Source organism: Giraffa tippelskirchi, chromosome 8 (assembly GCF_054371585.1).
Source record: "Giraffa tippelskirchi isolate mGirTip1 chromosome 8, T2T-mGirTip1v1.2.pri, whole genome shotgun sequence".
NCBI lineage: Eukaryota > Metazoa > Chordata > Mammalia > Artiodactyla > Giraffidae > Giraffa > Giraffa tippelskirchi.
The window spans coordinates 147,664,180-147,952,537 of NC_137282.1; the positions used below are offsets into that span (position 1 = coordinate 147,664,180).

At 38.1% G+C, this 288,358-nt stretch overlaps 2 long non-coding RNA genes, 1 other non-coding gene and 1 pseudogene across 4 annotated transcripts; 3 read left to right on the forward strand and 1 right to left on the reverse strand.

The window, feature by feature from the left end:
- Nucleotides 1-34,712: 34,712 nt before the first annotated feature.
- LOC145518248 (uncharacterized) lies at nucleotides 34,713-172,837 on the forward strand. Its single transcript, XR_014062778.1, has 5 exons — nucleotides 34,713-34,826; nucleotides 55,620-55,704; nucleotides 148,087-148,185; nucleotides 162,512-162,700; nucleotides 171,337-172,837. It is a non-coding gene; the product is annotated as an uncharacterized LOC145518248 (long non-coding RNA).
- LOC145519253 (U6 spliceosomal RNA) lies at nucleotides 73,200-73,306 on the forward strand. The gene has a single exon (XR_014063670.1). It is a non-coding gene; the product is annotated as a U6 spliceosomal RNA (small nuclear RNA).
- On the forward strand, nucleotides 90,605-109,705 carry LOC145518249 (uncharacterized). The gene is made up of 2 exons (XR_014062779.1): nucleotides 90,605-90,795; nucleotides 106,054-109,705. It is a non-coding gene; the product is annotated as an uncharacterized LOC145518249 (long non-coding RNA).
- Nucleotides 172,838-202,522: 29,685 nt separating the features above from the next.
- On the reverse strand, nucleotides 202,523-261,941 carry LOC145519045 (regulator of nonsense transcripts 3B-like; annotated as a pseudogene). The gene is made up of 6 exons (XR_014063493.1): nucleotides 261,891-261,941; nucleotides 261,633-261,775; nucleotides 247,652-247,666; nucleotides 246,463-246,574; nucleotides 203,956-204,215; nucleotides 202,523-203,418 (listed from the first exon to the last, which is right to left on the reverse strand). The product of XR_014063493.1 is annotated as a regulator of nonsense transcripts 3B-like (transcript).
- Between the last annotated feature and the right edge of the window lie 26,417 nt (nucleotides 261,942-288,358).

Sequence of the window (288,358 nt, forward strand, 5' to 3'; positions counted from 1 at the left end):
GGACTGAATTGTGTCCACTTGCGTGCTCCCCCACCCCATAATTCATATGTTGCAGTTTAATCTTCAATGTCACTGTATTTGGAGATAAGGCTTTTTTAGGAAGCAATCAAGGTTAAGTGAGGTCATAAGTGTAAGGTCCTATTCTGATAGTATTAGTGATCTTGTTAGAAGATGAGGAGGGAGAGTGCTCTTTGTTTCCACACACACACACACACACACACAATTAAAAGGTGAGATTTGCTGCTGTTTAGATGGTATCATGCAAATGAATCAACTAAATAGATTCATTTAAATTTATCTAGAAATAATTAAAGTAATCCTGAAAAAATAGAGTGGGCCATTTCTCCCAACAGAATAGACAACTGAAAAAGGTTGGATAAAATAATAACTAACATTTATGACATGATTTCTAATTCATCAAGAACTTGTCATCATTTTCCTTATTTAATCCTAACAAGAATCTGATGCTATAAGAGGCTAAGCCCAAAGACTGGTTTCAAATCCCAGCTTTTACTTATGGAGGGTAAGCAATCTTAGATGTTTACTTAATTTACTTAAGAAGTTTACTTATCTTTTCAGTGCCTTGATTATGTTTTCTATAAAATAGAATAATAATAATAACCATGACTTGTATAAAGGACTTACAGCACCCCCTGACTTACAGTAACCTTGTTAAGAATATTAACTCTTAATTTCTTATTTTATTAATGAGACTTTGAGACTTGAGGAGGTTTACAAAAAAGTTACCAAAGTTTGCAACTGGTGAATAATACACAGTGTAGTGACAATAAAACTTTATTGTAAACATTAAACTTGCCAAGACATTAAATCTTAACTGTGCCTACCAGTGAGAGGAAATAATAGTTATTGATGCAATAGAAGTGTTAGCTAATGTTACAGTAGCAATCATACTGCAATATAAAAATATTAAATCAATATGTTGTACACCTTAAACCAGTTTAATGTTACATGTCAATTATACCTCAATAAAAAAAAATAAACTCTTATGTGCTTGAATTGGAATTCAAATCCAAACAGTCCAATTTCACAATTCCTGTTTATAACCTCTATTCTAAAGAACCTTCCTCAGAAGTGAAACAGAAAGAGCGGGAAAGTTAGGAAAGTGCTCTTACTTAAGAAATCATCAGAAAGAGTTGAGAAATGAAACATTTTCTGCTGTATCAGTAAACAACGATGTCCCAGTCACCCTTGGAGGGAGCAGTTGCAGTCAGGAAAGAGAAGAATACCTGTGATCTAACAGGTATCAGGCTGCAGCCAATCCCTATGGTGAGCCCCGAGGGAGCTGAGGATGTGAAAAACACAGGATGTTGGACCCAGATAGCTGAGATGCATATGAAAGGAATAATTTCAGTGAGCCCATATTCTTGCATCTTCCCATATATAGAAAAGCACTAAATTTCTTAACTTGGAATATCTGATTTTTTTAATTAATAATAATCTTTTTTGATGTTCAGTCTACCTGCCCTCTGTTGCAAAATTTCTATATAACCTGGCTCCTCCCCTTGCCTCCTCAGAGCGGTTTTCTCAGAGTTACTTGAGATGCTGTCTCCCAGGCTTGAAGTCCTAAAAATTCCCACCGAATAAAACATAACTGTCAACCTTTATGTTGTGAATATTTTTTAAGTTGACAGAGTCTAAAACAAAATTGAGCCACAGACTTGTAACACCTTACTGTTTTTTAAGAATTCAGTGAGTCAAAGCAAGTATTATTCTTCTCATCTCACAGATTATGAAACTGAGATTCACACCTTGCTGATTAATGGGTAAATCTCACCTAAAATCTGACAGGAAATTCAGGAATATAAATACGTAGAGATCAAGACAGAGAACGGCTCTTGACCTGGCTCTGGAGGCCTGGCTTGGGGATGGGGACGGAGGGGTACGGGGGTCAAGGACTTGCAATCCTGAGCTCCATAGAACTCGAACCATCAGAGAGGAACCTGGGCGCCCCAGGTGGCACTAATGGCAATGAACCCACCTGCCAGTGCAGGAGATGTAAGAGACGTGGATTCGATCCCTGGGTGAGGAAGATCCCCTGGAAGAGGGCACAGTAACCCACTCCAGTTATTCTTGCCTGGGAAATCCCATGCACAGAGGAGACTGGTGGGCTACAGTCCATGGGGCTGCAGAGTTGCTGGAGAGAGAAGAGGAAGGCTAAGAAAAAATGCTTTCATGGAAAACGATGACAGAAGTGTGTCATAAAAAAACACATCAGCCTCTATGGCAAAGGCTGCTAAGAGTCTGTGCCCAACAAGCTTGTGTGTGGGTGCTCAGCTGCTCAGTTGTGTCCGACTTTGCAACCCCATGGACTGCAGTCCGCCAGGCTTCTCTGTCGGTGGAATTTTCCAGGCAAGAATACTGCAGTATGGGTTGCCATTTCCTACTCCATGGAATCTTCCCAACCCAGGGATTGAGCCTGTGTCACTTGTATCTCATGTATTGGCAGGCAGATTCTTTACCACTGAGCCACCTGGTAACATAATGAAATATAAACTTCAATGACTAACTTTAATGGTCTTTGATAACCTTGAGAAGAACATTGGTATAGTGGGCATTGGAAAGTATGGGAGAGAAAATAGAAGATAAGGAAGTGAACTCAGAAATTCTCTGTAAACAGGGAATTGGCATTTGAAAGGAGGATGCTGTGGTCAAGGTTGGTTTGGTTACTTTACAATGGGAAACAGAAGCATGTGCGTAGGATGATAAGAATGATCCAGTAGAGAAAAGAAAAATAAATGATGTCACTGAGTGAATTCCAAGGCAGAGACCATGTAGAAATAATGGTATGGCATAAATATAGAATAAGCTGCATTTAGAATACAGCATATATTTCTTTTTTTAAAAAGCTATTTTTGAAAAAAAATTAAAATATTAAAAAGTATTTTGAAGTTTATATTTCAAATTTTGGGATAAGTGAGAAAGAAGAATCAGAAGGAAAAAAAATGTTTGATCTACACAAAAAATTTAAATAAATACCATTAAGTTTCAAACCATGGGCTAATGGAGCACTAACCAAGAGAATAACAGCTGTGCAAGCTTGAATGAGAAAATAAAAATAATTTGTTATTAACATAACACATACTGCCACTTTATATTACCTGCCAAGTAATTCTTTAAAGTACTGTAAAATCAATTTGTTTTTCTAAGTAAGCTAGACATCATCTTCCTCTCCAAACACAAATTGTGTTTATGTGTTTGTTTATTTATTTTTTAGATCGAGGCATAGAGAAACACAGGTCACGTCTATATTTGAATTAGGATAAATTTGAGGAAAATATCTAGAGCTACTTAAATGCATTATAAGGAGGACATTATGCCAATATAAATTACAATTATGGTGATGATCAATATTTATGTTGCCTCTGCCAGTCACCTGAGCACATTCTGTGGCATTCGGAATGAGGGGGTTTATTTATAAGAATTGCTGTCTGCAGCAGGCTATTGAGTAAATCACAATCATAATATCGTGACATTAATGCAGGCTGAATGATGATCGGTTTCCACTTCAGTGATGATAGAGTTGTGGATGGCCCAGTTTCAACAAGCGGAGGAAACTCATTATCTTTATTTATCAGATATTGTGGGTTGTTGTCACCTTTCTATGCAAAAGCTCTACTTTCTAGATGAACTGCATAAGAAGACAATTGATAAATGACAGGTAATGGCTTTTTTTGTTGTTGCTACTGCTGTTGTTTCATTTCTAACTAACAAGATAAGATACTGTTTGAGTTTTTGTTATTTGCTTTTGGATCACTCAAAAATCTATTTCAACTTGTGTGGTATAAAATCAGGCCAGATATATTTTTAATATTGCTGACATTTGCCCTAAGAATTTAAAGGTGATAAAGATTCCAAACCCAAAATGGCACTACCTTGTAGCCCTGGAGATAAGACAGAAGTAGGGTCTAAAGAAGAAATCAAGTCGTTGCTGTTGTTCAGTCACTAAGTCGTGTACACCTCTTTGCAACCCTGTGAACTGTAGCATGCCAGGCTTCCCTGTCCTTCGCTGTCTCCTAATGTTTGCACAAACTCATGTCCATTGAGTCGATGATGCTATCCAACCATCTCATCCTCTGTCATCCCCTTCTCCTCTTGCCTTCAATCTTTCCCAGCATCAGGGTTTTTTCCAATGAGTCAGCTCTTTGCGTCAGGTGGCCAAGATATTGGAACTTCAGTTTCAGCCTTAGTCCTTCGAATGGATATTCAGGGTTGATTTCCTTTAGGATTGACTATTTTGATCTCCTTGCTTTCCAAGGGACTCTCAAGAGTCTTCTCCTTGCACTAAATCTAAAGGGGTAAGATCAGGCTTTCACAGCCTCAGGAGAAACCAATCATAAGCATATTTACTTGTTAAAGTTATGGAGTTAGGAAGGCTGGTAGGGAAATCACCAGGATCTTTGTTTCCCCCTAACTCTTCCCTTACATTTAGGCTGAAAAATCCATCTATTGTTGGTAACTGAAAGGACATTGTATCACATGCATATGGGCATAATGTAGTGGAAGAAAGCATGAAACTTAGCATCAGAACACGTAGTTTGGAAATCAGCTATTATATGTAGAATGTGGTTACTCAGTTTCTTCATGATTAAGAATTTTGATTTCTTCATAATTAAGATGGGCATCATCATAACACTAAAGCATAACACATCTAGGAGACAATAGGGTTCGGGTCCAGTCCACCACATAAAATGAAAATCGAAACAGTCATCCCCAATTTTTGGTTTCCCAGGCATATTAAAGTTATGCTTATAATATCTTGTTTAGCCGCTAAGCTGTGTCTGACTCTTCTGTGACTCCATGGACTGTAGCTTCCCAGGTTCCTCTGTCCGTGGATTTCTCCAGGCAGGAATACTGGAGTGGATTGCCATTTCCATCTCCAGATCTTCCCAGCCCAGGGATCGAACCCACATCGCCGGCATTGGCAGGTGTATGCTTTCCCACTGAGCCACCAGGGAAACCGTGCTTACACTATAGTCTATGCATGCAATTGGATTATGTCTAAAAAAACAATGTACACAACTTAATTAAAATGCTAACCATCATCTGGGCCTTCACCAAGTCATAATTTGTTTTTGCAAAAGTAATATCAAAGAACACTGATCACCAAGACAAATATGATAATAATGAAAAACTTGTACATATTATGAATATTAGCAAAATTAGACAGATGGCACAAAGTGAGCAAATGATACTAGGAAAATGGCGTTATTAGACTTGCTTGGCTCAGACTTGCCACAAACTTTCAATTTGCTAAAAAAAACAACAACAAAACCTGCATTATCTGTGAAGCCAAATAAAGTGAAGTGCAAGAAAATGAGATATGCCTGTACTTCATGTAACAGTTTAGGTTACAGATACATGCATTCTGCTTTCAACTTCCAGCCCTGTCACAGACACGCTGCCTCACCTTGGGAGTGTCTTGATATCTCTGAGTTTCAGGCTGTTCAGTGTAAAAAGAGCATCAATATCACCTTGCTCACAAGGCTGTTGTTACAAGGAAATAAAGAAAATAATAGATGTAAATTGCTGAGCTTTGTGTCTTCCAGATACTTAAATACTCAATAAATGTTCAACATTCATTTTCTCTCTAATTCTACATATTTGTACCACTCTAGAAGCTACCAATGTAGCCAAGATTTCCTCAGGCTTGTGAAGTGGACTCAATGAGATACTGTAAATTACTTTGATTGAAGAGAATATTGGGCTTCCCAGGTTGCTCAGTGGTAAAGGATCTGCCTGCCAATGCAGGAGACCCAGGAGACATCCAGTATTCTTGCCTGGAAAATCCCATGGACAGAGGAGCCTGATGGGCTGCAATCCAGGGGTCACAGAGTTGACATGACTGAGCATGTGTGTGCTGGCAGTAGTGGCCTTATGATTAGAACGTTAGGGAAGTGAGTATAGCTCCCACATATTCAGAATAATCTGATACAAATAGTATATATGTGTTTTAAAAATAACTAAAATTTCCATATCCATCAACAGATGAATCGGTAAAGATAAATTTGCTTTTTAGATAACTGCCGATATTTCCCCCTCCTAACCTCAAACTGTATATCTTTCAAGTTCAGACACAGACCTTCAGAGTCAACTATAGCCTGAAAGTCCAATTGAAGAGAAAAAGTGGCATAGATGTGGCATACCTTTCCCCTTACTATCACTTCAGGTTAATTTTAGCCATTTTCATATACACAGACATGACTTTTCTCCCGTGTAATCTTGTGCACTTAGGTTATGCTTTTCTGTGCAGGGATCATTGTTTCAGAAGAGCTGTTAGACGTGATGGTGAAAAGTCGCTTATCGTGTTCGACTCTTTGCAACCCCATGGACTGTAGCCTACCAGGCTCTTTTGTCCATGGAATTTCCAGGCAAGAATACTGGAGTGGGTTGCCATTTCTTTCTCCAGAAGATCTTCCCAACCCAGGGATTGAACCCGGGTCTCCCGCATTGTAAACTTTACCACTTTACCGTCTGAGCCACCAGGGAAGTCTCGAGATATGATGGTAAGGTAAGGGTTACGATTCATTTCCCTGCGCCAGCCATAACCACGCCTCCTTCAGGTCTTAACCAAGGGAGTTCTGGGAAACCTTCCCTAAAGAGTAGGCCCGTTGCCCTTCCTCAGTGCTCCCATGTCACCCTGGATTTTACCCTATCATTTATACTGTTTTACAATTGTTTTCAGGGTTGGATTTTCCTATCAGTAGAAGAGTTTTGAGAAGGCAGACGCTATGCGTTTCTTGTCCATCTTTTATCTCCGGGGTCTGTCGTGAACAGTCTCTAAAATGACTGTGGGATGAAGGACAGAATAAATGAATATCTAGATGAATGAACACTTATTCAGTTGCTCAGTCGTGTCCGACTCTTTGCAACCCCCTGGACTGCAGCACCCCAGACTTCCCTGTCCTGCGCCATTTCCCGGACCTTGCTCAAACTCATGTCCATTGAGTTGGTGATGCCATCCAACTATCTTGTCCTCTGTCGTCCCCTTCTCCTCCTGCCTTCAATCTTTCCCAGCATGAGAGTCTTTTCCAATGAGTCGGTTCTTTGCATCAAGTGGCCAAAGTTATCTGAGCTTCAGCTTCAGCATCAGTCCTTTGTATTTGGATATGTGGAATTGCAGATGTTAGTAACTTGAAAGTCATAGATAGTTCAGGGGTGATAGTCATCTGACAAGAGTCTATAATTACTTTTCATTGGCAAAATAAAATTATTTCATTTATACTATCAATTAAACTTGAAGAGGAAAAAGTCCCTTTCTGTGAAAAAACTTATTAAAATCTAGGTACACCTGATTCTATCTTCAGCTATCTATTTCATACTTCCTATAATCTTCTTGGAAAAATATTAAATACTTGAATGCTGTTAGCTTCAACTTAGATTCCTTAAAGAAATGTCAAAATTTATTTTTTAGATAAATTTTTACATCTATTTCTATTACTAATTATTATAGAAGAGCCTGACGTTTCTAAATGATTTTTATTTGTATATATCAACAATTTTATTTTTATTTATTTTGGTAATTTAAAAACAGGAAACAATGATATTCTTAGAAACTCAGAAATTGTTATTTTCTAAGCTCTCTATAATTACTTTATATATTTAGTGCTTACTTTCTTTTGAGAACGACTTAAAAAAATAAAACCAAGCTACAATCATCAAAGAAAGTCCAGATTCAATCTGCACCTTGATTCTTTAAAGGAACAAGAGGGAAAATTTTCTAAGCTCAGGGACTATGAATTTGTTACATTATTTTGTTGGTTGAGCAATTAAAGTAAATAAAATACTTTTTTTAAAAAGGTGTAAAACTGATAACTATTATTACAAAAAAGCTAATCAAAACAAACTTCTCTGCTTAGCAAAGCACTGAGTGGAACTGGCTTAGTGTTGTAGTTATTGTAGAAGATTGGACATTGATATTTCACAGCATGGAAGAACAATGAGACAATTACTGAACTCAGGTTTGATTTTCCCTTGTATTCTAATCTGAGAGTCTTTCTAGTGGTTGGACCAGATAATGCAGATAATTCTAAAAATTTTTGACTCAATACCTCTTATTAGAAATCCAAATATAATTGTGAAATAAATTTCTTTATTTTCAAGGCTGTTTGTTTGCCTATCTTCATCCTTCATGTAACAATAGTCAATAAGAAGTGTGAATAGTATTTAATGATTAAAACTGCCAAAAGTTTAGTGCTGAATTTATGACCTTTCTAAATTTATGATCTCTTCTTTGTAGATAATGAAGGATAGAAGGATAACATGGACAATTTAGTAAAAGTTGAAATATGAGTATTTAGAAAAAGAATATGATAAGTGAAAACCTTGTGTGATTATAATGGTGAATTTTAAAAGCCCACATTGCCTTTTTTTACTTTTGCATTTCAGCCATGATGGCAGTAGGGAAAACCAAGACCCAGGTAAACCTACACTGTTCCAGTCAAACATAAAATAGAGTAGGATCAAGAATGGAGACAGCCACAAAGGAAGAGAGATTCTGAAGACAGGAAAAAGTGTAGAAATGGAATTCAAGATTTAATCTACAGATGAACAGAGGCTTGATCTGTACTTTGTGCTGTGCTGTGCTCAGTCATGTCTGACTCTTCGAGATCCCATGGAGTGTAGCCTGCCGGGCTCCCCTGTCCATGGGATTTTCCAGGCAAGAGTATTGCAGTGGATTGCCATGTCCTTCTCCAGGGGATCTTCCTGACCACGGATCAAAACTGTGTCTCTTGTATCTCCTGCATTGGCAGGCAGATTCTTTACCACTGAGCCACCTGAGAAGCCGATCTGTACTTCTGAATCTCTAAAATACTGAAACAACTGCTTTAATGGGGGTGATGGTGGTACATTTGTCATTTAATTTTTAATTACACAAACAATCCATACTTACAAAAAACCCAGAAAGATCAAGTAAACATAAATCAGAAAATTGGTATTACCTGTTTCAGATTTTGTGGTATAGACTTCTTCTCTACAAAATGTATTTGAGTATTTTTGCACAAAAGAAAGATAATACTCTGGATATTGTGTTGTTTTTTTTTAATTTTCTTTTACTTGTAATTAAACTACTTCTTTCTCTATTTCTTTCTAAGTCAGTCCATGCACTTCTATAACAATATTCCTAATAGCTTTATAGAATTCAATTATGTTTTTATGCCATCATTTAAATTCAATTATCTACTGTTGCTTTCAATGTTTTGCTGCTACAAACAAAGCTGTGATGAACATTTGTGTACTTGAGGTTTGTACAATCCTATTTTAGGAAAAATTCTTCCAGTTAGAAGAATTTTGAATTTTTAAAAATATTTTTGATACTGTGTTCCAAATTATTTTTCAGAAGAGTGAAAGTAATCTACACTTCTCCAGAAACATGCATTAGCATCATATCTTCACTCTTATCTCCAAAACCTAAGCACACTGGGCATACAGCATTGTTTTTAAATTTCCAGTTTGATATGTAACATGTAGACTTTCAGGGATTTAACTTGCAATGTTTGACTTCTGGTGAATTTGAACATGTGAGTGCTTTCTAAATACACTTTCATAACACATATTCATTTGAATGCTACCTCTCCTAAGACCAGTAATGAACCCTGCCAGAGTGTTATAGTAATAACAGAGGTACAAAAGAGCAAGAAAAACACTCAAGGCTTCTGGAGTCCAGGCCGATCCTTAGCACACCACCGCCACTGTGTCATTTTATTTGGGAGGGAATGTCGCATGCCCAAATTCACAGTCTACTCACAGAGGGATGCCATCAAGACATTTCTTGGTAGAGGATATGATTACTGGGAAAGAAATAGAGCTAACAATCTCGTCTACCTCATTAATTATAGTGGTTTGGTATGATTCATGGAATTTTGGTGTACTTACCACTTTTGAACAGTTTCCACATCGACACAGGAAGTAGGAAATCCACATATCATCGGGGCCAGAAGTGACAGAAACAGACTTCCTTGGTGGCACTGTGGTTAAGAATCAATCCACCTGCCAATCAATGCAGGGGACAGGAGTTCAATCCCTGGTCCGGGAAGATCCCACATGCTGCAGAGCAGCTCAGCCTGTGTGCACCACAACTGCTGAATCCACACTCTAGAGCCCTTGAGCTGCATTTCCAGAAGGCTCCACAAGGAGAGAAACCACCGTAATGAGCCCACACACCACAGCTAGAGAGTTGCCCCAGCTTGCTGCAACTAGAGAAAGCTCATGAGCAGCAACAAAGACTCAGTGCAGCCAAAAATAAATTTGAAGAAAATTAAATTAAAAAAAAAAATAAAAAGAAGTGGCAGAAACTATAAAGCATTTTGGAAGCAATAGTGCCCACAGTCAACTGTCAATGTCAAGTCTGCCTGAGGACAAATCGACCTGAATTTTAATAAACTCAATGCTGCCCAAATTAAACATCTCTGTGGATGGATTTGATTTGGTTCCTAGTATGAGACCTTGATCAAGCTAAATACCTTATTTTCCTGTACCATTATTTGCCTACAGTGGTGTTTCTTGGCAGACATAATGGTAGAATTCACTTGTTTGTATCCAACACTCTGTGATTTTTCTTAAGTATTGATACTTTATTAAAATGTAGTGAAGTTTACTGTATGCCTTTCACAAGTATAGTGAAAATTGAGACATCCAAGACTCATCACCTCTTGGATTCCAAGATATTTTAACATCTTCTTAGATAAGAATCCAGCACTCAATGGAATTTTTTTAAAAATCACTGAAACTTGTAGTGTCTACTCTTAGTGACTTGGAAGCAAGTATAAGTAAAACTCCCCAGTCGGGATCAGATTAGATTCAAGGGACAAGTGGTGCTGACTCTCAAAGTCAAACACACCCATAAATGTTTCATTCTTTAATCAGTCTCCCTTGGGCTCTTGAGTGGAAAGTTTCCTTTTTTTCTTCTGTTTGCTGTCATTATTTTTTGGCTCACATTTGTGCATTTCCGGCTGACTCTCATCCCTAGGATGTATTATAGAACAGTTAGGTTTTTATTCATTCCAGCCAACCTGATGAAATCTCAGTTTTCATCTACTTAATTCTCTCCTAGGACCTTTCCAAAACAGGAGGGGATCTAAAGCTTATTTTGAAGACTTGCTTCTTCATTAAACACCAGGAAAAGAAAAAGTCAAGATAAAACCCATCGTCAGTGGATTTAAAACCAAGAATTTTCCCTCAAAATTAACTGCCGATATAATCAGTACATAAAGTGGCAGTATTAAGTATCAGGTGAAGGTTTAGTCTCCTGAATCTAAATAATGGGTTTGCAATCACACCATCCACCCACTGTGCAGCTTTGGAGGAGTTAATGTTTCTATGCCTCAACTTACTTACCTGTAGAAATGGGAGAACACTAGTGTATATTTCGTATGAGTATTCTGAGAATTCAGTGATATGGTAAATTAGCTACTTTTTATCCATCAATAAGCTGAGTATTGGTAGCTTTGTGGCTCCTGGAAGAACAGAAGCAGACTTGTGTCATGAGAAAAATGGATTCTGTTCTTTAAGGTTTTATTATTATTGGAGTATAATTGCTGTACAATACTACTAGTTTCTGCCGTACAACAAAATGAATAAGCTGTATGTATACATCCATCTCCTCCCTCTTGAGCCTTCCTCTCATTCCCCCTCCATCCCACGTCTCTAGGTCATCACAGGGCACTGAGCGGAGCTCCCTGTGCTATATGGCAGCTTCCTACTAGCTATCTGTTTTACACATGGTAGTGTGTATATAGGTCAATGCTACTCTCTCAATTTGTTCCACCCTCTCCTTCCCCTTGCATGGAAAATTCCATGGTCAGAGGAGCCTGGTAGGCTATAGTCTGTGGGGTCACAGCATCAGACACGACTGAGCAACTTCACTTTCACTTTCTCCTTCCCCTGCTGTGTCCACAAGTCTGTTCTCTATTCCCGTGTCTATTCCTGCCTTGCATTAGGTCCCTCAGTACCATTTTTCTAGATTTCATTTATATTTAATAATATATAATATTTTGATATTTGTTTTTCTCTTTCTGACTTACTTCAGTCTGTATGACAGACCCTAGGTTAACCACATAACTGCAAATGACCCCATTTCATTTCTGTTTATGGTTGAGCAATACTCCATTGTGTACGTTCTTGACCCACCAAAAGTTACTGGGCTTTGCTATCTCTCACTCATTTGCATCACTCCTCTGGAGTTAATTTTCCATCTTGAAGAGTGAAGAGTTTAAACTACATGATTTCTAAAATCCCTTCCAGTCTTATACTTTTTATTATGAGAGGTAAGATGATAGGTGCCATTTATTCATGCCAGGGAAAGAGCAAAATAAACTAATCATTTGACTCAAAGTTTTGTTGGTTTGGTTTGACTGGATTTTTGGACTTGGAAAGGAGAGTTTAAAAATTCTTATGACTATAAATCTATCATGAAATTTTTTACTTTCATTTATCAATAGTAAACCTGATAGTAAAAAAAAAAGTATTCTATGAAAAATATCAATTGATTTTGAACTCAGAAAGAAACCACGCTGGCCATTCTTAGCACATACTTGCTTCTATTATTTGGAACTGATTATTCATTTCAGTCTCAAAGTAATTCATAAGTGTTTTTTGATGAACTACCAGAGTTTTAGTGCATATAAGGAAAATAAAATATATGAAACTATGTGTAAGATGAGGAACTATCTCAAGGTTTTAGAGTTAAGAATATAATTACGGCAGACTTTCCTTTCCAAGAGATACACTGCTTATATCGTGTGGCTGGTTAATTCTCTTAAATAAGATCATAAAATATAAATATTATAACAGAAATTCAGGATAGATGTCAGTAGCTATACATACCTATTAGGCTGTCAAACTACTAATTTTATTTTAAAACTAAGAACTGACCTCTAGAACTACCTCCCTGTATTATGAAACATTTATTCTGTGGCAATGGAATAATTTTGGGAAATCCATTGATATTCAAAATGCACACAAGCTTAATACAGTAAAGTTATAAGCAGCTAGTAGAGAAGACAGTAAAAACAAAATCCCACAGCTATTTCACTAATGAGTAATGGACTAGTGATTTTAATAGTGACTTTATGTTGACAAACAAATGTTTTCTGTATTATCTTTTACAAGAGAGCAAAATAAAGACATTTTAAGATTAAACCAAAACTGACGGGTTACCACTGAAATGCCTTTACAAAAGCAGTTTTTAAGAAATTATTTTAACAGGAATTTAAAAAATGAATTAAGGCAGAAATAATAAAATACAAGAAGAATGATGAGATTAGTAGAAATTAGTAGAAATGCATGTTAAACTGCTTGCATAAGAGTGTTCAATGAATTCCACCCAAATGAGAAAATTAAATAGATGAAAATGATATATATATTGATAAGTGATAATCATGTGTTGAAGAGTCCTTTTTTTTTTTTTTGTCTTTCATGGTGAAAATAGTGGGGTGGGACATTTTAAGACTGGATAATTATAGGCTCTGATAAGTATGTATAGCTAACTAATTATAGAAATTTTCAGGCATAAATCATAAATGACTAGAAATAGATTGTTTATCTGATTTATTAGTGTGTAGAGGATGAAAAGGAATCAAACTAGGCAAGAGATAAACTTTTAAGAATCTAAACAAAAGGAGAGACTACAAAAGAAGAGATAGGGAAAAAAGCCACAACAGAAGAAAAACACAAATAAAACTGGTTAAAATAAGTTTACTTTTTGAATTATCACATGGTTATATATGTGATATTTTAAAAATGTATCTCGTTTTAGCCAACTTAGTGTTTTCCTGCTGTTTATATGACTATGCCAAAGACTTTGACTGTGTGGATCACAACAAACTGTGGAAAATTCTAAAAGAGATGGGGATACCAGACCACCTGACCTGCTTCCTGAGAAACCTGTACGCAGGTCAGGAAGCAACAGTTAGAACTGGACATGGAACAACAGACTGGTTCCAGATAGGAAAAGGAGTACGTCAAGGCTGTATATTGTCATCCTGCTTATTTAACTTATATGCAGAGTACATCATGAGAAATGCTGGGCTGGAGGAAGCACAAGCTGGAATCAAGATTGCTGGGAGAAATATCAATAACCTCAGATATGCAGATGTTTATGGCAGAAAGTGAAGAAGAACTAAAGAGCCTCTTGATGAAAGTGAAAGATGAGAGTGAAAAAGTTGGCTTAAAGCTCAACATTCAGAAAACTAAGATCATGGCATCCGGTCCCATCACTTCATGGCAAATAGATGGGGAAACAGTGGAAACAGTGTCAGACTTTATTTTTGGGGGCTCCAAAATCACTGCAGATGGTGATTGCAGCCATGAAATTAAAAGATGCTTACTCCTTGGAAGGAAAGTTATGACCAACCTAGAGAGCATATTGAAAAGCAGAGACATTACTTTGTCAACAAAGGTCCGTCTAGTCAAGGCTATGGTTTTTCCAGTGGTCATGTATGGACGTGAGAGTTGGACTCTAAAGAAGGCTGAGCGCAGAAGAATTGATGCTTTTGAACTGTGGTGTTGGAGAAGACTCTTGAGAGTCCCTTGAACTGCAAAGAGATCCAACCAGTCCATCCTAAAGGGAATCAGTCCTGAATATTCATTGGAAGGACTGAGGCTGAAGCTGAAACTCCAATACTTTGGCCACCTGATGCAAAGAGCTGACTCATTGGAAAAGACACTGATGCTGGGAAAGATTGAGGGCAGGAGGAGGAGGGGACGACAGAGGATGAGATGGTTGGATGGCATCACCGACACAATGGACATGGGTTTGGGTGGACTCCGGGGGAGTTGGTGATGGACAGGGAGGCCTGGCGTGCTGCGGTTCATGGGGTCACAAAGAGTCGGACACGATGGAGCAACTGAACTGAACTGATATGATATGTATAAATATTTTAACATTTAAATGTTAATATTTAAAATATAAGACCATAGTCTGATTAAAAATGTGGAAAAGATATGATAAACACTAGTCAAAAGAAAACAAGAAAAGATTTTTAATAGAAAAGATAGACTTTAAAACAAAACTATTTTCAGGGTAGAGAAAATCACCAAATGACAAAATGTTCCACACATCAGGATAGTATATACACATAAAAATAGCTTTGAAAATATAAAATATAATGTACAGATTTATAGAGATTAGTTAAAAAATAAACTGTCTGTTATTCATAGGTCTAGCATTTCAAAGCTTGATAAAGATATGGAAAAATATTGCAACACTATTAACAATCTTAATTTAACTTCTTTTGTTTGTTTATTGTCTTCTTTCTTATCTTATTAAGATACAATACTATAAAATACAACTATTCTGTCAAAGAAGAAATTATACAAAAATTTAAATACTTGGACATTGCCATACAATTTGAAATGGCAAAGGTTGAAAATTACCTACCTATCTGTCAATAGAGGTCTAGTGGCATAACTATGGAATATAAAACAAAATGTAATATCAGAAACAGTTCTCTATATAAGTAATGTTCTAATTATAAATCTAGTGGCAGGTTTTTAGGTAAATTTAAAGGTATTAACTTAATTCCTTGAAAAAAAAATGGAATCCATAACTATTACTTCATCTGCATGACCATGTCTTATAGCTAAAATGACTTTTATCTTGCTGAAGAGAGATTACACTTCACAGATTTTTCTGGCAAATTTTATACAGAGATTGCCAAAGTAAGACATAGAAATAATTTTGACAACTGATTTATTTAATATGGAATTATAATTACAACATTTTTTTTGATTATTCAAAGATGAGAGCTAAATGATATCTCTATGGAGAACTGCATAACTAACCAGAATACTTATCCTACTGTATTAGCCATCAAGGTAACGATTATATAAAAGACCTTTTGTGCTTATTGAATAAATCATAAGAACTCATTAGAATTGTGTTATTAGAACACTGAAATCCTGACAGCATGATCCACAGATACAAAAGCACTTCAAGTCAGTTGTTTTCTTAGGAGAGGATTTACATTTTATAACAGCCAAGAGCTTCCTGTGCTTACATGTGGAGATTTTCTTGGCATGTATAAGCAATCCCAGTACCCCTGTCTTAAAACGGGATTTGCATGCACAGAGACCTTGTGTCCCATATCTCCCAGACTCACTTTGGGATCATGGTATGAATTCACAGTAATTATAAAAAAATGAGCATAAATATTGAATGCTGCATTCTGCCTGGGTATTATCTCAAAGAGGGTAGAAATTGCTAAAGCATATTCTTATATTTAACTGACTTCTAAATTAGTTTGTGTTCCATACTCTTTTGGATTGCAAGTTAAGCCTACTGAACCAGAAACTATTAGGAAAAGTGTCCCGTTATCATTATGAAGATGAAATAATATGCTCAGAATGTATCTAACTTGTCAGTGGCTGCTTATCTTTTCTATTCATCAATGTTTCAAACATCACTTACTTATCACTTTTGCCCCTTTAAGAGCAAATTGTGATATTTAGCAAAATTTAATGTATTCAATTCAGTAAACCGTTTATGGAACTGTAGAACATCTGTGTGAGGATCAGCATTGTTTAAGGTTATTAAAAAGAGTAAGACACAGAATAGACTTCTAATGCAGTAGCAGAAAGAGAGCCTACATCACCATATAATAAAATCTTGATGATGCTGTATTCAAGCACAGCAGACTTTCTTAATCAACTGGCATTTCAAGGAACTCAGAAGGAACAGGGTAGCTTTTGAAAGCAGACAAAGCCAAGCGATCTGAAGACTGGACACTATTTGACTGGTCTGTTTTCATCAAATAATGATGTATTGATGAAGTTTATAGATGATAACTACATAAAAGAGTGCTGCGGTTTGAAACCATTTATTTGAAAAGATTGAAACACCACAATATATATCATTAGGAGATTTACAACCATTGAACTTCAAGGAAATAATCTATAAATGGAAAATTGTGGCTTACGATGAATACATTAATGCAAAAAGAATGATAGCACATAAAACCAGAAGCAAGAGAGTCAACACTGTAGCCTGGAAATAGTGACTAAGAATTTATCCAAATTTGCCCATGTGGCATAGAGTTGAATATTACCGCTCGGTATTAATCAGACGTTTTCTATGGTGGAATATGGCCATTTCTAGTATTTCATGTATTCCAGCTGGCTATATATAATGCATTTACTCAGATATGTATTTTTTTTTCTGTCCTTTCCTTCCTTTCTTCTTTCTTTGATTTTTTCTTTTTATTTTAGCAGGTAAATTGATTGATTTCTTAGATACCACTTTCCCCTTCCCCAAATTTACACATACAATGAAAAAGAGAGACCTTCTTAGCTAGAAGGTGACTATCTATGTAAAAGATGGCTATCTGTCATAAAGTCCTATGTGTATTATCCATGCTGTGCTAAAATTTTGCATGTTTTAAAAAATGTAAGAATTGACTCTTCTATAGGAATATACCAGATACCTACCCCTTCAACACTGTCTAGCCTAAGAATCCATTCAGAAGTCAAATAAGGATTTTTTTTAAAGAATAATATATGCAGTGCCTGATTATATTCTTCAGTATAGATGAATGAAAGAATAAATATGCTATTTTATAAGCCCCTTGAGAAACAATACTGTGTCTAATATCCTTTTAAGAGCATATTGTGATATTTAGAAAGTTTAAGGTTATCAGTTCAATTAAGCGGATCATCTATGTAACTGGGGAACATTTGTGTAAGTATTAGACTGTTTAAAGGTCATAAAACAAGAGTTAAAAAACATTCTAGTTCACAGTTGTAATTTACTTACCCAGTATAGCGTCAGACACTAAGCAGGCTCAAAATAAATATTCATAAATTTATTAATCATTTATTTGTTTCTGACAACAGAAAATGACACTGGTGAAGAAAATACTATTGAAAAAATGTAGAAAGCACATCTGTGTAGTGTGTATAAATGTTTATCTCTTTTACATGGTTTACAAACATAAAACTTGCTCTTTCTGTAATAACTTATATAGAATTATTAAATTACAAAGGTCTAACCAATCATCTAAGGATAAGCATTCAGTCAGATAGTACGTATACCTCCATTTATACCTTAATATCTTTACTTTGCAATAACTTGGAATTTACTACTTCACAAGAAAGCCTGCTTGGCTTTTGGTTACCTGTATTTCCTAAACAGCACATTTTAAAATTGACCCAAAATCTGCCTTTCTATAACTTCATTCCTTGCTTCTATTTCTGCTGTTCTCTAGTGCAAAGTAGAATAAATTTGCCTGCTTTCCTATCCATATTTATTCAGCAAACATTTATCGAGTGCCTATTTTATAACACTGCATATTAGGTGCTGGAGGTTGCTAAAAGACTTATATTTTTTATTGGTGCTTCTGGTTCAGATGCTGCCACCTCAAAAGGTCATTGTTCTCATCTTTAAAATTAAAACAAGCCAGATAGGTTACATATGTGTAGCTTTAAAACACATCAGAAAAAAGTAAGAACAACACAAGCATAAAACCACTGTCATAACTCTGCTTCTGTGAGTTTGTCTCTTTAAAATTTCACATATATAGGCTATCATGTACTATTTCACTTTTTCTGTCTGACTTTCAGTTAGTGTAGTGACCTTATACATAGAAAATCCTAAAGACTCAATCAACAAAAATTTTTTTAAAAAAACTGTTGAAACTAATAAACTAATTGAGGAAAATTACAGGATATAAAAATCAACATACAGAGATCAGTTGTGTTTCTCTATATAAATAACAAAGTCTCTTAAAAGGGAATAAAGAAAACATATCCTTCACATCAGTATCAAAAAAATTAAAATGCTCAAGGATACATTAAACCAAGTACATCAAGGATCTGTTCACTGAAAAATACAAGATTCTAAGGAAAGAAAGACACAGGCTGCTCGCTGAAAATTCAGTGAGTCTTAAACCCTAGGCCAAGGCTACTCTTAAAACATTACTGTTGAACTAAAACTGGCATTTTAATAAATCCCAGACCTCAACAACCAAATATATTGACTCAGATCCTACTCTAGCAAACTGACAGAGAAAGGGTGTGTTCTTTCTGGAGATAGATATTATTTACCAGATCTTTATAAAAACACATTCAGCAAACAACTAAAAATCAAAATATTCACAAGAGAGAAAGAAAAAATAATCAAGATACACAAGAAAAGAAATGGTCAATTGGAAGAGCATAAGAAAAGGCATAGATCTTAGAGCTATCAGAGTTTTAAATTGACTATTAAGGTAGAAAATGAAAATAGCATAAAAGGATGATAATATTAGGAAAGACATGGAAACTATGAATCCAAAGAAATGAAAAAGTATGAGAAATAAAAAATTTAGTTTACGAGTTTAAGAGCCGACTGCACATAGCAAAGGATCGGGAAACAAGGAAAGCTCTAAAGAAAATATCCAATGTGAAGCAAAAAGAGAAAAAGATTCAAGAAGAAGGAGGGGGAGGAGGAGGAAGGGAACAGAACATCCAATTTCTGGAAAAATTTCAGTGCGTCATATGTATAATTGGCATCAAAGAAGGAGACCACGAGAGAAGAATGGGATGGAAATAGTTAAAGAGACTATGACTGAGAACATTCCAAATATTAAGCCATATATCAAGAAGTTCAATAAACACAACAGGAGATAGAAGTATCAGGTCAAATTGTTGAAAATCAAATATAAAAACAGCTAAAATAGTAAAAGCAGCCGAAGTAAGAGATTAAAGACAGAGAAGCAACAATGTGGATGTTTGTTGATGACTCCAGGGGGAAAATGGAGGTTAGAAAGACAACTGATTTACATTTTTAAAGTACTAAAAGTAAAAAAAAAAATCAGCGTTGATATTTATATTGATCAAAGATATTCTTCTTAAATGACAGTGAAATGAATGCTTTCTTTGGCAGTCAAAGCTAAGAAAATGGTGTCCAATAGACTCAAATGACAATTTATTACAAAAGCAGTTCTTTGGACTGGAGGAAAATAAATACAGGTGGGGCCCTAGCCCTTTAGGAATAAATGGTGGATACCAGAAGGATAAATATCTAATAAAATAGCATTGATATGTTTTTACTACACATGTTAAACAGCAGTGTGTATGTGTGAGTAAAAATATAATTTCTTTAAAAGACTTCAAAATATAGTTTCTTTGAAAGATGATTTTAAGGCAAAAATCATCATAACGTACTGTTTGTGGTTCACAGCATATCTGCATATACTCCTTTACATGTGTGTGATGTTTCCAAATGATTTAAGACCTCACGTGTATAACCATGTAGCAAATTTTCACATTCTTACAATAAATTTGTATGTTTCTTTCATTTGGGTGATGAGCAATATGCAACTTCTAGAAATAGTAATATATCAGCAATAATACAAATATTCCCCTATATGACGCCATTGTCCTTTAACAAAGTGACCCTCCACCAGAAAACACCAAAAATAATTCCCTGTGTTAAATTAGGTGTTTCCCAATAAAAATGGATATGGCTTCTCTCTGTTCTAGCTTCTTACCCTTGCTTAAAATTTCATCTATTTGACATATTCTAGAGTTTTTAATAGATGCAGGGGCAAATGAAAACTCTTTCAATAACTCCACCTGTTAATTTTGCAGATTGTGACATTAATTTACCTGCACAAAGGCTGAATGCCATACATCTACCTTTATTATGTGCTCCATAGATCTACTCTTTGGTTTTGACTTTGAAATCATCTTTGTGAAATCCTGTATTAATTAAATCCAAGTATTTAATGTCTAGAAGAGAAAGTAACCACTAAGTTCCCCCTACATTTCTTAGTTTAATAAAAATAATATTTATTTCTGATGAATGCTAGCAAAGGTATATTGCTCAAATAAAATATAATTCCTCTAACAAGGAAAAGAACAGAAAAATTACTCTAAAACAAAGTCAGTTCTTAAAACAATCATACAAAATTAGATTAACTATTGATTGTAAATGCTATCAAAACAAAAATTAGGTAATAGATGTTCTGAAAATATGTTGCAGATAAGACTAAAATGCTTCCTAAATCATGGGACTGGCCAAGGATGCCTCCTTAAATGGATCATGTCAACATAAAATGAAGATAATAAAAAAAATATAAAGGGAACTGTACATGATGAGGACATTTTTACAATAGAGGATAATGGTGTCTGTTAAAGAGAATAGAAAAAGAGGATTGTGTACACAGAATTTTTCAGGATCCCTTCAAAACTGTCCCAAGATGTTATTCAGAGATTTTAGCCCAATGATGTGTACTGCCTATTTAGATTGAAATACAGTTGAATACACTAACTTGTCAAATAATGTTAGCTTCATTCAGATAGCCTCTTAAAAATATTCAAATTTTATGCCCACTATATAGCACATTTGGGGCTCTTCAAATAACCATAATTGGTTATTCTGTTCCATTCAGCTTCAAGGCCAAAATTTTAAAATTTTGGTTTACATGATCCAGTCTGGAATTAAATATGATTCGTTCACATGAATTTCTTTCCAAAATCCTTATGATTCATTGGTAAATGTTTATAAATCTATAAAATTAAGACTAACTCCTACATTTGCACTGAACCTGCCAAAGAGCCTGTAAAGTGATCTTGAAACCAACTCTTATTAATGGGTGTGTATCTGCCTCGGGGCCTCTGTCTCTCCTTCTCTCATGCTCTCAACCTGTCAAATACCCTACTTGGTAACTGCAGTGGTGATTATGAAGTTATAATGAATCATAACTGACCATATAACTTTGAATAGACAGAGTGTCTCATTTTGTGTAGCAGCAGTCTCTGCTTTTAGAAGAATGTACTTAAAGGGGCATAGTAAACCTTAAGTCTTGTTTTAGATGTAATCATCTTATCGATGAGAGAGCCAGTCAAATGTTACAACCAGTTTGAAAGAGAATTGGATGGATCACACTTACAGAGATCTAGCAGGAATGCTGAAATGAACTTACAAAGAGATACAAAGGTTTTCCCATAAGCAGGGAAATAAATTATTCTTGCTATGGACAGCATTCATTTGCAAATGGAAAATAATGATTTGCATTGCTAAGAGTTATCTGCAACTTAGAGAGTTGGAAAACAGTTCAACCTCAGCACATAGTTCTCTGTTGAAGATATCAGTAATTATTTTCATCCATTTCAGAGTTCTTCCTTTTTTTTTCTGATACTCTCAAAGACCATGCATAACTCAAAGACCATGCATAACCTCCTTAACTTCTTCATATTGGTTATATAAGAGGATAATGGACATCAGCGGAGACAGAAACAGGGAAGACATGCAAAGAAGAAAGATGAAGCCTGATGAGACCATCAGTGCTGGTGGAATGAGTGAAGGGGGTGGGGCAAAAGAAGCCTTCTTAAGTTCCAATCAGTGTATCCCTCTTTCCCAGTCCATGCTTCCATCTTTCTCTCTCCATACCAGAAGCTCAGCGTAGCTCTCACAAAACAAAGATCAGTGAACAGGGAAAATTCGTTGAGACTTGAAAAGGCTACAATTCTGCTTTTCCAAAATGACAGCAGTTCATGAAATGGTATTGAGAAAGGAAAGGAAAAAGACCAACTAGGTAATTAAACAACATGGCAAATAATTTTGAAGCATGAAAAACAGTAGGATATCTCACCAATCACAGAATGCCAACACATAACTAATGCAGTTTTCCAGACTGACAATGAAACAGAGATTCTTTTTGGCACATAATTCTTCATATCGAGACAGCACAATGACACCAGAGGAAAAAGAACCTTGATATATTTCTCAGGCTCCTTTCTTCCTTCAGTACATTCCTAGACTAAGCTATTCCTAGGTATTTTTCTTTCTTTCTTTTTTTTGTAGCCTGCTTAATCAGATTAAGGGAAGAGGAGGGATATAATATGAGTATTATAATATAATTTGAACGTGTGAATTATTCCTACATAGGTACCATACTCAGCAGTCAAAAACAATAAGTATTTATTAACAAAATATATCTTCTCATAATCTGTGCCACTCTATTATATGAATAGAAGTGCTAGATTATATAAGGGGCTTTAATATTGACTCTCAATGCAAAAACTTCCCAAAGGTCTTTTTAACGACAAAATGAACATTTTAAATTAAAAAGATAGACATATTTTCTGATATCCTCATCTATGAATAAATTGTTTTACCCTCCTTTTTAAAAGTTTTTATTTTGAAATATTTAGAGACTCATGTGCGTGCATACAGTTATGTCCAACTCTTTGTGACCCAATGGACTATAGCCCACCAGGCTCCTGTCCATGGGATTTTCCAGCCAAGAATAGTGGAGTGGGTTGCCCTGCCCTCCTCCAGGGAATCTTCCTGATTCATGGATCAAACCTGAATCCCTTAACATCTCTTGTATTGGCAAATGAGAAGCAATGACTAATACTTAGCTTATCGAAGGAGATTCCTAAGATATTATAACTATCTGTGCTATATCTGGTGAGGGACTCAAGCATTAAATTAAATCCCATTTCACATTAGAGACCATTAAGATATCCATTGACTTAGGAGATGTTTGTTGAACGGCTTATTTTGAGAAAACACCACACTAGACAATATAAGGTATAAAATATGCATAAAAGTGTTTCCCTATCCATCGAGAAACTTGAATTATATGGCAGGGAAATATGATTGTGGGTTGGGAGAGGGGAGTGGACAGCAGATACTGAGAAATAGTCCAGATGAGGGACGGGTATGAAGAAGTGGCCTTATGTCTGTGGAGAGTTTGACAATTTTCCTCAGCCAAGACCAAGAGATTTGGAATTATAAATCCAATTTAACATCTCAAACCAAGTACTCTCTGGTACAATCTTGACTTGCAATTCCATCTACATTAATTTTATTATAGTGATTTAAAAACCTACTCCCATGTTTATTTTTAGTGGTTACTATTTGCTTCAAGAATACTAAAGTTCAGAACAAGGATAAATGCTGCACTGAAAAATGTTTCTTGTTTTTTCTTTTGTTGGTTGGTTCATTTCTCACAAAATGCACACAGCCTTTCAGTGACAGAATTGACGCTTCTTGGGGAACACTAATTTTGTATCTACCTATCTTTATCCCAAGATCCAACCTTTAGCTGGTAAGACTGAATATGCTCCCAAACTTAAAACTAGTAGCAACAATAAGCACAAGACTCTACAGAAATAAAGGAAAACAAAGGAAAATTCACATCTTTTTAAAATTCTTAGCAGTGATTACTTTGCCCTATATAATTATTCACTTAGTTTTAACCAGCAGTATAACTAATGTCACATCTAAGAAGAAAGAAATGAGTTAAATTCCAGCTTAGCATTGTAGATAAATGTTTGGGCTCTGGAATCAGATCTGGGTGAAAATCTTGGTTCCTTAAAAGGTCGTAGGTAAGCGACTTAAACTCTCTGAGCCAAGGTGTCTCAGCTGTAAAATGGGAGAAATAGTAGTGTATATTTTTTGGTAGACTTGGTGCCCTAATGAGTGAATCTTAAATGTTAGTGCTCTAACCAATTAAAACCATGTCTCTTGCTCCCAGTACAGTCTAATGTATATCCCTGGTTGGATGGCTCTTCTGCAAATGGGCTTCTTTATTTTGTGGTGTTATATTCTTTAGTATGTAGATCGCAAAGACATCACTTTGTGTATTTGCGTGTATGCACGTGCACATGTGTGTGTGTTGGGTAGAGAGGAGGGAGCATCACCTTTTCATCCAGCTGGAAATAGAAAAGAGCATGGAGGACTGTTCGTGGAAGATGTGTACATGGTCCTGGACCAGAAGCAGGGAGTTTCACAGCTGTTCACATTATATTGGTTGAAAGTCATCACAAAGCATAGGTAACTACAAGATAGACAACAAAATGTAGTCAGAAAAGAAGAAACCAGGCTTGGGTGCATGTCTAGCAGCATTTCCAGGATTCTGTACTTCGAGGGTTTTTTGAAAGTTAAATAGTTTAAAAACATGTGAAATCTTTGGAATTATGCCTTGAAACACAAATATGAATCATTTTTTGCACTGTTTAGTACTACTTTTTCATAATCTCTGGCGTTAACTTTCATAATCAATTCTAAAACTTGAGAATTCTACAAACAAGATGGCCAGTGAGTTACAACTCAGGAGATCAAGAAGCTTGCATCATTGGAAACTCAATTAGCAAGGTATTCATTCAGCAACTTAGCTTTTAGTGTTTTAGAGAGACCTATACACCCAGATCAATTCAAAGAAGATACCACATATTTAAATATTTATATGAAAAAATAGCCAGAGTAATGTGAGCCTTTCAACCCAACAGAATGGAGTCTGTTACCTCTGCTCTTAGATCCTAAATTATTTCCCTTAATTGATAGCACTTGAATTAGATATGTCTCTCTTCAGTGTTTCTTCAGAACTGGGGGATATTTTTATTATGTTATTTGGGGGCTTCCCAGCTGGCATAGTGGTAAGCACTCTGCCTGCCAATGCAGGAGATGCAAGAAGCGCAGATTCAATCCCTAGACCAGGAAGATCCCCTGGAGAAGGAAATGGCAACCCACTCCAGTATTCTTGCCTGGAAAACTCCATGTTATGGTAGCCTGTGGGACCCTGGGCAAGTTACATTTTCTAAACCTCAATCTCTCCCCCTGTGAGTGGAGGAAATAGTGGTACCTACCTGTGAATTTGGGGGTAAGCATATAGTGAGATTAAAACTGAGCAGGTAATAACTATCATAATATTTATCCTTCTCCTTCTTCTTCTCCTTCTCTCCATCCTTCTCTCTCATCTTCTTCTCCTCCTGCTCCTCCTCCTTCTTTTTACTACTACAACAACTACTACTAAATGGCTGAGGATTCTTGAAATAAGTAGGGCAAAGATCAAATTGCCAACATCCACTGGATCATCGAAAAAACAAGAGAGTTCCAGAAAAACATCTACTTCTGCTTTATTGACTATGCCAAAGCCTTTGACTGTGTGGATCACAATAAACCGTGGAAAATTCTGAAAGAGATGGGAATACCAGACCACCTGACCTGTCTCTTGAGAAACCTGTATGCAGGTCAGGAAGCGACAATTAGAACTGGACATGGAACAACAGACTGGTTCCAAATAGGAAAAGGAGTACGTCAAGGCTGTATTTGTCACCCTGCTTATTTAACTTATATGCAGAGTACATCATGAGAAACACTGGGCTGGAAGAAGCACAAGCTAGAATCAAGATTGCTGGGAGAAATATCAATAACCTCAGATATGCAGATGACACCACCCTTAAGGCAGAAAGTGAAGAGGAACTAAGAAGCCTCTTGATGAAGGTGAAAGAGGAGAGTGAAAAAGTTGGCTTAAAGCTCAACATTCAGAAAACTAATATCATGGCATCTGGTCCCATCCCTTCATGGGAAATGGATGGGGAAACAGTGGAAACAGTGTCAGACTTTATTTTGGGGGGCTCCAAAATCATTGCTGATGGTGATTGCAGCCATGAAATTAAAATATGCTTACTCCTTGGAAGGAAAGTTATGACCGACCTAGACAGCATATTAAAAAGCAGAGACATTACTTTGTCAACAAAGGTCCGTCTAGTCAAGGCTATGGTTTTTCCAGTAGTCATGTATGGATGTGAGAGCTGGACTCTAAAGCAAGCTGAGCGCAGAAGAATTGATGCTTTTGAACTGTGGTGTTGGAGAAGACTCTTGAGAGTCCCTTGGACTGCAAGGAGACCCAACCAGTCCATCCTAAGGGAGATCAGTCCTGGGTGTAAATTGGAAGGACTGATGGTGAAGCTGAAACTCCAATACTTTGGCCACCTCATGTGAAGAGTTGACTCATTGGAAACGACCCTGATACTCGGAAGGATTGGGGGCAGAAGGAGAAGGGGACCACAGAGCATTAGATGGCTGGATGGCATCACCGACTTGATGGACATGAGTTTGGGTAAACTCCGGGAGTTGGTGATGGACAGGGAGGCCTGGCGTGCTGCGATTCATGGGGTGGAAAAGAGTCAGACACGACTGAGTGACTGAACTGAACTGAACTGAACTGAAAGAATATAAATGTGCTGTGCTGCGCTGACAGTCATGTCCAACTCTTTGCCACCCCAAGGACTGTAGCCCACCAGGCTCTTCTGTTCGTGGGGATTCCCCAGGCAAGAATACTGGAGTGAGTTGCCATGCTCTCCTCCAGGGGATCTTCCCAATCCAGGGATTGAACCCAGGTCTCCCACATTGTAGGCGGATTCTTTACCATCTGAGCCACCAGGGAAGTCCCCCAAAATACAAGTAGACAGGGGGAAAAAATTGTCACTGGAATTAAATAACTCAAAATAACTCAAGAATGCCCAAGTCTCCAGGCTTGATAGAGTAAATCCAGCAGTGGATTAAGCAGTGGATTTTATTGCCCCAGAGTCCTTTTACTTCCAAGATGCTAGATCACTGTTAAAGAACTTTGGAAAACTGCTAGTGGGTGGGATGACAACTCAGAGATTTTAGAAGCGCTACGATGATGTATTTCCCTTCCTCTAGAGAGAGATACAGAGCACAGAGAGAAGAAGCACTTCTTTCCTTAACCTGGTTTTAAATAGTCTCATGGGCAAGGGGGCGGGGGGAACAGGCAACAGGCAACGTCTCTATTTGTGGTATTTTTTGAGGGGGAGAGGCAATCATTATTCATCAGTATTATCTCAGGATGTGAAATAGGTCTTATGTAAGTAACCTGACTGAACCACACAGTCCTCTGACATCCTGACCTGTTCTTGTTGACAACCTGCAGCATGAGTGGCCATTAGGAGCCTGAGCATTATTGAATTGGTAAAAAGCATTAAAACCAGCATAAGAGTCCTTAGCTCACTAGGGAGAGCTGAGAAGATGAGTGAAGTTTTCACTCTCAGCTTCGAGACTTCTTAAACTTCAACATTAAAAGCAACCCTGAAAGGAATAATGCTATCCTCAAAGGAAGCCACTCTTTGAATAAAACATGATTTACTCCTCCTGTTTCCCTCAAGCTGTTGTCCCTCATCATCTAATTTTTGACCTTGTAAAATTTGGCAAAAGCTTTGTGAGCAAGGCTATTGCTTATTATGGAGTAGAAATAGAGAGAGATGTGAAAGCTAGTTCTAAGTCACGGTCTGTTTGACAGGGCAGCTCTAGGATGGGGGGCTCTTTCTTTCCATAACTTGTTTCTTAGGCATCTTCTGAGGCTCAAAAGTCACACTGACTTGAAAGCCCACAAAGAGGTCTTTTATGGCTAACTTATGTAAGAAAATAAATAAGACACATCTATGTTGAAAAAAAGTAAATTAAGAAGAAAAAATGAGAATAGTGTTGTTTCTTTATATATTTGGACCTTCTTGAATGTCAGGGGCTTCTCGGGTGGCACTAGTGGTAAAGAACCTGACTGCCAATGCAGGAGATGTAAAGAGACACAGGTTGATCCCTGGGTGGGGAAGATCCCCTGGAGGAGGGCATGGCAACCCACTCCAGTATTCTTGCCTGGAGAATCCCATGGACAGAGGAGCCTGGTGGGCTACAGCCCATGGGGTCGCAGAGTCGAACACAACTGAAGTGACCTAGCATGTACATACGAATGTCATGGTTCTCTCGAAATACTCAAAGCCTCATTTCTACCTCGGTCTCACCACCCAGGTATAGGAGACACGGGTTCTATATAAGCTTACCTTAGGATCCAGAACCATACTTTTGTGTTAAAATCGCATACAGATCATGAGAGGAAGATGAACAGTATTTGCCTCTGTTGGCCTCATGAACAGAGATGGGGAGCCGGCTCCCACTGAGCCTAATCACTCAGGTTTAAAGGGTTTGGCTCAAAACGATGCCAAGGTGAGGGAGGGAGAGGCTAGTTAAGTGCTGGTCATTTTCCATTCTCTTCAGGGGGATTCTCCCTGTGCCAATCTCTGCTAAGGCTGGAAGACCCTGAGACAGATCTGCCGAGGAATCCAGCCAAAATGGAAAGGAAGATATGGGATTTATCCCATCCTGAATGTTTTTTACATCTGTGTCTCAGCCATCCAGGCACAGGCAGTATATGTCTGACTGATAAAGCCTTATTATTACCTGTACCCAGCTCCTATCCAAGTTACAGGAGGGCATTATGAAAGCACCAGGTCCTGTTAAGATGGAAATAATTAATATCTCTTCACAGATTTCTATTGTAATCAATGTTCTTTACTGAATGAGTGCCCAACTGGTGGTAAACAAAATGGAGACAGGGAAAGGACAACACAGGGCTTCCCTAGTGACTCAGCGGCAAAGAATCCACCTGCCGAAGCAGGAGATGCAGAGTCGATCCCTGGGTCTGGAAGAGTCCTTGGAGAAGGAAACGGCAACCCACTCCAGTATTCTTGCCTGGAAAATTTCATGGACAAAGGAGCCTGGCGGGCTACAGTCCATGGGGTTGCAAAGACATGACTTAGCGACTAAACAACAACAATAAAAGACATCGCGTGGGATTTTTCTGGGGACATAGTTGAACCAAGGACCCTTCCCAATAATACCAATACTTCTTTATCATTCCAGCAAGCAAATAATGAAATTCAAATACTCATTAAAAAAAAAAAAGATAAAAAGTTCTTTTCTCTTCCTAAAGTGACATTTTCCCTACCAGAAATGTCCAATCTCATGGATGACATTTAAATAGGTGACACTTTGAGAATCCAAGGACCACAATTATAATCAATTCCAAACCCTGCAAATTACAGAGAAGAAAACTCAGACCCTAGGAGGCAAGACCTTAAGTCAAGGGCAGTGACAGTACTATAAATAAGCCCCAGATCACCAGACACACAGATGAGCGTTCTTCGCATTGCACGACGCTTCCACAAATGCTGGAATTCATTGTGCAGGACGCAGAGGATCACAGGGCTCAGGAACTCAGGTTCTTCAGTTGGAAAAACCAAGGTGTGAAATCTAGGTCAGCCATTGTATGGCTTCATCCTGAAGCCTTGCTTCCTCCAAAAAAGTAGAGAGACCAGCAGTACTACACGCATCACGTAAGGGCTTATTAGAGCTCTAGAATTTCAGGCTTCACCAGAAAACAACCTCCTGGGAAACTTCATTTTAGCCAGACCGCCAGGAGATTGGCGCGCACATCAAAGTGAAAAATATAACTTAAAATTAGTGATTCTCATTTCTGGATTCTCATTAGAATCACCTGGAACTATTTTTTTGTTTTTGTTTTTAATATTGATTTTGGGGCTGCACCCCCAGAGACTCTCAGTGATGACATTTGGGCATGGCATCAGCTATAACTCATTTTACAGAGTAATCAGGTGATTTCAATTATACAACTAATATGGAGGCACCTGTGTGCATAAGCTCTCAGCTCCTCCCATCTGCAGGTTCTGTTAAAAGATTACAAGGGATAATGTTTATCAAGTACTTGGTATATACCCAACATAGACTATGTGCTCAAAATATGTTGTTGTTTTTTCCCTCCTCTTCCTCTTCTTTTCTTCCTCCTTCTTTATAACATAATGTATAAGTTAAAGCAAGCATTCCACCTTGGACATGTCGAAAATTTTGCTACTTGTCTACTCAATAATTTGGGGGATTTTTTGAGTAAATAAAATTTAGTGAGTTCATGGGATGTGCCTGGCACTGTTCTTTTCACTAGCCAAACAATCAAAAACCCTCCTACACCATAAGGTCTCTGAAAACAGAAACTGGATTACTTTATTTCTGTTTCCACTACACACCCAGCCATGTGTTCCTGAATCCAATGTCTGTTTTATAACAGGAAGTAAAACAAATACATGTTGAAATACATAGCCCCCCAAAAGAGTAAGGACTTTAGTCAACCCTTTGGGGAGGGGGACAAAAATCTTTTAATTTGAATATCTACAATAAGGGGATGGTTAAACTATTTCTTCTTAGTTACATTTCTGAAATTTTGAAAATCTATTATGTTCCTCTTGAAATCAATGATAGATAGTGACATTGTCAAATGACCATCATCCCCCACCCAAAATAAAAATAGTATTCAGAGTATTTAACTAAGAAATCATGACTGGAGACCAAGCAGTCTCTGGTCAGAGACACTATCGATTGAACTGCCCCCATCTCTACGGTGTGGATGAGAAGAACAGAAGAGCAAAGACACAGGCAGGACTGCTTCAGGGAAATTATGATCAAGGATTCACATTTTAACATCTCCACACTTTTGTCTGAAGATTATTATTCACTGTTTCTAATTGTTCCATCTCTGGATCTGCTCGTAAATACACATCATAGGAACAGTTTCAAAAGCTCTGTCACAGGATTGTCTAGTTTTTGTGCTTTTACATGTAAAAGCCCCCCAAAGAATTCTCAGCAACTCAAAATAATGATTATGTAAATGAAAAAAAAAATCTTGCTTTTAAACCAAAGAAAGGCAAAGCTATTTAGATCAAGAACCCTCCTCTCTCCACCAGGCAGGCAGAGCAGCCCTCCTCCCTCCTCTAGCTTCTCTCTGCTGAAATCCGGGGACCTTCTCTCTGGAGCACACCCACGGCACCCTGCAGTGGACCAAGGACCACTTGCCAATCTGTCCATTCACTCTTTATTGTAAAACTCAACCTCTTCTCGATTCTCTGGTGCTTGTGTCAGGCCATCGAGCGTTTGTTTCATCTTTTGTGGCTGAATATAAATTTTGGTTGGAAGAGAAAAAAAAAGCCCTCCAGATATTACAATAAACACACATACACACAGGCAGAAAAAATTTTTTTTCTATCTCCATTGAGCTTAACAATCAGCAGGCCCAAATTACCTCTTATTAACATTTATTTTACAAAAGAGGCAGGGTATAATTTGGTGATAGATTCAGATTTGGAGAGGAGCTATAATCAGCCTCCTGAAGGGCTCTGCCTGAAGTACATGGCTGCTATTTTTTGTAATTATATTTCTCGGCCCCCTTCTCCCCACCCCCCCGCCCATCCCCAGTCTGGAGAGTCTTTCACTCTCATCTCTGGTGTTTGGATGTCTCCCTCCCCTTTTCATCCCCTTCTTTCTCTCCCCACCAGCAACCCCCCCTCTCCCCCCACCCCCGCCCTCACCCCACCCCGCCCTTCTCTCTCCCTTTCTCTCTTTAGGCCCCTTTGAATAATGCAGGCTTTTTCAATAGCTCGGGCAGGCTTGAAGATTAGGAAGCCTGTTTGTGGAGATGGCGGCTGGCTGAATGGAAGCAGGAGGCCCCACTCCCCTGGCAAACAAGGCCCTGGGAACCCATCCAACTGTGGAGAGCATGTGCCGATGGGGGGACGGTGGGGGTGGTGAATAGGCAAGCAGCAGGCTGGCCCATATGTCAGCCTGTGCCACAAAGACGCCTCTGCGTATCTAGCATGACAAACAGGATTACCGAAGACAATTAATCTGGCACGCTTTATCAAAATCAAGCACTGACCCCCGACCTCTCCCCTCGGTGTGCAGCAGATGCCACGCTCCAATTCAATGGACCCTGAGGCTTCCCTTTTCCACTTCTGAAGAGAAGCCGGGCCTGAAGAAGCCTGGCATGCACTAATTGCAACCGCTGTGTGATGGTGACCGTCCTAATCAAATAGGACGAATCTACCTTTTCTCCCACTTTTAATGGAAAGCCTAGCCTAGCTCCCAGTCTGTGGCAGAAAGAAAAAAACCAAACGCATCCATTTTACTTCTCTTCTTCTCCTCCGCTGCCAGCAGTTCGCGGTGGGTGGAGAAAGGGACAGAGAAGCAGGTAGCTGCTCTTCTGTTGCTGATTGCAGAGGTTTGGCTGTTCCTTCTAGTGGGAGAAGGCTGGGCAGGGACTGAAGATCATAATGGTCTTTGTGAATTTGTTCATCCTCCCCTGGTACTTGATGAGCGAGATACTAAGGCAGCAGGAAAGTCACAGGGCCTCCAGAATCACAAAATCTCAAATCTTGATTCCATCTGGGAGTAGTTCTACTGTTACTTGCTCAGTCGTGTTTGACTGTTTGCGACCCCCTGGACCGTCAGTCTCCTCTCTCCATGGGATTCTCCAGGCAAGAATACTGGAGTGGGTTGCCATTCCCTTCTCCAGGGGATCTTCCTGACCCAGGGATTGAACCTGGGTCTCCTGCATTGCAGGCAGATTCTTTACCATCTGAGCCTCCACTAGTCCATTCCTATAATTTAATCCAATTTATCTAAATTTCCACATCTGCATTATTTTTTGACCCTGATGAGAGAAACCTCCAATTTGTCTCTGTTAAGGATATTCACAAAGCTGCCTAGATCAGTTTAGAAATGAAAGCCTTCTGTAAAAAGGAAATGTTTGTCATTCTTCTAGAAGCCTGTAAGGTTTGTGAGACCAGTGAAAGAAAGGAAGCCTTTGGCCATATCTTTTCCCTTTGGAAAGGGCTGTGGGAGAACATGGAGCTCAGAATTGAGCATAGTTGACATTTAAATGGGGCTTCTCCAGTGGCTCAGTGGGTAAAGAATCCAACTGCACTGCAGAAGGCACAGGAGTCACGGGTTCGATCCCTGGGTTGGGAAGATCCCCTGGAGGAGGGCATGGCAAACTATTCCAGTATTCTTGCCTGGAGAATGCCTTGGACAGAGGAGCCCGGTGGACTACAGTTCACAGGGTCACAAAGAATCAGACAGGACTGAAGCGACTAAGCACGTCTGCAGGACATTCAAACATATCTGTGTTCCTCACAGTTCTTTACCCAGAAACCAGCCCAAATACTGCAGAAGCAGGGAGCAGGATAATTCGTATCAGTTGGTTTGACCTTGGTGACCTGTTAGACACCTGGACACTTTCTCAGTTTTGATATCACAAGTTTTTCTCTAACAGTTAGTGAGGAACTACTGTATGATGTAATACAGCTTTTCTTAAAACAGCATACTCAGACTATTTGTGTCATGAAAATCCATCAGAAATACAGATTGTTTGTCTTCATGGTGAGACAGGAGGGGAGAGCGCAAGCATAACCTTTAAAAGAATGACAAAACCACTAAGGATACCACAAAAACTGGTTAGAGCCAACTCGGCCAAGAAAAAGACACAGCCACCAGCGCCTTGAAAGTTCTGAGGGTGACTGCAAAAGGCCAGAAAATGGGCTAACGATCCAATTCCTAGAAATTCTTCCCCCGAATAGTTCTTCTCACTCAGCGTGTGTGTGTGTGTGTGTGTGTGTGTGTGTGTGTGTGTGTGTGTGTGTGTGGGTTGCTCGGTCAGTCATGTCCGACTTTTGCAACTCCATGGACTGTCCCAGCCGGCCAGGCTCCTCTGTCCATGTGATTCTACAGGCAAGAATACTGGGGCGTTGCCATTTCCTTCTCCAGGGGATCTTCCCAACCCAGGGATCAAATCCACTTCTGCATTGGCAGTTAGATTCTTTACCATTGAGCTACCAAGGAAGCTCCTAAGGAGTGTGTATTTCTCTCAATAAACTTGCTTTCTCTTTACTTAGGCTGCTCTTGAATTGTTTCCTGAAAAAAGTCACGGATTTCCACTTGTCAACCTGTCCTAGACACTCCCTCAAGATCTAGGATGTGACCTTTCTAGAGCTCCCCCTTTTCCTGAAACAGTGGGATCTACGACCTCCAATGTTTTTAGTGTGAGCCTGTCTATTTCATCACCACATTCCCTAGCTGATTTTCATGGACACAATGTGAAGTAAAAATAGAATACCTGCTGGGATCCACATCTGCCTCTAAGGAAATAGCCCACACGCAGCTCATAAAACTGGGTAAGGACCAGTTCCCCCAGGCACCCACTTAAACAGCAGGAGCTCCAGTTTTATTTCCTTCTCTGGTGACTCAGCACATTGTAACCAATCAGCACAGGCCTAAGTAATGTGCTGACCCTAACCAATGAGAATTAAGCTCTTTGAACGTCCCCTTTTAAGATTGGAAACTTTACTGTTTTATTTCTGAGATGAACTGCTTACCACTCTCAGTGTGAAGTCCTCTGTTGGTGAGTCTCTATAAAATATTCATATCAGATAAGATCTCTGCATTTTCTATTGACACTAATATCTGAGAAGTGATGTCACGGTGAAAAAGATAAGATTCAGCTAGTAGCTTGGTTCTAGGTATATTTGTAACTAAACTAGTTCTGTCATCGGAGAAGGCAATGGCACCCCACTCAAGTACTCTTGCCTGGAAAATCCCAAGGACAGAGGAGCCTGGTAGGCTACAGTCCATGGGGTCGCTAGAAGTCGGACACGACTGAGCAACTTCACTTTCACTTTTCCCTTTCACGCACTGGAGAAGGAAATGGCAACCCACTCCAGTGTTCTTGCCTGGAGAATCCCCGGGACGACGGAGCCTGGTGGGCTGCCGTCTATGGGGTCGCACAGAGTCGGACACGACTGAAGCGACTTAGCAGCAGCAGCAGCAGTTCTGTCATCATGGCTGAGTTATTCTTCTTCATCCATAATGAGGACACTGGATTAAGAGCTCCCCTGCCCAATCTAGCTTTGAAACATGTTGTTTCTCTTGATCTGATTTTCTAGGAGTTCCTTTCTGCCTTGGGATCTGCATGTCTTCCTAGCTCCCTTTAAGTCCTATGATTTAGATGCTGTGCAGGATGGCTAAAAAGGATCTAGAGTTGCACGCTGTATGGTTCTGGGCACAGTTGCTGTGTGATCTTCTTTCTGGACAAGTCAGTAAAATTGGAAATGATCAAAGCTGAATTATTGAGAGAAGACAGATTGTTGTTAAACAATATTTGAATAAACTCGAGGGCACCAGGAAGTAGTGCTTTTATTCACTCGACTTGAAGAAATTGAAGATGAAAAACATTTTACTAAAAGGCATGAGAGTCGAGATGTACAAGTGGGTGGGAAAATTGCATTTGCCTGAGTTGTTGTCACTCATGTCCATCTGAGATTTTCTAAGTCCTTGCCCAGTATAGGTGCTTGACTCCAAGGGCATTAACCCTTGAAAAGTACAGGGATTCTACCCTCAAGGAATTGCTCTGCTGATATAATTTCAGCCAAGGCTAGAGGGAGATTATCTGTATGTATACTATCTGTATGTGTGTTCACTGTAGGATTATGTAGCATCCTTGCACTGAGATTCATTTTTCTTGGACACAGAATTCTCCCCTAAAAATATAAAAATCTTGTTTTACTGCATTACATTAGAAAATATTTGCAATTAAGTTATTATTAGTTTAGAAATTTGCAAGATCCAAGATCAGTAAGTTTGTTTCCAACTAAGGTTAAGCATTTAGTATTAAACATTAGACCCCTGACATAGAAAATTATGTCAAGAAAAATGATGCATAAGTGAGGTTTAAAAAAAGTAAGGACATAAAAATATTATTTACTTTAGAAGGAAAAATTGGGAGGGGATGTGAATTTTTTTTCTTATAAGGCTTTTATATATACATATATGTATGTGTATGTGTATATATATATATATATATATATATATATATCAGCAGAGCCTATATATATATATAGGCTTCCCAGGTGGTGCTAGTGGTAAAGAACATGCCTGCCAATGCGAGAGATGTAAAGAGACAAAGGTTTGATCCCTGGATGGAGAAGATCCCCTGGAGGAGGGCATGGCAACCCACTCCAGTATTCTTGCCTGGAGAATCCCATGGACAGAGGAGCCTGGCCAGCTATAGCCCATAGGGTCGCAGAGTCAGACACAGCTGAAGCAACTTAGCATGCATGCACATGTATGCATACATGCTTGTTTTGTATGTCCTGTAACAAGAGACATAAGACTAGAAAGATAGATGGTAGATAGATAGATAGATAATTTCAGATTGAAGAGAAGATTTGAGTGACCATAGATGTATTAAGCACAGGGTTCCAAGTGAATACAAAGTTGGTCAGTAAGCACTTAACTAGACAGTTCTGGCCTCTAGAGCTATTTTCCATTCCTGATTTTCCAGCTTTACTAAACAATTCTGGTATTTTAATGATATAAAGAGACCTAACTCACCCAGATCTAAGTGTATACACATGGATGGAGGTGGTCATGTGCTAGTTATTAAAACAATCCTGGGCAAAGCTAATTTTGCTGGGCTGTGTGACTGAGATAAAACCAAGCCCTGCCCTCACTTTGCAGGGAGAAGTTAGGGATGCAATTTCAGGCTGGCAGAGCTCCATCTAGATTGAAGGAATCACTATAGAGTGTCCTGTGATTGCTTCAGGGTTCTTGTCCTGGAGTAAATAATAGCTTAATGCCGATAAAGCAAGAGGTGATTGTCCTTGATAAGCCAGCTGCTGCAGGCTTAGCTTAAGGGGATCATGCACAAGCTATCTCTTTCATACAACCTCTCAGTTGGAGAAGAGTTCAGATGCTGGTGCTGTTCCCTCGTTTATAAATCTAGGCTCCTGTCCACGCTGTGGTTCATTTTTTTGTGAGTGTCTCAGCAGAAAATGCACCGGAGTATAAACCTAGAGCCCTTGCAACAGCTGGCAAACCTTGGAGTAACCCACTACCACTTGAGGGATGGAAAATATCCCTACCCCCATCCTCTTTATCTTCCCTCTTTTGAATCTTTAAAGGGCACCCCCCACCCCCACCCCATGAATGCTGAGATAAACTGCAGCTTAGATAATTCACTGTCAAAAATATTGAGCACACTTTAGCGGGATGGCAGTTGTAATGGTCTTTTCAAGTGCTGCTGCACGAAAGCTGAGACTATCAAGATTTTTTGGCAGGCTTTGCGTTTAACTTGTCATGTTATATATTGCAGAAGTGCAATTCGGGATCAGTATAAATCAGCTTAGAGGACTCCGGGAAGCTGTGGGAAAGAATTGTGTCAGCAACACTTGGGCTAAACAGGAGGTGGCAGCATTTTAACATCATCAGGCCCATGCCCAGCACACACACATGCCATTGCCATGGTCCTTGGGCTCGACACTCCTGATAGGTGGTTTTCAGCTTCGCACTTATTGAAACAAGGAAGCAGAACAAAGTGAGGTTTGTTTGGAGTGATAGCACTGGACACTTAGAGGCTCAACTGGCAAAATATACAGCAAATAGGAAACCATAGCATTGGGCTGAAAATGTCTATAGTAAGTAGCGTCAGAAAGTTGCCTGTTTTTCATTCTTAGTGAAAACCCCAGTGTTAAAGGTAAATACTGCATCAAATTAAGCCTAAAAAGGGATGGGCAGTTTCCATTTTCTCTGCTTCCAAGAGAACTTTATGGAACTAACTTAGAACAATGAGAAAAACCCTGACAATAAGAAAATTGTGGTCCAATATGGATTCCAATGTGAATTCGTAGGTTTATAAGGAACCCAAAGAGCTTATATTTAATATTTCACTCTCAAGGTTAACTCCTAGCTTCACTACTAGCTAGCTTATGAAAAAGTGAAAGTGAAAGTAGCTCAGTTGTGTCCAACTCTTTGCAACCCCATGGACTGTGTAGTCCATGGAATTCGCCAGGCTAGAATATTGGAGTAGGTAACCTTTCCCTTCTCCAGGGGATCTTCCCAACCCAGGAATCGAACCCAGGTCTCCCACATTGCAGGCAGATTCTTTACCAGCTGAGTCACATGGGAAGCCCAAGAATACTGGAGTGGGTAGCCTATCCCTTCTCCAGGGGATCTTCCTGACCCAGGAATCAAACTGGGGTCTCCTGCATTGCAGGTGGATTCAGCTAGCTTATTGCAGCTAGCTTATGACCTAGGGCATATATCCAAGCCTTAGTTTATTCATTTTTATTTATTATTTATTTATTTTTTAAAATTTTATGAGAGTATAGTTACTTTACAATGTGTTAATTCCTACAGCAAAGTGAATCAGCTATATGTATACATACATCCCATCTTTTTTTTTGGATATCCTTCCCAATTAGGTCAGCACAGAACACTGATTAGAGTTCCTTGTGCTATAGAGTAGGTTCTCATTGGTTATCTATTTTATACATAGTAGTATATATATGTCAGTCCCAGTTTCCCAATTCATCCCACCCCTGCTTTCCCCACTGTCTCCAATTCTGCTTTGCAAATAGGTTAATCTATACCATTTTTCAGATTCCACACACTTGTGTTAATACACAATATTTGTTTTTCTCTTTCTGACTTACTTCACTGTGTATGACAGACTCTAGGTCCATCCACATCTCTGCAAATGGTACACTTAAATTCCTTTTTATGGCTGTGTAATATTCTATTGTATATATGTGCCACATTTTAAACTGGGATAATAAATAAATGTACCTCTGCAATAGGGCTGTGATGATTTGCAAGACCATTTAGGTAATCTCAGTGCATGGTTCAGAACAGGTGTTCAATAAATGTTATCTTTATGGTCATTACTATTATTATTTTTATGACTATCCTCAAAAATGTCACATGCATCATCTAATTTCATTCTAACAGTGATTCTGAAAAGTAGGTGGGAAAGCAATTCTAATCTCCACTTTACAGTTAGGATTGGGAAGGGTAGCCTAAGTGACATGCCCCATTGTAAGTCCTCTCCTTCCCCCAGGACTTAGTTTTCTCACAGTTTAAATGAAGAAACTGATCTAAAAAAGGAGAATTTTACATTCATTCTAGCTTTAACATTTGTAACTCGTTTGTTTAGGGAACTTTATAGCTCAGTAAGGAGAGAGCTGGATAGGAAATTAATTGCATTTGAATCTCAATGATAATTTGTTATGAATTAAGAAAATGCCTGTTTTTTATGGGAACATAGAGTTCTTCTGCTTTAGGGGTAGTAAAAGAAACTTTGGAACACAGGGGTCCTGTGAAACCCAAACAATGACAAAAGTCAGCGTAAAGGGTGAGCCCTTCAGAAAAGAAACCCTCCTTAATTTTATAGACAGACGGGCAGTTGACTATTTTGTAGTCAATCATAGCTCCCATCCATTAGATTCTTATTTGAAAGAGTGTTTCTGCTAAAATTAATCTGACCTAAATTTTTCATACATGTTCTCTAGTGAATGTTAAGTATCAGTACACTACTGAAAAGAATGATCTTTCAGGTACAACAAGCAAATATTAGCAAAAAAAGACTCAACTGACCCTGCCTGCTAAGAAGTGAGGTGTTTTGTTTTGGTAAAATGTCTGGAGTCTCATAACTGTCTTATATTGACAACTGCCACATTTAGGATTTTTTTTTTCATTTCGTTTTGCATGGTACTTTTGTAAGATTACACCACACATGAGAAATCAAGCTTCATGCATGACCTCAGCTATCGTGAAGATCACTGTGTATATTTCATTCCCTCACCCAGATGTCTTTTAATTGCCACATCTAAAGCAAGGCTGTAGTTGTATTTTACAGATTTAAATTAAACCTTGTGTTCTAATAGCAATATCTGCCTGAGTTCCAATAATTTAGATGTGGGGAAAAAAATCTCTCATTCTAAGATTGTTGAAATAAAACATAGCAAAATGGGTTTGTGAGAAAAACTTTCTCAATAACAAATTTATTCATAAACATCTCAGCTGCCTTTCTTTCTCATTTTGTGGTAGACCCTTGGCATTTAAGAGATGCATGCCCCAAGATTTTTACAAATCCAAAAATTTAGAAGTTTGGGGTTGGTCAGAAAGTTTCCTAACAGTCATATGGAAAAATCTGAACAAACATTTTGGCCAACTCAATATATTAATGGCAGAATCCTGCAAGTATTACCATGAATCAATGATACTTATGTGTCAGAGACACTTCCTGGTTATCGAATATCTATATGCTTCCTTCATATTTTTTAACCACCTTAAAGTTAAGATGATGTGAATATTGTATCTGGCCAATGGGCCATAATTGGAACTGATATGTTTCTCTACTGGGCAGGACAATTTAAGATCTACATTGAAATTCTACTTTCTCTCACTATCTGAGAGAAAAAGATCACAGAACTGGCAGGAGGAAAATTGCCTAGATCCCCTAAGTCACTGAAAATAGCTTCCCTGTGGAGCTACTAACTAATCTCACAATAAACATTGTATGTATGATTAATAAGCTTTTGTGTTTGTTACTAGGTTCAAAGCTAGCCTATCCTGACCAAAAAACAGACTACAAATCCTATCCTCAACAGCATTTCATGGTAAACAGCACAACTTCATAAGCTTCTTTCTGAGATCACACCTCTATATCTAATGATGTCATTTCAGTGAAACAGTAACTCTTGGGCTAACCAGGCCTCTTATCAGATGATTCATGCATGCAGAAAACCTGGACAGTAAATCTCAACTCTATGCACATTTTTCAAACTATGTAATCTAAACCAACGTTCTATTTTACTTCTCTCAACTTCATTGAGAATCACTGATAATCAGTTAACTGGAAGAATATTACTTTAAAATGAGAATAAAGAGTTAACCCTGAGAAGTGGGTCATTGGTGGTCAACAAAGTTTACTTACTCACTACTGAGTGGACTTTTTCCATCAGCCTTGTAATGCACACACATTCAAAAGACACAGTCTGAATATTTGTGAATATGACTATTCCTTAGATTCTACCTAATACTTGCTTTTGCTTGACTTGAGAATATCTCAACTTGCTTATAATTCTAACTCAGATATAATCTGATGTTAGGTATCAGATATGTGGGATTATCTGTTGTCTAATATCTTCCATCCTATCCATCAGGGTCCAATCAAGAAATAGAAACCAGGCTTGCTGTCAGTATAAGAATTGTTAACTGAGTGTAATGTGGTTTAATAGATAATTCAAAAGGTAAGAAAAGAATACTGGGTATAACAGAAATACTATTTCAGGTAGTAGCCTCCATCTCTTGGGCTAGTAAACAGGAGGAAGAGGCTGAAACTATTGCAACATAAAAGCTTTGAGAGCACCAGTGGAGTGGAAACACAGACTTCCTCAGAGGAGGAGGTCTTCAGTTATAACTCAGCCTTCAGCAACTCGTTAAAATCACCATGTAAGTGTTCCTACCAGTTTATGGTTTCAGCTGCATCTGCTCCAGGTAAACGCTCAGCTTTACCTCTGGATGCACTTCTCTCTCTTTCTAGATATTAAAATAGTGGTTCTCTAACAGGTTTAAGAAAAATCATTGATGTGCACTTTGCACTATGTTTAGCTTTTTCTTGTTGTGAGGATGAGAGTGATGCTTTCTAGGATCTTAACATTCTGGAGTTGAAACCAAAAGTCATAGCCAACATCTCTGATTTCAAAAATCAACAAATATGGATTCAGTTGCTACAAAAAAAAGTTACCCTAAGGGATAGAGTAATGAACTAAGGATCCTATTCTCTGCTGTCAACGTCTCACAAATATGAGACACCCAGCACCCTCAAAATAGCTATGACTATCCTATATCTTCAGGTCTAAATTATCCTTTCCTCCCCAATGCTCTGGTCTCAAAACCTTGAAATATATAATATCCCAACTCACGTTAAGGAAAATCTATGAGGGTAAGAGATCTACTTAGTTTGAAACTCTAGAAAACGTTCAAGTCTGGGCTCCTTTTTTATCTGAAGTGTAGCTCCTTATAAGAGTTTTTCTAGCACTCTGAGTTAATCCTTACTGTAGCATTTATTACATATACGTTTCTGTCTTCCTACTAATCAGCACTAATCAGTAAGTGTCTTAAGGAGAGGAATTCATTTTACTTAGATTTGTATCTCCTGAATATGGAAAATTCTATCAAATAGAGGAAGATCGGTAAGTATTTAATAAATAAATAAATCCAAGTTACTGTTATCCGGAAGTTTCTGTTGGTAAATTACTAAATATGATTTGACCACATCTCCTTGCCAGAGAGCCATTTTATTTTTATTTTTTAAATTTTTATATATTTATTTTGGATGCTCTGTGCAGCTTGAGGAATCTTAGTTCTCTGACCGGGGAATGACCCGGGGTGCTAGCAGTGAAAGTGTTGAGTCCTAACCACTGGACTGTCAGGGAATTCCCAACATAGAGCCTTTTTTTAATGAATATATGGGAATAAGGTAACTGTAGGCAAGAAGCCTTCATAATTTTAAACTTTGATATTAATTTAAAATTTGTGGGATATGAGAAAATGGTATTCAGCACCTACCAGCATGCTAACCAGGCATTTCCATATAAGCTAGGGAATCTCCTTACCATCTTCTTCAAGATCTTGCTTGTCAGCATTCTTTCATTGTCTTACTTTTCTTCATACTCATATTTTGATTGTGCAAATCTCATGTATTTTTCATTTAATTATTGTCTGTCATTGGTAATTGATTAAGCATAGATGAATAACAATTCTCTTTTAGTGCTGGTGATAAAGCGATAAAAAATATATGGTCTTGTGCTTTTAACTAACCTTAATATTTGTAGTACAGGATGGCTGGAAAAAAAGAGAACCACCTAAGATGGAAAAGGTATTGCAGGAAAAGTTTCATAGATGAGGCGATGTGAGTTGATATTTTGAAGAATGCGATAGAAATAAAACATATGTACAGAAAAGTGCACAAGTACTATTTGCACAACTCAGTGAATATGCATCAGGAAATGGAAAATATCATAACAAATGTATACACATACAGAGCAAAAAAGCAAAATATAACTATAACTCTCCCCATATCTGTCCTTTTCAGTCACTATCATCCTAAAATTTACCATTATCCTGATTTCTATTACCATAGGTTTGTCTTTTCTATTTTGAAATTTATATAAAAGAAATCATAGAGTTTTTTTTTTTTTTTTAAGGTGGGACTTCCCGGGTGGCTCAAGCAGTAAAGAATCCACCTGCCATGCAGGAAACACAGGGAAGAGACTCAGGCTCAGTCCCTGAGTAGGGAGGATACCCTAGAGAAGGAAATGGCAACCCACTCCAGTGTTCTTGCCTGGAAATTCCATGGACAGAGAAGCCTGATGGGCTACAGTCCGTAGCGTCGCAGAGTCAAACACGACTGAAATGACTTAGCAACAGGCACTAGGCAGGTATAAGAAAAAGAGAAAAGAGTAGGGAATTCCAAGCATAGCTATTAGCCTGAAAACAGGTATGAGAGTCAGAAGCCTGATTCACCCAATGGCTGCATCCCAGTTCTGTGTCTGCTCTGGGTCTCTCCTCATATTTGGAGGGTTGAGGTACTTATTCTTAGTTAGTGCTCTGCTTCGTCCACTCTTTTCTTCTTTGGGGACTTCTCTCTTGAAATGGAATTGAAGTAATAAGTTTCTCTCCCTAGCCTCTGTTTGTTTTCTATATATGTTGTATATATTTTATAATGTCAGCATTTCTCATCTTGGATTGTAAAGTCTCATAGGTCAGGGCTGCAGTTGTTTAAATTGACTTTGTTTTTGGTTGCTCTGTGCGACTTGTGGAATCTTAGTTCCACCAAGGATTGAACGTGGGCCCTCAGCAGTGAAAGCACTGAGTCCTAACCGCTAGACCACCAAGGAATTCCCCTGGTAGTTTTTGAATTTAAACTGATTTTTAAAGAATTAAATAAACTGCAGGCCCAAGAGAGTGCTTTAATATTAATATTTTCAATTATGTGATAGCTTCATATAGAAAAGTATAAATGATCAACTAAGGTTATAGCAAAAATCTCAGTGTGACGTGTGTGTCCACGCATGTATCTGTTGAAAGTCATAGTTACAGAACATATAAAAGTTATTTTCATAAAACTGAACTACTATCTTTCTGTATACACAAAAATTAACTCAAAATGAATGCTGAATGTAAGACTAAAACCTTCTAGAAGAAAACATAGGCAATAAGCTCCTTCACATAGGTCTTGGCAATGATTTTTCAGTGATACCAAAATCAAAGACAACAGAAGCAAACCCAAACAGGTGAAACCAGATCAAACTAAAAAGCTCCTACAAAGCAGAAACAAAACAAAACAAGAAGCACTTTGATTAAAAAATGAGCAGAAGTTCTGAATACACAATTTTCCAAAGAAAATATACAGATGGCCAACAGGTACATGAAAAGATGCTCAACATCACTACTTATCAGGGAAATGCAGATCAAAACCACAGTGAATATCACCTCACATCTCTTAGAATGATTATTATCAAAAAGACAAGAAATGAAAATTGTTGGTGACGATGTGGAGAAAAGGGAACCCATGTGCGCTATTGATGGGACTGTAAATTGGTAAAGCCATTATGCAAAACAGTATGAGGTTTCCTCAAAAAAAATATAAATAGAACATGTATCAGTTCAGTTCTGTTCAGTCGCTCACTTGTGTTCCACTCTTTGCAACCCCATGGACTGCAGCACGCCAGGCCTCCCTGTCCATCACCAACTCTCGAAGTTTACTCAAACTCTTGTCCATTGAGTCAGTGATGCCATCCAACCATCTCATCCTCTGTCATCCCCTTCTCCTCCCACTTTCACTCTTTCCCAGCATCAGGGTCTTTTCCAATGAGTCAGTTCTTTGCATCAGGTGGCCAAATATTGGAGTTTCAGCTTCAGCATCAGTCCTTCCAATGAATATTCAGGACTGATTTCCTTTATGATGGACAGGTTGGATCTCCTTGCAGTCCAAGGGACTCTCAATAGTCTTCTCCAACATCACAGTTCAAAAGCATCAATTCTTCAGCACTCAGCTTGCCTTAGAGTCCAACTCTCACATCCATACATGACTACTGGAAAAACCATAGCTTTGACTACACAGACCTTTGTTGGCAAAGTAATGTCTCTGCTTTTTAATATGCTGTCTAGGTTGGTCATAACTTTTCTTCCAAAGAGCAAGTGTCTTTTAATTTCATGGCTGCAGTCACCATCTGGAGTGATTTTGGAGCCCAAGAAAATAAACTTTCTCACTGTTTCCATTGCTTCCCCATCGATTGGCCATGAAGTGATGGGACTGGATGCCATGATCTTAGTTTTCTGAATGTTGAGCTTTAAGCCAACTTTTTCACTCTCCTCTTTTACTTTCATCAAGAGTCTCTTTAGTTCTTTGCTTTCTGCAGGGTGGTGTCATCTGCATATCTGAGGTTAGTGATATTTCTCCATGCAAACTTTGATTCCAGCTTGTGCTTCATCCAGCCCAGCATTTCACATGATGTACTCTGCATATAAGTTAAATAAACAGGGTTACAATACACAGACTTGATATACTCCTTTCCCTATTTGGAAACAGCCTGTTGTTCCATGTCTGGTTCTAACTGTTGCTTCTTGACCTGCATACAAATTTCTCAGGAGGCAGGTCAGGTAGTCTGGTATTCCCATTTCTTTCAGAATTTTCCACAGTTTGTTGTGTTCCACACAGTCAAAGGCTTTGGCGTAGTCAATAAAAGAGAAGTAGATGTTTTTCTGGAACTTTCTTGCTCTTTCAATGATCCAACGAATGTTGGCAATTTGATCTCTGGTTCCTCTGCCTTTTCTAAATCCAGCTTGAACATCTGTAAGTTCATAGTTCATGTACTGTTGAAGCCTGACTTGGAGAATTTTGAGCATAACTTTGCTAGCATGTGAGATGAGTGCAATTGTGCAGTAGTTTGAACATTCCCTGGCTTGCCTTTCTTTGAGATTGGAATGAAAACTGACCTTTCCAGTCCCGTGGCCACTGCTAAGTTTTCCAAATTTGCTGGCATATTGAGTACAGCACTTTAACAGTATCATCTTTTAGGATCTGAAATAGCTTGACTGGAATTCCAGACATCCTGGAATGCTAAGTCAAAAGGGCCTTAGGAAGCATCACTACAAACAAAGCTAGTGGAAGTGATGGAATTCCGGAACATGTATATGATGTAGCAATTCCACTTCTGGGTATGTATCCAATGAAAAGGGAGTCACTAGTTTGAAAATATATCTGCACCCTTATGTTAATTCCATGTACAATAGCCAAGATATGGAAATAAGGAAGCAACCTAAGACTCCATCAGTTGGTGGAAGAATTGATAAAGAGAGCATTATTCATATATAATATTGCAAAATAGAATATTGTTCAGTTATTAAACAAGAATAAAATGTTGCCATTTGTGACAACATAGATGGAGCTTAGCATTCAGCTCAGTGAAATGTCAGTCAGAGAAAGGCAAACATAGTATGATTTCATTTATAGATTGAATCTAAACAGTAAAAACAAAGAAATAGGTTAAAAAAGCCAAGCTCATTGATACAGAGAAGAGATTGGTGGTTGCCAGAGGCTGGGGGGGTGCTGAGGGCTGGGAGAAATGGGTTAAAGGGTTGAAAGGTATCAATTTCCAATTATAAGATGAATAAGTCATGGGGATATAATCTACAAATAGTGACCATAGTTAATAACGCTGTACTTCATATTTGAAAGTTGATAGGAGGGCACATCTTAAAAGTTCTCAACATTAAAGGAAAAAAAACATTTAGCAACCATGTAAAAAATTACTAGAAGGTAAAATTCAGTCAACTGAGAAGTCAGCCAAAATAAATTACTTTGAAAAGGAAAAGACTTCCTAGAAATGTATAATAAGCCTTTATTTTTCTAAGACATAATATTAATCCTATTTTCCTTGTTTCATTTATATTTGTGATGCTTACATTTTACTCAGGGCTTCAGTTTTCCTTTTCTATCATACACTTTCCCATAATATTTACTAGTGTTAGTGAATACTAGAAGCAATAGACCATCATATACTTCAGACTTTGCAAGCCCCTTGCAATCCTTTCTCTTTCTTCCTTAAACAACTGAGTGGTTTCTATGTGTATTCTGATCTTGGCTATGGAAAAATGCATATTAAAAGGTCCATATTGCTTTATGGGCTTTCCAGGTGGCTCAGTGGTAAAGAATCTGCCTGCCAGTGAAGAAGCCTCAGGAGATGTGGGTTTGATCCCTGGGTCAGGAAGATCCCATGGAAGAAGAAATGGCAACCCACTCTAGTATTCTTGCAAGGATAATCCCATGGACAGAGTAGCCTGACAGGCTATAGTCAAACAGGTTGCAAAGAATCAGACATGACAGCATCTGAGCACCTTGCTTTATAATATATTGTATTTAGCCAAGGAAATGGAGATCATGTTTATCCCATTTAAAAATGCTTAGCTCAATGAAAAGATTTGGTTCATATTTATCATTACTTCCTACATCAGTTTATAATTCAGAATCCTGCACTCTGATGTGCTATTGTTGTGGTAGTTTCATTATCTGCATGCTAAAGAGCAATTTGAGGGTGACAGTAAATGTTTTCATGAATAGTGATCATAACAATAATTAATACTTATTAGGTATATACAACATGGTCCTGACTCTAACTGCCTTATGAATTCATTTAACATTCACAGCAAGTCTATGGAGTGGATATTACTATCATCCTCATTTTTTACATACAGAACCTGAAATACAACAATGTTGACATGTCAGGTTTGAAGTGGTAGAATTGGAACTCAAACCCAGGCAGTCTGACTGTCAAGCCTGTGTCCTCCACATCGAGGTAATGATTAATGTGTAGGATTGGAGACTTTCAGCAAGAAACCATATTCAGTTTTTTAAAAAATCAAATTTATCTCGAAGCAAACACTACCTGAATTAAGTTCTTCTTGAGCTGCTATCATGTACTCCTACTGTGCCAACAGAAGAGAAGCTCCCTGGAATTTGAGAACAAAGCTACAAGGCCAATGCCCTCGTGCTCAACTTTGATGCAAAAAAAAAAAAAAAAACGCTGTTGCTGTGATCATACAGATAAGCAGAGAATGCCATAGAAGTACAAATCAATAAAGGATAGCTGAATAGAAGAGGAGCTGTTTGGTCAGGCTTTGAAATATTAGACGGATTGAAATAGGCAAAGGAGAAAGGGAGAGAACATTTCAAAAAGATAAACAGCAACGGACAACAGTGTTGTGAGCATATTACCCCTGGGTTGCAAGGATTCCCACAGCTCTGGCTCTGGGCAGGAGGTAGAAATAAAGATGAATATGTACAAGACAACCAGAAAAGATGCAAGATGAAACCTCAAAGTGGCAATCCTTTGTTGTAAAAATGCAGAGTTTTCTTTTGTATAGATAGGCAATTGTAACAAATGTAGAACTTGAGAAGTATGTGCTAGCTAGACACATAGTTCATAGTCCTTCAAAAGTCAGGGGGCACAGCTAGGAACACTAGAAGGTGTTCTCAAGACAAGACTGTATATCCCTTTCTAAGGGGATTTTTTTCCTAAATTTTGTGCCCCCCTTGACTTTTCTATGTTGCCTATTAAACTTCATAAATCTATTTAGAATTCATGTATAATGAAGGTATCCTAAAGCCCTAAGTTATAAGGCTTGCAGATTGTGGAATAACTAGGCTTTTTTTTTTTTTTCTTCTTTCATGCTTTCCCCTCTACCCCCTCATTGGTTGACACTAGTGATGACAGATTTTATTCAATGGGAATTTTTTTTATATTCGGTGGAATTGAAGTAGGGAGATAGGGACTAGAGAGATGATGAAATGTGCAAAGCCTTCAAATGGATGAATACATCACTTCTTGTAGGGCCTCCTTTAATGAAAGCACACTGCCTTCATTAGCTATTCCAGTTTCACAACACTGGCAGCTGTGGGAAGCCAAATTGCCTATGGAGGAGTACTGATGACCTGCTCAGCCCAGCAGACAGAAGGAGGGATGCCTGTGGGGTAGTTACACCTGCAACTTGGAGATAAAGCTAGACCTAGGACAGGTTTCAGACAGCGATCTAATTGGAAAAGACTAAACATGGCTGTTTATCTGTTATTTAAATCCTCACTCTGCCTAGGAAAAAAATAAATTCTCAGAAAAACAGTCTGTAATATACTGTTTATAGTAATATTATTCATATATGCTTACTGAACCTATAGCTTCATGATATAACAAAAAGAAGCTCCAATATGAAATTCAAATCTCCCTTCTTCATAAAGAAAAAAAAATTAGACATTGTTCAATTTGGATGAAGAGCTCCCTCCTCTTTTCCTCCTTTGTTTTCATCTAAAATTAATACTGTTTCAACCCAATGCCCCAAGACCTCCTTATCATGGTCATTTAGTTCGAAAGATGAAATGTATGCAGTTGAGACTGTTAAGGCCGTCATTTGTCATCCTTGGAATTAAACTAGCCTCAACAAAGGGCATCTGGTAGACTGCTCAAAGATTGCTTTAGAAGTGAGAGGTACGCATTTCTACCCTGGTCCCTTGGACCAGTGCTTTAGGCCATGGGTTCACCACAGTGGTCTAGTGAGCAGCAGCATCAATACCACCTGAGAACTTGTGAGATGCTCTCGAAGCCATCTAGACCTGCTAAACTAAACACTGTTGGGGTTCTGGCCTTCAGGTGATTCTGAAGCATACTAAAGTTTGAGAACTTTTCCTGAAATCTCTTTGAATTTTCTTTTCTTCTTCTTTTTTTTTTAACTTTTGTAAATATTGAGATATAGTTGATGAACAAAATTGTATAAATTATAGGTATACAACCTAGTGATTCATAATTTTTAAAGGCTATACTCCATGTATGTGCTAAGTTGCTTTAGTCATGTTCTACTCTTTGTGACCCTGTGGGCTGTAGCCTGCCAGCTCTGTCTGTCCTTGGGATTCTTCAGACAAGAATACTGGAATGGGTTGGCATGCCCTCCTCCAGGGGATCTTTTGGACCCAGGGATTGAACCTGCGTCTCTCATATCTCCTGCATTGGCATATGGGTTCTTTACCACTAGTACCATCTGGGAAGCCCATACTCCCATGTATAGTTATTATAAAATATTAGCTATATTTCCTGTGTTGTCCAATATATCCTTGTCAAATACATTATCAATATTTATGTAGGTGTTAAGCAAAATAAGGAGGATGCAATCTGATTACTCTCTAGGTCTACCTAGCTGTCATCCACCTATGATTTTAAACTTTTCTAAAATTCTCTCTACTACTGACCAAAATAGATTTGGCAGATGTAGCTGTACTTCATGGTGAGACAAGCAGAGGTCTTGAAAGATCTGACCACTGAGTTGATAGACAGCACTCAGTAAACTTCATGTTAAATATTCAGTTCAATTCAGTTGCTCAGTCATGTCCGACTCTTTGCGACCCCATGAATCGCAGCACTCCAGGCCTCCCTGTCCATCACCAACTCCCAGAGTTTACCCAAACTCATGTCCATCGAGTGGATGATGCCATCCAGCCATCTCATCCTCTGTCGTCCCCTTCTCCTTCTGCCCGCAATGCTTCCCAGCATCAGGGTCTTTTCAGATGGGTCAGCTCTTCACAGGATGTGGCCAAAGTATTGGAGTTTCAGCTTCACCATCAGTCCTTCCAATGAACACCCAGGACTGATCTCCTTTAGGATGGACTGGTTGGATCACCTTGCAGCCCAAGGACTCTCAAGAGTCTTCTCCAACACCACAGTTCAAAACCATCAATTCTTTGGTACTCAGCTTTCCTTAGAGTCCAGCTCTCACATCCATACATGACTACTGGAAAAAACATAGCCTTGACTAGATGGACCTTTGTTGGCAAAATAATGTCTCTGCTTTTTAATATGCTATCTAGGTTGGTCATAACTTTCCTTCCAAGGAGTAAGCGTCTTTTAATTTCATGGCTGCAATCACCATCTGCAGTGATTTTGGAGCCCCCTAAAATAAAGTCTGACACTGTTTCCACTGTTTCCCCATCTATTTCCCATGAAGTAATGGGACCAGATGCCATGATCTTAGTTTTCTGAATGTTGAGCTTTAAGCCAACTTTTTCACTCTCCTCTTTCACCTTCATCAAGAGGCTCTTTAGTTCCTCTTCACTTTCTGCCATAAGGGTGATGTCATCTGCATATCTGAGGTTATTGATCTTTCTCCCGGCAATCTTGATTCCAGCTTGTGCTTCTTCCAGCCCAGCGTTTCTCATGATGTACTCTGCATATAAGTTAAATAAGCAGGGTGACAAATACAGCCTTGACGTACTCCTTTTCCTATCTGGAACCAGTCTGTTGTTCCATGTCCAGTTGTAACTGTTGCTTCCTGACCTGCATACAGGTTTCTCAAGAGACAGGTCAGGTGGTCTGATATTCCCATCTCTTTCAGAATTTTGCACAGTTTATAGTGATCCACACAGTCAAAGGCTTTGGCATAGTCAATAAAGCAGAAATAGATGTTTTTCTGGAACTCTCTTGCTTTTTTGATGATCCAGCGGATGTTGGCAATTTGACGTCTGGTTCCTCTGACTTTTCTAAAACCAGCTTGAACACCTGGAAGTTCATGGTTCACGTATTGCTAAAGTCTGGCTTGGAAAATTTTGAGCATTACTTTACTAGCATGTGAGATGAGTGCAATTCTGTGGTAGTTTGAGCATTCTTTGGCATTGCCTTTCTTTGGGATTAGAATTAAAACTGACCTTTTCCAGTCTTGTGGCCACTGCTGAGTTTTCCATATTTGCTGGCATATTGAGTGTAGCACTTTCACAGCAGCATCTTTCAGGATTTGAAATAGCTTAACTGGAATTCCATCACCTCCACTAGCTTTATTCATAGTGATGCTTTCTAAGGCCCACTTGACTTCACATTCCAGGATGTCTGGCTGTAAGTGAGTGATCACACCATCATGATTATCTGGGTCATGAAGGTCTTTTTTGTACAGTTCTTCTGTGTATTCTTGCCACCTCTCCTTAATATCTTCTGCTTCTGTTAGGTCCATACCATTTTTGTCCTTTATTGAGCCCATCTTTGCATGAAATATTCCCTTGGTATCTGTAATTTTCTTGAAGAGATCTCTAGTCTTTCCCATTCTGTTGTTTTCCTCTATTTCTTTGCACTGATCACTGAGGAAGGCTTTCTTATCTCTCCTTGCTATTCTTCAGAACTCTGCATTCAAATGGGAATATCTTTCCTTTTCTCCTTTGCTTTTCACTTCTCTTCTTTTTGTTACTCATAATTTCTTTATTCACATTTTAATAAAGAAACTCAGCACTCTAAAAAAATTACTCCCTCAAAAGTACTCAGGATTATGTATACTGTTTGTAATAACTCTTTTTGTTGTTGTTTTGTTAGAAAAAAACCAAGCTATTGAACTGCTAGTTTTTAATGGTGTGGAGACACACAGAGTTCAGGACTGTGTTTGGTAACTCCTAGATGAGAATCATTAAATATTTAACAAACACTTACGATATACCAAAAAGTAGAATTAAACGAGTCTGACTATAACCATCTGAAGACCACAAAAAATAGGAACAGAGAAATGACTGAAGAAATACATAACCTCTGCTCTGGTTGGAAACCACCATGTGATTTGAAAGTGGGCATAGGAGCCATAAACACTTTTTCTGTAAAGACAAAAGGCAGCTGCAAAAATAATCACCCTCTTTATAAGCCAGAATTTGGAGGAGATGTCAGTTTCTGTTGTCTTGCCAGGCAAGAGCACATCCACCCTCTCATTAGGCCTTCCAGTCCACTTCTCAGAGTGGCTGGATGGAAGGGGGCATCAGTCAGCTGGTGAATAGATGGAAGAAAACACACAGCATGTCAGACCACCTCATTCAGAAGTATAATCCACTTTGTACTGAAAAAGCTTCCTGTAGTCATTTCTCGTCTATATTCCTGTAAAACTGCAGACTTAACTCTTCAAGCTGCTCTTTAAATTATTACTTGTGGAAGTCAAAATTTATTTTAGGTCCTCTTGGCATTATGTTTGGGTAGCTGTGAGGTTTCCCTTGGGTTTTTATTTTTCCATGAACTGTTAATAAGTAGGGCTTCCCAGGTGACACTAGTGGTAAAGAACCCACCTGCCAATGCAGGAGTCATAAGAGACACTAGTTCGATTGCTGGGTTGGGAAGATCCCCTGGAGAAGGGCATGGCAACCCACTCCAGTATTCTTGCCTGGAGAATCTCATAGTCAGGGGAGCCTGGTGGGCTAGAGTCCATAGGGTCACAAAGAGTCTAACACAACTGAAGCAACTGAGCGTGCACGCGTGCACACACACACACAAACACATTAATAAGTAGAAGTAAACTCGGTTTCTTTATGTTGAAAGTGAAAGTAAAAGTCGCTCAGTCGTGTCCGACTCTTTGCGACCCAGTGGACTGTAGCATCCCAGGCTCCTCTGTCCATGGAATTCTCCAGGCCAGAACACTGGAGTGGGTAACCTTTCCCTTCTCCAGGGGATCTTCCCAAGCCATGGATGGAACCCAGGTCTCCCGCATTGCAGGTGGATTCTTTACCGTCTGAGCGAGGAGGGAAACCCAAGAATACTGGAGTAGGTAACCAATCCCTTCTCCAGGGGATCTGGCTGATAGAGGAATCAAACCGGAGTCTCCTGCATTGCAGACAGCTTCTTTACCAGCTGAGCTACCAGAGAAGCCTTGGAAAGCAACAGGCTTATCTGGCTGACAGGAAGCCATAGCTGGAGATTCTAAAAGTTTTAAGAGTTTAAGGAAAGAGATCAGAAATGATATAAAGAAGGAATCATCACACAGATACAGAGAAAATACAGTAGAGAGAAAATGTTCCTAAAATTTTGAGTCCACTTACTCCTGACCTACATGGAGTAGAAGAAAGAGAGAAAAAGGGAGAATGGTGGGTCTGAAGAAATGCCTTTTAAAATGGATAAACTAGCTCATCAAGAACAGTGGCCTAATCAATTGCCCTGTTTCCTGACTGATGAATCTGGCAGCTTCTTCCTTAAGCAAGATCTAGCAAGTAGTAGTGTGAAAAGCCTAGAATTATTTTTCTCCTTTCATTCCTTTGTTTTCGGTCCCCACTTTTTGAATGTTTTTAAAGGATAAGTTTATCTGCCATGATTGTGGTTGGTTGTTCAGGTGTGCAGCTGCCTTGCACAGATTTAAGTGCCTTTGCATCTTCATATAACTCTCACCTACTCTTGTTTTTGTTGTTGTTCAGCCACTAAGTCGTGTCCAACTCTTTGCAACCCTATGAACTGTAGTCTGCTAGGTTCTTCTGTCCATGGGATGTCCTGGGCAAGAATACTTGAGTGGGTTGTCATTTCCTTCTCCAGGGGATCTTCCTGACCCAGGGATCAAACCTGCGTCTCCTGCATTGGCAGGTGGATTCTTCACCACAGAGGCACCAGGCAAGCCCCTGACGTACTTTAGGTCCAGAAAACAATTTCTCATTTTGATAATGTCCATAAGTTTTGTATGACTACCCATGTTACACACTAGCTTAAGTTGAATGTATATTTGCTGACAGGAACTTGAGTGACTCTGGAACCATACAGCAAGATTGTGAACTTCAACTCCACAGTTCACTAGCTGTGCCATATCGGACAAATCCTCTGTGCCTCAATCTTCCTTGCAGTAAAACAGGAATACTGATGGCAATGATCACATATAGTTATAGTGGTGATTAAATAAATTGATAAATGTAAAGTTCTTGAATGGCCTCTGGCACATGGTAAGATATCAATAAACATTAGCTTTCATGTTAGCCCATATCTTTTATAAAAAAACAGTAAAATATTACATGCAATAAAAAGTTCTTATTTCTCACGTGTCTGTGGGTTATTGGAAGGAGCTCTGTTAGTCTCAGCTGGGTTCACTAAGTTGTCTGTGCAGTAGCCAATACCTGCCTGGTCTGGGTTGGTGTGTCTGCGCAACTCTGCTTCAAACTGCAGGTCTCTAAATTGGCAAGGTCCTGATGTCCGTTTGTTATTCCTCTTCCTTGGTCAAGTGGGCTACCTAGAGTATGTTCCTCAGATAGTGATTTAAAGAGGTACAAGAGGGCAAGTACAACCAAACAATAAATATCTGAACTCCCTACTTGTATTATGACTGCTTCAAGGAACAGAGAAATATACTTCTTCATGCAGGTGAAGGGGAGGAAGGGTATGAGTAATTGTGAACAATAATTTAACCTGTGTGTGTTGTGTGTTCAGCCTTTCAGTCGTGTCCAACTCTTTGTGACCCCATGGACTGCAGCCCTCCAGGCTTCTCTGTCCATGGAATTTTCCAGGCAAGAATACTGAAACGGGTTGCTATTTTCCTCCTCCAGGAGATCTTCCCAATGCAGGGATTGAACATGCATCCCTGGTGTCTCTTGCTTTAGCTGGCAGATTCTTTACCACTAGCGCCACCTGGTAAGTCCACACAGCTTTAATGATCATATACACCTTTAAACTAAATTCTTGTTGTTGTTGTTGTTGTTGTTTTCTCTCTCTCTTTTTTTCCTTGTTGTGCTTTACAAAAAGAACTTTGAAACCATAGAGCACCTACTGTTAACTATTACCCATAGTCTCATAAGATTTGGGATTTTGAAGCTAGAAGAGATAAATACAGTTTTATTAATCACATATATTTGTTGTAGTTTGATTGAGCTGTTTGTCGCAGAAGAAAGAATATTCTTTGGCATTATCACTAGACCAGCAGTCATGATTCATTCACTATCATTGTTAGTTGCTACCTAATATTAAGCTAATATGCATTTTGGGGTGAGAAGGAGAGATTTGTAAGAAATGCCAGTAATATTTTTTCCCTTAGATAAATCTGACATGCATTTCAGTTCTTTTTGAAATAAAAATACTTTTCACATATTGCGATGTGTTACCTTCTATGTCATAAAAGAAACTTGAGATGGTATTAGAGTTGCAAGAATCAGTCTTGAACTTTAAACTCCATTTTGCATACTTTAAGAATAATTAGAGCACAACAGGAGAAGGGAATTAAGCAGCCTTTAAAAGAGGTATGAGATAAAACAAATGATCAGAACACCTATGAAAGAAAAGGGAATATTTTCCTTAATTAAGCCAAATTCTGGCTTCCAGAGAATTGAGGCTATCTGCACTCAGAATAGCTGATTCTATAACTATGTTTATGCCAAAAGAATTAGTTCATCTCCGATTTTCGACAGACTTTTCACAGTTGCGGTCATTATAATGAATTTAACAATGTGTCATGATATACTATTTTAGACAACCTACTAATAAGGAAATATTTGGCCAGTTTCAAACAACATATAACTAAAATCCTTTCAGCAATCCACCAGACAGGATTTTATGGAGTAATCTCATTCGAGCTTGTATCAATACATATTCATAAGATGCATATGAAATGTCAAAGGATAAAGCCAGATAAGAGTTATTTAAATAAAGATGATAATATTCCTAAAGGAATTTTCTAGCCCATCATACCTCCGTTTTTTTGTACAATGGATCCAAACTGTAGTTTCTAACATCTGTGATAATATAATTCAGTTTTCCAAGTAAGTCATCATTTAACATTATATGTAATTGACTTTATATAGTTTTATTTATATTAAATTTATAAATAGTCAATTTCAAAAAAATATACTAATATATAACAAGTTTTCGGTTTGCTTTGGTCTTTTGCTTTAGAAACTTTGGGAAAAGAATGATTATGTTTTCAACAATTAGATATCAAAACATACATCGAGACATCACCCTGAAACAATGGCAGCTTTCTAAAGGTTATAAACATAAGTATTTTTATAAGACCTATTGGATTTTAATGATACCTGTGTAGATTCAAACCACAGAAACAGCCACTATACATAGAGATGAGAGGTTATAATTCATAAAATTAGAGTGATTCCCTAGTTGACTTTTTCTACTGTCTGTTCCCTTTAATTTTATAAAACATTTTTTTTTTTTCAAATCATCCCTGACTTCTTTTTGTTTCCTACACCTCTATCATGTGATTACTGTTGAATCCAGTAGGGTTACAAAGATGAAATGTGTATACATAGTGTAACTCCTTTCTGCCATTTAACTTATGTACATTTTGGGGCTCTTTTCTAATTAAAAGTATTCCATTGATTTTTTTTAAAGGATCTTCCTGAATTATACCAATATGAATAGTTTTTGTGTTGAAAACTGGTAATTACAGGGCAGTTTTTCTGTATACATACAACTTTAAAGTTTATTGCTCTTGAGGTGGGTCAAGTCCCTGGGAATCTGAAGACTTCAATCCCTAAGCTCCTGGAGCTCAACTGCATGATTTACCTGAAGAAGAAAACCCCAAACAGATTCCTGTTCAGTGTGCTTTGTACATGTGGTAAAAGAACAGTACAAAGTAACTTTTAGGGGGTATGCTGGTGAGTCAAGCAAGAAGGCAGCTGACAAAGGGGAAGAAAGAAACGAAGTAGAGACACTAAAATAATTATATATCTGTCAGTTCCTTTTTTTTTCCCTCCTGTTAAACATACACCTATTTTTTTCCCCGTGAAAAGTTCATTTAAAGCTGTCTCCCTCCAGCTATATGAAAAAACTCACAATGCATTCAATAGTATAATACAAATCCAGAATGTTTTCAAATTTCCCTCTTTCGTGGCTTTTGAGATTGACAGCTCTATAATTATGGATAACAAAGAAGAAGGGAATTAATAAGATTCAAATACAGGGCCCCAGTCAGAAATCTGGAGTAGAGAATAAGGGGAGAAAGGAAATCAAGGGGTGTAAATCATATAATCTTATTGTAGGCTGGAAAGCTAGACCTTCAGATTTTATACAACTACTTATTTGTTTAGATTTTATACAACTAGTTAGATGTTCTGATTTTATATAAAAACTAATAGGTCATAGGAACACTGAAATTGATCCTCAGACTCCAATGTATATGTATGGACCTGAAATAAAATTTTGAAAAAATGCTCCACCAAATACTTGGTATGTTAAAATGTCTCCTGGACCCCAGCTAAATTAAAATAAACCTCTTATCAGAACAAAAGCCTTGGGGACTGTAACACAAGCATCCTGCTATATTTTGGGAGGGAAGTGTTTACAATATTTTTAAGCAAAAATTACTGGCTTTCATCTGGGAAGCCCTTCTTGTTCTTCAGGACATGCTCTTCATTTTTTGCTTGTTGTTTGTTTTATTTAATTAACCCATTTGATGTTCTACAGGATATAAAAAGTCATGTGGAATATGTTTATGTGTTTTAAAGTTTTACCATATGTACCATAATTGTACTGTATTTTACTGTGTTGTATAGCATTATATTTACTTCTACTTGTTTTATTTACTTATTTTCACCTTCTTCTCTTAGATGTCTCTGATTTAAAATAATAGATTTCCACGTCTGATCTTCTATTCAGCAAGTAAACAGGCGGTGATAATAGCACTAAGAATTATTTAGATGTTTATTTAGTCATTCATTCCATGTTAATGCAAATCACTTGTCAAAATGTAAATTGTATGGGGCATCTCTTTAGCAAATAACTTTGGGGAAGCATATGCAAAATTAAAATGAGTAGTTATCAGGAAACTTGGATTTTAGTTATCAACTTTGACAGTTTTTACACATTCTTAGCAATTCATTTCAAATATTTCTTGACAATTAAAATCTCAATTATTAAGATACTAAAGATTTAGTGGAGAAAATTAGCAACCAAGAACTTAGTAATATAAGTTCCAAGAAATCTAAGAGACTATGCACAAAGATAATGAGCCACAGAGAGGCAGATAAGAAAACAATCACTAACTCTTGAGAATGATGAGAAAAAGTTTAAGAGAGAGAAGATCTTTAGTTCAGAATTCTGCAACCCAGAAATTCCTTAGCTTATTAAAAGTAAAAGGGTTACTGTCTTTATGCAGAGGAATCAGTCTGGTCAAGGGTAAAATAGACATGCCAGTACAAGGTAAGAGGCCAGGGGGCTTATACCTGTGATCTAGATATAGATGTGGTTACAGAAGAAAGTGAAAGTGAAAGTCACTCAGTCGTGTCTGACTCTTTGATACCCCATGGACTGTATAGTCCATGGAATTCTCCAGGCCAGAATACTGGAGTGGGTAGACTTTCCCTTCTCCAGGGGATCTTCCCAACCCAGGGATCGAACCCAGGTCTTCCGCATTGCGGGCGGATTCTTTACCAGCTGAGCCACAAGGGAAGCCCATTCCAAAAGATACAGTGCTATCAATGAAGATGCTACTGGGAAAGCTTGCCTAATGGGGAAGTCTTCAGCATGGATGCCAGTGGGTTTTCAAACATTAGTGTTATAAATTCACAGAGATAAATTTTGCGCTTAAAGCTATAGATAGCTTCAGGATTTAGGAAACCTATTTATCTTTACTGTGTTTTATCATTTTTTTTAAAACCGTGTTTGTTTGTTCTGTATTTATAGCTTTGATGATAAACTATCCCCTCAAATTCTGAGTAAGAAGTAAACACTAAAAATATTAATGCATCATCAATGCACAGTTTCCTTCAAAGAAGCTTCAGTAGCACTTTTGCCATTTTCTCTGGCCTTACAAAATTATAAGAGAAAAGTATTTACATGTTTCCTTGCTGATAGCTATACAGGAACTCTAGCTAATGAGTAAATCAATTAAGTTGCATTGACAATGGCTAAATTAAAATAAGAGTTAGGATCGGGTTATTGACTTGTTATGGATCTGTGACCTAGTCTTCATTAAAGAATAATAAATTAAGCATCTAAGTGTTCACTTCACATAGATCATTCAAATGAAACAACTATGTAAAACCAACTCGGTATGTAAAACCGTAAGAGGTAAAAATTTCACCACTAGTCTCATAGTTACTGTAAGTCAAGTTACATGTGTTTGTTACTAATAGCCTGTCTTTTTAAAGCAGAATTTTTTTTCCTGCCTCAATTACCTCTATTTTTTTTATTGAATTCCTTTCTTTGTATCAGTTTCTCATTTTCAGGCTGCACCATTCTAAACCTTATCTTATTTAATTCACTTTTCAAACTACCTCTTATATTTTTTTCTCTTTTCATTTTAACTCCAGATATTTCTTTCTGTTGCACTTTTCTTCTTTTTGTGTGGATTTTTGTTTTGTTTTGTTTTGATATGTGGTCTGCTGAGAGTTTTTAACTTTTATTTTCAGTTTATGATTGAATAACTCTATTCATTGTAGCACATTGAAAAGTACCTCTTTTTTTTCTTGATGCTTTATATCATCTAAAACATTCAAACCGGCCTTTATCTTCATTCAAGGGTTTTAAAATATTTTTGTATGCATTGCTTATCATTCTTTAATCCCTCATTTTCTCTGTAATTTAACAACGCATTGATTTAAATGATTTATTTTATGATCTTGACTCTATCTATGAATATTTAGAAACTGTATGGGCTGTTTTACAGGTAGCTCTGTTACCATACCTTCAGGTCAAGGACTTCTAAGAATTAGCTCTGTGATCATTGCTTTTCTCCCTCAAAGAAAGGTCATGAGTTTATATAAAAGCTACTTTGAGGAGACAGAATCAATACTAATCCCAATAAATGTGAAATACCAGAATTTAATAGAAACCAATTGTGATTTTGAATGTCTCAGGGATATTTGTTTGGTACTTGATAAGGTTAAATAATGCAAAATAATGTAGCTAAGACATTTTATTAATTCCTTGAGCTGAGTACACAAAGTTACCTTGAATCTGTCCATCTCAGAAATTAATTTTCCATAAATATAGATGGAAGACCAACACTGTGTATGAACTATAAATTTGTACACAGAAATGAAGATCTTCTAAAGTTCTATCATCAATCAATTAAATTGAAGGTGAATGCTCTAGAAATTTTTTAAGCTAAAGAGAATTCATTAAAAAAGAGAGTGTTTGACACATGGTTAAAATCTTTGTCAAGGGGCCTAAAAGTTGAAGTCTATAAGCAGATTATTGCTACCTATGGTAATAAAGTAACTTATAGAATAAAATCCTACTGCATCCCAGTGAATAATATATTTTTACCTAAAATATTGTACATATTTCTGATATTCCAAGTCTTAAAGTCATTAATATTTTTATTTAAAAGATTGAATTAATCTTTACCATGTCCTAAGAAGTGGGTACAGAGAGTATCATCATTCCCATTTTAAAGTTTGAGAAAAGTACAGCTAATGATTATTCAAATTATTTTGAGAGTATATAGATTTTCCTTACATTAAATCAACAGTGTCAGCAAGCCCATTTTCATTATTGGATTTCAGAAATTTCATTTTCTTATAGATATAAAGCTGCTTGAGCAAAATACTTTGCAAATCATAAAACTCTACTTGATTTCTCTCTTTGCAGAGCTCTTAAAAATAATAATCTATTTCAATAAATTTAAAAGATAAGACCAGGAAATACAACTAAATAAAAATACACTTGTAAAAGTGATATACCTGGTAATCACAAGAGTAATTCCCATGTTGCTGAAATACCATTTCTAGCTCTTAATTCAGTTATATTTATTACTATGAGATTCATAAAACTCACTCAAATTTTTTTAGATCTTTTAACACACCAATCCTTTGAATAGTAATAGGAGTGGTTAATTTTTTTTATGGCGTATTTGCTTGTTTGTTTGTTTTTTGAGATCAGATTTCATAATATACTATAATGCACCAAATTTAGGTTCTAACATCAGACATGTAATATTTATCATTGTCTTCCATTTGCTTAATGATCTCTCTCCCTTGGGATGTTTCGCTTACCAATATAGAAGCAAGATTTTCACACAAATCACGAAGTGCTTGTTCAATTCTTTCTATTACTTTTCCCTTGCTTCTTAAGTTGTTGCTGCTATATAATCAGTGTTCATTCTTGGTATGATATAATGTTTAAATATCTTAAGTTTTCCAAAGAGCTGAAAAACTTTGAAATTAGAACACTACTAAAAAACAAGCTAACAACAACAACAAATTAGAAAAAAAAAACCTCAAAACAAACAAAAAAATCCACGAAAAATCCCCCAAAACCAAAAAACAAGCTACTTATTTGCTGTTTCATCAAAAGTTGTCTGTGTTCTAGTCAAGTACAAAATGTAAGTCAATACTTTCCTAGTAAACATATAGAGACCTAACAACAAAATTAGTTAAGTGAAACAAACAACAAAAAAAGTAATACAGTCAAGCTAACAATAAAAGCTTTTCATTATTGAGGAACCCATTTCATCATTTTAAGACAAGCTAAATATTGACATGACTGTACTTTTCTCAGCTTCTGTTGTATCGACTGCTCATTCATGTAAGTGATTCTAAAAACATAAGTTCAGGTACACACATCCACAAAACAGCTCCAGTAGTTACACGGACTCAAATTACTCCCACATATGCTGGGAAAGATTGAGGGCAAAAGAAGAAGGGGGCGGCAAAGGATGAAATGGATAGGTAGCAGCACTGACTCAAAGGACATGAATTTGAGCAAACTCCAGGAGATAGTAGAGGACAGGGAAGCCTGCTGGGCTGCCGTTGGTGGGGTCGCAGAGAGTCAGACACGACTTAGCAACTGAACAATAACAACAACAAAATACCTGTTTCAGTTTCCTGTTTCTCAAAAGAAATTGCACTCTTCTGATTTTGTAGCCCATTCCTGCCTGTGCTTACAATCTCTACATCAGGATTTTTCATTACTTTCTTCCCTTTCCTTCTGAATGAATGATTCACTATGAAAGCAAAATCAGACTACTAAAATATAGATTGAAAGTGAAAGTGTTAGTCGCTCAGTCATGTCTGACTCTTTGCGACCCCATGGACTGTAGCCCACCAGGCTCCTCTGTCCATGGAATTCTCTAGGCAAGAATACTGGAGTGGGTTGCCATTTCCTTTTCCAGGGGATCTTTCTGACCCAGGGATCAAAGCTGGGTCTTTGACATTGTAGGCAGATTCTTTACCAGTTAAGTAATTTAATACATCTTTTACAACTTACCTATAAATACAGCCTTCACATCTCCTACTGATATTCAAGTTTATCCACAAGTTGATAAACTGTGAAGTTTTCATTGTGTGCTGTGTGAAGGGTGGAAGAATGTACCACCCCCAAATATGCCATTTTGACATAAGGATTATTTTGAGCCAAAGGCCCTTGAAAAAAAGCAAAAGCAAGAAGAGTGTTCTGACCCCTTCTTTTTCTCCCTGAAAGCAGAAGATAAAACTCACATGGGAAAGATACCCTCTCCGTATCAAGAGGAAAGACACGTTCTTAGTAATGGAGATGGAAGTTGAAGTGGAGAGAAATCTGTACAAACAGATCTTATCAAAATAACTTTTATCTTCCATTGGTTTTTCCATATTTTTACTTTTCTACAATATTTTTTTCTTGTTCATCCTAGTTTCAAAGCATATAGATCTGGCATTTCTCAGCTCTGTGATTTCTGTCTGGTACTTTAAAATTTTTCTATCTCTTTGTTGAAATGTTCGGTTTATTCTCCTGACCTTTTGCTGTTATTCAGTCGCTAAGTCATGTCCGACTCTTTGTGACCCCATGGACTGCAGCACACCAGGCTTCTCTGTCCTCCACTATCTCCCAGAGTATGCTCAAGTTCATGTCCACTGAGCCAGTGATGCCATACAACCATCTCATCCTCTGTTGCCTCCTTCTCCTCCTGCCCTCAATCTTTCCCAGCATCAAGGTCTATTCCGATGACTTGGCTCTAGCATCAGGTTGCAAAGGATTGGAGCTTCAGCTTTAGCACCAGTCCTTCCAATGAACATTCAGGGTTGATTTCCTTTAAGATTGACTGTTTTGATCTCCTTGCTGTCTAAGAGACTCTCAAGAATTTTCTCCAGCACCATACTTCAAAAGCATCAGTTCTTTGGTGCTCAGCCTTCTTGGTGGTCCAACTCTCACATCTGTACACGACTACTGGAAAAACCATAGCTTTGACCATATGGACCTTTGTTGGCAAAGTGATGTCTCTGCTTTTTAATATGCTGTCTATGTTTGTCATAGCTTATCTTCCAAGGAAAATACATCTTTTTGATTTTTAATTATAATTTTTAAAGAAATTCTAAAATTTTAATTTTGTGGTTGCAGGCACCATCCACATTGATTTTGGAGCCCAAGAAAATGAAATGTACCACTGTTTCTCCACATTTATCTCAGTTTTCTCCCTAGATAACTAAGGTTAATGGTAAAATCTAACCTTGTCCCTTTCAGTGTTGTGTGATCAAGTAAGGTAATTCATAAAGATTATGTAACTCTGTACGACTATGTTCTTGCTGTTGTTAATATCACCACCATCATCCAAGTATGAAGTTAAGTACTAATTATTCCTAGTATCTGGAAAGGAAATATATTCACTTTTTGAATAGATATCAAGATACAAATGGCAATAATCAATCCTGCTCACCACATTGGGCAGTTCTTAAAGTGAAATTGTTCCAGAGACAATGCAGAATTTAAAATATCGGTGCTCAGCAGTAAACTTTTGATTTAAGATGCTTAACTGTTTTATGATATTAAACCTTTATACTCTTCTTTATTTCTCTCTTTACCATCTGGCTCCTAAGCTCATGTATTATTATTTTGTTGTTGTTGTCATTGTTGACAACTCTAGATGAGGGTCAAGTATGAAGGGCATAATTCTTATTTCAACTCTCACCTTTGCATGTGACACTTTCAACATTTCCAAATTTCCAGAGGTGAACTAGAGATTCTTCAGGTAGAACAGATCTGTCAACTTCTTAAAAGTGTCACCTAAAAATTGGCACTTGCCATGGATGCTTGCCATCTACCTCTACAAGGATTAAATCATGTGCTGCTGCAGCTGCTGACCTTCAACATTCCTTGAAGGAGTTCAGGGTGAAGAGCAGAAATGAGGCACTCTGTGCTCAGGAAAAACTGCCAGGACAGGTCTTCAGATAGTTAGATATTCTCAGGAGCTGATTTATGAGTCCAATTCTTACATCGTCTCATATCTAGAAAAGCACTAAAATCCTTCATGGTGACGATTGTTTCTCCTGACTAGCCAAAGCTTCATGATTCCAGCAAAAACCTTCTACAAAAAATCTGTGCTTGATGCATGTACTCCTCCATTCACCAAAATCACATGTATGCTGACCATCCCCCTACCTCTTTGGAGCAGTTTCTCAGAGCTACCTAACATGCTGTCTCCTTGGTTCCAGTCCCCATTCTGCCCCAAATAAAACTTAACTTGCAATTCTCACATTGTGCATGTTTTTAGTTGACAAAAGTAGGTGCAGTAACTCAAACACCATTTAGATGAAGTTATGGGCAATCTTGGCAATTTTAAGCTATTTGGTAATAGATTTGAATTAAACCAATCTATGATTCACAGTGTACCTTTCTAAAGGGAGTGAATTTCAGAAATACCATATTTATTCTTTTCAGGAAAATTCTAAATTAACCATCTAGGAAAAGGAGACCTTATTAAACAAAGTAGTGGAAGTGAAAATGTTAGTCACTCAGTTGTGTCCAACTCTTTGCAACCCCATGGACTGTAGCCTGCCAGGTTCCTCTGTCCAGGGAATTCTCCAGGCAAGAATACTGGAGTGGGTAGCCATTCCCTTTTCCAGGAGATCTTTCTGACCCAGGGGTTGAACCCAGGTTTCCTGAATCCAAGGCAGATTCTTTACTATCTGAGCCACCCAGGAAGCCCTGTTAATCCATAGTTATAGATTACTATTACCTTAGTTGCTATGGTGGTTCAATCTTCAAAATGAAATAATACATGACTACATTTAATGTTAACCTTGGCACTTGATAAAAATGTGACTCAAAGCTTCTGGATAAATTTTGCTTCTTAACAGACAGGCATAATTAAAAAAAAAAAAAAAGCTTCATTAACCTGATGAAGGGATTGATTCCCCCAAACAACTTCCAAACTGAATACCTAGCTTGGATTTAATATCCTCTTTTTCCCTAAAATAATGTATTCAGTTACAGTTTTCCTCCACAATGAAAATTTTTATGAATAGTTGAGCATTGATCTTTATGATCTAAGACCTAACAGATCAATCTTGCCCAATGTTTGTGAACATATGCAAGACTGTTTTTGTTTCATAAATAATTATACCACTATATACTTTCAGTTGTATTTTGTTTCATTTGTGGCATATAGATTTTATAATCATGTTAGTCATTCAGTTGTGTCTGACTCTTTGCAACCCCATGGACTGTATCCTGCCAGACTTCCCTGTCCGAAGAATTCTTCAGGCAAAAATACTGGAATGAGTAGCTATTCCCTTCTCCAGAGGACCTTCCTGAGCCAAGGATTGAACCCAGGTGTCCTGAATTGCGGGCAAATTCTTTACCATCTGAGCCACTGGGGAAACTCAATTGTCAACTCCTTCTTCGAGCCTTAATGGAACCAATGACCTAAGGATCACTTAATCATGAGAGATTCTTAATCATGAGTGATATAAAATCATATTCCTGGATGAGAAAATTTCCTGCCTCTTGCTAATGCCTTGACAGATTCCCACATTTCCCCAAATGCTATATTACCTACCTGATACTGGTTTTGAGTGATATGATAGTAATAGAGTATTATTCCTGACTGTAATTCATTTTGCTCGCATGTCAATCTTGCTGTATTTGAATGCATACAAGGAATACTAATCACTGTACTGTATGTCTTTAATCTGTTATAAAGAAGTAATGTTATTTGCATATGTAAGATTTTCAGTAATATTTGCATAAAGGGAAAGTCAGACACTTTGATTCCTAGTAAACATTTTATAGTTTATAAGGTTTTATACTTAAGTTTCCCTCTTTAATTACTTTTTTTTTTTGCCAAGTTGAGTTTTTCTGTTATTTTTATGCCTCCCATTCTGGAGGGTATACTAGTAATAGCTACTGTTCGAGAAGGCAAAATGGTGAGAGAACCTCAATCAAAATTTGACAATCAATGGATTAACAAACTTTTAATTTAGGAATATATTCCAAAAATTCTCAATCCATACAGGTAAAAACTGAGTTATTTACCTCCTTAACTCTAGTATTTTTCTCCTTAGATGATAAATAGTAAATGATCAAAGATCTACTGTTTATCATAAACTATACAAAATTTTTCAAATCTTGTTTAATGAAGAGCTGAAGCAAAGTTTTAAAAAAGAAGCTACAAAACAAGTTACATCTTTAGAAAAATTATGGGTGAGCAATGCTTCTTTGTGTTCTGTCCCTGCTTTCTTCAATTCTCCCACAATTAATCTGAAAAATGTGAAAATCTGCTATCACTGCCTGTCTATGAAAAATGTCATGAAACTTCTGTCTTCTAAGGCATGAAACAGGCTAAACCAGATAAATGTGGCTGAGTTTTATTACGGTTTCAACTATAGTTCTCAATCTCTCCCACAGTGACATTTTTTTGAATATCATACTGCTGGCAATCCACCTGCTACTTTATTTTTCTCCTGATCACACTAAATCTCTGCAGATCAATATCCTGTCTTTTCATCTATCAATCTGGCCAATAAAGTTCTATAATCATTAACATTCTCCTTTCTGCATTTTGGTGACATTTTTATCAGCTTTTCTTCATAGTTAACAATTTTGTTTAAATGTTACAGACTAATTTTCAGTTTAATAGGCTGTAAGCTACAATAGGGCTTCCTTGGTGGCTCAGACGGTAAAGAATCTGCCAGGATACCTGGATTTGATCCCTGGGTCCGGAAGATCCCCTGGAAAAGGAATTGTCTACCCATTCCAGTATTCTAGCCTGGAGAATCCCATGGACAGGGAAGCCTGGTGGGCTACAGTCCATGAGGTGGCAATCAATCCGGCATGACAGAAGCAACTTAGCACGCCCACAGGCTACAATAAGATGTAGAAGAATTGAGGGAACTAAATGGGTCACCCAGCCTGCAAATATATTTAACCTATGGAATTTGCTACTTTTTATTTTCCAAAATAATTTGGATTCACCTCCCTCCACCATTTGTCATCCTCTGTATATGTGTAGACGCATTTCAGACTTGTGCAAGTTTTGGGGATTCTACCATGCTATTTTATGTCACAGGAAACAATCATCACCGCAGCGCTGTTCTGAAGTACCAAAATTACTGTTTATTTGTGAAATGTTTTGAGTTCTCTTATAAGCCTGAGAACCAGGATGTGATTATCCCCATTTTGCACGTGAACGAACTAAGAATTAAGGTTAAATAGCTTCCCAAGGTAAGATACTTGCTAAGCTAGAACCTGTAGCAAACCAACCATATACCAAATTTCATGCCCTGTACAGTTTTTCTTTTCTCAGTTAAGGTGCCTTTCAGGCCTGCCTTAAATGGAATAGGATGATAATAATAACATGTACATATTTTCTTATTTAACCCTGTTAATTTAGTCTCTTTTTACATCTCATAGTATTTGTGTTTGGAAAGTTGAAATGAATGGACCAAGACCACAAAGTTGGTTTATGGTATAGACGAGAATTCAGGTTCTCTGAGCAGAAATCCAGCGTGTGTTCCATAGTTATTGTGTGACTTATCACTGTTTCGATGTCCTATATTTGACTTGGCACACATTTTCAAAGCATAATTTTACAAAGAGTTTATCATAGTCAGATATGAGGGGAAAGAATTGAGTTTGCTATTCTGAATTTCATGACAATTATTCTTCCAAAATATATTTGAAAGAGGAAAAAAATCAATGCTGGGGAATATATGTTACCATTCAGTTAGATACATTTCAAAATTCTTAGTTTTCCAAGCTTTAGTTCTCCAAAATCACAAACAGAAGATGCGCATGGGACTTCCCTGGTGGCCTAGCGGTTAAGACTTTGCCTTCTAATGCAGAAAGTGTGGGTTTGATCTTTGGTTGGGAAGCTAAGATCCCACATGCCTTGTGACCAAAAATCCAAAACATAAAACAGAAGCAATATTGTAACCAACTCAAGAAAAACTTTAAAAATGATCCCCATCAAAAAAGAAGTCTTATAAAAATTTTTAAATGCTCATATAATTTATTGTCCAAACCAGAACATTTTTGAAAATAATGAGGCATTATTAATAATGCTACCAGAACAAACTGGGATACATTCACCTCAACTGTAAGGGGCATTGACAACATTCTTCTTTGTTTGTATGTTTCCTAGAAATAATTATCTACCTTTAGGTCCTTATGCGCCTATCTATCTGTAAAGACTCATCATGTTATTTGGGATTGGTTCTGTTATATTTTCTGCTTTTCTTTTTTTTTTTTCCTCTGAGATGAAATTATGTAAATCCAACTTTCCTGAATAGAATAGGGTGGGATAATTTGGGAGGAATGAGAAGCAACTTGTCCTGAATTTTGAACAAGTATATTTAAAAATATTTTATATTTACATCAGCGAGTTTGGCTTGAAATGAATGTTGTAGTTTAAAGGAATGAAAAATATCTGATTTTCTTACACAGTGATTCCTTGAAAGATCATATTGCAATAGCCTGTGATTACTCATGCGTCCTGTTTTCATTTAGTGTAGGAAAACACATAGGAAATAAAACACACTCCTTGGAAGATCAAGTCCGTTGGTTTCTGTCTCTCTCATAAACACTGGAAAGTGTTAAAAATCTGATTTAAAAACAAATTAATTTTACTGAACATGGCATAGCACATATGCTGAAGTATGACATAATGTCAGATGTTCTTAATGGGAAGGATTAATATAATTTCTTGTATTCTATTACTAAGGAAGAAAAATATACAGCTAAGCAAAAATGCATACCACTCTGTTCACCCATGCCCTAGGCATCTGTCATGATTGCCTATCAATGCAGTGAATTCAGGCTTTCAACAAATATATGTTGAGCACCTGCTGTGTGCCAGTAGTACAAGCTTATGTTGCAAAGCTGACACTACAGACTTTATGTGAGAATCAACCAAAAAGTAAGCATCAAATTGCAAAACCTGCTATCTCAGGGAAATAATGGAGAATAAACAGGTGGCATTGGCTTAAACCATGTGATTGGGAAAAGGGGACAGAATATAAAAATTCAGAGGGAAAAATCAGATATCAGTATGGATAGAGATCTTAATCCAGACTGAGCTTAGAGACCACTAAGACAATCACTTTTTGCACCACAAGTGTAATGTCTCAATATAAATACGTCAAAACTTTTGTTTTCATCTATAATAATTTTTTTTTTTTTTACAATATCCTAGGCAAGTGACAGTTATGCAACATGAACATATTCTAGGAACCTTCTGGGTAACAAAGTGCCTATAGTTAACAATTCACTGTACACGTAAAAATTTGTTAAAGTGGTAAAAATCATTTTAAGTATTCTTAACACATGCATACACACACACACACACACATACACAAAGGATCTGAGGAAAACTTTTACAGGTAATAGGCACATTTATCACCTTGGTTGTTGGGATAGCTTCACAGATGAATGCATATCTCCAAATTTATTAAATGGTATGCATTAAATATGTCCAGATTTTTTTGTGTATCGATTATACCTAAATAAAGCTGTTAAAAAATCCCAGGCCATCGGAAAAGAGATCCGAAATGTATAATGTCCAAAAATACTTATAGCACTCTGCCAACTCTTGCTCCTAAACAGGTGTAATATCTCTCTACTCTTTTTGTGCATGTGATGTTGCACTGCACCTGTAAAGATTCATCACCGGGCAGAGGATTTTAACTGTAATTCTCAGGAAAGGAAAAGGCCTGGGGAGGGGTATAACATGTTAGTAACAGGGTATCCCTCTTTTTTATTTTGACTGTCTATATGGGTTTGAAGAATATTTTTTGTAGAGATTTTACGTGTTTCTATGGAATGCAAAGTACTTTTAGAATTCACAGTCTTCCCTACTTATCCCCTTAGGAAATTCACTGTGTAGAGTTCATAAAAGAAAACATCAAATTGGTGGTGGGGTATATATATGCATGTGTCTGTGCTAAGTTGCTTCAGTCGTGTCAGACTCTTTGCAACACTATGGACTGTAGCCGGCCAGCCTCCTCTGTCCATGGGATTTCTCAACAAGAATACTGGAGTAGGTTGTCATTTAATCCTCCACCTTTCTGACTCAGGGATCTAACCCACATCTCTTAGGTATTCTGCATTGGCAGGCAGATTTTTTGCCACTAGGGCCCCAGGGAAGCCTGGGGTGTATATATAAAATATATAATATATAAAAATATATATATGTTATATATAGTCATTCATTAATGCCATCTGATAGTTACTTTTACTCTAAGCTAAATGATTTGAGACTCTAATTTTATTTGTTCATTAGTCATTATTTTATTAAAAAATGTATCTGCAGTCTCTGGGAGCAGGTTTAAGGTGCCTGCAGATTTTAATTCTGTTGTTTCGAGTACCAGGGGTGGGTTCCCCAGGTTCAGTGATAATGAGGGTAAATGGGACAAAGGGTGAGTCTGCTCAAGATGCCTCAATGGGCTGAATTATGTCCCCCTAAATTCATATACTGAACTCCTAAGGCCCAAGGTGATGGATTTTGGAGTCAGGGCCTCTGGGAGGTAATTAGGATAAGAAGAGGTTATGGAGGTAGAGTCCTGGTCCAGTGGGATTAGTGCTTCTATGAGAAGAGAAGCCAGAGAGTTTGCTTGTTCTTCTTGTATTATTTGAACCCAGGGCAAGTCACGAGTCCATAGTGAAGAGGTATTCCTCTGCCACCTAGGAAAAGAACTCTCACCCAAAACAGACCATACCGACTCATTGATCTTGAACTTCTAGTCTCCAGAACTGTGGGAAATACATTCCTATTGTTTAAGCAAACCGTCTATGGTATTTTGTCAGGCAACCCTAGCGGATACCGTGCCTCTCAAGGTTCATAGCCCAAAGCTGCCTGAGCAGGTGGCAGAATGCGCAACTTCAGGCAAAGCCTTTAGAAAACTTACTTAAAAATCACCTGGGAAACTTGCGAAAATGCAGATACCTGGGCCTGACAAGCTTTATTCAACCAGAATCCCTGGAGATGGGGGTTTCAGAACTTACCGCTGTATCATCCACTGCTGCTCATGAGAAGCTTGATTATAAGAATAGGAGGGCAGGGACAGACTCTGGTTTGTTCAGTGCTGTGCACCCAGTGCCTAGCAAGAGACGGGTTATGTGGAAGGTGCTTATGAAATATTTGTTAAATCTGGACCACATGTAAATTCTGTGACAAGAAGGTGAAATGAGATTATGATGATGAAAGACTCCAGGGACCCATTCTAACCACCAAAGAGCATTTGGAGTGGGATGATAAGCCAGTCCATTATCAAAGGCTTTCTAATATGTATCATTAAAGCTTTAAGTACATTATGTCTAACTTTCACAAAAACCCTCCTAACAATCAGTATTAAGGCCTAAGAAATATCTAATCACCTGCCCATTGTTACCTAGTTAAAGACTAAAGGCAAAAATGTTTAATTAGAGATATTTTTACTGTCCCATTTTGCCTCAAAAATCCTTCTGGACTACCATAAGCATTGAGTAGACATGCAGGAAAAATCTTAAAGACTAAACTCCATGCAGAATGCCTCCCCCAAATTTATTATGAATTGTATTATAATGACTACATTAATAAAAAATAAAAGATCCTCCTAACGCTGATTATTTAGCCTGGAAACTTTCAGAAGATTTCAAATGTCACTCAGAGTTAAAACAGATCAAGAACCTCCCACCTGCCATGTAGGGCTTTCTAGGTTTTTGAAGACAAATATTTATATTAATTATGTTTAGATCACAATACATTTTAAAAAATTTGTTTGCTTTTTCTTTCATTTTATATATATATAATGTGGCTACATAAGTGGCAGAAGAAGGCAATAGCTACCTGGAGATAATTAGGTAAATACTCTGTCTCACTAATATAAATTCCAACATGCCTGCATGCTAAGTTGCTTCAGTCATGTCTGACTCTTTGCAGCCTCATGAACTGCAGCCCATAAGGCTCCTCTGTCCATGGGATTCTCCAGGCAAGAATGCCGGAGTGGGTGCTTGCTTCATCAGCACATATACTAAACTTGAAATGATGCAGAGATTACTAGCATGGCCCCTGAACAAGGATGACCCACACATCTGTGAAGTGTCCCATATTTTTATGGAATCTAGCAGGATGGTACCAATGATCCTATGTGCAGGGCAACAAAGGAGACACAGACGTAAAGAACAGACTTTTGGACTCCTTTGGGAGAAGGAGAGTGTGGGATGATTTGCGAGAACAGCATTGAAACACATACATTACTGTATGTAAAACGGATGACCAGTGCGAGTTCCATGCATGAAGCAGGGTAACCGCAGCCAGTGCTCTGTGACAACCTAGAGAGATAGGATGTGGAGGGAGGTGGGAGGGGCTTCAGGATGGGGAGTCATGTATACCTATGACTGATTCATGTTGATGTATGGCAAGAACCATTGCAATATTGTAAAGTAGTTATCCTTCAATTAAAAAAAAAAAAGAATACTGGATGGGTAGCTATTCCCTTCTCCAGGGGATCTTCCCAACCCAGGGATCGAGCTTGGGTCTCCTGCATTGCAGGCAGATTCTTTACCATCTGAGCCACCAGGAGAGCCAAATTCTACCATGTCCCACTATAATTCTCTCTGGTACAATTAACTATATTCACCAGTATATGAAATATATTGACTCAAACATGGAAAGAAATATATTTTATTCATTTTATGAGGAAAGGATATTTTTATTTTTATTTGTTTAATTTTTGTGGTGGAAGAAAATAGATGTTGATGGAATACACCATCTCGTCTGGAGACACTGGGACATGTTTGTAGGACACAGAAATTATCTTGTTAATTTTATACATAGCAGTTTGTACTTAAACCATTCTACCACTTGTCTCTGGGAAAACCAATAAATATTCCCTAAACCAGCTCTATTATTTCACCGTCATGCCTTTTCCTTTTCTATTTATCCTCTGAGTCCAGAGTTTTGAACTAAAATAATGTAAAATCATTCCAGAGAGCCAAGAAGAGATATACTGAGTCACAGAACAGGCATGGGCTGCTGCTGTAAGGTGAAGTGTGGCGACCAGGGCTTTTTCATGCAACTGTCTCTTCTATGAATATTTTTCTATGAAGAGGCAAGAAAGAGAGAAAATACAGGGACCACTGGTGTTCTCAGAGTGCCTCCAAGCAGACTGGGGGAAAATGTCATTTCCAGACAATGTGCAGCAAGAAGCAGTAGTAAGATTAATCCTGTTTGGAGAAAATTGAATGGAATAAAAACTTATTTGTTTACTTTAGAGATAGGTTGCCATTTGATTATATTTAGTGCAAACATGGACTATTAGCCATTTATAGAATTGATCTATTACTACAGCTGTTGGAGAGCTTTAAATGAGCCTACTGAAATCCATTACTAAATGAAATACTTTGCATATTAGCAGGAAAACTGGAGCCCCTCTATTCCTAAGGAAAGGTGCTTACACACAGACTACATTACACGTGGTGATGGATTATCATATGGAAACAAGGAGCGCTTGTAAGCAAAGGGCTTTCAAAGCCAGGCTGGCCAGCATCTCCAGTAGCCTACCTGGCCAGCCCCTTGGCACTGCCCCTTTTTAGGGCAAGAGTCCAGTTCACCCTTTCTCCATTGGCTCCCTTGATATCTCAGTTTTTCCATCCCCAGTCCTTTAGCCTACAATCATGCACACAGTCACACACACACACACACACACACACACACACACAACTTACCTGAATTTCAAATAGAAATCTCCCAATAAAATGCATGCACCTTTCTTGCTAATATTTATTTTATTTATTTGTTTAGCTGCTCTGGGTATTAGTTGTGGTGCATGGAATCTTTGGTTGTGGCATGCAATTTTAGCTGTGGCATGTGAGATCTAGTTCCCTGACCAGGGGATGGACTCAGGACCCCTGCTTTGGGAGTACTGACTCTTAGCCACTGAAACACCAGAAGAGTCCCTAAAATTCATGGATCTTTAGATTGGGGAGTTCTGGGAGCTTCCCTGGTGGTTCAGTGGTAGAGTCCGCCTGCCAATGCAAGAGACACAGGCCCCATCTCTGGTCTGAGAGGAGCCCACATGTCATGGAACAACTGAGCCGGTGTGCACATCTATTGAGCTTGTGCTCTAGAGCCCAGGAGTCACAACTACTGAAACCAATGGCCCTAGAGCCGGTGTTCCACAGCAAGAGAAGCCACCACAGTGAGACATCTGTGCATCACAACTAGAGAGTAGTCCCTGATGGCCGCAACTGGAGAAAAGTCCACACAAGAGACTCAGCACAGCCGAAAATAAATAAATTAATTAAATAATTAATAGTTTTAAGAAAATGGGGAGTGCTTGAGGCCATTCTAAGTCACTGATCTCTGGAGAGATTGTTCAAGTTTTGCATCTGCTGTAGAGAAATTGTCTTTTCTTTGCATTATTGTGCTGCCAATTAAGACCTTAAAATGTTTCTTCTACAGTTTTGGAGCTGTATTATTTTGAATCATTATTGAGCTATGATTCATATATAACAAAATGTACCTATTTTAAGAGTATAATAAAATGTTTGGACAAATGCATATAACCATCAGAATAATGAATGATATGGAAGGTATCCTGTGCCTCTTTGGAGTCAACCTGCTACTCCCATCCTCAGCCCCTTGCAAATATATATACTTTCTGCCACTGTAGTTTTACATTTTCCAGAAATTCATTCAATAGAGTTGTTAACTGTGTAATTGCTTATGTCTGGCTTATTTCTCTTAGCATAATGGCCTTCAACATGCATCCTCTTGGTTGCATAACCTCAGTGGCTTGTGTCTCTCTATACTATTCAGTGGTTGAGTATCTCATTATTTGTACATGGTGGGCTCAGTCACTTCAGCCATCTCTGACTGTTTGTGACCCCATGGACTGCAGCCCATCAGGTTCCTCTGCCCATGGGATTTCCCAGGCAAGAATACTGGAGTGGGTTGCCGTGCCCTCCTCCAGGGGATCTTCCCAACCCAGGGATCAAACCCGCGTCTCTTATGTCTCCTGCATTGGCAGGTTCTTTACCACTGGCACCACCTGGGAAGCTCTGTTTGTACATACCATAGTTTATTTGTCCATTCACCATTTGAAGCCTAGGTTGTTTCCACTTTTTGGCTATTATGAATAAGGCTACTATGGGAATTAGATTGCAAATCTTTATGTAAGTAGATATTTCATTTCTCTTGGGTAAATATCTAACAGTAGGATTGTTGGGCCCTATGGTAAGTGTGTAGGACCCAACAATTCCACTCTAAGATGTTTACCCAAGAGAAATGAAATATATGTTTACTTGGGTCCTCTGGTAAGTGGTGGCTCAGTGTTAAAGAACCCACCTGTCAACATAGGAGACACAGGAGATGCAGGTTCAAGGCCTGGTTTTGGAATGATCCCCTGGAAAAGGAAATGGCAGCTCACTCCAGTATTCTTACCTGGAAAATCCCACAGACAGAGAAGCTTGGTGGATTACAGTCCATGGGGTTGCAAAGAATCAGACATGACTGAGCAACTGAACATTCGTGCACAGTAAGAGTGTATGTTACTTTATAAGAAACCCCTGAAGTGTCTTCCAAAGTAATTTGTAAATTTTGTATTTCTACCAGCAATATGCTATTCTAATTGCTCTATATAATTCTTGATGTGTGTAAAAATGTTAGTCGCTCAGTCGTGTCTGACTCTTTGTGACCCCATGGACTGGAGCCCATCAGTCTCCTCCATCCATGGGATTCTCCAGGCAAGAATACTGGAGTGGGTTGCCACTTTTTTCCCAGGGGATCTTCCTGACCCAGGGGTCAAACCCATATTTCCTTCATTGCAGGCAGACTCTTTACCATATGAAGCATTCTGAGAGGTTTGTATTGGTATCTCATTGTGGTTTTAATTTGCATTTTCCTAATGCCTAAGGATGCTACATATCTTTTCATGTGCTCATTGCCCATGCTGTATCTTTTGGGGGGAAATACCTCTTCAAATCTTTGTCCCATTTTATAAACTGTGTGTTTTTTCTTTTCTTTTTATTGATTTCTAAGTGTTCTTTCTGTATTTTGGAAATAAGTCCTTGATCAGATATATGTTTTGACAATACTTCCTTCCAGTCTGTGGCTTGTCTTTTTATATTAACAGTTTTAAGATGAAGCTTGCAGGCTAAGTCTCAGCATCTCCAATTGCTGCATGGACCATTTATGGGCACAGGGCTACATGCAGAGCTCAGCATTTTGGGTCTCTCACTCCACAGAGAGTGAGAATTACATAAGTATTCAGGTGTTTTATGCACCAGGGGTTTTATATGTACAACAGAGGAAGATTATTTTTGCAAGATAGCAGCCTATATTAAGGCACACATGGGTTTATATTGTTTTTGGCATCCCAGGGCCCTTTTTACTAGATTTTGTCAACCATGTTTCCTTTCTGAACAGAGGCCGCATACAACAATTGGATGAACAATTTTGCGAAATCTCTCTAGGGGCCTCTCTTGAGGCTGAGCCCATATGAGATCACGATATGAGAGAGTGGCTTGGCTGGACTTTTATTTCAGTAAGTGATCTCATTCACTTAAAGCACTAATCATTTTAACAGGAGAAAAGTTCAACCTTCCAAAATCACAGCAGGAAAAAAATAAGAGAAAAAGCATGTCAGAGCAATCTTATGGAGTTTCCCATGTGATTTTGTGCTGAAAATTTTCCATGTATACATCATCAGAATGGATATACAGTCTGATATTACTGGTGAAAGATATATGAGACAAGTCAACTTAATGCAAACAAATAGGATTCCAGGCTGCAAAGCCGACTTACCTGGTTTGGGTTTATTACATTTGACATGAAGAAAACCACTTTTCCCTTTTGGAAGTCTTTCCATCATAAGACACGTAACATCTGCATGAATAAAATTTGCAGATGAGAGAGACTGTAATATGCTTTTAGCATGCTGGATACTAGTCACTAGGTCTACTTGAAGTACAATATCTGGATTAAAACTGGAAATTCTAACATGGCTATTCCTACCTTGCATCCTGGTTTTGTGTGATTTCTATATTCACATTAGCTAAGTAGAGCTCTTTCATTTATATTCTCCATTTTGCCAACTTTATATCTGTCCCTTTGTTTATTTCTGATTGTTGTTGTTCAGTCACCCAGTCGTGTTCAACTCTTTGTCACCCCATAGACTGCAAAGCACCAGGCCTCCCTGTCCCTCACCATCTCCCAAAGTTTACCCAAGTTCATGACCATTGCATTAGTGATGCCATCCAGCCATCTCATCTTCTGACGCCATCTTCTCCTTCCGATTAGCCATGGTGGACAATTTTATTCTGTAGGTGCAGAAAAGCACTTTAAGACATCTCACACTATAAGGAGTGGGGTTACTTTCAGCTAAACTTAACAGGTCTGGAAAGCACATCAAACCCAGAAAAAAAGTTGGCCCAATTCTGCTTTCCATCAGTAAATGCATGAGGAACAGATTCAAGTAACTTTTGGAATGGTTGTATTTTAAACAAAAATATGTATCCACTGGGGGGGGGGGGGATAATGATCAGGATTTCTGTAATTGCATATGAAGCAATCACATCTCTTGAATTTCTGCATAGAACGCTGGGTGATGCAGCTCAACGTGTGACATGTCAAGTAACACAAAATTGGGGACCATTACTGGAGATGCTGATGGTCAGTGGCTCCTGTGGTTTTACACAGCTTGGACTAATGATGAGCTTCTCACAGTTTCTATGACTACACCTCTGACCATTAGATCTCCCTACTTACTCCTTAGCACACATACTGCCACAGAGGGAGTTTCTGTGTAGGAACCTCACACCCAGAGCCTGTCATCAGAGTCAGTGCAATCAACTCAAGTCAGAATTTCCTCATCAAGTATCCTTTCCTTTAGAATTGTATTTACCCAAGCCATCCTGATCTCTCCCAAATGAATAAAAAACTGTTATGGCAAATCTTTTGAGTTCTTGACTAGTTTATTCTACTTCTACTCAAAATTTTTATCCTTGCTCATTGCCCAAGATCTGAGCCTTTCTACTCATCTGTAATCTAGTCTTAAACATATTACTGCTCCAGGCTCCTTTTTCCTTGATTTCACATCATTGCTGAGCATTTACCCACCATATGTTTTTGGGAGACCCTGATTCACAGTTACAAATTTCTCCTTCATTTGTGAGTTCTTCACTGAAATTCCACACTCTTCATGACTCTGCCAAGAAAGCCATTTTCCCCTGCAGCTCTTTCATTAGGATTCTGCTCTTTCACAAACATCTCATGGACCTCACCTCTGGGAATTGAAGTTGGCATCCTTCTGACTTCCATTCTGGAGTTTACACTATTTCTCCTTCTCCATGGAGTAAAAATCCTGCTCTTTGGAGAATTATGCAAAACTTTATTCATTCACTACATAAATTATCCACAGACTTTCTGATCAACCTTACTCACTTACTAAGAAATATTAGATACAATTAGTGCCCGGTCATAGTCCTTTTTTCTCGGCTAAGTTACGTCTTTATTACAGGTGACTTTAAACTTCACTTTAACAACCCATCTAACATAATAGCCTTTCAGTTTCTTTGCTTTTCTTTCCTATTCTTGTCACCTCTACTGTACATTTCTATACCCATGGTCACATTCCAGAACTCAGCATCTCCTGAAACTGTTCTACCACTGGGTTAATTTTTCAGAAGACTAGTTGAGATGGACATACGAAGAGAAAGTGTAAAACAATGTTTAGGAATTGTTTTATTTCTTATTTTACAAAGAATATATTTAAATACAGTTCAAAAAGGGTTTATTGAAGGATGTTGTTATTGTTCAGTCACTAAGTCGTGTCCTCCTCTTTGCAACCCCATGGACTGCATCATGCCAGGCTTCCCTATCCTTCATTATCTCTTGGAGTTTTCTCAAGAGTTTGTCCATTGAGTCGGTGATGCCATCCAACCATCTCATGCTCTGTCACCCCCTTATCCTCCTGCCCTCAATCTTTCTCAGCATCAGGGTCTTTTCCAATGAGTCAGCTCTTCACACCAGGTGGTCAAAGTATTGGAGCTTCAGTTTCAGCATCAGTCCTTCCAATGAATATTCAGGGTTGATTTCCTTTAGGATTGACTGGTTTGATCTCTTTGCTGTCCAAGGGACTCTCAAGAGTCTTCTCTAGCACCACAAATTGAAAGCATCAATTCTTTGGCATCTCACATCTGTACTGGAAAAATCAAGGTGCATAAAAGTTATAAGTTTCATCCATTGGCGATGGAGAAAATATTTAAGAAGGATGAAGGAAAAAACATAAAAGAATAGATAGAAAGTTTAAACTTGGTTAGAGGAAACACAACTTGTCCTTTAAAAGAGATAAAATAAGATAAGATGAAATAAGGTAATATAAACTAATGTTTATATTAGTGGCAAGTTTAGGGAATGCATACATAGTGGTTTCTAATTTCTCTGTAAGGAACATGTAGAAATTTCCTGCTGAGAGTAAAAGAATGGGAGTGAGAATAAGGCAAAAGAGCTAAAGAAAATTGTGAAAATTTAGAAGAGGATTACCAAATGTTGCATTATCGAGATGAAAATACAGGCCATAAATATGTCAGAACAGATAATATAGGAATAGTGACTTGATAGACATTCATAGCGGAAGGCAAAGAAGCTGAAATTGTCAGTGAGTAATTGTTGGGAAGTAGGTCAACCTTGGTTGGGAAGGCAGTGAAACCACTCAAGACAGCTGAGATTAAGAGTAAATTGGAGGAGTCAAAAGACAAAAAGTCTCAGAAAGGTCAAAAAGAAAGCATAAGGAAAATGGAAAAGAAAAAAACTGAAATAATAAGAGATATGAAAGCAAAAACTCTGCAATATTTGCCTGTATACATTTCTCACATAAAAAAAGTCACAGAAACGGCATTCATTAGCTAGTGTAGGAATATCATTTCTATGTAAAAATTTATTAGAGTCACAGAACCGTTTTAACAACACAATCCATATGCGTTTTGAAGTCTGATTGCTTGTTCAGCCTTGTCACAACCTAAGTGAAGTGGGATCTCTAATTCAATAGTTTATTTAAAAGGGAAAAAAAGAGTTATGAAAGACTCCTTCAGTGGAAACAATAAAGAAAGCAATTCCATACCTAATTTATTTAACCACAAATTGCTTTAATCCTTTACCCTCACAGCAGACAAACAGATGGCACTCATTCCTTTTAAGCAATACATAAAGGTTGCAGACTGAATTATCATTCTTTTAAAAAAATAACAGAATGCATCACAAAACCCCCACAAGTTTCTACTTCCTGCAAAATCTACTTAAAAATCAAAAAGATCCTTTGACACAGACAAAACAAAGCCAACTCCAGGACAGGGTAAGAATCAAGGCAAAAATAAAGACACTCGCAAGAATAAATTGAACAAAACTATTATGGATTATTTTGTTCTTTTAAGAAGAATGAGAAGGCAGGTCATAATAGCATTTTCAAACATTAAGTAAAGATGTATTTGTTTTGTGGCATTTAGGCACTCAGGGTAAATACAATGGGTATTCTAAGAAGGGTTTCTTTGATCAAGCCTGGAAGTTCAGCATTTGAAAATATTATCTACCTGATGAAGGAATTTTTGCAATCATATTTTATCCCAGAAAATCCCCATGGAAAAGAAATGCAAAAAAGCAAAATGGCTGTCTGAGGAGGCCTTACAGATAGCTGGGAAGAGAAGAGAAGCAAAAAGCAAAGGAGAAAAGGAAAGATATTCCCATCTGAATGCAGAGTTCCAAAGAATAGCAAGGAGAGATAAGAAAGCCTTCCTTGGCGATCAGTGCAAAGAAATAGAGGAAAACAACAGATTGGGAAAGACTAGAGATCTCTTAAAGAAAATTAGAGATACCAAGGGAATATTTCATGCAAAGATGGGCTTGATAAAGGATAGAAATGGTATGGACCTAACAGAAGCAGAAGATATTAAGAAGAGGTGGCAAGAATACACAGAAGAACTGTACAAAAAAGATCTTCACGACCCACATAATCACGATGGTGTGATCACTCACCTAGAGCCAGACATCCTGGAATGTGAAGTCAAGTGGGCCTTAGAAAGCATCACTACGAACAAAGCTAGTGGAGGTGATGGAATTCCAGTTGAGCTATTTCAAATCCTCAAAGGTGATGCTGTGAAAGTGCTGCACTCGATATGCCAGCAAATTTGGAAAACTCAGCAGTGGCCACAGGACTGGAAAAGATCAGTTTTCATTCCAATCCCAAAGAAAGGCAATGCCAAAGAATGCTCAAACTACCGCACAATTGCACTCATCTCACATGCTAGTAAAGTAATGCTCAAAATTCTCCAAGCCAGGCTTCAGCAATACATGAACCGTGAACTTCCAGATGTTCAAGCTGGTTTTAGAAAAGGCAGAGAAACGAGAGATCAAATTGCCAATATCCGCTGGATCATCGAAAAAGCAAGAGAGTTCCAGAAAAACATCTATTTCTGCTTTATTGACTATGCCAAAGCCTTTGACTGTGTGGATCACAATAAACTGTGGAAAATTCTTCAAGAGATGGGAATACCAGACCATCCGACCTGTCTCTTGAGAAACCCGTATGCAGGTCAGGAAGCAACAGTTAGAACTGGACATGGAACAACAGACTGGTTCCAAATAGGAAAAGGAGTACGTCAAGGCAGTATATTGTCACCCTGCTTATTTAACTTATATGCAGAGTACATCATGAGAAACGCTGGGCTGGAAGAAACACAAGCTGGAATCAAGATTGCCGGGAGAAATATCAATAACCTCAGATATGCGGATGACACCACCCTTATGACAGAAAGTGAAGAAGAACTAAAGAGCCTCTTGATGAAGGTGAAAGAGGAGAGTGAAAAAGTTGGCTTAAAGCTCAACGTTCAGAAAACTAAGATCATGGCATCTGGTCCCATCACTTCATGGGAAATAGATGGGGAAACAGTGGAAACAGTGTCAGACTTTATTTTTTTGGGCTCCAAAATCAGTGCTGATGGTGATTGCAGCCATGAAATTAAAAGATGCTTTCTCCTTGGAAGGAAGGTTATGGCCAACCTAGATAGCATATTTAAAAGCAGAGACATTACTTTGCCAACAAAGGTCCATCTAGTCAAAGCTATGGTTTTTCCAGTGGTCATGTATGGATGTGAGGGTTGTACGGTGAAGAAAGCTGAGTGCCGAAGAATTGGTGCTTTTGAACTGTGATGTTGGAGAAGACTCTTGAGAGTCCCTTGGACTGCAAGGAGATCCAATCAATCCATCCTAAAAGAGATCAATCCTGGGTGTTCATTGGAAGGTCAGATGTTGAAGCTGAAACTTCAATACTTTGGCCACCTCATGTGAAGGGTTGACTCATTGGAAAAGACCCTAATTCTGGGTAGGATTGGGGGCAGGAGGAGAAGGGGACGACAGAGGATGAGATGGTTGGATGGCATCACCGACTCGATGGACATGGGTTTGGGTAGACTCCGGGAGTTGGTGATGGACAGAGAGGCCTGGTGTGCTGCAATTCATGGGGTCGCAAAGAGTCGGACACCACTGAGCTACTGAACTGAACTGATTCTATCCCAGGAAATTGGTAAATAGCAGGTGTTTGCATTGCATTTTCCAGTAGGTTGTGAATTCCAGGCAAACAATTTTTACCCAAAGGGATAGTCAATTATATTACTGCTCTACACTCGAATATTCTTGTTCACTGGGGACTGTAACTCAAGATCGACTTGTGTTCCAAGCAGAAATATACTTGCTGGTGTCAATGAAGTCCCTAGTAGACTATTATCGGCACAAAATTCAGTTGCAGTGACAAAAAACATTGTCCGAAGCTATCAAAGGAAATGAAATACAGCAGAAGTCAGTCCCTTTGGGTCAACCTGCTGGCCAGTTGTTTCGGGAGTGGATTTAATGACAGAGATTGAGTGCAGCTGTGGTATGTGTTTTGTCCAGATTTACTGAAAGATAATCAGAGGTTAGGGAGTCAGCAAATGTATTCTCTGACCTTGAACTAGTTAGGTAGAAGACGGAGTGATGAGGAAAGCTTTCTCATACTGGATGCCAAGCATGCAACCTTAGCCCTATCTTACAAAGTCACAGCTCTGATGTAAACAAACAAATTATGTCATCTTCCTAATCTCTTCTGCAGTAGCAGCTATTTTGAAAGTGAAAGTCACTCAGTTGTGTCCAACTCTTTGTGACCCCATGGACTATACAGACTGTGGAATTCTCCAGGCCAGAATACTAGAGTGGGTTGCCTTTCCCTTCTCCAGGAGATCTTCCCAACTCAGGGATCAAACCCAGGTCTCCCGCATTGCAGGTGGATTCTTTACCAGCTGAGCCACAAGGGAAACCCAGCAGTTATTGTGATCAGTCTTAATTAGATATGAGTTAAGTAACCCCTTCCTCTGGGAGGATAGGGAAGAAAGCAAACAGCCAAAAGTCTTGTGCATATTTGCTTATTCATCCAATAAATAATTACTGATACCTACCATGGTGGAGACCCGGTTTCAATCCTGGGTCAGTTCTCTTGGGAAGATCCCCTGGAGAAGGGAACAGCTACCCACACCAGTATTCTTGCCTGCAGAATCTCACGGACAGAGGAGCCTTGCAGGCTACAGTCCATGGGGTCACAATTGGTCAGACATGACTGAGCAACTAGTACTTTCACTTCACTTTTACCATGAGCCAGGTACCATTTTAGGTGCTTGGGACACATGAGTGTACAAAATAGAGCTCTTAGTGGAGCTTACATTGAACTTGAGGGAGATAAGCAATAAAAATAAACTTTACAAATAAAAGAGAGAGTATGTTAGAAAGCAGTTGTTTTAAGAAGAATCCTGAGGACTAAGTCAGCAGAGGAAGAAGATGTTTTTAATTAAATAAGATGGTTGGAAATGAAAAAAAAAAAGACATGTAAGTCAAGTCTTGAAGGAAGTGAAAGAGTCTGGTGGATAACCTGGGTGGACTGACATAAATACATGAATGAGGATGAGTGTTGAAACGGAGGGACTTCAGCCTTCTATTTTCTCTGGAAAGTAGGAAACAAGCTCATTCACTGAAAATCAAGCAGTAAGAAACTAATGAGAATAATTAGAGTTTGGAAGAAACACCGTGAAACATGTGGGAGGAAGGTAACTAGGGAGAATACAAAAAAATTCTCAGCAATGTTGGAGGCTGAGTTTGGTTGGTGGAGACTAAACTTTTGTAATGGATACAACTGAAATGGTTTTCTGAACACAGTGGTTGACAGAGCAAGACATGATTAAATTGGGTCCAAATTGGGAATATTGAATTGGTGAAACAGAGGGACAGAGAGATGAGGGAGAAAAGTTTGTAGTGAAAAAGCACTACAGAGATGGGTGAGTGGATTCAAGTTCAGTAGAAAGGAAAGTGAAGACATACATGCACATAGATGGAAAGGAAATAAGGGATTTCAAGGGACTGGGAGATCATAAAAGTGCGTAATAAGATGAGGAAGACATGAGAAGTAAATAAATAAAATGCTGTAGTTCTGGTGGAACCTTAGATTAAAACGTTGAAGATTAAATGATTTCAGGCAATGAAAGTGAATAATCTTGGTTGTGAATTACTTAGAAGCCATTGGAGAAGATGGTTGGAAGACAGTTGAATTAGGAAGTCATCTAAACTCCTGTCCCATCCGTGCTCCTGAGGTTGGTAAGTAGAATGTTTCACCTACCACAGCTCCAGGAGAGAAAACGTGAACTTGGTGTTGAGTTTCAAAAACACAAGACTTTCACTCACTCGCTCAGGAATCTTGAGCAAGTTTATTATGTACAAGACACTCCATTTTCTCTTTTGCAAAACTGATAACACTGAATGCAACACAGGACTATCGAGAAGAATAGATGAGTCAATGCATGTAATATGTGTGACTAGTACAGTGCTTGACCTGGTAAAATATAATAATTTACAGACATTACATTGTGTCTATTCAAAGATTTTTTTTTTCACACTTAAAATATTTGTGTTGGGGAATTCTCTGTTGGTCCAGTGGTTAAGACTCTGCCCCTCCACTGCAGAGGGCATGGGTTCGATCCCTGGTCTAAGAACTAAGATCCGTCATGCTGTGTGGAGTGGCCAAAGTATCTGTGTTAAATAATGTGCCTGATAAAGTAACCCCTGTCCCCAAACTAATATTAAATCAATAATGCTCTTTATTGTCTACAGTTGATCATGTTTTAGAACTGAAGCATATAGCCATGCCCTTCTCTTTGCTCCACCATTGATTTCACAGTGAATGTGCAAAACTAATTTTAAACTAGGAAAATGATAGTTGTAAAAGCAAGCAGAGGCTGAAAAACTGAGGAGTGGAAATTGGAACAGAAACAATGGCTTTTCTGGAAGGTATGAAATTGAATGATCCAAAAAGTTATGCTCATGCTATTGACACTACCACTTGGTCTGAGATATGACTTGGTTTCCCCACATTTAAATTTTACCTCTCACCTCAGATTCTCAGGAAGGTGTTTTTAAAAGTTTCAAGGATATAAAGTTAAGGAAGGGATCCAAAAATGATAGATAATCATTACAAGAAAAGGTTGAAAAGTAGTAAAAGAACAACACCCTTTCCCACAATCTAGAAAGAAACCGACAACAGAAACATTCTTATTTATCTGCTAAATATCTTTCCCGTCCAGTTAAGACAGGGAAGAGAATGTTAGGTTATAGCTTGAATGCATGCAGGCTCAGTCACGGCCCACGCCTTGTGACCCCATGGACTATAGCCCGCCAGGCTCCTCTGCCTATGGGATTTTCCAGGCAAGAATACTGGAGTGGGATGCCACTTCCTCCTCCAGGGGATTTTGCCGACCCAGGGATCAGACCCACATCTCCTGCATTGACAGGCAGATTCTTTACCAATGAACCACTGGGAAACCCTGCATAAAGGCAGCAAACTGACTGTGAATTATGCATTAACTTGAAGAGTTAAAGAGGCTTTGGATCATTTTGTGAGAGCAGAAAGTGGGGCTTTTACCAAAAAGATAAAGTAAGAATATTAAAAAGAGTTTTCACCATATCATTATTCCTCTACTAAATGTAGAGCTCAGGTTTGAATTTAGAAGTTCTCCCCAGAAATTGGCTCTGATTTGAGGGTTCTCTCATGACCTGGCTCCTCTGAAAATGTCCTGCACACCTGTCTTCAAGGATATACGGTGACGTATAAGGTCTCAAATCCTGGCTGGATCTTCCAGGTTATTTCCCGAGTAACTCATAGCAGCTGAGGCAAGGAAGAAATCCACCTCATGGTAAGGTACAAACAAAAGAAGAGCATGGGCAGTGATGCCGAGATAAAATCCAGGGAAAAAATGAAACAATAATTGGAAAAGGAGTCATAAGATCAGAACTTGGAAACAACAGGAATAGTACAGAAAGTTGGAGAGTTGGGTCAGTGTAAGGACTCAAGGTGGAACTAAGAACAAAGGGAATGAATGGCCTTTTTTATATGATGTTGGCATGGAGGTCAGTCTGCTGATTGAGACAAGACTAAGCAATTATGACATTTCTACAGGACCTGGAAGTGGTGGATATAACATATGATACTCTCAACCTTATTTTAATCTGATCATATTAGCCCTATTCATATTTGTGTAGGTTGCTTAGCTACCATTTTATACTATTTTCAGTGGTTGTTCATAGAAATCCCTTTTAATCCTCTGTGTCTGGTTTCTGATCAGCAATTCTGATGTTCTCATTTCCTGGTTTTCCTAGCTGATTTGCCCCTGGTCAGTTAATATTCTTCATTTTGATATCCTCTGTAACCGTTCTATTCCAGTCCTGATAAGATTATCCTACTTTCAGATCTCCAAACAATTTACTTATCTCATTATCCCTGTCATTCTCTTAGTGCACATTTCTGGGACTTTGCTTAGTAGACACAAACCAGTCAGTCCCTTAGATCACCTGGCAGTCCATCCTTGTTTGTTACAGGCATTAGTAACAATAAACCCGGCACAGACTCATAGTGACACCTCCCTTTAGCATATAATACTCATATTTAAATGTACATCTGTTTTGAAAATGGATTTTCTTTACAGAGATTATTTTCCCTCAATTGTGTCCTATGACATTTATAAGCAATAACTTCTTTTTTTTCAATAAGAATATCTATGGAGGTATTATTTCAGTTTTAACTTTCCCCATTTGTCACTTGTAAATGAAAACATTTTAGGTCAAAGCAAACAGACAAACAATAATATTCCTGGGACAATAACTTTTGGAAACCTTCTTCCTGATATTCAGGATTCAGTGACTCACCTTACAGTATATTCTTAGTGACTATGAGGTCAAATTTATAAGCTAAAGAAATGGATATTGTCTCTAAGTGTCATTGAAATGGTGAATGTCTTATACTGTCCCTAGTTATTATTCAAATTTTGAAGAGTTAGTGGAGAGTAGAGGGGAATATCGGATTCTATTTCAAGATTTTAAAGCTATTTAATATCAACAGGCCCAGAAGCAATTAAGATATTTGGAAATAGAGTTGCTGACCTCATTAATTTTGCAAAACATCACTACAAACTTGATGGCTTAAGACAGTAGATCTTTATTCGCACACAGCTCTGAGGTTAGATTCCTGAAATCAATATGTCAGAAGGGCCATGCTCACTCTGAAGATATTAGAGAAAGCTCCTTCTTGCCTCTACCCAGGTTTCTGGTGTCTCCCAGCAATGCTTGGTGTTCCTTGGCTTGTGGCTGCATCCTTCTAAGCCGTGCCTCCATCAACACGTGGCCTTTCTTCCCTGATGTCTCTGTTTGCTCTCTCTTCTCCTTAAAAGGATATCATCATTAGATTTAGGGCTCACCCTAATCCAGCATGACCTCATTTTAACTTGATTGTATCTGAAACAACCATATTTCCAAAAAAAGGTCTCATTCTTTGATTCTGGGTGGTTCTCTTGGGCCATGAATTGGGAAGGGGTGGAACTATCCAATCCACTACAAGCTGGGCTATTCAGGCCCAAATGTTTCTTTTAATCCTCCACTCCTACAATATGGGCTTCCCTTCTGGCTCAGCTGGTAAAGAATTCACCCACCATGTGGGAGACCTGGGTTCGATCCCTGGGTTGGGAAGATCCCCTGGAGAAGGGAAAGACTGCCTACTCCAGTATTCTGGCCTGGAGAATCCCATGGACTGTATCCCATGGGGTCGCAGAGAGTAAGACACTAATGAGGGACTTTCGCTTTCACTTTCCCCTACAATATGCAATTTATTTCTCTTATAAAGGAGAATGAGAAGAGGTGGAGAGATAGAGCAGGTGTGTTACTGTAGAGGAAGCTCTCCCATATTGAAAAAGTAGATCAGAAAACTAAAAATTCTCCCAATTGCATTACAATTGTTTCCTTAACTGATCATACATAACTCTTTGGTCTGTATCCCACTGACTGTGGACAGTCCTCCCAGAAGAGGAAAACAACCCTCCAAGAAGACCATTTCGTTGATCGTTTCTAAGTCCATGCCTCAAATACCCATTGTTGTTATTTGAGTTTCCTTCTGCTTCCAGGAGAAGTTTAGCTTTTATCCCCACAGGAGTCTAAAACTGTTCAGTATTAAGATCCCCTGGAGAAGGAAATGGCAATCCACTCCAGTATTCTTGCTGGAAAATCCCATGGACAGAGGAACCTGGTGGGCTACAGTCCATGGGGTCACAAGAGCTGGACAAGACTTCGCGACTAAACCATCAGCATCATATGTTAAATGCACACACTGCTGTTCCCTAGAGCAGAAAAGTAATCTTTATTCTCATTTTTACCTATTCTCAAAGTATGCCCAACCACATTGTATGATGACTTCACCGTAAGTCACTCTGTTAAATCAAATGACACCATTAAAATATTCTAATACCAAGATGTCAGCAATACAGAGATATCCCAAATTTAAATATAAACACTCCTCATTATCATATGCATGGGAGAAACTAAAATGCAAAGAATAAGATCCTACCAGTCTAAGTCCATAGAAATCAAAGATCAAAATCCTCAGGTTAATATGTAAATAAAACCAATTCCAAAATAAAATGATCTTGTCTTTAAATATTAAGTTCAAAGAAAGTCCAAAATCTTCATTTTAGTCCAGAAATCATCGTTGCCTTTTTTTTTTTTTAATCCTGCTAATTCTCAGCCAGAGAGCAGAATTCTAAATCAGACGCCAGAGTGAAGTTGAAGAATTTCAACAGCTTCAACCTGTCTGTCTCTCCCTGGAAAGGATGTAGCTGTGCAGTGCCTCTGAGATTGAATTACTCCTGCCAAGTCTCTTATGTGTCCCCATTTGTAAAAAGTCTGAAGCATACTTTGGGAACAAAGGAATGTCTTAGCATGAAGCCACACACACAAAATGAAGACAATAAGCTAATCCCCAGGTCTGATAGCAGTTACCCCAAGCAAAAGGAAGCTTCTGAAAACACGGTTAACCTAGACCCATGTTACTCTTGCCTAAGACTTAATATCTGAGCAACGGAGAAGAGATAAAATCAAGACAATTCTTTATTTCAGGTTCACCACTTTGCCAATTATTCTATCCCAGGGGTCCAGCCTTCAAGACTTGTGGATTAAAATTCAATGAGAAGAAATATCTCACCATGGAATTAATTATGGTACTATTTATATTCTCCCGCTTGAAGAAAAATTCTCTTCAGTGTGTAGCATTAGAATAATTCTGCTATCTCAGGGAGTTTAACACTTACAGGGGCAGTGGGGCCATTCTTCAGGGTTTATTTTCATCTTGCACATTCAAAATATCTTAATTTGTAGTTTTCCTTTGAGCATGGATTAGCCAGTGACCTGGTGCTGTACTGGGTATGGAATCTATGTGGTGACAACCTCCCCACCACCTCCCCCAACACTTCCTTGATTAGAATGAATTTTTACTCCAGTTTCATCATAATTTTGCAACCACTGACTCTTGCAACATAATTGCTTTGAGCCTCCAAGGCAGAGTTTCTCCAGTCCCACAGCCAGAGCTGCATCCTCAGCAAATCACTTATAGGAAGCTTTTGTTGATGGTTATGAAACCGATGCCCCCAGAGCCCTGTTAACTACCCATAACTCAGCTATCTGCTCTTCAAGGCACTATCTTTGCTTAATTTTCTTTCATGTCTTGACTTTTGAGAAGGGTTTCTTTTTGGGTACATATTTTTATGCAATAATGAATGATGTCTCCAATGGTCTAATTCCTCCATAACATCCTTATTCCTATGAGCAAAACTCAGCTGGATTTTAGACATATAAACTGACTTTTTGACCTCAGGTAGGACTGGCATTATCATTATTATTATTTTTTTTTACTACATCTCCTTCTTATTTTCTTTCTCCTTGTCTTCTGGATCTGAAATTCTTTTGCTAACACACTCTTATGACTGTTTTGTGTGATCATTCATAGTGAGAGATTTAGAATGAATGAGTCCTAATTTTGCTAACCTCAGTCTTTGTTCACACAATTTTTACTATAACATAAATTATGGGCTTACCTGGTAGCTCAGCAGGAAAGAATCCACCTGCAATGCAGGAGACACAAGAGACTCTCAGGTCCGATCCCTGGGTCGGGAAGATCCCCTGGAGAAGAGAAGGGCATGGCAACCCACTCCAGTATTTTTGCCTGGGAAATCCCATGGACAGAGGAGCCTTACAAGCTACAGTCCTTAGGGTTGCAGAGTCGGACATTCTTGAAGCGACTGAGCACAGAAATATTCCTTATTCCCATGATATGTATTAAATAGAACCTCAATTTTGCTAAACTACTTACTTCTCAGATACTTTCATACAAGACTGACCATAAGATCCAGTTCTGGCTAAAAAGATGTATGTGGATATTATAAGGTAATGGATTCAAAGAGGTCTTAAAAGAAAACCATCATGACAAGCCTCTATTTTTACTTTTCCCACCACTCTTTCACCATTTGTATTCCTGAAACGTAGACTCAGTTCTACATATGCAGCGTTAATCTTGTTCAACCTTTTATATCTACCACCACACAGGGACCAACATGTAGAATCAACATTCTGTAAGTCCAGTAGCCATTAGCATGCTTGTTAAGTTTCTTCAGTCATGTCTGACTCTTTGCAACCCCATGGACTGTAGCCCACCAGACTCCTCTGACCGTGGGATTCTCCAGGTAAGAATACTGGAATGGATTGCCATGCCATCCTCCAGAGGATCTTCCCAACCTAGGGACTGAACCTGCGTCTCCTGCGTCTCCTGCGACTCCTGCATTGCAGGTAGATTCTTTACCACTGAGCCACCCCAGAAGCCTAGCCATTAGACTAACATCCAAAGAGAGTTAGGCTCAATCTAGCATTGACCATACTCATCAGCTTAAAAAAATACGTCTAATCTTCTCTATGCCTTTGTAACCCTGATTCCATATATTTCTACAGCGTATTCATCAAGGGCAATAGCTACTTCCCCATATTCAATATCTGAAGCTTGCACATTAATGCTTTAATAATCCCAGGCTGGTTTTGTCTTTACCTCTGAAACCATCGCAGATATTATGTAACCCCTTGGAGTAGATCCCATCTTAAAGGGGTGGTTTCCTTCCTGAGAGCTCTTATTTTGCATTGCTTTGAGAGAATGGCTCTCAGTTGTTTCCTGTATTTGAGGAGTAATTCCAGGTCATTAACGGAGATTTCTTGTTTTTCTCTTGATCAATTTCCTGATTTAGTATCCATTAAATCAGCTTACCCTTTTCTGATACCCTTTTCAAGGGGAATTAGACCTGCTTGCATGCATCTCTGCTCTGCTTTTATTTCTGCCCAGTTTTGTATTCGAGGTCTCTTTTTTTCTCTACATATCTGTTTTGCAAATCTTCCCAAATCTCAAACTTTTTTCTATAGACATAACTCTTCCTCTGCCTTTATCAATCTGTCTAGCTTTCATTTCCCTGCTCCTGATGGTAAGACAATTAGGTGCAGAATGTTTGATTCCACTTTGTATAATGAGGTACCTAGAATAGTCAAATTCATAGTCAGAAAGTACATTGGTAGATGCCAGGGGCCAGGGGGTAGGAGTGGGGAGGGAGGATAGGGAGTTAGAGTTTAATAGGAACACAGTTTCAGTTTAGGAAGGTGAAAAATTTAGGAGATGAATGATGGTAAGTGTTGTACAACCATGTGGATGTACTTGGTGCCACTGAAATGTACAGTTAAATATGGTTAAAATAGTATGTTTTATATTATGTGACTTCTACCACAATAAAAATATTTTTCAAGTAAAAATATCATACCTTAAAAAATGGCATAATTTTCAAATGTCACCAATTTCTCCTTGATTTCCTGATTCTTAGAGGTAGGGATTTCCAAAGCTAGGCATTTTTAAATTGCTTTCTTAGCCCCTGGATTTCCAATGATTTCTATGAATCATTCAAATATTCAGAGAGGGCATTGCTTGGCCTTCTATTTCGTTAAATTTTATCTATATCTTCAGTCTCTGGTCTACTCATAAATTGGCCACTCTTAGAGCTGATGGCCTCCCTTAACTTAATCAGATGTGAAAAGGAAGTACAGGGATTTTAAATAAAGTTGCTGCTTTACTGTAAAAAGAAAAAAAAGTAGGAATCACAATTTTCTAAGCAGAGTTTGGGAGCTGGAAGACACTAACAGGTGTTCTAGTTTAAAGAAGTGAAAATCTAAATGGGGTTTTGGTCCAGGTGTACACTGAACCAACCTCTGTAACCAGGTGTTTATGGGTGTATAGAAAGCTTCCCTGGTGGCTCAGACAGTAAAGAATCTGCCTGCAATGCGGGAGACCCGGGTTCAATCCCTGGGTGGGGAAGATCCCCTGGAGAAGGGAATGGCTACCCACTCCAATATTCTTGCCTAGAGAATTCCATGGACAGAGGAGTCTGGCAGGCTACAGTTCACGGGGTCACAAAAAGTCGGACACGACTGAGCAACTTTCACTTTCACTTCAGAAAGCAAGTACCTCTGCTTAGGAGAGAAATTGCTTTCTACCATGATGTGTCAATTAAAGCTAGGAGACACGACATACATATTTTGAATAGATTAATAATGCAGTGGTACTCATTTATGAGGAAATAGGAGTTCTAGCTAGCGGAAAGTCATTAAGGATAAAGGATGAGATGAAAAGTAAAGTCAAGGGAGACTTGGCTTAGGTCACCATGGTAATAAGAGAAGGGAACATGGGTGACCTAATACTGAGCTTACCTTTTAGATGGTGATCAAGAGTGTCAGGGGTGTGAGGCTCATGAAACACATCTGGGACCCAGATCATAGATAACTTCATAGGTATTATTAATAAGTTCAATTTCTAGAACATATGATAAATCCTTGAAATAATATGGGAACTTGAGTACCTTTTAAAACAAATTTTGTTGCCAGAAACTGCACCAGAGTTACTAGATAGATACTGACCAGCATATATATAGAAGCAAAAGTGATTTTAGATGAAAGGAGACTATAGTCCTATTGTCAAATTCTTTATAATAATGTTGACACTTGAGAATAAACACCAGGGAGTAAATAACCCAAAGCAACAAAATATTTATAATCTACACCCAATGGCACCCCACTCCAGTACTCTTGCCTGGAAAATCCCATTGACGGAGGAGCCTAGTGGGCTGCAGTCCATGGGGTCGCTCCGAGTCAGACACGACTGAGTGACTTCACTTTCACTTTTCACTTTCATGCATTGGAGAAGAAAATTGCCACCCACTCCAGTGTTCTTGCCTGGAGAATCTCAGGGATGGGGGAGCCTGGTGGGTTGCTGTCTATGGGGTCGCACAGAGTCGGACACGACTGAAGCGACTTAGCTGCTGCAGCAGCAGCAGATTATGTTGGGCTTCTCAAGTGGCACTAATGGTAAAGAAGCTGCCTGCCAAGGCAGGAGACACAAGAGATGCAGGTTTGATCCCTCAGTTGGAAAGATCCCCTGGAGGAGGGCATGGCAACCCACTCCGGTATTCTTGCCTGGAGCATCCCAAGTATAGGGAAGCTTGGCAGGCTACAGTCCATGGGGCTGCAGAGTTGGACACAGCTGAAGAGACTTGGCATGCACACACACACAAGATAATGTTGGCAAATGACCCAGAATAGACAAGCTACATACAAGGGAATTCCCTGGCAGTTCAGCGGTTAGGACTCCACATTTCCACTGCAGCGGCAAGGGTTAGATTCCTGGTCAGGGAACTAAGATCCTGAGTGCCATGGTGTGGCCAAAAAACAAGCTAGACACAACTAGCACTTTGAATCAGCTGTAGAGAGACTGTCTTCTGGTTACACAACATTTATAAAAGTGTATTTTCAGTGTTAGTAATATGAAATGTGAAAGCGTCCCAAGTGGCTCAGTGGTAAAGAATCTGCCCGCTAATGCAGAAGACACAAGTTCCATCTCTGGGTCAGGAAGATCCCTTGAGAAGGAAATGGCAACACAGTCCAGTATTCTTGCCAGAATAATCCCATAGAGAGAGGAGCCTGGCAGGGTCACATAGAGTTGGGCATGACTGAGTGACTGAGCGTGATGAGCACAAATGTGAAAGCATGAAAACCAGCATCCTAGTTCCATTTCTTCACAGCTCAAGAAGTCCTCTTGCCAGGATATATCTCTTAATAGATAAAATATTTGTATCTGGAAGATACTAGAAGACCAATGGACTTACAAAGCAAATACGACTGGAAAGCCATATTCCCTGCTGTAGTCATTTCTTTCATTTAAACCATTCTGCTTAATAATGGAGCATACTGGGAACATAATGGGGCAAAAAGCTATCAAAGTGATGGTTGCTGTGAGCACTGAGATTGAATAATTGTTCACTTTTCAACAACATATTGCCATAACCATAGGCAAAGGCTGAGTCGGGACCAACATTTACATTTGAAACAGCCTGCTAGGAAGCAACAGCCAAACCTGCCTACAATTATCTTAGCCCAGAATGGAGACTTTTAGATCACACATGCCGTGAAAAGTCAGGGGGCAGTCCCTGTGTTTGTTTTTTTGAATAAAGTCTTAAAAAAAAATTGATATGTGATAGAAATAAAAGGAGATATTTCATGGCTGGTGTCAGGTAAAATAAGAAACGTGGGTTCAATCCCTGGGTTGGGATGATCCCCTGGGGGAGGGCACGGCAACCCACTCCAGTATTGTGGATGCTGATCTGACATTCCCAGCTAGAACTTACTGGTCTACAGTTGAACATACACAACTTCACAAAACATCAGTATCAGACAAGGCTACTCTCGGACTCAAGGATCAACACAAAATCAAGACCACTTGACAATCTTGTCTCAACATAGAAAAATATTAACATCGCCCAAACCACAAAAAATGATCAAGCAGTCCATATACTGGCTAATATGTGTGACTATTGCGTCTTTGTCTATTATGGCTTTATTTTTGCTCTAGTTTCTTCTCCCTCTGGATTAGATTTGTAAAGATACCCAATCTTACCCCCATTTCCTGATAGCATTTAGTCCAGAGAAAAGCCCAACTTCTGCCTTCAAATTACCTAACCCAAACTCGAATCCTCCAAGTTCAAACATTCTGGTACTGAAACACATCGTAGTCACTTCCTACAAAGAACAATAAACAAAAGCTACATTCCTGGTGGTATATGGCTGAGATCAAGGTCACATTCTCATCTTATAAACTTTCACCACATCACCACCACCCATGGTATAATATCCTGTCTGGAGATTTATCATGATTTTGAAGTCCTGTCCCAGTTTCATTCCAAACTTTACATCAAACCACATTGACATAACTAATTCTCAAGTAGGATTTATGAAGACTTGCTCAGTGCTAAATTATATGTACATATAAATGATTTAATTTAGTCCTACCAACATCTTGAAAGATAGTGCAAAAATAGTTTTTATTTTTTACTTAGGAAACCAGGGAGCAGAGAGGTTAATTCTCTCTTGTAGGTTCCTGCAGAGAATATATGAAAGAAGCAAGACTTCTACCAAAGTCTGTTTACAAGTCCTGTGACCTTATGCAATGGCAGACTACTTTTTATTTCTACATGGAACAACAGACTGGTTCCAAATAGGAAAAGGAGTACGTCAAGGCTGTATATTGTCACCCTGCTTATTTAACGTATATGCAGAGTACATTGTGAGAAATGCTGGGCTGGAGGAAGCACAAATTGGAATCAAAATTGCCAGGAGAAATATCAAGATGATACCACCCTTACGGCAGAAAGCGAAGAACTAAAGAGGCTCTTGATGAATCGAGTGAAAGAGGAATGTGAAAAAGTTGGCTTAAAGCTTAACATTCAGAAAACTAAGATCATGGCATCCAGTCCCATCACTTCATGGCAAATAGATGGGGAAACAGTGGAAATAGTGACAGACTTTATTTCTTTGGGCTCCAGAATCACTGCAGATGGTGACTGCAGCCATGAAATTAAAAGATGCTTGTTCCTTGGAAGAAAAGTTATGACCAACCTAGATAGCATATTAAAAAGCAGAGACATTACTTTGCCAACAAAGGTCCGTCTAGTCAAAGCTATGGTTTTTCCAGTAACCATGTATGGATATGAGAGTTGGACAATAAAGAAAGTTGAGCACCGAAGAATCGATGCTTTTGAACTGTGGTGTTGGAAAAGACTACTGAGAGTCCTTGGACTGCAAGGAGATCCAACCAGTCTATCCTAAAGGAAATCAGTCCTGACTATTCATTGGAAGGACTGATGCTGAAGCTGAAACTCCAAAACTTTGGCCACCTGACATGAAGAACTGACTCATTGGAAAAGACCCTGATGCTGGGAAAGATTGAAGGCAGGAGGAGAAGGGGATGACAGAGGATGAGATGGTTGGATGGCATCACCGACTCAATGGACATGAGTTTGAGTAAACTCCAGGAGTTGGTGATGGATAGGGAGGCCTGGCGTGCTGCAGTCCATGGGGTTGCAAAGAGTCAGACAAGACTGAATGACTGAACTGAATTGAGCTGAACTGTCCCATACTTTCTGGTTCCATTGATCCTGCTGCTGCTGTGGCCACATTTCATTCATTGCTATTTGTTATCCTTCAGAGTCTATCTCAACGTACTGACTTTTCCATTATATCTTCTTTGAAACATTTATTCACTTGTTCATTTATCTAATCAAATTTTGCTGAACTAGACCTATATTTTGTACTTACCAGGTGGCCCAGTGGTAAAGAATCTGCCTGCCAATGCAGGAGATACAGGTTTGATCCCTGGTCTAGAGAGATTCGCTGGAGAAGGAAATGGCAACCCACTCCAATATTCTTCCCTGGAGAATCTCATAGAGAGCCTGGTGGGCTACAGTCCACCAGGTGAATGTTGGCATTTGCAGCTGAAGGTTTGAGAAGGCTACTCTCTCCCCATGCTTGGCCAGTTACTAACAGTGCTCCTGGCTGAGTCAGCCTTGCTTGGCTCCTGCTGGCTGTACCACAGACCCTCTGCTTCATCCCTCATTGAGCCCTTTGGCCCGTGCTCAACAGCCTCAACTACAGAATCACTTTCCACTGCCACACTCTCCTGGGGTTGACCCAGTTGTTCCCAAATAGGTGTCATCCCAAGAGGAACCCTGCAGTGGCTCAGGATGACCAATTAAACCTCCAGACGTCCCTCTGCTTCCTGCTACTTTGTGTCCTTGCTCAATGTGATGGTTAGATAACATCACTGACTCAATGGACATGAATTTGAGCAACTCGGGGAGATAGTGAAGGACAGAGAAGCCAGGAGTGCTGCAGTCCATGGGGTCGAAAAGAATTGGACACAAGTGAGCAACTGAACAACAACAAAACCAGGCAGATGTGGAACAACTTGGGACATGGCTACTATCCAGGGTTCTAAATGGGAAATGAGGAGAAAGAGCACCCCTTACCCCCAGGGTGACACCCAATTCCATAATGCAGGTTAAGTGCAGACTGCCCTCCCAGGATCCTTACCTCCATACATATATTGGGCAAGGCTATCATTACCTTCAGGTAATGTGACAACTGAGGAGACGAGGGACTGGAAAGAGATGAGAACTCAGCTGAAGAGCACACGTTTTCTCTATTGCCCTGAGTTTAAATAATACACCTCATACACCAGGCCATTTTAGGGGAAAAGGCAGGAAGAATATCATGTGAGAGGCACTTTATCCCATGAAACCTTCCCCATCTAAAGGGATTGCCAACTATCTGAAAGGGACAGACCATTTTAACTGAACAAAAATAAAAGCTGTTCTTGTTTCTTGCTTTAAGGAGCGTGAGCTCTGGCAAAAGTCCACAGCAAATGTTACAAAAATAAAGATCACAAAATTCTCAGCACACTTTGTGTATTCTGTGTCTGAACATGGCCATAGGCAGGCAAACCTTGCTGGCCGGTTGACTTTTAAATTCATCCGTCTCAGGTGGACCTTGTTGGTCCAGGTGAGCATTCTGTATTTCACCGTTCTGTTTACTCTTGGACTATTCTAAATGATCATTTTACACTTTCTCCTCTTTGCTTGAAACCTCCTCCATCATCCTCATTCTCAGCTGATGATCTTGCCTCTTGTTTTGTTGTTAAACTAAAGCAGTCAGAAGAGGAAGTCCAGGCTTTTGTTGTTGTCGTCGTTCAAATATAATTGCTTTACAATGTTTTGTTAGTTTCCTCTGTACAATGAAGTGAATCAGTCATATGCATACTTATCCCCTCCCTCTTGTACCTTTCCATTCCCACCCTCATCCCACCTACCTAGGTTGCCACAGAGCACCGAGCTGAGCTACCTGTGTTATATAGCAACTTCCCACTAGTTATCTATTTTACACATGGTGGTATATATATATATGTCAATCCTAATCTCCCAATTCATCCTACCCTTCCTGTCCCTGTCTGTGACCACATCCGTTTACTACATCTGTGTCTCTATGCCTATCTTAGAAATAGGTTCATCTGTACTATTTTTCTAGATTCCACATATATGCATTAATATGTAACTCTTAGAGGAAGGCACAGGAAAAACACTCTTTGATATAAACCATGGCAACATCTTTTTTGACCTACCTCCTAGAGTAATAAAAATAAAACCAAAAATAAACAAATGGAATCTAATTAAATTTAAAAGCTTTTGCACAGACTTGCAAAACAACATCCACCCCACCCACCAGTGTCTTCACACAGATCAGGTGTGTTCTCTTCAGGTAACATAGATGAACTCTTTGGGATTCTCTCCTTCCTACCTTGTCATTTTTGGCTTGTGTATTAGATTATTCTCATTGGCATATGAAACATTGTTATTTCTCCTATACTTAAAAAATTAAAATCCTCCCTTTGACTCTATTTACTGCCCCCCCCCCCCGCAACATGTAGCCTCCATTTTGAACTATCTCATAAAAATTCTCTTCCAAATGGTTGTCATTATTTCCTATCACCAATTTTCTCTTCCCATTTTTTTCTTAAGCCTTCACCAGTCAAAGATTCTCCCTCCTCTCCTCTAAAATTTATTTTGTAAAGGTCACTGGTGTTCTCTACTACACTTACACCCAATGTTCACATCTCAGTTCTAATCTTATTAAACTATCAGCACCATTTCATAGAGTTCATCACATTATTCTCCTTGAAATACTTATCTTGGTGTTATGGGCATGGTGTTCTGTTGCATTTCCTCTTATCTTCCTAGCAGTTTATTTTTAGTCTCCTTCTGAATCCTCCTCTTCTCCTCTGTCTCTTATCTTCAGAGTGACTCAAGGCTTAATCCATGGCTTTCTCCTCCTTTAGAGCTGTCCTCCCTTCTGGCTCTCTCACCTAGGTTCATGGTACCATTTTATTTCATTTATTTTTGTATTTATAAGTTTAGCCCTGTTCTCACTCCTGCATTCTAGGCTCATATATCCAACAAGTTGCTAGACAGCTCCAACAGAATGTTTACTAAGTATCTCAAATATAATGCACTCAAAAAATAAGTGCTCGGTTTTTGTCACATTTGTTCCTGTAGCTTAGTAAATAGTGAAAAAGGAAAAGTTAATCCCTCCAATCCCTCCAGTTTCTTGGGACAAAACCTTTAGTCGTTCTCGATAGCTCCATTTAACGCCCATTCACCACTCACATTTGACCAGGAAATCCTGCTGTCTCTCTCTTTCTGCAAAACAGAACCAGAATTCAATCGCTTCATACCATTTCCACCATTAATATCCTGGTTGAAATCAAGATAACCTCTCATCTCAATATGTTTTCCAAAGCTTCAGAATAATGCTGCTGTTTCTATCCCTCCCTCTTTCCATCCTCTGCTTCACAGAGTAGCCTTGGAAACAGGCCAAATCACATGACTCCTCTACTGAAAACCTGCTAATAGTTTTTTTCATTTTCTTCAGAATAAACACCAGCATTCCTACCGTGGTCTACAGAATCTCATGTGACATGGACCCTATTTCATTCCAGTCCCTTTCCCTAACCCCTACCCTCAATCAATCCATCCGCCTCTCCCTGCAGTATCTCAACATTCCCAGGCACAGTCTCTCCTAAGAACTTTCGCACTCCACTACCTCTGGAATATTCTTCCCTTTATCAGCCATATGGAGAGTCCATCATCTCCTTCATGCCTTTGCTCAAATACTGCCTTCTTTTTTATTTTTCATGGAAGTATCGTTGGTGTACAATGTTATATGAGTTACAGGTGTGTAAATAGAGTGATTCACAATTTTTAAAGGGTATACTGCGTTCATAGTTATTATAAAGCATTGGCAATAGTCCCCATGTTGTCCGATATATCCTTGCATTTGCTTTCTTTTTTATTTACTGTTTATTGGAGTATAGTTGCTGATGCTGCTGTGTCAGTTACTGCCTTCTTGAGGCTGCCTGCCCTGATACTCTATTTCAAACTGCGATTTCTCTTCCTTGATTCCCTTTAGGTTATTTTAATTTTTGTTTCTTTTCCTATGCTTCTAGCATACTATTTAGATTAATTATTTATTATATTTATTGCTTTGGCTATGTTTTCTTCACAAGACATAAACCCCATTAGGATCAGAATTTTCTTTTTCCCCCTTTGGATGGTTTATCTCACAAGCACTTAGAATAGAGTCTGAGATTGGAATGGATGATTAAATTAAAATCTGAGCTAGGTATTTCACATATAAAATGTCTTGAATGCTGCAAGTTCTTAATAAATATTCATTTTCCTCTCACTCCTACTTGCCTATTTCCTTCCAGCCAGCATTTTATATTGTCTACGTTATTGATGAGTTACTTTATACATATATAGTATCATTTGGCTACAAGGTCCGCAATTTCATCCTCATCTCATGTAGACCACATTTAGGACAAACAGAACTATCTATGCACAATCCTAGCTTGAAGAATTAGGAGGAATTATCCCAGCTTTGAAAGATCAGCATTCTGTTTCTTATTTCAAAGTGGGATTGATTGCAGGGAACAGAGTGTCTGCTCAAGGAGTCAGTCTTTTGATTAATTCAAAATTGTTTATCAAACTCTGCCATGGAAACATTGCAGTTTTTAACTACCCTGAGCATATTTTCAGCTACAGATAGTGTTTTAGGGATGACTAATAGTTTCATCTTAATTTGAACTTCACTCCCACTCCCTGACACCCATCTTCCCATTCCAACCTTAATAAGTAGCTTTCCAATGAAATGTCTTAGGCCAATGAATGACTAAAATAACAGATAAATAGCTGTGTATAGCCTGTGGCTGGTTCTGAGGTCCAGGCATGAAACTACTCTAGGATGTTGAATTGAATTAGTAGCATTAATATATTTGAATTTCATTGTACTTGCTTTCTTAACAGCATCAAGAACTGCTTCCACCAGAGTTATTGGTGGGCTGCCAGTCCCCTGATAACAAATTTTCTTTAGTTCTTGGCTCTGATGTTCTGTTATACAGTAGTATGGGCAACATGGTATAACCAAGTTGTCCAAAAAAATCACAGAAAATTTGGATAGATAGTGGAACAAAAGAAAAAAAAAAAATGTTTGCTGAATTAACTAGACAGCATCAGCCAAAGTGTAGATTACAGAACATGCTTCATCACCTCCGTTGTAATTATAACCTTGATTATCTGAGAGATGTTTCCTGGAGACAGCCTGATATTTCCATCGGAAATTTTCATAGTTTGGAAATTTGCAGTTCAAAGGGAATGTTTGACAAATTGGCCCCCAAATTAACTTGGCATCTGTTTTAGGTCATTGGCAACTATCTGCCTGGCATGGTTTTTCTCTTGCCTTGGATTTTACCCTAATCCCTCACACAACCCCTTCTTGTGTGTTTTTAAGCAAATAAGCCATGTGACATTTTTGTGGCAGAAAGAGGGGTTTTATTCATAGCTTCCTGTAATCTGTTCCTTTCTCTGAAAACGTTATAATTTGCAGACTGCCAGATTTTAGGTATTTTCTTCTTAAATTTACAGAGGCTAGGGAAATGATTTTTCAAGAAGATCCCAGATATGATGTGTTTAATAAAAGACTAGCCTACTGCCCCACTTCTCTGCCTATTCCAAAGACCCACTGAATAATCTTCTTTGTTGAAAGCACTAATTCATTATCTCTTCTTACCTCCTATAGAGTGAGGATTGAACCTAAATCTGCAGCTTGCTGAGAATTATGCAGAGGAAAAAAACTAACTACACTCACATACACATAAACACGCACAGAAGATCTTTATTAAGGGACTGCTGCAGAGGCATAATTAACGTGAGGTGAAATTAGGAGTGCAAAGCAAACAAGAGGACTGTTTTCCTCTGTAAATTGAAAAGATAGCAGCCTACTGCTTGGGTCATTCCAGAAATTTCTGTCCCTCCCCAAATATCCCAAAGCATTCTTACATCATCAATTGATATCCAATGTCCATGAAAAATAGACATTTATTTTACTTAGATATTAGAATTAAAATAAAAAATAGCCCTAGAATATACTATCCCTGATTTACATAGATTTGCTTTATTTGTTCAACTGAGCTGTTTCTGGATTAAGGCAGAGAATATATCCATAGATAATAGATAGATGTTAGTATTAATAATATCTGATCTTTTCAGAGTTCAATTTTATGGGAGGAATATGGAAGTAATAATAAGTAACAATTGCCTAAGGGAGCAGAAGAAAAGGATTTTTTTTTTCTTTTCTAAATTTTTATTGGAGTATAGTTGCTTTACAGTGTTGTGTTAGTTTCTTACTGTACAGCAAAGCAAATGAGCTATATGTATACATATATCCCCTGTATTTTTGGATTTCCTTCCCAGTTAGGTCACCACAGAGTATTGAGTAGTGTTTCCTGTGCTCTACAGTAGGTTCTCATTAGTTATTATATATTTTGTACATAGTACCAATAGTGTATATATAAAATTGTTATAGACAATCCTATTTACAAATCAGAAATAAAGACAGACATAGAGAAGGACTTCTGCACAAAAGAAAGCAGTGCAATGGAAAGTATAGGCAGAACAGATAAACTTTAGTCTATCACTCTGTCTTTTAAAGGTCAAGCCTTAATTATTTCAATATTTATGGACACCAGAAATACTTTAACATTTGAACTGAGTTCAGATTTGGAAATCAGAAACCTTTACCATAATAACAGCAAAATTGGTGAAAGGGAAAGAGAATATTGGTTAGAAAAAATGATAGAATTTTAGAGATAAAAGTAACAACTGTAGAAACAATTCTTTACAGATAAGGAAACAAGACCCAGAGTGATTATGCTGGATAGTTCTTAGGTTATAGAAACATTTTAAAGTAATACATAGGTTTTATGGGGGCTTCCCTAGTGGCTTCGATGGTAAAGAATCTGCCTGCATTGCAGGAGACCTGGGTCCAATCCCTGGGCCAGGAAAATCCCCTGGAGAAGGGAATGGCTACCCACTGCAATATTTTTGCCTGGAGAATTCTGTGGCTAGAGGAGACTGGCAGGCTACAGTCCATAGGGTCGCAAAGAGTTGGACACAACTGAGCGACTAACATTTTCACTAGGTTTTTGGAATCCCAAACCTCCCAATTCACGTAGAACAAAAATATGCTCATTAGTTAATATATCATATCAATTTTAAAATTTTGTTTGACCTAAAATTTAACTGACTAAAGGACTAAAGAAGGGCCAATGTTGAAATTCAAAGGCCTCTAGGACCCTGTCTTTCTGTCTGTATTTTAGTTCCTGAAAGATCTTTGAAATCTATTGTTTATTTTGATAAAATTCTGTTTTCAACTAAAATGTAATCACCCTGACATTTATTCCAGGACCCTTCCTTCTCTTTATGTCTATAGAATTAAAGACAGGTAACAATACAATATAAAAATATACGTATGTTTGCCTCTGGTTACCTAAAATTCAGGAAATGTCAGAGTTTTCTGAAAATTAAATATATATGTAGTGATTATACTGTAGATATTCTATAGAACTTTTAAATGACCAACTGTATATCTCAATATGATAATTATACATTACATTGCATATTACTTAGAACAGATTTATTTCTACCACTACTTTGATGCAATGAAATTCGTGACTCCTTTTGTCCTTACACCAACTAGGAGAAAATTTATACAGGCAGTTCCCATGCTCATGGGACTAAATCAAATGGAAATTCCAAAGAAATCCCTGTCCAGATCAGAGAGTTAGAAAGACTTTCTTTATAATAACTTCGAAAACATCACCATTGGAATATATGTAAACACTAATGAGACTAAGAAAAGTGAAGGCCACTCAGTGGTGCCAGACTCTTTGCGATGCTATGGACTATACAATCCCTGGAATTCTCCAGGCCAAGATACTGGAATGGGTAGTTCTCTTCTCCAGGGGATCCTCCCAACCCAGGGATTGAGCCCAGGTCTCCCCCATGGTAGACAGATGCTTCACCAGCTGAGTCACCAGAAGAAGCTGAAGTTGAATGGTTCTCTGATGACCTACAAGAACTTCTAGAACTAATACCAAAAAAAAGATGTTCTTTTCATCATAGGGGACTGGAATGCAAAAGTAGGAAGTCAAGAAGATACCTGGAGTAACAAGCAAGTTTGGCCTTGAAGTACAAAATGAAGCAGGGTAAAGGCTAACAGAGTTTTGCCAAGTGAACAGACTGGTCATAGCAAACATCCTTTCTTACAGTCCATGGAATTCCTTACAGTCCATTGGATTCTTCAGGCCAGAATACTGGAGTGTGTAGCTGTTCTCTTCTCCAGGGAATCCTCCCAACCCAGGGCTTGAACACAGGCCTCCCACATTGCAGGCAGATTCTTTACCAGCTGAGCCACCAGGGAAGACCAAGAATACTGGAGTGGGAAGCCTAATCCTTCTCCAGTGGATCTTCCCGACCCAGGAATTGAACCAGGGTCTCCTGCATTGCAGGCAGATTCTTTACCAACTGAACTATCAGGGAAGCCAGAGCAAAGGGAAGTGAAAGGCAAAGAAGAAAAGGAAAGATATACTTATGTGTGTGCAGAGTTCCAAAGAATAGCAAGGAGAGATAAGAAAGCTTTCTTAAGTGATCAATGCAAAGAAATAGAGGAAAACAATAGAATGAGAAAGATTAAGATCTCTTCAAGAAAATTAGGGATACCAAGAGAACATTTCATGCAAAGATGGACACAATCTTTGTGTTCACAATGGACCTAACAGAAGCAGATGATATTAAAAAGAGGTGGCAAGAATACACAGAAGAACTATACAAAAAAGATCTTCACAATCCAGATAGACATGATGGTGTGATCGCTCACCTAGAACCAGATATCCTGGAATGCTAAATCAAGTGGGCCTTAGGAAGCATCACTGTGAACAAAGCTAGTGGAAGTGATGGAATTCCAGCTGAGCTATTTCAAATCCTAAAAGATGATGCTATTAAGGTGCTACACTCAATATGCCAGCAAATTTGGAAAACTCAGCAGTGGCCACAGGACTGGAAAAGGTCAGTTTTCTTTCCAACCCAAAGAAAGGCAATGCCAAAGAATGTTCAAACTACTGCACAATTGCACTCATCTCACACACGAGCAAAGTGATGCTCAAAATTCTCCAAGTGAGGCTTCAACAGTATGTGAACCAAGAACTTCCAGATGTTCAAGCTGGTTTTAGAAAAGGCAGAGGAACCAGAAATCAAATTGTCAACATCCGTTGGATAATAGAAAAAGTAAGAGAGTTCCAGAAAAACATCTACTTCTGTTTTATTGACTACGCCAAAGCCTTTGTGTGGATCACAACAAACTGTGGAAAATTCTTTAAGAGATGGGAGTACCAGACCACCTGGCCTGCCTCCTGAGAAATCTGTATGCAGGTCAAGAAGCAACAATTAGAACTGGACATGAAACAACAGACTGGTTCCAAATTGGGAAAGCAGTATGTCAAGACTGCATATTGTCACCCTGATTATTTAACTTACATGCAGAGTACATCATGCAAAATGTCAGACTGGATGAAACACAAGTTGGAATCAAGATTGCCGGGAGAAATATCAATAACCTCAGATATGCAGATGGCACCACACTTTTGGCAGAAAATGAAGAGGAACTAAAGAGCTTATTGATGAAAGTGAAAGAAGACAGTGGAAAAAGCTGGCTTAAAACTCAACATACAAAAAACTAAGATCATGGCATCTGGTCCCATCACTTCATGGCAAATAGATGGGGAAACAATGTAAACAGTGACAGACTTTATTTTCTTGAGCCCCCAAATCACTGCAGATGGTGACTTCAGCCATGAAATTAAAAGACGTTTGCTTCTTGGAAGAAAAGCCATGACCAACCTAGACAGCATATTAAAAAGCAGAGGTGTTCCTTTGCTGACAAAGATCTATCTAGTCAAAGCTATGGTTTTTCCAGTAGTCATGTATGGATATGAGAGTTGGACTATAAAGAAAGCTGAGCATCAAAGAACTGTTGCTTTGGAACTGTGGTGTTGGAAAAGACTCTTAAGCATTCCTTGGACTGCAAGGAGATCCAACCAGTCTATCCTAAAGAAAATTAGTCATGAATATACATTGGAAGGACTGATGATGAAGCTGAAATTCAAATACTTTGGCCACCTGATACGAAGAACTGACTCATTGGAAAAGACCCTGATGCTGGGAAAGATTGAAGGCAGAAGGAGAAGGGGACAACAGAGTATGAAATGGTTGGATTGCATCACTGACTTGGTGGGCATGAGTTTTGAGCAAGCTCTGAGAGTTGGTGATGGACAGGGAAGCCTGGCCTGCTGTAGTACATGGGATTGCAAAGAGTCAGACACGGCTGAGTGACTGAACTGACTAATGAGACTAAATGTGCCAGGATTTTTCTTTCCTTTTCCCTGTTTAACCCATCAATGAGAATTTTTCTACGTGAGGTAATGTTCTTCACTCACACTTTATTGGTTGAGTGAGAACCGTCCTGCATCCAGCTGCAGAGGCTCTACATGGTTCTCCAGCTGCCTCTAGACCTTTCTCCATGTAGCCAGGGTGGTCAATTACATCGCACTATATTTTATGAAGTCAATTATTTTCTCTTCCTTGCCTCTTGACTCTTATATAATTCGATGCCAAAGACAAATGCCTGTTCTTGTTTAGCAGGAGTATTGCAAAATGGAATTTTTACTGACATTTCAATATCTCTTTGTCTTTTGTGCTACAGCTTAGAGCACTTAGATCGCTGGGTTGTCAGCTCAGATAGTTTAATGTTTCTTAATTTAATGTAAAGTGGAATAAATGAAGCCATTTTGTTTATAGCTTGGATTCATTTTGGTTAAGTTTTGTTGTTCTTGTTTCAAGTGATTTGTAGATTTGCATGTCGTTATTTTTTCTTAATGTGAATTTTATTTCAAAGAGATCAACTTCTCATAGGCTTCTTAACAGAAGTCACAGAAAATGGACAAATCCTGCTCCTTTAAACATTGTATTTTTCATAAAAATGAATAATATATGTAGAAAAATTTTCACAATTATGTACTTATTCAACTTATGAACCAGAGATAAAAACTGACTTTGAGGTCCTGGACATATTACTTGTCCTAGTTACATTCCCCTCAAAAGCATTGATCTGGTTATCAACAGTGTCTGGAAACACAAACAAAGTTGCATATTTTGCATCCTGTTATGAGCCATTTTTAAAAATTGAAGCCTATATTGAGATAATTTTTTAAATATGCTATTTTAGGAGACTTTTAAATACTCCCTTCCTTAAATAAAAATAAATAAATGGGAAATTACACAATAAGTAAATAGATTTTCTTATAAATTGTGGAGACAAGAATGGATTATGAAAACAAGAATATAAGAATTAAGAAAAATGTGGAAGTTAAAAGAATTATTCATCTTTCCCAAGTATTATATCATAAGCAGATAGAAATGATCATTTAATTTCAGGTCTATTTTTCCTACATTCCAGTGGCTCAGAGTCTAAAAGATTAGATGAACTCTATATTTAAGAAATATGCATTTTGAGTAGCACATTAAAGCATTTCAGTACATATATGATTGTATATGACATTTCAGAACTAGAAAATATCGCATCACCTTCCAGTATGGGTTGCACAAACTAGCAATAAAGTTTTGTTTTTTTTTAATGTTCTGTTTTTTGTGTTCTGTTTAATCTTGAGGGCATTACATAGGATTCTTACAAAGCAAACTATAAATAAAATGAATAATAAGCTAATACTGCTGAGTATATTTTTTACTGGACTTTGGGATTAAAAATCCTCAAATTTTGCTAATATAAATTATGCAAAGTTCTTTTATTTTACATCAAATTCTAAGGTCAATTTTCCATTGAGAAGAAAACTAAGATTAAGTCCCAAATTTAAACAGATGTTGTTCTTCTATCCAAATGAAACATGCTGTCTATCTTGATTCTTAATCTAAAGATTATCTTTGTTATTTCCAGTTTTCTTGAATAAACGATTTCAGTTACGTCAATAGTATTTTTACGATATTTAGTCTTTCATATCCTTGAAACATAATCATTAATATGCAAGATGATTCAGGACATCTGATCATCTAGAAAGGAAAAGACAGGCTAGCCTTTGTGAATTGAAAATTTGACTAGAAAAGGATTCCATATGAGATGGCTTTACCCAGGCAAAATTGCTATGAGAGGTGAGTATTTTACATATGCTTTTTAAAATGTATAAATTCTGGATGAAAGAGCAAAGATTCATTGCATTTTAAACACTTTTCAGAAGTTTAACTTTTCCATTTGTGCTGAGGTTAAAGCTAGTTAACTTGGTACATTCAAAGGAAGAAGCATCTTAGCATAGCTATTGGGCCAATGTATTGAACATTGACATGTCTCCATCTATTGAATGCTCTCACACAAAATGAATCTATTTCATAGTTTAGTTGGTGTAGGTACCAACATTAATGCTCTGCACAGGGACCACTGCCCTGCATAAAATCAAAAACATCAATTTAACTCTAATCTTCAGGCCACTATTAACATATTTTTTAGTGCAAATCTTCATTTGCCATTCTTATGCTTAGGATTTATTTTCCTGGGGCTAAATATAAGATGGAAGCTCAACCCAGTGTGATCAAAGATTTTCACTGATTCGCTTAGCAGTAGCAAGTCTTTAAATTTTGGGGTAGACAGAATTAATATTTCTTCTGCAGAAGCTGTTCTAATGAACTCATTTCTCATCATCCTTAAAAATAATTTAGAAAAGCAAATAAAATATATTCATGCTGGATTAATTTTAGCTTTTTCTTAGGTGTTTACTTTGAAAGGGGTCATGGTGTGCATGTTTAGGAAATTGTCTAGAATCAACAAATAGATTAGATCATTCTTTCTAGGTAGGAATAATACATTTCCTTTCCTTAGCTGGACTTATGATGGCAGTCTGCATTGGAAGATGCTAGGTAATTATAAGACATTCAAAGTGAGGTGGCCAGAGCTCTCAAGTTAGAAATTATTCAGGTTTGCAAATCAGAGCCAGGGGACAGTTACCCTCTGGTGAAGTGGTGTACAGGTGCTGAAACTGTGGAGATTTAAGGAATGCTTAACCAGTTCAGAGCTTCCCTGATGGCTCAGATGGTAGAGAATCCGCTGCAAATAGCCCTTAAGAGTCATGAAGCTCTGGAGAGGGTGTGGAGAAAAGGGAGCCCTTCTACATTGTTGGTGGGGATACAAATTGGTACAGCCATTATGGAGAATAGTATGGAAGTTCCTTTAAAAATTAAAAATAGAGCTACCATATGACCCTGCAATCCCACTCCTGGGCAAATATCCAGAGAAAAACATGATTCAAATGATACATGCCCCTCAGTGTTCATTGTAGCACTGTTTACAATAGCCAAGACATGGAAGCAGCCTAAATGTCCATCGACAGATGAATGGATAAAGGAGATGTGGTAAATATATACCATAGACTATTACTCAGCCATTAAAAAGAATGAAATGATGTCATTTGCAGCAACAAGGATGGACCTAAAGATTGTCATCCTGAGTGAAGTAAATCAGACAGAAAAGGAGAAATATCGTATGACATCTCTTATATGTGAACTCTAAAAAGAAATGATAAAAATGAACTTACTTGCAAAGTAGAAAGAAACTTAGAGAGTGAATTTATGGTTGCTGGGGGAAAGATACTGGGAAGGGATATTTAGGGAGTTTAGGGTGGACATGTACACACTACTATATTTAAAATGAATAACCCACAAGAACCTACTGTATAGCACATGGAACTCTGCTCAATGTTATATGGTAGCCTGGATGGGAGGGGAATTTGGGGGAGAATGGATACATGTATATGTATGGCTGAGTCCCTTTGCTGTTCACTTGAAACTGTCACAACATTGTTAATCAGCTATACCCCAATATAAAATAAAAAGTTTAAAATAGAGTCGTGAAGCTAACTTTAGAGTTAAAAAATGGTAATCTATGATCAAGTGGACCAAATAAGACCTTATAATTCAACATGAGAGAGATTAGACAGAGTATATTACAGAAGCCAGGGAAGGAAAAGTATTGAACTAAAGTATTTTTAAAATCTATTACTTTCTGTTTTTTTCTCACTGAATAATTCTATCATTATGTAGAAGAGACTTGTAGCTTAGAATCAACTGGAGAGATTACTGTTCAGGGACTATATGATCTAAGTGGATGAAATCTCCCTTCCAGCTATGATTTTATGAAAGATAAAAACAAACAAGCAAACAAAAACATAGAAAAATTACACATATAGTAAAATTTCCCCCAACGATCCAGCTTGACTGTTGAATGATTGAATTCATTAGGTAATTGCCAAGAGCACCCACTTTTATATGTTTTGCTTTAACAGAAAGCCTAGGCTGTTGAACAGACATAGGTTAGGGTTATTATTCTGAGGTAAACTAAAAACTGCATTTCAGGTTCCATTTCAGTGTGCCCTTGTTCTGACTTTGTCCTTAGATTCTGTGAACGGGAGCCTGAGTGTGATAAAAGATAATTATTCCAATAAGACTAATTTATTCAATAACCTATTTATAAAGATCCTTGAAAAGATCATTTACTGGGGTAGTGCTCAACATGTAAATTTATAACCTATTTATAAAGATCCTTTAGAAAATAACTGACTGGGCTGGGACTCAATATGAAAATAGGTCTAGATCTGTTTCAGTTGGAATTCATACTTAAATGCAATATTAACTTTTTAAAACCCTGAAGGAACAAATTTTGCAGAGGGAGAACTCATTCAGAAACAGGGGGAAAGGAAAAAGAAGCCCAGTTTTTGTTGAGTTCTTGTTATGTTTGAAATTCTTTGCACAGCTTTAGCTGTACTTCCAACACCTTACTTTTGAGTAACTGTGTCCGTATATGAGAGAAAAATGAGGAGACAGTTGGAAACCCAATTGAAGCCTTAAAAGTGTGTTTTTGTTCCCCTCAAACCTTTAATTAAGCTTATGCAGGATTCGAGATGTCAAGCCCAGGGAAAGTTTCTTTTCGTTTGTTTGCCTAAAAGCTTTAGCCCCAATTTTTGTAATAACATACATCACACGGGCTAATTGGTTGCAGCGTGTTGTCGTTTATAAATAGCTTGTGCTATCTGGGCTGAAAATCTGTAAGCTGAGCAGTAGCACAAATTTATCAGTGTGAAGGCATTGGGATATTAAATTTTTAAATTAAAAAATAGAACATTTCTCGGTAACTAAACTAAAAACTGCTATCTTTGGATAACAATAAACTAGGATAGTTTCTGAGCCAGTGAATATATCATGAGTTACTGAAGAAAGAACCCAAAATGCATCAGCACGAGAAAGCATTTCAAGATTACAAAATCCAATTAGTTCATTCCATTGTGGGGGAAACTCGTATGAATTAAATACAGAAAAAAAGTATTAAAAATCAATTAGAAAATAAAATGAAGAAATATCTCCATGTGTATTATCACCAAAAAATATAAAACATCAGGGAATTAACCAAAACTCTGTAGAATATGTATGAAAAAAACTATAGAATTTATTGATATATTAAAAATCTCAATTTAAGAAAGAGCTATATCATGATTTTAGATGAATGTTAAAATACTTTAATAGTGACAGTTCATTCTCACCTTTTAAATAATTTTAAATAAAATTCTAAAAAATTTTTTTTAGGAAACTGAGAAGTGTTTTCAAAGTTTAATGAAAATTATAAATGGACAAGGTTAGTCAAGATAATTTTTTAAGGAGGAGTAAAGAAATATGACCAGATATTAAAATATATAATACTAGTGGGCAATTAAATAAGTAGGAAATGAGTGAAAAATATACAAACTAACACACATAGAAGGGTATCCCCAATATAGACACATGTTTTGTAATGTAGTATATGATAAAATAGTCATTTTAAATCAATAGGGGAAGGGAAGATTATTCAATTAAAAGAAAATAACAATTAGCTTAGTATTAGAAGAGATAAAAATGTTAGAAATAATTTTATAATGTATATCAATATGTTTCTTGTGAAATTGACTTTTAAACATCTATTAAAAAACATAAATGAATCATAAGATAAATATATGTGGGAACTATCTTTCTAAGCATCACTCATTAATTCAGAAACCATCCTGGGAAAGATGATTGGGTCAAAAAGTACATATATTTAACAAAGGTAAAAAATAAATTAAATGGCACATATACACTTGTAATATATTAATAATCAATGTACTAGTAGAAAATTATGAGATAACTTTTGTTTTTGGCCAAGCAGCATGTAGGATCTTAGTTTCCCAAGCATGGATAGAATCCATGCCCCATGCTTTGGAAGCATGGAGTCTTAACCACTGGGCCACCAAGGATGTCCCTAGAAAAACATCAGATAATTTGATTAAATACTTGTTGAAATTAAGTTTCATGAAGGCAAATATGTTTTATTCATTGCAGCAGATGCTCAATAAATATTATTTAAATTCACCGATGAAGAAATATGATGTCCAACAGACACAAGAAAAAGAAAAGCCTAGAAAACGCTTAACTAGTGAATAAAGAAAGGAAAGAAATGAAATCCCAAGTTTAGGTCATTAAAGCAACAAATATTCAAAAGTAAAATGAGAGTTATTTAATAATTGCAAGAATGTAATGACCATACAGACATACAGAGTCCTCAAAATGTGCATATCAAGTGATAAATGATTCTCCAAACAGAAATTTATGCAGATAAAAGTTTTCCCAAAATGAACTTCTTGGCCCAACTGGTTTGGTAGTTTTAACTAATTGCCCTTTAAGTGACACCTCATCCTGCTTAACAATTATCTTCTGTCTGTAATTGTGTTTATTTAAATTATTCTAGAAACCTACAATTTTTCATTTGCACATTGATGAGAGTTCATTTCTTAAATTATTTTATTTTTATTGTACTTATTAAAAATTATTTTAAAAATTTAGATTTTCATGTGCAGTAGGAAATGGTTTAATGTAATGAAGAAAGATGCCAAAGGTACTGTTAAATGAGAAAAAGAACTTAGGTGACATAAACTATTAATGATACCAAGTGACCTTGTAATGCCCTATACAAATGGTGATTTGTACTACTACTGAAGAGACAAGCTTTGGGAGAAAACTGAGTTGTCAGAGACAAAATATAGGCAAGAAAATACATCATTTACTAGCAGGTAGTAATATAGTTGGGCTTCCCTGATGGGTCAGATGGTAAAGAATCTGCCTCAGTGCAGGAGATCCTGGGTTGGGAAGATCCCTGGGTTGGGAAGATCCCCTGGAGAAGGGAAATGGCAACCCACTCCAGTATTCTTGCCTGGAGAATTCCATGGGCAGAGGAGTCTGGCAGGCTATAGTGGGCTATAGTCCATGGGATCGCAAATGGTCATAATATAGATAGATGCTTTGCTTGAGTTCTGTATCCATGTATATGAGAATGAAGACCCTGTTAATATAAATATAACTCTTGTTCTAAAGTCGCATATAAGGATTATTTTTCAATAAAATTCTAAGATCTGAAATATGAGGAAAAGAGGCAAAAGACTAAATTTACAAGCTTCAGTTCAGTTCAGTTGCTCAGTCGTGTCCAACTCTTTGGACCCCATGGATTGCAGCACGCCAGGCTTCCCTGTTCATCACCAACTCCAGGAGCTTACTCAAATTCATGTCCATAAAGCTGGTGATGCCATCCAACTATCTCATCCTCTGTCATCCCCTTCTCCTCCTGCCTTCAATCTTTCCCATCATCAGGGTCTTTTCCAATGAGTCAGTTCTTCACATCAGATGGCCAAAATTTTGGAGTTTCAGCTTTAGCATCAGTCCTTCCAATGAAAAGTCAGGACTGATTTCCTTTAGGATGGACTGGTTGGATCTCCTCGCAGTCCAAGGACTCTCAAGAGTCTTCTCCAACACCACAGTTCAAAAGCAGCAATTCTTCGATGCTCAGCTTTCTTTAGAGTCCAACTCTCACATCCATACATGACTACTAGAAAATCCATAGCTTTGACTAGATGGACCTTTGTTGGCAAAGTAATAATGTCTCTGCTTTTTAATATGCTGTCTAGGTTGGTCATAACTTTTCTTCCAAGGAGCAAACGTCTTTTTATTTCATGGCTTTTGGAAACAAAAGTCCTATACTTGAAAACATATGGTACACAATCTACAGAGTTACATTTGGGAAACCACAATGCCAGATGAAAGATAAATAATTAGGCATTGAACTTTAGTCAGCATTTTATCCAAGGGCTTCAAAGAATTTTACCAATAGAAATAGTAATCTTTACAAAATACAAGATAGAGGTACCAATGCATTATAAACATCATCGACATGTTAGAACTAAGTCACATGGATTCTTTTGAAGCAACCTATTCAAATTTTTCTCCTAGCAGAATTAGATTTCTCTGAAGTAAGATAGGCCTTCCAGTTATTTGTTGTTTGTTTTTTTTTTTGCTTATTTGACTTCTGAACAGAAGGGAAACACATCATGAGTTCCACATCAAGATGATCTCTTAAACTTAAAAGAGATATGTGCTGTAATGCTGGTTCCTCTTCACTGAGATGATGTATCTATGGTTCAGTGACTTGAAGCAGACTAGGAACTTCTGTAGGTGTCTGTTTTGCATTTCCGTTTATTGTAGTTACCGGAAGACATTAGTCTGTAAATTGACTGTAAATTGACTGCCTCCTCCATTTGCATGAACTATCCTATGAGTTCTTGCATTAAACAATTTCCATTTAGGTTCATCAGATGATAAAATGAAATCTAACTGTAAACATATATGCCCCGAACTCAAGTTTAGCTCTTATTTGAAAATGACTGGATATGGGGAATTTTTTTTATTGTAATAGCTCACTTATTTTCTGTCTGTTGTCATGCCCTTTGGATCTCCAACAAGTAAATTGCTATGTAAAGATTGATTGAAATATCTAACCTATGGATCTTAGTTTTATCTGACTCTGTCACAGATCCTTTTGTAACTCTCAGAGATTTCTAACAAATGGTGGGAAATGGCCAGCAAAACCATGTCCTTTATGGCATGTTCTAATATGACAACTGTTCCCTACTGCCAAATCTTTCCTATAGTCACTAAAGAAAGTATAAAGACACCATTGAACATTCAGATGTCTGGTAGAGAGATTCAGCAAACAGAATTCAGGATTTACTTTTACACTAGACAGATGGATGTAAGTATATGGTAGAGATACAAAATACGTTTTCTCTAACCTTCCGATAGGTATCTTTCACTTAGCTGTTACTCATCTTTTATTATTCCCTGAGTATTTACCTATTTATCTACTATCAATCAGTATCAGGCAAGATATTTCAAGGAAGGTAAATCTTGAAGGTGTATGGTAAATACAAGCCTACTTCTTTTAATCTACCTAAATATTCAATATTCTTAATAAAAATAAACTTTTAATCCCTATTGTTGCTATTATCATTACCCTTAATATTATTAGTAGTGTTTATTCTTATTTTTTTAAATTGCCTCTGAGAGCCAATTTCACTTTTTATTGTAGCTTGGAGAACTGGAAATTATTAATTTGACAGTAATGGGAAGAGTAAAAATATCCAGGAAACACCTGCAAATTGTAAAGCAATGCTGAATATTTTCTTCCTCACAAAATTTATTTTTATTAACTTATCTTTCTTCTCTATAAAATTTTAGTAAAAATATATGTAACATGTTGTGGTTTCTTGGAACACATATATTAGGGTGTCTAATTCTATAGCTCTTATTTCTATTATCTTCATTTTGGCAACATCAACCTGTCAGTTCTGTAGGACTCTTTTGTGCATATATACATCCAAAGTTTTCATGATTACATACAAATGTTTTGACTCATCCCTAAATATAATACTTTTATTTTTCTTATTCTCTTCATTTTTTTCTGATTAGGTAATTAATGGTATTATCTAATGCAGTGCATATTTTATATAAATTTCCTTGCAATTTTAGTGCATAAGTGATCTAAATGAGAGCTCTCTATAATGATTTTATCCACTCATTTAAAGAATCTGCTATAAGTTTAACTGGGGTATGCTGTGTTGGGAGACTGAAAGCGGTCATGGAAATTGGTAAAGCTAATTTGTTTTCTGCTTCACCACTTTGACCAGAAATGCTATCTGTAACGTCACCAATGATCTTGATGTAAACGATTCAAGTGCACGTTTTCAGGCGAGACTTCCCTGGTGGTCCAGTGGCTAAGACTCTCACTCCAATTCAAGGGACCTGGGCTCGAGCCCCAGACACCAGGTTTCAACCCCTGGTCAGGAAACTAGATCCCACATGCCACACCTAAAGAGTTCATATGCTTGAAGATCCCATGTGCCTCAACTAAGACCCAGCACAAGCAAATAAGTAAATAAATAAAAATAAATATTCAAAAAAAGTACATGCTTTCAGTCTTTATATTGCCTACCATCTGCTCTTCTTTGAGACTCTCAGTCTGTGGCTTTCCTGATGCTTTGCTGGGGTCTTCTCTCTGCCAGATCCTTTATTGTTCACATTTCTTTGTCTCTGCACTTTGGCTTTCTTCCCTTATCCCGTATTATCTCAGCCAATTGCTATCTCTATGTCAGTCTATCTCAGATCTGTCCCTTTGAATGTCCCTTTACTCCTAAGCTCCATATTGACAGATAAATACAGAGCATTCTTAGAGGTTAAGGAGAAACATGCTAGAGTTAACTGTCTAGCTGATTATTTTAAGTAGCCATTTATAAGTTGAGGGAAAATGGTGATTGGGACTAAGCAGTGAGCCTAATGATTAATAGATTAAGTTGAAACAAAAGAGACAAGTTCAAGTCCTGATTTTACTGCTTTAGAATTTTGTTATCTAAGAGTCTATCTAACTTTCCCAAGTCCTGGTTTCCTCATTTTAAAATGGTATTAATGAACGTCAGTATTTGTTCAAAACAGCAAAACAGAAATAGAGACACAGATGTAGAGAACAAACTTATGGACACCAAGGGGGAAAGTGGAGGTGGGATGAATTGGGAGATTGGGATTGATGTATATACACTATTGATATTATGGATAAAATAGATATCTATAAAATAGATAACCATACTCTTTTCAATAGTGGCTGTACCAGTTTATATTCCTACCAACAGTACACAAGGATTTCCTTTTCCTGTTTAGATAAAATAAATTTGTTTCTGTTTAGATGAAATGAACTTAATATTTTTATTCCCTGCTTAGTTGTAATGAATTTATTCTAATGGTACTTGATCTGAATATTTTTTATGTACTTAGATTACCTTTTTAATATAAGCTTTGGTTGTTTGGTTTTATTTTGTATTTAATGTTAGGCATTTTGCAGTTTTCAGCAGTGTAAAAAACAAATTATGTATTTTAATTATTCAAATTTCAAAACTCTAGAAAGTTCCTAACATCAAAGTCTTGCTTCTATTCCTGAATCTTTCCCACATAGCTCTTATCCATCCAAACATAACTCCTTGTGAGAGTGAGAAGCTACACTTTTATCTCACTCCCAACATATACATTCGCTGTATATAATTACTTTCATTAGTTTTTTTTTCTCTTTAATTTCTTTTTGCAAATCTACCAAATCCACTCTTCCCTCTTCTTCCACAAAAGGTCAAAATATATATTGCATAATGTAGATACTGTGCTCTTTGTTTTTATCCCTTAAGAATACAGTTGACTCTTAAACAATGTGGGGGAGGGAGGTAGAAGCAGTTAGGGGCACTGAATCTCTACCCAGTTGAAAACATTCATGGTTCTGCTTCCAGGGGTTCAACCAAACACAGATCTTATAGTACTGTAGTAAATATTGAAAAAAAAAGTCAGTGTATAAGGCACCTGCCTAGTTCAAATCTCTGTGTTTCAAGGGCCAACTGTATATCCTGGAAGCCTATCCACATCATTCCATGGACCCCACCTTCATCGCCTAACAAACTTAACAGGATGCATATGCATGATGCTAAGCAGCTTGCAGCCTCAGCTCAGTGAACTCTCACAAGAGCCCTGCAAAGAGGTTGCACTGCGCTGGATCGCGCAGATTCCCCACATCGTAGTTCAAGGACTCATTCGCTCAGCTGCTGGTAGCATTGGCAGCCTACATTTCTTAGTGAAGTCCATCTTTAGGACTTGCCTTTGGCAGAAGGGCCTCAGCCCGTGTCACAACCCTTCCCAATGCCTGGTTGGTGCACAAGTTCACCTGCAAACCCTGCCACCCCAACTTGAAAGGATTCCAGTGGGAGGGGAATATGCTCCTCCAGCACTCTCGTTAGAATTGGCCAAGACCTTTGCTGTGACTTGATTACACTTAAACCTGCCCCCCTGCTCAATTCTGCTTTTTTTTTTCACATCCGCCTCCCCCCATACAACACTCTGTAAGAAACTCCCTACACACAGTTCTGTTGGAGCTTCTGTTTTCCAAGGAGCCTAAACCTGTGATGTATTACGGAGGATGTCCCATTATGATCTTAATTTTACAGATGAAAAAACGAATACAAATAATACATGAGAAAATGAATACTATACAGTCCATGGAATTCTCCAGGCCAGAATACTCGAGTGGGTAGCCATTCCCTTCTCCAGGGGGTCTTCTCAAACGGGGATCTCCAGCATTGCAGGCAGATTCTTTACCAGCTGAGCTACTAGGAAAGCCCAATACATACCTTAGGCAATAATTGCCCCAAAGCATCATATAGGAAGTGTAGAGCCTGGATTCATACCCATGATTTTCTTCATTGTTTGCAGCCACTCCACAACACAAAATGCTCCATCGAATCTAAGCAACCGTTCCGTCCTTCTGCCCTGAAACACTTCAATTTCTTCTGATAGAACTTTGTCTTGCCCCTTCACCCAATCCAGTCTGCAAACAGAGTGGTCTTTCAAAACTTCAAGAGATCACTGCCGCACAGAAAAGCCTTAAGCACATTCTTAAGATGGAGTAAAAAAAAAAAAACTGTGTTGTGGCACACAGAGCTCTCCACTTTCTAGGGACTAAATTGCCTGCCCCGGAAATCACATTTGGAAGTCCTAACCCCTAATGTATGTGGAGATAGGGTTTTGAGGAGGATATTAAAGTTAGCAGAGCTGTAGAGTGGCTCATAATTTGATAGGCACAAAGCCAAGTCCACATGAGCACAAAGTGAGCAGGGGCCACTGGCAAGCCACGAGGAGGACTCTCATCAGACCCTGACCATGCAAGCATCCTGATGTTGGACTTCAAGTTTTGAGAATGATGAGAAAATGCACTTCTGCTGGTTAAACACTCAGCCGTGGTATTCTGTGCAGCAGCCTGAGCAGACTCAGACACCATTATTTGGTCTCTGCATCTTCTTCAAGCCTCATTTCTCCCACTCCTTCCACTGTCCTCCACTCACCTGGGCTTGTAATCACTGTCACTCTTCATCTCGTAACTCCGCCAGCTTCATCCAAATAACTGAATCTTAAGCTTCACTCTCACCTTAAAAATGAACCATATGACGTAGACTTTCCTGAGCTCTGTTTATTGATTCAGTTCAGTCGCTCAATCATGTCTGACTCTGTGACCCCATGGACTGCAGCACGCCAAGCTTCCCTATTTATTGATTAGTCCTCATAGTATCTTCCTAACTCATGCATAATGTTCACCATGGTTGTGATTACTGGGATTTTCGTATTGTCTTTGATTTACTTTTTGTCAAAATATAACCTACACAGAGAAGAGGCATAAATCATAAGGGCATTCCTCCAAGAATGTTCACAAAATGAACACACCAGTGTAACCAGCATCCCGATTATTTTTAAAACGGGACATGATCACATCCAAGAAGCCTCCTTGGGTCCTCTCTCATTTACCATCTTCTCTTTCCTTGCCTATCCCCATGGACAGAGGAGCCTGGTGGGCTACAATCCATGGGGTTGCAAAGAGTCAGACACAACTGAGCGTCTAAGTACACTTGCTTGCCAGGACTAGAACTCTGCTTTCTAACATCATTATATGACTTTGTAAAGTGTTTTTAATTTACTTCTGCTAACCTTTGTATCCCAGGATTCGTTTTCCTATAAGTTTGCAATTAGGGTGAGGAACAGGAAAGGTTCTCCTGGGAGATGGGGAGCGCAGAAGTGCAGGGGCAGCTATGTTGCTGCTCACAGGCATTGTCGCTAACTGCTGGCTCACTTCCTGTCTGCGAGGCCACATCTTGTTCTGTACCCGACCCACCTCCCCCTACACCCTCCTTCAGCTTCTCCAGCTTCTGGGTCAAGTGTATGTACTTAGTTTTGGAATGAGGAGCCCTGGATTCTGCAGCACTCCTGTACTACTGACGTCAGTTCAGTTCAGTCACTCAGTCGTGTCCGACTCTTTGCGACCCCATGAACCGCAGCACACCAGGCCTCCCTGTCTATCACCAGCTCCCAGAGTCCACCCAAACCCATGTCCATTGAATCGGTGATGCCATCCAACCATCTCATCCTCTGTTGTCCCCTTTTCCTTCTGCCCTCATTTTTCCCAGCATCAGGGTCTTTTCAAATGAGTCAGGTCTTCGCATCAGGTGGCCAAAGTATTGGAGTTTCAGCTTCAACATCAGTCCTTCCAATGAACACCCAGGACTGATCTCCTTTAGGATGGACTGGTTGGATCTTCTTGCAGTCCAAGGGACTCTCAAGAGTCTTCTCCAACACCACAGTTCAAAAGCATCAATTCTTCGGCACTCAGCTTTCTTCACCGTCCAACTCTCACATCCATACATGACCACTGGAAAAACCATAGCCTTGACTAGACAGACCTTTGTTGGCAAAGTAATGTCTCTGCTTTTTAATATGCTGTCTAGGTTGGTCATAGCTTTTCTTCCAAGGAGCAAGTGTCTTTTAATTTCATGGCTGCAGTCACCATCTGCAGTGATTTTGGAGCCCAGAAAAATAAACTCAGCCATTGTTTCCACTGTTTCCCCATCTATTTGCCATGAAGGGATGGGACCGGATGCCATGATCTTAGTTTTCTGAATGACGTCAAAGGCAACCAAAAACCTGGCACGGGTTTCTGTTCACGCTCTGGGGCTCTGGATCATACTTCCAGCTGGTTCTTTCTTCCTCCTACTTAAATCCATTTTCCCATCCGCCTGCCCTCAGACCCCAAGCTCCAGCACCAGCCTGCTGAAGTCTGCTTTCATAATGAGGTAAATTCACATCTCTATAAGAAATCATATGTATTTATCTATACATACATACATATACATCCTAATTCATATGCATACATACATGACTGGGGCTTCCCTGGTAACACAGCACTAAAGAATCTGCCTGTAATGCAGGAGACTCAGGTTTGACCCCTGGGTGAAGATCCCCTGGAGAAGGGAATGGGAACCCATTCCAGTTCCCATTGGCTTCTGGAATGGGTTTCTGGAATGGGACCCATTCCAGAAACCCATTCCAGTTTCCCAGGTAAGTTCCTCTTGCCTGGGAAATCTCACCAACAGAGGAGCCTGCCAGGCTACAATCCATGGGGTCACAAAGAGTCAGACATGACTTAGCGACTAAGCAACAACAACACATACATACAAGTATATATACATTTGTATGTATGTAAAGGTTCTGCTTTCTGATTGAAATTTGTAATTATTCATTTAGCTGTTATAGTCCATCCCAGTCCGTAAGCTCCATGATGTTGGATTATTCTTCATTCTCTCATATCGAAAAATAGCCCAGATGTGTGGCAGAGACACTGTCGTGAAGTATGAATGGTGCCCTTCATGATGTGGCAACATTACATAAGCTTCATTCTCCTCTGTCATATCAGCATTAGTTCTCTCTCCCAGACACACATGCTCTAATATAGAGAATGGACAATCTTGCAATGAGATTATCACTAGAAATCAGCTAGTGACTAGGAATTCTCTCTGTGGAAAACAGAATTAATCTTCAGAGATTTGTGGTTATCTATCCTTTAACCCTTATAATAAAATATTGTGGAAAATAAAATCATAGTTTCAAAAATCCTCAATTATATCCTTACAACATAATTACTTGGATTGGCCCTGTAAAAATAAGACAGAGTTATTTTGCTTATAAATCTCTTTCAGGGCCTCCTTTCCCAATTCTACTTTCATCTCCTCTGAATAATTCAAAATTTTCTTATTTTCATCAGTCTAAATCTTACCTACACTTCCGAGAATCTCTTTTCACGTCTCTCTCTAAACTACAATCAATGGTTAATTATACTAAATTACCATATGCCCAAAGAACTCCTATCATGTTACTCAGTATACCATATAGCTATAGCTAGGACTTGCCTGGTAGCTCAGACAGTAAAGCATGTACCTACAATGTGGGAGACCCAGGTTCAATCCCAGAGTTGGGAAGATCTCCTGGAGAAGGAAATAGCAACCCACTCCAGTACTCTTGCCTGGAAAATCCCATGGATGGAGAAGCCTGGTAGGTTACAATCCGTGGGGTCACAAGAGTCGGACACGACTGAGCGACGTCACTTCCAGTTTCATGGCTTGTTTAGTTGTCTGATTTCTCACTTGTCCTTGAAGATGAACAAATTCCTTATTTTTTTAGTATTCTCAAGTCATATTTCTTGAGAAATATACATTTGTTTTCTAAATAACCGAAAAGTAAATGGACTCTACTCCAGATAAATATCCTTAGACTCAAGTGAAATATCAAGAATTCCTTATTCATATCACCTGGAAGAATATCCCAGAACAAGATAAAGTAAATTCATTTCCTAGAATTTATCCTTAAAACAGTGATATCTCAATATTTTCATGTGCTTCTTCCTTTACGGTCCCATTGGAGTCCGATCACTTATATTTAATTTTTCCTTTTTTCCTGGAACCTACAAATACTGCAAGCATGTATGTCATAGGAGCCATATGTTGATGATACTACTTGTTGACATCACCTGTCCATGTAGAAAATGTCATTCATTACCAGTGACATAATTTTTCCATTACATGAGGTCTTTCTGAAGCCAAGCCTTTATGGTTTCTGGGACATTCAGATTATTAATAGCCACAAGAATTGAGTTGGCCCTGGTAATCTCATAGACCACTTCTAATGGTCTTCCAAACCACTCTCTGTCTCCTTACTTTCAATGGTGGAAACTCTTGTAGAGAATACAGTTGTCCACAGTGAGGCTCTAGCCATGCTGCCCCCCATTCCTCTGATTCAAGATTTCTCAAGGCCTGTATCTGATTACCCTCACTACAGTTATCGTTGTTCAGTCCCTAAGTAGTGTCTGACTCTTTGCAACCCCGTGGACTGTAGCTTGTCAAGCTTGTCTGTCCATGGGATTTCCCAGGCAAGAATACTGGAGTGGGTTGCCATTTTCTTTGCCAGGGTATCTTCCCAACCCAGGGATCGAACCCATGTCTCCTTTGTCTTCTGTACTGGCAGGTGGATTCTTTACCATGGAGCCACCAGGGGAGCCCTTCCCCTTATTACAGACAATCTCCTCTTCCCAAATCCAAGTTGCAGATTATTGTGCTTCTTGTTGATATGATCATGAAGGTTATTTTCAGAATTTTGGCAAAGCTGACTTTACTTTCACATGGAGGTTGTGTGTGGTGTAAAGACTCGTTATTAGGGTCAGGTTGAGAGACAATATAATCATGACTAAATTTCAGGGTAATATTTGCAGATAGAGAGAAACAATACCTAAACATGCCACTCTAGAATAAAAGAACTCAGAGAAAAAGATCAGTTGAGAAAATGTACACTTCAAGAGAAGAGAATTAGTAGCGCCTCATAACTTAGTCATTAGCACATAGGTTGTCTTTGTAGGGCTGAGCATCCCCTTGGTCCAGCCATGAGGATCATTTGTCCTTTTTGCTTCTTGTGTAACTCATCCTTATAATGCACGTGGAGAAGAAACTAATATTTTAAAGTATTTTTGTTGTAGAGCTAAACTCTAGAGGTTTCAGAAGAAAAATCAAGGTTAGATGAAAGAAGATTAAACAAAGAGTTTAAAATCATTACTATACAGGATCCTAACTTTCTATAGGAAAAATGCAGACATGTCTGCTTTTAATTATAGCAGAAGAGGTAAGAGAATGATTAAGCCTCCTTGGGTTAGAATACTTTGTGTCCCACTTTCAGATAAATTGTGGATTTTATGTCCAAGTGACTCAACAGACTAACAAAACCACCTTACCATAAAATCTCGAATGCAGTAAAATGTTTTCCAATAGATACATCTACCCAAATATACTATTGTTTTATTTTGTGTTCATATTAATGTCCTTATAATGTAGGATTTGCCATATTCACCATTTTTTAACCAATTAACACCAATTCAGTGGTGTCAATTATGTTCATAGTGTTGTACAACCATCACCACTTTCTATTTACTACGCTTTGATCACCCGAAAGAGAAATTTTTTGCTCATTATGCAATAACTCCCCTACCCCTCTGTCCCTCATAACCTCTACTTTCTGTTACTATCAATTTGCCTTTTTTAGGTATTTTGTATAAGTGGAACCATACAAGCAAAATTAACTATTTGCTCTTTTGTGTCTAGTTTATTTTCAGTTTAGTTCAGTCACTCAGTCGTGTCCCACTCTTTGCGACCCCATAAATTGCAGCACGCCGGGCTTCCCTGTCCATCACCAACTCCTGGAGTCCATCCAAACCCATGTCCATTGAGTTGGTGATGCCATCCAGCCATCTCATCCTCTGTGGTCCCCTTCTCCTCCTGCCCCCAATCCTTCCCAGCATCAGGGTCTTTTCCAATGAGTCAACTCTTGGCATGAGGTGGCCAAAGTATTGGAGTTTCAGCTTCAACATCAGTCCTTCCAATGAACATCCAGGACTGATTTCCTTTAGGATAGACTGGTTGGATCTCCTTGCAGTCCAAGAGACTCTCAAGAGTCTTCTCCAACACCACAGTTCAAAAGCACCAATTCTTTGGCACTCAGCTTTCTTTATAGTCCAACTCACATCCATGCATGACCACTGGAAAAACCATAGCCTTGACTAGACGGACCTTTGTTGGCAAAGTAACGTCTCTGCTTTTTAATATGCTAACTAGGTTGGTCATAACTTTCCTTCCAAGGAGTAAGCATTTTTTAATTTCATGGCTGCAATCACCATCTGCAGTGATTTTGGAGCCCCCAGAAATAAAGTCACCCACTGTTTCCACTGTTTCCCCATCTATTTGCCATGAGGTGGTGGGACCAGATGCCATGATCTTAGTTTTCTGAATGTTGAGCTTTAAGCCAACTTTTTCACTCTCCTCTTTCACTTTCATCAAGAGGCTTTTTAGTTATTCTTCACTTTCTGCCGTAAGGGTGGTGTCATCTGCATATCTGAGGTTAGTGATATTTCTCCCGGCATTCTTGATTCCAGCTTGTGCTTCTTCCAGCCCATTGTTTCTCATGATGTACTCTGCATATAAGTTAAATAAGCAGGGTGACAATATACAGCCTTGACGTACTCCTTTTCCTATTTGGAACCAGTCTGTTGTTCCATGTCCAGTTCTGACTGTTTCCTGACCTGCATACAGGTTTCTCAAGAGGCAGGTCAGGTGGTCTGGTGTTCCCATTTCTTTAAGAATTTTCCACAGTTTATTGTGATCCACACAGTCAAAGGCTTTGGCATTTTACTTGCATAATATTTTCCAGTTTCATCCAGAGCATGATTCAAAACATTCCTCTTGTGGATGAATATATTCTATTGTATCTTTAGACAACATTTTGTTTATCCATCTGTCTGTTGATTGATGCTTGGGTTGTTTCCACATCTTGTCTACTGTGGATAACCCTGTTATGAACATTGGCATACAAGTATCAGAGTCCCTATTTTCATTTCTTTCGGATATCTAGGAGTGGATTGAATGTATGATTTTATATTGCATGACGTTAAAGACAACTTAAAATATTTAACATCTTGCTAGATATATTTGTGTGTGTGTGTGTGCTTAGCCATGTCCGACTCTTTGTGACCCATCAGGCTCCTCTGTCCATAGGATTTTTCTGTCAAGAATATTGGAGTGGGCTGTCATTTCCTCTTCCAAAGGATCCTCCCAACCCAGGGATCGAACTCATGTCTCCTTTGTCTCCTGAATTGAAGGTGGATTCTTTACTGCTGAGCCATTGGGTAAGCCCTGAGAAATATTTCAAAATTCTTATTTTTATATATATATTGATTTACCATAGAAGACTATAAGACATATTTATTAAATAAAATATGACATTCAAAATCTTGTCTTTTTCTATTAAAACTTAATACCTTTAGTCATGAATGCCTTATTACTATATAAGGACTTCTCAATAGCTAAATTTAGTTATTAATAGTTAAAATTAGTAGCTAAAAAATTGACAATGACCCTCACACATGCATCTCCTTGAACTCTCACAATAAACTAGCAGACTTTTTAATAATCTTTATTATGATCAACCCCATTATTGAGGATGTCACTGCTAAGAAGAAAGAATAGATTTAAAAGATAAATAGTAGGAATAATTTTATTAGCAAAGGAGACTGTGTTTAAATAAGTCACTGAGACAGAGTAAGACCCTTTGAGAGTTAAAGAGACAAACCTGAAACAGGAAGAAAAGATAAAACTGGAATTTATTGCATTATTTTAGCCACATAATAAGGAAAAACAAAAACACAGAAGGGACTTGAACAAGCAAACTGCATATCTTTCTACTCTTAGTTGTCCTGGTTATAACATCCTGTTTTATTTATTTTTTACTAATGATCGTGAAATAATAGTAGTTAAAAGAAATGTGGATTCCCTAAAGTCTAGCTCTCTCCAACTTATGAGACAATCTGAGGAGTATTTGAGAGGAGATTTGCTGTAGATAACTGATGACGTTATTGAATGAGATGTGACTGGCTTGCTTGAGAAAAAATGAACAGAAAAGCAGAAAAAGTCCTGATTGGTTTACAATTGGTTCTCCATCACCTGTGTGTATGGCTCCAGCACAAAAATGGGGAAAAAACCCTTATGTACAAAATGTTTAACTTGAACCTATATGTTTAAAAGACACTTTAGATATTATTGAGCTTTCCTTCTCCCACCTAGTGCTAGTCACTCTTGAAAAGTGAATCATTTAATTATGCATTCACCTGGTATCAACTGTTCAGCATAACTACTTGGAAGAGAACCCAGAAATCAGGGATCTTAGGCAAGACGAGTTCTCTCTTTCGCAGAGAAGTACATTAGAGCTCAGAGCGTTCCAGGCTGCCTGCTTCTTTTATTGTTCTGCATGCTCTTCTTATTACCCTTGAGGACTATAGAACTGAAAGCAGACTCTGACTGACTCATTGACTGAGTGAACAAGTGAATGGAGTTAAGTCACTGACTCAGGTCTCCAACTGAGATAATTATAATCAGAATCCAAACTCAGGTCCTTGGCTTCTAATTTTTTTTATAATCACTGAATTATTGTATTATTAATGTGTCAGATTGTGCCACAGAGTTTTATTATAATGAGAAAAACAATAAAGTGCAAATAATCTACAAATCACAGGCAACGGAAAACCCACCAACATGAGTTCTTATAACAAGAACTGCAGAGGTAGAGTAATTTCAGGATGGATTATTTCAACTGCTCAGTCACATCTATGAGACTCAAGTTCTTTCCACATTTCTGCTCCGCTAGTTGAGCATGCCGACTCATCCTGTGACCACATCTCAGCTGCAGCAGCTCCAGCCATCACGCAATTGCAAAAGGCAGAACAAAAAGGAGGAGAAATTGTCCATGGCTTGAGCACCTTTTTCAGAGCAAGAGTAGTTTTCCTAGAAGCCCCTAGTCAATGGGGCTTTAGATCACTGACCAGAATTGCATCACATTCTTCTCTCTAAATAAATCAGTGACAATCAGGGAAACAAACTGGAATTTGCTTAGGTTGATCAAGATTCAGTCCTGTGGTAAGGAGATAGCAGTTCCTCTGGAAATTTGTACCTCCCGATACCAGAACAAATCTGGCAATCTATAGTTTTTGTCACTTCAACCTTCCAGCATTTGCACCCTGCTGGACCGGAAAAGAGGTAGGCACTAGGGCAATTTGAATTGATCAGTCTAATTTCTTCAACACTCCCTACCAGAAGAGTGAAAGAAAATGAATTCAAGAAGCAAGATAACTCATTTGCTTGACAGACTATATCCAGGGCATTTGAGCTTAACCTGTAATATTTGGTTTATCAGTTTGTGATAGAGACATCAAATTTTCCCTAGGTACAAAACATAAAATTAGTTTCAAAAGAAAAGCTTCCTGTATGATTTAGTTTATGATACTTGACATCCATTAAAGAAGAATTCACAAGAAAATGAAAATAGTGCTGGGGGTCTGGTGTTCTATATGTATAAATGGAGCTATATTACATTGTAATTAAATAATAACAGTATCCTATCATTGATTCAAAAATATGTTTCCCTTCTCATTTGTGGCCCTTTCAATTCTTCAAGTGTAGCACCATTTCCTTCCAATGTTTTCCCCATCTCAAAGGATTCTGTAATTTAGACAGTAGCCAGCAGAGCACATGAGTAATGACGCTGTGAATTAAAGATGGAACAGCTGCTGGATCACACAAAGAGATGCTTTGTGGGCACATTACTACACGTACAAGGAACTCTACAAATCTGTGATTTGTTAAACTAATTGAATCTTTCTGTGAGTGTAACTGTAATTCATGGTTAGGCTAAGACATAACCAAGTGTTGATACCAATCTAGGGGAGTTGAAGGCAAAGTTACCATGTGCTATTGATAGGATCAGCATTTGTAGCATTCAGCAAGGCTGAACCTTAGCAAAATAATCGGGCTGGTGGACGTGTCCTAGCATCCTCCATGCCCTCCTTGTTTTCCTCTATTTAGTGCCCTGTTCACTTGCTCACGCTGCCCTCTTCATACAATTCCAATCTAGCCGGCCTTATACCACTGATCCATGTTTGTTTCTTTGTTCCCAAGTTTCTATTCATTGAAATTGTATCTATTCAATTATATTCTTTGCTAATTTTAAGAATTGAGATAAATACACTAACTTGTGCAAAAATAGCTAGTGGGAAGCTTCTGTATAGCACAGGGAACTCAGCCTGGTGCTCTGTGATGACCTAGATGGGTGGGATAGGGGGGTGAGATCCAAGAGGGAGGGTATATATGTATACGTATAGCTAATTCACTTCATTGTACAGCAGAAACTAATACAACATCATAAAACAATTATACTGCAATTTAAAAACAAAAATAAATTAAATTAAAAATTGGGCTTCTCTGGTGGCTCAATGGTAAGGAATCCACCTGCTAACGCAGGAGATGTGGGTTAGATCTCTGATCTAAGAAGACCCCCTGGAGAAGGAAATGGCAACCCACTCCAGTATTCTTGCCTGGGAAATCCCATGGAAAGAAGGCCCTGGCAGGCTACAGTCCATGGGGTTGCTGAGAGTCATACTCAACTTAGCGACTGAACAACAACAAAATTAAAAATTTGGATGTTTGTCGTTTTATTATTGAGCTCAAAGAATTCTTTATATATTTTAGAATATAGAATGTATTTTATATATGGAATGTATAAGCAAGAACAAGGGTTTCCCAGATGGCGCTAGTGATAAACAATCCGTCTTCAAGCCCCTTAGTATAGCAGGATGACAATTAAGAGGCTACTGCAACAATCTGTGAAAGAAAAAATGGTGGCTGGAACTAAGGTAGAGTCAGTGCAGATGATGAGAAGTCATAGGATTTTGGATCTATCTAAAGTGAGAACCAGCATAGTGCCCTAATGGAACTGAAATGTTACAGAAGAAAGAAGAGAAACATGATTGATTCAAGATTTTTACCCTCAACAACCAATTTCCCATCAACTGAGACTGAGAAGTACAGTTCTAGAAAATTTGGGGAGCATATCAGGAAATATGTTTTAGACATGAGATGAGTTTCAGAACGAAATCCAAGTGGGTATATTGAGTAGACACTACATTCATGAATCTGAAGCTCAGAGGTGAGGTTTCAGCCAGAAGGATCATTGATATATAGACTATAAACACTGCTTTAAAACTATAAAACTGTATTAATACTTTATTCTACGCTCAGACTAAGTTTAGGGTATTTTTTTTCTTTCTATGTTACATTTTGGAACTTCTCCAGTTTTCCCACCTCTTCATGGAAATATACATACTGTTTAGTAATTTATCAGCAATTACATCTGTTGACATTCCAGCTGTTACTTATAGTATCTTCCTCTCTCTCAAAATCAGAAAATGAGAATAAAATGACACCTGACCACCTTGCCAACTCAGCACCCCTGGGGACACCAAGTGTCTGACTTAGGGAATGTTCATCCAGCAGGTGGGATAAGTACTGAGACATCAAATAATTATAATTAAGATTTTTTAAATTAGTTAATCTCTTAATTTTATTTATTTTTTGGCTGGACTGAGTCTTCGTTCCTGTGTAAGGACTCTCCCTAGTTGCAGCGAGCAGGGGTTACTCCCTAGTTGCGGTGCATTGTGGTGGCTTCTCTTGTTGCAGAGCACGGGCTCTAGTGCTCATGGGCTTTAGTACTTGTGGTGCAGGGGCTCAGTAGTTGCAGCTCATGGCCTCTAGAGTGCAGGCTCAGTAGTTATGGCTTAGTTGCCTCACTGCACATGGAATCTTCCAAGACCAGGGATGGAACCCATGTCCCCTGCATTGGCAGGCAGACTCTTAACCACTGGACCACCAGGGAAGTCCAAATAATTATAATTTTTAATTGTAAAAGACTTTTGAATAATGAGAAAAATATATTTAAAAGAATGTAAAAGAATTATATTTTTAAATGATTGAATATTCCTTTCATCCAGACTCTTTGAGACAATTTTAGACACCACTTCGTGCTTTGGAGAAGACTTTAGCACTTCGAAAACATCACATAGTCTGAAATGTGTCTAAGATATAGACACAGAACAGTGTTTGTATCAGTTTGGGTCTGGAGCAGTAATTATAATGAAAGCTGAATTTGGTTAACCACCCAACATAAACAACAGAAACCTTTTCTATCATACTCTAGGAGATTTGAATTTTAAAAGAGTCACACATACGTTTCTCATTAGTGTATTATTCTGGGCTTCTATAGAAGAATTGTGTAGAATTGATGATACAAAGATGAAATCTTGGTGACATTACCCTCTCAGCTTTCTTAACTTTATTTCTTCAGGTATGGAGGGGACCAACTGTGGCAAGACGACTTGAGACTTCTTTGTTTGGTTATATTATTTTGGACCTTTCTCATGTTGGAAAACATAAATTGTAGTTAGTGATCGATAGTTGTTCCTGGTATTCAGGCAACAATTTATATGTTCTTCTGTACTTTGTGTACTGAAATAACATTCTCAACTCCCTTTTAATCAATTAAAAGTGGCTTCAGGCCCTTGTTCTATGATTTGTGATGAATAAAGCAGACCTTTTTAAGTAAAAGTGGGGTAATGTACTTCCTTCTGGAACAACTGTAGGTGGCTGTCGGCAAAAAGCCTGGTACCATGTTTTTAACATGGAACTTAGAGTTTTCATTTTCAATAACGTTGACGTATTTGTTTTTAAAAAGTTGACAGAAAGCTTGGAAACAGATGTCATTTACAGTTTTAGTTCACGGCTTCCTGTTCTCTTGCACAAAACACCAAAAAATATGACCAGCTCTGTGACGAGGAGGGAGTTTCTATATTGTTTTGATTTTACTTTTTATTTTTATAATAATTATGGATTCAAAAGAAGTTGCAAAGGTAGCATGTGTACCTCTTAGTTTCACCCAATGGTTTACATCTGACAGAAGTATGGTACAATAACTAAACTAGGAATTTGATATTGTTGGTGCAATGTGTATGATCATTTTATTGTTCTATGCTATTTCATTACATAGGTTCGGTTCAGTTCAGTTCAGTTCAGTCATTCAGTCATGTCCAACTCTTTGCGACTCCATGGACTGCAGCATACCAGGCCTCCCTGTCCATCACCAACTCCCGGAGTTTACTCAGACTCATGTCCATTGAGTCAGTGATGCCATCCAACCATCTCATCTTATGTCATCCCCTCTCCTCCAGCCTTCAATCTTTCCCAGCATCAGGGTCTTTTCAAATGAGTCAGCTCTTTGCATCAGGTGGCCAAAATATTGGAGTTTCAATTTCAACATCAGTCCTTCCGATGAACACCCAGGACTGATCTCCTTTAGGAAGGACTGGTTGGATCTCCTTGCAGTCCAAGGGACTCTCAAGAGTCTTCTCCAACACCACAGTTCAAAAGCATCAATTCTTCGGCACTCAGCTTTCTTTATAGTCCAACTCTCACATCCATGCATGACCACTGGAAAAACCATAGCCTTGACTAGACAGACCTTTGTTGGCAAAGTAATGTCTCTGCTTTTTAATATGCTATCTAGGTTGGTCATAACTTTACTTCCAGGGAGGAAGTGTCTTTTAATTTTGTGGCTGCAATCACCATCTGCAGTGATTTTGGAGCCCAGAAAAAATAAAGTCAGCCACTGTTTCCCCATCTATCTGCCATGAAGTGATGGAACCAGATGCCATGATCTTAGTTTTCTGAATGTTGAGCTTTAAGCCAACTTTTTCACTCTCCTCTTTCACTTTCATCAAGAGGCTTTTTAGTTCTTCTTCAATTTTTGCCATAAGGGTGGTGTCATCTGGATATCTGAGGTTATTGATATTTCTCCCGGAAATCTTGATTCCAGCTTGTGCTTCCTCCACCCAGAGTTTCTCATGATGTACTCTGCATATAAGTTAAGTAAGCAGGTTGATAATACACAGCCTTGATGTGCTCCTTTCCCTTTTTGGAACCAGTCTGTTGTTCCATGTCCAGTTCTACCTGTTGCTTCCTGACCTGCATACAGGTTTCTCAAGAGGCAGGTCAGGTGGTCTTGTATTCCCAATTCTTTCAGAATTTTCCACAGTTTGTTGTGATATACAATAAACTTTGGCATAGTCATGTAGTCATGTTCACTGTCTCCTATTACCTTTGTAAGTGACAGAGAGGTAACATGAGAGGTTTTCCTGCTGGAGAAAGTCCCTCATGCTTTCTCCGCCCAGGCAAGGTTCATTGCCTCTGCAAACTGTCCCATTTCACCCATGCCCAACTGAAACACAAGGCATCTTGTTGTTGGCTGACCAAAAAGTACTTCCTCCACTTGAAGTTAAAAGATATAACTTTCTTCATTGTAAAAACGGATATATATCAATGTGGAAGTTCAAATGAGATGTAGCATAAGGGCCTATTTTCACTAGTTTCATGGCTTGTAGCTCTGGCCATGTGTGTCTTGGCACATGACATGCTGGCTTTAGAGGTGGAAGGCACAAACCACATTCTTCTGGGGGGGGTGACACAAGCTTAATCAAGAAAAAAATTGCCCTGAGTCTCCCCTATTCAAATCACTTGGGTGGAACATTTGCCTATAATACAATATAACAGCAAAAGTGTTCAATGCATAGTTTATGCCTAGCAATATACCTTGAAAAGCTTCTGAGCTAGAATGTAGAAAATCCAGTTAGCTTTATTAATATCCGAACATATATATTTCCCTGTGAAATATATACTTGCAGCGTAAACAGATTTTAAGCCATATTTGAATATGCTTCACTTTGCACTTTGAATATTTCCATTGTGTCATGAATATGGCATATTTCACTATTTTGAATAACAGAAGACAGGAAACAGAATATTTGATTTGCATGAGCCTGCTATGTGTGTATATTGCTTTCTCAGATGAAGTACGCCTATTCTGGTGACCCAATTAGAAATATGCTGAAATAATCAACAGTAATTTGGAGAGTCAGTGAACCAAGGGATCTGTAAGTAATAGCAAAGCTGATTCAATACTAGTGTTTGCCTCTAGATTGCTCCATGTCCTAATCAAGTGCTGTTCAAAATTTTAAACTACCTCGGGCTAAAACCTGTTAAATCCATTGTCAGTTCATTTGCAAATTCTTCTCTCTCCCTAACCTGAAAATGTTTGAGTTTGTTAATCCATTTAGTCAGCAGTTGACTGTGGAATTTTTGCTTACCTTAGGCAAACTGGAAATTGCCTACTCTTTCCAAATCCCATTCGTTGACTCACACACCGGTCATTTTGCATTTTGTTCCCAGCAATGTTTTGTGTAGGGAGGGGAGGAGTGGCCACCTGCTCTGTCTCTCTGGTAAAGTCAGACTTGCACTTAGAACATGCCCTGATTTAATAACAATAACCATTCTATCCAAATCTGCTGTGAGACTCTGATGAAATTCTGGTTCGAATTAGTCACTGAACCAACTATTCAGAAGTTGTCAGAGTGCTGAGGCTGTGACTAAAGTCATTTCTTCTTCAAGCTCCTTGGAAGCATCATAATGAAGTCTCCTGGTTGGAGGAAGGTAGAAAATCTATTTTGAGGTGTTTAGAAAAGATAATGTTGCAGGTGCCAGCATGCACAAATAGAATTCCAATCATATTGTGTCTGAATAGGCAAAAAAAAAAAAAAAAATGAAAAAGTAGATTGTATTAAAACAATTCCCTTGCTTACAATCATCTATTGCACCTGCCGAGTTAATGTGATCTATTAGCATCCCCAAATCATTAGTATTTTAATAAAGGCCTGATCCCTGGTACAGTTAACACTAACTTAATTGGTAAATGCTGTTTATTTTTTACTCCACCCATCACCACCCTCTACAAAACTGTTAATCTATGTTGCCTATGGCATTACTGTTCTCCTGAATGTCGTGAATTAATCTAAGAATTCAGAAAAATGGTCCTTGTCTTGGATATTCATAATAATGTTTTTATGAAGAGGGGATTTTAAATGTATACTAAGTTGAGCAGTAGGGAACACATACTCCATTAATACTTACTTTTAAAAGTGGGATTGCCTTACCGTAATCGAAATATATATCAGTACACACTATAAGAAAGCCCTTGGATAATAAAGTACAAATGTCTTCTAAGTTGGCTCTCTGCTTTGACTATTGCTTCCTTCCACTGTCATCTCAGCAGATCAGTGAACACAAGTCTTTTAACATATAAATCAAATCACCTTACTCTGTGCTCAACAGTGATTCTCTTATTTCACTCAGAAGTAAAACTAAAGTCTTCAAATGCCCTACAAAGACTTTCTGATCCTACTATTTTGCTGACCTTGGCACTCTAACCCTCACCCACCTACTCCTTACTGACTGCTACTCTGACCTTAGAGTACTTACACTGACATCGTGTATGTGCACGCGTGTGTACAGTTTGGTATATTCTCCTGCTCTGCATTTTCAAAGCAACTCCTTCAAGTCCTCGCTCACCTCTTAACAAGAGATACTTTGCCATGCTCTTTATCTTCAATCCCACCTCAGGACATCTGTTCCCCCTTATATGTTTGCTTTCTTCTTTTCTTAGATAGCCCTTATCTTCTTTTGGCATGCTGTATGAGTAGTTAGAGTACCATATAATTCTCAAGAATTTTTAAGCTTTTATGTTACTTGCAAGCTCACAAGTCAGCCTACCGCCATTGCATGGTTTCTGGCAAAACACTTCAAACTGGGTCAGAGAGAAAGGGTTTTATTACTTATAGGACATGAGCCACATGAACAACAGTATATTTGCATCATTTCTCTTTGCCCTAAGTCCCATGGGGGTGACACGGATAAGACCAGATGGATGCCTGCACACTCACTGGATAGTTTATAAAAGATGAACTGTGAGCTTAGAGAACCGTGTGCAGTAAATATGCCTACTCTTTGTTGCAGAGGGAGATACTATCTCTGTCTTCCAAGGTAGTTCATGGTATCAACATTCTTATTAATGACAACCAGAAAAAAGACAGTCAAAGCCTTATTAGCAAGATGTGCAGTAACAAAAGAGATCCATGAAGAAGGACTTCCCAACTATAAAATTTACAGTTTGTTATATGTTTCCCCCAATGTAAATTCCCTGAGGGATTTTATTTCTTCACGGATGTACTCAATAGGCATGAAAAAATAATTTAGATCTTGTTTTTTCAATCTGAAATCCCCAAATCTCTGGCTTATTCTGACTTCAGTCAGTTATCTCCACATTCATTTTCTCAGCCATAAAATGAGAGTAGTAAGTAATGCCTCTCTAATGCCATGTGGTAAGAACTTCCCTGGTAGCCCAGTGGATAAGACTCCAAGCTCCCAATGCAGGGGTCCTGGTTCAATCCCTGGTCAGGGAACATGCCACAACTAAAAGATTCTGCATGTTGGAATAAGACTCGGTGCAATCAAATAAATAAAATTTTTAAAAATAATTTAATGCTAAACATTTGGCCATCTAACGTGAAGAGCCAACTCATTGGAAAAGACCCTGATGCTGGGAAAGATTGAAGACAAAAGGAGAAGAGGGCAGCAGAGGACAAGTTAGATAACATCACTGACTCAAAGGGCCTGAATTTGAGGAAACTCCAGGAGATAGTGAAGGACATAGGAGCCTGGCATGATGCAGTCCATGGGGTCTCAAAGAGTTAGACATGACTTAGCAACTGAACAACAGCAACAACAACAAATCTATATCTGTTGGAATTCTCCATGGACAGGTGATGGAGTCTCGTCTCAGGTCTCACTTTGACCATATGTGACTCACAAATTTATTTTGCTAGCCCTGATAAAAGGTGTGGGTACTTAGTCTCTACTATTCTTTCTGACCTCATAGGCATGAGCACCAAAACTGAATTTTTGTTGATCTTCTTAAACTGGGCCATCTTTCAGTTTCCCTTAACACAGTAAATGACACTTCCATTCATTTATTTGTGAAAGTCATAATTCATGACTCATCTTTGAGACTTCCTTCTCTCTCAACCCATCCCACCCTCATATTCCATCATTTATCACTTCTTGCTGATTTCACCTCCCAAATATCTTCAGATTCTATTCACTTTTTCCATCTCTGCTGATAAGAACATGAATCAAAGGCCAGTGATTCCCAACTGTTTCAGATCAATGTATCCTATAAAATATCTTATAATACTTCCTTTAGTATAAAGAACAAATTCACATATAATATAACCAAACTTACACACAAAATTTCAAAATAAAATAAAAATATTTTAACTGCAATATGAAGTTGAAATAGAGGAAATTATATAATAACAATATGTCTTTCAACATGTAAAAATCAGGCATGGCTAGGTTCCAAATAGGAAAAGGAGTATGTCAAGGCTGTATATTGTCACCCTGCCTATTTAACTTATATGCAGAGTACATCATGAGAAATGCTGGGCTGGAGGAAGCACAAGCTGGAATCCAGATTACTGGGAGAAATATCAATAACCTCAGATATGCAGATGACACCACCCTTATGGCAGAAAATGAAGAACTAAAGAGCCTCTTGATGGAGGTGAAAGAGGAGGGTGAAAAAGTTGGCTTAAAGCTCAACAGTCAGAAAACTAAGATCATGGCATCCGGTCCCATCACTTCATGGCAAGTAGATCGGGAAACAGTGTCAGACTTTATTTTTGGGGGCTCCAAAATCACTGCAGATGGTGACTGCAGCCATGAAATTAAAAGACACTTCCTCCTTGGAAGGAAAGTTATGACAAACCTACACAGCATGTTAAAAAGCAGAGACATTATTTTGCCAACAAAGGTCCATCTAGTCAAGGCTATGGTTTTTCCAGTAGTCATGTATGGATGTGAGAGTTGGACTATAAAGAAAGCTGAGTGCCGAAGAATTGATGCTTTTGACCTGTGGTGTTGGAGAAGACTCTTGCGAGTCCCTTGTACTGCAAGGAGATCCAACCAGTCCATCCTAAAGGAAATTAGTCCTGGTTGTTCATTGGAAGGACTAATGTTGAAGCTGAAACTCCAATATTTTGGCTACCTCATGCGAAGAGTTGACTCATTTGAAAAGACCCTGATATTGGGAAAGATTGAAGGCGGGAGGAGAAGGGGACGACACAGGATGAGATGATTGGATGGCATCACCGACTTAATGTACATGAGTTTGGGTGGACTCTGGGAGTTGGTGATGGACAGGGAGGCCTGGCGTCCTGCGGTTCATGGGGTTGCAAAGAGTCAGACACGACTGAGTGACTGAACTGAACTGAGACCAAAAAAGCCTCACAATGTTGTCAGACATTTGCACCTACATAAAGAATCATTCCAGATTTGAAAGCTAAAAAGTCAGGCAGATAAAGGTCCTTGCATTGGACTCTAAAACCAGGAACAGAATTTACTTCAGCCAGATGATTTTACAAATTGGCCAAAATGTAGCAACTTCTGAAACAAACTAAAATACAATTACGTTTCCATTTACATAGTGGATTCATTCCTGAAAATTTAGTGTATACTTAAATCATGCAAAAATACTGTGTGTTTATATCTAAAACTGAATTAGATTCTAGAGAGCTTTTTCATTTGTACAAAAGTATATGTTTTTTACAGGGCCATTCTCAAATTTTGTGAGACACAGACAATTGTCCCTTTAAATATTATGCACATTGCAAAATACACCTAGTAAACCTGGACCCCACTTACCAATCAGTGCCAGTAGCCAATAGCTGCCACTCTGAAGAAAATAAAACAGAATATGAGCACTGTCATTAATTTTCAATTTGTCTGGGAAAGTGCATAACACTTCCATTAAGAACTGACACTATAGACTAAGTTACCTTTGTTCTTCATTCATTATCCCCCTAATAGTCTTTTCAGCTTCATTCCTACTCATCTAGCTTAGTTATGGCAGCTTCCCAGGTGGCGCTAGTGGTAAAGAACCCACCTGCCAATGCAAGAGACATAAGAGATGAGGGTTCAATCCCTGGGTTGGAAAGATCCCCTGGAGGAGGACATGGCCACTCACTGCAGTATTCTTACCTGGAGAATCCCCCATGGACAGAGGAGCCTGGCAGGCTATAGTCCGTAGGGTCACAAAGAGTTGAACACAACTGAAGTGATTTAGCATGTATGCATGCATTAGCTTAGAGTTGATTCGCAAAGCCAAATTTGATTATTTTACCTGTATTTGTTTTTTTTGTTTGTCTGTTTTTCTCTCAGATAAACAGACCAATAGGGTATGGAGATACATAAAAATTTATTAAAAGAATTGGATCATGCAGTTATGGAAACTAAGTCCCAAGATGTACAATCAGAAAGCTAAAGACCTAGAAGAGCTGCTAGTATAAGTTCCAGTCTGTGTCCACAGGCCTGAGAACCAGGAGAGCTGATGATGTAAGTCCAAGTCCAGAAGCAGGCAGTCACAAGGAAAGTCAGCTTTTTTGTCCTATTCAGGCCTCCAACAGATAGGATGAGGCTGACCCAGTATTGAGGAGGGCAATTTGCTTTACTCAGTCGATAGATTCAAATGTTAATTCCATCCAAAATACACTCAGAAATATGTTTGACCAGTTATATGAGCACCTCATTATCCATTCCAGTTGATGCATAAAATTTTCCATTGCACTGTCCATTACATAAGGTCCTTATGGCCATTTCCTCCTCTTAAGGTACAAAAGTTTGATATTACTTCTAAAGCCTCATGTTTTCTAACTCTTGTCTGCTTTCAAGCAATATTTCACCATTTTGCATATTCTGTGTGCTTGAGACATGCCGGCTTTTCTATTCAACGTAAAAGCAATGATCCTTCATACCACAGCGTCTGTGCATATCTATTCTATGTACTCTTTTTACCATACAATTTTCCGAGTTACCTTCTAATTATAGTTTTTCAGCTTAGAAGCTGTAGCTAAGCTGTAGATTTTTGTTTAGAATCTATAATGATCTTTCAGAGAAATGTATAAATTTTCAATATGGCTGGGTTAACATTAAAAATATTTAATTAGTAAGACTTGGGAATTAATCACTCAAACTACAGGCCAGCTACTGGATAAGCATCCTAGGGACCCTAGTCTATAAAGTGTCAACTCATTAGTTTTTGAATTGTGTTGTGGTCTCGGTTTGGATTATCCAGGATATTCCTTGGGAGATAATATAGTAGTCAGAGAAGGTAGGCACTAAGAGACTTGGAAAATCAACTGTTTGTCAACTCTAAGTATTTTAATATTTTAAAACCACTATGGCTGCTGAAAGTAACCCAAATCATTGTCCTATGATTATTATTACTTACCATTGGTTGCATGATGGTATTTAGACTTACATGGAACTTACCTGTAGATTTCAGCAGCATTTTCAATCAGTTCCAGTCCTGGAATATCTTGTTACAGAATAAATAGCTCTGAGTCTGCTCCTATATTACATTTTACACAATTATTATTTTACTTTAATTTGTAAAATGATTTAATTGAACATTGTACCACTAGATTGTAAGTTCAGTGAAGACAGGCATTATATCTACTTTTGCACATCAAATTATACCAGACACTCTCAAAAGTATGTGGTGCATATTGAAGTCAATAAATATTTCCTGAAAGGATGAATGTGAATGTCTTTGTATAGTTAGCACTCAGTACATCTTAATTGCCTTTTCCCCCTCTTCCTTACCCCCATGCATGACATAGCACATGTATTTATTTTAATCAATGCATATCAGCAAAATTCCAGATATTCAGCTATCCAACGTCGAAGGAGCAAAAATTGAAATTACATAGTAAGTCTTGGAATTTCCCTCTCCAATTTAAATGTGCCAAAAATAGAACGTGGAATGGGAAGCTTATTTTCTTGATATAATTGCTTCTATTTCTGACCCTCTGAGCTTTGGGGAAACTCAGTCCCAGATCTCAACTTTAGTTTTCCCTCTCACATGAAGCCTTATGTCTTCTGTGACATTGAACATATTGCCAACCTGTGCACTCACCCCAAGAGCTTCATCATGGAGGAGATGAAACTCTAGGCTTCCAAGACCTCGGGGACTTAGATTTAAATAAAGCCAGTGTAAAAGGCAATTAATGACCCTAATTATCAGTGCAAAAAAAGAAGGTGTAAAAAGAGGAAAATGTTTCTAAAGAAAATGAAAAGAAATTGTTATGCCTGTGACCAAAATGAATGAGGACACCACAAATTAAGACAAAGGTTCACGATTAATAAGAGTCGTGGCTGGTCTTCAAGTGTCATTTATATACTTTCAAACCTTGAAATTTCCAAAACAAAAGAGACCTGCACTTTTTCTTGTACTTCTTATCTAGTCTGCTCAGTGTTCCACGGAGTTTATGCCTCTGTGAAATTAAATATAATTGGCTTATGGAAACTAAACAAAAGCCTAAATTCAAAGCACATTTTAAAAATCAAATTCATTAATTTGGTTCACACACATTCATTGACCCTATCCTGTCAACTCTGCTATCCTTTGTACTCTTGTGTGGTTAAATCTAAAGATATGTTTAGATGAGGTCACAAATAAATATGGTGAGCAAATTAGCCCATATGATTTTCCCACTATTTCTATACTTCTATTCTTACCCCATCCTCAGCCCTACTCTAGCCCTAGCCAAAGTAGAACAAGACATTCTGCCAGAATTGCCTGCTGAAGATTGCAATGAACAGAGTAAAAATCTTGGCTTTTGACATAGACCAAGGAACAACTAAATTTGGAAGAATAGAAGAATACAAAACCAGAACAGTGTTTTTAATCCCTAAGGTCTAGATAAAATTTGCCACATACAAGAAAATGAGAAAAACTGGTAGGAAAAAAAGAAATAAACAAAAATTTGTGAGAAGGTCCTTGCACCGTACTTCTTTCCTCCAATTCATTTGGGGGTAGGAAGAATATTAGAATCCTTGAATTTCATTTAGAAATCTAAGAGCACAGAAGTATGCCCTCCAACCACAGAGTCACATACTAGGAAACTGGCCAGTTCTTTATCTTATGGAAAGAAACATTCTGTGCACCTGAGAGGAACAAAGAAGTGTTAAAGAGTCTTTCATTGCCCCCCAAAAGCTCACAGAGATCCCATGTCCCAGTCCAGTAATGAAAGTATCTTGATAGATTCTTCTAGGGCCTGATAGATGGATGGTGGCAGGTGGTGGAGAGCTGGACCTGAAGGGTTGTTGTAGTCAGAAGCATGGGACATCCCCACAGCTCTGCATGAGTTGGAGTCTACGGAGTAGGTGAGATAAAATATGGCTCAAGAGATGTCAGCCTGCAGTGATAATAAGTAAGAATCAGATGTTCCCCATCCCCAAGCAAGACACCATGAAATCTCTGGAATTTAGATGCCATGGAGAGAAAATAGGTATAGGGAAAATTTCCCATCCCTAATCCAACCACTTCACTTTTTCCACCAACAAGGAAGCAGGCATAAAGTGAGAATTAAGGTAATATAAGAAGAAATTAAAATGTATTATTTGTTAAGACTCAGAGCTTTGGGAATATTGAATGAAAGGCTTTAGAGAATGACATCAAGTAATTCTTGCCTCAGTTACAAACTCTGGTCTTGTCTCAGTCGGTTTGGGCTGCTATAACAAAGCACTGTAGATTAGGTGGCTTACAAACATCAACAAAAAATTTATTTCTCAGAATGTGGAGCCTGGAAATGGGACACCAGGGTGCCAGCAGGACTTGGGTGTGGCAAGAGCCCTCTTCCAGTCTGTGGATTACTGATTTCTCCTAGTGTCCTCACATGGTGGAAAGAGAGCTAGGAAACTCTCTGGTCTCTTCTTAAAAGGGCATTTATCTCATTTTTGAAGTTCTACTCTCAAGATAAAATCATCTCCTCAAAGCCCCACTTCCAAATAACATCACGTTGAGATTAAGGTTTCAACATATGAATTTTGGGGGGGTGGACACAAACATTATATCCATTGTAGATCTAGACAAACATCAAGATTTAATGACATTTAGATTTTCCTAAGATGTGCTATGATAACTGTTTATAGAACGTTTCCAGAAAAAAAACAAAAAGGCTAAGCCAAAGAAAATTAAAAGGTATGCATCATGATGCTATGTAATTATTGCAACCAGCTTCTTTACTGTATGAGCTACAAGGAAGTTCCTAAGACTTTAAAGATGGTCCACATCAAAAAAAAAAAAGAAGAAGAAGAAAGGGAAAAAAAGAAAGAAATCTAGGGGAGAAAAGAAATTGGTCATTGAAAATCCCTTTCATGCCTAGTTTTTTTTTTTTTCTTTTCTTTTAATGGATATAGTGGTTTGCAATACATTGCTGAGGGTGTTCCAATCTCAATGATCTCAGTGGTTAGTTACAGCCTATCACACTTCTCCAGCACTACGTTTTGAATTGTGGTGCTGGAAAAGACTCTTGAGAGTCCCTTGGACTGCATGGAGATCAAACCAGTCAATCCTAAAGGATATCAACCCTGAATATTCATTGGAAGGACTGATGCTGAGGCTCCAATATTTTGGCCACCTGGTGAGAAGAGCTGACTCATTGGAAAAAACCCTGATGCTCTCTCTGATGCTGAGAAAGATTGGGGCAGGAGGAAAAGGAGATGACAGAGGATGAGATGGTTGGATGGCATCACTGGCTCAATGGACATGAATTTGAGCAAACTCCGGGAGCTGGTAAAGGACAGGGAAGCCTGGCGTGCTGCAGTCCATGAGGTCTCAGAGTCTGACACAACTTAGTGACTGAACAACAACAACCACACCCCTATTATATTTCTCTAGAATGAGGAGGGCAGTTTCCTTCCTAAATAAAGCTGAAAGAGTGACTCTTAGAAATATCTCTCATGCTCACGTATGCATATACCTAACCATATATCTATTTTAGCATTTTCACTGAGTGTATTTCCTGGAGCTGTTATTTCAGACCTACCTTTTACCTTGTTAAAAGCTGAGTGTGAAGCCCTTATCAATTAAACTCCAGTTTAAAGAAAAAAAATTCTAGAATCAGTAGAGGTGGGCTGAGTTTGATAACTGGAGGGGGGCCCTAGGAATCTTTGCTTTTTTTTTAAACAACCTGCTTCTTCCCACTAAAAGTTAAGAGCTTTCCTAGCTCTTCAGAAACAAGGCTGCCTTAAACAAGGTTTTCCAGTGCAAGCATGAGCCAAGTCAAAATGAACTCTAGTTTCTCTGGTGTGAAATGCCTCTGAGTTTCATTCGGGTGAATTGGTCCACTGGGATTCTGTCCTGATGGGTGAGCTGAGATTACACAGTTGATCAGCAGCCAAGAGAACAGACTGTAGCCCCCGGATACTGCTGAATAAGCCACAGTTGTGTGTGCAACATTGAGTGTATGGTCCCATCAAATTTATGGACAACTCTGTTTATAATCTCGTGGCATATGCCTCTGTAGTATTTGTTTATAAAGGGCCAGGGCTGGGTGTATTATGCATCACAAATGATATACTGCAAAGTTTCCCAGGATAAATGAAATATGTCCATTTTGTCCCATCTGGATCTTGTTATTTTTTTTTTTTTCCATGATTAGCATTTTGGCAGCTTTCACTCTTCTATTCTGCTGTTCTGTGTGCCCAGGGGAGACAAAACGTTGAGTTCTTTCCAAACTCAGGGTAGTGCTGTGTGGAGAAAAACTACAGCTGAAAGGGCACTTTCTTTATGTAGATGCTCCACACTCTAGTGGAGGAAGCAGAGGTTGGGAATATGATTAGTGGGGAGTGAAAGCGCCGTGAGCTCAAGGCTCACGTGAGTCATTACCAGATGATAGGCAGGATACAGGAGATGTTCTGTCCCCCAGAACCAGCTGAGCTTATGAAATGCTCCACAATCCGATTTCGCTGAGCTGCAGATGGAGGCCCTGTACTCCGTTATGAATTTAGTCTGCTTGAGATAAAAATGGGGTCACGATGATCATCTGACACCTTGTTAACTTCTACTGCAACCAAACCAAACCAAACCAAATTCACTTGTATGCAGTAATATGACTTATTCTTTTAAAAGAATGCTATAACAGAACCAAAGTCTGCTTTTCATTTTGGGCGAGTTCCTGGAGTAGAATTTAGAAACGAAACAGCCCACAAGGGGGAAGGTCTCTTTGTCACTTGTGAAATAGACATAAGCAACTCAGAAGTCAGTCTTCCTGGCCTGAAGGCTTTCTGCTTTCAAGAGAATCATCTATGGTTTGTTTCAATTTTCCATTTAAACAGTAACTTGCTGTTTTATTCTGCAAAACCTACTTCTATTCCTATTTTTATTCACACTTGCAGACTAAATTTTCACTTGCATTGTATTCATTTTAAATGTGCTAAATCAAGGAATTAGAAACCAACTTGAGATAAATAAGCATTGTACAATACCTAAAACAAGAGAGAAAAATCAAGAAGTAATCCTTAGGAGTTTCGATAAATAATTAATGCAGATGCCCATCTATAATCAAATGACTTCCCAGATTTCAGCTACTTAAATGCCTTTATTTTCATGTTACTGAAATCAAATATTATATACAAGTGAAATGCCTAATATATTTTTGATATGTCATTAGAGGTGATTGCTGCCACTACAAATGATGAAATAAAGTGTTTTATTCAAAACAAAACCCCAAATTTTTCACTTAAAATATTGTTCTGATTATTTTATTTATATAATTTCCATATTAACTGAAGCATATTGGTACAAATTACTTTGCCTGAATTATCCATCTATCCATCTGCCTATTTATTGATCTGTTTATATTACATATTATGTAGCATATCACCAATTGATATATTCGTTCTCCCTTTCAATTTTCTGCCTCTGCAAAAATAATGCTGAATTTTTCTGCTTCTAGAATCAGACATATCTCCAGCTTCTCAAACCATTCATTCAAAAGTAGGAATTGTAGAGAAAGTACAGCTGCCTCTCCTCATATCTCCCCTCCATCCCAGTCCTTTGGTGTTTGATATCTGTTTTCCAGAGTTTTTAAGCAATCTCCTGGAAAGCTTATAAAAAGTCCAGAGCCTTATTGGCCATCCTCCAAATACTTCTAATTTTGACAAGCCTGAGCTGGGGCCCGGGAACCTTCGTATGAAATGACCTCACAGGTGGCTCTGATGCAGATGGTTCTTTGCAAAGCAGTTCTGTAAGACCCATGATCTTATATAAAGAAGGAAATCACAGGCTTTCCTATTGCATCTTAACTCTCCTGGAATTAAACTTCCCAAGAACAGAGAGTCAGGAACATGTGATTCTTGATCTTCTCTCTCATAAATGAATGTTGTCATGTTATGAATGAAATAATCATCATGTCAGCTGGATTTTTGACACCAAGGTGCAGAGTTTCAGAGTAATGACATCTCAACTCTATTGATCCTCAAAACACTCACCCCCTTTCCAGTCACCTGTCCTCTGACCCCTTATTGCTGACAATTATCTGGATTGCAAATGAGCTTGCTCTGTTTTTCTGAACCCTGTGTCTGTATGTCTGTTTACTCCTAGGCAGTCAGACTTTGTGAGCTGGTCAGTTCCACCGCATTCTCTCTTCATCTAAGAGGTGACAAGGGCCAGACTCCAGAGCTTGCCTCTTCCATGCCTGCTGTGCGTACACGATCACCATGCCTTACAAACTCACCTTAAACCATCAAATATTAACGTTTCTTAGCTCTTTGAAATCTTGGGTTAAGCAAAGCTTTAAAATCTCTTAGGAGATAAAACACATGAATTATAAAAGAAAGATTTGTTAAATATGACATTATAAAAATTAAAAACTTTTGCTCTTCAAAATATACTGTAAAAAATGAACAAAAAATCACACACTGGCAGAAAATATTTACAAAAAAAAATGATGATAGCTAGCTGGTTTCCAGATGGGTAAAGAAACCATTATAATTAATTAATTAATATTTTATAAATAAGAAAGTGAACCACGAGATATTTTAAAACAGGGAAAAGACTTGAATAAATGCTTCATCAAATAAGCTCTATGGATGGCAAATAAATAAGTCAAAAGATGCTCAGCATAATTAGTCATTAGAAAAATTCAGTTAGACCTTCAGTGAGATATCACTTTGCCTCTAAGAATGTAAAAAAAAAGCAAGTAGTAATATCAGGTATTGCTAAAATGTGGAGCAACAGAAACTTAGTAAATCTTTGGTGGCAAAGAAAAATAGCACAACCACTTTGGAAAACAGTGGACAGTTTCTTACCAACTTAAACATACACTTACCATGCATCCTAGCAATTCCACTTATCCAGAAAAAATGAAAATATACATACATACAAAAACCTGTATTCATATTTTTAAGACAACTTTATCAATAATCATCAAGAGCTGAAAATAACTCAAATGTTCATCAACTATAGAACAGATCAGCAAATATAGTTACAGTCAAATAATGAAATATCATTCAGCAATAAATTAAACTTCTTATGTATGCAAAGAAATGGATGAATTTAAGATGCACTGACTTTTGTGAAAGAAACCAGACACCAAATCAAAATACTATATAAATCCATTTGTATAATATTAATAGCAAAATAATAGGGACAGAATGTAGACTACTGGTTGCCAGGGTCTGGAAGTAAGAAGAGAAAATTGATGCATAAGAAAAAGGTGCATATGGGAGCATTTACTTTTTTAAAAAATTATTTATTTTTATTACTTGTTTTGGCTGTTCTGGATCTTCATTGTGACATGTGGGCTCTTGGTTGACACATGTGGGCTTAGTTGCAGTATGTGGGATCTTGGTTCTGCAGCCAGGAATGGAACCTGGGCCCCTGTATTGGAGCAAGAAGTCTTATCCACTGGACTACTAGGGAAGACCCAGGAACATTTCAATGTGATGGAAATAATCTATGTTTTTATTATGATGGTAATGATATGACTCTATGGATTTGCAAATTTCATAGAAATGTGCACCGAAAAGGGTGAATTTTATTGCGTGTAATATAGACCTCAAAAAAACCTAACTTCCAAAAAGTTAAATTTTGTCAACTACGGCAAAAGTGAGATCTTTTTATAGAACATTTCCTGTGACTTTGCAGCACCATATCGAGCATTTTTTCCCTTCTGTACTCTTTGAAGATAGAGGCCTATTTTTGCAATTAAGTTTCTTACAGCTGAAATCCCATAATCTTTGCAATTAAACTTCTCCTGACCTCATAGTAACAGACCATGAATGAGTTGAAAATATCTTTTTCTTAATAGTCTTTAAGGATCTGAAATGGAGAATGGGAATAAAGGTTGTGATAATCATATGATTCAAAATGTTTAATTCTGTGCAATCTAACAATGTCTAGAATTGCCAGTTTCCACCAGAGTCACTTGTATTTGCCTGGCAGTACAATGACAGACATGCACATGAAACAGAGGAAATGGATTGTGACCTCCCCTCCAACCCCCCTCAAAAAAAAAAAAAATCACAACAGCAACAATAAACATATCAGCTTGGGTTGTTTTAATGTTTAAGTCATAGTTAATATTCAACCTGTTAAAATCCTGTCAGAATCAACCCATTGCTTCCTGATTATGCTGCAGCCACCTGTGGGGTCACTAGAAGATGACTTCTAATACAAGTAATCCAGCCTGCGCCGTCTAGGATGATATGGAGATTTAGTTGGAGAGACCAGCAACTGAGAACGAAACACCACACAGATGGGCTCTTTGAAAATCCACCATATCCTGCCTTTTTCAATCTTCAAAATAGGTGAAGTGCCTTGGTTGTAGTAACTATGCTGCAGTCATAATGGAGCCTGGCTGCATGGACACGGTTTTTCACGACTTTCTGTGTGACCCACAGCATCTCATGAGAAGAACAACTGGTGAGAATAAATCACCACGAATTCTATAGCTGATGCTCTTCCATGCTGTGCCATGGAATGATTGTTTATTTAAATAACACCGCTAATCAATGCACTAATTTCCAACTAAATGGATACGGCAGTCTTACCACCATTTGAGTTTCTCAATAATAAGAAGGGGTGCTTTGAGCATTGCCAAGGCTTTGCTGAAAATTAAATATTCACAATTGTTAATTAAAAATGGATTTAAAGAGTGAATAGATTATGGATTTATCTGCATGAGTACAACCATCTGGGTGAGCAGAGTTGCATGTTTAAACAGAGAATAAACACACCATTTCTGGTGATCTGATGGGAGACAGGATGACAACCAAAGGATAGGAAAGGTTTGATATTCTTAATGACTATGATCATGACTCACTAATCCAACAATCATTTATAGGGTGTGCAAGGCATTGACTTAACTCCTTAGGAAGTAATAAGAGTAATCCGTGCTTTCTAATATCTCCGTAAAAACACAAGTGACCTCACTGAAGATTAAGTGCTAGAACTTAAATTCTGAAAATGCCCTGTCAGCCTCATCCAAATAATAATTCTAGCTCAACAAAGGAACATTTTCACTTTAATCTTCAGTAGTTAAAGTATCACTGAACTGGAGAGGGAAAGGGAGTAATTTCCTTTTAATTAAATGAAAAATAATGTGGAAAACATATCCCAAAACCAAACTTCTGAAATTTATGCCACAGACATTTTTAAAGCATGCTATAACCCATTAATAATGACTTTTAACTAGAAAAAACATAAACATGTCAGTAGCATTTGTTTAACAAGGAAACTTTGAAGACAATTATTAGAACGTGCCTAGTATATTTACAATATGATGGAGGGCATTTTTACTGTGCACCTTTTAAACTGTAAGAAATAAAACAATTGAAAATAAAGCTCACAGTGAGAGTAGATATGTGTGTTCATGTCATTCAATGGAAAACAAATACCACGTTTGCACATGTTTTCCTATATTAGATGTTATTAATTCATAATTATCACCAGAAAATGATCAGTTTTTAGCTCTCATGAGCAATAAGGAAAAAGATCTAGAAATCATTTAATTTATTTTTTCCCCCAAAACAAATATATGCCAAAAAATTATGATAGTAAGTGGGAAAGATTTCATTTGTTCATGATTAAAACAAAACATCAGTTCAGTTCAGTCTCTCAGTCACGTCCAACTCTTTGCTACCCCGTGAACCGCAGCACGCCAGGCCTCCCTGTTCATCACCAACTCCCGGAGTCCACCCAAACCCATGTCCATTGAGTCAGTGATGCCACCCAACCATCTCATCCTCTGTCGTCCCCTTCTCCGCCTGCCTCCAATCTTTCCCAGCATCGGGATCTTTTCCAATGAGTCAGTTCTTCATATCAGGTGGCTCAAGTATTGGAGTTTCAGCTTCAGCATCAGTCCTTCCAATGAATATTCAGGACTGATTTCCTTTAGGAGGGACTGGTTGGATCTTCTTGCAGTCCAAGGGACTCTCAAGAGTCTTCTCCAACACCACAGTTCAAAAGCATCAATTCTGCACTCAACTTTCTTTATAGTCCAACTCTCACATCCATACATGACTACTGGAAAAACCATAGCCTTGACTAGACGGACTTTTGTTGGCAAAGTAATGTCTCTGCTTTTTAATATGCTATCTAGGTTGGTCATAACTTTCCTTCCAAGGAGTAAGTGTCTTTTAATTTCACGGCTGCAATCACCATCTGCAGTGATTTTGGAGCCCAGAAAAATAAAGTCTGACACTGTTTCCACTGTTTCCCCATCTATTTGCCATGAAGTGATGGGACCAGATGCCATGATCTTAGTTTTCTGAATGTTGAGCTTTAAGCCAACTTTTGCACTCTCCTCTGTCTCTTTCATCAAGAGGTTCTTTAGTTCTTCTTCACTTTCTGCCATAAGGGTGATGTCATCTGCATATCTGAGGTTATTGATATTTCTCCTGGCAATCTTGATTCCAGCTTGTGCTTCCTACAGCCCAGGCTTTCTCATGATGTACTCTGCATATGAGTTAAATAAGCAGGGTGACAATATACAGCCTTGACATACTCCTTGTCCTATTTGGAACCAGTCTGTTGTTTCATGTCCTGTTTTAACTGTTGCTTCCTGACCCACATACAGATTTCTCAAGGGGCAGTGTATCAGAGGTATATATTCATGCAGAGTCAGAGGTATATATTGCTTTGTTAACTGCAGGAGAAGTAGAATAGAGATGCAACTTAGAATAGGGATAAAGTTAAGTTTGCCTTGGTATCAGTTAGGTGCTGCTATTTATTTATTTATTTATTTTTTTCGGCTGCACTGGGTCTTCATTTTTTTGCACGGATTTTCTCTAGTTGCCATAAGCTGGGGCTACTCTCTAGTTGCATCGCACAAACTTCTCATCGCAGTGACTTCTCTTGTTGCAGAGCAAAGACTCAATTGTTGTGGTGGCTTAGTTGCTCCGTATCATGTGGGATCTTCCTAGATCAGGGATCAAACTCATGTCCCCTGCATTGGCAGGTGGACTCTTAATCACTGTGCCACTATGGAAGTCCGGAAACTCTTTGTTTTTTATTATTGTGTTTCCTTGTTATGGAATGTGATAAGGAAGAGTTTTGGGAACAATAACCTGGCACACATTTGCTGATTTGTTTAGTCACTAAGTCGTGTCCTACGCTTTGCAACCTCATGGATTGCAGCACACCAGGCTTCCCCGTCCTTCACTATCTCCCAGAGTTTGCTCAAACTCATGTCCATTGAGTTGGTGATGCCATCCAACCATCTCATCCTCTGTCACCCCATTCTCCTCCTCAATTTTTCCCAGCATCAGGGTCTTTTCCAATGAGTTGATTCTTCTCATCAGGTGGCCAAAGTATTGGAGCTGCAACTTCAGCATCAGTCCTTCCAATGAATATTCAGGGTTGATTTCCTTTAAGACTGACTGGTTTGATCTCCTCCCTGTCCAAGGGACTCTCACAAGTCTTATCTAGCACCACAGTTCGAAAGCATCAATTCTTCGGCACTCAGCCTTCTTTACGGTCCAACTCTCACATCCATACATTACTACTGTGGAAACCACAGCTTCTTCTAGACCGACTTTTGTCAACAAAGTGATATCTCTGCTTTTTAGTATGCTCTCTAGGTTTATCATAGCTTTCCTTCCAAGGAGCAAGCTTCATTTAGTTTCATGGCTGCAGTCACCATCTGCAGTGATTTTGGAGCCCAAGAAAATTAAGTCTGTTCCTGTTTCTGTTTTTCCCCCATCTATTTACCATGAAATGATGAGACTGGATGCCTTGATCTTAGTTTTTTGAATGTTGAGTTTTAAGCCAGTTTTTTCACTCTACTCATTCACTCTCATCAAGAGGCTCTTCAGTTCCACTTCTCTTCTGCCATTAGAGTGGTATCAGCTAATTATCTGAGGTTGTTGATATTTTTCCTGGCAATCTTGATTCGAGCTTGTGATTCATCCAGCCCAGCATTTTTCATAATATACTCTGCATATAAGTGAAATAAACAGGGTGACAATATACAGCCTTGTCTTACACCTTTCACAATTTGGAACTAGGCCATTGTTCCATGTCCAGTTCTAACTGTTGCTTCTTGTCCTGCATACAGATTTCTCAGGAGGCAGGTAAGGTGGTCTAGTATCTCCATCTCTTTCAGATTCTCCACAGTATTTTTTGATCCACACAGTCAAAAGCTTTTGTGTGGTCAATCAGCAGAAGTAGATGTTTTTCTGGAATTCTTTTGCTTTCTCCATGATCCAGCCGATGCTGGCAATTTGATCTCTGGTTCCTCTGCCATTTCTAAACCCATCTTGTACATCTGTAAGTTCTCGGTTCAGGTACTGCTGAAGCCTACCTTGATGGATTTTCAGCCGAACCTTACTAGCATGTGAAAAGAGCACAATTGTTTTACAGTTTGAATATTCTTTGGCATTGCCCTTCTTTGGGATTGGAATGAAAATTGGCTTTTTCTAGTCCTGTGACCACTGCTGAGTTTTCCAAATTTGCTGATATGTTGAGGGAAGCACTTTAACAATATCATCTTTTAGGATTTGAAATAACTCAGCTGGAATTCTATCACCTCCACTAGCTTTGTTCATAGTAATGCTTCCTAAGGCCCGTTGACTTCACTCCAGGATGTCTAGCTCTATGTGAGTGACCACACCATCAAGGTTATCTGGGTCATTAAGAAATCTTTTGAATAGCTCTTCTGTATATTCTTGCCACCTCTTCTTATTCTCTTCTGCTTCTGTTAGGTCTTTACGATTTCTGTCGTTTATCGTGCCCATCCTTGAAGAAAGTGTCCCCTTGATACCTCCAATTTTCTTGAAGAGATTTCTAGTCTTTCCCATTTTATTGTTTCCCTCAACTTCTTTGCATTGTTTATTTAAAAAGGCCTTCTTATCTCTCTTTGTTATTCTCTGGAACTCTGCCTTCAGTTGTATATATCTTTCCCTTTCTCCATTGCTTTTCACTTCTCTTCTTTCCTCAGCTATTTTCAAATCCTCCTCAGATAACCACATTACCTTACTGCATTTCTTTTCTTTAGGATGGTTTTGGTCACTGCCTCCTGTATAGTGCTATGAACTTCTGTCCATAGTTCTTCAGGCACTCTGTGTGGCCTAAGTCTAACCCCTTGTCACTGTATAATCATAAAGGATTTGATTTAGGTCATACCTGGATGGCCTATTGGTTTTCTCTACTTTCTTTAATTTAGGCCTGAATTTTGCAATAAGAAGTTCATGGTCTGAGCCACAGTCAGCTCCAGGTCTTGTTTCTGCTGAATGTAAGAAGCTTCTCCACTTTAAGCTGCCAAGAATATAATCAATCTGATTTCGATATTGACCATTTGGTGTTATCTATGTGTAGAGTTGTCTCGTGTTATTGGAAAAGGATGTTTGTGATGACTGGTGTGTTCTCTTGACAAAATTCTGTTAGCCTTTGCCCTGCTTCATTTTGTACTCCAAGGCCAAACTTGCCTGTTACTCCAGGCATCTCTTGATTTCCTATTTTTGCATTCGAATACCCTATGATGAAGAGGACATCTTTTTTTGGTGTTAGTTCTAGAAAGTCTTGGAGGTCTTCACAGAACTGTTCAAGTTCAGCTTCTTCAGGCTCAGTGTTTGGAAATAGACTTGCATTACTGTGATGCTGAATTATTTGCTTGGAAACGAATTGAGATCATTCTATCAGTTTTAAGAGTGCACCCAAGTACTGCATTTAGGATTCTTTTGTTGACCAAGAGGCCTACTCCATTTCTTCTAAGGGATTCTTTCCCACAGTAGTAGATACAATGGTCATCTGAATTAAATTCATTCATTCCTGCCCATTTTAGTTCACTGATTTCTATGATGTCAGTGTTCACTCTTGCCATCTCCTGTTTGACCACTTCCAATTTTCCTTGATTCAAGGACCTTGCATTCCAGGTCCCTATGCAATATTGTTATTTACAGCATCGGACTTTACTTTTATTACCAGATACATCCGCAGGTGGGAGTCATTTCTGCTTTGACCTAATCGCTTCATTCTTTCTGGAGCTATTAGTAAATGCCCTCCACATTTCCCCCATAGCATATTGAACACCTTCCAACCAGGGGGGCTAATATTTCAATGTCATAACTTTTTACCTTTTCATGCTTTTCATAGGATTATCATGGCAAGAATACTGGAGTGGTTTATCATTCCCTCCTATAGTGGGCTATGTTTTGTCAGAACTCTCCACTATGACCCGTCCATCTTGGTTGGCCATGAACGGCATGGCTCATAGCTTCTTCAAGTTTGACAATTTCCTTCACCAGGACAAGGTTGTGATCCATGAAAGGGTTTATGATCATAATCTTTATGAATTATGCTTTTCAAGATCTGAAACATGTAAAATAAACACAAATTTCCTAGAAGTAATTGATATTTTATTCTAGGCACATATATCTTAGTTTATTTTTTTTTTTTAATTATAGTTGCTAATTTTGGGTGAATTATATAGCCAACTAGGATACACTTGTAGTCCTGAAGGTAGTTTGCCCACTTGGGAAAGTGTGATGTCTATCAGGTTCCTTTCAGATACAAACGTGACAAATTTGACCCAGGTCAAATACTCTGGTTGCACCCAATTGATTTGCTTTTTGAAAGTGTCTGATACTAAAATTTTCCAAATAATTATTCCAAGTATTAGCAAAGACTTACTGACCATCTTAGTCAGAAATCTTGTAGTATAGAAAAAAAAATGCTTTTTTCCCATGTTAAGCCCCCATGAATGTGTATACATTTATGAATTCAGTATCTATCTGAAATTTCCCATATTTGTTTTGTCCTTGATGTAAGGAAGAATATTATTGCTATCTCCAAAAACACAGATGTAGTCTGAGGTTAGACTTTCTTTTGAACAAATGCAAGCAAATTAAAAGCATTGTCCCCCCTGATTTAAAGAAGAAACAAAACCAAATCTTTTTTATGTAAACTAGTGATAATTAACAGTGATAATATATCTGAGTTCATATACATGATGCTTAAAAGCAATGTTTACAATTTTCTGTTTGATGCAATAGTAAAACATTTCATTCTCCTTATCTTTCAAAATAAAACTACAAGCAAAGTTATTTGATCAATTTTGTTTACTGCCACTGCTTATTTTAAATAACTCACTCACTTTTGAGGAATTAAGAAAATCAACTCTTTTTAAAATGTGAATTTACTTGTTTTAGTTCTTAGAAACCACAGAGGTTTAGAACATTTTTATAGCCTATCTCAAAATAAAGCAGGAATTTTGACATTATCTTTTATTTTTTCATATTATTTTATTGATTGCCAACAATGAACTAGGTAACATATTAAAGAAAGCTTAATTTTAGATCGCTAGATTTTTTTCCAAAATGATGAAGTTGCAAATACTCTTTTTCAGGCAGATAACATGAATCATGTTGAGTATAAGTGGGCCATAATTTGATATTTTAGTCATGGGTCTTCACTGAGTCCAAAGGCAGCCTTATTCTTTGAAAAGTAACGGGTTGTCAGTTAAGATTTGTTAATAATCATTTTAACAATGGGCTATAAACTGACCCATTACCTATTGTTGCATAGATTCTTTTCAGTGGTTTAATAATAAAGTTATTAGACCATGTATTAGATTCCTATTGCCACTGTACCAAATCACCACCGATTGCGTGGATTAAAACTAGGAAAATGTATTAATTTACAGTTTTGGAAGTCAGAAGTCCATGTGGGTCTCATTGGTCTACAGTCAAGGTGTTGACAGGGCTGCATTCATTCTGGAGGTTGTAGGGGAGAATTCCTTGCCTTTTTTCAGCTTCTAGAAGCTCCTCTCCTTCCTTGGCTCCATCTTAAAAGCCAGTATTCGCAGGACTCCCAACTTTTCTTCTCTTGTCACACCTCCTCCCCTGCCTTTGACTCCTGTGCCACTCTTTTCATTTATAAGGCCTGAGTTTGTGATTATATTGGTGCCATGCAGTAAATCTGGGTTAATTTCTGAAGAACTTTAATTTAGTCACAATTTGCAAGGTCCCTTTTGCCATAGAAGATAATGTAGTCACAGATTCTAGGAATTTGATTGTGGACATTTTTGGGGAGCCATGTTTCTCCTATATCAAATGCTTTTCTCATTATGAACAAACAACATACATCTACTGGGTTTCTGTCAAACTGGGATTTTTCTTTATCCCAAATATTTTGAACATTTTATGACATTGCCATTGTCAGCCAACTTGAAGAAATAAAAGGAAACATTAGAGATACAATTAAACATAAATGAGTCATTTGAACATGAAGTTGTCCAAATGAGAATATGGGTAAAAATATATTATTGATAATAAATTTAAAAAGTGTAACATTCCAATAACCTTTGATCTGTCACTTTGTTCTGTAAATTTTGACCTTTGATGGTGTCCCTTTCTGATTCCAGGAAAGTGAAAGAAAGGAATGTTTGCACATTTGCCATTGCCTGTTGGAGTCAAAATTGTCTTTGGAACAATAGCCAGTTAAGAGAGCTGAGGGTAGTCATGGCCTCTCCTGTTGGCCTTGAATGATCACAATAGGGTGTTTTTCTCTAAATGCCCAAAAGGGCAAATCAGAGTTTATCAGTCTCATTAATCCTGGCTTCCACGGGAGCTTGGGTGAAAAGGTGTAGAATGTGATCACTATGCAGCTTTCATGACCTTTCTATTGAGAGAGGATCTTAGCAAGGGACAGACCTCTTGTAAGTCTCAGGCTCCATGGGAGGTGGTTTGTTCATTCCTACATGAAGATGAAAGGAACCATATCGAAGTCAGTTCAGCAGAGATAGTGAAAAGGTCATTGAGACTGTATTCTCATGTCATGTATTCTCAATACAGACCAAGTGGGTGTAGCTTTATTTTTCTTCTCAATCTATTTCATGTCAGTGAATTTTTATTACCAAGAATAATGGATGTCTTGGTCATTTTCCTATAAAATAGCCTTGATCAGTAGTCAAAGAGGAAGTATTGGCATTGGATGACTACTTCATGTTTTTAATGCACTAGAGGTGTCTTTGTTTTTATCCTTGGCATCTTTTTTGAGATATATAGTAAAAAAAAAAAAAAAAATGAGTGGGGATAATCCAGGTCTTCTTTGGGTTTTTGAGCATGAGATGTATCGACTATAATCAAGGGTTTTTTTGTATCTTTGCTTCAATCTGTCCCTGACAGTATCATAGCTTAAAAGAATAAATTCTTAATTCTGTTAAATGAGAGTCCAAAGATACAAGATGCAGTAAGAATATCTTCTTGTGAGTATAAGGAGGGCAGTAAGCCAACTGTTTTCTGTCTGCACGTTCAATGCTTCATGAAACCATAAGTTAAGTGAAATCAAATAGTTGCATCACATGTGAACCCTTGGAACCTTTGTGAATCTTAGCAACATTTAGCATCAGATAGGGCAAAGGAAATGTGCCAAGTTGCTGCTACCTTTGCATGTAGGTTTTACTCCTTAGGAAATTAGTAGGGATGGTATCTATGGTCAAGTTGACCTTCTAATAATTGCATTAGTATCTACAGGAGACCTATAAGCAGTACTGTTCATTCTTCTGTACTACTCTGACTAGAAGTGTGGTTATCTGACATTACGTCATTTGGGGTAAACCAACAGGCCTTACCATGGGGACATGAATAAGCCATTGAATGTTATTGTGTTTCTCTTTGAATGAACACACACAAACACACACACACACACAGCCTAATTTTGGAACATTTAGAGAAGTGTCTAAGTGATTATAAAATTGAGTGATCTATTCTATTTACCATTAACACCTGAATTATACTAAATTATGATCATACAATATAGAGGGTGTCATTCTTATTTACTCAGTCCATTAATGTCTTACCATCTAAAAAGAAATGACCTTATAGTGCCAACCTTGGAAATCACACATTTCAAAGTTAATGAACTATCCTAGAAAAAGAAATATTTTTTCAGGACCAGAACAAATGACTGGTACATGGTTCCAGGTCCTGAGAAGTAAAGGTTTCTTTTCATTTTTCTCATTTATAACAGCCAACTGTTAAAATATTTCAAGGAGTCTACTGTTCTATTATAGTTGTGTTTTAGTGATGTTTAAGTGTACAAAGAAAAGCTATGACCAAACTAGACAGCATATTAAGAAGCAGAGACATTACTTTGCCAACAAAGGTCTGTCTAGTCAAAGCTATGGTTTTTCCAGTAGTCATGTATGGATGTGAGAGTTGGACTCTAAAGAAAGCTGAGCCCCGAAGAATTGCTGCTTTTGAACTGTGGTGTTGGAGAAGACTCTTGAGAGTCCCTTTGACTGCAAGGAGATCCAGCCAGTCAATCCTAAAGGAAATTAGTCCTGAGTATTCATTGGAAGGACTGATGCTGTAGCTGAAATTCAAATACTTTGTCCACCTGATGCGAAGAACTGACTCATTGGAAAAGACCCTGATGCTGGGAAAGATTGAAGGCAGAAGGAGAATGGGACAACAGAGGATGAGATGGTTGGATGGCATCACCAACTCATTGGACATGAGTTTGAGTAAGCTCCAGGAGTTGGTGATGGACAGGGAAAACTGGCGTGCTGCAGCCCGTGGCGTGGCAAGGAGTCAGACAAGACTAAGTGACTAAACTGAAGTGTACAATTCACAGATGTAGAGAGGAGATAAAAACTGAATGTATTTCAATAACACCCTTTAAAAAATAGCAAACATTCCATGTTTCAAGTGCTCTTCTGTTGATTTGCTTAACCTCCCCCAAAGTCTCACAGTGTAGGTGAGAATCATATTCATTTTGTAGACTAGGAGATCAAGAAATAAAGAAAACTCAGTTGCCTAGATATTAAATATCACAGCTGGATTTCATAGTCTAGCTGCAGATCAATGGCCTTGACCATTACACAGTACACTCCAACTCATTGAGTCATTTTTGAAAGAACCTTTTGACAACATCTCCAGAGGCAGGAGATGGAATTGATGCAAGATGAACAGCATTCGATTTGCATGATATGGATGTATATACAATACATGTGATAGATGGAATGTGTTAGATAAGGGCAACTTTGCAATTATGTTGTGGAGGATGTAGGCAGTTTGCTTTACTGGTTAGCAAGAGCTAAACTGTCTAAGTATCTTGTTCTCCATGGCTTCATGGAGAACTTATCCTGGTAAGCTTATCCCCTTACCAGGATAAGCTGTCTCATAAAAAATCTTACTGCACAGTTTGCCACCTTCTTAGTCATCCCCAACTGGACTCAAGGGCAGTCAATTCAAAGGCTTATGAGGAAGCTGTGATGTGGTCTGACTCACAAAATATGAACTCAGTTAGTAAGATTCTCTTGAACTAGAAAATTCTAGGAGAATGAGTCATTTAGCAGCAGGAACCAAACTTGAATGTGATAGAAATCAGCTGGAAAGATATGATGAACTTCACCAAAGTTATGAGGTAATAGAAACTATGAGTAAGCAGAGCAGTTTGGGAGAGAAAAATACAAAGTAAAGGATAAGAAAACTATTTTTTTCATAGGATATTAAAAGTAAGTTTTTGGGGTGTATTTGTGTCATATTGTTGGAGCAGCAGGGTGTAGAATAAAGATTCCCCCCTTACTGCTATTGAGATTTTTACACAGACTGTGCATCCAGTAATACCTTTCTTTTTGAGTCTCCTTTACAAGGTGGCCTTGTCGATAGCTCCGCTTCTCTTTCAATAGAAGCTGCTTATTTTTTTCCCTTATAAATGGAAACTGCTTTATACAATAAAGATGAGCTCAGAATTCTGTTTTATTGTGCTAGACAGTAGTTTCTGGTAGTTATTATTTCATAGCTTTTCCAGGTAAAGAGTTAGCTGTTTACTTGGGATTCAATTGGTGACATCTTGGGCATTTCTTTGAATACTACTGGCATGCGACAGTATTTAAAGAAGCATTCTCTGCTGTTCACTACGATGAATGTGTCTGAACTTCAAAGAATGGAAGTCTAGCCAAATTAGAATAATTTTTAGTGGCAGAAATAAAAAAGAAATATGTCTCTTGCCTGAACTCGATTTTAGATGTGGAATTGAAAGAGAAACAATTCTTATAAGAATCTATTTTTGAAGAAACTAGAAAATATACTTGGACTGATATTAATCTTTTCCTCAACTCTAATTTCTCCATAGTAAATTAAATAATTAGGCAAGAGTATCCATCTCTGCAAATGCAACTGATATCTTATTTTTCTTGCTATTTCAGACAAATTTTATAGATGACATAATACTGTATTATACAGTAAATTCACCCTAACTTTTCTCTTTTTGGAAACTATGCTCATCCCATTATTTCCAGATTTTTTTTTTTTTTTTTTTACATCTGGCAGTTAGTTGGTTGTCTGTAGCGTTTCTTCAGAGTTACCATACTAATCATATCTAACTATATAACTGGGAAGTTTTTATTTTGTTTCAGAGTTTATAATTAACAGGAATCAAGTTTCAGCCCACTTAAGTTAGGAGTTGCAACATAAATACGTTATGATTTTTAATTTATGAAAAAAATTTACATTAAATATTATTTTTTTTTCTACTGATAACTTTTGAAATGACATGCCATTTATTATGCTTGCCATTTCAGGTACATGACCAAGAATAGTTTCTATTGCAATTGACAGAAACCCAAACACAAGTGGAAAAGCATAAGGCATTTATTAGATGACTGAAAACATCCAATGGCAGCTCTGGCTTTAGATAGTTCAAATGGGGTTCTGCATCCTTTACTCTGGAATTTCTGGATCTGTCCAACAAATGTTGCCTTTTTATGAAGGTAAGATCGCCACGTGGCAGCAATAAAAAGCTCCAACACTAAAAGAATTCACACCTTCTCACCTGACCATCTGCTGGACCAGGGTATTAGAAAATTTTTCAGTTTCAAGCATCTTTCAAAATGAATATTATCTTAGAAGTGAACATTTTAAAATTATTTATTTGATTAATTGTTAGCTGACCATCTGCTGAGAGTAAGACAAACGAGGGACAACGGTAAACAAGAGAGGATTATAGCAAAAGAATTGAGAAACACTTGGAGGAAGTGGACATATGTTTAAGGAGAGCATTACTTCTGCTTTGTTTAGGTTTTGGAACAGGCTGGATCTGTAAAGGAATGGGTTGTTTTCATTTTATTTGCATCCATCCTCTATGCTTTACAATGTATGTCTTACGTAAGTGTTGAAAGTGACTAGTGACTTACTGCTTGTTATCACTGCAAGTGATGTTTGGTTCTGGTATTTCATAGAATCTAGCTGAGGCTCTTGAGTATAGTTATTTCTGTGATTTGCTGTAGTAACTTAACATTTTTTGATGACTTCTGCTTCTAAGTCAGTACCATTGATGAAATACAGGAAAATAATGTTCAGATGTTTTTGGACAAAAGCTCAATTTATCTCCTCCCTTCTCTCTGACTTTTCAGTCATTTATTTACTCATCTAGTCTCATGTTCTTGGATGCCTTTTTGACTCTTATGTTTGCCTCATTCCCTCTGTGTGGTCAAGGCCCAATTCTTTTCCTGCATCTCTCACATCCTTTGCTTGTTTTCCCTTCGCAGAGCCCTCTTTGATTTTCCTTTAGTGTCATAATATTCCCAGCTGTTTCTGGGATGCTTCTTTTTCTCTACTAGCCCCAATACTCACAACCCCTCAATTCAGGTTAAGATTTCTCTTATTTAATTCTGGACATATTGCTCTCTTGCACTAAAATTTCCTGGTTTCCTGTTACCTTTAGAATAAATACAAATTCTCCAAATTGGCATAAATGATCCTCCCTAATGCATAAATAATTCATACAAGATTTTCTCCAATGTAACTCTGCAGTAATGTATATAGCATATCATGGGAGTATAATCATGAGAGATATTATATGTTTATTAGAAAAATGAATATTTCTTGTGTTTTGGTCAGACTTGAATATTCACTGACACCTTTAATGCTATATGTTTTAATATCTCAGTTCCCTAGGTCCTGGAAGTAGTAGATACTTACATCATAAGATGATCCTAAATGAATTGACAGATATGCTGTCCTCCTATTTTTGCATATCAATATCCAATAAGCCTTTCAAAACTCCATCATAAAGCTATCACAGTTGTGTCACTCCATAAACTCCTTGTTCTCACATCCAGATGGCTCCTAGCTATATTTCAGTCCACTGTAGCACCTTATTTGGTTTCACTTCTTATCCTTACTTTGCTGTACCATATAATATAGTGATTTGCATGTTTATGTCACCCTCTCTCTCCAAAACATGAGAGCAAACATCTGGAAAATAGAGATATATTTAAACCTCAATTTTAGTCCTTGTTGTTTCCAAGACACATGATTTACTAATCTATGTGGTCAGTGAAATTCAAGGGTTCTTCGTTTGTTTGTTTCCATTCAGTAACTTCTGCTACTATTCTTACTATAGCAGGGCTATTTTTTCAAATGTAATCTTACGTGGAAATCCGTAAAAGAAGGGGAAAAAAAAGCACTCTAGATAGCAGGGGAGTGACTATTAAATCTTGGCCAAATATCGTCTTTTCAGCTACTTCTCGCTGTCTCTACAGAACACCTATGGCTCTGCTCAATACTGTCTGAAATCTACAGTGTTCAGTTTGTATGTCATGGTCAAGCTCGGAGAGGTCTTTCAAAATCACCACCTCTGTTATTGATTCAAAGTCTTATTTTTACACTTTGAATAAACTTTGTAAGAGACGAATACATGAAGATGTTTGTCGGTAAGTTGTGAGTGTATGTTTCCTACAGTTTCATTGTCCCCCTTATTGCAAATTTCTCTTCTAATAAATATCCTCCTCTCTTCTGGAAATACATGGACATTGAAGGAAAGAAACTTAAGTGGATAACACAATAAAATTAAATGTTTTCAGCAATAGATGATTTGGAAAGAAAGTGCATATGGATTTTACCTGTAATCTTTTGCCTTTCATTGTCGGCAGACGCTTTACCCTCTGAGCCAGCAGGGAAGCCCAATCTTTTGCCTTTCAAAGAAGAAAGCCCAAATACTAGAAAGCATGCACGCAAGAGTCAAAAAGAGATGGGTAGATTGATTTGGAGTAGAGTATTCTGTCACATTCTGAAAGGTTTGGGTCATCACAGCTAGAGGCAGGAGAGGACTCAGGTAAAAATATCCCTGGCTATGAGGGAAGAGGGCTTCTCTGGTAGCTCAGTTGGTAAAGAATCCACTTGCAATGCAGGAGATCCCGGTTCAATTTCTGGGTCGGGAAGTTCCCCTGGGGAAGGGATAGGCTATCCACTCTAGTGTTCATGGACTTCTCTGGTGGCTCAGATGGTAAAGAATCCACCCGCAATGTGGGAGACATGGGTTCAATCTCTGGGTTGGGCAGATCCCATGGAGGAGGGCTGGCAACCCACTCCAGTATTCTTGCCTGGAGAATCCTCATGGACAGAGGAACCTTGTGAGCTACAGTCCATAGGGTCACAAAGAGTCATACACAACTGAGCAACTAAGCACCCATGAGAGAAGAGGTTGGTTTTGCTGGACAGTGTTCCTGAGTGAGTATGAAAGCTTCCTTTGCATGACAGAAGAAAATTGCCTTGAATTCTTAGCTGAAGAGGTTATCAAGTTTTGTTCATCTCTAGAATTATGGCAACTCAATTAATAGCAACAAAAGAATACCTATAAACAAAGGGCAATCTCAGAAAAAGAGAAGAGGAAATGAAAGTAAAAGGAGAAAAAATGTTTGGTGGTTTAGTCGCTAAATTGTGTCCAACTCTTGCTATCCCATGGACTGTAGGCAGCCAGACTCCTCTGTCCATGGGATTTCCCAGACAAGATTACTGGAGTGGGTTGCCATTTCCTTCTCCGAGGGATGTTTCTGATCCAGATATCGAACCCAAGTCTCCGGCATTGCAGGCAGATTCTTTATCAACTGAGCTACCAGGGAAACAGTGATGATAATTGATCTCAGAGTATAAAAGTTAAAACACATGTATTTGGATCTTCACCAATTATAGTGTTCTAATAGCATTTCATTCTTCATAATCCAAGTCTTTTACTCACTTTCCCTCTTCTGGTTTTCTTTCCTTATATTGTCTTCTTATTTTACTCTTTGTCCCCCTTCCCTTTGCCTTTTTATTTTGTCACTATCAGGATGTTGGATGAAATATTTCCCATTGTATATTGTCTAGGAATTCCTGCTAATGCCCTAAGGATGCTGCAAAACCAATGCAGCAACACCACTGCTTTCTCAGGAGAGCTGATCAAGAGTTTGGCCTTCATCAAAGGTTGTTGGAGGCAGTTGAACAAGCTGAGCAACCCTAATCCGGTCACATCACTCCAGTCTCAATAGAGACTAAGTCTATGAAGAGGGTTTTGCAATTCAGGGACCTAGCCAGGGATGTTTGTAAGGCCAAATCACTATTGACAAGGATAGTTACATATGGTTCTAAAAGGAGGAGATAATGGTGTCTCAGCTCCTCAGACAAATGTATCTTTATGTATCCAACTTTCTGATCTACTTTGCCTCTATGTGACCTGATGGAGAATTGTCCATAGACTCCAGAGGGTGTCAGATGCACACCAGCATTTACGCCATTCAATTGTTTGGAGTATTTATGATGCATGGCTTTCCTGTGGATCAGCTAGTCAGTAGCTGACCTTAAGATAAAAAATTTTCTTCTGTAGGATGCTTGCAGAGTGAGGGAAACAGAGAGGCTGTGAAGAATACTTGCAGGTGGTGAGCTGTGTGAATGGAAACATTTTCCCTGATTAAAAATACCCCCAAAACTATGCAGTAGGGTGGAAAAGGTCAGTTTTCATTCTAATCTTAAGGAAAGGCAATGTCAAAGAAGGTTTAAACTACCACACAATTGTACTCATTTCACACGACAGCAAAGTAATGCTCAAAATTCTCCAAGTTAAGTTTTAATAGTATGTGAACCTAGAACTTCCAGATGTTCAAGCTGGATTTAGAAAAGGCAGAGGAACCAGAGATCAAATTGCCAACATCCATTGAATCATAGAAGAACCAAGAAAATTCCAGAAAAATATCTACTTCCGTTTCATTGACTACACTAAAACCTTTGTGTGGGTCACAACAAATCGCGGAGAATTCTGAAAGAGATGGGAATACCAGACCACCTTATTTGCCTCCTGAGAAAACTGTATGCACATCAAGAAACAGCAATTAGAATTGGACATGGAACAACAGGCTGGTTCCAAATTGGGAAAGGAGTACATCAAGGCTGTATATTGTCACCCTGCTTATTTGACTTATATGCAGAGTACATCATGCAAAATGCCAGACTGGATGAAGCACAAGCTGGAATCAAAGATTGCAGGGAGAAATATCAATAACCTCAGATACACAGATGGCACCACCCTTATGGCCAAAAGTGAAGAGGAACTAAAGAGCCTCTTGATGAAAGTGAAGAGGAGAGTGAAAAAACTGGCTTAAAACTTAACATTCAAAAAACCAAGATCATGGCATCTGTTTCCATCACTTCATGGCAAATATATGGGGACACAATGGAGACAGTGAGAGGCTTTATTTTTGGGGGCTCCAAAATCACTGCAGATGGTGACTGCCGCCATGAATTTAAAAGGCCCTTGCTCCTTGGAAGAAAAACTATGACCAACATAGACAGCATATTAAAAAGCAGAGACAGTACTTTGCCAGCAAAGTTCTATATAGTCAAAGCTATGGTTTGTCCAGTAGTCAAGTATGGATGTGAGAGTTGGACCATAAAGAAGGCTTAGCACTGAAGAATTGATGCTTTTGAACTGTGGTGTTGGAGAAGACTCTTGAGAGTCCCTTGGACTTTCGTATATATAAGAGACACAAAGAGCTCCGTAGCTGTATCCCGACCTGAGGCTACAGTAAGAAGTATGTGACTGGAAGAGGGCCCTGCCTGATGCCATTGTGGAAATCCATTTCCATTGTTAATAAGTCTGTGATATTTTATTTTAGCACCCCAGAAGGACTAAGACAGGAGTTTAATGATCTCTAGACAGTTCAGTAAACCTCATGCTATTTGGGTACAAAGGTGCACAGCACTTATATTTTCTGGTGTAACACCATGAAAGTTGACTGACATTACATGGCTGGCTTTCATAAAGAATGAGAATTCAGTCTTCTTGTTAGCATAACCAGCGCAATGAATAATTATCCAATTCATTGATTCTAATAACTTGACCCAGAATAATTTGCTATAATTCTAAAGTAAGCTTTTAATGGTCTTCTGTGTAATGATAGCTTCTGCTATTTTTGACAAATTTTAATTGGAACTTATTTCTCTCAAGCATAGGGATGGATTTTCTTTTGCTTTTCTAATAAATGAAAACAAAAAACTTTGACAAATTGCCTTCTTAGATGTGGTCTTTTTTATTTTTTAAGACAAGACCCTTTACACTCAAGCATGCATTAAAAAGCTGTAAAACTCAAGGAGCTTTCTATAGGATGCATCACTAAAAATCATCTCAGAAATGAATGGGATGGATGTGGACTAGCAGTTAGTTGTTTTTGTAGATGATTTGGGCAATTCAGGTGATTGAGGTAAGTGCTAATCTTACATAAATCACTGTGCAGGCACTGGAGCAGGTTATAAAAAGCAGTTTGGCATGCATCTTCATCATTTGTCTGCAGGAATGGGAGTCCTGACCACAAGGGATAAGTCACATTCTCCTTGACTCCAAGATGAATCTAAGTACCCAAAAGATAATGAGTTTTTATGAGTTTTATTAGTATTTTCTCTTCTTCCATCTAACTATCAAATTAAGATTGGGGAAAGAGACTTGAAACTCTCTAGATAGGTGTTTTGGAGACAGCATATCAGAAATCTGTTAGTAATCTAAAAACTAGAAGCAGAAATCAAGTATGAATTCAATTTTAGCTTTCTCTCTTCTTCCTTCCCACTCTCATCCTTTGGTTTGAAGAGAAAAAAGATAATATATGAGCAAACTTTCACTAGCAAGTGTACCGGGATATACTTTGAAGAAAACATTTATCTTGAAAATTCTGTTCTCTGATTCTCTTACCCTTTAAAATATCTCAATCTCCTGTGCCCAGAAAGTTTTTGGTGGAATTGTGTGCATTGCAGGGAAGGCTGCACATGTCAAAAACTGCAGTGGAATTCTGATTCACTTATACTAGAATCTATCGCTATGAATGACTATGCTCTTGCTTTATGTATTATAAATCTAGAATATAGAAGGCCTGAATCTTGTTCCTGTAAAGTGAGAAATTTCAAAACTCATTCCTCATTACAGAGGTCACCTCTTTCATTCATGACAAAAGCAAAAAAGGCTTTAGGAATCTGTTCACCTGGCCAGTTATAGTTTCCACGCCTTTCTGAAATACTTTGTGTACATTCTCAATTCTTCTGGCCCTCTGTAGGAGAGCATCTGTGGCTCCTTTTGTACCTCTCGGCTCTGTGACTAGGTGATGCAGAGGGCCATTCTGGGAGCACAGCAAAATGAGCACCTACCTCAGAAGGATTTTATCCTAAGCAACCATAGGAAACAATCTCATTAAAATAAGCAAAATTCAGTGGCTTTCACAACATGTGATCTTTCATCAGAGCAACTGAACTAAAAAACTCTTTCTTATTCATCTGTGTACGCAAACGTTTCTGAAGGTGATAAAAGCTGTAACATTATAAAATGAAAACTATTAGTTTCTACCCTGCTGACATATTTTTAAAAATCTGGCTTATTTTGGTACCTAATCCTTCTGATAAGTTCTAATCTATAACATGAAGAATTTCCTTTTTCCTTCTGAAATTCTACCATCCACTAAGTTAGTTCTTTTATGTTTGAAAGCTATACTTGTCCAGGGAGAGAAATCTAAGTATTTTGTTGAAACTCAGTTTGTGCCTGGAGTACCTGACCCAGAAAACACAGATTCTACCTCTGCCCACATCATTCTCACCCAAGGATTCATTTGTATTAATGAATCAAATCATTCACTAATGTATTCATTATCTAATTGGTAGTTTGTTTTATGATATTACAAACAGAGATAATGAAGAAGACATGACATTCCTAAACATGCTTTCCTCAAGCGATCCCAACAGCAGCCCCCATGCTGATATCAGAGCAGTCTGTTTTGTTTATATGTGTAGGGGCAGAAAATGGCACAGTGTTGTCTTTAGTAAAAGTGGCATTCACAATGCAGGGTTTTCTCCTCTAATTCACTACTACCAGGATTGAGCATGAAACTCCCAGGGGCCGAGTATCTCTAATTAAAAGACTTGATTTCTTGATGGCTATGAAATACTTTAGTGGTACAATAAATGAAGAGCAGAGAAGAATCAGATAGACATTGCAATGGAAACATGATGGGATGTAAGAGTAAGGAGCTGAAATGAAATTCAGACTCTAGGGTGAGTGGCAGCATAGTTTTTCTGGGGGCGTTGTAGCTTAAAGATGAAGAGTGAGAGCTCTGAGTTGGATGAAACCCAGACTCACTACCTCACTACCTGTGTGACTGGCAGAACTTCCGTAACTTTTCTGAGCCTTGGTTTCCATATCTCAGAAAGTATGATAACAGTCAGTGTTACAGGATTTTTTGTGAGGATTAAACATAGTAATAAACACAGTAATAAACACAAAGCACTTTGTAAACTGTATGGCAATCTAATAGCTCTCAAAAAATTTTAAATTTATTTTAAAAAGCCCTCCTCCTCCTTCTCCTCCTCTTCCATCATTTTATCATCCTCGTTATGAAGGAGCTTAGCAGATGGAAAGAATGCTAGTATCATTACAATGTTGTAGAGAGAGAACAGATTGTATTTAAGTGCGGATGCATGTGAAAATATTTTAAATAATGTCAGGACTGAGATTAGCGCAAGGAATCAAAAAGGAGAGATTATAATGATAAAAAGTTGGGATAAATGTTTGAAGCTTGATATAGAAATTGTGTTGTCATCAGAACAGAAGCAATTGTTGCAGCCACGAGAAGCAAGACAAAATTTTATAGGCCATTGGTGGGGAGACTTTTGATTAAGAATAAAAGATGATAGAAGAGCATTGAGAATGAAGAACAAAGGAGGTGTCAGAGAGGCAGAAGCAGAATCAGGAGAGCCTAGAAAGTCAGAAGTGATGCCTCGAGTGGTACGGTATAAGAGTGACTCCCATGTAGGAGTCACTAGTAACAGGGAATACTCAAAACTGGCGTTGTGTTTCTTATATATCAACGGATTCTGCAAATCTTATATTTTATACATGGAAGTTCCAGTCAGTTCATGTTTTCATACAGTAATAGCTGCAATCCTGGGCCTAATGCATTGGTTGAAATAAAGTTGTCTGCATGGAAAATTTATAGATCTGTTATTTATTTTGCTGCTGCAGATCTTTAGTCATCACTTGATTTTACTCAAACTTTATCAACTGCATAATGTAATTTCTCTTTGATTGCTTATTCTTCTTCCGCCTTTCTCTGCTGCACAGCGCAGGAGCAGCGAACGGCGGAGAGAAGATATCCCACGTCCAAGGTCAGGAGCTGTGACTGTGAGGAGATACCCCTTGTCCAAGGTAAGGAGTAGGGGCTTTGCTTTCCCGGAGCAGCTGTGAAGAGATACCCCACGTCCAAGGTAAGAGAAACCCAAATAAGACTGTAGACACTGAGAGAGGGCATCAGAGGGCAGACACACTGAAAGATCAATCACAGAAAACTAGCCAATCTGATCACATGGACCACAGCCTTGTCTAACTCAATGAAACTAGGCCATGCTGTGTGGGGCCACCCAAGACGGACGGGTCATGGTGGAGAGGTCTGATGGAATATGGTCCACTGGAGAAGGAAATGGCAAACCACTTCAGTATTCTTGCCTTGAGAACCCCATAAACAGTATGAAAAGGCATGTGCGGTTACCATTACTCTAACAATCTGAAGCCTGGTAACATGAGTGTACTGTCTCTGTTGCTTGGGTGAAAGCCTGGATAAAAGACTCAACCCTGTGCAGCCTCTTGTTTGCTTTGAGGGGTAGGGAGGGAGGAGGTGTGGCAGCTATTGAAGAGATTGAAGTCTTTGCCCTGTATCCTAGAAATGATCGAACAAATTCAAAGAGTTACTGTTATATGGGGCTTCCCTGGTGGCTCAGAAGGTAAAGCATCTGTCTACAATGCTGGACACCCCGGTCTGATCCCTGGGTCGGGAAGATCCCCTGTAGAAGGAAATGGCAACGCACTCCAGTATTCTTGCCTGGAGAATCCTGTGGACAGAGGAGCCTAGTGGGCTACAGTCCATGGGGTCGCAAAGAGTCAGACATGACTGAGAGACTTTACTTTCACTTTTCACTGTTATATGGGCATTCAATAGAAAAACCCATAACCAGAATACTAACACATTTGATAGATGTATAGTTTTTTTAATGAGGGTCACATAAAAATTGAAAGTCTTTCTTTTTCCTACTTTTTCTTTCCATTATCTCTATAAACAGTTTTTCATCTAACTCTCTAAATTCCAACCCCTTCCCTTCTTTACTTTTCTTGTTTAATTTTATCCTTCCCACAGTTAATATCTGGATAGCAAACACTAAAAATACCACAGATATGAAATAGTAAATGTTTTGTTAAGTACCATTTTTTTTAGTATTTGAACCAAATATAGTACCTATATACCTATATGTTGCCGTTCAGTCTCATTTACTGCTGATTGGAACCAATATACTTTAAAAGGAGTTATAAAATTATAATTTTTCTTTGACTAATCTCTGAATCCATACACCTATAGCTTAGTGTTCATTATAGATGCAGAATACAATGTTGATGGTGACAGAATGATAGAAAAACATGAATTCTCAAAGTTCCCAGAAATACTAAGCAATGGACTGAGGATAAGAATACAAAACTAGCTTAACATGCTGATAGAGAAAAAAAAACTAAACAAATTTCTGAATGTTTAAAGAGATTACTTGGAAGATTTAGAGAAAAAGTTGACAGTCAAAAATGGAAGATGAAAGAAAAGCTAGTGAATAAAAAGAACTACATAAATTTGACAGAAACATTGATCACTTTTTTTTTTTAAACAGTTGTCTGCTCTACTGCAGGCTCCTTGATTAATCTAAGAGTTTACGTACTACTTCAAGGTAACTTCATCAGAAAGAGAATAATTATTTCCAATTCTAAACCCACCTATTTATTTTAGTTCTAAACCTATTCACTGCAAATCTTACAACAATATACTGTAGCATTTAAAAAATGGTTCTTATTTGTTTTCATGACAAGAATTCAGCTTTGTCTAAATGTTCCATCCACCCAGTTCACTGCCATGTAGTTCTCATTGATTGGCTATTTACTGTGTGATGGGTGAAGAAAGCCCAGAGAGACACTGAAGGACCAAAAAATTAACATGCTTCCTTTACCCAGCACCACCTAAGAGTGCTTAATGTCAGCTACTGTATGTGTCTCCCCCAAATTCATATGATAAAGCCCCGAATCCTAATGTAATGTGTCGTAAAGGGCCTTTTTGAAGATTAATTAAGGTTAAATGAGCTTATTGGGTGGAACACTGATCTAGCAGGACTAGTGTCTTTGTGAAGAGAGACACAAGAGAGTTTTCTCTTTCATCTTTGTGTCTCTGTCTTTGCCTCTGTCTCTCTTCCCCAGCCCCTCACCCTGTGAGGATACAGGCAGAAGCCAAACTGGGAAGAGAGCTCTTACCAGAGCCTGACCTTGTTGGCGCCCTGATCAGGGACCTTCAGCCGCCAGAACTGTGAGAAAATTAATTTCTGTTGTTTAATCCACTGAGTCTATGGTATTTTGTTACAGCAGTCCAAGCTGATAAATACAGGTGCTTTAAATTTATTTTGGAACTTTAAAAATTAAAATGAATGAAAGGAAATTGAAACAACCATTTCACTCTTTGAGAGTCTTTGAGATTTCACAAAACTGATCCCTTCTTCGATTGCCCTGTCTTAGGAACTGACACCTTCTCTGACCTAGAAATTGTATTATGTGAAATTTGGCTGATGCAGCCTTCTTGTTTAAAGGATAGTATAGCCCAGTCACTTACATAAAGGTTCCTTCTTTAAGCAAGCAAGAAGTACAGCACTTACAAATTCGTGGAATATTTCCCTGGAGAGGTAATGGATATAGTTAGACACTGCGACTGCAAGGTAGATAGTTTTGGAAGGGGGAATCTCACAGTTGTCAAAGTTGGAACTGATGAGCATGGAGACCACACTCTGGCACAAGAGCAGTTTTGACATCACCAGGAGCAAGAGCAGGAGCAGGTGCGGCCCTGCTTAAATAAAATCCTGAGCCACTCTGAGATGATCTATTCACCCTTGGTTAGCAAAAGCCATCCTGTCCAGGGACTACTTCTCTCTCCCTGTTGATCTGAGCAGGGTTTGGTGCTGGAGTAGCTGGAGTGGGGAAGAGGCAGAACCTTACACTGTGTAAATTTAGATGGATGATGATATTTGCACAGATATATAGTTGGAGAAGTCGGTTACTCCCAGTATTGCTCCCAGAAGTGCTCTTGTGCTCTGCAAACATTTGGAGCTTAAATTAATCCTGAGCCAGAGTGTTTAGGTCATTTTTGTAAAAGAGTTTAATGTCTTGTGACTTTCTGCAGACTCTCAGCAGTGAAGCTCTCTAGAAGTTCGTAATTTTTTCACTCTACTTTGACTACTGGTTGCATTTTAGACACTGAAATGGCAAGAATAGCGCAGTTGATCTGTGTGGTTTTACCATCACGCTGGGTAAGAATGAACACATGACTGATATTGCTACTATAATGTACAAAGAGATCTCTAAGAATAAAAGGATATTGTAGCTTGAATCCACATTCATTTCCTGATACTTTGCCAAAAGCTTTAAAAATTTTGTAAAATTTGTGTTTCCCTTTCAAATAGCCTTGACCTTCATTGTGCTGTTGTTGCTGAACATAGCTAAGTCCTGTCTGACTGTCACCCCATAGACTGCAGCATGCCAGACTCCCCTGTCATTTACTCTGAAGTTTCCTCAAATTCACGCCCACCTAGTCAATGATGTTATCTAACCATCTCATCCTCTGCTGCCCCCTTCTCCTGTTGCCTTCAATCTTTCCCAGCACCAGGGTCCTTTTCAATGACCTTCATTATTATCATGAAACTGTATTAATGAAATAACAAGACTTAGATAGTGTAAGTGATTTTCCCAAGTCCCATTATTAGCAGATGAAAGTGACGGGGCACCAATACTGTCCTTTTTCCACTTCCTCATGTCACATCACACATACATGGGGGCTCTTGGTCTGCATGTGTGGGACAGGGGCCACATCAATAGCTGTGATGCCCCCATACTTGCAGAGGTCATTGCCATTTACTAGCAGAGAAAAATATTTTGTTTTTGCATGACAGCAGTGACCCTAGAAAGTTGACATTATCTACTTGTTCTGTTCTATCTATAAAACACTCACTTTTAAAGTCTTTGGCAGTTATCAGAGATGATTTAGTCACCAATTTACTATCTCAGCAGACAGACAGTCATCTCAAGGTTGAACTCTGCTAACTGTCTTTTGAAAAGATAATCAATGACATTTTCCTGTTTCCTCATATGTCAAGTAATTCCGTAATGACAATTTCCACTCATCATTGTAAATGTCATATTGTGTTTAGATTTTGTTATCATCTATTGCAAAGAATTGCTTTTTGCTTATTTTTTTTTAGCTAGTGAGTAATTTAACAAGACTCACACTTTAAACTCCAATTCTTAGATGGCAATTCAAGCCTTGGATCCGTTATTTAATCCTTAGATGTGCTCTGTGGAGTCTGCCACACACACTGAGGTCAGCCAGAAATTTATACGGAATTTGGGATTCCTCTTCTCTGTGTTTTTCCTTTCTGAGAGTCTCCTCTCCCTTTAAAGTGTCTATAATTGCCTAGAATAACTGTGGGGTTCCTAACGGAGTTTTATCCACCCAACAGAATATTATTATACTCTTCTCTTAGACTAAGAGCCATACAATACAGAACTATCATTCTTATCATTTTCTTCTTGATATTACTTGTCCTCTAGAGTTAATGTCATTTATTGTTACTCTTTAGTTATGTTCGAGTATGGATTTGCTTGTTTGTCTTTCTTTCCTTTGTCCTCTTTTCCTTTCTGCTCTCCTTCTTCTCCTCTGTCCTCCCTCCCTGCCTCTCTTTTTACTCCCATCTCTCCCTCTTTCCTTCCTGCATTCTTACCTTCCTTCCTCTCATCCTACCTTCCTTTCTCTCTCTCTCTCACACACACACACTTTCTACCTTCCTTAGTGATCATAATTATTACCAGAAGAAGGAAATAACATAGTAGAAGTGTCTAGTATATGTAAATTGAGGATGATAATTCTCCTTTGAAATTCAACAAAACTCAAATCTTCTGATACCCTGCACTAAAAATATAAACACTCCATGGTTGTTAGATGAACCATGGTCTATTTTATATAGTGTTATTTCAGTTGCATAAAAATAATTCTCAGTAGCATTTTCAAAAGTGATTATGCATTTGCCTTAGTATAAGAAGAATATCAGAGGACAAGCAAATATCCTTTTCATCTAAATATGCTAATATTCTTGCTTTTTTAATAATTGTTTTGAATATCTCATAAAAATGTTTCTGAGAAGGGAATTTTAAAAATATCTCTATAAAATCAACCATAGTCAGATCTGCTGTAACTTTCATACTGCCATCAAGTTTTACTAAAATGATAATGTTTTTGCCTACGAAACTGAAAATGTAATTATATTGAAAACCTGACTTTAAAAGAATAATATGGCTGTTGACCTTTGTAATTAATCAGGATTTAAGGCTGAAGTGAGCAAACTTTAGTTTGGACAAGGACTGACAAATGAGAGATTTTATCATTTTGAATGAGCTCTGAACATGATATTGTTTTTCCAATTTATCAGAAGAGGGGTAATTTAATTAAGGATAAGGTATCAGCATTTCCTGGGTTTTCTCTGCTCTTAGTTGGCTATAAAAGGGCATGGTATGTAAGAATAAAATGGTTATTTAAAATTAGGTGATGAAAATGAAAGAAGGCTCTCAAAGAGAAGAAATATGTTGGAGAGATTTGAGGCTATTTCTCTCAACATTTCAGAGCTTATTGCAACATACAAGGAGAAGAATAGCTCGTATAACATAGACATATTGGTGTACATATATTTCTGTGTATGTATACATGTGTTATGCATAAATATAAATGTATACTTAATTCCTACATGCAACTTTGGGCCTTATCAAAATTAGATTTTATAGGAGGCAATAAGTATAGCAGAATATCCTAAGTCCTAATGTAATTAATCATTTATTGGTAGATGGCTGACTATATGTTTTTTTTTTTCTGTTAAATCATAATTTGGTGATCATATATCCAAATATTCAATATGTGACCAAAAGGGTCTTAGTGAGCATTCACACTGTAAGCTGATGGCATCAATTATCCCTGGATAATTATCCACTAACTTTATAGTTTAATGAGCAAAGTAAACTAGTAAACACTATTTTCTTTGACTCAGTGTCATAGCAAGCTATAAAACCTGCCTATGTTAACTTTAAGGTTCTGTAGTGCTCAAGCATTGAAGTTGAGGTTGTTTCCAAAACTCATAGACAGGGGCCCTGCTCCAGAGTTTTTGTTCTTGATGCTGGGGTCTCTCGTTCCCTGGTCCACAGGGAACAAAGTTCCAAGCTTTGTTTCTTGAGCTTGCTCTGGTTCTACCATTTGCACAAGTGTTTCTACTTTGGTTTTCAAATTTTAATCTCTTGTTCTTTTGATCAGACTACCAAGTCTCTTGATGATTTATTTTTCAGACCTTTTTGTCGTTTGTTTTTCCTGAGGTTCATTAGTGTATTTGCTTTCATATTTACCTCTAATCCTGAATTTCTGTATCTACATCTAACCTACCCTACCCTATTCTCTTGCTGTCAAAATTTTGACTTTTAGCATCATCATATTTCTATGAACTTAATTTTCTTTCTGATGTAGTTTCTTTTATACACCTTAAGCTGCTTCCTCACATCTGGCTTGTTCTTGGTCCCTCAAGCAACTTTGAGAACTTTGCTTTCTCTCTAGGCAATACAGTTCTTTATTTTAATACCATTGCTGACTTTTTGTAATTTCACTTCCTGCTTCATATTTTGTCTTTGACTTTCTCTAGCCACTATAACTTCATTACTATGTGTCTCTATGTGTTGGTATTAATATTTATAATAAAATATTAACCTGATGTACCAGAGAATTAAAAGGAATAAAATTACAACAGTAAAAATAAACACATTCCAGGATGTCTGGCTCTAGGTGAGTGATCACACCATCATGATTATCTGGGTCATGAAGATCTTTTTTGTACAGTTCTTCTGTGTATTCTTGCCACCTCTTCTTAATATCTTCTGCTTCTGTTAGGTCCATACCATTTCTGTCCTTTATCGAGCCCATCTTTGCATGAAATATTCCCTTGATATCTCTAATTTTCTTGAAGAGATCTCTAGTCATTCCCATTCTGTTGTTTTCCTCTATTTCTTTGCACTGATCGCTGAGGAAGGTTTTCTTATCTCTCCTTGCTATTCTTTGGAACTCTGCATTCAGATGGGAATATCTTTCCTTTTCTCCTTTGCTTTTCGCTTCTCTTCTTTTCCCAGCTATTTGTAAGGCCTCCTCAGACAGCCATTTTGGTTTTTTGCATTTCTTTTCCATGGGGATGGTCTTGATCCCTGTCTCCTGTACATTGTCATGAACCTCTGTCCATAGTTCATCGGATTAGCTTCTATTTTCTGACAGCTGGTCCTCAAAGTGCCTCCCTGCTTGTTCCTTTGCTATTGCTCACCATATCGGGCATTAAAAGGAACACTCTCACTGAGGTCTTTATTGGTCAGCTGATGGCACCTGCATGAGGAAAGAAAGAAGCTACGGTGATAACTCCATACCTGAGAGTGACTCAGCAATAGCACCCTGCTTCCACAGCCACCCAGCTTTCCTCCAAATGCATTCCCTGTAACGGATTTCCACCCTCCCATTCCCTTGGATCATCTTGCCACAGTCAACAGCAGTCTTTACCCTGAGATAGCTCTTCAGTCCCCATGGCTCTAGCTCTCAGCTGCTACGCACACCAGTGGACTCCCAACCCTCTCTGAGATAGATTTGGCCAAGGCTCGGATTCTCCGTGTGGTTCTCACTCTATTCAGACTGTCACAGATTACCTGCTTCACTTTCCAACAACCTCAAATGCTCCTTTCTCACCTAACCATACCCCTAAGGCATGGATCTCTCCCTGGTTTCAGTTCCCCTCCACCGGGTGTAACTCCTTTCCAGCTAGCTCTCCTCCTCCTTCTTCCTTCTTTCTTTCATCCTACTGAGCTGTGCATGAATCCATATATTCCTTTCCATTGGTCAGGGACTGCTGCCAGTATTCCGCTGGTGTTCTGTGATAATTGCTGCATCTGTAGATGTATTCTTGAAGAACTCCATGTCCAGCTCCCCCTCCACCATCTTGCTGGTCCCCATTTATGTATATATTATAAAATATTCTGTTGACTTCAGTAACACAGTCATCATCTCACATGTTTACCTTTACTTTTTTGAAGAGAACATAGGTAAGTTCCACTTTCTTCGACAGTTTCAATTACACAGCACAGTTATATCAGTTACAGTAACCTTGCTTTATAATAGATCCTTAATTTTGTATGTGAAAATGTGTAACCTTTAACAAACCTCTCCCTATTTCCCCCATCCCCCAGGCCTTGGCAATCACTTTCCTACTCTGTTTCTGAGTTCCATTTTTTTTTTTTTAGATCCCAGATAATTGAGATCATGTGTTGTTTCTCTTGGTCTGACTTATTTCACTTAGCATAATACCCTCCATATTCATCCATGTTGCTACAAATGGCAGTATATCTTTCTGTTTTCAATGGCTAAATAGCATTCACATATATATGTCATGTCACATTGCTTTAATATGTTCTCCTGTTGACAGATACTTAGGTTGTTCCTATACCTAGGCTACTGTGAATAATGCTACAATGAACACAGGAGTACAGATCTCACTTTGAGATAATGATTTCATTTCCTTTGAATATATACCCAGAAGTGGGATTAATGGTCACATAACAGTTCTCTTGTAAACTTCTTGAGAAGCTTCCAGAATGGTTTTCCATTGGAGTTGGACCTATATACATTTCCACCAACAGTGCACAAGTGTTTGTTTTTCTCCATATCCTCACTAACACTTATTATTTCTTGGCTTTTTGGTGATAGCCATTGTAACAGGTATGGGGTGATATCTCTTGTGCTTTTGATTTGCATTTCCCTGATAATTACTGATGCTGAGCATCTTGTCATATACCTCTTGACCATCTTGAGAAGGAAGAACAAAGCTCAAACTATCACAGTTGCTAATTTCAAATTATATTACAAAGTTATAGTAATCAAACAGAAAGGTATTGACATAAAAACAGACACATAGATCAATATACCAGAAAAGAGAAATCAGAGATAAACACACAACCATGTATTATCTGTTAGATTATGACAAAAGAAGCCCAAAATATCCAGTTGGGAAAGGACAGTCTCTTCAATAAGTGGTACTGGGAAAACTAGATAGTCCTATGCAAAAAATTGAATTTGTATCCACTTTTATATCATATGTGAAAATCAACTAAAAATGGATTAAAAAGCTGAACACAAGACCTTAAACCATAAAACTCCTAGAAGAAAACATTGAGGATGATATCCTTGGCACTGATCTTTGCAATGAGTTCTTAGGTTTGATATCAAAAGCAAAGGCAGTATCTGTAAAAATAAACAAGTGGTATAATATCAAACTCAAAAGCTTCTAAACAGCAAAGGAACCCATCAACAAAAGCAAATGGCAACCTATGGAATGAGAGAAAATATTTGCAAATCACATATTTGGCATCCTACTCTGTTTCTGAGTTCCAATTTTTTTTAGATTCCAAATAATTGAGACATTACAGTATTTATCTTTCTCTGATTTATTTCACTCAATAACCAAAAATGTGTGAGACTTATGCAACTAAACAGCAAAAAAGCAAAATAACCCAAATTTTTGAATGGGTATAGAAAGGTTGCTCTTTCTTTTCATAAATCTGAAATTAGACTGTAGATGAGAGACACAGAAAGCTTTTCCTTCCAAAACAACTAAAGTCAGCACCAATTAATATGCCAGCCTCCAGACAATGTTGTAACTGTGTGCTTGGTCCCCAGAGGTGACAAAGTCCCTTATCACTTGAAACAGCTTGTGGGGAATAAAAGCCTCCCCAATCTCTTGGAGGAGGACATGGCAACCCACTCCAGTGTTCTTGTCTGGATAATCCTATGGACAGAGGAGCCTGGTGGGCTATTGTCCATAGTGTTGCAAAGAGTTGAACACAACTGAAGTGACTTAGCATGCACACACCTGTATCACTCGTGTTTTTGAGGAGATCCAAAAGGCTGCAGTGGCGCTGAGGGGATGGTTTTGTTTTCCAAGCTGGACTCCTCCTGTCAGGACTAGAGTGGGGGTACCTGAAATTTTTTAGGCTGCTTGAGCAGCAGTGGCAGTGTTATGCGTGCATACATTTGCTTCTCACACACACACATACATACACACACCCCACATAATAAATCTATGTGCATGCAAAGAAAAGTCAGGATACCAATTTCCAGTGAGCAGAGAACAAATTTTAGACTTCTTGTCTGGTTACCTTAATCCTTTTCTTTTCAGAGTAAAATCTGAATGAAGGAAGTGAAAATACCACACCACAAAACCTTGAAATCAGAAGAGATTCTCAACTTTCCTCCTTCATTTTCTTAAAATAAGAATAGTAGAAAATATAAAATTAATAAATAAAATGCACATACATTCCATCAACATATTCATACAGATGTACATAAAGAGTAGCTAAAGGATCATCTAACAAAGATGTCATTAACTTGTGTGTGGAATGTCTCTGACAGTGTTTATGATGACCACTCAATGAAAAGTTGGACGTTTTTGATATGGCTGAATTTTTTTTTTCCTGGACACTTCAGATCATAAAGACTTTGTGGGAATACAAACGAAAACAGAGAAACTTGCTCTTGCATTGCTACTACCACCTCTGTGATTTTTGAACCTCTTGGGGGGTCTTATAAACAGAAGTCTCATCTGAAATGGCCACTGTGAAAAATTCCATGTATTGTGTAGTGCATGTTTTATTTGAAAAATATTTCTATTATTTGTTAGCATAATAGTTGGGATTTTAAACTGATTTTCCAATCTGTAGGAGATTTTGCTTTTTAAAATGTGGATGTTTATATTAAAGTTACAGGGACTTTGCATAAGAGCTTTTAAAAATTAATATTTTGACCAAATTTTGGAGCTGGAAATCAAGATTGGGGTGACCAAATTTTTCTCATTCCTTTTGCTTGGTTACAAATGTGTGAACCACGTCTGAGGGTGACCATTCTGCTCCTTATACAATTCCTAGGAAGTCAGTCCACAGTCTCCTTTAATGATTCATCCATCTCAGGACTCAACAACCTGGACTATTGAAATTTCTCATTATATATACCTTAAAAATTGAAGTCATTCCAATTTTTTTTTCCTGTTTTCCATTTAATTGGAAGCTTCCTTAGTCTTATAATTCTTAATATACTTTAATGTGATTATTAAATGATCTTGATGATGATTGCAGCCATGAAATTAAAAGACACTTACTCTTTGGAAAGAAAGTCATGACCAACCTAGACAGCATGTTAAAAAGCAGAGACATTACTTTGTCAACAAAGGTCTGTCTAGTCAAGGCTATGGTTTTTCCAGTAGTCATGTATGGATGTGAGAGTTGGATGATAAAGAAACCTGAGTGCTGAAGAATTGATGTTTTTGAACTGTGGTATTGGAGAAGACTCTTGAGAGTCCCTTGGCCTGTAGGGAGATCCAACCAGTCCATCCCAAAGGAGATCAGTCCTGGGTGTTCATTGGAAGGACTGATGGTGAAGCTGAAGCTCAAATACTTTGGCTCTCCTACCTGATGCAAAGAGCTGACTCATCCCACCCTGATGCTGGGAAAGGTTGAGGGCAGGAGGAGAAGGGGACGACAGAGGATGAGATGGTTGGACGGCATCACCGACTCAGTGGATATGGGTTGGGTAGACTCCGTGAGTTGGTGATGGACAGGGAGGCCTGGCATGCTGCAGTTCATGGGGTCGCAAAGAGACATGACTGAGTGACTGAACTGAACTGAAATGAAATGATCTGGAACATAATTTTTAAAAGTAAGCATTCTTAAGCATTTGCCATTTCTCATGTCTTCCTTTCCACACTATCTTTTGTATATTTCAGCATATGAATAAATAATCATAGTTGAAATTATTACAAAGCTTCATAGTTTACGAAGCACCTTTTTAGTTATGCTGTCTTTTTCTTGGTTCTCCCAAGAATGTTGTGATACACAAAGAGACAAGGGTTTAATACACAAGATAGGGAAGGAAGAAATCTGAGGGAGGAAGTTATGTTAACATGCAATGAAGGGTCAGATAGGACAGGAGATGGATGTAAGAACTTGAATTAACAGGATGCTTACATAGTTCAGTGACCAAGCTATGTAAGATTGATGGGTCTGCTGATAACACTTTCCCTTTTCTGATTCACTACTTTTCATAGCAAAATCAAAGCCTCTTATTTTTTGCAGACTCTTGTCTGAATCCATCCCATCCTGACCACATTGGCACACAGATGCTCAACATACAGGTGTGCACACAGACCTTAACAAATGAAATGAACCAGTTATTTGGATTGTGGCTACCAATCACTTTTTGGTCTTCCCCTCTTTCCCTCCAACTTTCTGTACTCTTCTTGCGTGTTCTACGGGGTAGGATGTGGAAAATGAGGACTCATACATTAAAAGCTTAGGGATAACATTGGCTCCATTAAAAGTTAAAGTCACACTGGTGGTTCAGCAGTAAAGAAACTGCCTACGAAAGCAGGAGACACGGGTTCCATCCCTGGGTTGGGAAGATCCCCTGGAGAAGGAAATGACAACCACTCCAGTATCCTTGCCTGGAAATACCATGGACAGAGGAGCAGGGTGTGCTGCAGTCCATGCGGTCATAAAGAGTCAGACAAGATTAGCAACCAAACAACAACAACATCAGAGAAGTCTTTCCCCCATCATTGCCTCTTTTTTCTGGTCACTGCTGAATAGGATTTAAAAGCTGGATATTTGGGGTCTAATTGAAAATCAGAATTATTTATAAAGTTTATGACTGAAAGAGGAGTCCATAAACTCAGTCCCTAAATGTTTAAAATCTTAGAAAGCTGTGGTCACTACAGTGAGACAGTCAGGGTTGAGAAAGAGAACCTCAACCTTCTCTTCCCAGCGAGGCAGCTACCAGATGACTCTGTGCTCTGAGCTTGCCTCTGTTCTGCTTGTCTCCTGCACGTAGAGCAAGAAAGCTGAAAAGGTTGTTAGGGTTTCGTGGGTCAGATACCCAATGGCAAAATTTCCCCCACTCCCTAGTCTTAAAAAGAAAGCAACCTTTTTTGTTTTTTGAAATTGGAAACTTTAAGAGAAGATTTAGGAACCTTCCGGTTTATGAAACCATCCGGTGCTTTGGAGTTTGCAGGCTGGTTGCTCTGACAGTTCAAAATTTGGATTGAGTTTGCCACCACCACCACTCCTCCTTATTGAATAGTTCGATTTAGTTTCTCCACTGATACCTAAGAAGCTAGTCTTTTAAACTTATTGGACAACTTGTAAAAATCAGTAGGATTTAGAAGAATATTCTTGTTTCTTTTTAAGGGCATTTTTTACTGTTTGCTCCACGCTCCATTAAGGAGTCCAGCTGGTGAGCTCTGGTTTCCACTCAGCTTGGTTTCCTTGCAGGAGCACTGTGTAATTTGGATTTTGTTTTGGCTGTTGGTGACCTTTGACCCCCTTCAGTAAAATGTTTAGACTGAGGAGGACTGAAAAGAGCTTTCAGATGGGATATTTCCTACCTCTTCCAAGCTAGATCAGTTTTCTCCTCAGTCGCTTCAACCGTGTCCAACATTTTGTGACCCTATGGACTGCAGCCCCCCAGATCTTCCCAACCCAAGGATCAAACCCTTGTCTCTTAAGTCTCCTGCCTTGGCAGAAGGGTTCCTTACCATAGCGCCACCTGGGAATCCCCCCTTCTCAGTAGCAAACTCTTATATAGAAATGGTTTTCAGCCTCTGTAGAGTGTTCTGGTAGAGCAAATCAGATCAAAGGCTTGCTTAATATGTTTGAAAAATGCACATATGCATTGCAGAGCAAAAAACATGTTATGGAAGTCAATAATATCATATTCAAGCGGCCCTAACTTCAAAGTGACTCCTATGTGTGTTTTCAGTTTCAAAAGAAAATGGAGAAAATGAAAACAGGGTGCATAATTTTTCTCTGCTTAATTCTATTTGTAACTGAGCTGAGATCTCAATGATATTTTTATTGCTATTTGATGGGTCTCCAGGGATTCTGGGCAAAGGGCAATCTGCCTATTAATTGCCTGCACCTGTGATAATCTTGTACACTTAAGTTACAAGGGTGACAAACTTTCATCCACCTCACACTTTTGGATTTCAAATTATTTTCACTTTATTGGAGGGATAGTGTTTCAGGGAAGAATAGAAAATGAGAAACAGAGATACTGTGGATTAGCCCTTTAGATTTTTTATTTACAGAAAATTGTTGTTTTGATAAGATTTTTTTCTGTTGTTGTTACAGTATTTGTTGAGTACTCATGGTATGGCTGTCTGTCATTCTCCTAGGTACAATATAATTGTATCTTTAGGTTATAAAATATTTTAGGGATGAGACTGTAATTTTTTGCCTGTTGAATAATCTTTATGATAACATTAGAACAATTAGTCTTACGTGTGCATCTATGCATGAGAATGATTTAGTGCATTATATCAATACTTACTTGACATGTGCATCATCATACATTACCTGATTTGCTAGAAACTAAATATTAATCATATTGTGATACAAGGATTGTATAAAATCAACTATCCTGACAACTCTTTTTTTTTTTTACTTTTACCTTGTTTGTTTCACTTTATTTTTCTTTTCATTTTAATTAATTTATTTTAATTGGAGGATTATTACTTTACAATAGTGTGGTGGTTTTTGCCATACGTCGACATGAACCACCCATAGGTACACATGTGTCCCCCTATCCTGAATTCCCCTCCCACCTCCCTCTCCACCCCATCCCTCTGGGTTGTCCCAGAGCAATGGCTCTGAGTGCCCTGCCTCATGCATCAAACTTGCGCTGGTCATCTATTTTACATATGATAATATACATGTTTCAAAGCTATTCTCTCAAATCATCCCACCCTCACTTTCTCCCACATAGTCCAAAATTCTGTTCTTTACATCTGTGTCTCTTTTGCTGCCTTGCATATAGGATTGTCATTACCATCTTTCTAAATTCCATATGTATGTGTTAATATACTGGATTGGTGTTTCTCTTTCTGACTTACTTCACTCTGTATAATAGGCTCAGTTTCATCCACCTCATTAGAACTGACTCAAGTGCATTCTTTTTTTATAGCTGAGTAATATTCCATCGTGTATATGTACAGCAACTTCCTTATCTATTCATCTGCTGATGGACATCTAGGTTGCTTACAAGTCCTAGGTATTGTAAACAGTGCTGGGATGAACACTAGGGTACACGTGTCTCTTTCAATTCTGATTTCCTCAGTGTGTATGCCCAGCAGTGGGATTACTGGGTCATATGGCGGTTCTATTTCCAGTTTTTTAAGGAAGCTCCACACTGTTCTCCATAGTGGCTGTACTAGTTTGCATTCCCACCAACTGTGTAAGAGGGTTCCCTTTTCTCCACACCCTCTCCAGAGTAATGGAAATAAAAACAAAAATAAACAAATGGAACCTAATTCAACTCGAAAGCTTTTGCACAATGAAGGAAAGTATAAGAAAGGTGAAAAGGAAGCCTTCAGAATGGGAGAAAATAATAGCAAGTGAAACAACTGACAAAGAATTAATCTCCAAAATACACAAGCAGCTCAATAATAGAAAAACTGACAACTCTTTTTTTCCTTGTGTTCTTTCCTGAAATGATGGTGGTAAGCTATAATATTATGGAAGTTATATTCGGGATGTACAGCTCAAAACAAAAGACCCAGACGTTGAATCATGAGGTATGATCTGTACCTTCACTTTGCCTTAACCTGTTGGAAATTATGTTAGCGGTTAGGCAAGGCAATATTCTTCCTTCTGCAATAGTAGCTCTTATTTTGCCACTCACCCTCTGATAAATCTACTTGTTTGGATCCTTTTTCCAACACAGTGTTAGCATGTCAAAGTTCATATGACAGACTGAGATAAAAACTGAATCGTGGATCTTAAATAATACCATACAGTTATTTGTTTGGAAAATGGGGATACTCTAGATTGAGCAGATATGATACACTGGTCTTTGTCTAAACTGGTTCTGGATCTGACTCATCTGTGACTAAATCTTGGTTACTAGACCTGAATTTCATTTCTACTTAAACTCCAAAAGTGCTTCAGAGATTTTGATCAAGTTCTTTTAAATTTACTTTTAGTTACTACCTTTAGACACAGTATGGACTATGGGGAAACTGCCAACTCTTTGCAAAATGAAATTGCATCCCCTAAAATGATTCCTTTTTGAACTGCTCAGTGACTGATTGGCATAAGAAAGCAAGCTGACTCGGGCTGTTTTCTTTCCTACTCTTTTGTAGCAGTAGAAAAGAATAGGGGTCTGTAAGCATAGTTGAGTAAATACACAGCTAAAGTCTCAAGATTTTAGAGTCACCTTTCACTCACTCACTTCTTTCCTGTCCTCGGATCCATCTGTCACCAGTATTCTCAGATAGTTCCTTCAGAGTGTGGGCATTTCCACCTGACTCTGATGTAAAATGCACTCAAAATAGCTTTGAGCTTTGACAAACATATCAACTTCAGTTTTTCTAACTAGAAGCACCAAATAAACTCTGACCTGCGGTTTACTGACTTTGTGTCTGCCAACTGGAGTTGATCCATGGTTGACATCACTTTTTAGGAAAGTACATTTGAAAACATCACATAATGTGAGTCTCAATTGCAAAGTTTTGGAAATCCTCAGAATCCATCTGTTGCCACAAGTGAGAAATTAAGAAAATCTCTGAAAGTCTATATATGCACTTTTGTATACTATTTTATATATAAATATAATTTATATAAATAAACATATATGTGTGTGTATATATAAACTGCAAAGGTTATTTGTGTTAAATGTTTTTTATCTTTATCAAGAAAGGGCAGAACAAATTCTGTTCAATCTTTTACATTAATATGTTTGGTCATTTTGCTTAACCTTCTGAATCAAATTCTAGTTTTCACTCTAAATTGAGTGGAATCCAGACCAAGTTTGTTATTCTCCCCAAGCTTATTAAATACTTCATCATGGGGTCATCTTCATGTGTTTTCTGACCTCTAAATTTGACCAGAGCAAAGTCACAGTTTTTCTTAAAACCATCACTAGAGTCTGCCAGCCTTGGCCTCTTGATCATTTCTTTGAGATTTTTATACTAACTTTGCATTTCTGGGTAAGTGAGCACACATATCCATGTTCTTCTGCAATATTATGGTAGAAGCCTCAGTCAGTGGTTTTCACAGGGGTGAGGAAACTGTACTTTTAGTACTAGTACTTGTACTAGTACTAGGTCACTAGAGTGACCTCTGGGGCCTGGGTAAAATGTAGACTGCAGAAAAGAAGACATGAACAATCCAGAAACTTTGGTCTTTGGCCCAGAAATATATATTGATGGGTCTCTGGCTGAATCTCCACAGCAATTCTTAGTACAATAAAACTGACTACTGTGAGTTTTTCTCAAATGTTTACACTGTAGTTTCTTAACCACATGTGAACACAATTGAAGCACTTAGAAATAATCTTTGGATTATTTGTTGTCCCATTTCAATAAGGTGAGCCAAGGTGTAAGTGACACAGTGCCTTGAAATGCACCAGCTATGCTACACTTCTGTTTTCCAAATCTCACAGCAATATGTCTCTTGCCTTGTGGCCCACACTCATCTGGAACTATTCCAGGAAGGGATTTCTGGAAACACAGTTTCAGCTCAGCTTAAAGCAGACAAAAAGAAAACGGACAATTAATATTTGATGAATGAGTGAACAAATGAAAAATCAAATTAATCACCTTTAAGAATTAACTGCAGTGAATTTCAGATATCTGAATTGTCAGGGCTCTTCTTTTCCCTAGGGAATTTAATACCTCTTTTGCTGGAAAATATACTTATTACCATTTTTTTAATTTGCTAGCATCAAGTCTCTCACCTTCTATCTTCCATTAAACATCATCTCAGCCCATTCACTAGAACTTATGTTTCCAACAGCCTCAACTCATTTATCTATGTCCTGGAAGCAGCACTGCCCTAGATTAACCAGGCATTACTTTCCTGATGTTTTGATTATTCTAAATGTCTATCTCAACATGCAAGAGTAATCAAGTAGCATTTATAGAAAGGGTTCAAGAAGAGATAAAAGATAATAAAGGCTGCATCTTGTGTAATGGAGCATGTGATGTTAACTTCTTCGGATAATGAAAACGAGGAGGCAAGGAGAGATAAAGAAAATAAAGATTAGCTGCTTTCCCTCACCCTGAGCCTCAATTCTAATACATTTATAATAAGCCATCATCTATCAGGGTAAAGATAAATATTCAAAATTAAGAGATAAGTGATCATTTTTCATTAATATTAAATGATTTCCCAGCATTTGCCAATTTGGATATAGAAGGTTAATTCATTAAGAATAATTATAAAAGTGACTCACGATGAATTGTTTGGTGCAAAAACATAGCAGGAATGTGTCTCAGGCATTCTCTTATAACCAGTAATTCTCAGACTAGCAAGAGAAGAATCACCAGAGGGACTTTTTAAAGCATAGATTGCCCGACCCCATCCCTAGAGTTTCTGATTCACTGGGTCTGTGCTGGGGCCAAGAATTTGCATTTGAACATATTCCCAAATGATACTGATTTTCTCCTCATCTGAGGACTGAGCTTTGAGAAACACTGTTAGAAAAAAGCTATGTAAAGAGGGCGGAGAGTCTGTATCTTATTTGTCAGGATCACTTAAAGGTATGTCTTGCAGGTACCTACAATTAACTCCACAATTAACGTGCTTATTATCACAAATGGCTAAACACTAAGCTATGTGTCAAATCATTGCTTCACACAACCTTAAGTTAAAGCATCTACTGTATGTCTTGTTATCCAGCCAATACAGGAAGTCGAGCCAAGCATTTAAAACCCTGTTTAAATAGACACAGTTGCTATATCTAATCAACACAGCAGTGGGGCTTGCCAAAAACCTATAAAACTAATGGGTTTGCAAGAAAATTACATCACCTTCAAATCAATGCTGGTAACACAGGTGGCATTTATAAAAAGTAAAGAAATTGACATTAACACAGCCCATCTTTGCTGCCTGCCAATGAGTACATCAGCTTCGTTGAGGAAAGATTGACTTTCTTCCAAGAATTATGTGTAAATACACTAACTTAAATCATTCCAAAATAGTGTAGTAGAAAGAAGCAGAGACTGTTCTGAAATGTGTCAATAGATAAGTTAATGATATTTGGGTCTCAGTTTTATAGTGCTGTCCTTATCCAGCAATGGGCAAGTGGTCTTCAAAATCAAGGATTCTTTTCCTATTGAAAAAATAAATAAAAGGATTAACCATCTAACTATCATTTGCCTTGCTTCATTACCAAAGAGGCCCACAGAAATTACAGTGCACTATGTAATGGAAAAGCAGCTGAGGATTCAAACCTGTGGCTACAGGCATAACCTCTGCTCTGGGGACCTGCATTTATTTAGCAAATGGAATTAAAATTCTGATCAGTGATATAAAAGGTTTATAAGGGAGGAAATTGTTGTGTGGTCACATTGGCTGCCTTAATCCCTTTAAATTTGTGCTGCCCACCTTGTTTTAAAACCAATCCACAAGGAATCATTTTCACCTTGAAAACTCCAGATTCATGTGAAGTTAGAAATAAAGCTCTCTGGGAAATGCTTTCTTGGATAATCCCAGAGAAATAGGAGGCATGTGTTGAAAGTGTGAGCACACAGACACACACATACACACAAACACACATACACACAAATACGCACTTGTGCATGCTTACACACCATCATCATAAAATACCTATATGAAGTCAGCATTTGCCAGAAAGAGATACTGCCTAGTGTAAATGTAATTGACTATACATCTACTGAAGCATAGAAATGGCTTATATGCCACTGATTGAGCTACACAAATATTCCATCTAAATGACTGGATAGTGACACAAAATATTTAGATCATTTGGGTTTAGAAGTATCTGTGTTGTCTACTAAAAATGCTTTGTTATCTCCTTTGAAAAAAAGTAACAATTAGGGAGAGAAACTCAAAAGCCTGAGTTATACAGTGGAAGGACAAAATAGATAATGGTCCATTTGATTATAAGTTTTGGTATCTTATATAGTTCATTTTTTACATGGAGACTACAGACATCAAGGGAACATGTGAGCAATAATCACGATAAAGACACTTACGTATATGAGAGTTGTTTTAGAAAGGCAGGTTTTAAGAAAGGATATCATAAATATAATTAGCTACAAGTATTTTTTTGAAGCACGGTAGGAGGTCAGTCAAGGTAGAGTAAGAAGACATGGAATTCACCTCCTCCCATGAACAACTTTAAAAATACATCTACATGTGGAACAGTTCTCACTGAAAACTAACTAGAAACTGGCAGAAAGACTCTTGTATACCCAAGGCTGCGAGAAAGATTCACACATAGTCAGGTAAGAAGAGAAAAAAAGCGATATAGTCAGGACCTGTGCCCCTGGGAGGAAATCTAAAGAAAAGAGAGAGTATGTGGGTGGAGAGCCCCCCAGCCCATCCACCCTACCCTTGCCTCCCTGTAGAAGTGAACGTTGAGAGCCACAGAGTGGGTGCTTCCATCCTGGGTTCCTAGACTTGGGAGAGGAGTCACCTTGTTTGGCTGGAGGACTAACAGGAGGGCTGTGGGAAGCTGGAGGAGTGTGTGGGGGCTGATTTGCCCCCGAGGCAGAACAGAGAGGGTGGAGAGAGGACAGCTCTCGAGACTCCCTGGTTTCCGCCTACCACCTCAACAGAAGCCCCATCCAAAGCCAAGTAAATGCTCCAGCCCTGTTCATTCTGCATCCTAGCACAGCACTGGATCTAGGGTGGCCAGACTGGGGAGAAAGCCAGGCCATGGGCTTTCTCAGAGGCAACCTGATCTCTTGGGGGCTGAGCCCAGGTAGAGCAGCTATGGCCATTTGTTGGTGCTTATTCAAAAAGTCATCCGAAGCAGCCCAGAACTCTACCATGACTGATGCCCCAATGTATGCCAAGAGTTGACGGGAGCCCCACCTGCCTTACAGTGTGGCTCCACAACAGGGCAAGGGTGGTAGAGGCTGGGCTCAAAGATTGGCTGCAAGGAACAAAGGGAACTTGCACCCAAGACTCTGTCTGAGCAAAGGCAGAGAAACAACCGGAGGAACCTGCACAGGCAGTTGCCATCAGAAAGTGCTCAGACCTCTGTGGCTGATACGAGCAGATAACCTGCATGGGCTTCTTTGCTGAGGCTCTCCCCATTCTGGGGCAAGGGTCCCAGTGCTGGGAAAGGGGAAGGCATATACTTAAAGGGAACAGAGCCACTGTGGGTGGGCTCCACCCTCAGGGCTTCTTCTCCAGCAGCTTGGGATCAGACCACACCCCAAAAGGGTTGTGAGGACCACTGAGGAGCGGGGATGTCCCGCCTTACACCTGGCTCTGCTCTAGCCCCTCCATCTCCAGCCCCACCACCTGCCAAGGTGATACCTGCCAGCACACCCTGCAAAATGATGTGACTTGCATCCATGTCAGTGCAGCTCTCCCACCAAAGGCATGGGCACACAGTCTGTGTCAGGACACTCCTGCATAAGAACACCCCTTCAGAAACACGTTAGGGAACTGCTTCACCTAAATTCATAGAGGCAGAGAAAGCTAAACAAAACAAAAAGGCAGAACCGTTCTCAGTTGAAAGAACAAGAGAAAACCCCTGGAAAAAAAAAAAAAAATGAAACAAACAATTTATCAGATAAAGAAGTCAAAGCACTGGTAATCAAAATGTGAACTGTATTAGGGAAAAGAATAAATGAACCCACTGAGAATATTAACAATGAACTCGAAAAGATAAAAGAAGTCTCACTCAAAAATGAAGAATATAATAACTGAATATATAATTATGTGAATGGTCCCCTCTAGAGCAGTCCTTGGTCATCACGGTATCCTTGTGAGAAGAACGTTTTAACACATGAGAGAGAAGACTGAGTAAAATACTTAATTGAAAGAATAAAAGATAAAGAACCAGCATTTGCTAAATTAATACGTTCAATTGTTTTTATTTATTAACACACTAGAGTCTTTACATTTAGTATGATTCTGAATATGTAAAAAAACCCAACACAATTACCAATAACTGTCTATGGATAATATTTCTGCGTGTGCATTTGAACATGGGACATAAAGCATATAAAACACGTAAGTGTGTGGCTTAGCTAATGTTTTTCAGGTTGTTAGTATGTCGCCACAAAGCAACTTGAAGACTAAAAGACAGAGTGATAATAGTTTTCATCAACGATGTTCACACAGTTCAAGTAAAGACACAGATGGAAAGTATTCCAATTGCAAAATGTTAGCAGGCCATATTGAGAGGAGAAAGAACAATTAAGTTGAGCAATGAGCTATTTATAATTTTGGTTGCCTTGAATCCTGAATTTTCTTTACTACCATGAGGCTGTGGTTACTTCTTGAATGAGTTTTGGCCTGAAGTATCCTAAAAGTAGGTTTTCAATTTGAAGAAAAAAGTTTGTTTTTGTAAAAAAAAAATAATAATAATAAGGTGCCATCATTGGTATAAATGATACAAGGTCTTTGTTATCCTTCCATTCTTCCTGATGTTCTTTTTATACACTTTTTTGCACAATAGCCGCAAGTCCATCATCTTAGTCAAATGTGATAGTCAGTGGGCCAGAGTGATGTGACAAAACAAAATTCCACTTTTAATATACTAGATTATAAGCTTCTTGAGGGCAGGGACTGGTCAATTTTATTTGTACCTCCAGTATCCAATATACTGTCTCTCAAATAGTAAAAGAGGATTACTTTTTTGAATGAATGCGTAATATTTGTATGACTGACTAATATTCATGCATATGCAGAACACTGTCAAATATATGTACAAATAAAATTATTCTAAGTTTAATTTTTTATTCTGTGATTCTGGAAGTGTTAGGATGTTATTTCTAGTCCTACCTCGACAGTATGAACAATAGTAATTACAATGCCAGATTTGGATTATTTTGGCTTTTGGTTATTTGGATTCTTGATAGGTATTTGTAAATTTTAAGTTATCTTGTGATAGTTTTTTAAAAGCCTTAGAAGCTTTTTGAATTTCCTCCTTTCCTGTAAAATGTCTTAAAATGCCTTTTTTTCTTTTTTTAAACATGGTCTGGGCTTTGAGAAACATCTCTATCAGTAATTAATAAAGACAGAGACACATGAAGCAACTTTTTCCACAAGAGTTATTATAGATACATCACTCATGACAGCTCTTTGGGTCCCCTATAAATTCCTGTCTCACCAAAAGTGTTATCAATCTCACATGCGTCATGAGAATCTACCAAACTCAGATTGCTATGTTTTTTGTCAGTTTAAGCTTATTTATAGAACAGCAAGCACTGTAGGTTAAAAAGGAAGCTATCCCACAGGGAGGATCTCTTCAACTGAAGAACCCCTGTTTCAGCATGACTTTCCATGGTCCATCGAACTGAAATAACTTAGCAGTAGCTATACAAGTTTGGTGTATCCTTTTCCTTCTAAGACTTATATTTAAGGAGAGCAGAAGAGCTTCTTTGAACATGAACTTTATCATAACCAATAAAGGATTAATATGGGGGAAACAAAGCCATTTTGTGGAATGAATAATTAACAGTGTAGCCATTTGTTCTATAAATATTTATGGACAGCCACCCACATGCCAAGAGATGTGCAACTAAACAATACAACATTCACCTTGGGCCACACATCACATGAAAAGTAAGTAATGTGCAGGTATATTTGCAACCTACTAAATGAGATTGCTTCTTCACCATTGTATTTTTAACCTCATCTAGAAGCAATGGGATGAAGGGGTCTTCATTCTGATCTTTCTTCATCATTATAACTCTATGACTTTGACTTGTCTTGTTGTCTATGAAACACTGGCTATATTAGGGTGTGAAATCCTCCACAATAATAGTGGAAAACTCTTAATCTCTGCAATTGGAGTTTTTCAACTTTCATTCCTATGCCCTTTATATCTCTATTAATCACAATTCCTCACTTGTATCATTGTGGTAAATCTTTTGATTCCTAATTGATACCGCCTAAATCTAAAGAATGTCTGTAACCACTGAGAGGTACAAAATCATTTCTGGTTAACTTGGATTGGTCTGTATTTTGAAATGTCTGCATATGCATCCCAACTTCAAGTCAGTGATGGGTAGAGATTTATAAATCTCCTAAAATTAAGATGAAAAATAAATAACTTCTGAGATGAAAGCTCAAGGTCATTTATCCCATGTTTTTCCTTTGATCCAGTAGAAAGGTCACCTCCTTCTTCACTCCTTCCCAATTCCATAGTCATCCTCCACTGAAGCTGCAGAAGTTAAAAGACAGACCAGAACATCTTGAAACAATGCTTTTGTACTCATATATAGGGCAAGCCCCCTTCTCAGGTCAGTTTCTATTCACTAATTAAGGCAAAAGATTTCTCTCTATAAGGCTATCAGCTAAACCCCAAAATGTGTAAGTTTTTAAAATGTGTTTTCCATAGCATTTATTAGAGAAGGAAATGGCAACCCACTCCAGTATTCTTGTGTGGAGAATTCCATGGACAGAGAAGCCTGGCAAGCTACAAACCATAGAGTCCATGAGGTCGCAAAGAGTCAGACACAACTGAGCAACTAACACTTTCACTTTCATAGTATTTATTCATATTACCACTAAAGTACTTACCATATTACACTGTAACCTAATTCTCTGTGTATTCTCCAAGAAATTATACCTTCTTGAATCTTGGTGGCTCAGATGGTAAAGAATCTGCCTGCAATGCAGGAGACCCAAGTTTGATCCCTGAGTCAGTCGGGAAGATCCCTGGAGAAGGGCATGGCAACCCACTCCAATATTCTTGCCTGGAGAATGCCAAGGACAGAGGAGGCTAGCAAGCTACAGTCCATGGAGTTGCAATGAATCAGCTACAACTGAGCAACTAACATTTCACTTTTCTTTTGTCCAAGAATTTATAACCTTCTTGAAAGCAGAGGGGATATCTCTGTATTTGCATTCCTTTTGCCCAGTTCTGTGACAGATACATTGTAGGTATCAGTAATGGGACTTATAAGAGAAATAAATGAGTTAATTTAAAACATTGCTTTCTGAAAAAAAAAAAAAGTCTGTATTACTGGGTTTTGCAGCTTAACTTTTCATCCTTTTTACCTAAGGGGTAAGTAGCAACTAAAAGGGAAAGGGCAAATGCTTATTTTTTAATTTAAAAATCATGCTGTGATGAAAGTTAAGAGAAAGCAATTTGACTTTGAATATCACTGTAGGGCTCAGGACACAGTCACAGTTCAGACAATAAAATGTCTTCATATTTTCTACCTGGTGTTCAAGCAAATGTGAAGACAAGATGACTGAATGCCCCACTTCTCTCAGCTCCTGACAAAATTGTCCAGATCACACTCTCATGGATCCACATAGACCAATCCAAGTTAACCAATGACAAAATGACCATCTGCTTGGTCAAAAGTTGGTAAGTGCAGGCTATGCTGCTGTTCCACTGATAGCCTTTACAAATTGATTAGATCAGTGCACTTTTAAAGAATGTATAATCTTTTCCACCACTTTCCTCATTCTTACAATGTGTTGAAAGACACCTGACTTGGCATTTAAACCTATCTAAATATGGTGATAAATAGTTTGAAACAAAGAGTCAATGTAATATTTCTTGCAGCTTGGGATAAATATTGTCTGCAAATATGAAATCCTACTTCACGTGGGAGGAGGATATTTTAGAATAATGTCAGCTGAATTATGTTGGCTAATACTCACTTTGTTTCCAAATGTGGACATAAATGAGCAGATTTATTCCTTCTGTCACCAGTACCCTGACACAAGACATAATACTCTATGAAGAACTTAGCACTTGGAAGCATGTATTTTAGAATAATAATATCACTAGGGGCTGGTGCACCGGAATGACCGGGAGGGATGGGATGGGGAGGGACGTGGGAGGGGGGTTCTGGAAGGGGAAAACATGTACACCCATGGTGGATTCATGTCAATGTATGGCAAAACAAATACAATATTGTAAAGTTAAAAAATAGATAAATAAACTAATTTAAAAAATAAACCTTATTTTTAAGGATTTTATAATAGCTGGAGGTTTGTGGAACATGTGACTCTGGAGGTATTTGAACATATTGAGAGCTCTTCACACCATGGACCCTGACCAGCTTATGTCTCACTCACATTTCAGTTCACAAATACCAAAAAAAAAAAAGCAAAAGGAATCTCCAGCACCATTAGATACCTTTTAAGGCAGTCTTTGGACAGATGCTCTAAATATATTTTAAATATATTTACTGCCTTTGGCTTCTGAAGGGAATGTTTAAGCATTTTTAGATTTGAATAGTTTTTGTGGTTCATACATGGCTGTTTTTTAAATCCTCTCTTTGCACTTTGTATAGAAATAGTTCTACCTATGTACATATTATAGATTGCTAGAAATAAGAATAGGCTCGTGTTGGGAACAAGCATAATCTTCAAGTTGGGAAGTGTATTATTATTGATGCTTGAATCTGTGAAAATTAAGTTCTAAAGAGTGTACTAAAAATGTATAAGGGGAAAGTATCTGAAGGGCTTTCCAGCTGGCTCAGTGGTAAAGAATCGGCCTGCCAATGCAGGAGCCACAGGAGTTGCGGGTTCTATCTCTGGGTCTCCCGTGAAGAGAGGAGCCTGGCAGGCTACAGTTCATGAGTCCACAAAAGAATCGGACACAACTTAGCGAGTAAACAACAATGTGGAATGTAGGATCTTATTTCACTGACCAGAGATTGAACCCACACCCCCTGCACTGAGAGTGCAGAGTTTTAAGCACTGGACCACCAGGGAAGTCCCCGATTTGAGGTATTCTTGGCTTTGTTTATGAACATGGAAAAGGATGTGTATCTATAAAGAATGACAATGAAGGAATCAAGTAGAAGATTTGACAAGAGGGTTGACTAGTTGACGGAAAGAAGAGGAAAAGGAGCTGATGAGGAGAGGACTGCTCATTGACACCCAAGTCCAGATGGGATGCCTTAGAATGGTGGCACAAATCCTTAGGCTAGGCTAGAACTCAGATTTTACATTTAGGTTTGGGGAGGGGTCTAATGAAGACGTAATAAAGCAACACTATTTGCCAACTTATGTGAATGGCAAGATGCTTGATGAAGGTTGTGTACATGGAACTGTTCTGAGGGGCAGAATCCATACCATGTAGCAAAGGAAACACCCTGGGATAAGTGGTTAAGAATTTGAACATTGCTCCTGTGGAGGAAACCATGTGTCTTCCACAGTACAGACACTCAAATGATCTCAGAAGAGTTATAGCTGAGTATATCCTGGCTATGCCTTCCTAAGCCACATGGCACCCAAGCCTTTCTTAGGAAACATCCGTTGTTTCTACAGGCAGGTAAGGACCATTTGGTCTTAACCTCAGCTAGTTGTTTATCAGCATCATATTAACTCCTGACATCTAGTCTAGTAATATTTTTAACTTTGAGGATGAAGCTTTGTAAAAAATCATGTATATATTTTTCATTGTATATCAGTCTGCTAGTCAGAGATGTCTGAATACTCGTATATATGGGGTTGTACACTTCGTTTTCTGTTATGAAGTTATACTTCAAATTTGTACTTTTGTCTGCTTTTCTTAAGCACATTTATAAAATGTATTACACTCACCTTTTTCTTTTTCAGCAAAAGGCAGTATCCTCGAAAGAGACAGGAACAGAGAACTTAAGGAACAGAGGAGTCTAGTTTAACATCCCAGTTCTCCCACTTATAGTGGATATTATCTCATCAGACATGTAACTTCTCAAGCATCAGATTTCTTTCTTATATAGAAAAGAAGGCTTGGCTAGATATTATATTTTCCAGTTCTAAGATTCTTTATAAGATAGAAATCTTACTTCCTCGTGGTCAATTTGAACTGTAGCATTAAAAGTCAAACAGCCAAGAACATCTGCAATCAGGGTAGGTAGCAGGCTGTGCCCATGTGTTCTAGAAGCCTAATACCAATGCTGGAGTTTTACACTGCAGGGGCATAATCATTCCTACCAGCATGTTCCATTAAAGCTTGACTTACTGCCAGGGAATTCACCTGCTGACACAGTAAAACTCCTAACTGGAAGCATTAACATTGTGATGTCAGATGGGGGAAAAAAAAATTGTTCATAAATTCCACAAACATGCACTGCTTTATTTGGGGTCCTGGTTGCAAACTCATTATTTATGCTGTGTACAGTAGGCCATCAACATATCCCACTGGGAAATTAGTTTGCAATTTAGAATCGTTTCAAATACAAGTGATTCTCAAGTCATTTTTGGAGGTTAAATGAGAACTCTTATTGCTTTCCGTGGGCTCTGAGGGAATTTTTACTCCATGTGTTCCCTCCTCCCCCAGCTTCAGCTATACTGTCTTGATTTTACTTTCTTAAATGCACTTTGGTGCTAAATCTCTTCCCCTGCCCACCCCCACCCTCCCAAGTTTTGAAAGCCAGGAAATGGAATGGTATTTGTTGCATTTTCTTGCTTGCTGGGACAGTTTAAGTACCTCACTTTTGATTACTGCTTTTATTCTTCAAAGACCCCTCCTGAGAGATTTCCAAGTTCTCCTCGAACGGCATTGCATAGCTAACATAGCAGTCATGGGGGAAGACTGGATGGCATCCACTTTAGGGTACATTGAGTCAGAGTCATGATGCCACTCCCATTTCAGCTCCTCACTCTGGGGGCCATGCCATGGGACAGGCCTGAATCCAGGCAGATGGGCTGAGAGCAGAAAACTTTAGTCTCAGAATTCCAGGTAATGTATACTGGAGGTTCAACCTTGCTTATGGGTTTAGGAGCCCATATGAGTGGAACAAATTATTAACGTAAAAAGCATTCATTCCACTGACCCTTTTTATGTTAACACACCCCTTTATTTGATTCTTTCCTTTAGAACCTCCTTAAGCATTTTTAAACTTTATTTCACTGCTAACTGTGGGCACATCCTCTGTCTTATCCCCAACCTAGGACACTTGATCTCAGACCATCTGGTAAATTATTTGTAACCCAATCTTATCCTTGGGGAAATACATAGCATTACTTTAACTGTCCATTTTAGCCTTGATCATTCCCAGAAAGTAGCAAATAATACATAGTGTGAAGATCTTGTCAAAAAATTGTTCTCTCCTTTCTGAAATACCAATATTACTAGCTATTAGGCTGATATTATTAGCTATAATGAACGAAAATCAAAATAGAAAATAAAGCAGAGTTGCTAAGCCACATCAAAGGGCTCCTCTCCTTCAACAAGGAGCGCTAGAGTTTATCTGAAGCCAAAATTTCAACATCTCTCTAATGCATTGGCAGAGTCTTTCCATAGGCCCAGACCAGAAAGTATACAAACCAAAGAGGTTGAGTGTTTAGTTTCAAAATACATGAAATCACCAGTTTAAAAATAGACACTACACACAAGGAGTGCAAAGAAACAATGAAAGCCAGAGATCAACAGAATAAATATCACCTAGAAATACTAACAGTCTTAAAGGTCAGAAATCCTTAGTTAAACAAAAAGACCCATCCATTAAAAACAATCAATTACAAGATAACCTGAGAATAGCACACTATGAATTCTCTTTAAAAGCAGATGTTATTCAGTGAAAAGCTATTAACTGTGTTTTAGAAGTAAATAAATAGAGCAGGTAACAAATAGAGAGTGGAACTTGAAGAAAAAGAAACCAAAAATTAAGTGCATTTGGAACTGCTTGATATTGAATGTCTAAGGCATTGGAGAAAGTCTTTGTTCCATGGGTATAAATCCATAAAAAAAAAAGCTCAAGCTTTGCTATTGCATGGAAAAAAACAAAAATGATTCACTAGTTACAATATTTTGAGTTAGCCTTCCTGGCTGAAATTGGTTTAAAAGGTCTTCCTTGATTATGGATAATTCAAGTCTTTCTCTACTGCTATTAGAATATGAACATGCATCCAAAATAATACCCTTTTCCTTCAGGCTTTGAAGGAAGCCTGTGTTGGTTGGTTTTCTAGTGTTTTTGGTGTGTTTTTTTTCTTTAAATGTTATATAGACTTTATAATTTGTTAGCACCTATATTCAACTCAGGGGTTTCCCAGGTGGCGCTAGTACAGGAGTGCCCAATGCAGGAGACATAAGAGATGTGGGTTCAATTCCTGGGTTAGGAAAATCCCCTGGAGGAGGCATGGCAACTTACTCCAGTATTCCTACCTGGAGAATCCCATGGACAAGAGGAGCCTGGCGGGCTACAGTCCATATGGTCACAAAGAGTCAGACACCACTGAAGCGACTTTGCATGCACGCACACATATTCAACTCATCTTGGCCTTTGCTTGGAAAAATAACAAGTTAGACAGATATGATACTTGGCATATTGAAGCTAACATCCCTTAATCTGTAAGAAATCTTGAGTGGATAGTATTTATAAGGACTTTTCTCTTTTCTCTTGTCACCAACATTTCTTTTTTCTTAAACTTTCATATTGTTATTTCCACTTTCAGATAACATACTAATTATTTATCATTAAAGCCCCAAATCTTCTTATATTTATAGAGATAGGCTAAATCCTTTGAAACGTTCCAACTCTCCAGGGTAGTATCTTATTATTGGCAAATTCAGACATTCCTACATGTTTAATGTTTCATGAGATAAGTAGTTTATTAATAACAACATCAGACAATGTGGCAAAAAAGCAGTAGGATATTCTCTGTGGCTTTTCTGTTTTCATAACATTATTTGAGCAAGAGAAGAACTCATTCTCTAGCAGTCAGATTCCTCTTCCAGCTTCTCAAATCTATAACCTACTTTGACTCTGTAATAGAGCCTTTCTGGAAGGTCTATCATAAATTACCAACAAAAGGAGATTAATATATATTTCTCTCCTTTCTCCCCAAAATGTTAAGTTTTGCTGAGAAGTCTTTCTTTTTTTTTTTTTTTTTTGAGTGATGTTGATATTTATTGACATCAATGCAAGACGAGCTAAGTTGCTATTTAACAGGAACAAATATTGGCGCAATTTCCTTCCTGGAGAGAGTAGGAACTCAGCTCATGAAACCTAAGGTCAAACAAAGACTGGATTGTTAAGCACCAACTAAGGGTTAAACTTCATGAACATAAAAATTGCTAAAGGCAAAAGGATATTTTTTTTTTAATTTTACGGTAATCTCACGTAATCAAACAAAGAATTAAGGTGAAAGTGAAAGTCGCTCAGTCGTGTCCGACTATTTGCGACGCTATGGACTACACAGTCCATGGAATTCTCAAGGTCAGAACACTGGAGTGGGTAGCTTCTTTCTCCTTCTTCATTTCTTCTTCCTTTCTCTTGCAAGCCTTCTCCTTCTCATAGCACTCCTTCTGCCTGCAGATCTCTTCTTCCTGCAGCTTCAACCTCTCTCTCTCCCGCAGGATGCACTCTTGGTCTCATTGGTAATCCTGCTCCCTCTCCCTGTATTCTCTGCCACTCTCATCTTCAGATCTCTTATGCTTTTCTTCTTTAAATTCAACCTCAGAACTCCTGGGCAATGTACAACTTTGCCCACTGGCTCTTGCATCACTCAGATTCTTTGTCCAATTTCTTGAGCTTTTTTGTCCAATTCTTTTTCATCTCCATTTTCTGGCTTCTTGAGCAGCTTAATCTTTGGTTCATCCTTTAATTTGTCCCTTTCTGGAACTCTTATCTTCTTTAGCCTTTCCATATCTTTCTATTTTTGTTTCTCTTCTTTCCACTTCCTCCTCTCTCCTTCTCTTTGTCTTTGTCTTTCTATTTCTCACCACCTCCTTTCTCCTCTTATCTTCTGCTTGTTTTTCAGGAAGCTCAAAAGTGGAGTTGTCTTTTTAGCTATTCATTCTCTATTTTTTGCTTCTATTTCCCCTAGCAGTGTCTCTGGAGTAGATGTCATTTTCTCATTATCTGCGGCATAGCTCTCCAAAAATTTTCTATATTCTGGATCATCATCAGTAGTCCCAACCTTAGTATCTCTTTTCTTAGTCTTCTTTTTTGCAGCTTTTTGAAAAGATGCAAATTCTACAATGGCAGCATATTCCTGACCTTTATTGTCAAGGAATAACCATTATAACCATCAAAACAATTCCTGAACAAAATAATGTCCTCTTGGCTTTAAAAGTTGATGTATGCTCTAGTTCCAGAAAAACTTCTATTTCTGCTTTATTGACTGTGCCAAAGCTTTCGACTGTATGGATCACAATAAACTGTGGAAAATTCTGAAAGAGATGGGAATACCAGACCACCTGAACTGCCTCTTGAGAAACCTGTATGCAGGTCAGGAAGCAACAGTTAGAACTGGACGTGGAACAACAGACTGGTTCCAAATAGGAAAAGGAGTATGTCAAGGCTGTATATTGTCACCCTGCTTATTTAACTCATATGCAGAGTACATCATGAGAAATGCTGGGCTAGAAGAAGCACAAGCTGAAACGCCAATACTTTGGCCACCTCATGTGAAGAGTTGACTCATTGGAAAAGACCCTGGTGCTGGGAAGGATTAGGGGCAGGAGGAGAAGGGGACGACAGAGGATGAGATGGCTGGATGGCATCACCGGCTCGAGGGACATCAGTTTAAGTAAACTCTGGGAATTGGTGATGGACAGGGAGGCCTGGCGTGCTGCGATACATGGGGTTGCAAAGAGTCAGACACTGAGAGACTGAACTGAACTGAACTGAATTTGCATATACATGAGGATACAGACTAGTATCATTAGCAAAAAACTCAAAATAGTCATGCTTAGGTGTAGGCTGAAGATGTTCCTGAACCTGATCCTTGGTCAAAGTGGTCAGTAATCTCCAAATTACTACCTTGCTCAATGCCTCTTTCTTATCCTTGTTCCAATCCTGCTTATATTCCCCTTTAGTGCTGTATCCTGAAGCCCCACTACCGCTGCCTGTAGCACCATGGTAGCTCGGCCGAAACACCAGCTACGACGGTCACTTACACCTCCCAGCCCCTGCTGAGAAGTCTTATTTTAAACCATATGACAGAGGATGCTTCCTCTACTGAAATTAAGATCTGAAGGATTGTATAACAGAATCCTTGAAAATAATTCCATGGAGGCAAAATCCATGGGAAAACCATGTTTTCTAGGTCACTGAAACCTAATGTTCATGCTATACTTGCCGGTGAACTTTTCCAAAATGCAAGCATAGTATTGAAATCAATAAGAACCCAGTGACTGCAGGGCAGCAGAAAGACTCCAGAGTAGTTATTCTCATGTCAGCAGGTTGGGTGAGGAGCTGAATATGCTGGTGAATTCAGGAATCCCCTTCTTTACAGGAATATCCATCTGACTTTAATCCTAAGCCTAAAGCAGGGATTGGGGACAGCCCTGGTGGTCCAATGGCTGATACTCCATGCTTCCAGTGCTTGGGATCTGTGTTCAATTCCCAGTCATGCATATGCCATAGCTAAGACCTGGTGCAGCCAAATAAATAAATAAATAATTTTTAAAAAATAAAATAAAATAATCCCAGGGCTGACCGCTATGTTCATTAACATTATTATCCCCTCCCTCTATTCTCCAAGCCAGGCTTCAACAGTACGTGAACCATGAACTTCCAGATGTTCAAGCTGGATTTAGAAAAGACAGAGGAACCAGAGATCAAACTGCCAACATCTGTTGGATCATTGAAAAAGCATGAGAGTTCCAGAAAAACATCTACTTCCGCTTTATTGATTACACCAAAGCTTTTGACTGTGTCGATCACAACAAACTGTGGAAAATTCTACAAGAGATGGGAATACCAGACCACCTGACCTGCCTCCTGAGAAATCTGTATTCAGGTCAAGAAGCAAAAGTTAGAACTGGACATGGAACAACAGACTGATTCCAAAGTGGGAAAGGAATACATCAAGGCTGTATACTGTCACCCTGCTTTATTTAACTTATATGCAGAGTACATCATGTGAAATGCCAGGCTCTATGAAGCACAAGCTGAAATCAAGATTTCCAGGAGAAATATCAATAACCTCAGGTATGCAGATGACACCACCATTATGGCAGAAAGCAAAGAAGAACTAAAGAGCCTCTTGATGTAAGTGAAAGAGGAGAGTGAAAAAGTTGGCTTAAAACTCAACATACAGAAAGCTGAGATCATGGCATCTGGTCCCATCGCTTCATGACAATTAGAAGGAGAAAGAGTGGAAACTGTGGCACACTTTAGTTTGGGGGGCTCCAAAATCACTGCAGATGGTGACTGCAGCCATGAAATTAAAAGATGCTTGCTCCTTGGAAGAAAAGCTATGACAAACCTAGACAGCGTATTTAAAAGAACAGAGACATTACTTTGCCAGCAAGGTCAATCTAGTCAAAGCTATGGTTTTTCCAGTAGTCATGTATGGATGTGAGAGTTGGACCATAAAGACGGCTTAGCGCTGAAGAATTGATGCTTTTGAACTGTGTGTTGGAGAAGACTCTTGAGAGTCCCTTGGACAGTAAGGAGATCCAACCAGTCAATCCTAAAGGAAATCAGTCCTGAAAATTCATTGGAAGGACTGATGCTGAAGCTGAAGCTTCAGTACTTTGGCCACCTGATGGGAAGAACTGACTCATTGAAAAATACCCTGATGCTAGGAAAGATTGAAGGCTGGAGGAGAAGAGGACAAAAGAGGATGAGATGCTTGGATGGCATCACTGATTCAATGGACATGAGTTTGAGCAAATTCCGGGAGTTGGTGATAGACAGGGAAGCCTGACGTGCTGCAGTCCATGGGATAGCAAAGAGTTGGACACGACTGAGCCACTGAACTGAACTGAACTGTACTCTATACTCAAACCCTGATGCTAGGAAAGATTAAGAGCACAAGGAGGAGGGGAAAACAAGATGAGATGGTTGGATGGCATCACCGACTCAGTGGACATGAATTTGAGCAAACTCTGGGAGATGGTAAAGGACTGGGAAGCCTGGCATGCTGCAGTCCATGGAGTCGCAAAGTCAGACATGACTTAGTGACTTAACATTTTGTTCTCAATTATTAATATGCAATTTCTCAATACTCAAACATTTTGTTCTCAATTATTAATATGTAATTTTGAGGGATTATGTATTTTCACATTAGATGTAATCATACATTCTGAAAGTTTGCTTAACTGTCCTGAAATTTTTACCAAAAAGAAAAAAGAAAATACGACAGACACACACCTCCTCTACCTAAAACATGAATTTCTTTGGCCTGTGCGTTCTTTCCCTAGTTAGTCCCATGATCAGGTCTCTGGAGCAGAGACATGGTACACAAACTGTCTAGTTCTGAGGTTCTCAATATTTAAAGTGATATTTTTAAAAGGCAACATAAGCAGCCTCAAAACCTGTTGTTTGGACACATAAACACATGGCCTTGGATCTGGAAGAAACAATGGGGTTGTAACATATTGTGAAGCAAATTGTTGAAGCCAGGAGTCAAAAGAACACAGAGCATCCCTTTCTTCAGCTGGTTTTCACAAGTTTGTGCATGTCAGCAACTCAGACTCAAGACAGTCAAAACAGAACCCTTGGGTTGACCTCATTCCTTTCAAAACTTGCCACTCTGCTGCGCAGAGATCAACATTTTTTGGTGAGTTTTTTAAAAGTCCTGTTTCTGAGCAGCAACAGCTCTCAAGGACAGTGTCTTATTATTAAGACAACCTCAGAGCAGAGGGTAGACATAAATGCACTGCCACAATGATTGGTTTGGATTTCTTTCTTTTGTAAGTTTCTTAGAAACATAGTGGCCCTCCCTGTAAGGATCTTGAAAGATCTGCTGTGTGGATGCCCTTGGAAAATTGAAAACAAAACAAAGCAACACCAAAAAACAAAGTCTATGCAACAGAGAGCCAGATTTAACTTTTAAAAGTTGCTAATTTTGGACTCACTTCTCTCCATTAGGGCTGTGGAAGAATTATGCATGCAAGGCTGAGGCTTTTCTCTGCTTAAAGAACATCTGCAGTCAATTAGAAATAAGCCTGAGTGTCGTGTTAATTCTGCAGAACCAAACAAAGTCATTTTTGTTTAAACTCTTTCAGTGCTATGAGAATGAGAGGTTACAGGAGGGGGGAATAAAATAAGCAATAGAACAAAACTGCTGTGTGGCCCTGGAATGAAGCTGAGGGGGCAAATAAGACATTTGAGAATACAGACCTGGAAATTTTTTCCAGGAGAATTCTATTCTATACTTTATCTCTCTTGGGGCATGGGGGTGGGGAGCAAGCCTACTCTTTCTTCTAAAAAGGCAACATTTAAAGTAATGGAACATCTTCCAGATTCTCTCAAAATGAATCTGACCAAATAGTTGAAGTGTTTGGCAAATGAGTAGTAGCATTTCGTTTTTAATTTTGAAGAGGGCCAAACAAATCAAAACTATGTTTATAGACCATTGTGTGTGTTTCAAATCACTTTCATTGTTATTAATTGTGATTGGTGCTCGGAGCTCAAATATACTAAAAAAGAGCTATTTCTATTGAAACATATCTTGTCGTGAATATCAATGTCTGTGTCTACCTTTTGTAAACATCAGTGGTACGGATTCTACTGGAATTTGAGTTTATCTCTCTAAAGAAATCTGTGGCTAACCCTAGAGAGAATTTCCACACAAGTACAGTAGAACTACATGTTTTTAAGTTTGATAGTCCCTAAATTAAAAAGGGGGATTTCAATTATTCCTTTGGGCTGATGATTTATTTCTTCTCCATACCTTTTCTTAGGGCTTCCCTGATGGCTCAGTTGGTAAAGAATCCACCTGCAATGCTGGAGACCTGGGTTCGATCCCTGAGTTGGGAAGATCCCCTGGAGAAGGGAATGGCTACCCACTCCAGTATTTTTGCCTGGGGAATCCCATGGACTGTACAGTCCATGGGGTCTCAGACAGTTGGACACAACTGAATGACTTTCACTTTCACCTTTTCTTAAGATTTTCGTCTTTTCTTAAGACTAGGTCCGATTGTAGATTTGATAAGAGAGGCAGGCGAAGACCCTATCTTTGTTAATAGAGTTTTGAGGAATATGATTCAGCATTTAATCTGCAATGCCCAATAGCTACACTACAGGTTTTTTCAGGCAGGTGAAAATGTTTAAGTCTTTGTTATTTAATCCTTATCAAAACATGAGTGATAGCAAATTGTTTCTAGATATAGGCTGAGAGATTCCCTGGTGGGAATCTCTTCGGTAAAGAATCACCTGCAATTCAGGAGATGAGAGTTCAATTCCTGGGTCACAAAGATCCCCTGGAGAAAGGAAATGGCAACCCACTCCAGTATTCTTGCCTGGGAAATCACATAGACAGAGGAGCCTGGTGGGCTACAGTCCATGGGGTTGCAAAAGAGACCTGACTGATCAATTAAACAACAGAAATAGGTTTGATAAGCATGCTAACCATTTATTCTTTTATATATTTTGACTCTGTCTTTACGTCCCTAGTGACTCAGATGGTAAAGAATTTTCCTGCAATGCAGGAGACCCAGGTTCGATTCCTGGTTTGGGGAAGATCCCCTGGAGAAGGAAATGGCAACCCACTCCAGTATTCTTGCCTGAAAAATTCCATGGAGAGAGGAACCTCACGGGCCACAGTCCATGGGATCAAAAAGAGTTGGACACGACTGAGTGACTAACACACTTGTATCAAACCAAAGAGCTGGGCATTCCACCACAATATTTGACATTTTTATTGATTTTCACTTAATTGTCCAGTAACTTTATGCCAGTTGTCTGTGTTAAGAAGCACCTTCAGAAAGAGTCCAATAAAATTACCGCTATACTTACTATAGGCATATTTCTATTACATTATTCAATACTTTATGAGAAGGGATGAGAGAAAAACCTCATATTTCTAATTTTGGATTTTTTTTCCTCAATTACTCTTCTCTATTTCATTTTCATTCTGAAATCTTAGGAACACTGTGATTCTTATAATTGATACTAGTTTCCTTTTTACTTAACCTGCTAAAAGCTTTGAGGCAAAATTTGTGACCTACTTTTTTAACTACAGTATATCTATTACATATATTTACACTTCTTTATGTCTCAGTTCAGTTTAGTCACTCAGTCGTGTCCTACTCTTTGCCACCCCATGGATGCCAGCATGCCAGGCTTCCCTGTCCATCACCAACTCTCGGAGCCTACTCAAACTCATGTCCGTCAAGTTGGTGATGCCATCCAACCATCTTATCCCATCCTTATCGTATCCTTCTCCTCCTGCCTTCAATCTTTCCCAGCATCAGGGTCTTTTCTAATGAGTCAGTTCTTCATATCAGGTGGTCAAAGTATTGGAGTTTCAGCTTCAACATAGTCCTTTCAATGAGTATTCAGGACTGATTTCCTTTAGGATGGACTGGTTGGATCTCCTTGCAGTCCAAGGCACTCTCAAGAGTCTTCTTCAACACCACAGTTCAAAAGCGTCAATTCTTTGATGTTCAGCTTTCTTTATAGTCCAACTCTCACATCCATACACGACTACTAGAAAAACCATAGCTTTGACTAGATGGACCTTTGTTGGCAAAGTAATGTCTCTGCTTTTTATTATTCTGTCTAGGTTGGTCATAACTTTTCTTCCAAGGAGCAAGTGTCTTTTAATTTCATGGCTGCAGTCACCATCTGCAGTGATTTTGGAGCCCCCCAAAATAAAGTCTGTCACTGTTTCCACTGTTTCCCCATCTATTTGCCATGAAGTGATGGGACTGGATGCCATGATCTTAATTTTCTGAATGCTGAGTTTTGAGCCAACTTTTCCACTTTCCTCTTTCACTTTCAAGAGTCTCTTTAGTTCTGTATATCTAGGAGTTTATTTAATTGTGACCCTTATATTCGCTTTACTCTTTCTCTCTCTCAACTATTTGTTTTTCTCTTTTCTTTAATGTTTATTTCTTTAAGCTCTGACAATTCATCCATGATATAAATCAGGTTGTTTATCAGTATGTAAATAAGTAACTCTAAGTTAAGCACTGCTGTTGAAGTGTTAGTCTATTTAACCTAAATCTTCTCCATGAATGTTTGCTACGTAATAACTTGCCTAAAACATTTAATTTTGGTATAACTTGTATACCATACAGCTTTTAAATTGCATTCAAAAATTTTTTTTAAAAGTGAATAAGATGAAGTAAATGGTTTTGAATATGTACAAAGACACTCGACTAGAACATCTAAAATGATTACATAATTGGCAAAGAGGGCAAAAAAGAATGTAAAAGAAGTTAATTTTACTTGACTTAAAGGGGGAAAATGACTATAATAAAATTAAAATACAATATTCAAAATTACCATCTTGACAACTGTTTTTATTTTTTTCTTTACCTCTTTAGAGAACAATCCCTAAGGAAAAATAAGAGGGATTGAGTTTAAAAATTTGAAAAGAATACTGAGAAGATGGTCTGTGTGCTTAAAAATATATATTTTAAAGCATTTTTATTTTATATCAGAGCATAGTTTATTAACAATGTTTTGTTAGCTTCAGGTGTACAGCAAAGTGATTCAGTCATATACATGTATTTATTCTTTTTCAAAATCTTTTCCCATTTAGATTATTACAGAATGTTGAGCAGAGTTCCCTATGGTATATAGTAGTATCTATTTTAAAGAGAGTAATGTGTATATGTCAGTCCTAAACCCCCAATCTATCCCTCCTCACTACCCTTCCCCCCTGTTAATCTTAAATTCATTTTCTTACTTGAGAACTTTATGCAGGAATTTATGTTACCTTGTGTGCTATGTGTGAGAGCTATCTAGGAACCCAAATCAATTAAAACAATGAATTCCACCAGAATTAAAAAAAAAAATACAAATTTCCAAAATAAACATTTTAACACTAAACTAAAATGATCGAGAAAATTTATATTAACCTCATTTTTGTTTTTTCTCATGTTACCATTGATAATTGAAAGGAAAGAGTATGTTTTGCTACCATTATCACCATATCTATATGGCTTCCCAGATGGTGCTAGTTGTAAAGAACCTACCTGCCAATGCAAGAGATATGAGAAACGGGTTCAATTCCCAGGTTGGGGAGATCCCCTGGAGAAGGGCATGACAACTCACGTGAGTGTTCTTGCCTGGAGAATCCCATGTAAGAGTGCCTGGTGGACTACAGTCCATAGCGTAACCGAGTTAGACATGACTGAAGTGACCTAGCACAGCATATAAGTACAAATGAACCATAAAACTGAAACACAGAGTTAAAGTGTTAAAATGATGCCACTGTCATCAGATATGAAAAGGTAGACCTGTCTCTTGACTTTGGTTGAAACTGATTTTTTTTTTTTCTTGGTTTTCAGGAAGATGAATGTAAAGGTGATGTAAACTTTAGTCTACATAGAAAAAAAAAAAAGAAAAATGGCTCCATTGTTTATACAGTGTCTTTAGATTTTAAGACTGAAGTCAAAAGCAGAGGGATATCTTCATATTTTAAAAAAGGAAGGAAGGGAAGAGATGGGGCTAAAACTCAGATCCACACCATAAACTCCCTCTGACCCTCTCTTTACTAGATATATTTTCATCTAGCAGTAGGTACAAAATGGAGAACTTGAGTGACAACAGTCTAAAAAGCCTATGTAGACAATAAGAAAAAGCCATAGGGTTCCACTATTTTGTTAGAAGACAAAGTATTATTCTATTGTTCACTAACAATTCCTTCTGTCTTCCTACTGTCTCATGATAGTTCATTAAATGCTGAAAAGAAAAATCAAAGCAGAGTATCAGTCATTTAGCTCTTTTCAAAATCCAGACATGCTGGTCCTATGCCACCTCAACTCCATTTCTATATGACATAAATGAATTTTTTGACAAAGAAATAATTGTTACATAAGAGAAGAGTCATTGCACATCTTAACATGGAAAGTGATTTTAATAGACAATTATTTAAATTGAGATTTTCCTGGAGACCTAGATACCCACAGTAATCTATCATGTAAATGATTTATCTCATTTTATATCAATCAACAATTATTGGGTAATATTACCCAGTCATTGTGTTATGTCCCATTATATTTTTAAAGAAATATTTATATTTCATCACGAATCCATATTAACACAAAGATTTTCCACTGAAGAAGAGGGTTAAGAAAAGTAGGGGGAAAAAATGTTGGGAGACAAAGGACATCAAATCTTTCATGTTTTTCCTATGTGGTTTTTTTTTTTTTTTCATGTGTTGCTCTAAATTTGTCATTATTTCCCACATGAGTACTACCTGGGTAAATTATGGCTTACATCACCCTCCACTTGAAATGAAAAGCAGATTGTATTGCAGACTTGAATTATCCTCCAATATTGTATGATATATGATCCATCTTGATGGGAAACTATTGTTATATTATATTTCATAGTTATGATTTCCAAGGTACCAAACTCCTCATTATCTTCCCGTGCTAGCCAGCTATAAATGCCAAACACTCTAGTTTCCAGCATGTGCTTTTTGAAACTTACAGTGCTGTGTTCTGTGTATGTTTAGCATTTTATGGTGCTACATAATATAGAAATGTCATAATACTTTATCAAAAGCCCTAGCTAGGCTATTGACAGTATAGGTTTCATTTAATCCCTGAATGCAGAGACGTTCTTTGATATTTCCTGTATAATATAATAAACACCAAAAGCAGTTCTTAAAATGAATATTTAAAAAATCAATCAGGCTTGAAATTTAATTTTATCTAATTGGCTTGCTATAGGCTAACAAAATTGAATGACATAAAAATTTCACCTCCCCTATATAATTTTGTACTTTCTATAATCATAAAAATAGATTATTTTCTTCTCTTTTAAGGTCCTTTGATACCATCTTTTAATTTACTAGGTTAATTTAGTCTCTCTTAAAAAGGTTGAAAAAAGGGTGTATTATCATCCCAGGATAATAATCACATGCCACCCTATTCTTGCTTTGCTTCTACAGTAGATCTGAGACAATCAAAGTGTTAAAAAAGGCTTTGGTCTAGATCGAAAGGGCTATATTTTGGGTGTACATTTCTGGAATGGACTGAGCTTTAAGAGGATAGACACAAGCTGTCTCTTCTGCTGTCCTAGAGCCTTCTGGAATTGGGCATCCCACACTGATTCATCCTGTGATAGAAAGCAGCCATCAGTATGACTCATACCACAGTGAATATCTTCAGCGCTTCTGGGAAAGAGCAAGTAGGTCTTAATGGAAACTAGCAAAGCAACAACAGGGGCTGGCTTATAAGCAGACCACAGTAGGGAAATATATTTTTTACATACTCTCAGTATGTCTGGTTGAAAAATAAATATATATAAATGGAAGAATACCCACGTAGAAACCCCAAAGGAGTATGAAGCACATGTTTGTTTCTGATTAGCTTACATTACTAATTTAGTACACTGACTTGGCTGTGTTCCCATACACAGTTAGGGCTTCCCAGGTAGCACAGTGGTAAAGAATCCACTGCCAATGAAGGAGATGCAAGAGATGTGGGTTGGATCTCTGTGTCAGGAAGATCCTCTGGAGCAGGACATGGCAACCCCTCGTTTGGAAAATCCCATGGACAGGGGAGCTTGGTGGGCTACAGTCCATGGATGGAGTCACAAAGAGTCGGACATGACTGATCAACTGAGCACACACACAGCACCATACACAACTGGGTTTATTGAGCTTGTTCTTAAAGTAAAAAGAAATTATATTTACTAAAACAATTTTATTGTTGCTGTTTTACCATAATGTCAAATAATTACCTTGCACATATCTTCCCTCTTCTCATTTCCCTCTGGTGGTCATTCTATCAGAGACATATCCAGAAGTAACAGAGTAATGAAAAATTCAACCTTATTGATTTTGACCAATTAGTAAATATTGCAAACAAAGTTTACATATGCATGACAGGTGGGAAATGAATCTACCTGACAATACCAAGTGCAGTGAACTTTTAGAATACTCTTTCCTTATGATGCTTTTGAACTGTGGTGTTGGAGAAGACTCTTGAGAGTCCCTTGGACTGCAAGGAGATCCAACCAGTCCATCCTAAAGGAGATCAGTCCTGAGTATTCATTGGAAGGACTGTTGTTGAAGCTGAGACTCCAGTACTTTGGCCACCTGATGCAAAGAGCTGACTCATTTGAAAAGACCCTGATGCTGGGAAAGATTGAGGGCAGGAGGAGAAGGGGACGACAGAGGATGAGATGGTTGGATGGGATCACCAACTCAATGGACATGAGTTTGGGTAAACTCCGGGAGTTGGTGATGGACAGGGAGGCCTGGCATGCTGCAGTCTATGGGGTCACAAAGAGTCGGACACGACTGAGCGACTAAACTGAACTGAACTTCCTTATGTGGTATATAAGTTTCAGAGTATCATTACTCAAGGCTCTTTTTAACATCCTAATTAAGCATATGTATGTAAATTAGGGATGGCTCAAAACAAGGTTCAGTACTCTTCCAATCAACTTTCTATCACTGTTTAATGTGGCCCAGCCAATTAATTGGCTGCCACAGGGAAGAAGGGTCTGAATGTTTTTCTAAGAATGAAAACTTCTGTGATGAGACAGATAAACTAAACAAAATGAGTTTATGGTGCTGAAATTATGGCCTTAAGGTGTGCTAATTCACCAAGTTTTGAATATATGACTGGACAAAACACTTTGAGAGACAAAATACAGGACTACCCTCACCCCTCAAAAAAAGATTTTTCCCTGACCAGCATCACCAGCAAGTCTAGTATCCCTGTTTTTTATTTATTTTATTAAGGAACATTATTAAGTATAAGGATCAATTTTTTCAATTGAAAATTATAGATAAAATGGAAAAAATTAAGCATAGGCCTGTGTATGAAAACTGTTATTTTCTCGCCACTGACCTCCTATAGCTGTTTTTGAACTAACTGGGAATGTCTCAGTTTTACCAGGTGTCTGATTCACATTCAGATTAATCCTACAGTTGTGATTTACACTGTCCTGGGTTTCATATTTACTGCTAGTGCAAACTAATAAGCTCTCCCTGGACCAGTGCCATGACACCAGGTCAACGCCTAGTTAATCACACCATTGTTTTTCCAACCATGTTGCCCTCAGAATTATCTACAATGATAATTGATTAAAAACACATCTTGGATGATGTCATTTTTTAAAAACAAACTTTTTTGAAGAAAGCTTGTTTTAGCTTTGTACAGGACCCTTTTTGAACATCTTAAATCTTTTTATTAAATAGATTGTTGCATTCATCAAAATGTATGTATTTAGAATTAGCATTAATCACCATTAAAGGCCCTTCTGACTCTCCATTTGTAAAGCCACAGTACTTTGAGTTCCATATGTGAGTGAAAACTAGAGCACATCATAGAGAAATGGAAAGAATGGTGACAGTTTTATTTCAATGTGTAATTTCATACTACATAAATCCATTGTTTTCTACATTTTCAGTGGGAATAACAGTTTTTTGTAAATTACATTAAAATGCTCAAGATAACAGGATTAAAGCATAAAGATGTTATACACACTACTGATTTTTCAGTTCTAGGACTCATTTTTATTAAATCTCTCCATACGTGTTTGGGGTTTTTTCCTTAAGAGAATACCTTATCTTATTTTACAATTTCTGCTATCCACATAGGACTATATTCAGCAAAACTTAAAAGGAGAAAGTCACTTTTGGACCATCTTTTTAAGTAATCATACCAAATGCTGCAGATGTGTAAAAAAAAAAAAAATTAAAGATAGTGCTAAAATATTAAACCAGGAAGCAAAAGGTTTTATATCTATTTTTGATTTTGTGCATCCTGACCTTAGAAGAGTCGTTTGCTTTTCTGTCTTATGTTCCTTGGAGTAAATACAACCTCTGTATACTGACAATCACAAACATATTACAAGATGAAGTTTTTGCCACTGACTGCCAGAAAGAATTAGATCCACGAGCATTGTATGCTTTGCATATTGAATTTGTATTGATTACATGGCACACAATTAAAAAGGGGATAAAAGAACAAATCCATATTCTATTGGCTTAGGGGTCTTCAGGAAACCCTTGAGGAAATAGTTTTTAAATTAAAGTAAAGAAATTCTTTTTGGAAAGCAAATCGAGCATGAGGAAGTTGGGAGAGAAATTAAAATGTGCAAATAGAGAAGGCAATCTATCAAGGCAGTAGGAGAAAATTCCATTAGTAATGCATGTTGGCTTCAGAATTGCCCTCAATTTTTTCTTTTTCTGAATTATGTCCAAATTCTCATTCACTATTGCTTATCTTTGTATGGGTTGAAGTACTGACTCTCAGCTTTGGACATGCTAGTAGTCATAGGTAGATTTTGATTACTGGTAGTTGAGTATATGGTGGCTCAGAGGTAAAGAATCCTCCTGCAATGTTCGATCTCTGGGTGGGAAGATCCCCTGGGGAAGGAAATGGCACCCCACTCCAGTATTCTTGCCTGGGAAATCCCATGGACAGAAGAGCCTGGCAGGCTACAGTCCACAAGATTGCAAAGAGTCAGACATGACTAAGTGACTAAACAACAACAAGGAATTGATGACTAGCACTATTCTATACGAATGGCTCTGTGTACTATCCAGTTTGATTTTTATAGCAAACCTATTTCATATTATAAAACCATTTAACTTGAGTTTCATCATATATAACCATGTACTTCACCACCTAATCTCCATCCTCCTTCTGCTTTTTAAGTTCTAGGTTAGCTCTTCATCCTCACTGAGAACTGGGCAGTCTTTTATCTTTTAGTCCTACAGTTATTCTACAATCTTTATTTACCATTTGGATCATCTCATCAAGAGCCTAGTTACTTCATCTCTAGGAAATATTACCTAGGGACTTAAGTTTTAGTAAGTCTGGGTTCTAACATTGGCTCTTCTGCTAAGTCTATGCATTACTTGATATTCACAGACTTCAGAGATTTCTTAATCAATAAAGACAGCAAGTTGGGTTAAATGATGGCTAAAGTCCATTCAATTTAAAATTGTGCTGATAATATTCTTTGTCAATACTTTTCTTTGTTTTTTCATCTCCATTTTGAAATATGACCATACCACTCATAACCATTCACGTTAAAAATGTAACATCTTCCTTTCTCATTCTCTACAACAAATTCATCACTCATTTGATTACATTTACTACCAAACATAGATAACTTCCCTGGTGGCTCAGACGGTAAAGCGTCTGCCTACAATGTGGGAGACCCGGCTTCAATCCCTGGGTTGGGAAGATCCTCTGGAGAAGGAAATGGCAACCCACAACCCACTCCAGTACTCTTGCCTGGAAAATCCCATGGACAGAGGAGCCTGGTAGGTTACAATCCATGGAGTTGTAAAGAGTCGGACATGACTAAATGACTACCGATGCATAAAATAGTTTGAGTCAATGTCTCATACTAGGTTCAAATGAAGAGACATAGCCCCACTTTGTGTCCTGGGCCAGCTCTGTTGTTGTTCAGTCACTAAATTGTGTCCAACCCGTTTGCGACACTATGGACTATAGCCCGCCAGGCTCCTCTGTCCTTGGGATTTCCCAGGTAAGCATACTGGAGTGGGTTGCTGTTTCCTTTTCCAGGGGATCTTTCCAGATCAGGGATTGAACCCATGTCTCCTGTTTGACAGGCAGATTCTTTACCACATGAGCCACTTGCCTAGCTCTAAGGAATATACTAATCCATATTGACCAATTGACCTGCTTTCCACAACCAGCAGGGTCCAACGAAAGGGTCCAACTTTAAGTGTCAGAGGAATGCCCAAGTAACTTCTCAATTTCAAAGCTGCTCCAGTGTCTCACATCTAAATGTCATTGCTCAATCCACCTTCCAGAGGGCAGTTAAAATAACAGTTTTTTCCTTCTAAACCTTGATGAATTCAACCAACAGTGAATATTCAAACGATCCCTTGAGTTTTACTGTGAAATTCAAGAGTGTTTAGCAAACATGGCTCAAAGATCCCTCTTTCATGAATCATGTCCAACTCTGTAGGAATCTCTAAGCTTTACTTCACTGGTCCTAGGCAAATCACTTCAGCAGAAACTGTCCTCTAACGTAAACATGAATAATGTTTTTCTTCTTTAGTGAAGAATCATTTTAAATTCAGCAAGTCATCAGGTCTTATATTTGCTCTAAAGCATAGGAAAGCCCTGCAGAGAATTGGACATAAGGATGGCTTAATCCACTGATAAGGCCTCGGGGAAGACTGCAGAATAAGTTAATCAGCAGAACATCCTAGTCTCTGAGACTTTCTGTTTTTTGCCATTAAAAATCTTGCTCAAACCAAATATTTTTCACCAGTCATTGGCATAGGTCTTTCTGCCAGCTTCTCAAGTTTCTGTTAGCTATTAGCCTGTATCAGTGGTTTCAAAACCTGTTTATTTGAAAATCCCACAGCAATTTCCAAGTCCCCAGGGATCCAGTTTTGCTCATGGAACTAGAAACTTTGAATTAATCCAAGCTTGGCTACCATCAATCTTCTGTACACTTCCAGAAATGATTCCTACTTCTTAAGAGACAGAGTCTCCTTAGAGTTTGAGTTAAACACTCCCAGGCAGCAAATGCAGGAAAGAGTATTAAAAAATCACTTCTCTCTGGCAAGCATATATACAAATGTATAAGATCTGCTTTCTCTGGAAAATACAGTTCCAAATAGCACATTCTCACTTGTACAACAATTTTGACCTCAGTGTAAACCCCATTATGTCTTTTTTCCCCCTCATGACTGTTTTTTTTTTAATGTGTGTGTGTGTGTGTGTGTGTGTGTGCGCATATGTGTTTTGTTTATATTTCTGCTTTTTGAAAGCTATCATGGTTCAAGAAGTTTGCCAACCCCACCTAAACTTTTTTTTTTCTAACAAATTGTACCATGATACTGCACAGTCCATGGTTGCTTGAACCCAGCGATACAGAAATGTGGGTTCAGAAAACCAACTATAAAGTTATACGTGGATTTTACATGATGTGGGGTTGGCACCCCAACTCCTGCATTGTCCCACTGATAATTATGTATTATGAAATCATCACTATAATAAGTCTAGTTAATATCCATCACACTTTACATAGTTATAAATAAATTCTTTTCTTGTGATGAGAACTTTTAAGATCTACTCTCTTAGCAACTTTCAAATATGCAATACAGTATTTATTAACTATAGTCACCATATTATACATTACTTCCCCATGATTTACTTATTTCACAACTGGAAGTTTGACTTCCCAGATGGCTCAGTAGTAAAGAATCCACTTACAATATGGGAGATGCAGTTTGGATCTCTGGATCGGGAAGATCCCCGGAAAAGGAAACGGCAATTCATTTCAGTATTCTTGCCTGGAAAATCCCATGGACAGAGGAGCCTGATGGGCTACAGTCTGTGGGGTCACAAAAAGAGTCAGACACGACTTAGTAACTACACAACAACAAACTGGAAGTTTATACCTTTTAATCCTATCACCCATTTCTCCCACCATCATTGAAAACAATTAAAGGAGACATAAACCACTGAAACAATATCCAATGCTCAGAGATTGGAAGACAACACTGCCAAGATAATACTCTCCAAATTAATATACTGGCTCAATACAATTCCTTGTAAAATCCCAATTTTTCTTTTTATTTAAGAAATTGACAAAGTGATTCTAAAATTCATATGGAAAGTTAGAAACCCAGAACAACTAAACTATCTTGAAAAGGAAAAAGAGGATTCACACTTTTTGACTTCAAAACTTGCTAGCTATAGTAATTGAGCCAGTGTAGTACTGACAAAAGGATAAATGATAGATTCATGATAGAAAGATCGATCAATTGATTGATGAATTCATCAGAGGAATAGAATTGAGAGTCTAAAAATAAAGTTACACATTTATCATTAATTCATTTTGACAAGAGTCCCAGAACAATTCAAGGGAGAAAAATCCTTTCAACAGATGGTGCTAGGATGCCTAGATATTCACATGCAAAGAATGAAATTAAGACTTTTACTTCACACCACACACATAACTTAACTCAAATTGGATCACCCACTGAAATTAAAGAGATGAAATGATACAATTCTCAGAAGAAAATACAAGAGTAAGTTTTCATGACTTTGGATTAGACATCCAAGGACATCTAAACCACAAAATTCAAAAGAAAAATTTAGAAAAATTAGACCTTATCTAAATTAAAATGTTTTGTGCTTTAAAGGACACCATCAAGAAGGAGGGAAGAAAACTCATAGGATGGGAAGAAATACTTGAACATTAAATATCGAATCAGGGACTTGTAACCACAATACAGGAAGTCTAAAAGCACAAGAATAAAAAGGCAATAACCCAATTTTAAAAGGGATAAAAGACTTGAACAGAGAGGTTTCCAAAAATTAAAAATATATATATTTGTTGACTAAAAAAAGATGTACAACATGAAAGCTGTGAGTTAAGTTTTATTTGGGGCAAAATGAGGATTGTAGCCTGGGGGACAATACCTCAGATAGCTCTGAGAAACTGCTCCAAATGTGTAGTGGGGGGTTGGGGGGAGATCAATATATGTGATTTTGGTGAAGGGGGAATTCATACAATCAAGCACTTATCTTACAAAATGTTTTCTGCTAAACCCAAGGAGCTGATGTCATCATGAAGGGATTTAGTGCTTTTCTAGATATGAGAAGATACAAGGATTAGGATCATGAAATTAGTTCCTGAAAATAAGTTCCTAAAGAACTGTTCCACCAGTTTTCCTGGAGCACAAAGTGCCTCACTCTCCTGGAATTCCCTTTAGGGCATGTTGAAGGTCAAAAGCTGCAGCAATGCAAAATTCAAGCCCTGGAGAGACAGATGGCAAATGCCCTTGGAAAGTGCCAATTTGTCACTGACATACTAATGGTCAAGACACACATTAAAAGATACACAATTGTAGTCATTAATGGAAATGAAAACCACATGAGATACATCTTCATACTCACTAAGAGGGCAAAAGTTAAAAAAAAAGACATAATAAAAAGTATTGGCAAGAATGTTGGCAAACTGGAATCCATGTGCACTGTTAGCAGGAATGTAAATGGCATAGCTCTTTGGAAAGCTTCTTGGTGGTTCCTCAAAATGCTAAACCATATGACCCAGAAATTTCACTCCAAATAGTTACACAAGAGAATTGAAAATGTATGTCCACACGAAAAGAAAACTTGCGCATGAAAGTCCATAGCAACCTGTTATTCATAATAGTCAAAAAGAGGAAGCAATGAAATATTCATCAACTGAAGAATGGAAAAACAAAACGTGATATAGTCATATCATGAAATGTAATTCATCCGTAGGAAAGAATGAGATAGTGATTCCTTCTACCTCATGTATGTATCTTGTAAACCGTATGCTGTTGTTGTTCAGTTGCCAAGTCGTGTTCAACTCTTTGCAACCCTGTGGACTGCAGCACTCCAGGCTTCCCTGTCCCTCACCATCTCCCAGAGTTTGCTCAAGTTCATGTCCGTTGAATCAGTGATGCCATCCAACCATCTCATCCTCTGTTACCCTCTTCTCCTTCAACCTTCAATCTTTCCCAGCATCAAGATCTTTTCCATTGAGTCAGCTGTTTACATCAGGTGGCCAAAGTATTAGAGCTTCAGCTTCAGCATTAGTCCTTCCAAAGAATATTCAGGGTTGATTTCCTTTAAGACTGACTGGTTTGATCTCCTTGCTTTCCTATGAACTCTCAAGAATTGTCTCCAGTGTCAAAGTTTGAAAGCATCAATTCTTTGGCTCTCTGCCTTCTTTATTGTCCAGCTCTCACATCTGTATAGGACTAAGGGAAAGACCATAGCCTTGACTAGATGAACTTTGTCAACAAAATGATGTCTTTGCTTTTAAACATGCTATCTAGGCTTGTCTTGGCTTTCCTGCCAAGGAGCAATCATCTTCTAATTTCATGACTGCAGTCACCATTCACAGTGATTTTAGAGCCCAAGAAGAGGAAATCTGTCACTGCTTCTACATTTTCCCCTGCTATTTGCCATGAAGTGATGGGGCTGGATGTCATGATTTTAGTGTTTTTTGTTTTTAATATTGAGTTTTAAGCCAGCCTTTTACTCTCCTCCTTCAACCTAATCAAAAGGCTCTTTAGTTCCTCTTCGCTTTCTGCCATTAGAGTGTTATCATCACATATCTAAGGTTGTTGATATTTCTCCTGGCAATTTTGATTCCAGCTTGTAACTCATCCAGCCCAGCATTTTGAATGATGTGCTCTGTGTATAAGTTAAATAAACAAGATGACAATAAACAGCCTTATTGTACTCCTTTCTCAATCCTGAACCAGTCAGTTGTTCCATACAGGGTTCTAACTGTTGCTTCTTGACCCACATACAGGTTTCTCAGGAGACAGGTAAGATGGTCTGATATTCCCATGTCTTTAAGAGTTTTCCACAGTTTGTTATGATCCACCCAGTTAAAAGCTTTAGCATAGTCAATGATACAGAGGTAGATGTTTTTTCTGGAATTCCCTTGCTTTCTCTATGGTCCAATGAATGTTGGCAATTTGATCTCTGGTTCCTCGGCCAGCTTCAACATCTGGAAGCTCTTGGTTCACATAATGCTGAAGTCTAGCCTGGAGGATTTTGAGCATAACCTTACTAGCACAGAAGATGAGTGCAGCTGTTCAGTGGCTTGAACATTCTTTAGTACAGCCCTTCTTGGGAACTGGGATGAGGAAAGACATTTTTCAGTCCTGTTGCCACTGCTGGGTTTTCCAAATTTGCTGACATATTGATTGCAGCACTTTAATAGCATCATCTTCTAGGATTTTAAGTAGCTCTGCTGAAATTTCATCACTTCCACTAGTTTTACTGGCAGCAGCACTTCCTAAGGCCCACTTGACTTCACACTCCAGAATGTCTAGCTCTGAATGAGAGACAATATTATCGTGATTATCCCAGTCATTAACATCTTTTTTGTACAGTTCTTCTGTGTTTTTTTTCCATCTCTTCTTGATCTCTTCTGTTACATTAAGTCAGACCAAAGACCATGTATTGTAGGATTTCATGTATAGAACATGTCCAGAACATGTCCATAGAGAAAGAAAATATTAATATGTTAGTGTTTGCCAGGGATTGGAAGGAGAGGAAAATGGAAAAGTAACTGCTATTAAGCATGGAATTTCATTTGCATGTGACAAAAATATTTAAAAATTATACATAGAGTAGTGTTATATAACTCTGAATGTATTTTAATAACAGAATCATGTCCTTTTTTAAAAATGTGAACCATTTTTAAAGTCTTTATTGAATTTGTTATGATATAGTTTCTGTTTTATGTTTTTGTTTTTTGGCTGTGAGGCATATGGTATCTTAGCTTCCTGACCAGGGATTGAACCTGCACTCCTGGAATTGAAAGGTGACGTCTTAAGCACTGATACTAATAGTTTACTTTAAAAGAGTGAATTTTATAATATGTGAAATACATCTCAATGAAGCAATTTTTTAAACACCCAATTGTATGTAGATCATTGTCTTTTCTGGGCTTCCCTGGTGGCTCAGATGGTAAAGAACCCGCCTGCAATACAGGAGACCCAATTTGACCCCTGGGTCAGGAAGATCCTCTGGAGAAGGGAATGGCTACCCACTCCAGTATTCTTGTCTGGAGAATTCCATGGACAGAAGAGCCTGGTGGGCTGCAGCCCATTGGTTTTCAAAGAGTTGGACATGACTGTGTGACTCACACTTTCACTTTTTTACTTTTTTTTCTAAAACACGTTGTGTCATGTTGTGCTTATTTCTGTAATCATTATATCATTGGATATCTTGGGGTTTTTGCTCCTCAAGATCAACTCTCCACGATTTCTACTGCTCTATGCTCCAGGAGGCTGAATTATATGGAAGACATCAAGGACTCCGTTGCCCTTTAGCAGCCTGTTGAGTCCATTGGTGGAAGACTCTGACAGAGGTTGACAGACAGGAAAAGAGTGAGGTAGAGGAGCTATTATCCTAGTTCATTCCTACTGGGTCTCAGTGATTGCTGCCTCTCTAGCAAGTGCCACAGCCTGATAAAGTCTCTCTTTGCAGACCTGATTTCTTTCATTCTGGTAACTGTTTCCTCCCATTGCATTTTAGGCCTATGAGTGGAAAAGATCCTTGATGTTGCTAGCTCCAGGACCTAATTTTATCTTGCTGATGTCCCTAAATCTGTCCATACATTTTTTTAAAGAATTTTTTAAAAATGTGAACCATTTTTTAAAGTTTTTATTGAATTTGTTCAATAACTGCTTCTGTTTCATGTTTTGTTTTTTTGACCCCAAGGCATGTGGGATCATAGTTCCCTGACTAGGGATCGAACCCACACCTCCTGCATTGGAAGGGAAAATCTTAACCACTGGACCATGGAGGAAGTCTCCTGCCTATACATTTTAAACAACACATTTATTGACTTACCCGCTTTTACCATCTCCTGCCACCGTGGCAACCCACTCCAGTACTCTTACCTGGAAAATCCCATGGACAGAGGAGCCTGATAGGCTGCAGTCCATGGGGTCATGGAGAGTCGGACACGACTGAGCGACTTCACTTTTACTTTTCACTTTCATGCATTGGAGAAGGAAATGGCAACCCACTCCAGTGTTCTTGCCTGGAGAATCCCAGGGACAGCGGAGCCTGGTGGGCTGCCGTCTATGGGGTCGCACAGAGTCGGACATGACTGAAGCGACTTAGCAGCCACCTTGTTGATGTACTGTGCCTGGTTTAAAACTTTTTAATCATGATATTCGCTTTAATTCCAGTTTCTTTGCTTTTTCAGTTTATTCTATTTTGTGTTGGGGCTCTTTCAGCTTTCTTTTCAGCAGGGACCTTCAAGGTAAGCATTCTATTTTTAGTTCTACTTGAGATTAGCTGGATATCTTAACACCATTCTTCGAAACATGTTAAAGGACCAAAATCTATTAAAAAATAATTTTTGATTCCTCTTTCTTCAAGATAAGACATTTGGCCTTTTGCTTACCTCTCTTTCTTTCTCTGTGTTAGTCAATTTATTCTGGGTTTCTAAATTCTTTCTTCATTTAAAAACATTTCCTTTGTTTATTTACTTTATACTGGGTCTCATGGTTATTTGTTATTCTTTGTTTCAAGTCTTTGTCGAAACTCAGATGATGTAGTAACACTGTGTGAATGTCAATAGGAACTAGCTCACTTACATCAGAGGGTGTTTAGGTGCTTTCAGGTCAAAGAGAATGGGAACATTCTTAGTTTACCTCAGTTAAAATAATTTTGGGTTTTCTTAATAAGCATAACCAGGTGGCACTAGTGGAAAAGAAGCTGCCTGCTAGTGTAGGAGACTTGGGTGTTATCTCTGGGTCAGGAAGGTCCCCTGAAGGAGGACATGGGAGCCCACTCCCGTATTCTTGCCTGGAGAATCCCATGGACAGAGAAGCTTGGCAGGCTACAGTTCATAGGGTCACAAAGAGTTCGACACAACTGAAGTGACTTCGCATGCACATCCACACAAGAAAGGAGAAATAGGATGAAACTGCTATAAAGCTTGGCCTTTCAGAGATTTTTGAAGGATGGGCAGATCTGGTAGATCATTCAGATAAGTCTAGCAATTTAAATAGAAACTGTAATTATTGTCATATTATGATATTTTCAAGAATAATGATCCATATCTCCCCACAGTGCAATTCAGTGACTTGACTATGGAATGTTTTTTATTTGATGATTTAACTTTAACGTCATTCTATGAGTCTATTGGCTATAGCCATTTTGGCCATCCAACCCCCTTGCAAACAGAACAGTTCTGGGATTCAGCCAAAGAGTGGGTCTTGAAGAAATATAAACATATATATATATATACCTTGAAGGGCAACATTATTCTCCACAGAAAAATTTTCAAGAAGTTGCCTGTTTAGCCTAATTCAAATGATAACTTTTTTTGTGTTCCTGGTTTGGTTCATTTTTATTATTTATGATATTTCTTGAGTCATTCCTTTGGAATTGCTTTTCAAATTCTGCTTTATTATTTATTTTCTGTGCAATTATCTTATCTCTCCAAATTCATTTAAGCTTTTTGATACCACAGACCTTTTCATTTATATTTTATATTTATCACACACCTAACGTCTCAATGCTGGAGATGCAGAGATGTTCAATAAATATTTCTTAATTTGATTTATTACAGCTCTTATTAGTTCTGTCTGCTCCGTCTGGTAGTACATTCCCTTCTGTTTGGTATAAAGCAGACGGCACTTGATATACTTTGAAATGCAAGCCAGAGTTAATAATCTCTGGGAAACCTGATAGGCTTTTAAACTTCCCAGATCTCTTGTTAGAAAACTCAAGAGATTTTAAGCATTGACTTTTCATAATCTGTTAGCTCATTTGGTGTATATTCATATCTCCAGCAACATCACGAGGTGAACAAGGGCTCCACAAATCTTTGGATTTGTTTAAAATTGACATTTAATATATATGTATTTTTTCTTTTTGAAAGCTTTTGGGGAGAGTTCAACTGCCAGGTCCCTTGAGCAAAATGGTTTTCTTGACACTGCTTCTGTGTTGTCTCACAGCCATATATCTGACTCTGGAACTTGAAAACAGGAAAAGGAGGGGGGAGGGGGGGAGGGAGAGAGACCTTCCCAGTGGCAATCCATTGGGATTCCAAGTACTCGAATATTTTCAATTCACTGGGAGGCTTGAAGCCATACTAGAAGAAAACAATATGTAGAAATTCTAAAATAAATCGATTTCATATAAATCATGTTTTCCAAAGGACAGAGGTTGAAATCACATTCTTTCTTGATAGAGGCTTAATTGTATAAATAGCTCTTCAGGATTATATCAATTCATCTCGCCTGCAATCTGAGGCTGTGTCTATACAACTCATATAAAATCATTGAAAATATCATTTTATCTGGATATGTTTAAATTTCCCGGATGTTTGGCAGCAAGTAAAACAAACCCTCAGGTAACTGGTTAGATTTTTAAATATTTCTTACAAGTCCTAACAAAGACAGTAAAGATGCAAGTCAGTTACCAGATAATTTCAGGTTTAATGATCTTCTATTAATTAAAGAACCATATCCATGAAGAAAAAACCTTAGAACTTATTCCTAAATATACTAAAATGCAGAGAGGCTGGTCTCTTCTCTTTTTGCCCCATCATGAAGGATGCCTTAGAAAGCCAGTCTGATATACAGATGGGTGAAGAACTGTTTCTTCAGTAATTTCTGGGAGTGTACTTGTGCTGCAGTGACATCCTATAGATCTGTGTTGATAAATGCTATAGGATTGCACCTGGATACCCAGAGATAAGACGATTGAAAGGCTATGAATTCCAAGTGGTAGCAATCTCTGAGGTCATTTTGCTTGAAGTCCCTTAAAATGATTGACTGATTAATTGAGCAATCCTAGGAACCGCAAAAGTCCATTTAGAAGCCATTTTTTGTTTGAAAGGAATCCTTTATTTTTATGAGGATTATATTTTCTATTACTTTTTCTGTATAGTGTATCCCACTGACTTTTACAGTAATTGGGAGTATTAATTGATAGCATGGATAGGACTGTCATAAAACCTAGTGGTGACAGTCAGGACTCAGAATGCTATTCATATCATGAAGTGTCTCTGGTTTGTCATCATTCTTTCTCCATCTCAGACTGTAATTTTCCAATGACCTTTATACAGACTGGCCCATTGTTTTACAGTTGTCACTAAAAAGGCCCTCACTTGGTGTGATTATTTAGGGAATTATGGCAGGTAACTGTGAAATAACAAAAGAATGGTACCATTGATTGCAGTAAATTTTTTTCCACTGTTTTCGGCCACATGATAAAAACAGGATGCTTCACTCTCAGGGCCCAGTGGCTGGCAGAACTTATCAAAGCTGCCTTTTCCCTTTCCTCTGACTTTCCCCTTTGTTTCCTTGAGGGATGTAGCTATGACATCAAACTGTTCAAAATAGCTCTGTCCTATTATAGATGACCAAAGAATTATTTGCTTTATTTTGAAAAAAAAAAAAAAATAGCCTTAACCTTTTGTTGTGTACAGAAAACAAACAGGATGTATTTTTTCATTGTCTCCAGGTTTTATCTCATCCTTTCCTGGTCTTTTGAAATAAAATAAATCAGTTTTAAAAAGCAAAGAAGAATAAATAAATTGTATAAAGAGAAGGTGCATTACGATTTTCCTAGTAAAGTTCCAGTGACATCTTACACACAGGAATGAAGATCTCATTACCCCAATAAGTGACTGTGGGTCTAAATTATAACTATTCTAAAGACACAGGAAGAGAAAATGGAAATATCTCACACCTGTAAGCCAAGTGAGTTTCTCTCAAAAATGTTAACATTCAGCAGTGACTTCAATTTGCACAATGTCAAATCCTGGGACTTGGCCTCTTTTAAGATCCTCTTTCAGCTCTTCTGAGTAATGAAGTCTACATCTAGTAATACAAAGGCAATTTCCCCACAGCTATAACCTCATAATTGAGAAGAACCAATTCTTAATGCCCTGCCCAACATGGAAGCTTCCTCAATCATATCACCAAAACCAGCTTAGCTGTGCCAAGAAAGGCATTTCATCATTTGTATGATACAAACTCTCAATCCTGCCTTAGAAGGCCATCCTGAACAACTGTAGAACATCCCTCTACTTCCCCTGACAAGAAGGATGGGTATGGGTTTAACTGTGGTATCTATCTTCAGAGCCCTGCTATTCAATTGAAATGTGTACAACATTACGATTTTTTTTTTTAATATTTGCACTGTTTAACATGGTAGTCTCTAGCCAATTATAACTCTTGTGTACTTGAAACATGGCTAGGGCACCTAAGAACTAGAATTTTTAATTTTATAGAAGCTAATTAATTTAAATTTACATTTGTATAGCTACCTGTGTCTAGTGACAACCACAGTGAACAATCCCACTTCAAAATTCCCCAGAATGTACTTTCTAGTCTTGAACTCCCTAAAGTATATTTAAACAAGTAACAGCAATTCTGATCTTTATTTTGCTAAATGCAAAAAGTAATAATAAGCCTCTCTCCTCAGACTGAGGTGATAAGAACATTTTAACAGGTTTTAAATATAATCTATGAAAAGACTAATGTAGGGCCTTTCAAAGGCAAAATTCCAAAGGCGATCTATAGATATATCATTTTACATCCCAGCTATTTTCTTTTGACATAAGTATAAACCATATACAATGGTATAATCAATGGTATACAATGTTATAATCAAATATTGGCAGACATAATAATGTTTCAAAGAGTTATTTGTGTCAATTCTCAGACACTAGTCACCAAACACATTTACCTCTAGGTAAACGAGGGTAGGTAGAGAGGAAAATGTCCTAGTGTTATTTCTGGAAGGGGATGCTTAATTCAAAGTCTCAGGTGAACCACATTTTAAAGACAGTGCTAACACAATTTAGGAATTTTTAAAAAATAGTGGTTAGAATACATTGGACAATTCTGAAACTCCTCTTGTACATGGAGGGTACTCTTGAGGACATTTTCTTAGGAGAGAGTGTGGCTTTGAATCTCTCCCAAAAGGAAGGGAAGAAATCTTTCATCTGCTCCTTATCCCATGTCTGGAACAAGGCTTAAAAAGAAAAAAACAAAAAAAAATTGGTGTATAATTGCTTTACAATGCTGCATTAATTTGTGCTGTACAACAAAGCAAATCAGCTATATATATATATATATATATATATATATATATATATATATAATCTGTTCCCTCTTGATCCTCCCTCCCACCTACCCACCATCCCACCCCTCTAATCATCACAGAGGACAGAGCTGAGCTTCTGTGTTATACAGCAGCTTCCCACTAGCTATTTGACACATGCTAGTGTATATACGTCAATGTTACTCTCTCTGTTCATCCCACCCTTTCCTTCCCCCATGGTGTCCATGAGTCATGAGAATGGGGTTTTAAAAGAAATCACCAAAATGGGTACTGCATCTTCAGAAACCCCACCCCTACCCCCACCAATTGAACCAAAGGAAATTGCAGAAGACTGGCAACCATGTCATCCCAAAGGTAAAAAGGATTGGCAGAGAGAGAGTAGCTGTTTGTGAACTAATCGTATCCCCAGAGACTGTTAAGTGAAGGATATAGCAAAAACTTCCTTTAAGCAAACTCATGAATGCAAGAGGATCACCTGGCAGAAGGACACTGAGGTGTCATTGTATTCCTAGGACATTTACCATACTCAAGGGAACTAGACTTGAAACTTCCTTAGATGAGTGGAAGTGGGGTGAGGAGGAGACACACAAAGGTCTCCAAAGAAGTCACATATCTCAGGGCAAAATGAATTTAACCCCTGCCATGCCCCTAGAGCACTAACACAAGCTCAGGAGAATTTTTGATGATTTGAGGGCTTCCTGCCATCCTTTCTTCACTGCTTCTCCTGTGTCCCAACCCCAGGGCTCAGCCCTGCAGAACCACCTGAAGGCAGGGAAGCTCTGGAGGTAGTGGAGAGATGGAAGGAGCCCACCTGTTCTTCCCTTCATGGCAATCTTTCCCATGTGTGGAAGCCTGAGCTGGGGGCACGGGAGACACTTTCAAACCAAATCAAGTTTGCAAATTTGTTTCTGATAATGGATGGGATATTTTATTCATGAAGTAAAGTTTTATTTTGCAGCTGAAAGCAATGAGTAAGGTTCAAGAACCTCTGCAAGTTTACATCCAAGGACAACAGAAGAATTAGAATCTTTTTTTAAAATTAATTTTTATTATAGTTGTCTTACAATGTTGTGTTCATTGCTACTGTGTGACAAAGAGGAGAAGAACTAGGATCCTGAATAAAAAAAGGATGGTAAAAAACAAAAAAGTTTCAAGTTTTATGTCAGTTGAACATAATGATTACTATATACTGTCATGGCAGAGACGCATAAAGGGGGATTGTCTGGGAGTTTGGGATTAGCAGATGCAAACTGCTAAATATGGAATAGATGAACAACAAGGTCCTACTGTATAGCACAGGGAACTATATTCAATATCTGATAATAAATCATAGTGGAAAAGAATATATATATAAGACTATGCAAATATATGTACATATATACATTTATATGTATAACTGGGTTACTTTGTTGTACAACAGAAATTAACACAACATTGCAAATCAACTAATCTTCAATAAAACACATTTTATTTAAAAAGGGAGAAAGACTATTAAGACTAAATAGAATAGCATTATCTTCTCCTACTTCTGTGAATAATAAAGACTGCTAGGTTCCTCAACCTAACGCATTTTCATCATGCATGTTGTAAACTGACAACCAAAAGTCACATCAAGCCTGAAGTGAAGTTTTTGTTGGTGTTGTTCAGTTGCTTAAATCATGTCTGAATCTTTACGACCCCATGAACTGCACATGCCAGGCTCTTCTGTCCTCCACCATCTCCTGGAGTTTGCTCAGATTCATGTCCATCGAGTCAGTGATGCTATCTTACCATCTCATCCTCTGCTACCCACTTCTCCTTTTGCCTTCAATCTTTCCCAGCATCAGAGTCTTTTCCAAGGAGTCAGCTGTTCACATCAGTATTCACATCAGCCAAAGTATTGGAGCTTCAGCTTCAGCATCAAAATTTCAGTGGATGGACACTTCCCTTTTTGGACCCAGCTCTTTTTGAGGGGAATTTTGGGAAGTAAAAAGTACCTTTCTCCTCATCCACGTGAATAAAGACAACTTAGAGTTAAGACTTTATAAACAAAGGGACTGGTTTTGCTAACCAATACAGTTTAGGAATACCTTAAATGATAATACATGTTGGAAGATTAAACTAATAATATTAATGATTCAAAAGAGTTGTTACTTCATGTATATCTTATTCATTAATTCAACAGCATATATTAATGCCTATTGTATTCTTTGTGAAAATCTTGTTCTAGAACTAAGTTTTGATGTTAGGCTAAACATATCCTGTATTTTCCTAATGGAAAACCAGAAAAATGCCAACATATATGAAATGGTCTGCCTCAGACAGAAGTATATCTGACAAATGTAAATTGTATTCTGACCCTTGGGTAAGGGATGCAAATTTCTTGAAATGTAAATCATTTGCATACACATAATTAGGGTCTATTTAATAGTTGGTTTAAGAATCATCAAGCTTGAATGGACTTTACAGCTTATTTCGTTCAACAAATTTAACAAGAAAATAGAGTTTAAATGGCTTAATGAAGCTCACAGTACTCAGAGTAACAAACTAAACTCACACTTTTTAACTTCCTATTTTGGATGTGTCCTTTAGGAAATGACCTTGGTCATCTAATTTACCCAACCTTCTCTTTAGCTATAATGTTTCTTAAACTTGACCTTGACTCTAATAAATATGTGTGTCAACTTTTGTGTTCATTTTAAATACGTATTCAGATTATGATCCATTAGAATACAATGCTACAGAAATAATCCATTAAAATTGTTGGAAATGTTGAACTGAAGAATGATTAGTTGAATGTCCTCTTCCAAATTCTTGAAAAGCTAGTATTTAAAATACCCTAGAAAGCAAAGTGGCATACTATTGCAAGTTAAGAGTTTCTAACTTTTGGTTTCTTACTTTTGTTCTTAACTCACAAGCTAGATGAAAGTTGACAGCTGTCAGTTACATAAGATTAATTTAAACTACTCCAGGTCATGAAGTGCCTACCTACATAGACCATTAGTTGTCTTGATTAGCTGCTGATGAAATGTTTTGACCAGTAGCTTGTCTCAGAAGAACCAGATTAGATGGGAACTAACCCGTTGATGAAATGGTTCCTTAAATAGCTCTATTTAGCCTTTAAAAAGGCCAGAATGTCCGTCCTTTTTTTTTTTTTTTCTTCTTCCTTTCTGAAAACATTTATCTTACCTAAATATAGAGCAGGGCATTGGGAATGTTGAATTCCCAAAAATATTAATGTCTCTCTGATTTCTTTTCTTCTAGCTATGTCCGCTCTTATTTCTTATTATTGCACTTTTTGTTCCCTCTAAGTTTAATTTGGTATATTTTAAAGTAAATAACAGAAAGTCTCTCTCAATTCCAAATTTCTCTGACATTAGCTATTTCTTATTATCACATTCCCTAACTAAATTGTTGAGGGCAGGTCTGAGGAAGAAGCATACAATTCCAAAATACTTCATTTCAAAATTATTTCAATAATGAGGATAGACTATTTGTTTGCTTTCGTGGATGCTGTAGTTGTGGAGGGCTTCCCTAGTGGTTCATCAGTAAAGAATCCACCTGACAAGCAGGAGACAGGAGTTTGATCCCTGGCTTGGGAAGGTACCTTGAAGAAGGAAATGGCAACCCACCCAATCCAGTATTCTTGCCTGGGAAATCCCATAGACAGAGGAACCTGGCGAGCTACAGTCTGCGAGGTTGCAAACAGTTAGGCACAACTTAGCAACTAAACAACAATAACAATGGCTAAACAACAGTTGTGGATAAACTTTCTAAGAAAAACCTATAAACTATCTGGACTTTGCACTGGGTAGACATTTTCTGGCTTCTTAACATTCAGTCAAACCTATTTTTGACTCATGGAAGATAGAAAAGAACAATAAAAGTAAGTTTATATGAAGGGGTGGCTTAAAGCCATTCATTATTTAAAAGGCATCTTTCTGATATTAAATTCATCTAGGCCCAAGAGCTCAAGACAAGATCAGTCATCACATGTTCTTATTTTCATCACTGACACTGGTTTCTAAACTTCAAAATACAAAGCCATTATCTTCTGTTTAAAAACCTGCTTAATCCTATGACGTTGGACTGCATTATATTAAAAAGGACAAATAAAATGTAAAATGGTTTTAGTAGATAAACCAAGAAAATTTTTCTACATGAAAACATAGGCAACAATATACTCCAGGTTTTCTGTGATGATTCTAGTTTCAACTACCTGGTTCTTTTTCTATAATTATAAATAATTCCACCAAGTGGAAAAATAATGCAGCTTGCCACAGCTAGTATATGACTGTTCTTGAGGAGCTACGTCTAACTGGAAAAGGGGAAACGAGTTTGGGAAGCCAGCCAGAAGGTTATTTTTGAAATCTAGTGGGAAGACAATGACTTCTGAATTGAGGAAGTAACAATAGGGAGGTAAACAGGGAAGAAAGCACAAAACATTAAGAAGATTCAACAAGAGTTGTTTGAATTTGGATGGTGAGGGAGGAGGATTTATAGGATCTCTAGGTTGGTTAGCAGTAAACTTAACTGAGGTGGAAAATTGAAGAGCAATAATAGTTACAGGGATGGGAGTAGGTAAGGAATAGAAGCTCAGTTCTGGAAATGCTGACTTTTCAACATTTTCATTTCCAAATCTAGAGCTTGAGGATAATAAAGGGTTGAAGGTTTTTGTTTTTTTTTTTTTCAATTAAGAATCATCCTTGTATGGGTAGTAATTAAAACCATAACATTGCATGGAATCCTGAGGATTCACTTACAGAGTAAGAGGATTGGAAAGATCCAGGAAGATAATCAGGGTATGTATTTAGAAAGGTGGGGAAAAAAAAAAAAGTACAAAAAGGAGTGATCCTAAGGAGTTCTGAAAAAGAGATGATGTTACAGAAACACATTGGGAATGCCTGATGTCATATGCTTCAGGGCTTTGTTCAGATAAATAATACAACCTTGAGTACTACATAAAAACTTGGTTAAGCCCTGGTTGGAAATTACCAGCTCATTGTCACTATTAATTGGAAGTATTATCAACACTTTCTCACTTTAATCTTTTTGAGAGTTATGTATCACATAGTTTACAGATCAAAAAAATGAAAGCTCATGGAAATAAGTAATTTTCTTGAGGTCTCAAAGGTAAGAAATGTATGTAACTGAGTTTTGGTTCTTGTCACTCCAAAATATGAGTTATTAACTGATAGGGTGTTTTGCTTCCTTTCCTAGATTTTACCAACATACCTTCCATTAGATGAAAGAGTAATCAGTTTGGATATGTGTAATACCAATTAGCTGTTGAGAGATCTACTTAATTCCTTTCACCAGAGTTTAGAAAATGCCTCTGTTATCATAAACATTTCTGTGACCTTGTGGTATGGTATCATAAACCACTTCTTTCTTTGAATTGGTCTTGACTCCCTGTCTTTCTTTAAACAGCAGACGAATGAGAGAAGCATTGTCACCCCTGAAAAGTTCTGTGTGACAAAGAACAGAAGGGGCTTGGGAAGAAGGGAAAGTAAAACAGAACTGAGTCAAAGCCAAGGTTTGAGGGATGGGAGTCATGAACTGCACTTGAAGATCCAAAGTCCCAGTCTAAAGTCTCCAAGAGTCTTAACTTGGAGATATTTCCTGTATATACACAAGAAATCTGTTGAAGTCAGGAGGCACATGGATGGACTTCACAGAGAGGTTAAGGGAGAAGAGAGAGCTATGAACTTTTGCAAATGTATGTGTACAAATATTTTTGAATGAATGCATATTTCTGGATGGATTATCAACTGCTTTCTTCAACTATTCAAAGTGGCAATACACAAATAAGTTTAAGAAATATTAATATTATGTATTTATTTATATTCCTTTATTATGAGGAATTTTTAATATACCCAGGAGAAACTCCCAAGTAGCTATCACCTAAGCTTAAAAGTATCAACATTTTGTCAATTTTATTTTGTTATCTATTCCTTACTACTTTCTGATTTTGTATTGTGTTTTAAAGAAAATCATATGTGCTATTCATAATGCATAATAGATTGTTCTTTAGCTCATATCTCTAGCTTCTCTGCCTTCCCTTCATTCAGTACATCACTGCTGAGTTTTCTGAATGCTCCATTCTCATCACTATCAAATCTTTGAAGATACAGGGCTTACTGAGCATCTGAGACTTCTAAAGCCACTTCCAAATAATCTTTCTATTTTCTCTCATGAGAATACTCTAGAACCTTCTCTCCAAACAACTTGTGTGATCCCTGGAATAGATCTTAAATATTTGTATGTTTAGGACTAGAATTATCCAGGACTCCTTAAAATTTCTTTATTCTAGGCTTCTCATCTAAATTTAACCACTTCTTAAAATATAACTGAAATCTCATTGTGCCTTTCCAAAATATCTCAGAGAGCTGGAAGGGCTCTGAGTCCTATGAAGTTCTCAGATACTCATATACTTTGCATATACATTTGTCATTCTGACAGTACAACTGTAAGAGGCTAAATATGCAGTTTAGATAGTCTTTTAGACATCTTAGAAAATATCCTTGAAGGCTTTATTCTAGAAAATCAGAAAGAAGTTGGCTTTTATGTCCACTTTCTGTTTTCTGGTAAGTTGAATACAGACTAGCATGTACTAGCCAAACATCACTCCATGGGTATTTTTCCCATATGTTTGTTAGCCTGAATAAGTTCTAGAGGCTTACTTGAGCCTCTTATTTGCCTTAGGTCCCAAATAGGAGTAAAGAAGAAAAAATTAATGACCATTCAAGGCAGAAACAATTGCAGAATTTATTTCCAATACATTTTGTTAATCCCCATCACAGTGCAATAAGGCAGGTATTATTTTTGTTATCTTCATTATTTTTATCATGATTGATGTTAGAAATTTTTATATGAAGAGACTGACAGAAAGAATAAAAGTCCTACACAAAGTTACGTAGCTTATAAGAGGAAGATGAAGACTTTAAAACAAGCTCTATCTGATTAAAAACAGTCTCCCTTGTTTCATTAACACAATGAGTCTTCAAAAATGCCGTGATGACACCATACATTTATCCTAGACTTAATCCAAACCACCTATAATCCCTTCCTTCTATCCCAGATCTACTTTCCAGATCAATAATAACCAAATAATCAATATTTTAATTAGCTCACCCATATGACCAGACGACAAAGGTTAGATAATCAGTTCTGATGCCTGCTTTGTAGATGACTAAGTCATTGATTAATATCACCACTTAAACTATAGGATTCTCTCTCCAGATGCTAAATAGGTTTCTCAGTGACTCATGGGTGGTTACAGTTCCTATTGCAGGGTTCATCCTGAGATCAAATTGCCAACATCCATTGGATCATCGAAAAAGCAAGAGAGTTCCAGAAAAACATCTACTTCTGCTTTATTGACTATGCCAAAGCCTTTGACTCTGTGGATCACAACAAACTGTGGAAAATTCTTCAAGAGATGGGAATACCAGACTACCTGACCTGCCTCCTGAGAAATTTGTATGCAGATCAAGAAGCTACAATTAGAACTGGACATGGAACAACAGACTGGTTCCAAATCAGAAAAGGAGTACATCGAGGCTGTATATTGTCACTCCACTTATTTAACTTATATGTAGAGTACACCATGCAAAACACCTGACTGAACGAAGCAAAAGCTGGAAACAAGATGGCCGAGAGAAATATCAATAACCTCAGATATGCAGATGACACCACCCTTATGGCAGAAAGTGAAGAAAAACTAAAGAGCCTCTTGATGAAAGTGAAAGTGGTGAGTGAAAAAGTTGGCTTCAAACTCAACATTCAGAAAACTGAGATCATGGCATCCGGCCCCATCACTTCATGGCAAATAGATGGGGAAACAATGGAAACAGTGACAGACTTTATTTTTGGGGGCTCCAAAATCACTGCAAATGGTGACTGAAACCATGAAATTAAAAGACATTTGCTTCTTGGAAGAAAAACTATGACTAAAATAGACAGCGTATTAAAAAGCAGAGACATTCAGTTCAGTTCAGTTCAGTCACTCAATCATATCCAACTCTTTGCAACCCCAAGAACCGCAGCACGCCAGGCCTCCCTGTCCATCACCAACTCCCAGAGTTTACCCAAACTCATGTCCATTGAGTCGGTGATGCCATCTAACCATCTCATCCTCTGTCATCCCCTTCTCCTCCTGCTTTCAATCTTTCCCTACATCAGGGTCTTTTCAAATGAGTCAGCTCCTCACATCAGGTGGCCAAAATGCTGGAGTTTCAGCTTTAACATCAGTCCTTCCAATGAACACCCAAGACCGATATCCTTTAGGATGGACTGGTTGGATCTCCTTGCAGTACAAAGGACTCTCAAGAGTCTTCTCCAACACACAGTTCAAAATCATCAATTCTTCAGAGCTCAGCCCTCTTTATAGTCCAACTCTCACATCCATACATGACTACTGGAGAAACCATAGCCTTGACTAGACAGACGTTTGTTAACAAAGTAATGTCTCTGCTTTTTAATATGCTGTCTAGGTTGGTCATAACTTTCCTTCCAAGGAGTAAGCATCTTTTAATTTCATGACTGCAATCACCATCTGCAGTGATTTTGGAGCCCCAAAAAATAAAGTCAGCCACTGTTTCCACTGTTTCCCGACCTATTTGCCATGAAGTGATGGCACCAGATGCCATGATCTTAGTTTTCTGAATGTTGAGCTTTAAGCCAACTTTTTCACTCTCTTTATTTGCATATTCAAATTGAAGTCAATCAAAAGAACTGATATCAGTTATCAGTTTAGTTCTAGACAGAAATATATTCAGGCTAGTATGTCCCTGTCAAACACAAAAAATAAACAAATAGCACCTCCTCCTTCTCTTAGTAATAAATTGATATTGGTCCTTTAACTTTTTTTGCATAAGAAACTGTAAGCAAAGTGGGAAAGTTTGCATGTTAATTTGCAGAGGGTTGAGTCCAGTTATAACTGAATACTGCAAAGTATTTTTGACAACTTATTAAAAATTTAAATTTGATTCCAAACCCTCAGGCTACTTGATTTTTGAAGTTAAATTTTCTTCTGAAATAGCAATATATGATGCCTGTCATAAACCCAGAGCCATAATAGCTTTAGGCTACTTTCCAAAAATAAAACAGCAGGCAGTATCAGTCAGCCAAGAGCTGGTGCCTTGCTGTACATGGCCTCTTTTAATAGTTGATAACTCTTGCAGTTGAAATTTGCCTGCAACTTGTCTAGAAAAGACTGGCTCTGTGCTAAGAACATGAAACAAATTATGCCTTGTCCATCAAGATGACAAAACAAGAGTGGACAGCCTGCTTTTGATAAGCAAATGGGTAAGAAAATGCCTTAACCTTTCCAAATGAGCAATAAAGTCATAACCAAAATGTTTCAACATGAACTGTTTCCTTACTTCACTTCCTCCTCTTGGAAAAAGGGACATGAGGAAAGAAATGCAGAGTTCATTCAACACCTAATCTGTGCCAGATATTATACAAATTTTCCTGTTCTGATAAAGTGGTTGATACTAGGAAACAGGGATTTTTCTTAGCTTGATAGAATGTTGAGGTGGGCAAGGGAAGATAAGTACTCTTCTTGATACTTCTCTTTCATATTTTAAGAAAATATACTTAAAAAAAATTCAGATCTGTGCCTTTCAACCAGAGTAGCACTGTTTACCCAGGGAATGGTTGCAAATGTGTGTGTGTGTGTGCATTTGTGTGTGTGTGTGTGTGTGTTTTAGGAGGGGAGGTTGTGCTTTGTTTCCCTAATGCTTCAGGGTAGGGATGCTCCTGGCATTTAGTGGGCAGGAGTCAGTGATCCTGATTTTCCTGGGTTGTGCCAAACTGTCCATCCCAACTTGTCAACAGTACAACCTCTACTCCATCATGTCAATCAGAAATACGTATCTCCACTATTGGAGGGTATTTATTTTATGTAAACATTGAAATGGAAGGACAACTTTAACTATTGCTAATATGAAGACAGCAAATATCACATATATGTGATCTTATTGGTGGTAGTGTAACATGAATATGTAAAAAATAGAAAGGATTTATGGTATTTTCTTCCCCTATGAATCAGATAACCTCACGGATCTGCTATTATTATAACTATTGCTATAAATCCAATATTCTCAGTGATTGGAATAGTCTTCAGGAAATAGAATGTTCCTCCCTTGAAGACATTGCCTTTCTTCCAGAAAAGATATAATTTGTGGCTCAGCTGACCCTTCCAAAAGTTAAGTTTCTTGCTGATACACAGCATAGTTTGTAAATGACCATCTTCATTTATTAGTTTTGTGGGAAAACAGTCAAACGATGCATAATGGTATGTAGAAGTGATATTTAATAGTTCAATTATCCGTAAAATAATATAGATCCAACCCCAAAGAAAGTAGAATATCATCCTGTATAGGGGGACAGCTGCCCTCCCATTTGGCAGCCTTACTGATAATTTCAGACAGACCTTGAAAAGGAAGAGTGCTGGTGAGAATATAAGGAAAGGGAATGGTGTGAGACCAACTTGAAATTTCTAATTGCTTACTTCATTTCTCTTTTCTTTCACAAACACTCTTTCCTGGTTGCATAAACCACCAATTCACCCTTTGCAGGCTGCCAATAAAAACAGCCAGCTGGAAGGTGTTTTCTCTTATTTTCTTTATCTTTATTTCCCTACCAAACTATATTTGTTTGATATAAAAGATTTCACCACACTCCATGAATAGTTCCAGAGCCAGGCTACTCCAAGTCACAGAATATCTTCAGCAAATTACAGCCAACTCTCTAATCTGTTTTTCAGTGAGGATTTTCTCTTTTGTTTTCAATTTTTTCCTCTTATTTTTCTTTATGACTCTTAAATTATGTCTATAAAGCATTTTATCCCTGCCAGTTCCCTAGCTTTATTGAAAGTGAAAAAATGAAGATATCGGGTACTAAATAAACTTCCTCCCTTAACACTTGCAAATCATCAAGAATATGTAGAAATTAGTGAATTGGATTATCCACTTTTGTCTGATAGAGCCTTGGAGAACTATATAAAGTGCTCCAAGCCAAGGTGATGTCATTTGCCTTGGTAGCATTTCATTCATTGCTATCAATATAAGTGAATTTAAGGTCACCTTAATGTCCCTTTCTCACATGCATGAAGATACCTGGAGAACCACGTGATGGTCGTCCATCTTAACCATTCTTGGAAGTGACAAACATTTTAAATTTACTTGTCATGCATAACTTAGAATTTTTATATCATTAGGGTCAATCCTGTAGTCAGGATTTACTGAAGGGTTAGAGACTAGAAGAGTATCAGACTACAGCAGCAATCCCCAGCTTTTTTCACAACAGGGACCAGCTTTCTGGAAGAAAGTTTTTCCATGGCTAGTGAATGTGGAGTGGGGTGGGAGTGGGAGATGGCTTCAGGATGACTCAAGCGCATTACATTTATTGTGCACTCTATTTCTATTATTATTACATCAGCTCTACCTCAGATCATCAGGCATTAGATCCCGGCAGTTGGGAACCTCCAGATAGGATCCTAAAAGGAAGAAAGAGATACTTCTAAGGAGAGAGAGAAATCTGCAAGACCATCAACATTGTTATCTATGGCCTGGAATAAATGTTCATACTGTAGTCTCTCTATAGATGAGATATCTGACCAAGAAATTCTAAATAGACTCACTTTTATAAAATTTTAACTGCTATATCTTGCTAAGGAAAATCTAGAAAATGAATGTGTATATAAGAAGTGAATAATCAGCTCTTATTTATGTTATAAAATTTGGATTTTTCTTGACAAATTTGTTTAATGAAAGAAGTCATTCTTGAGGAGTTATTTATAAAGCAAACATTTATCTCTAGTGAATCCTGTATTTGTTTTGTTTTGTTTTCCATTCTTCACATACAATTTCTGGACTTATTCTTGGACAGAAAAAAAAATTGTGATCCAAAGCCAAATATAGGGGTGGCTGACAGCATGTGCCTGGCCTCTGGCAGAAGGAAAGTCTCAAGGTGGATTAGCTCATAGGAAAGCATGCAGAGGGTGCAAGGGCTGGGATCCTGGGGGACCTATGTCCCAGACCTGAATAGTTGAATGTGAATATGCCCTCCCAGGTGCCACATGAAGCAATAACACTAGCAATAATGAAGATAGTAACAGCAATAATAATAATATTTTTGAGCATTCATATTCTGCTTAAGTGTTTTGTATGGATTTAATTGCAACAGTTTCTTCAGGAAAGTATTATGATGGTTGTCACTTGCATTTTACCAAAAGAAAAAAAAATGTCATAGCATGTTCTGACCAAATTACAGAAATGAGGCTGCAAACATTCAGTACTTCTGAATATTTTGTGTGTGTTGGGGGAGAGACTGCCCACAAATTTATTCAGGATATTGGTGTTGTATCTTTATTATTTTCCTAGAGCTACCATGACTAGGCAGTACCACTAACTGAGGGACTTAAAACTACAGAAACCTACTGTCTCAGAACTTTGGAGGTCAGGACTCCAAAATCAAAGTGTAGGTAGTTCTATGCTCCCTCTGAGACCTGAAGGGAATCCTTCCTTATCCCTTCTAGCTCTGTTGGGTTGTCAGCAGCCTTTAACACTCCTTGCCTCGCAGAGGCATCGCTCTGATCTGTCTTCATCATTATATGGCATTCTTTCTATGTGCCTTCACATAGTCTTTCTTCTCTGTGTGCCTGTGTCCACTCCCCCCTTTTAAAGGGAAATATAATCCAGTCATATCTGGATTAGCACATACCTTAATGACCTCATCTTAACTTGGTTAAATATGCAAAGATTCTATTTGCAAATGTCAGCTACAAATTGGCATTTGCCATTGGCACTTGCCATCTACCCTAATTCTTGTATCTCATCATATCTAGAAAAGCACTAAAATCCTTCATGGTGACATCTGTTCCTCATAAGTAGCAGTAACCTTCAGAGGCATAGCAGAAACTTCTGCAAAAAATATGTGCTTAATTGCATGTACTTCCCCTTTAACAAAATCACAAATACATTGACCTTCCCCCAGACTCTGTTTTTCAGAGCTATCTGACATTCTGTCTCCCAGGCTATAGTCCTCATTTTGCCCCAAATAAAACCTGATTCATGATTCTCATGTTGTGCACGACATTTAAGTCACCACGTTAGGAGTGTGGTGATGAGGACATCAACATGTTTTTTAGTTGGGGATGGGAATAGAGATGCAATTCAACCATAACACTTGGTATTGTGGTAAAGGAAAGAGATACAAAGATGAATTGGACAACTTTCATGCCATTAAGCACCTCACTATTAATTGAATAGCCATGAAAGTAGATGGAAATTACACCATAGGGTGTCAAATACTTTGGTTAAGTGAAGTTCAGCATACTTTGGAGGCTGTACAAAATTTGTCAAGAAAGACAAGCTGAAGAATGCCTAGGTAAGTCGTGAAAGATAAAGATGATCTAACAAGTGAAGAATAATACAAAAAGACAAAAAGTGAGAGTGAGTGAACATGATATACCAGAAAACTTTCAAGAAGTTGTGTGTGGCTGGAATTTAGGAAGTGGATACAGATAAGAGAAGAAGAGACGTGACGAGAAATAAAACTGAACTCATGGGGGATAAAACTGGGAAGGGTCTTGTGCCTCATTAAAAAGAATTTAGATTTGCTTGCCTATGGTAGGAAATTATAGATAGATTTGTAATATAGAGATTGGCATAAAAATATGTGCAGGGTTAGATGTGAGAGGTATTAAGGAAATGAAAATGACTAGAATATAATGACCAATAGATGTGATGGAGAGAAAGGAAACAGTGGAAAGGATAATCCTCAATCTTTGGACAACTGGTTAGGGAATTGGGTCAAGCTCAATATGCAAAATTTAGCTGAATATGTACTTGGGGGGAAAAGTATAATGAGTCCAGTTTGGGACATTTCAAACTATCTGAGATGCCTGAAATACCAACAAATTAGTTTGAAGAAGTAGTTGAATCTGCATGTCTGGAATGTGACTCACAACTACTTATGGAAATCATCCACATGTCAGTGTTGGAAGATCACTGAGAGGGAGTTAGCAGAATGAGAAGAGGATCTTAAATAAGACTGAACTCAAACCCTCATGACCAGCAGCTTCTTAAAGTTTGGATCACTGATTGCCAAACTTTTCAACATTATGTCTTACAGTGAAAAGGAGCAATTGTTTATATGGCACATGTCCAGAGTCAGCTCCCTGGAAATTCTTATTCTGTAGCATCACTATCTCTGGCACAACTGTAATTTATTTGTATCACACTGAAAGTGAGTGAAAGTGAAAGTCACTCAGTCATGTCTGACTTTTTGAGACCTCATAGACTATATAGTCCATCGAATTCTCCAGGCCAGAATACTGGAGTAGGTAGCCATTCCCTTCTTCAGGGGATCTTCCCAACCCAGGGATTGAACCCAGGTCTCCCACATTGCAGGCAGATTCTTTACCAGCTGAGCCACCAAGGAAGCCCAAGAATACTGGGGTGGGTAGCCTATCCCTTCTCCAGCGGATTGTCCCAACCCAGGAATTGAACTGGGGTCTCCTGCATTGCAGGCGGATTCTTTACCAACTGAACTACCAGGGAAGCCCTAGAGTACCTGAAATGACTATTTGAATTTTTCAGAAAAAAAAAAAAAGTAAACTATAACAAGGTGGTCAAGAGAAGAGAAAATTCAAGAAAGGGTGATTAACTAGAAGACTAGAAAGAGCTTCTAAAATGAGGGAAAGTTTTACAGTATTAACACCTCAGAAAGTTCAAGATAATGACTTTAAAGTGTCCGTGGCACTTAGCAGCTAGACTCTCTGATGATTTTGACAAGATCAGATTCTATAGGATGATGGATGCAGAAATGACCTTGCATCAGATGAGAAACTAAGTGAGAATTAGAATTGGAAGTATCAAATTCAAACTACTCTTTCTAGTAGCTTTGCCATTCAAAGAAGGAGAGAAATGTGTGCTCGTTACAAAGAAAAATCAGAGCAAAATTTTAAGCTGGGAGTGGTTTGAGGACGATTATATGCTGCAGGAGATAGCCGGGGTGAGAGAGAGATAGAGAAGTTGTTATTTTAGGTGAGAGGAGAGATAGTCAATGAGTCATGAAGGCAGGCATTGATGGCCCCAGGTTTCAGGTGCAGCGATGAATCTTGGATGAAGGAGGAACTTCTCATTGTAAGATGTTAGAACAGGAGGAAAAGATGGAAGAGGGTGCAATATATTAATAGGACTGGAAAGCAAGATATTCTCTGTGAAATGGGAGACTAGTAATTTTTTGAGTCTAACAAAAATCCCAGTCCTACAGCAGTCAAAGAGAGAAATTAGTATCGGAAATGCTGTTGTGGAAAACTGTGAGTGCAGGCATGCTAAGTCACTTCAATCATGTTTGACTTTCTGCCATCCTATGGACTGTAGCCGCCAGGCTCCTCTGCATGGGGATTCTCCAGGCCAGAATACTGGAGTGGGTTGCCTTGTCCTCCTCCAAAAGATCTTCCTGATCCAGCGATAGAACCTGCATTTCTTATGTCTCCTGCATGGGCAGGTGTGTTCTTTACCACTAGCACCACCTGAGAAGCCCAGTGATAGCAAGAACTAAAAATGGGGCTAACAGCTGGGATGTGTGAACAAGTGTGTAATAGGAAAGAGAAAACCATACACCAGGAGACAAAGTCAGCATTGAATGAATCCCGTTAAGTCTATGTGATCGTTTTATTTATGCTGATGAATGGTTTTCCTGAAGTAGCTGAGAACTTAAGTACTAATAGGCCAATGCCATTTTCACTACAGCAAATCTAATCACACAAGGGTTTCCACCCTTTTTGAGTCTTTAGTTCATTTGTGATTTCTCAGCCTTAAAGTAAGTTGAAAGAGTTTAGAAGAATCATATTTTTTTAGACACGTAGTGAAATATAACAAGTGAATTCACTAGCACTTTTGGGAGACAGCCATACATGTGCACACACTCATACACACCTTGCACTGGATGTGTGTGCCTGCTAGCGGCTAGTCAAAGAGGAATGTTGTAAGAGGTAGATGAATTGTTTTCAAGAGTGACTGCTTTGAAATGGGAAGCATTTTTACTTGTCCTTGTTCTATGTCTTTTTCTTTCTTTTAAACAAAGGGGAAATTACTTATGCAGTTAAGCTGTATTTTGTAACACATCATTAAAATGATCCAAACCAGGCTGTTCACAAAAGCCCATTTTTTAGGTGATAATTAATTTCTGATACACAGAAGCCACACAGGTTAAGTTATTCTGCTGATTCAGTCAGGTTTGGATAGGGCTGGCATCTTTTATATACGTCGATTTCTCCTAAGACAAAATTAATAAATTTGAAAGCACCTAAAGGGTAAAAGTAAATATCCTAAACTCTAAATTAATGGGGCTATCTCATTATGTATTTCTTTCTGCATCAGGGAACCTAAAATGATAGTGGTTACAGACTAAATGACGGCTATAATTTTAAAGATCGCTGTATACCAAGCTTAATTTTTTTCTAACATGTCATTCACTTTAATAGTATAGATCATATTTTTAAAAATGATTTTGGCAAAAACTGGCTATTTAAAGTCTCATCTCTAAGTTCCTTTTAAATGCAAGCATAATAATAAAGAACACACACCCAGACATTTGCCATTAGCACTTTAACGCAAACATTTCCTGTCTCCAGTGTTTAAAAAAAAATTGCAAATATATCGTACCTTGTGTACATTCTTTTTCTCTTCCTGCCAACAGATGGAGTCTTCCTTCTGTTCCTCGACACCAGAGATGTCATCAGCTGTTATGAGAAAAGACAGGTTCCTAAATTCAGACCTTAAAGGAGAAAATCTTTTTATTTCACCTTTAGTAAGGATTTTATTTGTAAATGTTGCTGTCAGTTGAAACATACCAAAGAAGACCTTGACTGAACATTGCAGCAGAGGAAGGTGGCAGACAGAAATTAGGCAGTGGCAGAGACTGGAAATGCTGGGATTTGCTGGCTGTGTAGACATGGATTCTTTCACCATCATAAATCTCTCTCACAATTCCATCACCAGGTAAAGGTCACCTACCCTTACGTATTCAATTCAACCCTCTTTCCATTTACAAAGATGGAACTCAATAACAAAATAAATGAGGATGTCTTAGAATATGACTAAATTCAATTTCACAAAAGACAGTAGATATAAAATCATGAAACCTCATGAGGGAGAGAGAGGTTAAAGGCAGCTATCCAAGATCAAGTTTAGCTTAGTCATAATTTTGTTCTTAATGGTCCCTGCACATCTGTTTCCATTGGTACAAGAAGAACTTGAGGCAGAGAAAGAAGCCCACCAGGCAAGGGGGGAGGGGCAGAGGAGGATCCTCTAAAAGATGTAAATGGTGGGTTAGAAATTGACCTGATTATTGAAAGAAGAGCTTTATTATCTTCAAATGTAGAGAACACTTCTCTGATTCCTTTTTCCTTTAACCACATGCATAGTCACAATTAGTTTCTTTCAGCTGTTGTTGCAGAATTTTTGAGAATCTTCTTTAGTCTTTCCAATATATGAGCTGATCAATATTTGACATATGTCTGCACTTAAACAGTTAATTTTTTAGACTCATGGTAAGATTTAATATTTATCTTATTAAAATTGATCTTGTTGTATTGAAGTCGGTTGCTATGTGATGCAATAAATGTGTTGTTATTTCCAGTTTCACAGCATAAACACAGTATAAGTTCACTAAGAGAGGGAGGGAAAGGCAGAGGATGAAATGAAATATTTCAGATTTGACATTTGTATTGGGCTTTGAAGGGTAAGAAGGATTTGGAGAAATGAATGTCACATAGAAGGTTACATTTTTTTCTTATTGTACTATATACTTTGCATCACCTACTTCTCCAATACCCACCAAAACATATCTTACACAAAACGGTTGTACCTGTGGGACAAGAAAAAGAAAAAGAAAATATTAACACCACCTCAAAGAGTCTAATAGTTATCATGAGGATTTTACTTTATGTTGTAAGCTGTAGGGAATTTGAGAACTTAAAAACAAAGTAAATTAACTTGTGAAAAAAATTCCCATTCATAAATGAGGGAATAACAGGTGGATTATGGTTAAAAAATAGAGGTTCTCAACACAGGTGATAGCACCCATTTCATCTCTAACTTCTATTCAATTAATAAGATGCAGGTTTAGGAGAGGGCATTATTGTCAAGATAAAGATAAATGGAAGGTTGTAATGACCTTTGATGTCAAGAGCAAAAGATGGTAAACATCCTGCAGATTTTCAGGCAGACTCAACAAAGAATTATCCTGCTCCAAATGCTAATAATGATTCCATTGCGAAGCAATGGTAGCTGTTAGATGATATTTTCAAAATTCAGACAGTGTGTGCCACAGACAGGGCCCAAACTCTGCCTCAACCTCTTTACAAGTTCACTTCTTAAACCTTTACAAGCCTTTTCGTTTTTTCAGTGAGGGTTTTTATAGACACTGCTTGTAGATTTCTTTTCAGTTTCAGTTTTGTTTTTATTTTCCATGTTGCTCATCTGGCAATTAATGTGTGATAACTAGTTGTATCTTGTTCTATATAAAGGAATTTAGATGATGTTAGAAACGGAGGGTGCTAGAAGTTACTGGGTGTTTGGGAGTGGAACTTCTCAAGGATACAAATAAATGCTATGTCACTTAGTAAACTGTAGGGACTTTCGAGGCAAGTTTATGTCTATTGTTTTGGTATAACTTTATTGCCAAGCACCATAGTCTATAAGATGCAAGAATTTAATTGTTTAATCTTGAGGAAATAGGGAAATGTTTATTTGTGGGCCTTATTTGTAAAGTATATATATTATCACCCTCTCTAATAAGATTAGTGAGTCTAGTGACAGGATTCTGGAGAAAATAGTCCTAGAATCAAGTTTTACAAGCAACATAAATGCTGAAAAGCTCTGCAATACATGGCTTCTGCACATTTGTTAGAAAAAGATATCAACTAAGCCTATAGATAAGAGAAGGTACTTCCTTTATAGATATATAATTTGGCTAATGATCATGCATATAAGCATACTCCATACATCAGTATTTATGGCTTGAGTATCTGCCAAGGATTTGAAAGCAGAACTGTATTTTACATGCTATTTTCCCCTATTGATTAAGCTGTTAGGTGACATTGGGCAAATTCTCATTTTTACCATAAATCAGTGTCTTCATCTCCCCTAATACATTGTAGGAAACAGGAATATGGTAAGTTCTACTGGTGGATAATCAAAAACATAATAATTTCTAGCAAAAGAAGACTTGAGTACTTTTATTATTAATAATATACCTTTGGGTATTTTTAAGAAGTTGGGGTTTATTTAATTCAGGCTGATTACTTTGTCTGTTTGTCCTCACCTTATGAGTTAACATGCTGTGAGAACTGAAGTAACCAAGGAGAGTTGTTCTAGATCAATCTTGTAGGCAGTTCTCCTCCTATGTGGTCAATGCTCTTTTGTTCCGCTTTGATATGACCTAAAGATTTCCACAGGGACACCTGTGAGCCAAAGTCATAAATTTGGGAAGTATGTCATTTTATTTCTGTGTGGGTCTCTCATTAGTCACCTATACCAATATCCCATTGGTCAAATTTAATTTACTAGGTGAACTGAATAGTCAGCTGTACTAGCAGATGTATGTTATCCCTAGAGGATCCAGACATCATTCTCTCTTTGCTGAATTGCATTTTAAAATATGTTTTGAGCTTTCTTCTTTTTGGTAAATAATTTGTGTTAGTTTATTTTTGGATTGGTATGGTTTTGGATAAAACACAGGATTACCTGAGACTATTTTTAAAGAACTAACACTATCAAATGAATTTTAAGAAAGGGAAACGATGATGAGGGAAAAGACAATAAATGGAATGATGTCTTGATCTCCTGGGTTCACTCTGCCTTAACTGCAGCAAAAACAGCCATCGAAGGCAAGGATGGTAAGAAACTATAGTAAGTCCCCTACATACTAATGTGTTTCATCCAAGAGTGCATTCAAAAGTCCAACTTGTTTATAAGTCCAATAAAGTTAACCTAGGTATCCAACTAACACAACTGGCTATATAGCACTGTACTGTAATAGGCTTATATTTTTCATGCAAATAATACATAAAAACAAACACAAAAAATAAAGAAAAAAATGTTTAATCTTACAGTACAAGTCCTTGAAAAATACAGTACAATAGCTGGCATACAAGGGCTGGCATGGAGTGAGCAGATAAGACGAGCTACTGACTGGAGGAGGGGGAGGAGGTGGGAGATAGTAGAGCTGAAGGATTGTCAGCAATAGGAGACAGAGAGAACGTTGCAATTGCACTCATGCTGGATGTTGATGACACAGTTCTGGTTCCTTGCTGGATTCAATTCTATCTGCTTCCCTGGTGGCTCAGACAGTCAAGAGTCTGCCTGCAGTGCAGGAGACCAGGGTTCAATCCCTGGGTCAGGAAGATCCCCTGGAGAAGGAAATAGCAGCCCACTCCAGTACTCTTGCCTGGAAAATCCTATGGATGGAGGAGCCTTCCAGCCTACAGTCCATGGGGTCGTAAAGAGTCAGACACAACTGAGAGACTTCACTTTCTTTACTTTCTACCCCCTTGGAAAAATGATCCAGTGATGAGTAGGTAGTAGCTCTTTTTTTTTTTTCTCAGCACCGATGACATGTATCACTAGATTGCATTTTGAACGACTGCTGCAACTTTCATGTACCATTCTGTGTTTGAGTCCTATGCCTCGAAGACCGGCAGTGCCCACTCAAATAAAGAAAATCTTCTTCCATTTCCTGTGTCATGAATCTCTTTGGTTATTCAGTTACTTCTTCGTCCTCTTGTCTGTTTTTCCTCTGGGCATGTTTGCACTTTGAAAGTTCACAACTTGCAGATTTGTATGTAAGGGATTTACTGTAAAGGAAAGTGAACATCGCTCGTGATGTCTGGGACAATTGAAGCTCATTTTGACAGAGGAAAGTAACATCAGTTGAATTAGCCAAAGTAGTATCGGCTCCCATGACATTTTGATTATCGTATCTACTTCACATATATGGAAACCCGTCAGGGATATTCAGCTGTAACCACTAGAATAAAATTTCTCATTTTTACACTCAAACCGGGTCTACATAGCTAAGATGGCATATTAATTTCAGGCAACTTCTGATCCTTTGTGAAGTATGTAAGTGCTGAAGACCATACATCATGTTTTATGCATGGTTGATGGTGAGGGGTAATCACTCAATATGTGAATAATCCCATTTCAAACAGAGAACAATGGCTGGGACTCAGGAGGGTGGAGCAATGACTCTTTCATCAGGACTATCAGGAAAGCATGGTACCATGTCCTGTGCAGCAGACAAACTATTTTGGAGGTAAGAAGGAAAGGCTGTGGATGACAGTGTAGGTTAACTCAGGGACTAGGGTAATAGATTCATTCCTAAAAATGAAAGGTAATAAGGAAAGAAATGGTAAACGCAAACTTTCCTTACTTTAAAATTTAGCCTCCAGGTGGCCTGGGGTGAAAAGATTCTTTGAGATAATTATAAACTATGGGCATTCAGAATCTCTGCACAGTATTTATTATATTACAGTTTTTAAAAAACAAAACTCTATGCACTGAGTATTTGAAATAGACCTTAAAATACACTAAATTCATTTTAATGTACATTAAATGTTGGACCAAAGCCATCTCTAAAGTGTACATTCGTTAACTCGTTGGCTCTCTTTTTTAATCCATATTTATGTACTCTAAGGGTTTGAATTAAAATAGTATATGTATTTCTACTAGTATATCTGACTGTTTTATAAATATTTAATTAGTCCTACATCTAGAGTAAGTCCCCTATAGAGTTCCCCTACAAAGTTCAAGTTGCGAATTTTGAAAGATGTGAAAGTGTTCTCCATCCATGTCAGGTGTGAGAAAAATTGCAGCTTGCACTCCATCTCCTATTGCAAATGTTCCGTCAGCTCTTTCATCTCCCATCCCCTCTCCCTCCCCTAGTCAGTAACCCTTCTCGCCTGTTGACTGGATGCCAGCCCCTATATGCCAGCTGTTGTACTGCACTACTGTACTTTTCAAGACACTGTACTGTGAGATTAAAAATGTTTGTTTTATGTGTTTGTTTTTTATGTATCATTTGTGAGAAAAGTATTATAAACCTATTGCATTACAGTACTATATATCGGATTGTGTTAGTTGAGTACCTAGGCTTCAACTTGGGTACAATTTTGTTGGACTTGTGAACGAATTTGACTACAAATGCACTCTGGGAACAGAACTCATTCCTGTGTATTCATTTGGTGTATTCACTTTCATAAAGCATAATTTAAGAAGATGAAAGGTACTTATTACTGAATACATAACAGGGTTGAGCAACCAGTCACTTTATATTAACCCAAGTTCCTAGCCAACATCAGAGCTCTTCAATTATGGACACATGGATGATGTGACAGCTTTGCCAATCGTGAAAATCAGACAGAGGAATTACAAATCACTTTGAGCGAGGCTCCATGATGGCTACTTCAGAGAACTTCCCAATAGAAAAGTACTTAGTCCTTGATCTTAAGATAATTAAAAAGTCCAGAGATCTATCCAACTAACCCAAGTGGATGATTTGGGACAAAACCAGAATGTATCCATTTCCTTCTCTATTTAAAAAAAAAAATGTTCAATGACTAATATTTTAAGCGTGTGGCTAACTTTTCACTGAGTAATTTGGTTAAATTTTCCCTTTGCAATTTCCCTCTCCAAATCTCCTTTTCAATGGCCAATTCCTTAATCAACACCCTGATACCTTTAAGCCTACATTATTCAAAACATAATTCCTACCTGAGTCTATCTTTTCTCTTCCATCAGGCTATCTTAAAAACTACTTCCAATTGAATGCTTCATTTGTGAAAAACAAATTTGAATTATTGTTACATGTTGAAAAAAAAATAACAGAATATAGAAAAGAAAAATAAAGAAGATAAAGTCACCCAAAATTTTACAGCAGAGAAAACCAGTTAATATTTGGTTTATTTCTGCTTAAACCTCTCTAAGAAGAAATCAACACTCAGAGAGATATTTTACAAAATTGAGGTTAATTTGAATCTATTGCAATCTGATTTGTCTTAACATGGCAATATATCAAGTGCATTTGTCATGTGTGAGCAATCATTTAAGACATGTTTCAATGGTTTTGAATTATCCCAGTATGTGGATGTACTTTAGTTACTTAAATAACTTACTGTTTAGACATAGAGATTGTTTGCAAAATTTCATTATTACAATGAACACAGTAATAATCATATATGTTCATAAATTTGGAATCTTTTAAAAATATGTTATCTCAAGTAGAACTACTAGATCTAAGTTTATGAACATGTTATGTTTTTAATCTATAACTGCATTGCCTCTCAAAATTTCCTTCATGTTTCTTATAGATAACGTTTCTCATAGTTGCTATTCTACAAAGATGGAATATCATGTTGCTTTGTAAACTGCATTGCTCCTGAGGGAGGAGACCATGACTACAACTTTGGCAATATCGCTATCTAATTATACTTACAATACATTTATCTCACATAAAGACTGTTAAGTTAATAAAATTTTCTCTCAATAGTAATGGCAAAGCTTCACTATTTTTCAGACAACCCCCCTTTTTATTAATAATAAGGAATTTATCCCCAAATTTACTAAAGCAAATATGCTATAAAAAGAAATATTTCAACATAATTGTCCCAGAGACAGTTTACCTGACACAACAGGTTCTGGTTGAAAAATATTGCATGGAACAAATTTAAACTGTGCCCCGTATTTGGATGAGTCTCAAGATGAATGGTTTGCTTGAAGTTCTTTTTCCCGAAAGCCTAATCAAGGGAAGGCGTATGCCTACTTGGCCTTTGCACATCAAGGTTACTTTCTCAACTTTTGAAGAATTCTCATTTTGGAACTGGAGTTGAAGGTGAATATGCACTATAACTCTATCTGTAAATCAGAGTGCAAGATAGCCATGGCACCAAAAGGGTTAAAAATATGGAGAAGAAATAATGTAGAAAAGAAACACCAGCACCTCACTTCCCTCCTGTACCATTCATCACAATCCAGGAGGGCTCTTCCTCTAAAGCAAGTAAAAGAAATATTCACGGTATTATATTTTATGTACAAAGTGTGTTATTTACCTCCAAATTATTGCTGATTACTTAGATTAACTTGTACTTAGATAACTTAAATTCAGTTACTGACAGAATACTTTTCTGTCAGCAAAAATTTCCCAATAAAATGAAGAAAGCTAGGTTTTCATTGGGAGCTTTTGGAAATAACAGTGAGGCATTCAGGGAAAAAGTAATATATTTAGGGAGGCTTGACACATGACACGGACCACAGCCTTGTTTATCTCAATGAAACTAAGCCACGCCGTGTGGGGCCACCCCAGACGGATGGGTCATGGTGGAGAGGTCTGACAGAATGTGGTCCACTGGAGAAGGGCATGGCAAACCACTTCAGTATTCTTGCCTTGAGAACCCCATGAACAGTATGAAAAGGCAAAAAGATAGGACACTGAAAGATGAACTCCCCAGGTCAGTAGGTGCCCAATATGCTGCTAGAGATCAGTGGAGAAATAACTCCAGAAAGAATGATGGGATGGAGCCAAAGCAAAAACAATACCAAGCTGTGGATGTGACTGGTGACAGAAGCAAAGTGCGATGCTGTAAAGAGCAATATTGTATAGGAACCTGGAATGTTCGGTTCGTGAATCAAGGCAAACTGGAAGTGGTCAAACAGGAGATGGCAAGAGTGAACGTCGACATTCTAGGAATCAGCGAACTAAGATGGACTGGAATGGGTGAATTTAACTCAGATGACCATTATATCTACTACCGTGGACAGGAATCCCTTAGAAGAAATGGAGTAGCCATCATGGTCAAAAAAAGAGTTCAAAATGCAGTACTTGGATGCAATCTCAAAAACAACAGAATGATCTCTGTTCATTTCCAAGGCAAACCATTCAATATCACAGTAATCCAAGTCTATGCCCTGACGAGTAACGCTGAAGAAGCTGAACTTGAACGGTTCTATGAAGACCTACACCTTTCAGAACTAAAAAGATGTCATTTTCATTATAGGGGACTGGAATGCAAAAGTAGGAAGTCAGGAAACACCTAGCGTAACAGGCAGATTTGGCCTTGGAGTACAGAATGAAGCAGGGCAAAGGCTAATAGAGTTTTGCCAAGAGAACTCACTGGTCATAGCAAACACCTTCTTCCAACAACACATGTGAAGACTCTACACATGGACATCACCAGATGGTCAACACCGAAATCAGATTGATTATATTGTTTGCAGCCAAAGATGGAGAAGCTCTTTACAGTCAGCAAACACAAGACCAGGAGCAGACTGAGGCACAGATCATGAACTCCTTATTGCCAAATTCAGACTTAAATTGAAGAAAGTAGGGAAAACCACTAGACCATTCAGGTATCACCTAAATCAAATCCCTTATGATTATACAGTGGAAGTGATAAATAGATTTAAGGGACTACATCTGATAGAGTGCCTGATGAACTATGGACAGAGGTTCATGACATTGTATAGGAGACAGGGATCAAGACCATCCCCGTGGAAAAGAAATGCAAAAAAGCAAAATGGCTGTCTGAGGAGGCCTTACAAATAGCTGGGAAAAGAAGAGAAGCAAAAAGCAAAGGAGAAAAGGAAAGATATTCCCATCTGAATGTAGGGTTTCAAAGAATAGCAAGGAGAGATAAGAAAGCCTTCCTCAGCAATCAATGCAAAGAAATAGAGGAAAACAACAGAATGGGAAAGACTAGAGATCTCTTAAAGAAAATTAGAGATACCAAGGGAATATTTCATGCAAAGATGGGCTTGATAAAGGATAGAAATGGTATGGACCTAACAGAAGCAGAAGAGATTAACAAGAGGTGGCAAGAATACACAGAAGAACTGTACAAAAAAGATCTTCACCACCCAGATAATCTCGATGGTGTGATCACTCACCTAGAGCCAGACATCCCGGAATGTGAAGTCTAGTAGGCCTTAGAAAGCATCACTACAAACAAAGCTAGTGGAGGTGATGGAATTCCAGTTGAGCTATTTCAAATCCTCAAAGATGATACTGTGAAAGTGGTGCACTCGATATGCCAGCAAATCTGGAAAACTCAGCAGTGGCCACAGGACTGGAAAAGATCAGTTTTCATTCCAATCCCAAAGAAAGGCAATGCCAAAGAATGCTCAAACTACCGCAAATTGCACTCATATCACATGCTAGTAAAGTAATGCTCAAAATTCCTCAAGCCAGGCTTTAGCAATACGTGAACCATGAACTTCCAGATGTTCAAGCTGGTTTTAGAAAAGGCAGAGGAACCAGACATCAAATTGCCAACATCTGCTGGATCATCGAAAAAGCAAGAGAGTTCCAGAAAAACATCTATTTCTGCTTTATTGACTATGCCAAAGCCTTTGACTGTGTGGAGCACTATAAACTGTAGAAGATTCTGAAAGAGATGGGAATACCACAACACCTGACCTGTCTCTTGAGAAACCTGTTATGCAGATCAGGAAGCAACAGTTAGAACTGGACATGGAACAACAGACTGGTTCCAAATAGGAAAAGGAGTACGTCAGGGCTGTATATTGTCACCCTGCTTATTTAACTTATATGCAGAGTACATCATGAGAAACGCTGGGCTGGAAGAAACACAAGCTGGAATCCAGATTGCCGGGAGAAATATCAATAACCTCAGATATGCAGATGACACCACTCTTATGGCAGAAAGTGAAGAGGAACTAAAGAACCTCTTGATGAAAGTGAAAGAGGAGAGTTAAAAAGCTGGCTTAAAGCTCAACATTCAGAAAATTAAGATCATGGTATCCGGTCCCATCACTTCATTGCAAATAGAAGAAGAAACAGTGAAAGCAGTGTCAGACTTTGTTTTGGGGGGCTCCAAAATCACTACAGATGGTGATTGCAGCCATGAATTTAAAAGACGCTTACTCCTTGGAAGGAAAGTTATGACCAACTTAGACATCATATTAAACAGCAGAGTCATTACTTTGTCAACAAAGGTCCATCTAGTCAAGGCTATGGTTTTTCCAGTAGTCATGTATGGATGTGAGAGTTGGATTATACAGAAAGCTGAGCACTGAAAATTGATGCTTTTGAAAATGTTGTGTAGGGGAAGACTCTTGAGAATCCCTTGTACTACAAGGAGATCCAACCAGTCCATCCTAATGGAAATCAGTCCTAGGTATTCATTGGAAGGACTGATGTTGAAGCTGAAACTCCAGTATTTTGGCCACCTGATGCGAAGAGCTGACTCATTTGAAAAGACCCTGAAATGGGAAAGATTGAAGGCAGGAGGAGAAGGGGATGACAAAGGATCAGATGGTTGGATGGCATCACTGACTCAATGAACATGAGTCTGGGTAAACTCTGGGAGTTGGTGATGGACAGGGAGTTCTGGCGTGCTGCAGTTCATGGAGTCGCTAAGAGTCGGACATGACTGAGCAACTGTATTGAGCTGAACTGTTATAGCGTCATCGTTACCATCTTTCTAAATTCCATCTATATGCCTTAATATACTTTATTAGTGTTTTTCTTTTTTACTTACTTCACTCTGTGTAATAAGCTCCAATTTCATCCACCTAATTAGAACTGATTCAAATGCATTTTTTTAAATAGGTGAGTAATATTCCATTGTGTATATATATCATAGCTTTCTTATCCATTTATCTGCCAATCGACATCTAGGTTGCTTCCAAGTCCTAGGTATTGTAAACAGTGCTGGGACGAACACTAGGGTACAGGTGTCTCTTTCAATTCTTGTTTCCTCAGTGTATACTCCCACCAGTGGGATTGCTGGGTCATATGGCAGTTCTATTTCCAGATTTTTAAGGAATCTCCACACTGTTCTCCATAGTGGCTGTACCAGGTTGCATTCCCACCAACAGTGTAAGAGGGTTCCCTTTTCTCTGCACCTTTTCCAACATTTATTTTTTGTAGTCTTTTTGATAGCAGCCATTCTGACTAGTGTGAGATGGTTCCTCGTTGTTTTGATTTGTATTTCTTTGGTAATGAGTGATGTTGAACATGTTTTCATGTGTTTGTTAGCCATCTGTATGTCTTCTTTGTAGAAATGTCTGTTTAGTTCTTTGGCCCATTTTTTGATGGGTTATTTATTTTTCTGGTATTGAGCTGCATGAGCTGCTTGTACATTTTTGAGATTAATTCTTTGTCAGTTGCTTCATTTGCTATAATTTTCTCCCATTCTGAAGGCTGTCTTTTCACCTTGCTTAAAGTTTCCTTCATTGTTCAAAAGCTTTTAAGTTTAATTAGGTCCTGTTTGTTTATTTTTGCTTTTATTTCAATTACTCTGGGAGGTGGTCATAGAAGATCCTGCTGTGATTTATGTCAGAGAGTGTTTTGTCTATGTTTTCCTCTAGGAGTTTTATAGTTTCTGGTCTTATAGTTAGATCTTTAACCCATTTTGAGTTTATTTTTGTGTATGGTGTTAGAAAGTGTTCTAGTTTCATTCTTTTACAAGTGGTTGACCAGTTTTCCCAGCACCACTTGTTAAAGAGATTGTCTTTTCTCCATTGTATATTCTTGCCTCCTTTGTCAAAAATAAAGTGTCTATAGATGTGTGGATTTATCTCTGGGCTTTCTATTAAGAGGGCTTAATTTTATATCACTAGATTTTTTTCAAAATGATAAAGCTGCAAATACTTTTTTTCAAGCAGATATTGAGGGTCAGGTTGAGTAGAAGAAGGAAATACTTTGATATTTTAGTCATGGGTCTTCACTGAGTCCAAAGGTGCCCTAGTTTTTTGAAAAGTAAGGAGTGGTCAATTAAGATTTTTAATAATCATTTTAACAATGGGCTATAAACTAGTCCATTACCTATGGTTGCATAGATTCTTTACAATGATTTAATAATAAAATTATTAGACCATGTCTTAGATTCCTAGGAGCTTCCCAGGTAGCTCAGCTGGTAAAGAATCCGTCTGCAATGCAAGAGACCTGGTTCGATTTCTGGGTCAGGAAGATACCCTGGAGAAGGGATAGGCTACCCATTCCAGTGCTGTTAGGCTTCCTTGGGGATTCACACAATAAAAAAATCCACCTGCAATGAGGGAGTACTGAGTTCAATCCCTGGGTTGGGAAGATCCCCTGCAGAGGAAATGGCAACCCACTCCAGTATTCTTGCCTGGGAAATCCCATGGACAGAGGGACCTGGCAGGCCACAGTCCGTGGGGTCGCAAAGAGTCAGACACGACTGAGCGACTAAGCAAACACATTAGATTCCTATTGCCTCTGTACCAAATCAGCACAAATTCAGTGGAGTAAAACTAGAAATATTTATTAATTTACAGTTCTGGGTGTCAGAAGTTCACATGGGTCTCATTGGTTTACAGGCAAGGCTTTTACAGGGCTGCATTCCTTCTGGAGGTTGTAGGGGAGAATTCCTTGCCTTTTTCCAGCTTCTAGAAGCTCCTCTCCTTCCTTGGCTCCATCTTAAAAACCAGTTTTTGTATCAGACCCTTTTCTTCTGTTGTCACAACTCCTTCCCTACCTTTGACTCTTATGCCACCCTTTTTTATTTATAGGGCCTGAGTTTGCAATCATATTGGTGCTGTGCAGTAAATTTGGGTTAATTTTTAAAGAATTTTAATTTTGTCACAATCTGCAAGGTCCCTTTTGCCATAGATGATAGCATAGTCACAGATTCTAGGAATTTGGTCAAGGACATTTTTGGGGAGACATTTTTCTCCTATGTCAAATGTTTTCTCATTATGAACAAACAACATACATCTACTGAGTTTCTGTCAAATGGATTTTTCTTTGTCCCAAGTATTTAGAACATTTTTGACTGACTGCTATTTTCAGCCAACTTGAAGAAATAAAAGAAACATTAGAGATACAATAAAACATAAATAGGTCATTTGAACATAAAATTGTCCCAATGAGAATATGGATAAAAATACTTTATTGGTAATAAGCTTAAAAACATTCCAGTAACCTTTGATGAATCGCTTTATTCTGGAAATTTTGATCTTTGATGGTGTCCCCTTCTCATTCCAGGGAAGTGAAAGAAAGGAATGTTTGCACATTTGCCATTGCCTGTTGGTTTCAAAATTGTCTTTGGAACAATAGCCAGTTAAGAGAGATGAGGGTTGTCATGGCCTTTCCTATTGGCCTTTAATGGTCACAATGGGGTGTTTTTCTCTAACTGTCCTAAAGGGTAAATCAGAGTTTATCAGTCTCATTAATCCTGGCTTCCACCGGGGCTTGGGTGAAAAGGTGTAGAATGTGATCAGTATGCAGCTCTCATGACCTTTCTATTGAGCGAGGATCTTAGCAAGGGACAGACCTCATGTAAGTCTCAGGCTCCATGGGAGGTGGTTTGTTCATTCCTACATGAAGATGAAAGGAACCATATCGAAGTCAGTTCAGCAGAGATAGTGAAAAGGTCATTGAGACTGTATTCTCATGTCATGTATTCACAATACAGACTGAGTGGGTCTAGCTTTAATTTTTTTCTCAATCTATTTCATGTCAGTGAATTTTTATTAACAATTATAGTGGATATCTCTACTACTTTCCTATAAAATAGTCTTGACAATTAGTCAAAGAGAAAATATTGGCATTGGATGACTACTAAATGTCTTTAATGCACTAGAGGTACGTTTGTTTTTACACTTGGCATCTTTATTGAGATATAGAGTAAAAAAAAGGACTGAGGAAATTCCAGGTCTTGTTTGTGTATATTTGAGCATGAAAAAGTGAAAGTAAAGTCACTCAGTCATATCCAACTCTTCGCGACCCCATGGACTGCAGCCTACCAGGCTCCTCCGTCCATGGGATTTTCCAGATGAGAGTACTCGAGTGGGGTGCCATTTCTTTCTCCAGGGGATCTTCCCGAGCCAGGCATCGAACCTGGGTCTCCCGCATTGCAGGCAGATTCTTTACCCTCTGAACCACCAGGGAAGCCCTTGAGCATGAAATGTGTGGAATATAATCAAGGTGTTTTTTTGTATCTTTACTTCCATCTGTGCATGACACTATCAGAGCTTAAAAAAGTGAATTCTTAGTTCTGGAGAATCAAGAATTATCCAGTAGACTCCAAGACCATCAAGAACTTTTGATAGGTCCTTTAGACACCACCTTCAGAGGCAGGAGATGAAATTGATGCACAGCACAGCATTCTATGTGCATGATATGGGCATATGTACAATGCATGTGATAGATGGAATGGGTTAGGTGGGGGCAGCTGTGCTGGGGAGGAGGTAGACAGTTTGCTCTATGGTTGTTGTTGTTCAGTAGCCTGGTCGTGTCCGACTCTTTGTGACTCTGTGGACTGCAGCATGTGATGCCTCTGCTACCCAGCTCTACTGGCTCGCAAGACCTGATCTATATCATGTAAGTACCTTGTTCTCCATGGACGCATAGAGAGCTTATCCTGGTAAGCTTAACTCCTTCCCAGGATAAGCTGCCTCACAAAAATCTTACTGCACAGTTCCCACCTTCTTAGTCATCCCCAACTGGACGCAAGTACAGTCAATCCAAAGGCTGATGAGGAAACTGTGATGTGGTCTGACTCACAAACGATGAGCTCAGTTAGTGAGATTCTCTTGAACTAAGAAATTCTGGGGGAATGAGTCATTTAGCAGCAAGTACCAAAGTTAAATGAAATCAGCTGGAAAGGTATGATGGACTTTGCCAAAGTTATGAGGTAATAGAAACTTTGAGTAAGCAGAACAATTAGGTAGAGAAAAATAAAAATAAAGGGTAATAAAATGATTTTTTTCATGGGACATTGAAAATAGACTTTTGGGGAGTATTTATGTCACATTGTTGGCACAGTATGGTGTACAGTAAAGATTCTTACCTTACTGCAGTTGATATTTTTACATGTATTGTGCATCCAGAAATATCTTTTTTTTTTTGAGTCTTCTTTAGAAAGTGGACTGTCAATAGATCCTGTTCTCTTTCAGTAGAAATTGTTTTCTTCCCCTTGTAAGTGGAGACTACCTAATACAATAAAGATGAGCTCAGAATTGTTCAGAATTCACTTTTATTGTCCTAGGCAGTAGTTTCTGGTAGCTATTATTTCATAGCTTTTCCATGTAAACAGTTAGCAGTTCACCTGAAATTCAGCTGGTGACACCTTGGGCATTTCTTTGAAAGGTACTGGCATGTGACAGTATTTAAAGAAGCATTCTCTTCTGTCCACTACAATGAATGTGTCTGAACTTCAAAGAATGGAAGTCTAGCCAAATTAGAATAATTTTTAGTGGCAGAAATAATAAAGAAATATGTCTCTTCCCTGAGCTTGATCTTAGATATGGAATTGAAAGAGAAACGATTCTTGAGAGAAACTATTTTTGAAGAAATTGGAAAAATATTTGGCCTGATTTTAATCCTTGCCTCAAATCTAATTTCTCCACAGTAAATTAAAAAATTAAGCAGGAGTGTTCATCTCTATTGTCGAAACTAATGCAACCAATATCTTATTTTTTCTTACTATTTCAGATGAATTTTCTAAATAACATCACACTGTATTATTAGCTCAGTTGGTAAAGAATCTGCTTACAATACAGGAAACCTGGATTCGATCCCTGGATTGGGAAGATCCTCTGCAGGAGGGCATGGCAACCACTTCAGTATTCTTGCCTGGAGAATCCCCATGGATAGACGAGCCTGGCGGGGTCCATGGGGTCACAGAGAGTCGGATGTGGCTAAGCACAGCACACAGCACAGCGCACGCCACACTATATCATACGCTAAATTCTTTGTTCAACCTTACTTTTCTCCTTTTAGAAGATACACACGTGCCATTCTTTTAAGTTTTTTTTTTTTTTTTTTTTTTTTTTTACATCTGACAGTTAGCTGATTGTCTGTAACTTTTCTTCAGAGTTATCATACTAACCACATCTAACCATATAACTGGAATTTGTTTTTATTCTATGTTAGAATTTGTAACTAACAGCAACCAAGTTTAAACCCACTTAAGTTAGGAGTTGTAATAGGAATACATGATAATTTTAAATTTATGAAAAACTTTTAAATCAAATATTATCATTTTTTTCTAGTGCTAACCTATGAAATGAAGTGCCATTTACTATTCTTTCCATTTTGTGTATATTACAAAGAACAGTTTCTGTTGCAATTGACAGAAAGTGGGAAAAACATAAGGCACTTATTGGATGACTGAAAATATTGAGTGGCAGATCTGGGTTTAGGTAGTTCACATGGGGTTCTACATCCTTTACCCTGGAAGTTCTGGATCTGTCCAACAAATGTTGCCTTTCTATGCAGGTAAGATTGCCACAGGTGGCACTTGTGGTAAAGAACCTGCTTAACAAAGCAGGAGACTCAAGAGATTTGGGTTTGATCCATGGGTCAGGAAGATCCCCTGGAGGAGATCATGGCAACCCACTCCAGTATTCTTGCCTGGAGAATCCTACGAACAGAGGAGCCTGGCAGGCTACAGTCCATGGGGTCACAAAGTGTCATACATGACTGAAGCAACTTAGTACACATGCAAGATTGCCACATGGCAGCAATAAAAACTCCAGTAGTCAAAGAAGTCACATCTGCTCACCTGACCATCTGCTTGACCAGGGGATTATAAAGCTTTCCAGTTTCGAGAGTCTTTCAACATCTTAAAAGTGAACACTTTTTAATTATTTATTTGATTAGTTGATTAGCTGACCATCTGCTGAGAGTAAGACTAGGGAGGGAAAAAAGTAAACAAGAGTGGATTCTGGCAAAAGGAATGAGAAAGTCTTGGAGAAAGTGGACACATGTTTAATGAGAGCATTACTTACATTTTGTTTAGGTTTTGAGTCAGGCTGGCTCTGTAAAGGGATAGACTGTTTACATTTTTATTTGTATTCATCCTCTATGCTTTACAATGTATGTCTTATGCAAGTGTTGAAAGTGACAAGTGACATACTGCTTGTTATCACTGAGTAGTGATGCTTTGGTTCTGGTATTTGATACTGTCAAGAAGAAGCTCTTGAGTGCTTATTTCTATGATTTACTGCAGTAACTTAACTTTTTTAAAATTTATATCTGGTACTAATTTGATGAAATACAGTAGAATAAAGTTCAGACACTTTTGGACAAAACCTTAATCTATCTCTTTATCTCTTATCTCTTATCTCTTATTTTCCTATCATTTATTTACTCATCTTGTCCCATGTTCTTGGATGCATTTTTGACTCATATCTGCCTCATTCCTGCTGTATGGTCAAGGTCTATTTCTTTCCCTGTATCTCTCACAACCTTTGCTTCTTTTCCCTTGGCAGAGCCCTTTTGATTTTCCTTTAGTGTCATAATATTCCAAGCTTATTGAGCTGTTAGTTTTTGTCTACCAGCCCCATTACCCACAAGACCACAATCCAGGTTAATGTTTCTCTTTTATAATTCTGGACATACTGTACTCTTGCCCTTAAATTTCCTGATTTCCTGTTGCTTTGTAGAATAAGTATAAACTCTCCAAACTGACATAAATGATGGTCCCTAATACACAAGCAATCCTTACAAGATTTTCTCCATTCTAACATTGTAGTAGTATACACAGCATATCTTGGGAGCGTAGTAACAAGAGATATTACATGTCTGTTAAAAAAAATGAACACTTGTGTTTTGGTCAGACTTGATTATTCACTGATACCTTAAATACTATAAGTATTAATATCTCAGTTGCCTTGTCCAGGATGTAGGAGATACGTATTTCATAAGATGATTCCTAAATGAATTGACAGATATGCTGTCTTCCTATATTTGCATGTCAATATCTCACCAGCCTTTCCAAACTCCATCATAAAGACATCACAATTGTGTTAATCCAAAAGCTCCTTGCTCTCACATTCAGATGGCTCCTAGCTGTACTTCAATCCACTGTTGCACCTTGTTTGACATCATCTCTTAAGTGGTGTTCTTAAGTGGGGCCTTTGGGAGGTGATGGAGTTATAAGGATGGAGCCTCCTGAATGAGATGACTGTTTTTATGTGTAAGAGACTCACAGAGCTCCGCACCCCTTCCCCCATGTGAGGATATAGTAAGAAGCATGGGACCGGAAAGGACCCTGCCTGACCACACTGTGCAAATCCATTTCTATTGTTTATAAATCTGTTATTTGTTATAGCAACCCAGAAGGACCAAGACAGAATCCTAACAATCTTTAGACAGTTCTGTAAATTTCATGCTATTTGGGTACACAGGTGCAAAGCACTCTTGTCTGTTGTAACATTGTGAAACTTGGTCGACAGTACATGGCTGACTTTCATAAAGAATCCTGAGAATTCAGTGTTCTTGGTAAGATAACCAACATAATGAATAATTATCTAATAAGTTGACCCAGAATAACTTTCTAGGATTCTAAAGTAAGTTGTTAATGGTCTTCTTTGTAATGCCAGCTTCTCCTATCTGTGAAAAATTTTAATCAGAACTTCATTCTCTCAATGGTAAGGATGGATTTTCTTTTGATTTTTTTCTTAAATGAAAATAAGAAAAATTGAAAAATTGCCTTCTTAGATTTTGACATCTCTACAGATTATTATTTAATTTTTTAAGATGAGATCCGTTGCACTCAAGCATGCATGAAAAAGATGCAAAACTCAAAGAAATTTGCTATGAGATGGATCATTAAAAACCATCTCAGAAGTTCATGTAAGGGATATGGGCTTAGCACTTCTTGTTGTAGATGATTCAGCAATTCAGGTGCCTGAGGTAAGTGTTAATCTTACTTGTATCCATGCACAGGCACTAGAGCAGGTTATTAAAAGCAGATTGGTGGGCATCTTCATCTTTTGACTGCAGTGATGGGAGTCCTGACCACAAGGGGTAGGTCATGCTCTCCTTGACTCCAGGATGAATCTAAGCACCGAAAGATAACAAATTATGAGTTTTATTAGTATTTGCTACTCTTTATTCCATCTAATTATGAAATTAAGATTAGGGGAAGAGACATGAAATTCCCCAGACGTGTGTTTTATAGCCAGTACATCAGATATCTATTAGTAATTTAAAAACCAGAAGCAGAACTGAAGTATGAGTTTAGTTTTGACTTTCTTCTTGTTTCTCTCTCTCTCTTTTGGTTTGAGGACAACAAAGAAAATATACTAGCAGAATTTCAATGAATGTCCTGGGATATACTTTCAAGAAAGCATTTATCTTGGAAATTATTCTGTAGTTCTCTTACCCTCGAAAACATTTCAATCACCTGTGACCAGGAAGAGGCACACTTTTGGTGGAACTGTGTGCAATTCAGGGAAGGCTGCACCTGTCAAAAATTGCAGTGAAATTCTGATCCACTTACAGAAGACTCTATCATTATGAATGACTAGGCTTTTGCTTCCTGTAATAGCAATCTAGAATATAGAAGGCCTGAATCTTGTTCTTGGAAAGTGAGAAATCTCATAACACATTCCTCGTTACAGAGGTCACCTCTTTCATTCATGAGAAAAGCAAGGAAGCCTTCAGGAGGCTGCTCACCTTGCCAGTTATAGTTTCCATACCTTCCTGAAGTACTTTGTTGTCTTCCTCCATCTCTTTGGCCTTCAGTGGAAGAGCATTTGGGGCTCCTTTCATATCCTGCAGCTCTATGCCTAGGTGATGTAAAGGGTCATTCCAGGAGACCAGCAAAATGAGCACCCATCTCAGAAGGATTTCATCCTATGCAACCATAAGAAACAATCTCTTAAAATAAGTTTACTTCAGTGTGCTTGGTAACATGTAATTTTTACTCAGAGCAGTTGACCTAAAAAAACTCTTTGTTATTCCTATGTGTATGCCAAATTTTTTGAAGGTGGTAAAAGCTGTAAAACTATAAAATGTAAGCTCTTAGTTTATACTGCATGGGCAATTTATAGATTGGTTATTTATTTTGCTGCTACAGATATTTAGTCATCACTTGATTTTATTCATGGTTTATCAACTGCAGAAGTAATTTCTCTTTGATTGCTTATTTTTCTTCCACTTTTCTCTGCATGAGTGGTTACCGTAACCTCTAAAGATATGAAGCTTGGTAACACAAGTGTACTGTCTCAGTTGCTTGAGTGATAAACCAGACAAAAACACTCACCTCTGCCTGCTCAGTTGCTCATTTGTTTTGAGGGGTGGGGAGGGAGGAGGTGTGGCAACTGTTGAAGAGATTTAAGTCTCTGCCCTGGGCATACTGTTTATTCTGGAATTGATCAAGCAAATTCAGAGTTAGAGTTATTTGGGCATTCAATAAATGAACCCATTACCAAAATATTAACACATTTGATAGATGTCTAATTTTTCTGAGAGTCACATAAAAATTGTAAGCCATTCTTTTTCCTACTTTTTCTTTCCATTATATCTGTAAATACTTGTTTATAGAGATAATCTATAAACATTTAATCTCTTGTTTACTGAGGTTGGAACCAATACACTCTCTTAATAGGAGTTATAAAGTTATAACTTTTCTTTGACTAACCTCTGAATCCACACACCTATAGCTTTGTGTTCATTGTAGATGCAGATTACAATGTTGGTGACGGTGACAGAATAGTTAGAAAGACATGGCACACAATTCTAAGAAATACTAAGCAATGGGCTGAGAGTAAGAACAACAAAAACCAGCTAACACATGGATAGAGAAAAACTAATCTTTAGTGGAAGTTGTGAACATTTAAAGAGATTTGGAAGATTTGGAAAAAAGATGACAATCAAAAATGGAGGGTGACAGCAAAATTCTGTGAAGCAATTATCCTTCAATAAAAATAAATTAGTTAAAAAAATTTAATGGAGGATGAAAGAAAAGCTAGTGAATATAAAGAAGTATGTGAATTTAATAGAAACATTGAGCTCCATTTTTTTTTTTTTATCATTTGTCTGCTCTACTGTGGAATCCTTGATTGACCTAAAAGTTTACACACTGCTTCAAAGTAACTTCATCAGAAATAGAATAATTGTTTCCAATTCTAAAACAACCCTCTATTTTAGGCCTAAACTTATTCATTGCAAATCTTATAACAATAATTTGTAGCATTTGAAAAACTGTCATTATTTGTTTTAATGACAAGGATTTAGCTTTGTTTAACATATTCCATCCACCCAGTTCACTGCAGTGAAGTTCTCATTTATTGTGTGTTTACTTTGTGCGTGTGAAGAATACCCAGAGAGACACTGAAGAGCCAAAGAATCAACATGCTTCCTTTTCCCAGCCCCTTCCCCAAAGTGCTTTATGTCAGGTATTGTTATGGACTGAATGTGTCTCCCCAAATTCATGTGTTGAAGCCTCAACTCCCAAAGTATGTGTTTGGAAAAGGGGCTTTATGAAGATTAATTAAAGTTAAATGAGCTCATAGGGTGGAACAGTAATCCAGCAGGATTAGTGTCTTTATGAGGAGAAACACCAGAGAGCTTTCTCTTTCGTCTCTGTCTCTGTCTCTCTTCCCTACCCCACACCCTGTGCCGACACAGGGAGAAGCGAAGCTGGGAAGACAGAGCCCTTACCAGAACATGACCTTATGGCACCCTGATCTGGGATGTCCAGCCCCAAAACTGTGAAGAAATATATTTCTGTTGTTCAATTCACCGAGTCTACGGTATTCTGTTACAGCAATCCAAGAGAACAATTACAGGAGCTTTAAATTTATTTTGGAAATGTAAAAATCTAAGTGAATGAAAGGAAATTGAAACAGATTTTTCAATCTTGAAAAATCTTTGAGATTTCACAAAACTGATCCTTTTTTTCTTTTGATTCCACATCTTAGGAGCTTATACCTTCTTTGACCTAGAGAGTGTATTACTTAGAGTTTGGCTGATGCAGCCTTCTTGTTTAAATGATGGTATAGCCAAGTCAGTTACTTGAAGGATCCTTCTGGACATAAGCACAAACAGTCCATGGGGTCACAAAGAGTCAGACACGACTTGGCAACTCAATAACAATACTTACAAATTCATTTATCATTTTTTATGACAGTCACTATAACCAAGCTTTCTTAGTATCCCTCCCCATGATATAGAAACTTCTAATATATTTAGGAAGCTTGCATCAAATGTTGATACCTCAGTGAAAGTGAAAGTCAGTCATGTCTGACTCTTTGTGGCCCCATGGAGTATACATGTCTACGGATTATACATGTCAATGGACCATAAATTCCATGGAATTCTCCAGGGCAGAACAGTGGATTGGAGAGCCTATCCTTTCTCCAGCAGATCTTCCTGACCCAGGAATTGAACCGGGATCTCCTGCATTGCAGGTGGATTCGTTACCAACTGAGCTATCAGGGAAGATGAGAATATACTTTTATTGAAATGATATTATTAGATAATAAATGTAATAGTGATATGTTGAAATGGTTAATCTAAGACAATAAACTCATACTATGTCACAATATCAGTCTTTCCTTTTCCCTTGCTGTGATGAGTTTCCTTACAAGAGACAGAAACAGAATAATACAAGAAAAATATAAACATCTAAAACATTTTTTAACAGCAGATTCAAAGGTTACTATCCCTTTATAAAACTCAATATAAATGTTTAAAGAACAAACAGATAATAATGTACATTTTAAATCTATGTTTTCATTTTCTAAAACTGGAGCATATGAGAAAGAAAGAAAGTGAAGTCGCTCAGTCGTTTCAAACTCTGTGACCCTATGTACTGTAGCCTACCAGGCTCCTCCATCCATGGAATTTTTCGGGCAGGAGTACTGTAGTGGGTTGCCATTTCCTTCTCTAGGAGATCTTTCTGACCAGGGATCAAACCTGGGTTTCCTGCATTACAGGCAAACACTTTGCCATCTGAGCCACCAGGGAAGCCCCAGAGAGCGTACGAAGTCCCCTTTAAAGTTATGAAATGACACACTTGAATAATTCAGTATTTCACAACTTTCCCTTCTGATCTTTTTTTCTGTTTATATGATAATGCTCCCTTACCTTCCAGTGCCTCAAGCATAAAGCATATCTCCTTATTTGCTGAAATATGAGAGATGCCTGAATAATGGGCAGTTTTAGGCTAGTAGGCATGTCATGTCAAAAGCATAGCTTTGAATGAGTGAGCTCCTCCAGAGAGCAGCTGAGAGTTGAATGTTCCTAATAGTCCATCTTGCCTGGAGCATTGGCTGTGTAGTTGCTGCTGCTGCTGCTGCTAGTAAGTCGCTTCAGTCATGTCCGACTCTGTGTGACCCCATAGATGGCAGCCCACCAGGCTCCCGCGTCCCTGGGATTCTCCAAGCAAGAACACTGGAGTGGGTTGCCATTTCCTTCTCCAATGCATGAAAGTGAAAAGTGAAAGTGAAGTCGCTCAGTAGTATCCGACTCTTAGCGAACCCATGGACTGCAGCCTACCAGGCTTCTCTGTCCATGGGATTTTCCAGGCAAGAGTACTGGAGTGAGGTGCCATTGCCTTCTCTGGGCTGTGTAGTTGGGGTGTGTAAAATAATTTAGGGTCAGATTGTCGGGGGACTCGTGTGACACATTGACAAATTTGGATTATATCCTTAAGGAATGTTGAACGTTGATGGAGGTGTGAAGTTAGAGAAAATTTGAGGAAGAATATGAAAGCAAAAGATTTTTGTTCCTGACATATCTGCCAGGTAAGCCCAGTCTAACATTATCCACAAATTATGAATTTTTTGGTTGTAAACCAGACATCTAAACTACTGCGGCCTTAAGTATAACTACGGTGCCTGTTAAGCATATGAAAGAAGGAGAAACTGTGTATAGCTCTTCTCGTATTTTAATTGTTCATTTTAAAAGTAAAGCAGCAGCTTGAAGTGGTCCATGCAGTCCAAGGGGTCTCAAAAATTCAGACACAACTGAGCGACTGAACTGACTGACTGACTGAACTGAAGTAGTACATTTGGAGAGGAACTTCACTGAGAAAAATCGTTATGCTCTGAGACATTTCTCCTGCTCTGAAAGGTTTCTATTGCTTTCTCTGCAAGTACTGTACCAAGTACTGCAGTACTGCTTTCTCTGCAGAGTACTGAGAAGACTAAGAAAAGAAAAGACTGAAAAACAGCTTGTTTAAAACAAGCTGTTAAGTAGCCTTAAAATATTGGATTGGCCAGAAAGGTCGTTTGGGTTTTTGTAAGATCATGTAGAAAAACCAGAACGAACCCTTTGGCCAACTTAATATAATACAACCAGGAGAGAGGCAGGGTTTCCCAGGTGGCTAGAGGGTAAAGAATCTGCCTGCAATTCAAGAGACCCGGCTTCAATCCCTGGGTCAGGAAGATCCCTGCAGAAGGGAATGAATACCCACTCAAGCCAGTTTGAGATGAGGAGGCTGCTTGCAAGGCCAGCACGGAGGGTTGGAGAAGCTGGAATGAGGGACCAGTACTGTGAGGCCACGTGAAGAGAGTGAAAAGATGTCAGGGAGAACTGGCAGATTTGGATGATTGTAAACTGATTCCAGTGTTTGATTCAGGCAACAAACTGGATGGTGAGAGAAGCCTACTAGTCAGATGAAAGAGAAGTGAGGTCAGTGGCTTGAAAGTAGAAAGTTCTGGTTTGTGCTTCCAGACTAAGGAATCTAAAGCCTTTCTGTCATTCAAAGGGCATTTGAAAGTTTTGAAAGGAGAAAAGATTTCCTTACTTATCCAGACTATGGGTCCAGTAAGGGTTATAATTCCTTTTTCCTGCGAAAGCAGAATAATGCTAGCGTTAGAGTAGTGCATGCATGCTTAGTCACTAAGTCCTGTCCAACTCTATTGTGACCACGTGGACCATAGGCTGCCAGGCTCCTTCAGTCCATGGGATTCTCCAGGCAAGAATACTGGAGTAGGTTGCCATTTCCCACTGCAGGGGAATCTTCGTGACCCAGGAACTGAACCTGCATCTCCAGAACTGTCAGGTGGATTCTTTACCACCTAGCCCCCTGGGAAGCCCAGTTTTAGTGTAGTGAAAGTGAAAGTTGCTCCGTCGTGTCTGACTGTTTGCGACCCCATGGACTATACAGTCCATGGAATTCTCCAGGCCAGAATACTGGAGTGGGTAGCCTTTCCCTTTTCCATGGGATCTTTCCAACCCAGGTATCAAGCCCAGGTCTCCCACATTGCAGGCAGATTCTTTACCAGCTGAGCCACAAGGGAAAATGCCAAGAAATGAGGAAATGCTCAGTCTGCCACTCTTATTTGGTCAGGTAAAGCAACCCAGGAATATGCTTGTGTATTTTGTGATGCGTTTGGTTACTTATGGTACTTATTGATTTTTTTTTGAATTTCAACATATGTAGTATAATATAAGAGAAGTGCTTATCTTATAGATGTATACAAATCCATGTAGTAACATGGCAATATATTGTGTTTTTACTAAATAAGGTAATTATGTATCTAATTCTGCCTTTTATTCAAAGTAAAACTCCTATGTATCACTGTTAGAAATACTTTCTGAAGGATATTGAAGACTTACATGTATCGCTATAGTTGATCGTGAGTGATGTTAAAAATGGAGTTCAAAAATATCCATTATCTCATCTACCACATATTTTACATTCATTCTAAACTGGACAATATTATTATACATTATTAGTGAAATGAAATGAAACATGTGAAATGAATGAGTTATATTTAAAGATGCAACTACTTTGTAAGTGATGTATTTGTAACCCTATTTTATTATGTGTTTTCTGATATGAGAGAAATATAAATTGAGATGTAATGTTCTGAGATGATTTAAATTTAGGAAGGATAAAGGAAATGGAATTTTTGATTGAGAGGAATACATTAAATAGATTGGTTTTACATTTGAATTTTCTTTATGTATAGACTTCATAATAGGGCTTCAACTACATAAAAGTGAACCATTAAATAAGCGAGCGTTAGAAATTCATTTTAAATATTTAATGATTTAATTAAGTTTTATTAGTGTGATGTTCTTTGCTTTGCCAATTATAAAGTGACAATGGTCTCATTTTTTTTTTCATTTTGGATAGCATCTTGGATAGATTTGCATTGTATTTTTATAAATAGTGATAAATACTCATTTCTTAAAATAATTTTTTCACATGAACAGAAATGGCCAAGGAAAGAAATAGCAAGCAATTGTGAAGCATTGAATTCCACAAAATTTAGTCACTGCATTGCATTTTTGATTTAAAAACTAATATATTATATGGTTTCTCTAGTAAAAGTTGTATTTACTTCACTCCAGTTTTGTTTTTATATAATCGTAATAGTTTTTGCCAAAGTATAGCAGCTGTTCTATGTCCCACCTCACAGACCAGGTGCAAATGATGTTTGCTCTTGCACTGGACATTGGGGGTCAGGTCCAGGTGACCAGGTAGCAAAATGGTGTCAAGCAAACAGACAGGGAACAATTAAAGGGTAACTTGCATGAATTATACCACTATCAACAATTTGTTCACCATGAGGGATGAGTAGATTGTGGAGCTAGCCCAAGTTTATCCTCAGGATTATGCAAGTACTCTTAATGTATTAGTTATGGACTTACCATGAAGAAATCTTGCTCTCTGTGATAGCATGAATGAACTTTAAGGGCATTATGCTATGCAAAATAAGTCCGATAAAGACAAATGCTCTATGAGCTCACTTAAATGAGGAATCAAAAACCAATAATCACAAACAACAAAATATAAACACAGAGAACAGTTAGGTGGTTTCCAGAGGCAAGGTTTGGGTATGGGAGCCAGAATGGGTGAAGTGGATACAGATTTCCAGTTATAAATAAGTCACCGGGATATAATAAAGAGTGTGGTGACTATAGTTAATAATAGTGTATTGTATACTTGAAAGTTGCTAAGAGAATAGATTTTAAATTCTCACCACAAGAAAAAATCGCAACAGTGTGTGATGATGGATCATACTAGTAAATTAACACTAGAATAGCTGTGGTGATAATTCTGCAATATATACAAATATCAAACCATTGTGTTGCATACCTAAAACGTGTATGATCTTACATGTCAATTGAAAAAATAACCTACATCTTGGAAAAAAAATTAGAAGGAGACTTTGACAATATGTTTTTGTATGGTCCTTCATATTCCTATTTCACCTCTATTAACTGGCATAAGAATCTATGAAGATGTATATCTGAATAACTTGATGACTTGTGAAATTTTCCTGACATAGGAGGGGAAAGAAGAGAGTCTAGATTGTAATATTTATCCTACAGGAATTTGACCTTGAATGACAGAAATAAGATTCCTCAGACTTTCTTAATAAACACTCTGCCCTTTGTCACAGTCAGGATCCATTGTAAAAGTTGAATGTTAAGTATAATAACTCTTGATATTTTTCAAGGATTTCTTTATCTTAAGGATTTGTGTTTATAGATGAAATTTTTGAAATTATTCATATTTGCAAAATAGTTAACTGATTTTGTTTACTAATTACTCCTTTACATTAATAAATATGTAATATTATCCTGAAACATAGCTTAAGGCATTTAGGCATGAGAAATGACCTTGATAACCAACTTATAAATAAATAATATATTTTGAGCATTTGTTCAACATACATTTATTAAATATATATTTGTTAAATTTTATGAAGGTTTATTGTTTAAATTTAATCTTGCTGGTCCCAAATTTTTCATGAGAAAGAGATAAATATGTGAATAAACAATTTGTCCAGTTGTATTCATTTCTTTGAATGTAAGTAAAACCTAACATAGTAACTCAAAGGAGAGAAGAGCTGATTTGTCTGGGAAAGTCACAAGAATTTTCAAAAAGTAAGTGAAACAGGATTTGGAGGAGCTCCCCAGGAGTGGAAGGGGACAGGACTCAAGGCTGGGGAAGAGCTTATACAAAGAAAGACATTTAAAATCCGGAGAGCACTGCAGGTTTGGGGAAAGGTGATGAATTCTATCGACTCTCTCCTGTCTTTGCGAGGACCAGGAAAAAACAGCGAAAGATCCCTAGCCTGTGACTCACACGTCCTCACTTGCTCCCTGTAGTTGTGTCCGTCCTATGAGTGGACTTCTGGGCAGACACATGGACACATGAGCCTAGGAGCGAACCCTCCACTCCCGTCTGTCCTGGAGACAAGCCTCCTCACATGACCTTGGGAGAGGGCACGGGGTTCTATAGGTAAGATCGCCTGCAGTAGGAAAAGGCAATTTAATTCAATATTTTTTCTGGAAAATCCCACAGACAGAGGAGCCTGACAGGCTATAGTCCATGAGGTCCTAAAAGATTCAGACACGACTTAGCAACTAAACAACAACAACAATAATTAGAAACTGGTAATATCAACAAATCAAAGAATTGTGATTACATTGGGCCTTTTAATTCTGCTATGATTAGCCTTTATTACAACTCACATTACTGAAGTTATTCTATATGTATAATGTAAGACTGCTTATATTTCATAAATATTAAACTTCATATCCACACGTGAGGCCTTGTTCTTCTTCTTGTTCAGTCACTAAGTCATATCTGACATTTGTGACCCCATGGACTGCAGCACACTAGGCTTCCCTGTCTTTCACTATCTCCTGGAGTTTGCTCAAACTCACATCCATCTAGTTGGTGATGCCATCCAACCATCTCTTTCTCTGTTGCCCCCTTCCCCTCCTGCCCTCAAATTTTCCCAGCATCAGGGTTTTTTTAAATGAGTCAGCTCTTTGCATCAGGTGGCCAAGGTATTGGAGTTTCAGCATTAGTCTTTCCTTTGAATATTCAGGGTTGATTTCCTTTAGGATTGACTGGTTTAATCTCCTTGTAGTCTAAGGGACTCTCAAGAATCCTCTCCAGCATCACTGTTCGAAGACATCAGTTCTTCAGCGCTCAGACTTCTTTATGGTACAACACTCACATCCATACATGACTACTGGAAAAATCATAGCTTTGAATATACAGTCATTTTTTGGCAAAGTGTTGTCTCTGCTCTTTTAATACATGTCTAGTTTTTTCATAGCTTTTCTTCCAAGGAGCAAGCATCTTTTAGTTTCATGCTTGCATCACCATCTGCAATGATTATGGAGCCCAAGAAAATAAAACATGTGAGGCCTATCAAATACCTAACTCAAACTTTCATCAAGATAAATGTGGTTAAAGAATTATATAGCCTTAGGATAACCACATTCTAACTTATTTTTAACCAATTACCGTGTTTCTTTTAATGATTCTGATTTATATCTCAAAGTTGTATTCTTTATCATAGCTGCTGCTTCTGCCGCCGCTGCTAAGTCACTTCAGTCGTGTCCGACTCTGTGCGACCCCATAGACAGCAGCCACCAGGTTCCCCTGTCCCTGGGATTCTCCAGGCAAGAACACTAGAGTGGGTTGCCATTTCCTTCTCCAATACATGAAAGTGAAAAGTGAAAGTGAAGTCGCTCTGTTGTGTCTGACTCTTAACAACCCCATGGACTGCAGCCCACCAGGGTCCTCCAGCCATGAGATTTTCCAGGCAAGAGTAGTGGAGTGGGTTGCCAGTGCCTTCTCCTCTTTATCATAGAGCATGACTCAAATTTACGCTGAATCTCCTATGTTTGCTAAGAAATCCTGTGGCTAATGACACAATAGGGGAATAAAATGAAAACAAAAACAAGGTGAAATTGGAGAAAAAGAAGAGAACCACAAAAAAATGTAAAAATGTATACTGGATAAAGTTCTGCATGGTAGAAGAGAATGGTCAGTTGGGTCTTTCAGGACAGTAGACATATGGGGACACTATATTAAGACAGGGTACTCATTTTTCTTCCATAAAGCTTTTACTTCCTGGGGACAGTGAGTATTGAGAAATTAAAAATTAGAACTTATATTGCTACAAGAAATTTAGTGAAGAAGATGATACATTGGGTGTAGTAGGGAAAAAGTCACTTTTCTCAGAAAAAAAGACATTTTAATCAGGGCATAATCTAGAATAGTCAAGGTAATTCAAAAACAGGCAGCTGTACCATCTTTTAAAAACAAAATGAAATAGAAGAATTTAATGGATCAATAGCGATTCAAAATCTTTAGTGTTAGATAGATGTAATATCCAGATACCATATAAAAGCCAACTTTTTTACACTGGCCACCTCTTTTGGCCAAATATGTAAAAGTCTTAGTTCTACAAAGAGTTGGCAAGACATCAGATTTTTGTATGCTAAATTGATGAATACTACCTAGATGTCTGGCTGAAATATTAAAATTTCAGTTTAAAAAAAAGTAGTGACTTTGCTATTAAATTTAAATGTTTTATGTTGGGGTCAGTATAGTCGTGTGTGTGTGTGTGTGTGTGTGTGTGTGTGTGTGTGTGTGTGTGGTTGAGCCACAAGGCTTGCGGGATCTTAGTTCCCCAACCAGGGAATGAATCTGGGCCCTCCACTGTGAAAGAGTGATGTCCTAACCCCTGGATCACAAGGAATTCCCAGGGGTCAATATGTTTTTAATTTGTTGGGACATATTATATAAAACTAAAATAAAAATAATAATCATACTTACAGGGAAAAAAGCAACCCAGAACAAGGATTTCTCTAGAAATATGATAGTATTTTATAATTATGGAGTTCTCTGCATCTTTCAAAGCTTCCATATATATTTTCTCATTTAATTCCCAAAATACTTTTTACAGAAATTCAAATTTTTATGTTCTCTAATTTAGGGATGAAGAAAATGAGTCCTTGAGGGGTTAATTGGCAGATCGTTACAATAAAGACCCCTGCCCTCACCATCATTTGCCCGTCTCTGTGTTATTCCCTATACATCCCCTTGTACTCTGGCTAAGCTTACTCATATGATTGCTGTGGCCAATCAAACAGCAGGAAATGTGGTGCACAGATCCTTGCTAAGTGCTGGATCCTTTCTTCCTGCTGGAAATCCATCTCCCTGGAGGTGATGAGACCTGGGTTGGCCTCTGGAAGCCCAGACGAGGCCTGAGACATGTAATGAGGTTGTTCTATATCAGTCAGTCCCAGCAAGGCAGTTGAGAGGGTAGAACCAACCAGATAACCTGTAGAATCGTGCACCGATCAGCGGTTGTTGTCTTAAAGCACTGTGTTTTTGGGGTGATTTGTTAAACAGCAAAGACTAACTTATAAACCTACCTGTAGACACAGGACCAGAACCCAGATCTTTGTGGTTCGATTTTAGCACTCCTTGGGAAGGCTGGGAAGGAGTGAGTGTTTTACTCAGTTGTTGAAAAAATTGGTATAAAGGATTTTAAAAATCGGAAAGGGAGATATTAAATCCTTATACAGTGATATGAGAGACTTCATTTTTCTTTTACTTTGACAAAATTCATTCATCTTTTCAGTTAAATAGGTGTTATCTCTAAGCTCTTTTCTTTCCTACTTTTATAGTTGTTCTGCTGTCTCTGACATCATACTGTGTGCCTTTAATTATGGGTTAAACTTTCTAGTAAAAATGTAAGAAAAAATCATTCAAGTTTATTTATTTACTGTCTTGACATATTTATAATTCATTGTTGTTGTTGTTCAGTCACTAAGTCCTGTCCAACTCTTTGCCATGCCATAAACTGCAGCATGCCAGGCTCCCCTGTCCTTCACTATCTCCCTGACTTTGCTCAAACTCATGTCCATTGAGTCAGTAATGCCTTCCAACCATCTCATTCTCTGTCCCCCTATTCTCCTTTTGCCTTTAATCTTTCCCAGCATCAGGGTCTTTTCCAATGAGTCAGCTGTTCGCACCAGGTGGGCAAAGTACTGGAGCTTCAGCTTCAGCAGCAGTCCTTCCAATGAATATTATAATATTATAATTCATGGCATAAAATTTACTTTCTATGGGCCTATGGAGTTAAATAAAATAACCAAAGTAGTATAAAGAACCATTTTTTAGTTTCAAGACTTCTTCTCCAGTGGTCTTGCACACTCACATCAGATGTTCATAACTGCTGAAAAAGAAAATTTTATTTTGCTGTTATTGTTTTCTTGACACCCAAAGAGCAAAGTATCTCTACTTTTTTCAATATTTATTGTCCTTGTAGTTGCTTTGGTGAATTTCTTTCAACTCTGTCGAGTTTGTTCTGTTTTTTGGTACTAAGATTGATCATTTTTTGGCCCAAAATGATTATTAAATATTAAGATTTAATTTGAACAGAGATAGGGGAGGGGTAACACAATGGCTTTTTCAATGAAGCTGGCAGCAACTTTGAAGTCCAGAGCTGTAGCCATGGCTTCAGAATGGCCCACTAGAAAAAAAAAAAAAAAAATCCCACAGAAAAGCAAACATTCTGACAAGGATCTAGACATCAATTGGAGCTTATCCAGCATTAAACAGAAACAGATGCTTTGTTCAAGGCATTTGCAGAAACAAAACCATTCTGCATTCTTTATTAATTTTTTTAAGTTCCATCTTCTATTTACGCTATGTCATGGCTAAAGGAGGCCATGAAATTGGAAGCAAAGGCAAATTCTTTCAACTAAAGCTGAAATCCTCCTACTCTCCCATCCCCAGAGACTTAATGCTTGACCACAACATGTATTCTCCCAACCTGCCCTACTTTACCCCTTCATGGATACTATAAACTTGCTTTTCTCAAGTATTAATTGTAAGTGCCAATAAAAAGGAAGCTGGACACATACCCCTTCCTTTAAGGAACATGCTGTGAGTCAACTTTTTCTTTTGTTTATATCCCACCTTGTCTAAGCTGTACCTGCTGGTACTGGAAGTTTCCAATTATGGAAATGGGGTACCTGTTTCCTCCTTTAAATTAAAAGTTTGAAAAATTACCACCATACAACAAAACCAGGAGAAGGTCCATGCTCCTTTTAGACCATACAATCCACAAATTTGAAGGACTGTGATATATTAAGTAGCATGGGCAACAAAAAAGTAAAACCAGATGATCAAGAGACTGTCAACCTAGTGGGATAAACCAGCACCAAATCAAAGCAAGTGCCCCCAACATCCAGAATATCTTTGGTTTTTCTGTAAGAATGGTACAATTGATTAATTAACTTAGATTTCCACTTTTCAACTATTATATTGGTATCAATTTAGTGCCTTTCTTGTTTTATTAAAAACACTGCTATGGAATATTTGCAGAATGTATGTACAATGAAGCTCTGACAATATTTTGGCCAAATTTATTTAAGGGTCATTTACTTTCTAATCAGTGTAAAATAATCCTCTGAGTAAGGCAGTTTTCCATGTTAGATTTCACATTATCTGTTTCTAAAATTTACAGACAGTAAAGTAGAAGAACATCTGTATTTAATATTTATTTAATATCACAATTGTAACTGCTGTTTCCAAGGCCACCACTTGAGGGATGGGAGACACACTGTGATTATAAAAGTGACTCTAGATCCAAATGGTAATTCCATGGCTTAGGCTCCCCAGTTGACTTCCTGGAAGGAGAGTGAACTCCTATCCTTCTTGAAGGAACTTTTCTCTCAGACAAAAGTAGAACTAAGAAGTAAGGGGTGGGGAAGTCATCAATATTTTCCCACTAAGAACAGCTTTGGTTGCTTAGAGCAGGACTGTGTTGCTCCTCCATCACTTGGTCATTTCTATTGCTGTTCCTGGTGTCCTATTTCGGATACCATTGCCTACAGAGAGCTTGCTCTGTGTATAATGAAGGGCTGTGGCTGAAACACTTCTCTGTCTTGCCACCAGCGCTTAGACTCCATGCTTTTCCCTGTCCTCAGTTGATGCAGGGGAGTGGGCTCTTTCACATAGAACCTTGAGGACCACATCTCACCAACCACCATTCCTCAGAAAAGTTCTGTGTGTAGAACTCCCTTCACTTAGACTTCAGATTACATTTCTCACCTGTCCACTCCATTTTCAGGAACCTCATTCCAATTGATTTATCAATTATCAACACCATTGGTCACATGGGAAGTTAATGAAAGCTTCACCCAAATTAAGAAAATCATTAAAATACTGGATCAGTCAGGCTGTGTTACCAAACCAGGGTATTCTGGGGCACATGAAGTTTTCCATGGTGTATGCTCATGAGGAGAGATTTTAGGGAAACAATTTTCAGACTCTCAACATTCCTATGTTTTCTTTTCTAAATTTTTCTCTCTGAGAAAGCATTTGTATTTGAAGGCTTAAATACTGGTCTTCTTTCCTACCTCCCATTTCAGAATTGCTGTGGCCCTCTATATAAAGAAAGACATGCCTTTCACTATCTGGAATTTTATTATCCTGTGATGCCCCAGGGTGTACAGATTTCTGGTGTGCCAGGCAAAGAGAACATTTGAAATGCTTCTGTGGCCTAAGCTTTCTTTGATCATGGCATCGTGAGCTTGTGGTAAGTCATCATGTCTTTCTGTCTTTTATTTATTTCTGTTAAATGGATTGCAAGAAGAGTTTCATGTTGTAACTTTCTTAATTCATATATATTGTGGAACAGAATGACAGGACAGGAAAATATTGATTCAACAATCTTCTTTGGTTGTGCACTTGCATGTGAACATTTACTCCAAATGGAAATGGTGTTGGAACTTTCCCAGTTATCCAGTGCTTAAGAATCCGTGCTCCCAATGAAAGAGGCCTGGGATTCAATCCCTGCTCGCAGATCTAGATTCCACATGCCACAACAGAGGTGGAAGATCCAGATGTGCTACAACTAAGACACAAATGAATAAAAATACTAACTAAAGAAATGGTGGTATCTTTGCAACATAGTGGCTTTAAGTATGAACCTTGGAGTCCTGTAGCCCTTGTACATACTCCCACTCCACCACTCACTAGCTCTGAATCTTTAGGCAAGCCTTATTTTGCTTCTCTGCATAATGCCATTCAAACTAGTGTCCACCTCATGGAGTTGCATAAGAATTAATGAAGATAATGCAAGAAAAACATTTCAGAGAAAGACCAGAAGAAGACAAATGCTTGACCAATGTTTGTCACTTCACATTTTCTTATTGTGGAGTTACAACAGGGGAGTCTCCTCAGGCAAAACCAGCCACCCAGCTGTGTAGTGAAGGGCTCAGCCTCATCCAAAGGGAAGTCTGGACTTTGCTCTTGTTTCCTGGGAGCTCCTCTCTGAACTCTTAGGTTGTTTTCTCTGAGAAAGGGTGACAAAAGGTGTCAAAGATTGACACTGAGAAAAGTGCTTTTGTTTATGTGAGAGTCTTGGGACAGCCTGATACGGATGCAAACAATGTGATTTAGAGTAAAAAGTTTGGGCCACACGAACAATGTGATTTAGGATGGAGGTTTTGGTCATGCAGTATCAGCTGCAACTCTAGAGAGGTTTGAGCCTGAAGTCAGCTGTTTGGACAGTCAATCATGCCTACGTGATGGAGCCCCAGTAAAAACTCTGGACACGGAGCCTGGAGTGAGGTCCTGTGTCTGCAAGTGCTCAAGGCCGGCACATCAGTGCTGGGAACACAAAGCTGCCCATGACACCCTGGGGAAGAGGAGCCAAAAGCTCCATGTTTCACACTTTCTTTGACTCTGTCCTATATGCCTTTTTCCTGGGCAGGTTTTTATCTGTATCTTTCAAAACTCTGCAATCCCCTGGATATATGCCAGGAGAAAACTGTAATTTGAAAAGACACATGCACCTCAGTGTTCGTTGCTTCATCAGGGCTTCCCTGGTGGCTCAGACGGTAAAGAATCTGCCTGCAATGCGGGAGGCCGGGGTTCGATCCCTGGGTTGGGAAGATCCCATGGAGGAGGGGATGGCAACCCACTCCAATATTCTTGCCTATTCTTGTCCGTGGGGACAATCCCCATGGACAGAGGAGCCTGCCAGGCTACAATCCATGGGGTCACAAAGAGTCAGACACGACTGAGCGGCTAAGCACAGTGTTCATTGCAGTGCTGTTTACAATCGCCAGAACATGGAAGCAACCTAAATGTCCATCAACAGAGAAATGGACAAAGAAGATGTAGTGCAGATATACAATGTAATGTTACTCAGCCATAAGAAAGAACAAAATAATGCTATTAGAAGCAAGATGGATGGACCTGGATATTGTCATACCAAGTGAAGTTAAGTCAGAGAAAGACAAATACATATGATATCACTTACATGTGAAATATTAAAAGATTGTACAAATGAACTTATTTACAGACAGAGAGTCAAGATGTAGAACATAATCTTATGGTTGCAGTGGGAAGAGGGGAGGGATAAATTGTGACATTGGGATTGATGTGTACACACTACTATATATAAGATAGATAATTAATAAGGACCTAATGTGTAGTACAGGAAACTCTACCCAGTGCTGTGTAATGACCTACATGGGAAAAGAATCTAAACAAGAGTGGATATATGTATATGTGTAACGTATTCACTGTTCAACAAAAACTGACATTTATAACATTGTAAATCAATTATTCAGTTCAGTTCAGTTCAGTCACTCAGTCGTGTCCAACTCTTTGCGACCCCATGAATCACAGCACGCCAGGCCTCCCTGTCCATCACCAACTCCTTGAGTCCACCCAAAGCCATGTCCATCGAGTCGGTGATGCCATCCAGCCATCTCATCCTCTGTGGTCCCCTTCTCCTCCTGCCCTCAATCTTTCCCAGCATCAGAGTCTTTTCTAATGACTCAGCTCTTTGCATCAGATGGCCAAAGTATTGGACCTTCAGCTTCAACATCAGTCCTTCCAATGAACACCCAGGACTGATCTCCTCTAGGATGGACTGATTGAATCTCCTTGCAGTCCAAGAGACTCTCAAGAGTCTTCTCCAACACCACAGTTCAAAAGCATCAATTCTTTGGCTCTCAGCTTTCTTTATAGTCCAACTCTCACATCCATACATGATCACTGGAAAAACCATAGCCTTGACTAGATGGACCTTTGTTGGCAAAGTAATGTCTCTGCTTTTTAATATGCTGTCTAGGTTAGTTGTAACTTTCCTTCTAAGGAGTAAGTGTCTTTTAATTTCATTGCTGCAATCACCATCAGCAGTGATTTTGGAGCCCAAAAAAATAAAGTCAGTCACTGTTTGCACTGTTTCCCCATCTATCTGCCATAAAGTGATGGGATTGGATGTCACGATCTTAGTTTTCTGAATGTTGAGCTTTAAGCCAACTTTTTCACTCTCCTCTTTCACTTTCATCAAGAGGCTCTTTAGTTATTCGGGAGAAATATCAATAACCTCAGATATGCAGATGATACCACCCTTATGGCAGAAATCAATTATACTGAACTAAAAATAAAACATGAATTAAAAATAAATCAAAGATCTGCAATAAACCATAACCCTGTGTATAACAGCTTTCAGAGAGTTCTTGGAATCCTAGCTGATTATGGAACCCAAGAATGGTCTTGGAGATTGCCAAACTTGTAATTATTATCTGAAGTGAGTAAAGTCTTCATGACATTCCACTATAAAATTTGCATCTGTCAAAGGCTCTTTTCTTCTTTTGTCTACAAACTAAGTAATTAACTCATATTTCAAATAGGAACATGTATAGGAGGGGTGGGGGGTTTACTCAGTGACTGATAACCAAGGAAGACCCTGGAGATATTCATATACTGTTGTGAAATCCATCAATGAGTTTGCCATCTCAGATCCTCCACCTGGGGCTGCTGGTCCTTATTCAGCTTCCTTACTCCTTGGCTTCCTATCAGCACCACAGAGCATTCAGTATGGATGAGGCATTGGGTTACCTTAGACAGTCAGTCTCCTCATTGGGTCCCACGGTCTAAGTGCTTCTGTTCTCCCAAAACTCATATGTTGAAAATCTAATCCCCAAAGTGATGGTTTTAGATGGTGGGACCATTTGAAAATAATTAGGTCATGAGTGCAGAACCCACAAGAGGGCAGAGCCCACATGAATGGGATTAGGGCTCTTATGAAAGAGGCCTGAAATACTTGCTCTTACCTTCTATTTAAGGATATGCCCTGGAAGAGGCCCTTACTCACTCAACTGTGCTGGCACCCTGATCTTGGATTTCTAGCCTCCAGATCTGTGATAAATAACATGGTTTATAAACCATCCAACCTCTGGCATTTTGTAATAGCAGCCTGCATGCACTAAAACACTGGACATGATTAAGTGGGGGAAAAAAAATTATCAATCTTATTTTCCCTTCTTAGGTCATTAATGTGAAACAGGTAGCATACATATTCAATTTCAAATAAAGTGGCACATAGTACATACTCCATAGAATTGTGCATATCTTTCAAATTGTAGTTCTTTGACATGCTCACCTGGGAAAATATTTTCTTAGAGGTAATTAACATTTAAACCAACAGATTGTGGATTTTAGGCAATCCGTTGAGCACCTTAAGAGCAAAGATAGAGGTCTCCCAAAGTAAAAGCAATTCAGCCTAAAGATGGCACCATTACTGGTACCCCAGTGTCAGCCTGTCAGCCTAAAGATGAAGCAATTGGACCCTAAGGCCTGTCACTGGGCTCTCATCAGAATCCTAACATAACTGCTCTTTGACTTGGAAAACTTACCTTCACTTCTCTAGGGCTTGGTTTTCTCAACTGGAAAAGGAAAATTAGAGGAGAAAATCCTTTATATTTCCAAAGATTATGCATATCTCTGTATAAAACATTATCCCAAACTGACTTTATTCTTTTTCCCAAAAAGAAAATTATCGATTGGTTGTACAGCTTCCGTGTTTGGATCTCTTCTACTTCTTATCATCTGCTCTATCTCACAGTGTATTTCTCTTGTTTAGCTGTAAGAAAAATTTCTTGATAGAAATAATTACTTGATTGTTATGGAAAACTACTTTTGTCTTGGTCTTTCATTGAAAAGCAGGAGTTGTAGTTAAGCACACTAGTGAGAGAGACTGTTTCTAAATGTCAGTATGTAACCTTGAGGAATTTTGCTATGTGTAGTTGCTCAGTCATGTCCAACACTTTATGACTCCATGGTCTGATGACCCCACAGACTGCTGCCCGCCAGGCTCCTCTGTCCATGGGGATTCTCTAGGCAAGAATATTGGAGTGGTCTGACATGCCCTCTTCCAGGGATCTTCCTGACCATGGATGGAACCCAAGTCTCCTGTACTTGCAGGCGGACTCTTTACTGTCTGAGCCGCCAGCTCCCAATAAAATGACTCTGATGTATACAGAAGATGTGTGATTTGTCTACTTTTGTTTCCTGCAATAGTGGTTTTTTTCCAGTTATCATATCAGTCCCGTTTCTATTTACCTGAATGCTATCTAGAATGCAAGCTCTTACTGAAAGAAAAGAAAAAAATAACCCAAAAGGAACTTTTATATTGAATAGTGGTTAAGGTTTTGTCCAGTTGCCAGTTTATCCAAAATACCAGAGGCTGAGTATTTGCTTTTAATTGTAATATTTACCTCAAAAGGAACAAATAAGCTGGTCTGTGAAAAATACCAGTTTCTGCCATGGTTGATACTCAGTAAATAGTAACATCAGGGCAGTTGGTGCACGCTTTGTAGCCCCAAGGGAACTGAATTAAAGCAATGGGAATTTGTCTTGTTCAGATATTAACTATAATAAAAATCAGAATGTGGCCAGTGAGATAAAAATGGTGAGAATGAAATTAGGAAGCCATAAGGAGGAAGATGGGTCTTTCATCTAGGAAAAGTAGGTAACAATTCATCAAGGAGGTGAATTTCTTTTGTACCTTCAAAGAGAAATTAGGTGTTTGTGTACAATGTAAGAATATGTGATTTGTAGACTCTCCTTAAAGTATTTTCATCTGTCACGATCAGAGAGTACAGCTAAGAAATTGAACTCCTCTAGTGAAGTTAAGAATCTTATGGTAAAAAGTAGGCTCAAGTGGCAGGTTCAGAGCGCTGTCTCTAGTTCCGTCCTATTCAGCCTTTTAGTCAGTGACTCGATTATCACATTATCTTAGGACATGAAACTGCTAGGGCTAGTGTATGTGGAATAAAAGACTAAAAATCCAGTGGTTTCCATCTAATGGGGTAACGATTCAAAGCAAACGCATCCACAGTTCTGTGAAAATGAAAGTCGCTCAGTCGTATCCGACTCTTTGTGACCCCAGGGACTATACAGTCCATGTAATTCTCCAGGCCAGAATACTGGAGTGGGTAGGTTTTCCCTTCTCCAGGGAATCTTCCCAACCCAGGGATCAAACCCAAGCCTCCCACATTGCAGGCAGCTTTTTTTTTTTACTAGCTTAGCCACAAGGGAAGCCCCCACAGTTCTAGTTCTATAATTATATCCAAATAATCAGGGTATGAGGGTTTGGGTGGGAAGAAAAGACCTCAGTGGTTTTAGTTCACGGTATGCTGTGAGAGGAGAAGGCAATGGAACCCCACTCCAGTACTCTTGCCTGGAAAATCCCATGAGTGGAGGAGCCTGGTAGGCTGCAGACCCATGGGGTCACTAGGAGTCGGACACGACTGAGCAACTTCACTTTCACTTTTCCCTTTCATGCACTGGAGAAGGAAATGGCAACCCACTCCAGTATTCTTGCCTGGAGAATCCCAGGGACGGCGGAGCCTGGTGGGCTGCTGTCTGTGGGGTTGCACAGAGTCGGACACGACTGAAGCGACTTAGCAGCAGCAGCAGCAGCATGCTGCGAGAGCAGCATCAAAAATTCATTAAAATTTTATTCTGCACGAATAAAAGTGTTTCATTGAAATGCCTAATGAAGTATTGTTGGATGCAAAGATGGAAAGTAGTGAAGAGCACACAAGTGGACTTTGTAAATTAGGACTTAAATTGTAATAGAAAGACAGAAAGAGGTAAATTTCAAAGTTAAATGTTGCACCACAATTGGGACACGTGTTGAGAGGGAAAAGCACTGAATGCCATGTTTCCACATAACAAGGAGACCTGAGCTGTGTCAGAGTCAGGAAAGGCTGTTTTAAGGAAGTGGTTTTTACTGAGATCTGAAAGATGTCGGGGAAGTAATCAGGTAAGAGAGATAGGGTCTTCTAGGGAGAAGAACACATTTATAAAGGCCTTTAGCCATATGTGAGAATATAGAGTGAGAAGAACAGACATGCCAGGATTGAACCTTAAAGGAATTTAATTTACTTGGTAAAACTTATGCAAACTGGACCATGAATACAAGGTGGAATATGATCAGTTCTGTGAAAGAGATAAGAATCAAGTCTTGCAGAGCATAGGAGCTATTTCCATTTGCTGGGTAATTTGGTAAAGATTCACTTAAACCTAGGAAACCTGATTTCTATTGCTACTTTTGCATCAAGTTTTATAAGTTTAGATAAGTGACTTAATCATTCTGGATTTACTAATATGTCTTTAATATGGGAGGATTGTCTAGATAATTTCCAAGGTTTCTTCCTTTTCTGAATATCCAGTAAATCCCACTGGTTATTATCTGGAATTAAAAAAAAAAACCCTTTTATATGGCAAGAGTAATGGCTGAAATATCTACAATATTATATAAAAAGCATTGAAATTTTAGCTTTTTTTTTATTTTCTCAGTATTTTTAAAATATAATTTCCAGATAAAACGGCAAAATATTTAAAGTATAAATGACAATTTAAATAGGTATACATGATTCATGGACTCCCTCATTGATTTAATTAACATATCTATAACATAACTCAAGTAGAAGTCAGAGGCCAGGAGAGCTAGAGGGGTAAAGTCTGGTCTTCTCAGCCTCCAAATGTTCATAAAATAATAGAAAATGATCAACAGGATTCCTGAGGGGCATATAAAGAATATCAAACACACCCACCATTTCTCTGTAGTAGATATGTTTTCTTTATCATATGAATCTAGTTGTAGTTATTTTTGATAGACATTTAGGATGACTGGGTATGATTAACTTTAATGGGAAAGTCAGTTTCTGATTTGACCTAGACTC